A 288,358-nucleotide genomic window follows, 5' to 3' on the forward strand; every position below is an offset into this window, starting at 1 on the left:
CCTTTGTTTTTCAGGTTACAGTCTGGAACCGGAACTCACTCGAGGGCCCTCGTTCCCAGACTTGCTCCGTATTCTCTTCTGCCTGGAAGTCATCACTGCCAACTACATCAGTGAGTTACCATCGCTCTCTCAGAGCTTTCCCTGGAACCAGGTACTCGCTCCTCGAGGGCCTATACATTCCAGCTCCTGGGCTTCTATGAGACATTGTGGGAGTGTTACCATCAGGTTCGGTACATGAACCTGATGGTAACACTCCCACAGTATACTGCCACCTCTGCCAGAGGTGGCAGTATACTGCCTAAGAAAAGAACTAGTGTGTGTCTGTCTCCTAACTCTGAGCCTGACCGGTGGTTCCTCTCGGGATCTTCCCCCAGGTGCGTGGTCATCTGCCATTGGTCCAAGGATCCACCCACAACTCTCCTAAATACCAACAGTTGCAGTATAATAAAGACTACCTTTCTCTGTGTCCATCTCTGCTTGGAGCTAGCCTATCACTGCAAGTCCCCGCAGGGATCCGCCTCTGAGAGGTGCCATCTCTTGCAGCGACCAAGGGCCCACACCTCAAAACACATTTCTCCTCTCTCTCTCTCACACTGGCTCCCAATCACTCACATATACACATGCTTTTTCTCTCTCACTTATATAGGCTCTTAATTACACATTTATACACATGATATCTATCTTTTCACGCTTACACACACAGGCTTTCAATCACACACATACATACCGTCTTTTTCTCTCATACACAGACTCTCATTCACATGCTTAAAACATGCTCTCTCTCTTTCTCTCATTTACACACAGGATTTCAATCACATACTCACATGCTCCCTCACCTAAATCAGCTCTCAGTCACACACAGACACACATGGTCTCTCTCTTACTTATACACACAGGCTATTTGAATGATTGGATGAAGGATTTAGTGGTGAGGCAGCGTTCTGCAAAGGTCTATTTGAAGAGCCAGGTTTTCAATTTTTTTTTAAATTTCTGTGCAAGGTTCTAGTCTTAGGTCAGGAGGCATTGACTTCCAGTTATAGGGGCCAGCAAAAGAGAGAGCATGATCTCTGATGGAGATCAGATGTGTAAGTTTAGGTAAAGGTATGTATAAGGTTCCACTGTAGGCTGATCTAGTGGGTCTGTTTGGGGTATGAAAGTGGAGGGAGTTGTTAAGCCACTGAACATTTTGATTGTGCAGGGTATTGTGTAGTATAGTAAGACTCTTAAAGAGAATTCTGAAAGGGATTGGGAGCCAGTGTAGGTCTTTTAGTATAGGGGTGATATGATCATTTCTACGTTTGTTTGTGAGGACTCTGGCAGTGGCATTTTGTAACATTTGGAGGGGTTTGAGGGTTGTTGCAGGGAGGCCTAGAAGAAGGGAGTTGCACTAATCTATTTTGGAGATTATTGTTTGGAGGACGGTATGGAAATCATTCAGATGAAGGAGAGGTCTTAATTTTTTTTAAGACGTGCAATTTGTAGTAGCATTCTCTCATTAGGCCATATGTGATACATAAAGATCGACTACTGGGGAATTTTCTGTCAACAATAATGCCTCTCCCGGGTGTTGCCACCAGTGACCCTAGCTCAGTCTCAGATCTCTGACCTCCCAGAATTCTCCTTAGAGTATGCTGCATTTGCCGATGTATTCAGTAAAAAGCAGGTGGAGACACTACCACCCCACAGATCTTACAACTGCTCAGTTGACCTGCTCATGGGTAAAATGCCTTAGCGGGGCAGGGTTTACCCACTCTCAGCCCCCGAAATCACAGCCATGTCCACCTACATTCAGGAACACCTGGAGTGGGGCTTCATTTGTCCTTCCTTGTCTCCTCACGGGCAGGATTCTTCTTTGTGGGCAAGAAAGATGGTTCTCTCCAGTTGTGAATAGATTATAGAGGCCTCAACACCATAACCTGGAAGAACAGGTACCTACTAACCTTCGTCTCAGAAGTATTTAACTGCCTGCGCTAGGCCAAATTTTCACAAAACTGGACCACAGAGGAGCCCATAATCTTATGTGAATATGGGATGGAGTTGAATGGATGATGGCATTTTATATACCTGACAGCCATTATGAGTATCTGGTCATGCCATTTGGGCTTTGCAATGCCTCTGCTGACTTCCAAAATATGGTCAATGAGATCTTCAGGGACCTTCTGTATTCCATCTTAGTCTATCTGGATGACATTCTCATCTTTTCTTGCACCATGCACAACAATGCAAGCATGTGAAACAAGTATTACAGAAGCTATGGGAGAACCGCTTACATGCCAAACTCGAAAAGTGCACCTTTGAGCAGGATGAACTGTCCTTCCTGGGTTATATCATTTCTCAGCATGGTCTGCACATGAACCCAGAGAAAATAAAAGCTATTCAAGAATGGCCTCAACCTGTAAGGCTCAAAGCTCTGCAACGCTCTGGCTTCGATTACTATCGACGAGTTCTGCAAAGCTCTGGCTTCGATTACTATCGACGAGTTCATGCATGAATACTCCTCCTTGGGGGCCCTGCTTACTAAGAAGGTGCCGACACAAGACATTGGTCAGATGAAGCATTTCAAGCCTTCTGTCTCCTTAAGCTGGCATTTCTCTGAGACCTGTCTCCAACATCTGGATCCCTTTAAACCCCTTCAATGCATCACCTTGCACTTATCCACATTAAATTTCATCTGCCATTTGGTTGCCCAATTTTCCAGTCTCAGAAGGTCTTCCTGCAATTTATCACAATCTGCTTGTGATTTAACTACTCTGAATAATTTTGTATCATCTGCAAATCTGATCCCTGAGGCACTTCACTGCCCACTCCTTTCCACTGAGAAAATTGTCCATTTAATCCTACTCTCTGTTTCCTGTCTTTTAGCCAGTTTGCAATCCATGAAAGGACATCACCACCTATCCCATGACTTTTTACTTTTCCTAGAAGCCTCTCATGAGGAACTTTGTCAAACGTCTTCTTAAAATCCAAATACACTACATCTACCGGTTCACCTTTATCTACATGTTTATTAACTCCTTCAAAAAAGTGAAGCAGATTTGTGAGTAAAGCCATGCAGACTTTGTTCCATTAAATCATGCCTTTCTATATGTTCTGTGATTTTGATATTTAGAACACTTTCCACTATTTTTCCTGGCACTGAAGTCAGGCTAACCGGTCTGTAGTTTCCCGGATCGCCCCTGGAGCCCTTTTTAAATATTGGGGTTACATTAGCCACCCTCCAGTCCTCAGGTACAATGGATGATTTTAATGATAGGTTACAAATTTTTACTAATAGGTCTGAAATTTCATTTTTTAGTTCCTTCAGAACCCTGGGGTGTATACCATCTGGTCCAGGTGATTTACTACTCTTCAGTTTGTCAATCAGGCCTACCACATCTTCTAGGTTCACCGTGATTTGGTTCAGTCCATCTAAATCATTAACCATGAAAACCTTCTCAGGAACGGGTATTTCCCCAACATCCTCTTCAGTAAATACAGAAGCAAAGAAATTGTTTAATCTTTCCGCAATGGCCTTACCTTCTCTAAGTGCCCCTTTAACGGTCCAATTGACTCCTTCACAGACTTTCTGCTTTGGATATATTTTAAAAAGTTTTTACTGTGAGTTTTTGCCTCTACAGCCAACTTCTTTTCAAATTCTCTCTTAGCCTGTCTTATCAATGTCTTACATTTAACTTGCCAACGCTTATGCATTATCCTATTTTCTTCTGTTGGATCCTTCTTCCAATTTTTGAATGAAGATCTTTTGGCTAAAATAGCTTCTTTAACCATGCCAGTAATCGTTTTGCCTTCCTTCCACCTTTCTTAATGTGTGGACTGAGCTTCTAGGATGGTATTTTTTAACAATGACCACGCCGCTTGCATACTTTTTACCTTTTAGCATCTCCTTTCTGTTTTTTTCTAACAATTTTTCTCATTTTATCAAAGTTTCCCTTTTGAAAGTTTAGCAAGAGAGCTGTGGATTTGCTTACTGTCCCCCTTTCAGTCATTAATTCAAATTTGATCATATTATGATTACTATTGCCAAGCGGCCCTACCACCGTTACCTCTCTCACCAAATCCCGTGCTCCACTGAGAATTAGATCTAAAATTGCTCCCTGATTAGATCTAAAATTGCTCTGTGACAGAACCTTCATCTCTTTATGTCCAGGGCCAGGCAGCTTCTAAGCCCTCCTAGTTACAGGGCACAGTCCATCTGATTTGTGGTCAAAAAAGGAGTCAAATTAAGATTAGCCTGAATTTTCACCAATACTAATGCAACGTCACAAAATGAACTGAAATCAGCATTGGCAATCTTCCCAGCCTCTATTTTTTCTTTTTTGCTTGCTACTTCTTTTTCTGATTGTAGATATGAATCTTTTGATATTTATATTTCCAGTTTTGGTTTCCTATCTCACTGGCATAGCTTTTAGTTTCAGCTCCCTGCTGTTTGCCTGCAAAGACAATGATGAGACTGGGATATTTCAGTTCATAACAATACAGAAGACTGTGTGGCCCAGCATACCAGCATAGTAAGCAGAAAATGCACTGAAAGCCCTGATTCCATTAACTCTTACTGTGTAATTTTGAGAAAGTAATTAACCTCTCTGTTCTCAACAGAGACTGAGAAGTTGTAAATTTCCTTGTGCATACTAGCACAATATAAATAAATGTTATTCTTGCTATTTATAGTTTTTTAAAGTGGCAATTTCATCCCATTCCAGCACCAATGACACAATATGACATTGTGAAGACAGAGTGCAGTGATGAGACCTTGCTCACGGCATGTACATGCTCTGTCTGAGAGATGTTACTCAACAGCACTCTCTTGTGGGCAAATGTGGGAATGATCAAAAGAAAAATATGCCTTACAGATGCCACTTGTTGCAATTAAATGTGTTTGAATTTCTAACAGTTGACCAAAGGAAAGGTGTAAGCACAAGTCTGTAAATTAGTTATCACTATAGATATCAATTAAAAATTTCTAAGGCGGCAAAATGCCTGCCCGAGCTGTGACATGTCACTGAGTTCCCTTATCTGGTCCTTTTTTTTTTTTTTTTGCTGGTATTTTCTTTCTTCCCTTGCTTGGTTCAAAGGAAGAGGAAGAGCACAATAGTTCCCCAGGAATCTTCTTGAACTGGGATTATCTTTCTTTGTCATTCCAACTAGCAGACAGTTTATACCACCATCTGGTGTATCTACCCCACTGACTGCGGCTTGAAGGGGTGAATACAGACCACTCGTTTACCCCAATGATACTCATCCTGCAAGGATGCTTAAATTACTTTGGATCTCAGAACAACTGGGCTCCCCAACATTCCCTGTGGGCCGCGTATTGCAACAAAAACTAGCACCTCCCCCGCTAACCTCAGTGTGTTGATACAAAAGCAGGGATATCAATAGGAAATCTGGGTTGAGTCTTTCTGCTGTGGTGTTGGGCCTGTTGGTCCAGGACTGACAAGATGGCTGCAAGAGGGGTATATACAATGGCTGTGCAGTAACTCAGCCAGGTATGGTTTTGGTATTTCCCACGGGTGGTCACCTGTGTAAATGGAACCTACTCTGAAAACAGGGATCGGTTTTGGGACAGGTTCTGTTCAATATCTCTGTGAGAGACATTGTGGGATAGAAGGTAAAATCTGTCTATTTGTGGATGATACTAAGATCTGCAACAGAGTGGACACGCCTGGAGGAGGTAGAGAGAATGAAAAGACATTTAAGAAAGCTTGAAGAGTGCTCAAAGATTTGTCAGCTGGGAATCTACGCCAAGAAGTGCAGTCATGCATCTGGGGTGCAGTTATCCAAAACAGCTGTATGTGATCGGGGATGAGAGACTGATGTGCATGGATGGGGAGAAAGATATTGAGGTGATAGTGTTTGGCGATCTGAAGATGGCAAAGCATTGTGAGAAGCCGATAGCTAAAACCAGAAGAAAACTGGGCTGCTTAGAGAGAGGAATAATCAGTAAGATAAGAGAGGTAGTTTTGCCCTTGCACAGGTCTTTGGTGAGGTGTTCAGTACTGGAGCCCGTATCTCAAAAAGGATAGAGATAGGATGGAGGTGGTCTAGAGAAGGATGACCAAAATGGGGTGGGGTCTGTACTAGAAGACTTATGAGAAGAGTTTGAAGTATCTGAATATGTACACCCTGGAAGAGAGGAGATGTAGGGGGGGATATGATACAAACCTTCAGAAATCTGAAACCTTTTCTGCTGGAAAGAAAACAGTAGAACTAGGGGGTCACAAAAGGAAAATCCAGGGGGAAAGACTCAGAACCAACATAAGGAAGTATTTTTACATGGAGAAGGTGGTGGATGCCTGGAATGCCCTTCCAGGCATCCACCACCTGTGGATCCCTAAAGGCTTGAGGATGATAATGAATGGGGGTAACCTGCATGGAGTGGCAGTTAGAACTCAACCAGAATGCATGGGCGATTACTACCCTTAACCAATTAGCCTTGAGGATTTTGACACAACTGCAACATTGCTCTCTGCTTTAATGGCAGAATGGGGAAAAAAGGGTTTTGAATTCTGAAGACAGCCAAAGCTGGACCCTGACTTTTACGGGCTGAAGTACTGATATGCTGACATTGGGGCTAAAGCTTTCTAAGGCCAAGTCCAAAAGCAAAGAACATTCAAGCAGCATCATCTGAATTATCAGGAAGGCTGCTCACTATGTAAAAATGTTGCAGTAATTTTTTTATGGGTTTGACAGTTGCTTGGTTTTGCTTGTAAATATACTATTCTTAACATATGGCATAGGGGTAACCTAAACGGAGAGGCAGTTACTGCCGTTGGTGGACACTTGGGGTAACCTGCATGGAGCAGCAGTTGCTGCCATGGGAAGCTTGCTGGGCAGACTGGATGGACCATTTGGTCTTTTTCTGACGACAATACTATGTTACGTTACTATGCTTAGCTTCAGGAAGCATTCTCCTTCCACGGCTCAATGTTTCCAACCAAGTTTATTTTTGCACATAGCATGCAAGAAAGAACCCTGTTTTGCTGCAGTTCTTTTAATTTTTTTCATTGTTGCTTCGTTTTTTTCTTCAGTGCCATTGACTGTTAACAGCTGCATGTCAGCCAATTTTGCCTCAACAGTTTTTCTCATTATTTATGGCAGAGACGCAGGCCAGCAGTTTCAAAAGGTGCCCCATGACAGACTATCACAAGGATTGAATTAGGTCTTTGAGGCAAGACCATGATGTTCCTAGTTGTAACATCCGTTTCAAGATGCTGGCCATGGCATGGCCAGCATCTTCTGAAGATTAAAATTCTTCGACATCTTTAATTCAGCTGCAAATTTCGACACCCCTTCAGCATCAAAGGTATTGACTTGAATGGAGATTGTTTTGTGGATGACCATTAGCAGTAAATTTAAAGGATTGAGATAATATCTAACATACTCTGGGGTAAGAGGATAATTTCAGTGAAAAAATAGCCAAAAACAGTGAAAGATCACTTCAAAAGAATAGAGAGTTTCACGCATCTGGTCACATGAGGAAAGAAAAATGACCAAGACGACTCGCACAGCTGACTGTCCTGCTTTCAATGGAGAATAAAGTATTCTAGTTTCTTTGTGGCTTTTGCATCATTATATTATATTAGCTCAATATATGAAGACTAATACTTGCATAGCAGTTTTCTTTACTATATGTCGCATTCCCTTACACTTGTTACACTAGTATGTGGATTATTTCTAGTGCTTTCTGCTCAGGTCTAATAGTGACAAGGTCACCTGTTGCAGAGAGCTGATCACTCTTTTTGTCTTTTGCTGTTTCTTTAGTTGTCTTTGTCTTTTCTAGGTTTTCTTCAGTTGTTTCATCCAGTCTTCATTGTGCACATTTTAATATTTTCAGGAACTAGCGAAGCTTCAGTTCCAGAGGTCAGATTGGGTTCTCTCAAGACTTTTGTTTCAATTGTTGTAAACCACTCTGAGCATACTTGCATGAAGGGAGTGAGATATAAATTGCAGTGCTTGCTGCGGCATTTCTGTTTTCCTAAATGTAATAAAAAGAGATTTTAAGTGCCAGGGATATCAAGGATAAATAAAAAGCATGGGCTGGGGGGGGGGGGGGGGTGTCACTGAGCATTCTACTATGGTACAAATTTGAATGAAGAGTTCAGAAGTTATTGGGGGTAGGTTGGGGGAAACCAGGGCAGGTGCTTAGGCACCCTAAGCAAATCTTCAATCTTGCACAACCCCACCTACCCCCATCACAAACACTTGCCAACTGGACCCAGTGTCAGCATAATGCTCCCTTAATTGGCAGCACTGGCTCTGGCAGAGAATCTTTCCTCAATTTCTTCCTTCACTCTGCCCAGCATCTCTTCTCTCTTCTTCTCCCCCCTCACAATATATTCCTCCTTCAGCCAAACTAAAAGGAGCAATTACAAAAGCAACAAATCTATATGTTAGAAAAGTAAACAAAGGTAAGAAAAATAAGAAACCAATCTGGTTCTCAAAGAAGGTGGCTGACATAATAAAAGCAAAAAAATGCAGCATTCAAGAAGTATAAAGGATCCCAAAAAGAGGAACACAGGGAAGAATATCTGGTGAAACTGAGGGAAATGAAGAAAGTAATCAAGAACGTAAAAAATCAGGCAGAAGAAAGGACTGCCAAAGAGGTAAAGCGAGATGACAAAACATTCTTCAGATACATCAGAGAAAGGAGAAAGGTCCAAAGAGGTATAGTGAAATGGAAAGGTGATCGGGATCAATGTGAGGAGAGAGACGAAGAAATGGCAGAAATATTAAACAAATATTTCAGTTCGATGTTCACTAAAGAAGACCCAGGACTGTCACTAGTTAACAATAGGGATGTTCGGGGGAGGAGGAATAGCCTAGTGGTTAGAGCAGTGGACTATGAGCCAGGAGACCAGGGTTCAAGTCCTGCTGTTGCCAGTATATGCCAGTATATAAAACGAGAAAACAAAAAACTGTCAAAGAGATGGAATCTTAAACTGACCAATTTCTAAATACCATCACCATAACACGGCAAGATATGCTGTAGCCTGAATTATTGCGAACAAAGAGACCTCATACAAATGTGGCTGGGTTACCATTTGCAGTGCCCAAAACGCCACTCAGGTTGTGCGGTGATAACTTTTCAGAGTGCACCGTCATCAAAGTTCAAATCATCGGTCTCTTTGTTGAAGGATGAAAGTAAGGACAACTTGTGTCGGTTTACTAGCAAAAAGTCAGGCAGTGAGAAATTATTATCATAACATTTTACTTATCGTAGCGTTGGTAGCGTTGTAGCGGAGTGTGCAGTAAGGATATAAATGTTGGCACTGGCCCGACACGGCTCGTGTTTCTTGCACCAGCTTCCTCAGGGGCCTCACAATGCCACTACTGAAAATAGAAATGCACAGTTAACAATTCCTTACTAAACTGCAAAAAGTAGAGTCCGCAACGCTTAATACCTACGATTCCAAACACTGCCGCTCTGCTCTGCTACTAGGCTGCAGCTATTATTCGGGCAGCCGGATCCGCCATTTTACTCAATGATTATATACCTACCGCGATAGGAGGAACTCATTAATTATGACGTCAGAGGGAATTCAATCGAAACGGACGGAGTTACTAGATAAGCGATGTCCATTCAACAGAGTCGTTCAGACCATTAGGTGATGTAGATGCCAAGGTGAAAATCCACCACTGTCGTCCGCAGCCCCCTCTATTGCCAACCTTGTTATGGATAGATTAGAAAGACTCCATATCTACAATTCAAGATGGTTTGATGCTGTCTCCTTGTGGGTCCGTTACATTGACGATCTCCTCATTTTTTGGAAACAAGATGTTGCCTCTTTACAATTGTTTTTTCTTTGGGTCAACACAATAGACAAGGATTTACAATTCACTACACAGTACAGTGCTACAAACTTAGCGTTTTTAGATATTGCCATCTCTATTGATAATCAGCATCTCCATACGTCCATTCACCGCAAACAAACAGAAAGGAACAACCTGCTCAGATATCACAGCTTCCATCCCAGAGCGTTTAAACAAGGTTTACCTGTGAGCCAATTTTTTAGGCTCAGACGCCTATGTTCATCGGATGGCGATTTTAAACTACAAGCTGGCAAATTGGCAGAAAGATTCTTTTCCAGAGGATATCCGTATGGTGCTGTCTACAAAGCCTTTAAGAGAGCATGGCACTCCCCACGGACAGCTCTATTGGAATACAAAGTACAAGACCCGGTGACTTCGGATATATGTGTCCTTACACATACGGAAAAATCCTACTTAATCGTCAAAAGCATTCAACAACATTGGCACATTCTTCAGCTGCATCATGTATTTACTGACCTGCCAATTTTTGCGTATCAGCGGAGTAAAAACTTAAAAGAATGTGTAGTACATGCGGCTGTCACCCCATGTGATACTGACCGCTCGCAAGGATTGCACACTGCTTGTGGCAACTGCGATATGTGCTCCATTACTATGGAGGGACCGTCATGGCAACATCCCAAAACGGGTTACATCTTTTACAAACGATCAGTTACAACTTGCAACTCCACGTTTGTGATATATCTTATACAGTGCCCCTGTAAATTAGTATATGTGGGTAGAACCAGCAGAAAAATCAAAACTCGGCTCTTTGAACACCGGAGTCGTTTGAACACACTCAGTATGGAAGCACCTATAGTAACGCACTGTACCACTTTGAACCACACGTTCGACCAACTCCGCTGGACAATCCTTGAACATATTGTACCCAATACCCGGGGTGGCGATATCAATCAAATTCTTAATTTGCGTGAACAGTGGTGGATTTTCACCTTGGCATCTACATCACCTAATGGTCTGAACGACTCTGTTGAATGGACATCGCTTATCTAGTAACTCCGTCCGTTTCGATTGAATTCCCTCTGACGTCATAATTAATGAGTTCCTCCTATCGCGGTAGGTATATAATCATTGAGTAAAATGGCGGATCCGGCTGCCCGAATAATAGCTGCAGCCTAGTAGCAGAGCAGAGCGGCAGTGTTTGGAATCGTAGGTATTAAGCGTTGCGGACTCTACTTTTTGCAGTTTAGTAAGGAATTGTTAACTGTGCATTTCTATTTTCAGTAGTGGCATTGTGAGGCCCCTGAGGAAGCTGGTGCAAGAAACACGAGCCGTGTCGGGCCAGTGCCAACATTTATATCCTTACTGCACACTCCGCTACAACGCTACCAACGCTACGATAAGTAAAATGTTATGATAATAATTTCTCACTGCCTAACTTTTTGCTAGTAAACCGACACAAGTTGTCCTTACTTTCATCCTTCAACAAAGAGACCGATGATTTGAACTTTGATGACGGTGCACTCTGAAAAGTTATCACCGCACAACCTGAGTGGCGTTTTGGGCACTGCAAATGGTAACCCAGCCACATTTGTATGAGGTCTCTTTGTTCGCAATAATTCAGGCTACAGCATATCTTGCCGTGTTATGGTGATGGTATTTAGAAATTGGTCAGTATATAAAACGAAGCAGGAAACAGATAAAAAGCTAACTGTTAGCGGTGCGCAGCAGAGCCGGCGCACTGCCAAAGCCGCGCGCGCCTAAGGGGCGCGCGCATGGTCGGCTTTGCCCGGCTTCGCCCGTATTCGCCTGGATTTGGCCCGAAGAATGTCTCAATGAAGGTCTTGAGGTAAAAACTTTATTTTCTCTCCACTTAACTCCTCCGATAATCTATGTGGGAAAATTAGGCAATATACCATAAAAAATCTAGTGGTTTCAATTGTTAGTTGTTTTTGGGAAGAACATGCCTCCAAAAAGAAAGGGCAAGGTGAGAATATTTCCTTCTCTCCCTTTGCCCTCTCCAATTCAATTGGACATAACTAGATTTATGGTTTCATCTGGAATAAATGGGATAGGCATCGAGGAATCTGGTGTGCCTGCCAGTCAGGGAGGACTGGCAGCGCCTACAGAGGAGGCCTCCCTCAGTCCAAATCTTGGACTGCCACTGGCCCAACGGAACGGGAATGGGACTATGGGAGAAGCCTCTGCAGAATCAATTGCAGAGGCTGAAGGTGTTGTGGGAGCGATAGGTGGTCTGGAATTGTCCACACCACCAATAATCGAACGGGAACAACTGACTAACAGGACACCCCCTATCCCAATGACCCGCCCAGAGGTGGTTACTATGGATATGCTCTGGGATATGATGGCTGGAACTTTAAATAATATTCAGAGGTTGGAAAATAAAGTTGACGCAATGAATGTCGGAAATCAAAGAGATCTCCTCTTAGTTCAAAAACAAATAAAAGAATCAACTGAAAAAATAAAATTGTTGGAAAAGAATGAAAAGAAAAATATGGACTTCCAAACAGCAGTTATAAAAGATAGAGAATCCATAAGTAAGAGATTGGAAAGTCTTGAAAACAACTCCAAACGCCTCAATCTAAGATTTCTTAATTTCCCCAGAGTGATTGGGGAAACACCAATAATTTCCTTAAAAAATTTCTTAATAGAGGCATTGGGGTTTGTTTTGGAAGACTCCCCTGTAATCATAAATTGCTTTTTCCTACCTAAAGCTAGAAATGTAAATCCTTTAACAGAAGATCAAATGTTTCAGGGTGATCTCACCAATTTTTTAGAAGATTCCCAGGCTCAGGTAATTGAAAGAGGAACACTGATGGCAACATTCTCATCAATTAATGATGTCAATACTGTTATGAAAAAATATTTTATAAAGTTCCCGGTCAATTACCTGGGGAAGGATATGAAAATTTTTCCAGACCTAGCTGCGTCAACCCAACAGAAACGGAAGGCTTTTCTAGCCTTCCGGCAAGATGTTATTGCTTTGGGATATAAGTTTATTTTAAGATTCCCGTGTAAATGTCTTATTACAAAGCAAGACGAATCCTTCATTTTTTTATTACCCGACCATTTAAAAAGTTTTGTGGATCAGTGTAAATTACCAACATCATCCCCATTGACATAACATAAGTAAAAGAAAATGTTATCCAGTACATATATATTGCCCTTTTTTTGAGTATAATATATTATTTGAAGCTCCCTATGAATCTTTTTTTTTTCCCCACATCTCTCTCTAGTTTGAGTACTCAAAAGATGGCATAAGGTCAAGTAACTGAAATATATGTTAAATATGTTCTTTTCTTTTTTCTCTTTCAGTTTTATGCTTAGTTGTACCTTAGCCAAATTTTGGTATATATTTGTGTTCTTTAATATAATGATCTGATTTGTATTGAATGTAATATTCTTAAAATGATAAATAAATAATTAAAAAAAAAAAAAAAACCAAAAACAATAGGGATGTTCATTCGTTTGCGACGAAATAGGAAATAGAGACGATATTTCCTATTTCATTGCGTTTCAAGGGGGCGACAAAACGATAAGAAAACCACACGAAATTTCGTGGGGGGGAGAAAGGGCACATTAAAAAAAAACCAAAACCCCAAACCCACCCCAACTCTTCAAATTTAATTAATTGCAACCCCCCACCCTCGTGACCCCCCCCCCAAGACTTACTGAAAGTCCCTGGTGGTCCAGCGGGGTCCCGGAAGTGATCTCAACAGGTGTGTCGGGAGACACTAGTGTGTCGCGAAGTCCTGGGAGGTGTGTTGCAGAGCTAGCAGAAGACTGATCTTTCCTCATTAGTCTGGGCAAGAGTTGGCTGACTTCTATTTTATTGGTAGGAAGCTGCTCTTGCTTCTTTCTCCTCTTCCTGGCCAGTGGGAGGTTGTTCTTTCCTCCTTCACCCAGATCAGAGCACGATATCACCAACTCTTGTTCATATGGGCCCGGCAGGACACCAACTTTCCCTTTCTCTGCCTGGCCTGGCAGCGAGGCTGCTGATGCTCTCTTCACCCCATGGGGTCTGGATGTGAAAGGAGCATAAGGGAAAAAGGATCATGCCTTGAAGATCCGCTGCTGTTTCCTCCTCATCTTCCTTTCCTCAATGCTTCTTGCCCTCATCTGCTGCTGATAAAGAGGGAGGGAGACTCTGGATTGAACAAGTCTTTTCTGCTGGCTGGGAGCCAGAAGGAGGGGGAAATGTACTGGGCAGGAAGGCGTGGGAAGATAGGAGTTCAAGAGTCATACGCATCCATATTCCTCAGCGAAATTTACGATCAGCAGGTAAAGGTCTTCTCACAATTCCCTCAGTCTCCACTGCCAGACTTTCATCTGTTAGGGAAAGGGCGGTATCATTGGCGGGTCCAGGTCTTTGGAACTCCCTCCCTGTGGAGTTAAGGCTTCAGGCTAACCAAAAAGAGTTTAAGAAAGCTTTGAAAACATGGTTATTCGTTCAAGCCTTCCAAGCTTTGGCCTGGGGGGCTAATCTCATATAAACACACAATTACTGGGATTATACCTGGGGGCCTGGACCCAGGGGCTTTTCCCCTACACAAAGAGCCACACACAATTACTGGGATTATACCTGGGGGCTTAAACCCAGGGGTTTACCCCCTACACAAAGAGCCACACACAATTACTGGGATTATACCTGAGGGCTTGGACCCAGGAGCTTATCCCCTACACAAAGAGCCACACACAATTACTGGGATTATACCTGAGGGCTTGGACCCAGGGGCTTTTCCCCTACACAAAGAGCCACACACAATTATTGGGATTATACCTGAGGGCTTGGACCCAGGAGCTTATCCCCTACACAAAGAGCCACACACAATTACTGGGATTATATCTGGGGGCTTAAACCCAGGGGTTTATCCCCTACACAAAGAGCCACACACAATTACTGGGATTATACCTGAGGGCTTAAACCCAGGGGTTTTATCCCCTACACAAACAGCCACACACAAACTTTGATTCAGTACGTCATGGTTCCAGGTAAAGTAGGTTTATTTGAACGACAGAAGGATACAACAAATAAAATCAGATCAGACAGAAGAGGTATTGGTAGATCAGTGGTTCTCAACCTTTTTTCAGCTGGACACACCTGACAGATGGTTTTCACATGCGTGACACACTGAGCATGTGACCGTCACGGGGCAAAATGTAAATATACATTCTGCATCCTCAGGAACCCCTTCGACCCCCAACAATGGGTGCAGAGCAGAACTAGGGCATTACCTGTACAACTCGCCATACAAAAAAGATATTCTGGTTCTTATGACATCTCAGTAAAAGCAAAACAAACTATTTTTACTGACAGGCACAATACTCCTTCCTTATGAAAAGACAGTAATTTACCTCTAATGCATGTCCTATTGAGAAAACGTAACAAACAAGATTGATACAAATGCCTACATGCTAGTAAAATACCTCAAACCCACACACCCAGAACTGACCTTCACCAAGTACAGAAAGACCACAAATTATAAATATGGAAACAAACTGGAATTGAAAACCAAAAGTCACTCTGCATGCAGTGCGAACCTGTAGAAATGGAAAGAGAAATATAGCACCTAACATAATAATGCACACAAACTAACCCGCACAAAGTTAAAACCTGTATTATGGAACACACTCAAATAGTAATAACCCTATCTATGAAAAGACAACACTACAAATATTTAACCAGGCCCTAAACACTAATACACCTCCTATTAGGAAAATAGAGCAAGCCAAGCTCCTATAGATCCCCACTCAGAAATAATTGTAAAACTATACTAATAAATGTTACAAAACAGCTGATGAACAAAATAACATCCAACCATTAAAAATTCATAAAAACTATTAAAAATTGTCCAAATATCAATAAAATATTTCAAAACAGCAGACATCACATAATACCCAATAATTAAAATGGCAGTCAATCAAGAAAAATAAACTTAAAAAGCCACCAGCAACTCTCCTACTCCTTTCCCTTGCAGGCCAATAGCACTCACCAGAAGCAGCAGTGGCTGCTGAAGCTCTGTCCTCACAGTCCTCTTCCTTAGGGTCCACAGCCAGTCACTCACACACAGTCTCTGTCTCACACACACCAGTCACCTCCATGACCAGTCTCTGTCTCTCACACACACACTAGTCACCTCTCTGACCATTCTGTCTCTCTCACAGACACCAGTCACCTCGTTGACCAGTCTGTCTCACAGACACCAGTCACCAACTTGACCAGTCTGTTTCTCACACACACACACACACACGTCATCTTCCTGACCAGTGTCTCTCTCTCACAGAAACACATCACCTCTGACCAGTCTCTCTCTCAATCATACACATGCTCTCACTTACATACAAACTCTCAATCACACACAAAGCTGCCACTCGCACGCCCATTCTACCACACACAAAACTGCCATTCAAGCACCTATTCTACCAGACACACAAAGCTGCCACTCACGCACCCATTCTTCCACACACACACACACAAAGCTGCCACTCACGCACCCAGGCATCCACTCTACCACACACACACACAAAGTTGCCACTTACGCACCCATTGTACCACACACACACACACAAGCATTCACTCATGCATCCATTCTACCACAGGCACACAAAGCTGCCACTCATACACACACAAGCTCACATGGAGCCTCCTCTCATTGTTTGGCCAAATAAGCCTGGCTTCCGGTTATTAGCCACCACTGGCCTGGCCTCCAGCGGTATGCAATGTCTCTCCAGCCGCCTCCGGCCTGGCCTCCACCAGTGTGCACAGCGTCTCTCCACTCTTTGACCCCGCCGGCCTGGCCTCCGGTGGTGGCACACAGGGTATCTCCGCTCTTCGGCCCCTGGGAAGAAGGGAAGCACAAGTCGGGCAGTGGGACACGAGGAGTCGCAACACACCTGCGGGTGCTTGGCGACACACTGGGGTGTCACAACATAACCGTTGAGAATCGCTGCCTTATAGCACAAGGGGCTGTGGATGCGCCTACACAACTCGCATCCAACTGTGGGTTAAAAGTGCGCTCAGCTGAGCGCACTGTATTGCATTGACCCCCTTATGTCCTTTTGTTGGGATGCACTCAGCTGTGAACAACTCTACCGAAACAGACTTCTGTTGGAGCAGCCTGTGCTCGGCTGTGTACATTTCAATCCATACACTCTCGTAGGCGCTGCTAACTAAAAGAACTCCGCATAGAACTTTGCATCAAGCAACTATTCTCTTAATTACCAAAAGCGGGGTCTTATTTCTTACAGGACTCTTATGAGGACTTTTTATGATTCATTATGTCTAGTATAGATGCTGAAGTAATTTTTGCTTTTCATCACGTGGCAAAAGCTAATACTTTTTATCCTGTGATTCTCTATCTTTTTTGTATTTATGGAATGTGTATATATATATATATATATATATATATATATACGACAGTTTTGTTATATGGAAATGGACTTGATTTGATATGTACATCGAGAATGTTGGTATATAAAAACTCTAAATAAATAAATAAATATATATAAGGTGTGTTGCGGCTCCTGATGTCCCACTGCCCAACTTGTGCTTCCCTTCTTCCCAGGGGCCGAAGAGCGGAGATACCCTGTGTGTATATATATATATATATATATATATATATATATATATATATATACACACACGTGACATATTTATACACTGAACTGTGGAGATAAACATTTCAATAAGATTTTTAAAAAATTACGGGTATTGAGCAATACTGGCGCTCTGGTCAGCACCACGGGGAATTCCAGATCAATGTATGCACATTAATATCAATACAGAAGGCCAATTTGGGAACGTGGGTGTTGACGGGCAAGTGGGTAAAATTCCCATACAGCGCTGTTCTGTGAATACGAGCTTTAGATCCAGACTGAGTAGTAGGCAGGGCCTGAGGTTCTGTGCACGTTTCTCTCTTCTCGGTGTTACGAGGTCTGCAGATAAAACTCCAGGCGGTCGGATTAGAACATAGACTCCGCACGATTTCTTTGCCTCCAAAATGAACCTGCCGGGCCCTTCTTAGCCCCCAAAACGGGAACGTAAACCCGTCTCCACCTGCAGCTCAACTCGGTGCGCAGGCGCACTGGAAAGACGTGTGCAAACGGCGTGGGGGTGGGGGAATCTTCCCAACGCTCCGCTTCACCACAGCAACCCTGATCAGCCAGTGACGTAGCAGCGATAGAACAGCGCCCGCGACTCGTCGCCCTGCCTCTCTTTAGCCATCTCTATGGTCTGAGCATCATGGAGTCCGCCAAAGAGAGGCAGAGCGGCGGGGTGCGAGGTCATTTTTACGTCACAGAGCGAGTGAGGTTGCTGTGGTGAGCGGCTGCAGAACTGAGCCTAAGGTGTCGCTGCTTCCTGGAACAAAGGGACGGGGAAAACTGAATGTCTTCCGAAGTATAGGCCCGGGTCGGGGGCGCTAATTGGGACACAGGGCCCCCGGGGCTTTCACTGCCTTCCGGGGGTGATCGGCTGACGGGGCAGCATGAAACGACATTCGGGAAAGAGAGGTAGGATCGCTGCCGGAGCGGACGATGTACAGGGCTATGAGTAGCATTGTACAGTGCAGCCAGCCAGCTTCCGGAGGTGTTACTGCAGTGCAGCCAACTCCGGGGAGAGGGAGGAGTGTGTACTGCAGTGCAGCTAGCCCTGGGAATGTGTACTGCAGTGCAGCTAGCCCTGGGAATGTGTACAGCAGTGCAGCTAGCCCTGGGAATGTGTAGAAGACCATGAGTCCCACTATGCAGCACAGCCAACCCTCAGAGATGGTACAGCTGTGCACTGCAGTGCAGCCGGCTCCGAGGAGAGATGTGTACAGGGCAGTCATTTGTGTTAGGCAGGGAACCGCCTTCATAGCTTTTATCAACAGAGAGCATTGGCTTCAAATTGCAGACTTTCTGAGCTGTCTTTTTTTTCATGGGACTAACATGAGACTTATCACATTTGCTTTTGAGACCAAGTATATCCTTTCTTCAGGTGGAGAACATTTTTCCATAGTTATTATTTTGGTCTGATAAAAGGTATCAGAGACTTAGAAAGAATCCCACTTTCCCTTTTCGTCCTACAGACAAGTCCAAACAGGTGGGATGCGCCCCCTGACCAGCAGATGGAGGCAGAGACAAAATTCAAGATCTGACTTCACTCTCTATAAAAGATCTGGTGCTGCCTCAGCTTCTCTGTATTTCATCAGCAGCAGGCCAGTCCTGTAAAGTGCGCTCAGCTGAATGCACTGTTTTACCTGCAGTTGGATGTGCGTTTTCGATGCACATCCACTACCCCTTATACAGTAAGGGGTTTAGTGCATCCAAACCCCCCCCCCCTGACACTAATAGTGCTCATCACATGCAAATGCATGTTGATGAGGCTATCAGTAATTCGCCCAGGATACTGAAAAAAAATCTGTGGCTGATCCACAACCCGAAAAAGTGTACAGAAAACAGAAAATACTGCTTTTCTGTATGCTCTCTGACTTAATATCCTAGCAATATTAAGTCGTAGGAACCAAAAATGTTTAAAAAAAAAAAGTGCCAATCAGGTTAGGAAAATGAATGCTCAATTTTACAGCGTCTACTTTCCTAACTCATGGCTATCAGCGGGTTTGGAAAACTAATGCTCGTAAAATTGAGCGTCGGTTTTCTGAACAGACTGACAGCCACCACTCCTGGGCCAAAGATGCGCTAGGGGCACGTAATCGTTCCTACCTCCTCCTTTTAGTGCAACCCCCCCCCCCCCTCCTCATTTAAATACAGGATTGTGCGCCCAGGAGAGGTGGCTGAGTGCGCGTTGGGAAAGCAGGCGTTCAACACTGAGTGCCCATTTTCCCAAGGACCTTAGAGAATTGGCCTACAGATGTGTGGACTGGTGTTGTAACAGATTCTTAGTAACTTATTCCTGTGGTGTCTTTAGCAGTCAAAAGAGCTCTAAATACAGGCAATGGGTCCTGTATGTCCTGCTGGAAACAGAAGCCCAGGAAATGGGTGTGGTGGAAGTAGGCTTCCAGATAACAGGGGAAGGGCTTGAATGACCTGGTAAACACAGACTCCCAGGACAGCAGGCATAGGGCCTGATTTGTGTTTGGTATGAGCAGGAGTCAAAGAAGAAGATGAGACCACAGGTAAAGCTGATGAAATCAGCGTGTCTGCTTGAACAGGAGAGAATGTTGGTATGTTTTACTTGGGCTATTGTACCTATTTAGCTTTGGGAGCCAGCTTCAGGTAAAGATAGCTGTGCTCTGTAACTGAAGTAAGAAGTTCTCAGCTGAGAAAAATTACTGTGAAGGGAGTTTTACCACAGGCAGACGAGCAATTAGGAGTTGCAGAAGTGCTAATGAGCAGGTTGTGCAGCTGATTGCATTTGGCTAATTACCTCCCTGGAACTCTAGAAACCTTGGCTGGGCTCAGATGCAGAGCTGCAGTTTATAATCCGGGACCTTGTTGTGAGATCCAAGTTCCAGTGCCTTTTCTCATTCCAACTCCTGGCCAGGTTCTAGTTTTTAGAAGGTTCAGTACCTTGTTCAAAAAGCCCCCCAAAAACCCTTAAAGCCTATAGAAGGCTCTAATGGAGTAGGAGGAAGATAGAACCTCTGGAAAGGCACTGGTACCCAGTCTTGAAGCAGGCTCAAAGGCCTTGTTCACCTGCTGATTGTGCAAAAAAAAAAAAAAAATTGTGTGGCGGTTTTCATATAGAGAAATGTACATTTTCCTAGCGTGTAGCCAGATGGACTCAGGACCAATGATGGGTTTATGCTCCCCTACCAGCAGATGGGTTTATGCTCCCCTACTAGCAGATGGAGACAGAATCAGGTTTCAAAGCTGACCACCCTAGATAGACCCCTGCAGTGACCTCAGCCCTTCAATATTTCTCTGTCTCCAGCAGGTGCAGACATGCTTTCCCTATGGGGATTGCTGTACCTTTTGGAAGAAGAAATTATACTTTTAAATTGGAGAAAAGATTGAATCTTGCTCTCCTGCGGTGATACCTAAAGGTCCCTCCCCCAGTTGAGAATTCCTGAGGTGATTTCAGAGATCCCTCAGAGGTGTACCTTGGTCCGGTGGCCGGTTCCCGGCGTGGACTTTGCTGCTCAAGCAGCTGAAAGGCAGCGGGTGCAGGAAGCTGAGCGAGGTGGTGACTGTCAAAGTTCCCTCTTCCCCCGCAGCTGTAGACTGTCTCTGCATTCAGCTGGTAAGCGCTGAGTCCAGGTAAGTTTAAAAAAAAATAAAAAATAATAATTTACCAATCCAGAGACAGGGATTTCCGGTAGGTTTCCTCCGGTCTTCATGCTCGGTGCGCTGTACCAACGTTATTCCCTCTCCTGTGGGGATAAGGGGATTGGGCCTCCGAGCGGGTTGAGCAGACCCTGGTGGGCTAGGCCCCGCTTTAGGCACACCGCATGGTTGGCCTCATCGGTGCCATCTTGCGTGCGTTTCTGTGAGTGCAGTACGGCCTTATGTAGTACGTCAGTACGCGCAGTGTGTCAGCTCTATGCACATGGTGCGCGCGTAACGTCAGCATGTACTTTCGCACACAACTCTGAAAGCACATGCTCATAACAGCGATTACCTACGCACACAGCGTCATAAACACATACAGGAAAAGCTGAGCGCCTCACCCCACCCTGTCTAGGCGCTCTAAATTTTGTGCATATAATTTTTTAAGCACGAGCTGATTGGACCGCTCAATTACCACCACCAATGGCGCCGACAACCAAGAAACCTTAGTGCCTTGCTCTCTGTGCTGCTTGCCGTATTAGGGCTTCACAACCTGACCTGAATTCCAACCTGTGTCAGCACTGTGATAAAGCCCAAGGAGAGTTGGCTTTCTCGGACTTTGCTAAGCCTGGTTCTTGCCATTCAGATGATGGGTTTAGCCATAGCTTTAACTGGAAATATCCCGGATCTGAGTACACCCAGAACTGGGTCATCCATGGAAGAGGGAAATTCAACGGCACCTACCCCAGTACCTGCTGGGCTAGGCATGGACCAGACTACCTTCTCTTGGATGGAATTTTTCAAGGGCCTTCAAGCCTTTGTACAGGCACAGTCTGCTATCTCACTTGCCCCTGTCCGGACAGAACCTCGGCCGGTAAGCCTTTCCTCTCCCGGTCCTATTGGCAGACCTTGAGGCATGCCTCGACTCACCAAGGGTATTCCTGGCAGTGACCCGGACATCACGGAGGAGAATACAGATTCTTTGGAAGATGGGGAAATTCCCCCTGGTTTAGAACCGTATAGGACCATGTTTTTCCTTAGAGACGAATTGCCGACCCTGGTTTCCCAGACCCTGAAGATGCTGGGAGTTCCTGGGGCGGACTTTATGACGGAACCAAAGAAGAACCCCATTCTGATTTCCCTATAGATACCCTCTTGCTACTTTCCAGTACTGGAAGCCATCCAGGAGTTGATTGACCTGGAATAGGATGCCCCAGAAGCAAGTTTTAAAGGGGGACAAGCGTTAGAAGCTTTATACCCACTGGATCCAGCAGTGATAGAGCATTTGCGTTTCCCTAAAGTGAATGTGCTGGTCTGTGCCGTCTCTAAGTGAACTATCCCAGTGGAAGGAGGAGCGGCCTTGAAGGATTCGCACGATAGATGGATGGAGTTCATCCTTAAACAGGCCTTTGACGCAGCAGCAATGACCTTACAGACTGCTTCTTGTTGTGCCCTGGTAGCTCATTCTTGCCTACTCCTCTCTCAGGAGGTGAATGACTTGGGGGTGAATTCTAGAGTGGTTATGGAACCCGCCGTGTCCTTTTTAGCGGACACGGGTTCAGATCTAGTCCATACTTCGGCCAGAGGAGTGGCCTCAGTATTGGCAGCCAGATGAAAGGTATGGCTGCGGAACTGGTCAACAGACGCAACCTCCAAGGCAAATGTTACAAAGATGCCCTTTAAAGGATCACTCCTTTTCGGAAGCGAATTGGAAAAGCTGGCCAGTAAATGGGGCAAATCTCCAGTTCCCTGGCTTACCAGAAGATGAGAAAGCATTTATGTCGCCCCCTCGCCTATGAGGGGTCGATCCAGGGGCACTCAATGCTTTTGCCCTTAGAGAAACTTGACATTTCAGAGGTCCCGGCCCTTTGGGAGGTCTCAGTCCTTTTGTAGTCAACAGCCCAAGAGAGGGGCAGACTCGGGTTTAGGTTTGCCCCGAACCCCCCAATGAAAATTTGCTGATTCACCTTCAGAACAAGAAGATAGGGAGTCGACTGTCCCTCTTCTACCAGCAATGGGTCGAGATCACTTCAGGCAAATGGGTACTGGAGATCATATGAGAAAAATATGTGCTGTAATTTCACAGCATTCCTCAGAATGTATTCATGATGTCTCCTTGCCACTCCCAGCACAAGAAGCAGGCAGTGGAGACTACTCTTTTGAAGCTCCTCAGGATGAGGGCTATAATCCCAGTATCTGTGCCCTAGGAAAATACGGGGTGTTATTCCATCCATTTCATCGTACCCAAGAAGGAAGGTTCCTTTTGCCTCATCCTGGACCTCAAGAGCATCAGCCGACATCTATGAGTGGATCATTTCCGCATGGAAACCCTGTGCTCTGTGATAATGGCCGTATAATTGGGAGAGTCCTTAACCTCCCTGGACCTATCCGAGGCCTACCTACATATTCCAATCCGTCAAGAACACCAACGTTTCCTATGCTTTGCGGTACTAGGTCACCATTATCAGTTCTGGGCTCTGTCCTTTGGCGTAGCCACCACCCCCAAAACACTTTCCAAGATTATGGTGGTCGTAGCAGCAACATTGAGAAAAAAGGGACTCCTGGTGCACTAGCACTTGGACAACTGGTTTATCTGGGCCAGGTCCGTGGAAGACAGTCTCTGGGTGCTCAACAGGGTGATCTCCTTGCTTCAGAAACTTGGTTCAGTCATAAACCTGAACAAAGTTATTCCAAGCTCTCCCAGTTCTTGGAATAACTGGGAGGCCGGTTCGACACCAAGCAGGGCAAGGTCTTCCTTCCGACCATGCGGATAAGGAAATTGATGTCCCAAGTGCGTCAGTTGATGAGCACAAAACATCTGACTGTTTGGAGCTATCTCCAAATTCTTGGTTTGATGGCAATCCTGGAGGTAGTGCCGTGGGCGAGGGCACACATATGACCACTTCAACACTCACTATTGTCATGTTGGAACCCGCAGTCTCAAGACTATTCGCCTCCACTTACCGATGGGAGTATGTTCTCGGCTTCAGTGGTGGCTACAGGAAGCTCATCTGAGAAGGGGTGTACTCCTGTCCTCTCCAAACTGGCTGGTCCTCACAATAGTCGTGAGCCTATGGGGCTGGGGAGCTCACTGTCAGGAACTGACAGCCCAGGGATGTTGGACCGAGGAAGAGGCCCTCTGGAACATCATCCACCTGGAAGCCCGGGCAGTCAGATTGGCGTATCTACAATTCAGTCACAGACTCCAGGGTCAAGCAGTCCGGGTAATGTCAGACAACATAACAGTGGTAGCATACATCAACCACCAGGGTGGAACCAAGAGCCAGCAAGTGTCACAGGAACGGAATGGATGGAAATAAATCTACAGATGATCTCAGCTTCCCACATCGCAGAAAAAGACAATATCAGAGCAGGCTTTCTAAGCAGGAAGAGTCTAGCTCCAGGAGAGTGGGTGTTGTCAGCCAAAGTCTTTCAGCTGATAGTAGATCGCTGGGGTTTCCCGTCCATCAACCTGCTGGCCGTATCTCACAATGCAAATGTTCCACGCTTCTTCAGTCACACGAGATCAGTGGTCCCTGGGGATTGATGCTCTCGTTCAGACATGGCCGGAAGAAGAGTTGCTATACACCTTTCCTCTGTGGCCTCTGCTGGGCAGGGTCTTTTGCAGAATCAAGTTCCACAGGGAATTAGACCTACTAGTAAATCTAGATTGGCCCAAGAGTCCGTGATATGGAAACATGTGGTGATCCTCCTGTGCCTCCCACCACACAGGGACCTGCTACAGCAGGGACTGGTCCTTCACAAGGATCCAACTCTATTCTGTCTTATGGTCTGGCCCTTGAGAGGGCTCGCCTGATGAAGCGAGGACATTCGGCAGCAGTAATTGTCACCTACTCTGCGCGTGAAAGTTCTCTACATCCCTAGTGTATGTGTGAGTCTGGAGAGAGTTTGAGGCCTGGTGTGAGGAACGCGATGTTTCCCCTTGGATGGTCAAAATCCCATTAATTCTTTAATGTTTGCAGGACGACTTGAATAAAGGTTTTACCCTTAACTCCTTGAAGGTCCAGGTAGCGACTCTCTCCTGTATCAGGGGTGAGGTGAACGGAACCCGTCTGTCAGCTAATCCGGACATGGCCCGTTTTCTGAAAGGGGTGAAGCACCTCTGGCCACTCTTACAGTGGCCAGTTCCCTTGTGGAATCTTAATCTAGTATTGGAGTTTTGGCAAGGCCTTCCTTTTGGCCACTGCGCAGTCTTTCCTTGTGATTGTTAACCCTGAAAATGGTGTTCCTGGTGGCTATATACTCGGCAAGTCGCATCTCTGAACTACAGGCATCGTTGTGTCAAGAACCATTCTTCCGGATGACTCCAGGAGTATTACAGCTTCTTACCATTCCATCCTTCTTGCCCAAGATAGTCTCAGAGTTTCATTTGAATCAGTCCATTTCATTGCCATCTCTAGATAAGCATAAGGATGTGGAAGAATACTGTCTCCTCCACCATTTGATTGTTAGTAGGCTTTTGGTGCAGTATCTGGAAGTTTCAGAACCGGTCTGAAAGATGGACTGCCTGTTTGTCCTTCACGGTGGAAGGAAGCAGGATGAACCAGCTTCGCAGGCTACCATAGCTTGCTGGATTAAGGTGGTGGTCACAGGAGTCTATGTGGAGGCAGGAAAGCCATTACCCCTTCAGGTTAAAGCTCATTACACTAGGGCTCAGGCACTCTCATGGGTGTAAACTAGACTGCTGTCTCCCATTGACATCTGCTGAGCGGTGACATGGTATCGTCCTTGCACTCCTTTTCCAGGTTCTATCGCCTGGACATTCAGGCCCGTGAGGATGCAGCCCTTGAAGGGCGGTGTTAACTGGACCGCAGGTAGCCTCCTCCCCGATCGGGAGTAGTTTTTGTACATCCCATTGGTCCTGAGTCCACTTGGCTACATGCTGGGAAATGGAGAAATTACTTACCTGATAATTTTATTTTCCTTAGTGTAGACAGATGGACTCAGCATCCTGTCCACAGCTGCCCAAGAACGGTGCCAAGGATTCCCCCGTGGAGTGAATATAGATTCCAAGAGATTATGGGTAAGTGGTCATCCAGTCCCTAGATAAGGGCATCTATAATCTTACTGGGGTTCAGTGTTTATGTTTGGTTGAGTACAGTTATGGCTATCCGTTTTTAATCAAGGTTTTTTTCAATAGTATATCCACAATGGCTTTTGAAGAGAATATTGAAGGGCTGAGGTCACTGCAGGGGGTGAATCTAGGGTGATGTCAGCTTCGAAACCTGACTGTCTCCATCTGCTGGCAGGGGAGCATAAACCCATTGGTCCTGAGTACATCAGTCTACACTAAGGAAAACAAAATTATCATCTAAGTCATTTCTCCAATTTATATGTAGTCTTATATTAGTGAAGAGTATGTATATTAAGGCAAGTAAGCCATATATTTACCTCTTTTCTTTCCCTCTGCAGGAAGGAGGCTACTTAGAGAAATTAGTAAAACCAAATTAAGCTGAAGATGACGGCAGACCATTATAAAAGTGGTCCCCCCCATAAAAGTGTAATCAGCTTGAATGTACCTTACTTAAATCAAAGTGATAAAGCATTGGTAACTCTTCTGGCCTGTTAGCCCACATGCAACCAAATAGTGGTCCTGTTCCCAAAGGAAGGAAAACTTCCTCAGGGTGGGACATTGGAGCAGATAAGTGGGAGCTGCCTTCAGCTATGAAGCCTAAAGCTAGTGGGCCAAAGAATGAAGCTTGAACAGCTTACCTTTCTTTTCCCAGGCTGCACTGTATAATTACTTTTCCTGTAGATAAGCAGGCTGAGTTAGCCATGCTGTCTGGGATGTCCTCCATGCCACTAGGTGGCGGAGCTCTCAAAGCTAAACAAGTCTTTGTTAGCGAGGTGCGCTCGCTTGTATGTTCCTGCGCCAACTCAGATCTCCTCAGTCAGTTTTTTTTCCACGCTACTAAGTGCATGTGGAGCTCTCTCTCTCCTTTTACCTCACAACTTTCTTAAAAAAAAAAAAGAAGAAGAAGAAGAACATAGGGGAAACAAAAAAAACCAATTGGCAGCTCCTGCATCACCTCAGTCGACAGTCGCCTTCACAGACTGGCAAGCTTGGTTTTAAAAAAAAAGGAAAAAGATTAGGGGGGATGCAGCAATCTGTAGGTCCCGGCTCACCTGATTGACCGCTTGCCACAGTGAGACTGACCAGCATGGGGGAGTGATTGGTACTGGGAACAGATACCCTGTCTTCGGGGACCCCCATAGGGCCAAGTGATGCCCCATTGGGTGCTAGCCTCCTTGGTGGCCTCCCAGTTCGACTGGGTTGGCGCTGAGTTGAACTCCCGCGGCTGCGATGGGCAACCAGGAAGTGCTCCGCGGCGTCGAAGAGACGTCTGCGACCACGCACCTATTACTCACCAGAGCACAGATGCAGTGCGTCGATGCTCCGCTTAAAAGGGCTTGTTTATGTATTGGCCGGCGCCGAGCCATCAACGCAAGCGCATCCATGCATGCACCGAACCGTCAATGCAGCGTGTCTGCCGGCGATCTACCTAACAGAGCACCCGCCGGATTGTTGTCGTGTCTGTCAGAGCGTCGAAGCACCCAGGCGTTCCATGACATTGGAACATATCCCTTCACCGGCGCATCAACGTGTCCACGACCTTCAAAGCCCCGATACGTCAGCAGACACATCGATGCCTCTATAGGTGCACCGACACATCTGCGGGTGCAGGAAATTAATACTTCCTAAAAAAAAAAAGAAAAGAAACTCACTCTGAGTTCACATTCAGCCTCTATTTAAAAAAAAAAAAAAAAGTTTGGACCCAACTGCTGATACATCCAAACACCGATGCATCCACTGGTGCACTTTAACGCACCAGAACACCAACATGTCCGCGCTTACACACCCGCAAATAGACTGAACCTCGACGCAGACACGTGTAGACTGGCGCACCTACCCATAACGTAAATGCGATCCCAGCGCAAGCCCAGCAAGGCTCCGAGATTACTACCAAAAAAAAAGAAAAACATTTTGCAGTCATTTGTCAGGGCTAAAACCCCACAAATCCTTGCACCCCTGGGGGTCAACTGCGAGGAGGAATAAAAAAAAACATGGACTTCCCGGAACATTCCATTCCTACAAGTCCAAACAACGCTGGATGCTCCAATTAAAAAATGGGCACTACCTCCAGTCGGCATGGCATTTAAAAAAAAATAAAAATGAATAAATCATGTTTTTCCAAAGAAATTACATTTCTGACGTATTTCTAGACCGCCAGCTTGAACGGGCAGATCAAACACTCTTCCCGCAACACTAAAAACCTGTTTCATTAAGTTCCTGGGGAATATGGACCACAGCCTTAAGGACTTCGAGTCCATATCCTGAATAACATATGTTGGGACCCCTACTCATTTATTGGGAACAACTGCGAAATCTTGTTTCCTTCGCTATCCTGCACACCGTCTAGACCTAGATATCCCCCTGTTCTGGACTGCAAACTCCGATAAAACGAAGCCCATATTCCGTCTGTGGGAACCTTTCCCTCCATGACTTGGGCATCAATAGTATTTTAATAAAAGGACAGGGTACTGGACTTCCTCTACACAAACCAAAAAAAAAGGGGGGGGGTCCATATATCCCGAACCTTTCGACAGAGAGGCTCCAATCTGAATGGCTGCATGCTACAACGCAGCAACACACGTATGTAACATTGTCTTCTTCCGGTTGTCTCTACTTGTAACCTTTCCCCCAGACAACTTGGCCCCGCAGGCCTTCCAAAAAATAAATAAATAAATTTGTTCATCAATGAGGCCTTGGACACTTCGCCTTAGCAGCTCATTGCTGGGCTTGCTTTCGGGTGACCGCCGCTTGTGATGGCGTTCAAAGGTTAGTGGACCATCCTTGTCCCCTGGCAACCTTCGTGTAGATAATCTGCGGGAAACAGTAGTTCAGCTACAACAATGGGAAGGGGTTAAGAATTCATATCTCTAACCACCCTCTAAAATGCTTCTTCAAAGTTCTACTCCGGTCAGTTTCCTACTGGCGTTGTCCACACGGACTGCCTCAGTCTTATCTGTCCCCTGCATTACCAACCATAGAGAGGAGGGGTCGACAATCCCTCCCGCCCCCCCCAGCCAACCTAGTCAAGCACTCAGAGATATTGCAGTTCTTGGACCCACCGCCTTCATCGCAAACTCCCCTCAGCTTCCCGCCCCTTTTACTCATGCACTTGACCCGCCAGCGGATCACAACCTATCCTTCCGCAAAGATGCATTTGGGTGCTATCCTCTTTGCACCTTCACCGGGGCTTAATTTCAATCCCTTGAATTCAAAAGAACTAATAGCCAACATAAACCTTCGTTCTCTCCACAGGTAGCTAGGGAGGAATGAATTTCTAACCCAGAGGATTAGTCACCAGGGGCCGGACGCAAACCAAACTTACCCTCGTCTGCACTGCATTCAGTTATTTATATCTATATCCAGATACAGATATATAGAATATATATATGGATATAACAGGACCAAATCTACGAGTAACCTCAAACCAATCTACCCTCCGAAATACTCTCCCTCTTCCCTGTTCGATCTGAGCCTACTCATCGCCTGCGAGCAGTCCCATCTACACCATTCAAGCCTCACTGTTTCATCGAGGCTCTTTGAGACCATTCAGAACAGGGCCTTCTAAAGCCCAAGTCTCGCCCTGACAACATGTGTTAATCGAACCCAGGCAGCCACCTCTACCCTGGGCCCAACGAATCCTTCACAACCCTGGATCCCGGAGCATCGTCATTGTATGCCGCGTCCTGCGCAATTGCAGATGCGTAAGCTACACTGGGGCCTGGGACCTAATGGAGTTCATTCTTTCACCCTTCTCCTGTCACTCTCCCTTCCAGCATACACAGAGGTTTCAAGCACGGATTGCCCAGATCGGCGCATCCGGCAACCAAACTTCTACGAACCCGTCTTTCCATTCGAGGGCTCCACCAAGGGGCCGTGTGCCCCCGTTTTTCTCACCAACCTAGGGTTTTATGGTCCATCGTCCATGTCAGGACGTACGAAGCACTTTACTCGCTCGGCATTCACACCCTCCACTTATTGAGCCTTATGGTTCCCATACATTACTCTACACTGGGGGGACGGTCAGCTCCCTGCTCCACAATTGGGCGGGATCCATCCTTCTCATCCTACTAACCTACTCAAACTCAACTTCGCAATATTAACAATACATAAATAAAAAATGAATAAATATGAGTTAAAGTACAGTACCCCCGATGGCGAATTTTTTCGTCAAATGCTGAACATCAAGGACTTTTTATGTTTGAGGTCTTCCCAATTCTGCCTCTTCGAAACCAAGCAGAACAGTATACTTCACTACCCAACATTTTGCTCATATTTCTCATACACTGAGAAGAAGGTCTACTACCTCCTGTAGCCCCTCCTTCTCCACGGAGTCTACCACTACAACGTGGTCCTACTTTACCACTCTACCTTCGACCCGGCACCCGTGGTATGCCTTTCCTATTCAGTTGTCAGAGATCCTACTAATCCCTCTGGAAACAACTCACACCATCTCACCAAGGCGAGGATTCCCTATCCACCCTCTCTACTCCTCTGTTTAATTTCTCAACGCATGTTGTTGCACAGCTCAAATCCCAACTCATGGTTTTCCTGGCTTGAAATTCTTATTCTCTCATACCAGCACACCCTTTACTCAATTAATTTCCCAATTAATGGGATGCGCTGCACCTCCGTATGCTCAGCTGGTAGTGCGAGCCTGCTCACCTTCCCACTGGAGCGTCTCCCGGTTTTGTCCAGCATCTATTTGCATGACGACCCCGAACAAAACCGGGTATACCTCAGTTCGTACCCGTTTTCTTCTCAATTTGGGGCCAATCTCTTGCCCCCCACTTGCCTCCATGCTCATGTTCAAAGTCTTGAGTCTACGGTCCAGTCCCGAAAGCCTTTACCTCTGTGATATATACATACAGAGCGGCAGCAAATTCATGCTGCCACCCACCAAACCATTATACATTTATCATTTCAGGTTCCTTCCCTGAAAATCATCTGTTCTCAGTCGCCTTAGCCAGGCAAATCAACAAGCTACGGTACCTAATGCGCCTGCCTCCCTTCCTGAGGCCATAGCATGCCAAGGTTACGCAGAGTAAGCATCCCGCTTGCTCTCGTGTTTCAAGACCTCCTACATTGAGGCTAGCATCCCTCAGTGGAGCCCATACTGACTGTTTCTTACAGGTAAAGGATCTGTAGAGAAAGGGTGGTCTGGACATAAGGACCCAGGAGGATTCATGGCTGGTGAGGCTAGAAGGGAAGGTAAGCAAAGGGGGGTTTCCCTTTGGTGGGTGCCCCATCTGGTCATTGCAAGTTCGAAGGACCTCGGAGTACGTGCACTCCCTTCCAGGGGGATTAGTGCAATCTGGGTTTTGTGATACAGTTTTTTTTTTTTTTCCTCCCCTTGGGATCAGACCGGTAGTATGGACTGGTCCTAGTAGAGGGGAGCTTAGCAGAAGCCCCTCCTTGTTCAGGCCAGCAGAATCTCTGAGGCTCCATAGCAAAATCACCTGGCTTTGAACACCCAGGATCGCAACCTTGATCCCCGCTGCCCTGGACAGCAAGTAGATCTGGCAAAGCATGTAAACAGAATTTGGCAAAATCAAAGTGCAGTTAAAAGAAAAAATCTTTACTGTTCAAAGCATGGGTCTGCCTAGAAATAAATAAAGTTTAGGCTATGCAATTCAAAGGCATTCCTGCACATTTTCTCCAAGCTCTATAACCAGATATTGGTCAAAAATCTGTTTTGAGGACAGCAAGGATACTGGGAGGAAGGCCGATCGGACAAGGCCCGCAAAAGAGCAAAGTCAACATGGGTTCAATTGAGCATTTCAACTACATTTCTTTCAGAAAACTTTAGTGATGTGCAGAGTGACTGAGTGTGTGAATTCGTAAAAGCAATGCAAGGAAAAATGCTTCCTGTAGAATGTGGGCTTATTGCAAGGAACAGAAAAAGGAAACCTACCTCATCTAATTTGTACATTAAGATACATTTCTTTTGAGGAGTCAAGATCACAAGTTTTCCTCTGATGGAAGTCTCAGTTTGGTAAGGAGCTTACTGTGGCAGAGGTTTACCATCACTTCCTTTCAAGCACCTTAGAGGAACATCTCATGGACATGTCCTGGGTGATCTTGAGCAATCCTTAAAAAAAAAAAAAAAAGACAACAGTGCCCAATATGCCCTCCTATTGTTTTGACAATAATGGGACATGTCATTCAAGATTTTTTTTTATGAATGCGAAAGGTCAAGGTTACAAGCGGAAGCTCAGATCATGAGATAGGCTTAAGGCTCCTCAAAGACAGCTGCAATTCACTAATGAATGCAGGAACTCAAGCTCACTCTACCTTCGACCCGGGTGCCGGGTCGAAGGTAGAGTGTATTATTGAAAGCCTGTCCCATCACATCGATGCTTTGTGCGTGATCGATGTGATGGGACAGGCTTTCAATAATACACGGCTGCAAATACAAACCCCTGAAGAAGTCCACGAAACATGGATGTGTCGGGTTCATGCCGGTGCTTCAGTAAAAGTTGTCACCTCTGCACACTAAGCGTACAATGATAAGTGATCTGTTTACATCCCTCTCAGTCTTCACTATAATTTTTAAAAAAATTGATAAAATTTGCAATGCACCTTGAAAGATTATGCGATTGTTGATACCTGTGATTATATACAAAGAAAGTCTTTATAGCGTAAAACCAATTCCACACATTATGGTTAACGCTTAAAACGTGACTTCTTGTTGCAGGAGAGCACCCTCTAATAACGTACAGAGAGGCTCTAGATTGTATGAGGTATCACAATCCAAAAAAACAGCTGTCATCTATGATGTTCCGTTTGTATTGAATATAGATATATGTAGACATATGTATAAAATGTAGTAAAAAGAGGGCCTTTCTTCCAATAGAGAAATGTGGCCCAGGGAAAGGGAAGCAGAGGGTATCCTCAATCCCTGACCTTTGTGGTTTGGCTAAGAAAATTATTTTTGTGGTTTAATGTCCTTTTTTCCTTCTTCTCTCTTTGCAATTCTAGGGGAACCTTACACTCAGAAGAACCAACAGCAAGTGCAACATTGGCCATGTGGAATGCAGTAGTCCTGATTACAAACTTGGAATTGGTATTTGGGTTCTAGGCCTAGTATCTAATAAGGAAACTCTGGTTATTGTAATAGGTTCTTGTTATAATTATGGAAATCAAAACTAACAATGGCTCCTGGTTGGTTTTCTAGCTTCAGCATAACATACTGAGGAGCTGAGGCAGTACCAAGCCTTTTATAGGGAGTGAAGTCAGCTCTTGAATTTTGTCTCTACCTCCATCTGCTGGTCAGGGGGCACATCCCACCTGTTTGGACTAGTCTGCTAGGACTAAAGGAAAGGAAATTAACGGGCAAGTATAAATTTCACCTTCTTCGGAACCGATAGGACTGCAAGAACTGAGCCTTTCAATTCCAGAGATTCACTATGGGGAGACTGCTGGTAAGGCTGATAACTCATTTAGGGCCCCCTAGAGACAAAGTGGGTGAAATAACTGATGAAGGTGCTAAACATTGCATCTTTATAAAGGGTCCTTCTCAGACACACAAAAGGCTCTTGGTCAATAGTTCTGTTGTAGACAGAAAACCCAAGAGCGGGGAGTAGCTGGCTTGTTACGGCGGTTACTACCCCAAACCAAATGTGCCTGATACTTCACTTTCCATGCATATCCAGCATGGTTCTCTGCTTCATCGGCATGGGAGAAAGACTGATACATCACGCATTTCCAGCATAGCTCTCTGCTTCAACGGCAGGGGGAAAAAAAAAACCAAAAAACTGATGCTTCACGCATATCCTGCATAGCTTCAACGACAGGGGTGAAGAAAAAAAGGATTCGCAATCACAAAGCGAGGAGTAGCTGGCTTGTTACGGCAGTTACTACCCCAAACCAAATGTGCCTGATACTTCACTTTCAATGCATATCCAGCATGGCTCTCTGCTTCAACGGCAGGGGAGAAGAAAAAAAAACCAACAAGGGCTGTACAACATAGTCTAGGTAAAACAAATAAGCATGGGTGTAGCTTGCTTATCGCGGCGGTTACTGCCCCTACTACCCCTAACTAATCAAGCTAGATATTTCACTTGGATGCAGCTCCATCACTGCTCTCTACATTAATGGTGGGGGTGGAAGGGGAATAGAACAAGGAGCTAAGAGAAACAGATAAGAATGAGAGAAAAAATGTGTGAGGCTTGCTGGGCAGACTGGATGGGCCATTCGGTCTTCTTCTGCCGTCATTTCTATGTTTCTATAATATCTTAACTGTTCCAAAGTTGTTTTCTAAATTCAGACATGAACATTTGAAGTCACATTTTAACAATCTTTTTGTTTCCCCTATTAAAGAGAATGAGAGTGACGATGAAACCTACGAAGTATTAGATTTAACAGAATACGCAAGACGTCATCAATGGTGGAGTCGGGTGTTCGGCCGAAATTCTGGTCCCGTTGCTGAAAAATACTCTGTAGCTACTCAGATAATGATAGGTGGACTGAGTGGCTGGTAAGAAATTTAATGTTGTAGCTGTTATGAAGAAGAACCTAACTGGTATCTAACAAGAAAGCAATAGTTAATACATTGGTTCCTTCTTTTTAAGAGTCTGCTTATATCGGTAGTGAGATGAATGGAATGACTGAAGGGGTGGGGATAGATGGGTTGGGTGAGTTAAGTTATGATATGATGTCTGATTTAACTTCTCTTTTTGAACTCGAGCAACATTTGAATCAGATTAAACCCTCTTTCTTTAGGTTAGATCTGTGCCCATCTTACTTAATCCAGATGCTACCTGATGAGGTTTTGTTGGTTTTGCTAAATTTAGTTGTTTCCTCTTTGAGTACAAGGGAGTTGCCAGCTGCATTGAAGAAAGCAGTAGTTTCTCCAATTTTGAAAAACAATAACTTGGACCCAGCGGCTTGAAGCAATTAAAGCCTGGTGTCGTTATTTGCCTCTTGTTGCTAAGCTGATTTGTATATCACTTTGGATGATCGTATCTGAGAAGTGGTTTATAAATATTTATTTATTTGTTTTTATTTATTTATTTACTTTTATTTATTTATTTACTTTTATATACCGGTGTTCGATTTTACATATCACATCGGTTTACATTTAAACAAAATTTGCAGGAACTTATGCGTTACCTTTGTCATATATGAATATATAAGAAATTAAATGAAATTTTGTTGATTGGGGGCAATGTTTCATTACATGAACTATTAGAAACCTAAAGGATGACCTGGGACATAGCTTTTACCCATGGTATTTGTGGGATGAGTTCCAGGATAATCTGGGATGTAGTTTTTAAACCACATATGTATGAGTGCCAAGACCAAAATAGGTCTCAGGATTGTACGAGGTTATATCGGGGGGAGGGGGAGGTGTATGACGTCCCAAGGGACAGAATGTTGGGGTGTGTCTGTTAATTTTATATGGAGCTGGTTTTGCTGGATGTTGTTATGCAGATTTTATAATGTAATATTCTATAATGATTGTATACTGATATTGGTTCTTTAAATATTCTTGTATCTTGTTTGATGTCTTACTAATGTTTTACACTGTGCACTTTGTTAATTACTTTGGGCAAATTGTTTTTAAAATAAGCGATACATTTTTAAACTAAAATACTTCTAGAGATGAAAATTGAAGGATATTTAATTTAGTGGAGTCTGATTCACCGCTTTTCCCTCCCTCCGCTCCTCACCAGAATTTCATAGAAATTGAGTGACACTATTCGGAATATGCACCTGTGTTGTGTGTTTTTCTTTTTTTAATCTATTTAATTGGGATTTAGTAGAAAGGAGTTTGTGAATCAATTCTGGAGGAAGAAATGAATGCACTGCTGACTGTCTTCAGCTGTTTAAGTATTGTAGGTCATCTAGCATAGCCTAATATGGAACTCAGCATGGTATACCTATAGTTTGGATTATTTTTCCCTGTCTGTTTCACTTTGCATTGTCCACATTAAACTTAATCTATTTAAACACCCAGTCCCCTAGTCTTGCAAGGTCTTCTTGCAATTTCTCACAATTACCTTGTGAGATAATTTGGTCATCTCCCTTTTCCAGATCATTGATAATTAAAAAGCTTGATATTCTCAAGTGTGCGATAGTAAAACACATTTTGAAAAAACCTCAATTGAACTTTTCGGATCCAGCTAAACTTAGACCCATCTCGAATTTACCTTGTCTGTCTAAAATTTTAGAAAAAGTAGTAAATAACCAACTTTCTGATCACTTACAAACACATAATATTCTCTTTCCATCTCAATATGGATTCTGAAAGTACTATAGTACAGAAACTCTTTTGGTGTCACTACAAGACACCGTGCTGAGAGGCAATGATAATAGTCAAACTTATTTTTTTATTATGTTAGTCTATTCAAAAGCTGAGGAAATATCTAAGAGAAATAGGCTTAAAAGATATCACCTTACAATGGTTCAAATCCTACTTAGACGATAGATCATATAAAGTTAAATTAAACAATATAGAATCTGAACAAATCAATTTGCTTCATGGTGTACCTCAGGGATCCTCACTTTCTGCCATGCTTTTTAATATTTATATGCTTCCTTTATGTAAACTTTTATCTGGTCTTAACCTTACATATTTTCTCTATGCTGACGATGTTCAGATTTTAATACCAATTGAATCTTCAATAGACTCTACTCTTAAACTGTGGGACATTTATTTATCTGCTATTTACAAAGTTCTGACACAGATGAGTCTTTCCCTCAACGTTAAAAAAAACTGAGATGCTATACATATGCCCCAAGTTAAGTCCACAGAAGGAAGCTAAAATTTTGGAATCTGCAAAAAATGACCCCAGTTCTTTTGATGTTAGAGACCTAGGGATCATCCTGGACTGTGAAGTGAAGCTCAAAAAATGGATAAACAGTAAAATCAAAGATGGATATTTTAAATTAAATGTCTTAAAGAGATTAAAAGCTCTATTACACCTGAACGATTTTAGAACTGTTTTACAAGCTCTTGTCTTTTCCAAGTTGGACTATTGTAATGCTCTCCTTTTGGGCCTACCTTCTTATTCTACAAGACCTCTTCAAATACTCCAAAATTCTGTCACTAGACTCTTAACTAACACAAAAAAAGCTGAACGTATTACTCCCATCTTGAAAGATCTTCACTGGTTACCTGTTGGTTAAAGAATTCAACACAAGGCTCTTTCTTTAATTCATAAATCACTTTATAGTGACAAAGTTGAATGGTTCACAGCATCATTACATTTCCATATTCCCTCAAGAACAACACGATCAACTAATACTGGGCTGTTTCCAATTCCATCAGTAAAAGCTGCGCATCTGAATACAGTCCGTGAAAGAGCACTATCGATAGCCGGGCCTCGATTGTGGAACTCCCTACCACAAGACCTTAGGATGGAATCTAACAAAAGTTTTTAAGAAAGGAGTAAAAACATGGCTGTTTTATCAAGCCTTCCAATAACTTATTCTGATTTCTTTTTAGACTTTGTCTTAATTTAAATTTAAGTTTTAATATTATATTTTATGTATTAATTTTAGCTAATTTTATAATACTTTGATATTATGTATTTATAATTTCCTTATAAATTTTGAATTGCAAATGTTTTAATTGACACTTGTCCATTACTGTAAACCGATATGATATGTACACATGAATGTCGGTATACAAAAAAACAATAAATAAATAAAATAAAAAGCAGCAGACCCAGTACAGATCTCTGGAGTACTTCACTATTTACCTTTCTAAACTAAGAAAAATTTTCTACTTTCTGTTTTCTATCCACAATAGGACATTGCCTCTTATCTCATGACTTTTTAATTTCCTGATGAGCTCTCATGAGGGACTTTGTCAAATGCTTTCTGAAAATCCAGATACACTATATTAACCAGCTCACCTTTATCTACATGTTTGTTAACCCCTTCAAAACAAAAAAATCTAACAGATTTGTAAGGAAAGGCTTCCCTTTGCTAAATTCTTGTTGGATCCATTTCATTAGTCTTTGTGGCCAGTAATTTTGTTTTTAAAAATAACTTCTACTGTTGTGCCTGGCACGGATCATGGGGCTTGCTGGTCTGTAGTTTCCTGATCACTCCAGAGCTCTTTTTAAAAATGGGTGTGATGTTGGCCAATCTTTAAGAAATTTGATAATATCACCCCCATGCTGATGGGCCTCCATTGGTTGCCTATCCATGCCCGAATTCAGTACAAATGTCTGACTCTCATTCACAAAACCATTTATGGCAATGACACAGAATGGCTAAATGCATCCCTTCATATTCATACTCCTTCACATAAATTAAGATCTCTGGGCAAGGCATTACTTTCAGTCCCATCACCCAAATCAGCACATCTAAACGCAGTTAGGGAAAGGGCGCTTTCTGCAGCTGGACCTAAACTCTGGAGCTCTCTTCCACTTAACGTTCGATCAGAAGCTTGTATACAACCATTTAAGAAACAGCTAAAAACATGAGCTGGCTTTCAACAAGTCAGAATAACATTTTTTTAGTGACTCCTCCCTGGGTATTCAGATTTGACAAAAAAGTTTTTTAGTATCTATCTTTTTAGTTTCTTAATGATGTTGCCATTAGTTATGGTATTTAATTAATAAAATGTATTTTATTATTTTGTAATTTATAGCATAGAATATTGTTATGATATTTTAGCAATTCCAAAGGGTTTTATTTGGTGCCTTAATTTCAATGTTTCATGAGTTTTTAACCCACTTTAACTTTATTTTAAAAGTTTCTTATGTTTGTTTGGGACACAGTATTAATGGCTTGTCCCCAAGTTTTTATGTAAACAGACGTGAAGTGCACACAATATGTTCGGTATATAAAAATGCCTAAATAAATAAATAAATACTGTGGCTGATTTGAATGAGAGTTTAGAGATTAGTAATCAGTATTCCCTTTCAGCTGTGCGCATGCACAGTTTTCCAGTTAGTGCATAACTGCCAGAGCTAACTCGCAGCCTTGCGAGGAAAAGTAGTAGCGACACCTCCCCTCCTCCATTGAGGAAGTGAAGGCATTCTCCCTCCAGCCTGGGAGAACTTTCTGGGAACTCATCTGTACTTCCAGCTAACGAGAAGTCAGGTCTATATGTGCTTCACCTGTTTGAGTCATCCTGTAGGAGCCGTGGAGGTCACGAGGTGTGTCTGGTGTGGGAGAGGGGGTAGGAATCTTCCTGAAAGCCTCTGACTGCTGCAGTGAGGCTGCAGTGCTCACCTGGCTTTGGGGTAAGCACCCGCCTTCACGTCCATCTCCACTCCCCAAGCAGTCCTGGAGCCTTAGCTGGACTAGTGGGACTCCCATGGAGCTCATCTTGCGGCGGCCGAGGACAAGGCCTTCGAGCATGTGTGTGAAAGCGAGAGCCTTCACTTGTATGAGAGAACAAGAGCCTGCATATGAAAGAGAGAGAGGGGAGAGCCTGCATGTGTGTGTGAGAGTATATGAAGGAATATGCAAGAGAATGAACATGTATGAGAAAGGATAAACTATATGTAGCTCATCTCCCCAGTCCACAACAATCTCTAGGTGACTGGAAATTAAAAGATCCCAAGTGTGGAGAATTATTTTTCCCACTATTGCACTGCCCAATATATTTGGGTTTGTTGTGGCTTCCAGCATGTGTATATGAGAGAGAACCTGCGTATGTGCAACAGAGATAGGGAGAGCCTGTGTGTGTGTGTGAGAGCCTATGTGTGTTTGAGAACGTGTTTGTGTGTGAGGGGGAGAAGAGACTGTGAGTGCATGTGAAGGAATGAATCAAAGAATGAACAAGTGTAAGTATGTGAGAGGATAAAGTATGTGTGGTCCCCTACCCCCAAGCCTAACAATCTCTGGGAGACTGGAAATCAAGAGTCCAGTATGGAGAGCTGGAGATTTTTTAAACCATATTTAAAATTTTTGCGTCGTGTTTCATGTGTCTGCTGTTTTGAAATATTTTATTGCAGTTTGGGTAATATAACAAATATTTTTGAATTTTTATAATTATTGGATGTTTGTTGGCTGTTTGAATATTTTTTTTTATCAGTATAGTTTTAACAATTTGAATGTTTTATATTGCTTGATTTTATTGCTTGATGTTTTGTGAAGAATGATGGTTTCTGCTTTTCCATTGTTGCACTTCACATTATAGTCAGGCTTGTGGTTTCCAGTTCAGTTTTTGTTGGCACATTTCTATTTATAATTATGGTCTTTATCTTCTGTATTTGGTGAGGATCTGCCTGTATTTTAAAGGTAAAAAACCAACACCATCCCCAAACAATTATAGGTGTGAGTGGAAATCAGAATAATACTACCATATATCACTTCAACCACAAAAATTCATATCTAATTATAAAAGACCGTCATAATAGGCTTCATCAGAAAAGCGTATTTAAACACCTTAGTAGCCTTCAGCCTTACATATAATCATAGGTCTTTTTCACTTATAATTGTCCATTTTTTTTAGTATTTTGCTTGCAAATAAAATCCGTTCATGACCATTTCAACAGTTATAATAACTTATCTCAATAGGAACTGTCCCACTGATGTTTTCCACAGCTTCTTCAAGAACAGTAACCTTTCAAAATAATCCATTTCTTCAGCGATATAAAACCACCCTATCTAACCGTTGACACGGGTCCGTGTTTTGAACTTCGCGTTCTTCTTCAGGGCTAATCTGCACCCATTCGGTCTATGGAAAACAACCACACTTGTTTTTTTAGTGGAAAAATAAAAATCAATTATATAAATGCCGAAGTTCCTAATGAGAGGTTCCATTCTTGTGTAACTTTAAATCCTGCTGTGACAATAATGGTACTTATCACTGGCTTTTACAGCATTATGGTCATCTCTTACTCATTTATGTTGTAACAGAAGTTTGCTCTTTATTAATTTCACTTGCATGCAGAAAGTGTTTTTGAATGTCCCTGCAAAAAAAAAAATAAAAAATTCATACACATTTTATTGAAACTGCTGTTAGGTGATTAATTCAAAGGGTGGACTTAGCCAATGTTCCCTCTAAGGATGGGGTTGCTGTAAGCAAAAAAATGTTTTTAAAGTAGGCGAATTTGGATGGCTAAGTCACTTTTTTAGTTTTATAAATACAGTAGAGCCCTTATATACTAAAATAGTTTAAATAAACATGCCATTTAATAAACATATTTTAAATACGATGTATAATGCATGAAATTTAAGTTCATTGCATGTAAAATTGATAGGCATTTTGCATCAAAGAAAGCAATGTCCATATAGTAATATATCAAATTTTGCTCACAATTTTTGCTCACAGCAACCCAGTCCTTAGAGGGAATATTGCTAGCAATAGTTCTGAAACTTAATTTTGGAGTTTTTTCAAAACACTGGAATGTATACAGTCTGGTCTTGGTGATTTGTCACTCTTTAGTTTGTCGGTTTTTCTGTATTACATTTTCCTGCTTCATATTACATACATGTTGGCTATATTTGTAGGCAGAGTTGTTTTATGCCCTTATACATTTCTGACAATCCCATCCGACTCTGGCCAGTCATATCTGTGATCTCAGGTATCTTGAAGAGCTTCTGATGTTGCCTTTAGCCAGCCAGCAGGTGTGCCATAAGCCCTTAGGCTATGAGCATTGCCTCTCCAGTGCATTGAGACCCATCAGATCCAGGGATAGAAGTAAGACATCAAACTCTAGCAAGAACTGCCAGAGGCTGGCTCTTTTTCAGCTAATTTAACATTAAGAAGTAGGTCAGTCAGAGTAGACCGGGGTGCAGCGCACTGCTCCTCAAATTATCCTTGCTGGTCAGGTATGGCCTGACTTCAAGCACTTCCTGCTGAAAGACTCTGTGGTGACTACAGCTTTTTTCAAGTTAGGAAGAGGGTCTCTCATGAAGAAATTCTGTACAGCCCTGGATCCTTCTACTAGAGAAACGTGGGGACTAGAATTGGTATCTGGTAGAGTTTTTCTATCTTTTATGTTTTTTACAGCGCTGCCCTGAGGTGAGGAAATCCCATGCTGGGTGAGTGTTGTCAAAAAAAGTCATGAGTTGGTGGAATAAGAATCGAGTGGAATCTGATTTTTTTCCCAAGTGCATGGAAAGATAAGATGAAGGCTAGAGCACAGAATTCCAAGGAGAGCGCCATTAAGTTCTACCTCAGACGCTGGCATCTGTAGAGTACTAGTATTTGAATAGGTCAGGGGGAAAACGGGAATCTTTGCAGATTTTGCTGCCTATATCAGTCTAGCAATAAAGATGTTGTAAGGGCCTGAGCTTTGGAGACTGCAGAGGTTTCTTCAGATATGTCAAAGGACCTGTGTAGCCCTGGGGTCATGTACTACAACTTGTCAAAGGTAGTACAGTCTAAAAGGATTCCATGGACTTATTCTGATGTAGGATAACAGTGTGGTTGTCATTTTGGGCCACTTGAATGCAGAAAAATAAAAATTTTATTGGCCTAACTTAATACATTTCTTGATTAGCTTTCAAGAGCTAATATTCAGTTCTTCAAGTCTGAACAGAATGAGCAAAAGATGACATTATCAGGAAAAATAAGTAAAGCAAGGGAAGACAAAAGTGACACCTCCATGGGAGAGCACTTTTCTGAGCTAGGCCATTGCATCAATGACCATGGGCCCGATATTCAAACGTATCCAGCTATGTAACTTAGCCGGATGGAGATGAAGCAAAAGCTGAGGTCACGGCTACATAGTCCCGTCCCGACAGCCTGCCAGTATTTTCTGACTCTAGCAAACGGTGGACATGCATTTCCCGTGAGGGATTGCCTGTGAGTAAAAAATTTAAAAAGAAGAAGAAAGAAGTTGGAAAGGAGATGTCTATATAGGACCGCTTGCCTCCTGAGGTGATACCGTGCGGTCCCTCCCTAGGTAGAGTGGCTCAGTCCGGTAGCCTTGTCTGATGTGGACCTAAATCTAGTTAGCGGCTGCAGTCCGAGAGAGGCTCAGCAGTGAAGGCTTTAGCCTTCTCCCCCTGCAGCTGGGACCCATTCCTGCTCTCTTAGTCAGGGAGGGCTTGAGCTCAGGTAAAATTTGTTTTAACTGAAAAAAAAAAAAGTCGGTGACAGGAAGACAGCAGGTGAAGGGTCTGTTCTTTGGTGTTCGGCTGTCCCGCTTACAGCTCTGGGGAATTCTGTGAAGTGAGGAGAGAGTGCATGCATGGTGGGTTGAGCAGCTGTTTGGCTAGGCCCCGCTTCTAGGCTTTTTCCATTTTTGCATGTGGTAGGCCGCGGGGTACTTTCAAGTGCTTTTTTGCTGCAGACAGTCTGTCCGTGTCCAGGTGTGCGCCCATTTTCATTTGTGTGCACATTTGGGCATTCTTCCTTCTAGATGCACATCTTGTGCGCTCAGTTAAGGCATTTTTCCTGGGTGTCCAGTGGGACGAGTGGCCTAGGCGCGTGGACTTGGATGCACATTTTTTGTGCATCCATATTAGGCGCGCTTGTACGCAGGAAAAATCTAGGCGCGAGCATTCATTGGGCTGCATGCTATAAGCAGTTACACAAATAGTGTGGTGAAATATTCAAGAAGGTCAGTAAGTAGGTAGGTAGGTATGTATGTATGGATCCCAAGTTGGATACGCAGTCAGTGAGTAGCATCTAGTAATTCCCATCGACCAACGGGGAGTGCCCCCAGGGTATAAACTAGCAGACGAGCTAATATATCTCGGAGCCCAAACCACCTAAAAAATCATGATCAGGAATTCAAGGTGGTGGTATTTCCTCAATGGGAACCTGTGTGCCCTTCCCCATGAACAGCACGCCCCGTGGCCGTCTCTCCAAGAGAAGACCTCAGCCCGGTGTGGGTGAATAGTTAGGACCAAGGAGATTCAACAGAGCTCCAATAGTCACTAAATCTTATAGTCACTAAATCCGCGAGGACTGGTAGGCAGTATCCTCTGTCAAGGGTTGGGAAGTGGGCTTCAAATAGTTATAAAAGGATTCCCAAATGCTTTGAATTGCAATGAGTTTCTTCAGGGAGGTGTTCCTGGCAGTGACATATTCGAGAGCACTCATATTGATAATTCTTGTAAACCACAAGTCCACGCTCGGTGCTTTGTCTGCAAGCCAGTGTAGCAAAATCATTTTTCTCCCCAGCAATCCTGCTCTATGGAGATAAAGTATAATGTGAGGTGGGGGATCCCAGGTTAAAGGTGTCGGGGAGCCAAATAACTATACATTTGGATCAACTGGTAGGGGATGACCTAGAATTTTTGAACACATGCGAGCTATCCCCCCCCCCAAAAGTTGAGTATTAACGGACATTCCCAAAAGCAATGGACAAATATACCTTCTTGTGTCTGATATTTCGGGCATTGTGCTGTGGTGGCCATTTGGAAATAGTGCGCCTTAGAGGGGGAAATGAATAACCTCCAAAGGAATTTGTAAAAGGTTTCATGTAAAAGCACATTTCCTGTGATATCTCGGATCAAACCAAAAAGCTTTTTAAAGTCCTCATAGGTTAATTTGAACAAAGGCCAGCCCACTCACTTATTGTAAAGCTGTTGGATGTGATCATGTGTGCCCATCCTTGAAAGTGCCAAATTGTATCAAGTAATGTTCAGTTTCTGCTTGGGATATTCGGGAAACTGCTCTCTGAGCTTGGGAAAGGACGGAAATGTGGAGAAGTATTGCTTTTGACCTGATATATAGTGTTGATTATTTTGTGTTTTTGCAAAACAGTTATATGTACGCAACCAGTTACTCAATTAAGCGGTTATACTGTATCATGTCATAAAAGGCTCGCCTTGGACATCTTGTTATATGTAAACCGATGTGATATGTCAAATCGAATGTCTGTATAGAAAAATAAATAAATAAATCCCGGGAGAGGGAGGTGCAGCTCTGAACGATGCTCAGGATAGGAGGATTGAGGTTACCCTGAAGCAACCCTCTGAGGCAGTGGCAATGAACTTGCAAATTGCTTCTTCTTGCACCTTGATAGCTTGGGCTACCTTGTGGATTTGACAAGAGTCTGGTGGCATTGGGTCCGATTTAGGGCCTATGGTAGAACGGGGGGGGGGGGGGGCAGCCTTCTTGGCTGATGCAGGCTGTGACTTGGTATGCACAGCTGCCAGAGGAGCTGCTTCAGTTATTGCGGCCAGGCGACAGCTGTGGCTGCAACTGGTCCGCAGATACTATTTCAAAGTCCAATCTGACTAAGCTGCCTTTCAAAGGCTCACTTTTGTTTGGCAGTGAATTGGAAAAAATGGCAAGTAAATGGGGAGAGACCCAGGTCCTGCATTTGGAGGATATGAAGCCAGTTTCTCGGACTTCTTGCGCTAGTGACCACTCTCGAGACTACCGGCATTTTCGGCCTTATAGAGAAGGTTCTTCCCAGAGATCCCGTCCCTTCTGCAAATCTCAGTCCTTTTGCCCCCAAGGTTCTTGAAAGGATAGAGGGGAAACCCCCTGGTCTTCCCAATGAAGGGATGCAGGAGATAGGTGGTCGTCAGGTGGGCCCAGATTACTTTGGATCAGTGGGTCCTCAAAGTGGTTTGGAACAGCTGTGCTCTAGAATTTCTTTGCGTTCCTCTAGATTTTTTCATGGTCTCCCCATGCAATTCCCCTTAGAAAAGAGTAGAAGTGGAAGCTACATTACGACTGATTCTGAAAGCAGTCATCCCCATTCCCGAATCGCAACAAAATATGGGCTGATATTCCATTTATTTTATCATGCTCAAGAAGGAAGGGTCGTTTCGGCCCAAAGTGGATCTCAAGGGCTTCAACCGACATTTACGAGTTACAAATTTCAGGATGGAAACGGTGCGCCCTGTCATAATGGTGGCTCAAGCATACGGAGGCGTATCTGCATTTTCTCATCTAGCATGAACATTATTGTTTCCTCCAATTTGCCATCCTGAATCGTCGTTACCAGTTTCAGGCCTTGCCTTTCGGACTAGCCTCAGCGCCCAGGTCCTTTTCCAAGGTCATGGTAGTGGTAGCAGTGGCCGTTTGCAAGGAGGACATTCTAGTTCACCCCTATCTGGAGACTGGTTTATTCGAGCCAAGACATTGAAAGAGAGTCTTCGCATTTCCTGCAGGGTGGTTTCCTTGCTACAGGAACTAGGCTGGGTAGCGAATCTGGCCAACAGCAATTTGCAGCCATCTCAGACCCTGGAGTATCTTGGGGTTCGATTTGATACAATACAGAACAGAGTATTTCTGCTGGAGTGTCAGATCCACTTGTTGATGCTGCAAGTCCAATCCCTGCGGAACTCTGTTTATCTGACCATGTGGTCATATCTGCAGGTCCCGGTGTTGATGGTTGCCACATTAGAAGTAGTTCCCTGGACGAGGGCGCACATGCACCCTCTTGGTGCGCTCTGCTCTCTTGATGGTGTCCGCAGTCGCAGAACTATGCGGTGAGGCTGCTCCTTCCGTTAGAGGTGAAATCCCATTTGGACAGATGGTTATGCACAGACCATCTCAGGATGGGAATTTCCCTGATGATGCTGGATTGGTTGGTAATCATGACAGATGTGAGCCTCCGGGGCTGGGGTGCTCACTGTCAGGAGTTTGTGGAGCGGCACATCAGCCCTTCACCCCCCCCAGCCACGCACATGTTAGGATCGGCGCGCGCAAGGGGGTGCACAATTGTGCAACTTGCGTGCGCCAAGCCGCGCAGCCTTCCTCCATTCCCCTACCTAACCCGCCCCCCAGCCCTACCTAAACCCCCCCCCTTACCTTTGTTCCAAAAGTTACGCCCGCCGGCTAGCTGCCGGCACGCCATGCCCCGGCACAGGCCGCTGTGTCGGAGCACTCTGCCCCGCCCCTGGACCGCCCCTTTTTCAAAGCCCCGGGACATATGCGCGTCCCGGGGCTTGTGCATGCCGTCGAGCCTATGCAAGATAGGCTCAGCGCGCGCAGGGGCAGCTTTTCGGGGGTTACGCACATTAGCCTTTGAAAATCTGCCCCTTTGTGACAGTAGAACCCTGATTTGTTCTTAAGTCTTTCAATAAATATTTTTCCCCGCCACATTCTCACTAAGTTTTTGCTAATAATTTATCCCTTTACTACCAAAACGAAAAAAATTGTGTTGTGTGTTGTAACAAACGCTGTGTCCTTTATGTATATATGTATTTAATGTCCTTAATATATTCATATACTCCTCTTTATTTTGCTTGGTGTTCTGAGCCTCTAATTTGGTTTTTGCTAGTTTAAGCTTCTTTTCAAGCTGGAGAATAGAATTATTCAATTTAGCATTCTTACCTAAAACTACTTTGCTTGTTTCCCAATAAAGTACAGGGGTCTCAGAATGTGAGCCATTAGTGTTTTCAGATTCAGCTCATTTCTTTCGGAGGAAGGCTATAAACTCAATGTCCCCTCTTAAATAGCTTGGGAATTTCCATAATCTTTCCCCTCTTCTTTCCTCTGAAGGCTTGATGTCTATCCAAATTAAGGAATGATCTGAAACAACGAGTAAACCAGTTTCAGCCTTTATAACCTTAGGAAAGAAACTCTGTGAGACCAAAATTTGGTCTGTTCGTGTGAGACCAAAATGTAGCCTGTCCATGAGAGAGAAGTATGGGCTCTTGGTATGTGTATATTCCTTAAGTTCTGGATTCAGAACTCTCCAAACTTCGCATAATTGCACTTCCTTACACAAATAGGATATTCCTTTCCCCATTGCATCCTTCACAGTTTTAGTAGTTGGGGATTTATCTAATGAGGAATCATGCACATAATTATAATCCCCGGTCATAAACAAAGCACCCTTAGTATGAACTAGAACATAAGAACATAAGAACATTTGAAAATGCCATACTGGGTCAGACCAAGGGTCCATCAAGCCCAGCATCCTGTTTCCAACAGTGGCCAATCCAGGCCATAAGAACCTGGCAAGTACCCAAAAACTAAGTCTATTCCATGTAACCATTGCTAATGGCAGTGGCTATTCTCTAAGTGAACTTAATAGCAGGTAATGGACTTCTCCTCCAAGAACTTATCCAATCCTTTTTTAAACACAGCTATACTTACTGCACGAACCACATTCTCTGGCAACAAATTCCAGAGTTTAATTGTGCGTTGAGTAAAAAAGAACTTTCGCCGATTAGTTTTAAATGTGCCCCATGCTAACTTCATGGAGTGTCCCCTAGTCTTTCTACTATCCGAAAGAGTAAATAACCGATTCACATCTACCCGTTCTAGACCTCTCATGATTTTAAACACCTCTATCATATCCCCCCTCAGTCGTCTCTTCTCCAAGCTGAAAAGTCCTAACCTCTTTAGTCTTTCCTCATAGGGGAGTTATTCCATTCCCCTTATCATTTTGGTAGCCCTTCTCTGTACCTTCTCCATCGCAATTATATCTTTTTTGAGATGCGGCGACCAGAATTGTACACAGTATTCAAGGTGCGGTCTCACCATGGAGCGATACAGAGGCATTATGACATTTTCCGTTTTATTCATCATTCCTTTTCTAATAATTCCCAACATTCTGTTTGCTTTTTTGACTGCCGCAGCACACTGAACCGACGATTTCAATGTGTTATCCACTATGACACCTAAATCTCTTTCTTGGGTTGTAGCACCTAATATGGAACCCAACATCGTGTAATTATAGCATGGGTTATTTTTCCCTATATGCATCACCTTGCACTTATCCACATTAAATTTCATCTGCCATTTGGATGCCCAATTTTCCAGTCTCACAAGGTCTTCCTGCAATTTATCACAATCTGCTTGTGATTTAACTACTCTGAACAATTTTGTGTCATCTGCAAATTTGATTATCTCACTCGTCGTATTTCTTTCCAGATCATTTATAAATATATTGAACAGTAAGGGTCCCAATACAGATCCCTGAGGCACTCCACTGTCCACTCCCTTCCACTGAGAAAATTGCCCATTTAATCCTACTCTCTGTTTCTTGTCTTTTAGCCAGTTTGCAATCCACGAAAGGACATCGCCACCTATCCCATGACTTTTTACTTTTCCTAGAAGCCTCTCATGAGGAACTTTGTCAAACGCCTTCTGAAAATCCAAGTATACTATATCTACCGGTTCACCTTTATCCACATGTTTATTAACTCCTTCAAAAAAGTGAAGCAGATTTGTGAGGCAAGACTTGCCCTGGGTAAAGCCATGCTGACTTTGTTCCATTAAACCATGTCTTTCTATATGTTCTGTGATTTTGATGTTTAGAACACTTTCCACTATTTTTCCTGGCACTGAAGTCAGGCTAACCGGTCTGTAGTTTCCCGGATCGCCCCTGGAGCCCTTTTTAAATATTGGGGTTACATTTGCTATCCTCCAGTCTTCAGGTACAATGGATGATTTTAATGATAAGTTACAAATTTTTACTAATAGGTCTGAAATTTCATTTTTTAGTTCCTTCAGAACTCTGGGGTGTATACCATCCGGTCCAGGTGATTTACTACTCTTCAGTTTGTCAATCAGGCCTAGCACATCTTCTAGGTTCACCGTGATTTGATTCAGTCCATCTGAATCATTACCCATGAAAACCTTCTCCAGTATGGGTACCTCTCCAACATCCTCTTCAGTAAACACCGAAGCAAAGAAATCATTTAATCTTTCCGCGATGGCCTTATCTTCTCTAAGTGCCCCTTTAACCCCTCGATCATCTAACGGTCCAACTGACTCCCTCACAGGCTTTCTGCTTCGGATATATTTAAAAATGTTTTTACTGTGAGTTTTTGCCTCTACAGCCAACTTCTTTTCAAATTCTCTCTTAGCCTGTCTTATCAATGTCTTACATTTAACTTGCCAATGTTTATGCTTTATCCTATTTTCTTCTGTTGGATCCTTCTTCCAATTTTTGAATGAAGATCTTTTGGCTAAAATAGCTTCTTTCACCTCCCCTTTTAACCATGCCGGTAATCGTTTTGCCTTCTTTCCACCTTTCTTAATGTGTGGAATACATCTGGACTGTGCTTCTAGAATGGTATTTTTTAACAATGACCACGCCTCTTGGACATTTTTTACTTTTGTAGCTGCTCCTTTCAGTTTTTTTCTAACAATTTTTCTCATTTTATCAAAGTTTCCCTTTTGAAAGTTTAGCACGAGAGCCTTGGATTTGCACACTGTTCCTTTTCCAGTCATTAAATCAAATTTGATCATATTATGATCACTATTGCCAAGCGGCCCCACCACCGTTACCTCTCTCACCAAGTCCTGTGCTCCACTGAGAATTAGATCTAAAATTGCTCCCTCTCTCGTCGGTTCCTGAACCAATTGCTCCATAAAGCTATCATTTATTCCATCCAGGAACGTTATCTCTCTAGCGTGACCCGATGATACATTTACCCAGTCTTTATTGGGGTAATTGAAGTCTCCCATTATTACTGCACTACCAATTTGGTTAGCTTCCCTAATTTCTCTTAGCATTTCACTGTCCATCTCACCATCTTGACCAGGTGGACGGTAGTATACCCCTATCACTGTAGTCTTCCCTGATACACAAGGGATTTCTACCCAAAAAGATTCAATTTTGTATTTAGTCTCATGCAGGATGTTTATCCTGTTGGACTCTATGCCATCCCGGACATAAAGCGCCACACCTCCTCCCGACTGCTCCTCTCTGTCATTGCGATATAATTTGTACCCCGGTATAGCACTGTCCCATTGGTTATCCTCTTTCCACCATGTCTCTGAGATGCCAATTAAGTCTATGTCATCATTTACTGCTATACATTCTAATTCTCCCATCTTACTTCTTAGACTTCTGGCATTAGCATACAAACATTTCAAAGTTTGTTTTTTGTTTGTATTTTTATTCTGCTTTTTAATTGATAGGGATAAGTTAGAATTTTTTAGCTCAGGTGAGTTTTTAGTTACAGGCACTTGGACTACTTTTCTAATTATTGGAACCTCACTGTCGGGATGCCCTAATTCTAATGCATCATTAGTATCCTTTAAAGATACATCTCTCCGAACCATGCGCTGCTGAGCGACTGTCGGCTTTCCCCTTTGTTCTAGTTTAAAAGCTGCTCTATCTCCTTTTTAAAGGTTAGCGCCAGCAGTCTGGTTCCACCCTGGTTAAGGTGGAGCCCATCCCTTCGAAGAGACTCCCCCTTCCCCAAAAGGTTCCCCAGTTCCTAACAAAACTGTTGACTTAAGTTGACTTAAATTAGTAAAACAAATAATGGTCATAGTCATTAGGTGCTTATAAGTTACAGATGGTAATGTCACAACCCTGTAGTCTCCCTATCAGAATAATCCATCTGCCCTCCGCATCTTTTATTTCTTGTTCCATTTGGAACTGGATATTTTTGTGGATGAGGATGGCTGTGCCAGCTTTTTTCCTTTTAGTTGCCGAGAAATAACAGGACTTAACCCATTCTCTGGTAAGCTTCTTACTTTACAAATCAGAAAGATGTGTTTCTTGTAAGCAAGCAATTGAGACGTTATGCCTATTTAAAGTTTGTAAAGCATTCTTCCTTTTAATAGACGTGCCTAAGCCATTTACATTCCATGAAATAATTCTTAACGAATTATTCATTTGGAACGTGTATTTACTTAGAATCAAAAGACACTAGAGATGTTAAGATGCGAGGTACCCAGCCTTGCCTCACATCATCACTTCGTTCTGATTGGATACGAACCTGATCCTTCCCAAGAAACAGGATAGCTCTATCTCGTTTTATAACATTAAAATTGAGAGTTATTTTGCAAACCTCTTTCCCCTCCATGAATTGTACCCCCCTCTGCTCCCTCCCCCTCCCGACTGCCCCCTCCCTATCCCCCCGGCTTCTCCTTTCTCCCTTCTGCTTGAAATACACTTGCTTCTACTTAGCGAGCACGAGGTATACTTAAATGTGTACGGGTGTCGGCCTCCCTTCTCTCATACGTCTACTGCCTATAATATTTTGTGCCACCTGGTATGTTCTGACTAATCCGCTGATTTCAAAATATAGCTACCAATATCGCAATGCGAACCGTAAATTACTGAAAATATTCCATTCTTAAAAAAAAGAAAGAACCATTGCATAACAAAATAAACAGGAGATTGCAGGTTTTTTTTTTTCTTTTTCTCAGTCTGAAACGTTGTTTTGTCTTCTGTATAGCTTTAGTGAATCTGCCTTACTTCTGACCCGGCGTCTTTTCTCTGCTCCACTTGTGAAAGAACAGTCTTTTTAATTAACTTTAATGTACTTAAAATTATGTTCCATCGCATTCAAAACAGCAAGTCCTCAAATGCTCTGAACTTCTGAAAGGCTGCCTTCGGCACGACCTTCTTTCCTAAAGTTCACAGTGAAAATTAAACACTTCTCCTCCTTTGCTTCACTCTTTGTGGTTGCAGGCGCTAAACAGTGACCCACCTCAGTACAGCCAGCATTTACTGGAACCTAATGTGGGGCAGTATTTAGTTCCTTCCTGGCTGTGCATCACACTTATGAAATCTTGGGATTACCTTTTATGTTTAAATTGCCATCCTCCTAGTTCTCCCCCGCTTGTTCCATTAAATCGAAATGTAGCCAAGACTGTAAACCGCCAGACGGGGAGAGCTGCGTGACTTGTTCCTGGTGGAGTCACTTATCTCTCCAGGCGGGACTTCCAGGACACAAAAGCAACAATAACTTTATACCTTACTGTACAGAGAACAGAAACACGCAGCGATTTTCTGTCTTTAGAACTGGAAACAGAAAAATTAATTTTGCCATCTCTAATGAGACTCAGTCTAACTTGAAATAAATTCTCTTGCTTCTTCCACCTTTTCAAATATCCAAGAGGTGTCCCGCACGCCAGATATGTAAACGGGCCGGGTAGATCAACGCAAATTTGATCTGTTTCTTTGCCAGTTCAGAACAGAGCGGATTAAATTCTTTACGTCGTAAGGAGACTTTTGTGGAGTAATCCTGGAAAAAGCGTACTTGCCCTTCTTGGTATGAGATAGATCATGTTTTAAGAAAAGCCTGCATCAATTACTGTTTATGCTTAAAATGTAACACTTTGGTTATTGTAATTCTGGGTCTATGGTCACCATCACGTTTGTTGCCTAACCGATGTGCACGTTCAATCTTTAATTCTCCCACCAGCTCTGGCAAATTGAATACTTCGGGCAACCATTTTTCTAGGAGCATTGACAAATTGTGCGCCTCTACCGTTTCCACCAAGCCTACCAGCCTTATTACTTCTTCTAGACTTGTTCTCCAGGTCTTCTATTTTTTCTTCCTGCAGTTCCACTTTCTTTTCCAGAATATTTAATTTATTTGCCTGTGCCCCAGAGTCCTCTTCTAAGAGGGACACCCTTCCCTCTACAGTCTCTAGCTGCGGTCCAAATTCCGATATCGAGGATTTTAACTCATTGATTTTCTTTGAGACAGAATCTAATTTGCTGTTCAAAGTAGTTACTACCGCTGCTGCTATTTCTGCGATAGTCGTTATCCAACACAGTCTTACTTACATTCTCCTGATCGGCAGTCATCTTGTCTGCTATTACTCTCTGCTTCTTTCTCTCCTTTTTTTCTCCTTTCAAGGGCATAATCGGTGAGGTTCTCTGCATATATTTCTCTACAGACATAAGCTGCACTCTCTCTAGTAAGGTGGTCGATTCAGGTCGTGGATGGTTAACTTTAGTTGTGATTTTAGGAGGATGACACCTGGAGCACTCGAGCATATGTCTGCCCAGGCTCACAACATTACGTGATCCCTCTTATTACTCTGTTATCTTTCGGCTTCTTCAACACCTCCAACTGGTCTGTCTCCAGAGAGAACCCTCTCAAAGCACACGTATGCTGTTATAGGAATGCCTTTTATGATTCACTTATATTTCCTGGTGATGTCATCGTTTGTTATTTCTATTATGACCTCAGAAAAATTGCAAACTGACAGAGAGGCTATGAATTGGAAACCCACTTAAGCACACCCAGAAGTGATTTTAATGATGGAACTCTAACCTTCAGCTCCCACGTCGAGAGCCTAGGCTTTATGCTAGACTCACAATTCTCCATCAAAGCTCAGGGCCAAGCAGTGACCAAAATGGCTTTCTTCTACTTTTGACAATTGTCACCTCTGCCCCCTTCCCAGAAGACTCTTCTTTCGAAATGCTTCATGGTTCTGTATACTTCTCTGTCTGGACTTTCTAACACCTGAAACCAACAGCTGAAGTTCACACAGAACACGGCAGCCCATGTGATTAGGAATGCATGCAGAAGTGATTGAATAACACCAGTCATGATATCCCTATACTAGATTCTTATTGTTCTGCATCAAAATCAAAATCCTGGTCCTAACCTCAAATCCCTTAAACATCTGATGCCATCATATCTAAAGAGATCTCTTACCTGCTACATACCAGCCCACTCGCTATCCTTGGCCCAACTAGGCATTCGCTCCCCTAAAACAATCTGCTACACAAGCTCCAGAAAGAGGACCATTGCAGGATCTGTCCCATCCTTCAAGAGTCCGATTAAAACCTGGCTCTTTGAAGAAGCTTTTGGTCCTATTTAGTAACGAGCTCTAGTAAAACTGTACATACCCCCCATATCCTATACCATTAAAAATAAGGTGAAGCCTTTGTATTACATTAACTTTACATATTTCTTAACTAGCTTACTAGCTTTAGAGAGCTGATACTCTCTTCCTCAGGTCACATCATTGTTTAAGGCATGCTTTTTCATCAGGAGAGTCAAGGTTATGTTGCAGGAATAATTTTAAAATATTAAAGAATACAATATGCTGGTATGACAGTATAGCAGTGCACGTATTTCAGGAGCAATACGGTAATTTGACAAAACAAATAAGGAAATATTTCAGTACTATATGCAAAGATAGCAGGTAAGATAAATATGACAATATTGCAACTTTATCAGAAATATGCAAAACACAGCAATTTAACACAGTGGTAAATATCAGATTTGGGGCTTCAAGGGTTCTTTTGTGATATAGGATAATCACATCATCTATAGTACTCCTCTTAGAGCAGAAAGGTCCTAGTGTTGCTCAGACTGCTACTGTGGAAGGGGCTGGTACTAATTGTTGGGTAGATCTGTTACACTGCTGCCAGTTTTGCGAGGGTCTCTTTCAGCTGGGGTCACAATGCATTCAGACGACTGTGGCAGTGGAATCATGTATGGGCATAGAACAATGTTTTAATGCTTCATTGAGTTTATTTGCTTTTTTTTTTTTTCCCCCTGTTGAAGGTGTGCAGGGTTCTTGTTCCAAAAAGTTGGTAAACTTGCAGCAACGGCAGTAGGAGGTGGCTTTCTTCTGCTTCAGGTAGGTGGCATTTATGTGTGCGACACGGTCACCCAGAGCTAAAGGAGCCTGCTTTCTGGCATGCATTTCCTTTGGTGTGCATAAGATACGCTGCTCATAAGCATATTTCTTCAGACAGCAGGATATTACCCTGCTGTTTGTTTCACTCAGTTTTCTTTTTTTTTTTTTTAATTGTACATAGATTCTTGACTTTACATTTGGTTGTAATTTAATGACACAGATCTTGCTTTTGCAGTGTAAACAAACTGTGGGCCGATGCCCTTTTAAAGCAGCAGTAACAGTTGCCTCTTTCTTGGTTCCATTGTGTCCTTTCAGTTGTATTCCTGGGTCTTTCTTTTTGTCTCATTACTATTTATTCTGACCTTGCACCTCTTTTCTTATGCCTACATTCCTTGTCAGTGTGATCCCCCCGTATGTGGGTCAGAGAACGATCCAGAATGCATTCGTGCTTTACGTGAATCGGTGAGAGTCCTGCGTGGGGATTTCCGGCCTGAGCAGTGGGCTCCGGTTGCTACCTAGAGCCTCCTGTTCGAGTTTCTCAATACTGAGCCCCTCGGAATTGGAGATTATCAGATGTTGATGTGCTGTGCACGTCTCAGGCAGAGATGGACAGCGCCCAAACCCAGCAGGAGCCTTTCACTGGCCTGCAGCAGCTGTTCTAAAGTTATATTGTTCCATTTATTTTTAATGTTCATTGAGCAGCATCTGGATAAACACTACTTGAAAATACTGAGGGCTGAAAACAAGCAGACTTTGTTTTGAATCTCAATTGATTCCTTAAGAGATCTGTTTCCACAGCTGTTTAGTCCTTTCAGTTGTAGTAAGGAGATATTTAATCATATTTTTAAAATGTTAGCGTTATTTTAAAATCTGTATGTTGTGTATTTAAAAACTAAAAGTTGATCTAAAAGACTAGTATGGAAAAACCCCATTAGCCAGCACTCAACCAGAATCTAGCAGCGCAGGAGCATATACAGGTTCTTTTACAGCTGATTGCACTCCATACCAGTAGATCACTAGGACTTTTGCCAAAAAGGTTTAAAGGAAAGAGAGAGAGAGCATGGGGGAGTGGGAAGAAGAGTATGCTTGGTAACTGGCATATTTGGTTAATGGACATGGACTTCCCCATGACTGCTGAATAATGGGGCTTTTGTTGCATTCCACAACCTCTTCTGCTTATGTGGAATGCTAGTTGCATTTGATTTCATGCTGGACGTACTTGGCTGTCCAACTTTAGATGTTAAATTTTGAAGTAATTACCTTTTTTTTTTTTTTTCCATTTTATTTCTATTTGTTTTAGTCTTTTCATAACCGTTCTGTGTACCTTTTTGCAGATCGCCAGTCATGGTGGATATGTGCAAGTTGATTGGAAGAGAGTTGAAAAAGATGTCAACAATGCAAAAAGAAAGATCAAAAAGCAAGCAAACAAAGCAGCCCCTGAAATCAACAACCTGATTGAAGAGGTAAGACGTGATGTGGAACGTTTTCTACAAGTTGTGCTTCACTTCTTGGTAGAGAAGCACGCCTGGCTCACTAGCACAGCTGAAGTGCTTCCTTGATAACATACAGCACTACTACGTGGTGCTGTGCACCTCAAGAAGAAGAAAAGATCTTTATAGTAAAGGTTATGAGGTATGTTTCATAATAAATGTGTGCCTACTGGTTTGGTTGGTTTTCTGCCAGTCCATCCATAGTTAGCTGTGCTTCAGTGGATTTGCATCAATATTTATAAATATTGTAAACTATTAGGGCAGTAGAAAACCAAAATGAGGCCCTTCATGTTTGATGAAAAATGTATATAAAATGATTTATTTGTTTATATTCTGTGTATATAGAGCAGTACATAGACCGGTCCTTGTGACTCACTTGTGCAAATCATCCCCCACCCCAGATATTGTACTGTCTGAGCTTACACCCTGCTAATGTCACAGTGCTAGAGCTTCCTGCCCACAGCAAAGACTATAAAATGTGATTTACTTTGGGAAGCGCACATGTTTTCAGCCTGTTTTTTTCTTATGTTCCAGATTAATTTTGAGTGCACAGCCCCCATCTGACCTTGGAACCCACCACCTTGCTAAATCTATCAGAAACCCATTGCTTGAGGCTTTTCAGAGTTTGAGCATTGTTAGGAAGGGAGCAATGTGGTGCAGTTTTTACATTGCATATGCATACTTCCCATTACTGTCACTTTGGGAAATGCAAATCCAGCATAAGTGGGTCAGCTGACCCTGCTGATTGCTCCTGATGCCATTATAACACAATAACCCAGCAGCTGTCAGAGAAAGGGCACAAAGAATGAAGAGGTGCATTGAGGGTTGAAGCTTGTATACCAGACTGCTTTGGTTTTAATTAGATAGGAGGAAAAGCCGAGTTTAGAAAACCAAGAAACACTAGGATGGAGAGAGAGCTGCTGCTGCTCCATAGGTTAGGGGCAGAGAAGGGAAAAAACTCTTTGGCAGTGGTTAGGTTAAGGGAATACATGAGTGAGAAAGCATTTAAGAGCACCAAATTGTGGGGAAAACCTTGGACATCTTGTGCTTTATGGGTCCATAGCAAGTAATTTGATGCTGTGTACCAAGAAGACGAAGGTCTTATGGTTGGGGATAGTAAAAATCGAGAAGGGTATTAAATTACAGGGGATGGAATTGGAACCAAAAGAGAAGGTTAAGACATTGGGTATTGTGTTAGACTCACATTTGAAGTTAGATAGCCACATCTCTCAAATAATTCGAAATATCTGTTTGAAGGTAAAATTGGTGCAACCACTTTGATTGGATCTGGATTTGAGTTTGTTGAAATCGGTGGCTTATGCCCTGGTACTATCTCACATCAGTTATTGTAATGCATTGTTTATGGGTCTCCCATGAAAATGGATACAAAGGCTTCAGGTAATTCAGAATGCTATGGCCCGTGCAGTCACTGGTAATGCAAGAACAACTTCAGCTGCCCCGTTACTATTAGGCCTACATAGACTCCCGGTGAGGGAACACTGTATGTTTAAGGTACTGTTGATGACATTTCAGATTTTGCATGGTCCATGTCCACCACGTTTGAGAGGTAAATTAAAATGGTACGAAACAGGGAGGAATCTGAGGTTGGTGAACAGACATGTTTATTACAACTTCCAGAAGTAAAAAGGTTTCGACAGCAACGGATAGCAAAAAGATCATTCTCATTTATGGTCCCGGGCATGTGGAATAGACTACCATGAGATCTTAGGGAAGCGAAAGAAATTTTGAGTTTTTGAAATAAATTAAAAACATGGCTTGTGTCATTGGCTTGATGAGTGATTAGCATTAGGGGAGAGACACTGTCAGCTAATTTTAGTCTGCCGGGTGAATTGTTTTGATATGCGGTTTTAATGTATTCAATTGTTTGTGATACATTTTCATTTTTGTTATAAATCGCTTTAAGAGATGTAATCAGGAAGGCAATTAAGAAGAATTTTTTAAATAAAAGAAACATGTAAGCCTCACCTGCATTGGAGTTAGTCAGGCTGATGCACTCCTCTTTTAAAGAATGATATGGCAGAATCTTTCTTGCAAATTGATATTTATTTACTACCCCTTTATATGGTTGTAGAATTGTATTGCAATTTTAAAAATAATAAATCTGGATCATTAAACCTAAGTCCAAGCCATAAATGTTATACCTGGATGTTGTGATTTTGTTTGCCTGTACGAAAGCAATGCTGGAGGTTGTGCAGATCCTGGAGACTGTTCTGAAACAGGATAGACCAGCAAAGCAAGCGAGAAGAGCTGACAGCTCACAAGCTAGGGAAAAGTGCTCAGGCATTGAATAGCATACATCTGAGAGAGTTAAAGCAGCAAAGCATGGTATGCGTACCTCTTGGTGATGGGCTGACTTTGTTTCCATAGTGAATCTTGCCTCTAGTAAGCAGGTTTCCATATGATTTGTTTTGTGCCCCAGTGAGATGCATGATGACGCAGGTGGACCCGTCCTGCTGCTGAAGCAATAAAGCTCAGCAGCAAAAGAACTTGAAACAGGATAGATCCAACTGACCATTGTGTGTGTGTGTGTGTGTGTGTGTGTGTGTGTGTGTGTTCCAGCACAGGGATCTTCCTCTTTCATCTGCGCTAAGCCATTCCCATGTATAGATAGAATGACCACTTACCAGAGAGGACCTGTTTTGTTTGCCATAATAACATAGCAAATGACAGCAGAGAGAGAGACAAAAAAAAAAAAAGGCCCATCCAGTCTGCCAAGTTGAGATTTATGTGCTTTGGGTAAAGGCTCATAAAATTCCAAATGCAATACAAGCCAACACGAGCTCTCCCTCCCCCTCTCCACCCTTTTCTGACCTCTGGCCTCCATATCTGTGTTAAGCATGCCCAAAATTTGTTACAGTGGTCTCCGCGTCTTAACTTTTGATTCTTACAAGACCAATACTCGGACCCGCCTCCCCTCCCCCCCCCCCCCCCCACACACACTCCTGGCCATGCCTTCTTAACGAGTTTTTGTAGTTATCCTCATAGCCACCAAGGTTAGTGAGGCTATTGTTTAAAAAAAAAATAAAATCTGGCCTTCTCAAGCTGATGAAACCTTTGGGTTTTGAGTGTTGTCCCTCCATGCAGGTTAACGCAGCCTTTTTTTTTTATTATTTTGGAAGTTCAGTGCTTTTCCAGGAGTCTGTTCCCTACATCTGCCACCTTTTTTTCTGAAGAAATATTTTCAGATGTTTCTCCTTTTTTTTAGAAGCAAAAACATCCAGAAAACAAGGGTACACTCTAAAGCTGTTCCTGGTCCTGCTGCTGCTGCTGTAGTGGATCGGAATCTCTCAGGCAACTCGGGACAGCCAATTCAAGTCCGAGTAGCAGCATTAGATCTGACCCAGTCCAGCAGCAGCTTGCATTGCAAATAAGATGCCATTGTAAACCACTGCTCTAATGCAATGAGAACATTGTTCTGGGTTGTCTCTACCTCTTCTTAACTCTTCCTTTTAATTTTATTTCAGTCAACAGAATTCATCAAGCAGAACATTGTGGTTTCCAGCGGCTTCGTAGGAGGCTTTCTGCTAGGCCTTGCTTCTTAAGGCCCCTGCGGATGACGTCTGCCTGATGGACCTTAAACCAACCTCACAACAAACAAAAAAACCGATGGTGGGGGTGAGGTCCTGGAATACAAAAGAAAGGAAAAGTATGCAGGCCAGTAAGCCCCCAGAGCCAAAAGAAAGACTGACTGGACAATTCAAATGCTTTTACTTAGCCATATGCCTCCAGAAGCTTGGCAGAAAACTAGGAGGAACTAAATAAAGGTGTGCAGTGTGTGCGTAGTACTATTTAGGAATAGACCTCTGGTGAGTGCTTAGTGCTGATATGTATATTTTGCCCTTTTAGTCCAGAAAATGTAGGTTTTAGTTGTATTTGATTTCTTTAGGAGACTAGATTTGGTTTGCCAAGCTATGTGGTAATTGTCCTGTAAGGAGGGCGAGCTGTGGGCGCCTTTCTTAATTAGTTTCTCTGTAAGACTGCTGCATTTCTATTTATGGGACTACATTATCCTTCACCCGCTGACTGCTGTATGTTGTCACGTCGGCCCCCAAGCCTGACCTCTTCAAGGAATTCAAATTTAATAGGCTATACAATTACAGAAGAAGACACTTCTAATGATATACTAGGTGTTTACAATTATATTAAAAGGAGAAACTGAAATTTTGATCCTCGGCTGTGATTTTTGACTCATGGGGTTTCTACAAGCACCCCCTCCCCCCCCCTTCCCTGAAATGTGATCTTCTGGCGAATTTAGGTTCATGAGTGCCTTGTTTGCTAACTCCAAAACTGAAAAATGTTACTTAAAAACATTGGCACCTGCTAGCCCAGCAGCAAAGCCAAGCACCATGCGGCGCACTCAGGCTTTGATTCTTGATATGAACTCGAGGGCCCAGCAGGGGAGGGGAGCCTTGCATCACAAACATGTTCTAAAACCTCCTCCCACCCTCATGCAAAGTACAGAAGGTTACAGTTGTTTTTCCCTATGGAGAAACACAATACCTCCGTGACTGTCAGAATCGTTGATGGCATGAAGTTACCACCGGGCTGCTCACGGTCAAATGTGTGCAGGCACAAGTACGTGGGGGTGATAGAAGTGTGCAGACCGAGAAGAGATTGGTTTTCCACGAGGATATGTGATCTGTTGTAATAAGTATTAAGTATTGATGCTGTTTGGATGAAGAATTGATGCAGTACTACACTAACACTATTACACCATGTAACAAACAGGATTCCTAGATGTGAAGATAAAGCCCGAGATTGGGTAGGAGTGAGCAGACTAGGTAGGCTTTACTGTCCTTATCTGCTCTTTTTTTTAAACATTATTATTAAAGTTATAGTATAATGAGCATGGTTAAAATTGCAGGAGGGCTGGTATCAGTTCTCCCTTGGGCTGACCAAGAGCTGGAAAAAAGACCCAGGCATTGGTGACCAAGCTTGGATGTATAGCGGCTTGCAAAAGTATTTGACCCCCTAAAAAGTAGCAGATTTGTGTGGCGTACAAATGACACTTTCGCAGATTGTTCCAGACAGTATGTTTGTTGCAAACCAGTATGCTCTTAAAGTAAACTTTCAAAGTCACGATTCATTATTTCTCTGCCTTTTTTGTAAAATTAAAACCTGAAGAATGCTGCTTGCATAAGTATTCAGTCCCTGTGCCGTGGAAGCTACAAGTTTACACAGATAAAAGATATTGTCCTAACAATTGGCTAACAATTAGCCTCTAGCCAGGGGTGGCTCAAGGGAAGCTGCTGCCTGAGGCGAGGGATGAGATGGCACCACTGCCCCTACCAAGGCACGGTACAGGTCAAATCAAGAGGGGCAACGAGGGTTAGGGTCTCTTTATAGTCTGGTCCTTTTAGTGATTTGAAGCCTGGTTTGTTCCATTTTCCTAACTGAAGTATTGGATTTTTAAGGCCTGGTGTAACATTTTCAGTGTTGCCTTTTCTTACTGTATGAGTGCTGGAAGTTGGTGCTGTTATATAATATATGATCAGAGAGAGTACTCTTAATTTTCCCTTGTGTCATTCTTAACAATAAAGGTAATATCGGGCCTTTTTTTTTTTTTTTTTTAATTTTTGCCGTAGATTGTAATGAGCAGTGTCATGCATGTGAGAACTATCTGTCGTGTGTCCTGACTGAAAAAAGGTTGAGAAACCCCTGCTTTAGAGCATATTGGTTTGCATGAAACATATTGTCTGGAACATTCTCTGTGTCATTTGTAATTCACATAAATCTGCTGACTATTTGGGGGGGGGGGGGAGTGTCGAATACTTTTGCAAGCCACTGTATTGGGTTCCAAAGGGAAGTATGATCTGCGGTCCTCATCCCAGGACTGGGGTGATAGGGCCAAACATAAGGGGACCGATGCAACAAAATGAGCAGAAAACTGGCGCTCAGTGTTGAGCGCCTGTTTTCCTAACGCACACCCAGCTACCTCTCCTGGACTCCTGATCCAATATTAAAATGAGGGGTCACGCTAAAAAGGAGGCTTTAGGGACAAATGTGCATCCCTAGTGCCTCCTCTGAATCGGGCGCACAGGACAGGTGGTTGTCCAGCAGGCTGGAAAAACGGACCCTCAATCTACGAGTGTCCATTTTCTCTTGCTACTGGCATATACATGGCCTGGCATTGTGTATCTTGTGTTTGTATTGGATGTCCAAAATTTTTTTTCAAATAATTTTTTTTTTTTTAATTCTGCTTTATTTGGTTCCTCCTACATAGTATCGTAGTGATTACTATCAGGAGGAATTGCAGAAAGCAGGATTTTTCTTTTTTTTTCAATGCGCCTTTGAGTGTGGCCGTCTGGAAAACGTATTGGATCGCGAGAGTTAGCTAATATCCTCATCTACACGGATTTCCATATGATCAGCGCTTATTAGCTATGCGGAGATTTGGCGCACTAATCCCCGTATTGGATCAGGGGGTTATGGACGCGCGTCCAATTGCGCGTTAGGCCGCGTGCGGCGGCTGGTGCACGGGATTGAATCAGCCCCAAGCTGTTAAAATGGGGGAAGAACTCTAGGGTAGTTGTGGATGAAGGCTCATGGCGCTGTAGCCCAGAGGCTGTTTCTTAATGAACTGGAAACCCAAAGGAGCAGGAGAAAACTGCTGGGCCAAGTAAGGTATAAATCTGCCCTTTAAGAATGTGTGGATACTAAATCAGTGCTTATAATTGTAATGATGTGACAGTGGAACAAAGACTAGAGTTACTGTTACAGGGAATTGTCTGATGTGTTATTACCAGAATATTCTTCTAAAGTATTTTTTGTACTGAATGCAATTTACATATTTTCCCTCACACCTACAATTAAAGGCACAATTAACTACATTGCAGATATTGAAATATATTGAGTTGAAGAAAAATATCAGATAAGCTTTGGTACCCTAATAGAAGCCTAACTTTCAAAGCGTCACGATGATGAACGGCATAGAGGAATCTTCTGTCACTTTAAGATGACTAGTGCTGATAGTGGTGGCACTACACCCATCAGTGTTTTATTTGTAAAAACAAGCTTTTGTTTTTTTGATTTGAAATGTATGGATGAGGTCCATAATGACCTTGCCATGTACTCTAGTTAGGCATCAGTGTTTTCTTCTAACCACTGTTCCCCTCATTCATCACTATTCCTTCCCTGCATGATGATGGGCAAGTCAGCTGGTTTTCTTATGTGCATCTCAGGACATCACTGTACTTTTTTAAAGATCTACTCTGTTTCTGCTTTATGATAAGTGGGAGTGCAGTCAACATGCTTGTTACAAAGCCAGTTCTACAAATTTCCTACAAAAAAAACCCAATTTAATATTTTTGGGAGAATAAATTGAAATCTTACTACCAAAATCTATAAATATCACTAATGTTCCCTGTAAGCTGTACACCTGTATACACAAGAAAACAGAACAGTGTTTCAAAGACCACTGCCCACATTTGTAACATAGTAACGGTAATGTCAGCAGGAAAAGACCGAATGGTCCATCCTTTCAGCCCAGCAAGCTTTTTATGGTAGTATCTTCCATGCCATCAGGTTATCCCCATGTTTCTGCTAAGGGTAGCAGCTGCCACTCCATGCCGTTATCCCCAAGCCTTATAACACACAAAAAAGTTACTGCTAGCAACATTTTTATTGGGTGATGATCCTTTTTGAAAATTCAAACAGTGCTGCTTGACGTGCTTTGTTTATGGACCTGGCCATAGAATCAGTCCTGTGCTTTGTCCCATATGTATGTGTCTTAGTACTCATGTTGGTTGTCATCTGAATCCAATTCCTCTCCCCCTGCCCTTCCCCCCCCCCATCAAAGTGGAGAACGATGTTACAGTTGCTTTGAAAGCATCAAGACTTATTGCTTAAGGGTAATAATCCCATGGCTTAAAGGTAGTAACTACTGCTTCATGCAGGTTACTCCCATGCTTATCAGTTCTCCGGACCATAAAAGTGGGGGCCCTCAATCAGGCCGGTACAGTACAGAGTGCGCAGCTGAGCGCACTGTTTAACCTGTGCTTGGACATGTGTTTTGGGCACGCATCCACAGCCCCTTATACCTTAAGGGGTTTAGCATGTCCAAAATGTGTGTCTAACCACCCCCCCCCCTGAAACAAATAGCGCTCATTACATGCAAATGGATGTTGATGAGGCTATTAGCTATTCGCCTCAGATATTAAAAAAAATGTGCACCCGATTTGCACATTTTAACACTCAAAAATTAACACCAGCCCGGAGCAGGTGTTAATTTTTTAGCATCCTAAAAAAGTGTACAGAAAAGCAGAAAATATGGCTTTTCTGTACATCCTCTGACTTAATATCGTGATGATATTAAGTCGGAGGAACCAAAAGGTAAAAAAAAGTGCGCCAGCGGTCATTTAAGGAAAAGAAACGCTCAATTAATGATTGTCCAGTTTCCTAACGCGTGGCTGTGCACAGGTTAGGAAAACGGACACTCATACAATTGAGTGTGTTTCCCTAAGCCGCTGACAGCCCCCTCTCCTCAGTGTCCACTGCCAAGGAGGCGATAGGGGTGTGCAAGTGTCCCTAGTGCCTCCTTTTTAGTGTGACCCTTCATTTAAATATTGTGTCATGCACCAGGAGGGGTGGCTGGGCACATGTTAGGGAAACGCGTGCTCAACACTGCGCACCAGTTTTCCACACGTCTTTATTGTTTCGGCCTGAATGGTTGTTGTCTAAATCCAGTTGCCTTTTTCCCATCGCCGTTGAAGCAGAGAGCAATGTTGCAGTTGCAACTAAAGAACCAAGGCTGTTTGGTTAAGGGTAGTAACCGCTGCACCAGCAAGCCCCCCCCCCCCCTTTCCTTAATTTCCATCCTGCAGCCTTTAGGGATCCACAGTGTTTATTCCATGCTCTTTTGATTTGTTTCACTGTTTTTGTCTTCACCTCCTCCAGAAGGGCATTTCAGGCATCCCCCCCCTGTGAAGAAGTACTTCTTGATGTTGGTTCCGAGTCGTCCTCCTTGGAGTTTCATTTTGTGATCGGTAGTAATCTTTACTGCATGGCACATAAGACATTTTTACACACACCCCACCATCAGAACATGGCATTTCTCTTGAGCCACCTGTTTTGAAATTTCTTCAGAAGCAAGTTGGATGGCCAAATGATGTGAAACCACCATTTATTACATTACAGCACTATTATTTCAAGTATTTTACTGGAAAATAACCAAGCAGCCTGGTTAGTAAAGGACAATATAAAAAGACTAAGTGGGCTATAGCACTACTAAGCACTGTGGCACTATGTTAGTGTATTCACTAGTATTCATCCCCATTTGAGCTAGTGCCAGAAAATAGATTCTTTCTTAAGAAGGAAACCTAATTACTGTTACTCGGGCTTGCAGGAAATTCTCCAGTGGCTATTAGAGAGTGCATTAGGTCAGCACTAGCTCCTACTTTTGAGCAGGGGTAGTGTTACCCCGGGGCTGATCTAAGGCATGGGGCTAAGTAGTTCTACCTTAGCTTCCCCAAAATGGGTGGCATCTTGTGATGCTGGGACTCTCGAGGGCCAGATTAAGGCCAACTGATCTCACACAACAATCGTACCCCCTCAGCCCTTCAATTGCTTAACTGACAAGACATTGAGACTCAATCAGGCTAATGCAATTTTGTGCGCTCAGGCTAGGGCACAGGTTAACACACGGTTGGGTGTGTGTCCATAATCCCTGATGCCATAAGGAGAACAGCTTGTCCAAAACAGTGCATAGCTAATAGCACTTATTTCATGTAAATGCCATGTTCATGAGGCTATTACATAGTATCCCTGATGAGAAAAAAAAAATGACTGTGTGTCTGATGCTCATATCACCAGCCCCCGGCACTGGCGTTAAGTCTTGAGACACCCCAAGCCCTGGACGGAAAAGCAGGAAATACTGCTTTTCTGTGGTTCCTTGTTTTAATATTGTCGTGATACTAAGTAGGAGGAATCACCAGCAGCAGCTACCTGGAGAAAAAAAAGCCTTGTTGGCAGTCAGATTAGGGAAACGGATGCACAATTTTACGACTGCCCAGTTTTTAAGCCTTTCTGCGGCTGGCTCGGCCACAGCCATGCGTCTGTCAGGACTCCAGCACTGTTCGCCGTCACATTCTGCCCTTGTGTCCTCAGTTTCACTGCCCTCCGCCACTTCAGTCCATGCGCAACCCAAAGGCTCCAAAAAGATACAAAACGTCAACGGAGCCCCGAGCTGCCAAAGAAGCCACCGACCGGCTCGACGTGTCCTTCCCGGAGGCACCGCGTCTCTTCTGTTGCGTCATACGCTGGAACGTCTCCCCCCGTGTGACGTCAGACGCCCGTTTCTCGGCGACAGGGAGCTAAACAATGCCGTCTCCATAGCAATAGTGCCGAGGTCCAGAAGGAGGCGGGGAAGAGCTCGGCAGTACCGGCGGCGGGAGCGGGGAAGAACCGGAACGTAACCGTGGGGTGGGAGCGGCGGCAGCATGGCATTACCCCTCCTGCCCGGCAACTCCTTCAATGTGAACGTGAGTGTCAGTGAGCAGAGGAGTTCCGGGCAAGTTAGTTATATTATTAGGCGCTCTCTGACAGGCTTTTCCTGGCGGTACCAGGCATGTTTGTACGGAGGGTGGGGGGCAGGGAGGAGGCACAATGAATTTCGGGGGGGCGGCCGGGGAGGTCAATCGCTAATTGTGTTTCTGTGTAGCTAGACTGAGGGGGCAGCTGGGCAAGGGGTCGTCCCCCCCCCCCCCCCCCCCCGAGCCGCCACTATGCCAAAGGCAAAATCCTTCCTCCATTTGGGGGTGGAACAGTTGGAGATTATCACCCCCTAAACTGCTTCTCGGCTCTAAAGAGAGCGCCTCCTGCTCAGGCTTCCTTTCTGTGACTGGGGTTCAAGGTGACTTGAAAGTGCAGAGAGCTGCCGGTGTCCCCGCTGCAGGCTTTCTCTGACAGCGTGGGACATCAGTTGCATTTTATTTCTCAAAAGTCAGACAAATTCCTTTAATCCCAGTTTGGAGATATTCTGCTGAGATTTCTGCAGAGGGATTGAAATGCTGGCATTCAGCTTCCTTGGCCTGGACTCCCTTGCAATGCTCAGGTCTAATGTAATGCTTGTCAGATAACATAAGGGTCCACATCCATGCCAATAGTAATTGTACAATACAATCTAATATAAAATAACAAACTACTGAAAGTAACCGTTCTTTGAATGATTATGCATCTATATTTCATTACATGCCCAATCTTGACCTAAGAACATAAGACTTGCCATACTGGGTCAGACCACAGGTCCATCAAACCCAGTATTCTGTTTCCAACAGTGGCCAATCCAGGTCACAACAAGTACCTGGCAGGATCCCAAGGAGTAGATAGATTCCAAGCTGCTTTTCCTAGGGATAAGCAGTGAATTTCTGCAACTCTTCCTTAATAATATTTAATGGATTTTTCCTCCAGGAACTTGTACAAACCTTTTTTAAATGCAGCTCACTAGTAGCTTTCACCACATCATCTGGCAAAGAAGTCCAGAACTTAATTGTGGGTTGAGTAAAAAAAATATTTTCTCTTAATTAATTTTAAGAATATCACTTAGTAACTGTATGTCCCCTAGTCTTTGTACTCTTTGAAAGAGTAAACAACCAATTAACGTTTATTCATTCCACTCATTATTTTATAGACATCTGTCAAATCTCCTCTCAGCCATCTCTTCTCCAAGCTGAAGAGTCCTAAGCTCTTTAGTCTTTCCTCATAGGGAAATCATTCTATCCCGTTTATCATTTTGGTTGCCCTTCCTTGTACCTTTTCCAATTCTGCTATGTCTTTTTTGAGATATGGTGACCAGAACTGCACATAATATTCAAGAAGAGTTTGCACCATGGAGTGATACAGACGCATTATGATATTCTCTGTTTTATTCTCCATTCCTTTCCTAATAATTCCTAGAATTCTATTTGCTTTCTTGGCTACTTCTGCACACTGAGCAGAAGATTTCAATGTATTATCAATGATGATGCCTAGATTATTTTCCTGAATGATGACTCCTAATGTGGAACTTTGCATTGTGTAGCTATAATTTGAGTTACTCTTCCCTATTAAATTTCATTTTCCATTTGCATACCCAATCTCCAGATTTTGCAAGGTCCTCTTGTAATTTCTTACAATCCTCTTGTTATTTAACAACTCTGAATAATTTGATCACCTCACTCGTTCCATTTCCAGGCCGTTTATAAATTTATTAAAAAGCAGTGGTTCCAGAACACATCCCTGGGGCACTCCACTATTCACTTTTGTCTACTGGGAAAATTTACCATTTAGCCCTACTCTCTTTTTTTATTTTTTAACCATTTCACAATCCACAATAGGAACTTCCCCCTATTCCATGACATTTTAATTTCATAAGAAGTCTCCAATGAGGTACTTTGACAAATGCTTTCTGGAAATCCAGATATACTATAGCAACTGGCTCACCTTTATCCACATGTTATGCCCTCAAAAAAATGTAGCAGATTGGTGAGGCAAGATTTTCCATGTTGGCTTTGTCCGATTAAATTATGCCTATCTATATGTTCAGCAATTTTGTACTTTATGATAGTTTCTACCATTTTGCCTGGCACAGATCTCAGACTTACTGATCTTGTAATTTCCTGGATCATCTTTTGAGCCCTTTTTAAAAATTGGCATTACCTTGGCAACCCTCCAGTCTTCAGGTACCATAGATGATTTTAATGATAGTTTACAAATTAAGTAGCAGGTCCACAATTTCATTTTTCAGTTCTTTCAGCACTCTGGGATGTATACCATCTGGTCCAGGTAATTTGCTACTCATTAGTTTGTCAATTTACCCTAGTACATCTTCCAGGTTCACTGAGATTTGTTTCAGTTGTGCATAATCATCACCTTTGAATATAATTTCTGACATGGATATCTCTCTTACATCTTCCTCAGTGAAGACTGAAGCAAAGAATTTATTTAGTCTCTCTGCTATGGCTTTGTCATCTCTATGTGTCCCTTTTACCCCTTGACCATCTAATAGTTCAACTGACTCCCTCACAGGCTTTTTACTTTGAAGGCACCTGAACAAATTTTTAATATGAGTTTTTGCTTCCACAGCAAGCTTATTTTCAAATTTTCTCTTTGCCTTCCTTATCATTGCTTTGTATCTAACTTGCCAGTGCTTATGCTGTTTCCTTCATTTTGATCCATTTTCTGAAAGATGTTCTTCTAGTTATTATAGTCTCTCACCTCACCTTTTAATCATGTCAGTAGTCGTTTAGCTTTCCTTTCACCTTTTCTAATGCATGGAATACATCTGATCTGGCCTTCCAAGAAGGTATTTTTAAACCACATCCATGCCTGATGTAAATGCTTGACCTTTGCAGCTACTCCTTTCAGTTTTCTTCCTATTTTCCTCATTTTATCATAGTCCCTTTTTTTAAAGTTAAATGCTGTTGCAATAGATTTCTTTAGTGTCCTCCCTCCAGTTATTAAGTCGAATTTGATCATGTTGTCATCACTATTGCCAAGTGGCTCCAACACTGTTACCTCTTGTATCAAATCCCGTGTTCCTCTAAGGACTAGGTGTAAAATAGTTTCTTCTTTTGTTGGTTCTTGTCATTTATTTTATTTAGGAACTTTACCTCACCAGCATGTCCTGATGTGACATTTACCCAGTCAATATTGCTGCTGATTTTGTTAGCTTCCCTAATTTCTTTTAGCATTTTATTGTCTGTTCATTCTGGCCAGGTGGATAGTAATACACTCCCACTGCTATTATATTCCCCTTTTCACCTGTAATTTCTATCCATAGATTCAACTTTGCATTTTTGATTCCTGCAGAAAATTTAATCTGTTTGACTCAATGCCCTCTTTAATATATAGTGCCACCCCTCCACACATTTGATCTATCCTATCATTTCGATATAATTTGTACCCTGGTATCACAGTTTCCCATTGGTTATCCTCCTTCCACCAGGTCTCAGAGATGTCAATTATATCTACCTCTTTATCCAGTGCTATACACTCTAACTCTCTCATCTTATTTTTTAGACTTCTAGCAGTTGAATACAGGACATTTCAAAGTGTGTTTTTTGTTTGTATTAACAATCTTCTTATCAGTTGACAGGGGTAATTTGAATTCCCTGTACCTACCTGGATCAGTCCAGACTCCTGGGTTCATTCCCCCCTGCCAGCAGATGGAGACAGAGCAAAGCTTCACTGACACTGCATCGTAAACCCCAGTGCCCCCTGTAGTTCCTCAGTATTTCTCTGTCTCCAGCAGATGGCAGAGGGTGTGAATCCTGCAGTTCTGCAGCTTGCTAATTTTTAACAGCTATTTTTCCCTTTTGATCCTTCCTCCTGGGGGTTTCTTTTGCTTTTTTGAGAATCCTTGTGGGTTCTGCCCTGTTGAGGCGGCCAAGCCGAGGGTTGGTGCCCTTGTGTGTGCTCGGTTTGTGCACCCTTGGGGCATAAATCTGGTTATCCAGATCCCTCCCCTTCATGAGGCCATGGAGGCGGCTGCTGGCTTTATTTCATTCTTTTTTGGATCCCTTTTGAGACTTTGCCTGTTTCTTTAAGGGCTATTTGTCTCTTTGGGATAAAGTAAAAAAAAAAAAATACAAAGTGTTTGCATCGGAGCACAGCTCAGCTGTGCTGGCGGCTTTCTCACCTTAGGTAGGAGTTATTTAGACATCCTAATGGGTTTGGGGGGGAGGGGGGCTCCTTCAGCTTTTTGGAGGTGAGTGTGTTTTCTTTTCTCCCTCGGGTGGTTTCCCCTCTTTCAATGGCTCGCGGCAGGGCATGCCATTCGTGCACCTCAGTTTTCTCGAGCTTAAATAGATCGGAACTGTGCGCGGGATGAGTTGATGGTGGGGAGGGCTCCTCAGTCGGCCCCCCACCAGCTAATCAGTGCCACGTTTCGGGCGTTTTCGGGCTGGCAGCAAGCAAGTTTCTGGTGTGGCTGCTTTCCTTCACCCAGTCGATGAGGGAAGGGCATCCATTTTGGATTTCTCCGCGGCAGTTCCCACGTCGCTGGAAGGCGTGGGGATGGTCTCCCGTGTTTGTCTCCAGCCTGTTCTGAGGTGGGAACAGACAGGGAGGGCTGGAGGGGGAGGAAAGCCCGGTGCTGCCAGTTTTTCAGCTAGGCCCCTGCAGGGGTTGGTGCAGGGAGGCTGTTTTCTACAGATTTTTTTTCTTTTGGTCCATGATGCTTATTTAGCCAGGCAGAAGGTGGCTTGGGGAGCTACTCATCCACAGCCGAGTCCAGTTCAGCCCACCGAGGGGGCTATGGGGGATTCCAGTTGAGCCTCTATTCCCAGAAGGAGAGTTCCCTCAGTGCAGAGCTTGATTGATCCTCCGCTGGGGGATTCGTCTGTGGAGCTGAGCCTGAGGAGCCCAGCGTGGCCTCGGGTGGCACTGGGACTGAGTCTGGCCAAGGAGCACAGTAGGTCCGGTTCAGCCGGCGACCAGGGATCGGATCGGAACTGTGCGCGGGATGAGTTGATGGTGGGGAGGGCTCCTCAGTCGGCCCCCCACCAGCTAATCAGTGCCACATTTCGGGCGTTTTCGGGCTGGCAGCAAGCAAGTTTCTGGTGCCGCTGCTTTCCTTCACCCAGTTGATGAGGGAATGGCATCCATTTTGGATTTCTCCGCGGCAGTTCCCACGTCGCTGGAAGGAGTGGGGATGGTCTCCCGTGTTTGTCTCCAGCCTGTTCTGAGGTGGGAACAGACAGGGAGGGCTGGAGGGTGACTCGGTATCTTCGATTCATGAGGCGGAGGACCCTGAAGTGGTGCGCCTTTTTAAAAGGGAAGAGCTAGATGTTTTGCTTCCTTTGGTTTTTCAGGTCCTTGGGGTGAAAATGCCACAGGAGGACCAGGATTTGGAGGGAGAGGACCCGGTCCTGGATGGCATGTGGAGTCCACTGATTTCTTTTCCATACCACAAGTCAGTTAGGAAGTTGTTGGAAGCGGAATGGGGGACTCCTGATTCTGGCTTAAAGGTTGTCAGGTCCATGGGGAAGCTTTATCCCTTACCGGAGCAGGATTTGGAGATTTTTTTCTCTTCCTAAGGTAGACGCGGCGGTTTCAGCGGTTACTAAACGAACCACAATTCTTGTGATTGGTTCGGCCACGTTGAAAGATGTGCAGGATCGTAAGATGGAGTTACACCTTAAAAGGATTTTTGAGGTGGCATCCCTGGGCTTGCGTGCAGCTGTTTTGTACCAGCTTTTTGCAACGTGCTTGTCTTCGCTGGGTACAGCAGCTCCAGGGAAACTTACTAAATAACTCCTACCTAAGGTGAGAAAGCCGCCAGCACAGCTGAGCTGTGCTCCAGTGCAAACACTTTGTATTTTTTTTTTAACTTTATCCCAAAGAGACAAATTACCCTTAAAGAAACAGTCAACTGTGAATGCAGACACGGCTGAGAGAGTGGAAGCAGCGGTGGCTTACGTGGCAGATGCTCTTTACGATTTGGTGCAAACTTCGTCGAGGGATATGGCATCAGCTGTAGCTGCCAGAAGGTTGCTATGGCTCCGCAATTGGGCAGTGGATGTTTCCTCCAAGCGCAGTTGGCTTCGTTGCCTTTTATAGGTAAATTCTTATTTGGAGAGGATCTCTAGCAGTTGATGCAGTCACTTGGGGACAATAAGGCCCTCAGTTAGACCGAGGATAAGCCTAAGGCTAAGAGATTTTTTCAGTCAAGGTCTCGTTTTCGTTCCGACAGAAGGACGCGGCCTTTGCCTGGGTGTCAGGGCCTCAGAGGCAATTTTTTTCTCGAGGGCAGACCTGGGGGTAGTCCTTTCGTGGTGCCCAAAGTTCTTTCCGGGGCGCTCCCGGCAGCTCCTTGGCGAGAGTCAAGTCTTCAAAATGAAGCGAGGCTGGTCCACTCTGTCGTCCCTACTATAGGGGTCAATTGTAGCAGTTTTCGATGAGTGGACCAGCATCACTCAGGTCCAGTGGGTCCTCAGCGTGGTAAGAAATTACTATGCTTTAGAATTTGTTCGTCCCGTGCAAGAACCCTTTCTAATTTCCCCATGTGGCTACCCAGACAAGAAGTCTGAGGTTCAAGTGACTCTAGAGTGCCTATATCGGCTAGGAGCTATAGTGCCGGTTCCCCAGGCAGAGCTCCGCCAAGGGAGATATTCCATTTATTTTCTTGTCCCCAAGAAGGAGGGCTCTTTCTTGCAGATACTCAATTTAAAGAAGGTCAATGTGGCGCTCAAGGTGCCGCGCTTCAGGATGGAGACCCTGAGATCGGTCATAGCAGCGGTTCGCAAAGGAGAGTACCTGGCTTCTCTAGATCTCATGGAGGCTTATCTGCGTATTCCCATCCATCAGGACTCTCTGCGTTTTCTCCGCTTCATGATTCTGGGTCAGAATTTTCAATTTCAGGCCCTTCCATTTGGTCTTGCCACAGCTCCGTGAACTTTCATCAAGGTAATGGTGGTGGTAGCTGCAGCATTCCTTCGAAAAGAGGGTATTCTAGTGCACCCATATCTGGAGGTCTGGCTGGTCAGGGCAAAGACAGAGGTTTTGTGCTGCGAATCTGTTCATCAAGTGCTCGACGTTCTCCAGTCTCTTGGTTGGGTGGTGAATCTCGCCAAGGGCCAGTTGTCTCTGACGCAGACCTTGGAGTTTTTGAGGGCCAGGTTTGACACTCTGGTAGGCAGGGTGTACCTCTCTCAAGACCGGGTCCTGAAACTTCAGATGCAGATTTGATGGTTTTTGCAGTTGCGCATACCCAAGGTCTGAGACTATTTGCAGGTTCTTGGCTTGATGGCATTCACACTGGACTTGGTTCCGTGGGCGTTTTTCCCATATGAGACCCTGCAGATGGCGTTGTTGGCTCGCTGGAAGTCAGTGTTGGAGGAGTATTATCTGTGGCTACCTTTCGAGGGCTTCGCGAGAGAGAGTCTCTCGTGGTGGCTTCAGACCCCCAACCTTGTTCGAGGAGTGGACCTCGACGTTCCAGATTGGATGGTGTTATGACCATCGGTCTTAGACGGCTGCGACCGTGTCTACTCGTGTCGTACTGTCCTACTTCCCTGTCCAGGCCTGCTTGCGGCAGGAGCCAGCCTCTACTGCTGTGTATCTCATGGTCCTTTATGGTGGCCTGGACATCACCGCCATCTTCGCCGACTCTGGGCCTTCCTAGGTGCGCGCTCGTATGCCACAGCGCCCTCTTTTGAAGTTGCTATGGCGGGAACTTCAGGGGCATCCCTGATTTATTTATTATTATTTATTTAGAACTTTTTATATACCGACAACCGTTTGCACATCGTATCGGTTTACAAGTAACTCAACTTTCCGGCAATGCCTTTACAGGGAACAATAACTATGTATACAAGATGATGACATCATTTGATCTGGGTTCTTAAGCACTGCTTTCGCTCCCTGCTAGCTGACCTGGCAACGAGTTCCATCGCTACTTTTTTAGCTCCTGTCTTCTCGGACCTGTTGTGGCTTTCTCTGACCCTTCTTGGACTCTTGACCCTGGTTCAGATACCCGCTCCTCGGGGGCCTGTGTGCGCTCTCTCCGGAGACTTGGTTTCCTGGCTTCCCCCGCTTCTGGGGCTAGCCCTGCGCCTTCTAGGAACTCTACCCGCTGGCTCTCTGCTCCTCGGGGTTGTGCTGAGATGCCCTCGCCACTTGGGAGACCTGTCGCTGTGCTTCCCCGCTCCTCAGGGCAGTGCCTGCGTTCTACTCCAGAGACTGTCCGTACTTCCCTGCTCCTCGGGGCAGTGCCTACGTTCTACTCCAGAGACTGTCTGGGCTTCCCCGCTTCTCGGGGCAGAGCCTACGTTCAACGCCGGTGATAGCCGGTACTTCCCCGCTTCTCGGGGATATCTACATCATCACTTGGAGACTCGACTTGGGCTTCCTACGTCATCGCAACAGTACCTCCCTTGCTATGCAGCTCCATCTCCCGGGGTTGCCTCAACAGTATACCTCCGGTGCTCCTTGCCTCGTGCTTCCCGCTCCTTGGGCCTGCCTAGCGCCACCCTCTTGGAGATCTCTGCCCCACTTCCTGTGGGGTCCCTCATTGCTGTGTCTCTCACCCTGCTCCTTGGACCTTCCCACAGATTCTCTCCTAGAGCTCCTGCTGTACCAGATCTTGCCTCCCGGCGGTGGACCTGTGGAACTCCTAACAATTCCCACCGCGGGCCAAGGGCCCACGAAACCCACAAATCATAACATGGATGGTGGTCACTACCAATGCCAGTCTCTCTGAATGGGGAGCAGTTTGACAGTCTCATTCGATTCAGGGGTCCTGGTCCAAAAGAAAGTCTGCATGGTCTATCAATCGGCTAGAGATCAGAGCGGTTTGCTTGGCCTTGCAGGAACTTCTGCCTCTGCTACGGAATCAAGCAGTATGAGTGTTGTCGGACAACGTGACAATAGTGGCCTATATCAATCGACAGGGTGGAATCAAGAGCCAGGTGGTAGCTCGGGAAGCGCAGAAGTTAGTCCTCTGGGCGGAACAAAATCTAGAGCGAATAGCGGCATCCCACATTGCCAGAGTTGGAAAACGTTTAAGTGGACTTCTTGAGCCAGACTCGCTTAGATCCGGGCGAGTGGGAGTTATCGGAGACTGTGATGCAGCTGATTTGAGATCCCTGGGGATCCCTTCATGTAGACCTAATGGCAACGCATCAGAATGCCAAGGCGCTTCAGTTCTTCAGTCGCTGAAGGCAGCACGGGGCCGAAGGGGTCGACGATCTAGTTGTGCCGTGGCCTCAAGGGGTTCTACTTTATTTTTCACCCCGGCTGCTGGTGGGCAAGGTTCTGTGTCGCATAGAGAAGCACTGTGGCGAGGTGATTCTGGTGGCCCCGGAGTGGCCTCGGCATCCGTGGTTTGCGGATCTAGTCAACCTGGCGGTGGACGGGCCGCTTCACTTCAGCCAATGATGATTCTCCTTTGATAGGGTCCAATATTTTCAGACCAGGCTGCTCATGTTTGTCCAGCAGCATGGCTTTTGAGAGATGTTTGAGAAGGAAAGGTTATCTGGAATTGGTTGTCACTAATTTGTTACAATCTAGAAGGAAGTCTACTAACCTGTCTTACATTAGAGTATGGAAGGTTTTTGAGTCCTGCTGTTCCAAGAGGGTGTATGTCCACTCAGGGCTTTAATCCCTGACATTTTACCTTTCTTGCAAGATGGCTTCGCTAAGGGCTTGTCTCTCAGTTCGCTTAAAGTACAGGTGGCAGCGCTGGGCCGTGGCAAGATTGATGGTTCCCTTATTTCGGCTCATCCGGACGTCATTAGGTTTCTTAGGGGGACAATAAATCTACGGTCTCCGGTTCAGAGGTCCTGCTCATCTTGGAATCTTAATCTCGTCCTTAGAGGTTTGTGTGAAGCTCCCTTTGAACCGCTCCGGAAGTCTATGTTGAAGGATTTGACGCTTAAGGTGGTTTTTCTGATGACCATCTGTTCGGCTAGGAGGATTTCTGAGTTGCAGGCTCTGTCTTGCTGTGATCCTTTCCTTCAGAGTTTGGATGCGAGAGCGTCTTTACGGACAGTACCTTCTTTTTTACCAAAGGTAGTCTCAACATTTCATGTCAATCAGTCAGTGGAGTGTCTGGCCTTTTCTGCCTTAGCGGCATCAGATCCTCATGCAAGGGCGCTCAGACATTTAGATGTACAGAGAGCTTAGTTGCCTTACCTCAAGGTTACGAATGAGTTTAGGAGGTCCGATCACCTCTTTGTGCTGTGGAGTGGTGCGAACAAAGGTTCCAAGGCTTCTAAAGCCTCTATTGCACATTGGTTGAAGGAGGCAATTGCTTCTACGTATATCACAAAAGGTTTGCATGCTCATTCAACATGTTCGCAAGCGACCTCATGGGCGGAAGCACAACTTGTTTCTCCACAGGAAATTTGCAAGGCTGCAACTTGGAAGTCGCTGCATACCTTTGCAAGGCACTATCGTCTAGCTGTGGGGGATACGGGATCCCCTTCTTTTGGCGAGAGCGTTCTGCAAGCGGGACTCTCCAGGTCCCACCCTAGATAAGGGCTTTGGTACATCCCAGGAGTCTGGACTGATCCGGATACGTACAAGGAAAGGAAAATTGGTTCTTACCTGCTCATTTTCTTTCCTGTAGTACCAAGGATCAGTCCAGAACCTGCCCAATTAAGGAAGGGGAATATTTAGGGGAGAGTCATCCACTCAACTATAGGATTGTTCTCTGATGCATTCAGTATTTTAGATTTCTTTTACTTGTTCAAAGTTTTTTGCTATTTTCTGCTTTGATATAGATATATACTGAGGAACTGCAGGGGGCACTGGGGTTTATGATGCAGTGTCAGCAAAGCTTTTCTCTGTTTCCATCTGCTGGTAGGGGGAATGAACCCAGTTGTCTGGACTGATCCATGGTACTACAGGATTGAAAATTAGCAGGTAAGAACCAATTTTCCTATCTTTCTGCTCTGTCTGCTCTTTACTTAAAAGCACCTGGTCTACTTTAGCATTTATTGCAACCTAATTTCCCTGTTCTTTTGGTATCCTTTAAAATACATCATTCTGAACCATGAGGTTCTGAGAAACTGTTGGCTTTCCCCCATCATCTAAGTGAATACTGTTTCCTTTTATTGCATTCACAGTGTTGATGTAGATATTTACCCTATGCTGTACTTTAACGTTTTAAAAAGTACAACCAGAAAATAGTAATACTTACCCTGTATGTATTAAAATCTTTACTGCTAAGTTGTGATTTTTAAAATTTTCTTTAAGCTGTTCCTTTGCACATTCTCTGAACTTGCTGAAAGAGCCATGTTTGAAACAATAAATCGGGGGCTCTGATTGGTTCCTAAAGGGTATGTGATGTCATTAGTGACATTTGAATTTACATAGACCAATCAGGTCTGGTGAGTCTGAAGTAATTCATGACTTCCTTGCAAGTATATCAGCTTTCAGAGACTGAAATGAATTGTGGGAGAGCAGTTCAGTTAATTTGTATAATTATATAATTTATATAATAAATTAACAATAAGTTTATTCCATTCATACAGAGTATTACTTATTTTCCTGAAATATTATACAGTACAGAGAGGGAAGCAATTTCTTTTAGTTCAATATGTAAATAACTACATCCTGGATATTTATGCTTCAGAAATTTTAAAATTAGGAGTTTAAAAACTCAAAATAATGAAAAAATACATGCTTTCATTTTTAAACTAGTAGGTTAAATAGAACAGTATAATACCAAGCATCATCCTTTCCTCCTTCAGGTCCCCCCTTTCTCCCTGATATGGGGCAGAAAAGGGAGGGTGCTCCAGAGAGGAGTGGCCTGAGGGAGGAGAGGAGAATGCATTAACTTAAGGCACCCTTCTCTCCCATTGGCTTCCTCCCTTTCCCATGAGGTACTCTTTCTTTCCCCCTTAAAGCACCCTCCTCTCCCATTGGCCTCCTCCCTCTCCCATCAGGTTCCTCCTCTTCCTAAGACAACCTCCTTTACATCAGGCAGCAAGGCCTGCTGCAGCCACCAGCTGTAGGAATGTAATCTTGCACTGCCTAGTAGCTGCCTTTCCCCAGGGCCCAAATCATCATATTTGGGACAGCCAACAGTGATTGCTATAAGCCTTTGGCATTTCTACCTAGGGTTCTACCTGCAGGTCACATGCAATAGTAGCCTGCAGGTAGCCCAGCACTGGTCCAGCATGTCATTGTCTCGACTCCTGCATTTCTGCCTGTTCCTACCACCTTCCTGTGCAAAGCTGTCCACTAGCAGCCTACATTCTGAGGCAGAAGCATGAAGCAGACACAGTAATTGGCTCAGCCTGACGTCACATCTGAGGAAGCTCAGAGAATCACAATTGTGAGAGCTGGAGCATGCAGGTCCCTCTTGGAAGTGGTATCGGCATGCACTAGGCACAGTCTGGGGCCAGTGCCATGAATCCAGAGGTTAAAACAGGCAAAAGGGTGTCATTTCAGCCGGGAATTATGTGATTATGTGGATGCTCATTAATCATAGAATTATGTGCACACATAATCACATAATTCCCTGGGGTGTATAGAACTTATTGTGATGGGTGGTCAAGTGTTAAAACACATATGAATATGGAAGAAGTAATGTGGATAATATAAAAGCATTTGCTGCTTTCTTCCTTTTTTTAAAGTTCTACACTCTGTCTTTTTTTCCCATAGCAGCTCCCACAGTACTGCCTTATGATGGCCTGTTACTGCAGGTAAAGAAAGTTTCATTAAAGGTAAAGAAATCATTAAAAGGAATACAATTGAGGTCTGATGATCACCTTTTTTATTTTGGAATTTGTTTTTCAGCTCGGGAAGGAAAAGTTCCACAAATCTCAGCATTTTGGTTTTACCAATAGAATTCCTAAGTGGGTGGGTGAAGCCAAGCCTAGCATTGGAGGCGAACCCTTGGGTGGACAGAAGCTGCCACCTAAACACAGCGTATTCCCCCGGGGCGTAGGAAGCGACTCCCCATCATGGGTGGCATTCGATAAACAGGTAAGCTGTGTGCATCTCAGTCACTGACTGGCTTTATCAGAATAAAAGAGTATCAGGTGCACATGTAGAAAGAACCAAACCCCTCATATACAACTCTTCAAAGAAGCCAAAGCATGTGACAGATCAGTAGCACCTGGTACTCTAATCTTGTGAATTCTCTCAAGTTAAGCAAGGTTGGGTTTAACTGGTGCCTGGATGGGAGATTTCCAAGGAGCACTGTAGGTGTGGAGTAAGTGGCTCAGTATGGAACATTTTCCCTTCTGACAGGCCAATGCAGAAAGGTGTGTTCACCTGAATGCACAGATTTTCCAGCCCTTGAATGCTCATTTTGTGAGAATAAACCTTACTGCAAGGAGATTTATGCTCACAAAATGAGCATTCAAAAGTAGGCGGTAAGTTCAGTGCCCTTGCATGGAAATCCCATGCTAATAAGTATTCCCTCCCAATGCAGTGGCTGACTACACATTTTTTTTAATGCTGAGAGGTGGTGAGAGGTGGAGTAAAGTTTCCAGCATTGCTATCTGACAACAGACAGGCAAAAAAAGAAAAAAAGATTTTCCTGAGGTCAGCAGGATAGTCAGGTAAGTCTGTATTCATCCATCTTTCTCTTGGCCAGAGAGAAAGCCTTTTTTTTTTTTTTTTTTGCCTGTCCTGCAGCATATACAGTGCTGCGCCATGCGGCTATCATCAGCCTGACTGTTCCAGTGGTGGCTTTCCCCCCCGCACTCCTGAGTTTAAATGTGCATTTAGTCCATGCTAAATGTGTGTTCCCTGTACGTACCCGGATCAATCCAGACTATGGGTTATGCCTCCCTTCTAGCAAATGGAGACAGAGAAAAACTTGAAGAGCACCTGTTAACCTGGAGTGCCACCTGCATCTCTTCAGTATTTCTCTGTCTCCAGCAGATGTAGGTGGCAAACCCTGTGGTCTTGCCCTTTTATTTGGGGTAAGGCAATCTCTTGGAAAAAAAAAAAGGATCAAGCAGGACAAAACATATCCTCCCAGGGGATAGGCAGGTCCTAGTAGGACTATCCCCCCTGGTACAAGTTTAAGGTGCTGGGGTTGGTGACCCTGCGGGGCTCCTAAAAGGTAAGGCGCCTGGGGGGGGGGGGGAGATACCGGTGGTCAGGGCCCTCCCCCCTAGTATCCCCGGCCCGTTTAAAAAAAGAAGTAAAGAAGCAGCCTGTCAGCCTTCTCTAAGTTTTGTGCTGTACAGCTGCTGTAGCTATTTTTAATTTTCACGTAGATAAGCAGCTGAATTAGCCACGCTGTCTGGGTTTGTCTTCCGTGCCATTAGGTGGCGGAGCTCTCTAAGTATAGCAAAGTCTTTCAGCCGGGTGCTCCCTCTGATTCACCTCAGGCTCCTCAGTCAGTTTTTTTCCGTGCGGCAGTTGGCACACAGAGCTCTGCTCTCCTGTGAGAGAAATTTTTCTGAAGTAAAAAAAAAAAAGGAAAAACACCCAGTGAAAATCATCTTCAAATAAACAGCAGATTGAAGAATGCCACGTCCTGGTTTCAAATTTTGCTCTTGTGGTAAAATTATGTCGGCCACTGATTGCCACAAGTCCTGTTATTTGTGTCTGGGACCTTCCCACGACCAAATTAATTGTGCGGACTGTGGACGCATGTCCCCACGTGCCCAGCGTCAACGGGCAGCAAAAATACAGGACCTTCAATCCAAGACTTCAGGTTCCTATGCACCTTCTGAGGCTTCAGTAAGGTCATCACCAGGACCAAAAAGAAGGAAAAGGTCTCCCTCATCGAGGAAAGCTTCCTCAGTTGAGCCCACCAGTCAGAACACCCACCGTTGCTTACCTGTGAAAAACTGGGGCACAGTGCTGGGGATGCGTTGGTGGGATCACCGACGGACTGGATGCATCGACGGCCAGCAGTCAGACGCGTCGAGACGGCGAAAAAACTCCGAAGCATCGATGCACCACAGGACGTACGGTGCACCGACGCAGCAAAAGATGTTCAACTCATCGAAGCACCAAAACACATCTGGCGCATCACCGCATCAGTGCACGGATGCCTCTGCGTTCAAGCTGCATCACTTCCACGCAACAAATATACCACCAACGCATCGACGCATGATTGTTCCTGTCTCAACATCTCATATAATGGGTATGTCGTCGATGCATACCGGCGCACAGCCGACGCAAATTCCACACAAACAGCATAAGAAACTAGAGATGTGAATCGGAACCGGAATCTGATCGGTTCCGATCCAAATCTTAAAATTTTTATCGCCCAGCCCGATTTGAGTTCTGATTATCGGCTGCGATAATAATCAAAAAACCCTCCCACACCCTCCCGAACCCCCAAAAAAGGTTTTAAAATTACCTGGTGGTCCAGCGGGAGCGCGGGGAGCGATCTCCCCCTCTCAGGCCATCGGCTGCGTTAATAAAAATGGCGCCGATGGCCCTTTGCCCTTACCATGTGACAGGGCAAAGGTAGCGCCGGCGCCATCCACGTCGGCCCCTGTGACATAGTGAGGGCAAAGGTAGCGCCGGCGCCATTTTGAATACTGGCAATACGGCCCGCGTGCAGGAGGTCGCTCCCGGACCCCTGCTGGACTTTTGGCAAGTCTTGTGGGGGTCAGGAGGCCCCCCCAAGCTGGCCAAAAGTCCCTGGGGGTCCAGCGGGGGTCCCTGAGCGATCTCACGCACTCAGGCTGTATTGCCAATATTCAAAATGGCGCCGGCGCTACCTTTGCCCTGTCACATGGTAAGGGCAAAGGGCCATCGGCGCCATTTTTATTAACGCAGCCAATGGCCTGAGAGTGGGAGATCGCTCCCCGTGCTCCCGCTGGACCACCAGGTAATTTTACAAGGTTTTTGGGGGGGGGAAGGCTAAGGGGGTCATTTTAAAGGGTCGGGTGGGTTTTTTTTTTATTGGGCCATCGGCGCCATTTATATTAGTGGCAGGCAAAATGGCGCCGATGGCCCGAGAGCGGGAGATCGCGCCGGGACCCCCCCACTGGACCACCAGGTAATTTAAAACATTTTGGGGGGTTCAGGAGGGTGGGGGATTTGTTTTAAAGGGTCGGGGTGGGTTTAGGGGTTGTTTTGGTGTGCCGGTTTTCCAGCCCTCCCCCTCCCCCTCCCCCAATTTTTCACGATAAATCGGGGGAATTTCTATTGTATCGCGACTCTAACGATTTTTTGACGATTTAAAAAATATCTGACGATTTTTTTAAATCGTCAAAAAACAATTCACATCCCTATAAGAAACACCATTCGGGCCATAAGAGGCGAAGAGAAGTATCTCCTCTTCCAAATTTAGAATCTGATCCAGAGTTTTTTGCCTCCTCATATTTCGTCCACATCTCCTACCTCGCCTGGAACAGTATCATCTGAGTCTATAATTTGCATTGGGGCATCAAGTCTAGGCCAATCTCAACCCACTTCAGGGAACAGTTCAGAAGAGGTAATTGCTTTTCCTCTGCCGCCAAGTATGGAACCAACACTAGTACCGTCCACTTCAGGTCTCGCTACTCAGGCCATGACCCAAATTACCAACATTCTCAGTTTCTACAGTAGGTAGAAAAATCAAATATTCAAACCCAACCTACCAACTTACCAACAGTTTCAGTGGTTCCTGGAATGTAGAAACCAGGAAATGTAGAAACCAGGAAATTGCCTGACCCACATCAGGAAATGATGGGCATACTGAAGATTTTTTATGCCCCCACAGAGCCAATAGCCCTTCCACAGCATTCTGTTCTAACACAGCTGATAGAGAAATCCTGGGACACTCCACTGTCCATGCTTCCAACATCCAGGAAAATTGAAATAAAATATAAGATGAAAGATTCTCCCTTTCATGCTTCTTCTCAGCTTCCGCATAACTCTGTCGTTGTTGAGTCAACGATGCAGAAGGCACGAAAATCCCGTATTCATTCGAATACACCATCTCACAAAGACAGTAAACTGTTGGATGAATTTGCAAAGAAATCCTTTAATTCAGCAATGTTAAACACGCAAATTCAGAATCACCAATTTTATATTACTCAGTACCTGTTTGACAATTTACAAGCACTTAAAACAAATCTCCAACAGAGTTTTCCAGATATGGCTTTGCTTTCTCAATATCACAGCATGGAGGAAGGCTTAAGGCACTTGTTAAGAACAGTCTATGAGGGTTTTGACATCTCATCCAGAGGTTCAGCAAATGCTTTGGCTGCACGTCGTCTCGCATGGCTTCGATCCAGCGCCATACGAGACGATGTCCATGACAAATGAGCGAATTTGCCATGTTGTCCAGACAAGCTTTTCGGAGATAAATTCACAGAAACGGTATCGAAGCTTAAGGAACAGAAGACGGCTGTCCTCTCCTTAACTTCACCACATCAACCATCTACTTCAAGACGGCAATATACTCCTACAGGGTCATACCGAAGACCACCCTTTAAGTCCTGTAAACCGTTTTCATACTACAAACCTCAACCTTACTAACCTTCAAGGCAACAGCCATACCAACCTGCAGCCCCTCGCCAAAGAGCAGGGGCCTCTCCCCCGCCTAGACAACAGGTTGACCCTCAACCCGCCAAAACTCAAACTGGTTTTTAAGAATGATCCCACCACCATCCCATTACCCCACGGTAGGAGGCAGATTATCAAACTTTCTTCCCGCCTGGACTCATATCACATCGGACCAGTGGGTGTTATCAATCATAGCCCACGGTTACAATCTTCATTTCTCATCCCTCCCAACCCTTCCACATTGGGTTCCGCAAAAACAATTAACATCTCACAAAGAACCTCTACTGAAAGAAATTCAGAATCTTCTACAGAACAACTGCATTCAGAGGTTATCTTTCCAACAATTCTGTCTGGGATTCTACTCCCAATATTTCCTAATTCCCAAGAAATCAGGAGGACTGCGTCCGATATTGGATCTCCTTTACCTGAACAAACATCTCTACAGGGAGAAATTCAAAATGACTTCTCTCAAATCCATCCTTCCCTTTCTTCAACCAAAGGATTGGATGTGCTCCCTGGACTTAAAGGATGCCTATGTACACATTCCAATGCATCCCAGTTCCTGGTGCTACCTATGTTTCCAGGCGGACAATCAACATTACCAATACAAGGTTCTCCCATTTGGCCTCTCCTCTGCCCCCAGAGTATTCACCAAGTGTTTAGCAGTGGCGGTGGTGCACCTTCGTCGTCAAGGGGTGCAAATATTTTCTTATCTGGACGATTGGCTACTAGTAGCCTCCAATCAGACCCTGTTACGGGCCAATCTCCTACGAACTATTTCTTGCCTAGACAATCTAGGCCTTCTCATAAACTACGAAAAATCACATATGCAGCCCACTCAAACTTTACAATTCATAGGGGCCTTCATCAATACGATACAGGACAAGGCTTTCCTTCCCCATCCGAGAGCATTGGCTCTCTCTACTCTGGCTACAGATCTCCTTCAGACTTTGATAACATCAGCTCGCCATATTCTAACTCTTCTCGGCCACATGGCAGCTTCCATAAATGTAGTCCCTCATACACAACTCCACATGCGTCGCCTTCAATGGGGACTGAAAAACCAGTGGAATCAATTCCTCCATCCATTATCCACTCTCATTACCATGACAAACAGTATGAAAACAGATCTTCAGTCAACACTGCAGACAGGGGCGTCATTGAGACCATTACGACATCATCTAATACTCACCACAGATGCCTCCCTCAAGGGTTGGGGAGCTCATCTAGACCAATTGACAACTCAGGGTTTATGGTTGACATTCGAGAGGACTCAACACATCAACCTACTAGAGCTCAAAGCGGTCAGAAACGCCCTTCGAGCTTTCAAAGAATCTCTTCGAGGGAAGATAGTCATGATTCATACGGACAACCAAGTCACGATGTTTTACATAAACAAAGAAGGAGGATCCGGGTCTTGGAACCTCTGCAAAGAGACAGTACAGTTACTGGAATGGGCTCATCAAAGATCAATATCTCTTCAAGCAACTTATCTGCCTGGAATTCAGAACTCCAGGGCAGACAAACTCAGCAGAATATTTCATCTTCACGAATGGCAGTTGGACAGGGAAGTAGCTCACCGCTTATTCACCATTTGGGGTCACCCCTCCAGCGACCTTTTTGCAACAGAAAACAACGCACAGCTGGAAAACCTCTGTTCAATATACCCCAGCTCAAAAAGAATCGCGTCGGATGCTTTCTCGTGAGTTGGTCTCACAACCTACTGTATGCATTTCCACCAATACTGCTCATCTCCCGCACCATACAGAGATGCATTGAAGACGAAGCCGATCTGATCTTAATAGCACCAGCTTGGCCAAGACAACCATGGTACAGTTACCTAGTTCATCTATCGATATACAACCCCATACCCCTGGGAAATAGCCCTCAGCTTCTAACCCAGGATAACGGATCTCTCCTACATCCTCTTCATTTCTCCCTATATCTCACAGCCTGGAGGTTGAACAGATCACATACCAACGCCTAGATATTTCTCCTGCTGTTCAGGAGATCTTAGTATCCTCGAGAAAGCCTTCCACTCAACTCGGCTACAAAAGAAAGTGGTCTCGCTATGCTTCTTGGTGTTTCAACAACAGAAACAGATCCGTTCACTTGCCCATCTGAACAGCTTCTTTCATACCTCCATTTACTTTATAATGAAGGTCTGGCAACTTCCTCACTCCGAGTTCTTCTAAGCGCTATTGCAGCTTACCATACTTACTTTAATGGAAAACCCATTTCGTGTCATGCTTTAGTCTCCAGATTCATGAAAGGAGTGTTACGCTTACACCCTCCATTGCAAAAACCACTAGTACCATGGGACATTAACGTAGTCATTGAACAACTAATGCTTCTCCCTTTTGAACCATTGGACACTTGTCACCTTCGATACCTTTCATGGAAAGTATTTTTCCTAGTTGCGTTAACTTCAGCAAGAAGAGTAAATGAACTGCAAGTGCTAGTCCACTACCCGCCTTATCTTCAATTTCACCATGACAAGGTGACTCTTCGAACTCACCCAAAATTCCTACCAAAGGTTATTTCCAGTTTTCACATTAACCAGACCATAACCTTACCAACTTTTCATCTGAAACCTCATGCAAATGAAAATGACAGAAAACTCAATACTTTGGACTGTAAACATGCACTGGCTTTTTACAAGCAGCACACTACTTCACCTAACCGACCTTAGCAACTCTTTCTATCTTTCAACCCGAACGCACAAGGACATCCGGTAACAAAAAGAACGCTTTCCACGTGGATTTCGAACTGTATTCAATTTTGTTTATTTATTTTTTTATTTAAAAGATTTTATATACCGTCATTCATAATTATCAACAAAGATCACAATCTCTTCAAATCCAAAAGTGCACCACGTTCGTGCACTGGCAGCCTCAATGGCCCATCTCCATGAAGTTCCCATCATGGATATTTGCAAAGCTGCAACATGGTCATCGCTGCACCCTTTCACATCTCATTACTATTTGGACAAACAAACTGTAGATGATGCAGTAATGAGTAGAACTATCCTACAGAAGAGCACATGTTCATCGCATTTACAGCCTTCATAGGAACTGTCCGCCTAAAAACTTTGTTTTGAGCTAATTACCAATCAAACTACATGACAGCTCAATACTTCAGCCTGGGACTCCCAGACAGCATGGCTAATTCAGCTGCTTATCTACGTGAAAAGAGCAAGTTTGCTTACCGTAAATGGTGTTTTCCGTAGATAGATGAATTAGCCATGCTGACCCACTTGCTTCCCCGAACAGTTCCAGCAACACCTGCACTTGCTTTAATACTGACTGAGGAGCCTGAGGTGAATCAGAGAGGATATAAGAGGGAGCACCTGGCTGAAAGACTTTGCTATACTTATAGAGCTACGCCACCTAGTGGCACAGAAGACGTACCCAGACAGCATGGTTAATTCATCTGCTATCTATGGAAAACACTGTTTACGGTAAGCAAACTTGCTCTTCCGGGCTCTAGCATTTTTTCTCCTCAGCCGGCTGGTTTTTTCTGATGATGCATTTTTTGCTGCGGCTCCTCTCTTACTTCGGTGCCTCTCCGAGATCCCCCGATGCTGCGTCCTACTCGTGTGGCCTGTGGAGAGTTGGCTTTGTGCCTCTCTCTTGCAGGCCTTTGCTCCCACTGCCTCTCCGGAGGAGAAGACAGCTCAGTTTGGGTACCGGAGTTTCCCTCTAAGGCCTGCGCGGCACATAAAAGATCTGATCCTCAAGAGCTTCCAGTCACTCTGTTCCCACTCAGTACAGGAACGGCAGCCATTTTGAATACTTTAGCAGCATGGGCCAGCTCTGTGGGGGGAGGGGATCTCTGTGGAGGGAGGGGATCTCCCACCCTATTTATCAATCTGGAAGATTCTTTGGAACCGGACCAGGATTTTTCTGATGGCTAACCTGAGCCCTGGTGGGGGAAGGGGCGGAGCAAATACTTTTTCTCTAGACTTTGTGCTTTTAATGCACAAAGCCTTTTCCCAGCGATAGCAGGCTGAATTAGCCATGCTGTCTGGGAGTGTCGCGACTGGATCAGTAGGCGGAGTTTCTCCTAGAGTACAGAGTTTTGAACTCTGTGCGGCTGCGCAGTGAGGTTCCCGCATGATTGCCCGATTTACCTCAGTCTCTTTTTTTCCGCGAGCAAGACTGCACCGCGGGATGATTTCTCCTTCCTTGTCTCTTCAGAATTTTTTCGATTTTTGTCGCTTCAGCGATGGCTCCGAAGCCATCAGGATTTAAATATTGCCATTGTGGCAAAATTATGTCCATCACTGATGGACATAAATATTGCTACATTTGCTTGGGCCTGGAGCATGACACAGCTTCAAGCAGAGACTGTGGTCGGATGTCGCCCCGGGCCCGAAGACAGCTCGTCGAGAAAATCATGCGCCTATGGTCGCCCCATTCTTCGCTGGGCCCGGCGAAGAAAATAAAGAAGAAGCCGCCTAGACGATCGACTTCACTTGAAGGTGATTCGGCCTGGTCGGTACCACCACCAGGGCTGCGAAGGGAGGTCGAGGCCTTGACTCCTTCGGCGGGAAAATCGAATGCGCCGTTCGGGGCACAAGGCTCTGTACCCGCTCGTTCTCGCTCCTCGACGCCGAAGCACTCGGAGCATGGAGACACAAAACGAAGCAGCCACATGGCGCATCTCATGGCGCATCAGCGCACGGTGCATCGGCGCCATAGACAACGCATGACGCATCGGCGCAGGGTGCCTTATCACACGACACATCAGACGGCGCTTCTGGGAGAGCTGCTTCACTATCTTGGTCATCTCAACATGCTATTCAGAAAAGGAAACCCGTTAGCCATCACCATCATGGTAATGCAAAGCGTACAAAACATAAGGACCCACCTACAGCTTCACCATTGACCTCTCCTCAAGATCCACCTCAACGTGAACACCATTCCAAACAGAAGGCTAAGAGGAAACATCTCCAAATGCCAGAATCTCCACAAACCAATTCTGACATAGAAATAGTCCACCTGTCTACTAATCATTCGTCAGAGGGGGAGAGTTCTCAATCGGATTGGTCTTCTTCTCAGAGATCTCAATCAAGCCACCATCCTGAACCATGCCGCCCTTCTCAGGATTTCTCTCTGGGAGCACTGCCCCCACCTGCAGAACCACTTCCTACGCCTTCACATCATACATTAGCATCAAAGGCGATGTCACAAATTTCTCTTGCTTTGACTTCATTCTTCCATGATCTGGAAGAGATACACCCCCGGATTCCGGGTCCATCATCTCCAACCTCTCCTCCACGTCTCCTGACGGTCCCGTCACCAAAGCAGAGAGAAAAATTACTTCCAGTTCCGGATAAACCAGATTCACCACATTCACCATGGTCTTCATCATCCCCTTCGTCATCTACAGGTTTTCCGTCAGATCCCCCTGAGGGCCTTCCCGAACTGTATTCTCCTCCGGAGGATTTTATCCTAAGCTAAATTCATAGAAAAAGTAGGATCTCTCCTAAACATTGAAACAGGAAAGGTTCCCGACCCTTGGGCTGAGGTTCTAGGATTCCTGAAGATATTTGAAATGCCGCCAGAGCCAACTGCTTTACCACCACATGCTGTGTTAGATGCGATTCTACATAAAATGTGGGAAAAACCCTTTACTACCTCAGCACCCTCAAGGAAGATGGGCTTAAAATACAGGATGCAAAATTCCATGATCTATGAGTCTACCCAATTACCCCACAACTCGGTAGTGGTATAATCTGCACTATTACATGCCAAAAGATCAAAACTCCATGCGAACTCGCCACCAGGGAAAGATCATAAATCCCTGGATGATTTTGGCCATAAGGTATATCATTCCTCCATGCTGGCTACAAAGATACAACACCATCAATTTTACATAATACAGTATCTCTTTGAATGTTTACAAAGATTACGTCCAGCATGTGTGGCTTCTGTTAATTCCTTACTGCAACCATTCACAGACATTTATTTATTTATTTATTTATTTGTTTGTTTATTTATTTATTTAAACAGTCTTATATACCGATATTCGTAGGGACATCATATCGGTTTACAGTAAAACAGCAGCATGGAAAATTACAATAAACATGGAGAGGGGAGGGGGTATTTAAACCAAGAAAGCAGAGAAAGAAGCGGAAACAATCACAACGGTCAACTAGGATTATAGACATGAAGGAAGGTCTCCGACACTTACTCTGTTCAGTTTATGAGTCATTTGAATTATCGGCTTGTTCCTCAGCGACAGCAATAGCAGCACGTCGCATAGCATGGTTAAAAGCTAGTTTCATAAGGGATGATGTCCATGACAAGTTAGTTGATATTCCTTGTCTGATGGACAATCTTTTTGGTAACAAATTTGGTGAGACAGTTACCCTTCTGAAAGAGCAGAATATGACAGTTCAATCCCTGACTTCATCAGACCCACATTCTTCTTCTAAAAGATTTTATCCTTCATATAGGAGAAGACCTTATTCAAGGGCATCTTTCAGACCGTATAACACTTATAGGTCTCAGTATTATCAAAATCAGCGTTACCAACCACAACCACAGCCTTCATGTGGACGACCTTGCCAATCACGTCCACCAAAACCAACTCCAGCAGCACCACCAAAGCAAACGCAGTCTTTTTGAGTTACCCAGCGCCACCTCCAGCTGTTTTATGCCAGCTGGGAGGCGATCACTTCAGGCCGCTGGGTGCTAAACATTATAAAAGAAGGTTACAGATTAAATTTGTTCCCCTCTCAAGATTACATCAAAATATTAAACAGACTTACAGGAACAGTTAGTCAGTCTACAGTCGCAGAACTCAATCCGAGTACTTCCAACCTCATTAAAAAATCAGGGGTTTTACTCCCCATATTTTCTCATTCCAAAATAATTGGGAGGTCTTCAATCCATCTTAGATTTGAGAAACCTCAACAAACACATTCAAAAAGAAAAATTCAAGATGACATCTCTCAAAAGCATTCTACCCCTTCTGCAACCCAACAACTGGCTATGCACCATAGACCTGAAAGATGCTTATTCCCATATACCCATGCACCCTTCCTCCTGGCAGTACCTTTGTTTCCAAGTTCAGAACATTCATTACCAGTTTAAAGTCCTACCCTTTGGCCTTTCATCAGCCCCGAGGGTGTTCACAAAATGCTTAGCGGTGGTGATGGCTCATCTCCGACAACCTTCGATACAGATATTTCCATATTGCGACGACTGGCTGTTGGTAGCTTCGGAACCAACTACATTAAAGACTCATGCATTCCAAACAATCAGTTGTCTTCAGAAGCTGGGATTCATCATCAATTTCGAAAAATCGAAAACTTCAACCTACTCAAGTTCTACAATTCATTGGGGTGCTCATCAACACTGTACATCAGAGGGCGTACCTACCACAGGACAGGATACAAACACTGTCTTCTCTGGCTCAACATCTATTCAATCAATCACATGCTTCGGCATGACAAATTCTTCAACTGTTGGATCATATGGCAGCAGCCATCCATGTAGTCCCATATACAAGACTCCACATGCATCGTCTACAATGGGGACTCAAGAACCAATGGTCACAGTTCTGGCAACCACTATCAACCAGAGTACGCCTCACCAGACAAATGCGAATGGGCATTCAATGGTGGATGATCATCAACCACCTGAACTCAGGAGTACAGTTTCAGCATCCCCTGCATCAAGTCACTCTCACCACAGATGCCTCCAGGAAGGGCTGGGGAGCCCATCTAAACAACTTAAAGGCTCAGGGACGCTGGTCTCTTCGGGAGTCCAATTTTCAAATCAATCTCTTCGAGCCATTTGGAAAGTACTTCAAACCTTCTCGACCAAACTTCAAGGACAACATCTCATGGTGTACACAGACAATCAAGTAGCAATGTTTTATATAAACAAAGAAGGAGGGTCATGTTCCTGGATCCTCTGTCGAGAAAAGCTTTGCATACTGACATGGGCAGTATCCAACCAAGTCTCGATACAAGCCACTTACCTTCCCGGTCTCGACAATGTAACAGTGGATCGCCTCAGCAGAATTTTCCATCCACATGAATGGACCTTGAACTAGGATGAAATATCCAACATATTCCATCAGTGGGGGTTTCCAACCATAGATCTATTTGCCACAGAGAGCAATCGACAAACTCAGGCATTTTGCTCTGTGTACAACAGCAAACTTCGTTACGCTCCAGATGCTTTCCTCATTCCATGGACGGAGGGCCTACTTTACGCTTACCCGCCCATTCCACTAATATCAAAAACAATACAAAAATGCATCAGAAATGCAGCGGTCATGATACTCATAGCCCCATCCTGGCTAAGGCAACCATGGTACCCGTATCTCAAACGACTATCCATTCGCCCACCAATCCTACTGGAAAACCATCCCAACTTCTAACTCAGGAAGGGAGATCCCTTCTTCATCCAATGCATCAATCCCTCTATCTGACAGCATGGAGATTGAAAGGCATGTACTAAATTACCTGGGACTCTCATCTCAACTTGAGGACATTCTCATTGAATCCAGAAAACCATCCACCAGGCGTAACTATGTCGGGAAATGGCGTCGGTACTCAGAATGGTGCAGACCAAAGAACCTAGACCCTTTCTCTACAACGATAACATATCTTCTAGAATACCTCCATACTCTTTTCACAGCAGGTCTCGCATACGCCTCTGTTAGAGTACACATTAATGCAATTGCAGGTTTTCACCGTACTCAGAACAGACTATATATTTCCAACCACCCTTTAATCTCCAGATTCTTGCGTGGCATTCTACATCTGAGACCACCGGTCACAAAGCCGCCGGTACCATGGAATCTCAATATCGTACTGGAACAACTAATGTTACCTCCCTTTGAACCTCTAGATGCCTGTCATATCAAATACCTTACTTGGAAAACAGTTTTCTTAGTGGCGGTAACATCAGCATGGAGAGTAAGTGAATTACAAGCCTTGGTTCACTACTCCCCATATTTAGAATTCTTTCATAACAAGGTCACCCTTTGTCCTCATCCTACCTTCCTCCCGAAGGTGGTATCTGCGTTTCATATCAACCAGTCCATTACTCTTCCCATTTTCAAGCCAAAACCTCATCAGAACGACAGAGATAAGCTTCTCCACACCTTGGACTGTAAAGAGCATTGGCTTATTACAAACAGAAAACTCATTCGGAATCCAGACCATCTCAGCTGTTCCTCTCCTTTAACCCACACCTGTCTCCAAAAGGACTCTGACTAGTTGGTTGTCCCAATGCATTACCTTTTGCTACAATAAGCGTAATCTGCCATTACAAACGACACCAAAAGCACACCAAATAAGAGCAACTGCAACATCAGTCACCCATTACAGAAACATTTCGCTGATAGACATTTGCAAAGTGGCCACTTGGTCTTCTTTACACACTTTCACTGTGCACTATTGCTTACAACAGCAGAGCTCTTCTGATGCAGCCATGGGCTCGGCAATCCTGTCAACCATGACACAAAAATAAGACTGTCTACTGTTCAAAATTTAAGTGGTGTCCTAACCTACAAACACGAAGGAAGGCGATCTATAATAGCCGTCAGGATGAAAGAAAAGAAATAGATGCCTGTAGTCTTAAAACAATCCTTTATTGCAGTGGAGACACAAGGGTAGCCCGACTCTGGCCGAGTTTCGCCGTTTCAAAACGGCTGCCTCAGGGGCTTACAATAATCTTCTTGAATTCATTAGTTATATATCGACTAAGAATATAATGTGATCATATAAAGAGCTGTATGATCTCTTATGTTGCGTCTTGAAGCATTCGCTAGTGGAGTTCTCCTAAGAAGATTATTGTAAGCCCCTGAGGCAGCCGTTTTGAAACGGCGAAACTCGGCCAGAGTCGGGCTACCCTTGTGTCTCCACTGCAATAAAGGATTGTTTTAAGACTACAGGCATCTATTTCTTTTCTTTCATCCTAACCTACAAACAAACATCTAGACACCACCCGGGATCTTGGGACTCCCAGACAGCATGGCTAATTCAGTTTGCTATCGCTGGGAAAAAGCAAGTTTGCTTACCGTAAATGGTGTTTCCATAGATAGCAGGATGAATTAGCCGTGCGATCCCTCCTTCCTCCCTAGACAGTCTACACACACACATTAAATACATTTTATTTTTTCTATATTCTTCTCACTTTGTTACAAGAGACTGAGGTAAATTGGGCAATCGTGCGGGAAACTCACCGCGCAGCTGCACAGAGTTCAAAACTCTGTACTCTAGGAGAAACTCCGCCTACTGATCCGGTCGTGACGGTCCCAGACAGCATGGCTAATTCATCCTGCTATCTATGGAAACACCGTTTACGGTAAGCAAACTTGCTTTTCTGCCCAACGAGACTCAACAAAGAGAAAGTTCGCTTCTGGGTCGCCCTGAGCGGCCTCCCCAAAAGCTTTCTAAGCACCAGGACTCCCAAACCTCCCTTTGCGTTGCGAAGCTGCGGGGCTCTTCCCTTAAGGACGGTGCTACCCTTCCTGACGTGGCTGGTGCTGGGACTCCAGACCCACTCCCGGTTCCTGCTTCTCTTTCGGGGGCAGAACCAGAGGATGACCTGGGGAAAGCGACTCATCTTGAAGACAACGACCTGAAGGTAGCTCGTCTATTCCACAGGGAGGAATTGGACCCTCTTATCCCTTGGGTCCTATTGGCACTTTGGGTGGAGCTCCCACGGGAAGTACTCCCCCAGGATTCTATCGTCCCAGTTCTGACAGGGTTGTGGGGTCCAGCGAAGACCTTTCCTTTTCATCCTATGGTCCAGGAGTTGATGACTCGTGAGTGGAATGTGCCTAAGGCTGGGCTGCGAGTGGGTCAGGCTATGGATAAACTTTATCCTTTGCCCGAAGAGACCCTGGAGATGTTGAAGTTTCCTAAAGTGGATGCTTCAGTGTCGACAGTGACTAAAAGGATTACTATTCCCTTGGCTGGAGCTGCGGCCCTTAAAGACCTCCAAGATAGAAAACTGGAAGTTCTCCTCAAACGGATATTCGAAGTTTCACCACTGGGTACCCGAGCGGCTGTATGCAGTAGCTTCATGCTCCGAGCTAGCCTCTGCTGGGTGCAACATTTGTTAACTTCCAGAGACCTTCCTCCTGAGGATTCGGCGGAAGTGGAGCGCTTGGAAGTGGCGGTTGCATACGGAGATGACGCCCTGAACGATCTTCTGAGAACTTCTTCCCGGACTATGGCGTCCGCAGTATCCTCAAGGCGGCTCCTATAGCTCTGCAACTGGGTGGCAGATGTCTCGTCCAAGGCTCAGTTAAGTGCTCTGCCATTCAACGGGAAGCTTCTCTTTGGTGAAGACTTGGAGCAGATGATTAGGTCCCTGGCGTAGAACAAACTGCACAAACTCCCAGAGGATAGGCCTAAGCCTTCCAGAAGCTTCTCCCCGGCTCGCTCTCGCTTTCGGGGGCAATGGAGATTTCAGCAAAGCAGGGTGTAGTCTGCGGGCCAGAAGCAGCCCGCAGGCAGGCCGCAGGCATGGACTTCTTCCTTTAGAGGTCATCGGCCCTCCCATGATGGAGTTGCTTCTGTGTTGCTTGGATCTAAGTACTCTCAATGAAATGCAGCTGGACCATCCCTCGGTTCTTCATGTAGGGGGGCGGTTGTCCCAATTTTACAAGGAATGGGCCAGAATAACCTTCGATCGGTAGGTTTTAAACATCATAAAGCACAGCTTCGCTTTGGAATTTGCTCGGCCTCTACGACGCCTCTTCATGGTCTTTCCTTGCGGTTCTCGCACCAAGGCGCAGATCGCTCGCCAGACTCTCGACCGGCTGATTTCCCTCAGGGCTTTAGTACTCGTCCTACAAGCCGAGTGGAAAAAAGGGCGATATTCCATCTATTTCATGGTTCCCAAGAAAGAGGGGACCTTCCGGCCGATCCTCGACCTTAGGAGGGTGAACAGAGCGCTCAAAGTCCCGCATTTCCAGATGGAGACTCTGCGCTCAGTCCTCGTGGCAGTCTGCAGTGGCGAATTTCTGGCTTCCCTAGATCTAACAGAAGCATACTTGCACATAGCCATCCGCAAAGATCATCAGAAGTATCTTCACTTTGCTTCGGGATGCACTTCCAGTTCTGTGCCCTGCCTTTTGGTCTGGCTATGGCACCTTGCACTTTTACCAAAGTAATGGTAGTCAAAGTGGTGGCCCTCCAGAGGGAAGGAGTTCTAGTTCACCTGTACCTGGATGACTGGTTCATTTGAGAAAAGTCCAGAGATCTCTGTGAGGAGGTGGTCTTCAAAGTCTTAAGTCTTCTCAAATTTCTCGAATGGGTTGTCAATCAGGGCAAGAGCAACCTTCTGCCTTCTCAGATAAGAGCTCGGTTCGACACCCGTGTGGGGAAGGTGTTCCTCCTGCCGGAGCGGATCGCCAAATTGTCGCAGTCACTCCATCATCTTTTGTCGCTTCCTCTACCCAAGGCCCGGGACTATTTGCAGGTCCATGGCAGCCATCTTGGAGTTGGTTCCCTGGGCCTTTGTGCATATGAGACCATTGCAACAAGTGTTACTGTCCCATTGGGATCCGATGTCGGAGGAGTTTCGGGCCCCCTTACCTCTCACTGATTCCACCAGCTCCAGTCTTGGCTGGTGGCTTGTCCTGGAACACCTGAGCCACAGGGTGGACCTCGAACTTTCACATTGGATAGTGTTGACCATGGATGCCAGCCTCTCAAGTTGGGGAGCAGTCTGTCAGTCCTAGTCAGTTCAGGGCCAATGGTTGAAGGAAGAAGCGAGCTGGTCCATCAATTGCCTAGAAACCAAGGCTATTTGGTTGGTGCTGCGGCACTTCTGCCTCTCCTAAGCAACCAGGCAGTCAGAGTCCTGTCAGACAATGCGACTACAGTGGCTTACATCAACCGTCAGTGCGGCACCAAGAGTCAGATAGTGGTGGCCGAAGAGGAGCTACTCATGACCTGGACGGAGCGACATCTTGCCCTTCTGGCAGCATCTCACATCACCGGAACCGACAACATACAAGTGGATTTCCTAACTCGGCAAAGGATAGATCCCGGAGATTGGGAGCTTTCCGACCAAGCGATGTCTCATCTCGCGCAAGTGGGGCCCTCCTCACCTAGACCTGATGGCTACGCCTCAAAATGCCAAAGCTCCTTGCTTCTTCAGTCGCAGAAGAGAGCACGGCGTGTAGCGAGTCGATGCACTGGTGCTCCCCTGGCCGGCTTCTGTGCTCCTGTATGTCTTCCCTCCTTGGCCTCTAGTCAGCAAGATTCTCAGACAGATAGAGGTACACCCAGGGAAGGTGATTCTAATGGCATTGGAATGGCCTTGGTGTCCGTGGTTCGTGGACTTGGTCAATCTCATGCTGGACGGCCCCCTGAGGCTCAGTCAAATGCCAAATCTGCTTCGTCAAGGGCCTATATTGTTTGACCAGGCAGATTGCATTTGTCTAGCGGCCTGGCTTTTGAAAGGTGGCAATTGAGAAAGAAAGGATATTCGGAGGACATGATTACTACTCTGCTGCAATCTAGGAAGACCTCTACCTCCCTCTCCTATGTCAGGGTTTGGTGAGCCTTTGAGTCATGGTGTCGTGAACAGGGCGTCCTATCCCGTCTTTCTTTGGTGGCGCATATTCTTTCTTACAGAAAGGCTTAGCCAAATGTTCGTCTTTCAATTCCCTCCGGGTTCAAGTGGCTGCCTTGGGTTCTCTCGTAGGTAAGGTTCATGGTAAATCACTTTCCTCACAGCCAGATGTGATACGTTTTCTCAGAGGGGCAAATCATCTAAATTCTCCAGTCCGGTCTGTGTGTCCTTCGCGAAGTCTTAATTTGGTGCTTAGAGTTTTGTGTGAACCGCCCTTTGAACCTATTAAGAGGGCCATGTTAAAAGACCTCACTTTGAAAACAGTGTTTTTGGTAGCAATCTGCTAGGCTTGGAGGATATCTGAGATCCAAGCCCTGTCTTGCAGAGAGCCCTTCTTGCAGATTTCTGACTTGGGAGTTTCTCTCAGAATGGTCCTTTCCTTTTTACCAAAGGTGGTCTCGTCCTTCCATTTAAATCAATCCGTAGAGCTCGTGGCTTTTTCGGGTACCTCTCCTGATGCTCCTCATCCAAGGAGTTAGGGCGTCTGGATGTTAGAAGGACCCTTTTGCGCTATTTGGAAGTCACTAACCCTTTCCAGGTTTCCGATCATTTGTTCGTCTTGTGGAGTGGTGCTAAGAAAGGACATAAAACATCTAAAGCGACCCTAGCTAGATGGTTGCAGGAAGCTATTTCATCCGCTTACATTTGTCGTGGTCGACTCATTCCCAAAGGATTGAAGGCCCACTCGATTCGCTCTCAGGCGGCTTCGTGGGCTGAATGCCAGTTGGTATCGCTGCAAGAAATTTGTAGAGCGGCACCCTGGAAGACGATACATACATTTGCTTGACACTACCGCTTGGATGTCCAGGCTTTGAATGCTGGCAACTTTGGAAGTTGTGTCATTCAAGCGGGACTCTCAAGGTCCAACCTTACATAGGGACGCTTTGATACATCCCACAGTCTGGACTGATCCGGGTATATACAGGGAAAGGAAAATTGGTTCTTATCTGATAATTTTCGTTCCTGTAGTAACACGGATCAGTCCAGACACCCACCCTTTGTTGGGGGGGTTTTCTTCCTTGAGAGTCCACTATGATAGTAATTGTTTATGCAGAAAGCTATGGAAGATGCCTACAGGTTTCTTCTTATTCACTGTTTGGCAAGATTTTTTCTGCGTTTTTGTTCAAAGTTCTCTGTTTTGTCCATGTTTGATCCATTCTTGTTCTAATTCTGCTTGGATATTCATTATATTGAAGAGATGCAGGTGGCACTCCAGGTTAAGAGGGGGTGCTCTTCAAGTTTTCTCTGTCTCCATCTGCTGGAAGGGAGGCATAACACACAGTCTGAACTGATCCGTGGTACTACAGGAACTAAAATTTTCTGGTAAGAACCAATTTTCCTTTTTTTACTCATCAAACACACATTTTAACTTTCGGATGCTAATATTTGTTTTTAAAACTTTACATGGCCTTGCCCCCAGTTGGTTTAACTCGATTTTAAAACTTTACCTTCCAACTCGGACATTAGATTTGCTAACCAAAGCTTGTTAGATGTTCCCTCATTCAAATTTATATGTCTTGGTGAATCAAGAGAGAGATTTTTTATGTAGCAAGTCTTGAATTATAGAACTTGCATTCTGCAAATTTGATGAATGAACCCTCTCTCAGTGTTTCGAAAGTATTTAAAAACTCACCCATTTACTTTAGCTTTTGTGATTTTATATAATTTTTAACTGTTTTAGTATTTTGACAGGTTTGTTTAACTTTTGTTTTATCTCAGTCATGTAATCTCTGCCTCAGAGTTGTGTGATGCATTGGCATTGTCAAGTTATTGTTTTATTCATGAATTTTTATGTTTCATCTGCTAATATGTAGATTTATGTTATTTTGTTTTTTAATTTTAAGATTATGAATGTTTTGTTACCTGCTCAGATATTTTTTTGATGGTGTGGACTATAAACGATATTGATAAAATAAATAAATAAATAAGCATATCATTTGATTACTGCATCAGGAGTTAAACTATTTTAATCCATGCATTAAGAAACTGTGTGCTGGATTTAAGTGCATGTTTGTTTGTTTTTTTTTTTTTGCAAAATCATTTTTTATTGTGAAGACATACAATATCCCAGTTACAGAAAAAAGATAGCAGTGAACAACAATATCAATACGGTAACCAGTTTAACAAAAAGGTTATGGAAGCCTTCTTTTCTTTATTTGTTTATGCAGCATCCCCCACCCCTGGATAGTACTGAGAATCCCAATCCAATCAGACCAACAAATTCCCAAACGCTCCAAGCGCATCACTCGATACCCATTCAACCACCATTCGCACCACCCCCAATCAAAACCACTCCCCTCTGAGTCAACATAGTTTGAGAGAATGTGATGGGCTTCTAAAAACAAAAAATCTGCCTCTTATTACAATACCATAGACTCTAGATGATCTCTAGCTTTCCCTTCACTTCTTTTAAACTAAGCCTCTTCTATTACTGTTTTTTGCCACTTGTTATCCTATACCTGGCCCCATGGGAATATACTGCTGTTCCTTAATGGTGGTGGGGATGGGACAGAATCCAGCGCTGCTCCTCAAGGATCTTGACAAAGGGTTCATCTCAGGGGAATATCAAGATTTGACATTGGGTTTCCTTCTTTCATCTTCCATGGTCTTTATACTATTTATTAATGTTAACTTTTAATGCTACAATTTTATTTTTTTTTATCATTAACCTTTTATTGAAGTTAGAATACAATGCTGCATCAACACAGAATCTCAATTAAGACACTAGTATATAAGCTCGTGTACATGAAAAAGCAAAATAAAGGTTTGGTTAAGAATCATCTTACCTTTCAGCGACTTACATTTGCAACAGTTCTCCATTTCACTAAGCAGCAGCACTGCTCAGTGAAAGCCAGCTAGAAATGTCCAGTACTTTATAGCAAGCAGGTACATGACATATCAACAAAGCATCACAACAGAAGGATTATTATATCATCAATACCATGACATCACAAGAATTTTCAAGCTAGATACTGCCCTCTAAATCAGTTAAAAGCAGTAGGGCCTAATATTCAGCGCTGGCCGGTTAAGTAACTTCGCCGGATATAACTAATCCGGCTAAGTTACGATGTACATTCATCAGCACAGCAAAGCCGCTGAATATATGCATATATATACGCATTTAGCAGGTATGTCCACTCGGCTAAGCTTAGAACTGTTCTATGGGGCATCTAAACTTAGATGTAAACTTATGCGGCTAACTCCAATTATCAGTAGTTAGCTATATAAATTATATGGCTAACTTAACTCGTTTCTCCCCCGATCAGCCCAACACTCGTCTACCTTTTGTACGTGTAACTTTTAGCCATACAAGGGATTTACACGGCTAAGTGACAGCCGTAGATCCTAGGCGCATATTCAGTGGCCGCTACTTGGCTGCATAAGTCACACATATCTGGCTAAATAGCACTGAACACGCCTTAAATATTGGGCCCAGTAATGTCCAAGTCTGTTGACTTGAAAAGTAAAATAAAAGATCTGCACTGCAACAACATTTGTTAAAAGAAAAGCAAAGTAGATTGGTGGTGATGATACTTTGATTCACAATTAGAAAAGGGATAAACACAAATTGTTCCATTATTAAAAAAAATAAATCATAGACTCGCTGACAGGGAAGCTTCTCTCTGATCCAGGATTCAATATGCAAGACTGAAAAAGAAGAATATTTTGTTTGATTTTTCAAAAAACCCAAGTCCATACAGTTCTAGTTGGTTTTAAATATATCAAAACATACTAAGTGAACAAAAGAGTAAGGGGAGCACTAAACAGTACTACCTGGTACCTCATATAATATGGAAATGTAAAGGAATTATTTTTTTTCTGCTCCTCTGTTTAAAATTTCCATAGGTGCTTTCTTTTGATGCATATTTTACAGAGGAAATCATTTCAAGCAGTCAAGAAGCCTATAGAGTAAGACTTTGTAAAATCTACTTCTACCTTGAGGATGATACAATTCAAGTGGTGGAACCGGAAGTCAAAAACAGTGGAATTCCACAAGGTACATACTATTCTTAAACAAGCAGTATGGGCTGGAGGAATGACTCGGGCAGTAGTGCTATACATTGCAGTGCAGCAGATGTGTTTGAGTCTTCTGGCCCCTGGGATTGACATGGTTCAGGTACATGAGCCTGGGAAGAGAAAGAGAGAGTGACTATTGCTATTGTGACAGGCCTTTGTCAGTCACAAAGGGTTCTGAGTGTTTCATTTTAAAGGAGATATCTCTCTGCCTCTAGGCACTAGCGAAGGTTCTCTGTGCTGTACTGTTATGCCATTTGGGATGGGGGTGGGTGGGATAAATGAGGAGGAAAATCCCAAGCACTATATAAAATTAAGTCCATGGGTAGAAAAATCAATAATAAACATTTTGCTGATTTTTATTTTGTTCCTGAAGTTAAATGGATGCCAGTTACATAGGTAGTGGAAGGCATGGAGCCAGAAATTGTCTGTTCCCTGTATGTACCCAGATCAGCCCAGACTCCTGGGTTTTGCCTCCCCCTCCAGCAGAAGGAGACAGAGAAAGTTTTACTGCCACTGCTACTTAAGCCGAGGTGCCACCTACAGTCCCTCAGTGTTTCTCTGTCTCCAGCAGCTGGTGGAGGTGCAAAGCCTGCAGTCTGGGAAAAAGAAAAAAAGTTATGAAGATTTAGACTTCGGGTTCGGCCTCCCAGAGGGTTGTTAGGTCCCAGGGCGGCCATCCTTTCTGGTTTAAGAGGAGGATGAGCAGGAGGTCGGGGAACCTTTTTTAAGCTCGCTTCTTGTGCACCGGGCAGAGCTGATACCCGGAGGATCCGGGCCACTTGCCCTGAGGGACCAGCAGAGCCTCCAGCCTTTCTCAGGGAAGTACTTTGTGCCATAGTTTGCTGTGTAAATTTTGTTTTTTAAAAAAAAATAAATTTCAGAAAAGCAGCCAGGAGTGGATGTGAGGCAGCACAACTCCCGTCTCGGACTTGCTGTCTCTCCTGTCGGCTCCTGTGCCTTCCTTTTCCAGGTGCTTCTTGTCCCTGCCTACCCGGTGCGGTCTCCTCTTCTTCCCCATCTGACCCTGTTTTTAATGCCGAGTGGGGCAGCCTGTTCTTGCGGGGACGTGCGCGTCTGTCCTGGGGTGGATTGTGGGAAAATAGTGGCCTAATGGATTTTTCTCCATACTGGCCCATGGGTACCCAATTACACATACAATATAATTTACATATATATGCACACACCTCTTAAAACATAAAAAAAAGCTTCCCAGCACGCACATGTTATAAAATCCGTGTGCCATGCCCACATTTCTCATTTCTAAAATATTTCAGTAAGTACTTTCATTCAACAAGAAACCTATTAGTAGAGATGTGAATCGTGTGCCAGATCATCTTAACGATCAGATTCGGCTGGGTGGGGGGGGGGGGGGGGGAAATCTGATCGTTAAGATATGTGAATTGGAATCGTTTCCGATTCCAATTCACATCACTAATTTTTTTTTTAGGGAGGCCCGCGCCGCTAAAAAAAACCCCCACCCGACCCTTTAAATCGACCCCCCCCCCTCCCGACCCCTCCAGAACCTTTTAAAATTACCTGGTGGTCCAGGGGGGCCTTGGGGAGAGATCCAGGGGGGACTCGGGGAGAGGAGAGATCCAGGGGGGCCTCGGGGAGAGATTTCCCGTTCCCAGGCATCAGCTGTTCTAAAAAAAATGGCACTGATGCCCCATTGCCCTTACCATGTGACAGGGTATCCGTGCCATTGGCCATTTTTTCAACAGGCGAGAACCGTCTCGAGAAGAATGAGCAGGGATGGAGCACATTGGATTCGCTGTACTGGCTCAAAACCACTCTCACGCCGACGTCTGATGCGTCGACCTCGACGATGAATGGGCGATGCAGATCTGGATGGCAAAGGCACAGCTTTCTTTGAAAAGCCTCTTTAAGTGTCAGGAAGGTTGATATGGCTTCAGGAGACCAGTTGGTAGCATAGCATATCATAGCAGTGAGAGGAACTGTCAATGATGAGTAGTTTTTGATAAAGGAATGATAGTAGTTCATGAAGCCCAAGAAGCGGCACAATGCCTTCAGGCCTATAGGTTGAGGCCAATCTCGGATGCTTTCTAATTTCTTGGAGTCCATCTGAAACCCATTTTTAGAAACGATGTAGCCCAAGAAGGGTACAGACTCTTTGTGGAACTCACACTTCTCTAGTTTTGAGTATAGGTGGTACTCTCGCAGGTGTCTTAACACCTTCTTGACGTCCTCTTGATGTGTTTGTAGATCTTGGGAGAAGATCAGAATATCATCAAGGTACACCACTACACATTGATATAGTAAGTCCCGTAAGATGTCATTCATCATATTTTGAAAAACTGCAGGTGCGTTACTTAATCCGAAGGGCATGACGAGATATTCGAAATGTCCATCGCAGGTGTTAAAGGCTGTTTTCCATTCGTCACCTTCACGAATGCGCACCAAATTGTAAGCTCCTTTGAGATCCAGTTTAGAAAATATCTTGGCTCCCTGGATTCTGTCAAATAATTCGGAAATTAAGGGCAGGGGATACCAGTCCTTGATAGCAATTTCATTCAGACCTCTATAGTCGATGCAAGGACGTAAAATTCCATCTTTTTTTCCCCACAAAAAAGAATCCTGCTCCAGCCGGGGATTTGGAGGGTCTGATAAATCCCTTTTGAAGATTTTCTTGTATATAGGCAGACATAGCCTTAGTCTCTGTTGCAGAAAGAGGGTAAACTCTTCCTTTTGGAGGCTCTGAATTGGGTTTCAGGTTTATAGCACAGTCAAAAACTCTGTGAGGTGGAAGTACATCAGCTGCTTGTTTAGAGAAAACATCCTGGAAGGCGGCGTATTGTGGAGATAGGCCTGGTAACGATGGCGTAGTGGGCATGCATACAATTGGTGAAACTTCTGCGAGGCACCGGTCATGACAACCAGGACCCCATCGAAATAATTCCAGCGTTGTCCAGTTTAACTGTGGCATATGATCTTGTAGCCAGGGCAGCCCGAGTACCACAGGATGCATGGCCTTTTCCAATACGAGGAAGGAGATGGTTTCAGAGTGCAAAGCTGCGGTATGCAGGCCGATGGCCTGGGAATCAGTGAAACTTCTCCAGGAAGTGGCTCTCCATGGATTGAAGATAATAGCAATGGCGTAGCTGTTTGTTTGGTAGGAATCCGTAGATGTTCCACTAAGCATTTTAAGATGAAATTTCCTCCAGTCCTGGAGTCTATGAGGACGAGGGTCTGAAACTCAAGGCTTCCATGAATAAGTGAGACTGGTAAGGATAATGGAGGAGATGGAGCGGTGAGGCCTAGGAGGAGTCCTCCGGATCCTAAGCCTGTAAGTTTCCTGGACAGATGGGACAAGTTTGGACAGTGTGGCCCGATTGGCCACAGTACATGCATAACCCCATGCGTTTGCGGAATCGTCTTTCTTTAGAAGTTAAATGACTTTGTCCTAGTTGCATAGGCTCATCTTCTTCTATGGAGGCAGATGGTAGACTTGAGGCAATTGGCACAGGCTTAGGACGGTTAGCTCCCGGGACCGGCTTCCAAGGACTCTAAGCCTCTTGAGTCCGGTCACGAATGCGGTGGTCAATTCTCCCAGCCAGTTTCATCAGAGACTCAGGCAAATCGCGAGCCACCAGTTCATCCTTTAAGCGAGAATTGAGACCCTCCATAAAAATGGCACGTAAACATCCTGTGTCCCAGTGTAGTTCGGATGCTAAAGTCTTGAATTCAGTCGCATAGTCTGTCAGCGGCTTATTACCTTGCTGGAGGTTATGCAGAACGGATCCAGCGATGGTGTGGTGAGCTGTGTCATCGAAGACAGACTTGAAAAGCTTCAGAAATACTGATAGGTCATTCAAGATAGGATCTTCACGTTCCCATAATGGTGACACCCAAGCCAAGATTTGAAGAGCGAAGCAAAAGAGTCAGTACTGTAGCTGGTCTGTCCAGTAGTAATCCGCAATGCGGAGTGGTCCAGTGAATACCTTCTCTAGGCTTGGCTTGTGCTGGCAATCCCGGTAGTGGTCCGCAGTGTGGGGTAGGCCGGAAGCCGCTGGTATAGTTGCACAAGACAAGAGGGATCCGGTAGTGGCCCGCAAGTGGGGTAACCCGAAAATCCATGCCATGAAGGTAGTGTACTCACACTGGTACTGTAGAAGTAGATGGAGAACAGCACCGAGGATGACTTGAACAGGAGCAGCCAGAGGCGTCTGAGAACGATGCAGGAACTCACTGAAACAGAGAGAGACAGAGAATGGCTCTCCGAGGAGCGGATAGCCCTGAGTGCGGCAGGGCCCCCAAGGAGCGGGTAACTAGGTCACCCAGAAGTCAGTGAGGCGAAGTCCCAGAGGGGCGGAACCATCAGGACGAGATTCCTTGCTAACTCATAGCTCAGATGGTCAGCTGGGTTTAAGTATCGTGAGTGTCTGACATCATGCGGTGGGGACGCCCCTGAGGTTCCCGCCATGATGTAGTTAAGGGGGCAGGGGCAGGCGCGCGCGCGCGTGCCTTAGGTAACCCCGGATGCAAGATGGCTGCCGGGAGCACCCATGTCGTCCCAGGCACGCCATGAGGGTCGGCATGTGGAAGCGGAGGCCGCCATTCTGCCCAGACTCGGAGCTGCATAGAGAAGGGAGGTGAGCAGCAAAGGTTGCAGCCGCCTGCGACCGATGGGCGCAACATTTAGATGTAAAACGCACTTTGATGCGGTATCTTGAGGTCACCAATAGTTTCTGCAAGTCCGATCATCTTTTTGTTCTGTGGAGTTGGTACCAAGAAGGGGCATAAGGCAACAAAAGCTATCATTGCGAGAAGGTTGAAAGAGGCTATTAGTTCAGCATATATCTGTCAGGGTTGCCCAGTTCCAGAGGGACTTTGGGCACATTGTACTCGATCTCAGTTGGCCTCCTGGGCCAAGTGTCAATTGGTTTCTCCGCAAGAGATCTGTAGAGCAGCTATTTGGAAGTCGTTGCACAATTTTGTGAGGCATTATCGCTTCAATGTCCAGGATCCAGAGACCAGGGGATTTGGTGAAAGTGTAATTCAAGCTGGACTCTCTCAGCCCCACCCTATTTAGGGAAGCTTTGGTACATCCCAGGAGTCTGGACTGATCCGGGTACGTACAGGGAAAGGAAAATTGGTTCTTACCTGCTAATTTTCGTTCCTGTAGTACCACAGATCAGTCCAGAATCCCACCCTCTGGAGGATATATGTGTTTTGGAGAGTCTGCTCAATTTGTCTTTCTTTTTTCTTTGCTTACTCTGAAGAATGGTGGAGGTTTTGTTAGTCCTGCACAGGGTTTTGTGTGGGCTCAATTCGTGTTTTGTTGTTCTCCTCTTCCCACTGCTTGTTTGGGGGAGTATAGATGGTTTTGTTTGCAAAATTTCTGGCTTGGGTACAGATCAATACTGAGGGACTGCAGGTGGCAACTTGGCTTAAGTGGCAGTGTCAGTACAACTTTCTCTGTTTCCAACAGTTTGAGAGGCAAAACCCAGGAGTCTGGACTGATCTGTGGTACTAAATGAATGAAAATTAGCAGGTAAGAACCAATTTTCCTTTCATATCCCAGGTGAGTAAGGTATTTACTATTTATGTACCCAAGTGTATTTTGTGTCTCTGTTACAGACTTATGTTGTTAAAATACTCAGGTTTGGTAGTATTGGTATTCTGTTTGGCAAATGCATTGACTTTGCCCATATTTTTCTGTAGAGATTAGTTTGTTCTTTTTTTTTTTTTTTTTTCAAAATTTCTGCAACTATCTGGAGGATCCTGTGAAAGAGATATTTCTGAGAGCCCATCTCTCTGCTGATAGAGCCCATCTATTTAGTTCAACTCTCAACAGGTTTAATTAAGCGTTCCATCCTTTGCAAATAAGAGTTGCATAACTGGCTTCCACTTTATAAAAAAAAGTCTATATTTTAGGAACCATAATCCGACGTCATCGGATCCCTCTCCCGCCTCCTAACGATGAAGAGTTCTACACCATGGAGCACTTCAACATCAACAAAGAAATCGTCTTCTATGCCAAGCCTTACATGATCATAGACTGCGATCAGTTCACCAGGAACTTTTTACGTAAACTTGGAGTAAGGATAAACCTTGCGGGTTCCATTCCAGTAGACCCTTACACCACATCGCGGAATAAGGTGAGTGACAGTGCCTCTCCTCTGTCTCCAGAGTGTAGAACTGCAGTGCATCCATGAAAAGCAGATCGTCTTCAGTTCAATACGTAAAGGGCTTACACTCTCAGTGAAAGGAAAGGAACTTACACAAGAGATATGAGGATGCTGGTAGTGGCAGAAATAGTTTGGTGGTGAGATTCTTGGAAAGAGAGGGGAGGGGCAGGCATGACTTAATAGCACAAGAAGCTGCTTATCAGAATGAGTTGCAAAGGGTGGCAAAGAAATTCCTGGCAGGTCTTAAAATCTGCCAGTCCTCCTCCTTTGGTGGCCACTGACACTTCCCTAGAATACAGGACATCCCCCATGGAAAAGCCATATTAAACATTACCATGTTTTAACAGGCCAATCTTCCTCCACCTCCTCTCCTTCCGGGCAATCAGATCAGTAACTCTGGCTGCTCCTCCTCCTCCCATATGTTCTGATCAAAAGGAGGTGCATACCATGGGAAATAGCAGCCGAGGGGAAAGGAAGCATATGCTCACCATGACCCTGCCTGTACCAGGCCCAATGTTATGGTGGACAGGCATTAGGAATATTGCCCCTCCAGTTTAAGAATATAAGATGTCCTTGCTGGCTCAGACCAAAGGTCCATTTAGCCCAGCATCCTGTCTCTGACAGTGGCCACTAGGAAGTATTCTACAGATCTCAAAGAGAGGCTCCATTCCTTCTTGCTCACTCCCAGGGACAAGTGGTAGCTTTCTCTGCATCCACCTGGCTAATAATTGTTTATGGACATTTCCTTCAGAAACTTATTCAAACATCTATTCAACTTTGCTATGCCAGATGCCTTGACCAATGACCATATCCTTGGCCTCAAATTCCACAGCTTTATTATATGCTGAGTGAAAAAATCCAATTTGTTTTTAAATCTGCTACATGTTATTCGTGTAGTGTCCCCTAGTCTTAGTGCTATTGGAAAGGGTAATTAACCACTCCCTATTTACCTGTTCCACCCCACTCATGATTTTATAAATCTTAATCATATCCTCTCTGTCATCTCTTCTCCAAGCTGAAGAACCCTAACCCACTTAACCTTTCTGAATAAAGGAGCTGTTCTATCTCCCTTTTCAGTTTGTTAACCTTCTCTCTGCCTTTATAGTTTCTTTATCTTTCATGAGACAGGGTGACCAGAACTGCTCATAGTACTTAAGGTGTGGTCGCACTATCAATCGAATCAGAGGTATTATGATATTTTCCATTTTATTCTTCATTCCCTTCTAAATGACCATAACTGCATACAGTCTCTTTGTTGTGTACCCCCAGCTTGGCAGAACTGCACCCCTGATAATTTGTTTTGGTCATCCTCTGGGGCCTGTGAATTTTCAAATGCTAAAATGAGGGCCAATTTGCTTAAAAGTTTGGGAAGCTTTGCTGTAGCAGCTCACCTCCCTCTTTTTCTGTGGTACCTACTGTATGGTGGGGCCATTTCCTGTGTGACCGGAAGCATGTGCCAGCAGGGCAAAGATTCAGAGGCAGGCTGCCATTCGAGTCCTTGCAGGAGGCCATATGTTCAGAAGGCAGCTTAATTGTTGGTAGGGTATAGTTGCCCAAGCTGCTGCCTCCGGGAGAATCAGACTGGGTTGGATCCATGAGGTAAGTGAAAAAAAAGGAGAGTGAGAGAGGGAAAGAGGATCAGGTATCAAGCTGGAGAGAGGGAGGACTGGTCTAGGGTTGAGTTTGGAGGAGAGAAGGGGAGAAGAACTGGGGATCAAGCTGAGAGAAAGAACGGATCTGGAGACTGAAGTGGAGGTGAGAAGGAGACGGGGAAAAAGGATTTTTACTGAACTGAACCCTCTCCTGTAAAGTGCATACCTATCCCCCCCTCCACACCACCACTTAATGTATCTGCTGCAACAGGCTCTGATACATATTACTGTGCCCAAAAAGTTGAGAGGAATCTGAAAGAGAGAAGAGGGTGATGGAGAAAAACCTGGATGGGAGTCTGAGGAGGGAAGAGGGAGACAGGAGCTGGGGGAAATGGGGGTGGAGATAGATGAAGAAGAACCTAAGGGAAAGGAGAAAAAGACAGAAAGAGAAATCTAAAGGCAGGAGGAAATGCAGAGAACCCTGGTGTGGGAAGGGAGTAGATAAAGAGAACCTTATGGGTGCATAAGAAGATGATGGAGTTTGACACTGCATGGGAGAGGGTAGGAGATGGAGATGGAGGGAAGGGAAGGGAACTTAAGAGAGAACATAAGAACATACCATACTGGATCAGACCAAGGGTCCATCAAGCCCAGCATCCTGTTTCCAACAGTGGCCAATCCAGGCCATAAGAACCTGGCAAGTACCCAAAAACTAAGTCTATTCCATGTTACCGTTGCTAGTAATAGCAGTGGTTATTTTCTAAGTCAACTTAATTAATAGCAGGTAATGGACTTTTCCCTGTACGTACCAGGATCAGTCCAGACGGTGGGTTATGTCCCTCGTCCAGCAGATGGAGTCAGAACAGAAAACTTCTGTGGGAGGTCCTATATTACCTCACCTCCCTTGCCTCTATCGTCAGTATCTTTCTGACTCCAGCAGATGTGAGCAGGGGAATCAGTGTTCCCCACCACCATAGCTTAGATTTCTAGGCTTTTCCTGTTCGTCTTGAGGGATCAAGTAATAAAAAAAAAAAAAAAAAGAGGATTAGGTTAAAGGGGGTTTATCTCCTAGGTGATTAGTTAGGAGGTCTATTTTTGCCTGGAGGGCCTGATTGTTCTCCCTCCACCGGGGCTTGCTGACAGGCCTGTTTCTTCCTCCTCTCCCCCCCCCCCCCCCCCCTTTCTGCTCTATTCAGCTTGCGGGTAAGTGTGCTGATTTTTTCTTTCAGGCTTACCTTATATTGTGTGTTTCAACGCCGTTGGACTGCTCTTGACTGTCGGGGTACACGCTGGTGGTTCCAGTCTCTCCCCCCCCCAACGAGGCGATCGTACCCGACCCGCGGCCCCGCAACGCTCCATTCCCCAGGGCCGCCGGCCGCCGGGAGGGTAGATTCCACAGCGGTTCACCAGGTCGATAGGGGGTCTGGTCTGAGAGCTTGGACTGTAGCACGCAGGGATCTTTGCCGCGCTCGCCCGCCCCTCCCCCCCTCGTGCTTCGATGCCGCGCTCGGCGGCTTGTGTCTCCTGTGGTCGACAGGGAGGTTGGCTTTCCCGGGAGGGGCATTGCGCTGGCTGCCTCCCCGACGGGGAAGCCAGCCTCCAGGGGGGGACACCGCGAACGGCCCGGACCGCAACTCTAGGAAGCGGCAGGCTCCGTTCCCACTGAGCGCGGGAACGGCGGCCATTTTGATGACTGACTCCGAGGCAGGGTTCTCTGAAGAGGATTCCCTGATTGCAGCTGCGCCGCCTACACGGGCACCCTTTGTCGAACCGGAGACAGGACATCGGGAGGGGGAGACCCCGGGGTGCCCCCCCGTGGGGATTTCTTCTTTTTCTCCCGAGTTTATTATTTTAATGCATAAAGCATTCCTACAGTGCAGAGATGCGCTGCTGGATTTCCCGGGTCCCACTCCTCCCAAACTGGCCCGCTCGACCATGCCTCTGGGGGGGTCCCCCTCTCAGGGCACTGCACAACTGTCCGGGGCCCTCCCGGGGCCCTCCCGTGCCACCTCAAGCGCCGCACGTGAGTCTGGGGGGGACCCTCCTGTGGACCTGACTGGGGACGATCCCACCTTGGCGGCCCAGGTGGAAGGAGACGATCCGAGAGTTCTCCGCATCTTTCAGTCCAATTCAGATGAATTGGACGACCTTATTCCCCACATCCTGTGGGAGATGGACATTGACACCCCCCCCCCCCCCAACCGGTCAGACCCGACCCTAAGGTTCGAAAGGGAGACCCCCTGCTGGCGGGTCTTCGGCCTTTGGCCAAGGCTTTTCCCACTCATCCCACATTTATTCAACTTATTTCCAGGGAGTGGGATGCTCCTGAGGCAACCCTCAGGGTTAGTAGGGTGATGGAGAAGCTCTACCCCCTACCACAGGACTTCCTGGAGATTCTCAAGATGCCCGCCGTGGATTCGGCAGTATCGGCAGTTACTAAGCATACTACCATCCCCGTCACGGGGGGCACGGCACTGAAGGACATTCAGGACAGAAAGCTGGAAGTTTACCTCAAGAGAGTTTTTGAGGTCTCGGCGTTGGGGATGCGGGCAGCTATTTGCAGCTCCCTAGCGCAGAGAGCGGGCCTCCGTTGGGTCCAACAACTTCTTACCTCCCGGAATTTGCCGGAGCGGATGCCTTGTATGACCTACTCAGGGTCCTAGCTCGCTCCATGGTAGCGGTGGTCTCGGCTCGGCGCCTCCTGTGGCTTCGGAACTGGTTGGCGGATGCCTCTTCCAAGACCCGTCTAAGGGTAAGTTTCTTTTTGGGGAGGATCTGGATCAAATTATCAAGTCACTCAACGAGAACGCAGTTCATAGACTCCCGGAGGACCGTCCGTGAGCCCCGAGACCTTTCACTATTTCTAGGTATTGGTCCCGGAATCAGCGCAGGACGCGGTCCACGCGACAACAGCCTCCTCGGACTCCATCCTCTCAATCGAATTCCTGGAACCGGTCCTTTCGTGGGCGCCATCCCGGTAGGGAGGGACAAGGACGGGGCCCCTCCATTTCCGCCTCCTCCATCAAAACTGGCCAATGATGCCAGGCGGACCCACGATCTGATTCCCATGCTGGGGGGCCGGATTGCTCTCTTCTACGAAGAGTGGGTCCAAATCACGTCGGACCAGTGGGTCTTGGATATTCTAAAACACGGATACGCGTTGGATTTTGTCCGCGCACCCAGAGACAGGTTTCTTTTCTCTCCATGCAGGCCCCTCCACAAGCAAGAGGCCGTTCGTCAGACCCTCGCCCGTCTCCAAGCTCTGGGAGCGATAGTGCCGGTCCCCGCCTCCGAGTTGGGTCGGGGTCATTAAGAACATAAGAAAATGCCATACTGGGTCAGACCAAGGGTCCATCAAGCCCAGCATCCTGTTTCCAACAGTGGCCAATCCAGGCCATATGAACCTGGCAAGTACCCAAAAACTAAGTCCATTCCATGTAACCATTGCTAATGGCAGTGGCTATTCTCTAAGTGAACTTAATAGCAGGTAATGGACTTCTCCTCCAAGAACTTATCCAATCCTTTTTTAAACACAGCTATACTAACTGCACTAACCACATTCGCTGGCAACAAACATTACTCCATCTATTTCGTGGTACCGAAGAAGGAAGGCACTTTTCGTCCTATCCTGGATCTCAAGACGGTCAACAAGTCCCTCCGGGTCCCTCGTTTTCGCATGGAAACCCTCCGCTCGGTCTTGGCAGCAGTGCATCGGGGGGAATTCCTGGCCTCGTTGGATCTCACGGAGGCCTACCTTCATATCCCTATCCATCGGGCGCACCAGTGCTACCTCCGTTTCAAGATTATGGGTCATCATTTTCAGTTCCGCGCCCTGCCCTTTGGTTTGGCCACTGCGCCCCGGGTCTTCACGAAGGTCATGATAGTGGTGGCAGCGGCATTGCGCCGGGAAGGCATCCTGGTACACCCCTACCTGGACGACTGGCTCATACGGGCGAATTCCCGGATCCAGGGCCTCCGAGCGGTCAACAGAGTGCTTTGGCTGCTCCGGATGCTGGGGTGGATTGTCAACTATGCCAAAAGCAACCTGGTCCCCTCCCAGTCGTTGGATTTTCTGGGAGCACATTTCGACACGAAGGAGGGCATGTTGTTCCTACGTCCGGAACGGGCACAGGCGCTCCGCGAGCAGATCCTGCATTTCTCGTCGCTTCTGGAACCCATTGCATGGGATTACCTGCAGGTCCTGGGAACCATAGCCTCCACCATCGATCTGGTCCCATGGGCATTCGCTCATCTGCGTCCTCTCCAGAAGGCTCTGATGTCCAGGTGGAAGCCGGTGTCATGGGATTTTCAGGCGGTCCTTCCAATACCGAGACCAACCTTAGACAGCCTCCAGTGGTGGCTGGACCCTCAGCATCTGGCTCAGGGAGTTTCCCTGGAGGTTCCGGATTGGGTAGTAGTCACCACAGATGCCAGTCTTTCGGGCTGGGGGGCGGTCTGTCAGGAGAGCTCTCTTCAGGGCCGGTGGACAGCGGATCAGGCACGGTGGCCCATCAACCGGTTGGAGACCAGAGTGGTCCGCTTAGCTTTGAAGGGTTTCCTTCCACGGGTGCGCCACCGGGCGGTTCGGATCCTGTCGGACAATGCGATCACGGTGTCCTACATCAATCGTCAGGGGGGCACGAGAAGCCTTCAAGTCTCCTTGGAAGCAGACAAGCTGATGCAATGGGCGGAACTCCACTTACTGTGCTTGGCGGCCTCCCACATCGCAGGCGTGGACAACGTGCAGGCGGACTTCCTAAGTCGACAGCACTTAGATCCTGGGGAGTGGGAACTCTCAGAGGAAGCGATGCGTTTGATAATCGCTCACTGGGGGCGCCCACACATGGATCTCATGGACACCGCGGGAAATGCAAAGGCCCCGCGATTCTTCAGCCGCAGTAGGGAGCATGGCGCGGAGGGAGTCGATGCCCTGGTCCTGCCGTGGCCCCGGCGCGTCCTGTTGTATGTATTTCCCCCATGGCCCCTCGTGGGAAAGGTAATCCGGAGGATTCTGGTGGCACCAGAGTGGCCCCGTCGGCCGTGGTTTGCGGACCTTCTTCACCTAGCCATGGAGGGCCCGGTACGTCTCGGTCATCTGCCGCGTCTCCTCCGTCAAGGGCCCATATTTTTAGAGGAGGCAGATTGCTTCTGTCTTGTGGCTTGGCTTTTGAGAGGCGCAAGCTGAGACGCCGAGGCTATCTGGAAGCTGTCATTTCGACTCTACTGCGAACACGCAAGCAGTCCACTTCCGTAACTTATGTCCGGGTGTGGAAGGTTTTCGAGACTTGGTGTGTGTTGCACGCCATCCAGCAGACTCACTCTTCGGTACCACAGATCCTCTCGTTCCTGCAGGAGGGGCTGGACTTGGGCCTCGCTTATAACTCGGTCCAGGTGCAGGTGGCGGCTCTAGGTGCCTTTCTGCACTTCGGAAAGTGGTCGCTCCTCTCCTCCCATCCGGATGTCGTGCGTTTCCGCAAAGGAGTCAAGCATCTGAAACCTCCGATACGTCCGCCTTGTCCGTCTTGGAATCTGAACTTGGTACTGCGGGTGCTTAGTGGGCCATCTTTTGAGCCTCTTCGGGACACCATCCTCAAGGACATCACTTTCAAGACGATCTTTCTGGTGGCGATCAGTTCGGCGCGACTTATTTCGGAGCTTCAGGCATTATCCTGCCGGTAGCCGTACCTCCGTTTCACTGACGAGGGGGTCTCCTTGCGCACGGTCCCATCTTTTCTGCCCAAGGTGGTTTCGGCTTTTCACCTCAATCAGTCGGTTGAACTACCTTCCTTTTCTGCGAGCGACCCTAGGGACCTGCGCAAGCTAGATGTTAAATGATGTCTAATGCGCTATCTGGAGGTCACGAACGAGTTCCGCCTCTGACCATTTGTTCGTGCTTTGGTCGGGTCCCAGGAAGGGTCGCATGGCTTCCAAGCCTTCCATCGCCCGCTGGTTGAAGGGTGCGATCGCCGCCGCTTATCTTGGGGCAGGAAGGCATCCTCCGCTGGGGGTTAAGGCTCACTCCCTTCGCGCTCAAGCTGCGTCTTGGGCGGAGAGTAGCGCGGTGTCCGCACAGGAGATCTGCAGAGCGGCGACTTGGAAATCGCTTCATACCTTTGCGAGACACTATCGCCTGGACATCCGAGCGCCGATGGTCGGTTCTTTCAGGGATCGGGTCATTCGAGCAGGGCTCTCTACGGCCTGCCCATAGGAGGGAAGCTTGGGTACATCCCACCGTCTGGACTGATCCTGGTACGTACAGGGAAATGAAAATTATTCCTTACCTGCTAATTTTCGTTCCTGTAGTACCATGGATCAGTCCAGACGCCCTCCCTTTGTTTGGGGGTATTATCTTTGGTGGGTCGCCTCTGCTCGACTGTCCTCTCCTGTTCCTCTCTGCTCTCCCTGGTTTACCAGGACCTGTATCCCACAGCTCTGTTTTTTGCAAGTTCTCTGTTGAGGTTTATAGTTCTTGTTTAATGACCGTCATTTCAGGGCGTAGTTACTTGATCTCTCTGTCTCTTCTCGTCTTGGCTTGACTAGGCTAGATACTGAAGATAGAGGCAAGGGAGGTGAGGTAATATAGGACCTCCCACAGAAGTTTTCTGTTCTGACTCCATCTGCTGGACGGGGGACATAACCCACCGTCTGGACTGATCCATGGTACTACAGGAACGAAAATTAGCAGGTAAGGAATAATTTTCATTTCCTCCAAGAACTTATCCATTCCTTTTTTAAACACAGCTATACTAACTGCACTAACCACATCCTCTGGAGATAAATTTATGGGGGATTGGAGATGAAAACATACCTGAGGGAGAGGAGGTGGAGACAGAGGAACCTGGGAGGAGGTGAAAAACATATGGGGAGGGGGGGGGGGGGTGGGTTTGGAGAGGAGCCTGGAAGGAGCAGAAGAAAGGGGAGGAAAAGCAGAGGGGAAGATGAGAGGGGAATGGGTAGAGGGATGATGATTCAACACAACATTTGTGTTTCCCTTTTTTAAAATACTCCATCTGTCCATGTGTGTTGTGTATGAAAGTCAGTAAAATACAGCCAGATTGAAAAATAAGACAACTGTATATCTTATTCTTGTCCACTAGGACATAGGACAGTTTTTGGAAAGGAAAAAACAGGACCGCCCTGTATAAAGCAGAAAACCTGGCCACCCTATCTCCTCCTCCTTTAGTTGCTGCTGCCCCTCCACGTACCTCTCTGCCAAGCAACAGAGTGGCCCTGGGCCCTCCTGCTATCAGCACATGGTGCCAGAACTTCCTGCCTTAGCGCAGCCTGCTTCCTCCTGTGTGGGTTTCTCTTGTAACAGAACTGGCATTTATGTGACATCTGAATCAATAGAATTGCCGTATTTTTGGGATGGAAAGATTTGGGTGTTAGAGCATCATGTTATATCTATAACTCGGTAAATCAATCTACATCACTTATTTGCCTTTTGCATTAGTCTTTGACTCCTCAATTCTGTAACATCCTTGTGTAATCTGGTTTTTTTTTTTCAGATGTATGAATTCATGAAACCCTTACGTCCTTACGATCCGATGGATACGCTGAGGCAGTTTCTGGCACATGACAGACATGTTTTGCGATTTTATGGCATGTGGGATGACCGAGAGTCTCTCTTTGGGGACTTGAGAGAGCTGATTGTGCACTACTTTCTGGCTGATGATACCGTTGAGGTCCTAGAAGTCAGAAAGTCCAATTCAGGTCGGGATAACGCTCCAGTACTTATTCACAGAATGAAACTACCCAAGGTAAACTATGACCAACTCAGTATTACAGTTCACACAGCTTTCCATACAGAACAGATTTGGCTGTCTAATATCTTCCTAATATTGCCTCAGATGGTATTAGCCACAATGGTGGTTTCCATTTTCTTTTTAAAACAGGGTGTGGAAAGGTAGGAGGAAGAAGAGAGAGAGAAAGAGCAATTATTTCAAATTCGGGGTGGAGGAATGAGAGATTGTTTCAGGAGGCAGGAGAGAACATTTTCTTTTCCTAGATGGAGAAAGGGGAGAGGGAGACAGAATGTGTATTACTGTCCTAGAAGGAGAAGAAGACTGTTTCTTGTGCAGATTGTGGGAAGAAAAGAAGGCATTTCCTGTTTTAAGAGAATTTGAAGGACATTGCTCTGTATTGGGGTAGTATTTTGGAAAAGGTGGGTTTTTTCATGATCTTGGCTATGTGGAGCGCTAAGGTTCCAACAAACCACACAGATGAACACTTGAAGGTGGTTTGAATTTTTCAAATGTAATTTGACTTCTCTCTGTCTCTGAAAATAGATACTTTTGCTTACAGCAGTCTAGACAATGAAGCTCTGACTCATCGGCAGCCAAGTTCTTTCGATAACAACCCACCAAATCTTGCCAGAGATATGCCGGTCTTAAAAAGAATTAAAAGCACAATGCTTTATTAAATGTTTTCTAATCATGATCATGCCCTTGATTATGCTGTTATCAGATAACATCCCTTGTCACACTTGTCACACTGTTTTATGTCTTTTGCATTGTTATGACTGTGCGCCCACTCTCATCCAATTAGAGACCTTTTCATTGTTTTGACTGTACTATCAAGCTCACCCAGTGAGAGAGACCATTTTTAGGGCAATGATTATATTGATTCTTTCACCAGTTAAACTTTGAGAGCCAATTTAAAATCATTATTTGCAAAGGACAGTGCTGCAACCAATCAAGGCCCCCCACTATGACATACCACCTGCTGTCTAGCACCCAAAAACTCAGAGATCTCTGAAATCCCAGTGATACGAGAGAGAGGACATCCTTGTGTACCCCAGATCTCAGAAAAGGCAAAGGATGAGAACACCTTTCAATACTGACAACTACCAGCTGTCCACACAAAAGACAAATCCTTACACATGATATTTGGACACATGGGGCTAGTTAATGCCAGATCAGTAAACAAAATATATTTGAAGATCCAGAACTTTATAAATGAACTAAATTTAAACAACTTGGGGTTTAATTGAAGCATGGCTAGATAAGGCAGGAAGAGTCTCATTAAGCAAACTAAGTCAAGAAGGCTTCTCTGTTTTTCACAAACCCAGATCAAGAAGATGCAGAGAAGGAGTAGCAGTCCTGTCCCAAAACACTATAAAAATGCACCAAATCCCTGTTTCACAAGTATCGGACTCAGAATATCTGCTAGGCCAGCTAGGAGTTGAGAACGCAATAGGGCTTCTAGTGGTCTGTCTCCCTCTTCGAAATAACATGTCATTTGTTCAAGAGCTACCAGAACTGATTACAAATTTGACTAAGATTTACCAAACTAGTGGTCATGAGTGACTTTAATTAACACAGAGATAACCTAACGTTACACATAGTTGACTTCCTCACCACCAGGATGACACTAGATCTCACCAAGGTTATAACATCTCCTACACATAAGAAAGGCACATACTACACCTGGGAGTAGAAAAACCAGAGCATCAGGTTTATGGCATTAAGATAACACCACTTTCTTGGTCCAAGTACTCAATAATTACGTTCTCACTATGCAATGACTAAACAGGCAGATACAACCAGATCCTTGAAAGTGATCCAGAACAAGAAATCCCAGACTCAGGATATCTTGCTAAATACCCTAGATTCTCCCCCCCCCCCCCATGGATGATAAGCCATCATCTGTAAAAGAGCAAGTAAAGGTATGAAATGAAAACCTAGTAAAAGTCTTAGGCAAAATTCCCTTTCAAGTTCTGTGCCCGCCCCACAGAAGCTCATCTTGGTATTTCCAAGAACTTTGAGCTGTAAAACATCAAGGACATAGACTAGATAGAAAATGGTGCAAGATACTCCTCGAACAGGGCAGACTAAAATGCAGATACACATGATAACCTACCACAAAACCATAACAAAGGCCAAAAAGGAATATTTCCCTAGTGTATTGAGCAAGCCCCAAACCCAACCAAGAAACTATCTAAAATAGTAAATGGTCTACTACAATTACCATCTCAACAAAATCATACTGTTACTTTTAAATTACCGGGAAATGAAATTACCTCCTACACTGAGAACTGAATCAAGGACTTGTGTCAACATCATCAAGACAATACCCATTTAGAGACAAAGATAAGCTCAGCACTGCCAAACACATTAAAGGTATGGCAATCATTTACCCCAGTTACTGAAGGTGGCCTCCTACGTCCAACAACCTGCATCCTTGATCCGTGCCCATCCAGTTAGTAATGCCAACTAGTGAGGACCCCATAGCTTGGGCAGCCAAAATTGTAAACTCGTCTCTCTTTGAGTCTCCCGTAAGACATCAAGAAACACTCTGACTTTGCATTGAAGAAAAGACTGAGTCCTATGTCTGAAACAGTCTCATTAACCATTCCTTGTCTGGTTCACGTGCTAAAGTCACTATAAGTGTAGCTGGAATAGCTAACTCTGAATCAGACGTTTCCAGCACAGCAGAAATGTTCACACTTGTTCTCCAACAGGTACCAACGGCACTATTCCTTCACCTTGTACTTCCCTTCTTCTAAACTTTGCCAAGTAGAAAATCTTAGATACTGATGGAATCGCATTTTCTGGAACCTGAAGGATTTCCATTAGGTACCTCCTAAACATCTTCCTAGGGGGGGTTAGGGGTGCCTGAGGAAAATTAATAAATCTTAAATTCCTGTTCTTAACAGTATTTTCCAGATTTTCAATTTTCAAGGCCAAATTGCTCCTTTCTTTAGTCATTACTGACTGTGCTTGCTGTATTCCATTTACTTGGTCTCTTAAAGAGGAAACTTGTCGATCCATTGCTTCTGTTGCGTTGGAAAACACCAAAATCTTTTCCTCCAACTCATTACATTTGGCGATAACTGGTGATAGTTGTTGTAAAATTGAACTTCTCATTTCTATAATGGCTTCCCAAATTGTCTCCAGGGAAAAAACCGTAGGTCTTTGCACAGTAGACAACAAAGTAGGCATTCTCAAAGGGAAAGACTCCGCAACGTTGCCACCAATCCCTTCCAGCAATACATCTCCTCCCAATCCGGACTGTCCTCGATGAAACCCTGGACTCACTGCTGCTGCCGTCGCCCTGGCATTCCCCCGCAGGGCTCAGCTCACCGGCACTCTGGTCTGGCGGCATCTCCCTCGACTCTAGGGTCCCTCTCGTAGCAGTGGGATTATCTGGTGGAGTTCCTTCTATGGGGCTAAAAGGTGACAGAGAGCCAGGGAGAGAGGGGAGCTCAGATTCCCTTCCCCCTCTCTCCAGCGGCTGAAGCCCCAATACCGAGCTGCTGCGCAGGACGTGGGCATCCTTCGGGCTGGAGAAAGGAGTTGCCGGAGGAACCGCAGGGTAAGGCTCAGTCCTAGGTTTCTGCTTTCTTCCCATCACAGGTAAAGAATATAGCAAGAAAACAAAATCTTGTATATGCCCGAGAGAGCTGATGACGTGCAAAACCTATCGATCGGCCATCTTGGATCCACCCTGCCTAGCCTCCAGCATCTGAATTTCTGCAAACAGCTTCCTGCAACCCATTTTAGTCAAGCCCCAGCCAATCCCTGATGCCCAGAGGTGTGGCCTGAAGGGATTCCTGAACTAGTTTTATTTCCAGCTGTTTCTAATTGGTATCCAGGTTAGGACAACTGGACTGTCATCAGTTCCCTGTACGTACCCGGATCAGTCCAGACTCCTGGGTTTTGCCCCCCCTCTAGCAGATGGAGACAGAAGTTTACAAACAAAACTCCGCCTTATCTAGGCTGGGGCCACCTACAGTCTGGCAGTATTCTTCTGTCTCCTAGCAGGTGGTGAGGGTGCAAAACCTACAGTCTGAATTGAGGCCTAGTTAGTTGTAAAAAAAAAAAAAAAGGATAGTTTTAGATAGTTCAGCTAATTAGGAGACTGAGGCCGCAGTAGCTTGCCTGCAGGTCCAGTCACTCACCTCCCAGGGGGTTGTGAGGTCCTGCGGGAACCATCCCCCCTGGTGTTAGAGGCCGCTGAAGTGTGGGCTTGGTGCCCTTGCCAGCATCTATCTTCTTCCTGGGGGTGACACCGGGGAGCCCGGCTCACTCCCCCCAGGTGGTCCCGGAGCTGGCAGCGAACGGTAACGGTATTTAAAAAAAAAAGAAAAAAAAAGGTGTTATTTCTTATTGTTTTTTGCTTGCACCGCAGTTTCTTTTTTCCTTAGCGCTCCGGCCGTGTTGGGGGTGCTGGGAATCGCCGAGGGGTCGTGTTGTTCTTGCCTTCTCTCCCTCTCTCTCTCCGTTTTTTCTTTCCACAGCCTCTGTTCCAGCTGCGTCTCGGGAGGTGAGGGGGCATCTTCACTCCCGGAGGGAGCGTGAGGTCAAGCTGCGTTCCGCAGCTCCGGGGAGCAAGTCTGGAGCTGGATTAGGCCCGTCTCCGCGGAGCATGGGAACGGGCACCATTTTGGGATCTGGTGTGCCGGCGGCGGGAATGCCCGCCATTTTATTTACATCGGGGCCCACGATTCTTGCACGCCCGTTGGACCGGGGAGGGGAGGACTCCCCGCCATGCTTATCTCCTCAGCGCAGAGTCCCTGAGGGAGACAAATCTGCGCGGCCACTCTGTACAAGTGATTCGGAGGTCCCTGAGGGGGATCCGGGGACGGCCCATCGGATTCTTTTTCCTCGGAGTTTGTGTTAGTGATGCACAAAGCTTTTAAGGCGCGTTGCCTAGCCAGAAAGAGGTCAAGGGGGTCTCAGGAGTCCCGGCGTCGGAGTCTGGGAAGCGGGCCAGGCCCATTCAGGTGTCTGATCCTCCTGGGAGGGCCCGGCCTTTCAGACTAGGTGTGCCTCGGGGGGATCCTGATACCACCTCGGACTCAGATGACCCAGATGAGGAACAAATGGACCACGATCCGCCGTCCCAGCCCCCGAGGGGTATTGAGGGGACGGGGATCAGTTAACAGGTGGCTGGAGCGGTTCCCATGGGGCAGATGGGGATAACCCCAAAGTAGTACGGTTGTTCTGCCGTGATGAGTTGGGGCCCTTGATCCCGGCGATTCTGGGGGAGTTAGGCATAGAGTTGCCGCAAACGGAGTCCAGATTAGGGGTCACGGATCCGGTAGTTTTGGGACCAAGAGGTCCACCATCTGCTTTTCCCTTGCATTTTTCAGCGTCGGATTTACTTTTCAAGGAATGGGATACCCCAGATTTGGGGCTTAAGGTGGCTAAAGCCATGGATAAGCTCTACCCTCTGCCTGAGGACGTGCTGGAACTGTTGAAGGTCCCTAGGATAGATTCGGTGGTGGCGGCAGTCACAAAGAAGACCACCATCCCGGTGACCGGAGGAACGGCTCTCAAAGATTTGCAAGATCGCAAGCTGGAGATATAGCTTAAGAAGATATTCGAAGTCTCCGCGCTCGGAATTCATGCGGCTATCTGCGGCAATTTCTCATTGCACGCGGGACTTCGGTGGGTTCAACAGTTGTTGGCCAATGAATCTCTTTCGCAGGAAGAGGCACTACAGGCGGGCCGCTTAGAGGCGGTGATTGCCTATAGTGCCGATGCCTTTTATGACTTACTTCGCACATCAGCACGATCCATGGTTTCGGCGGTGTCAGTGCGGTATTTGTTGTGGCTGCGCCATTGGGCGGCGGATGTGTCGTCTAAGCTCGGTTGGGCTCTCTGCCGTTTAAGGGCAAGTTGTTGTTTGGTAAGGAACTGGAGGATTTGATTGAGTCACTAGGCGAGAACAAGGTACATCGTTTGCTGGAGGACAGACCTTGGTCTAGAGGGGCTCCGTCGTCACGGTTCCGTTTTCGCGGTGGTTGGAGGCCTCGCAATTCGCGGGGGTCGGCCTCCTCCTTTCGGCACAGTGCCAACCGGAAGCAGTCGTACTCCCAGTCCTTTCGTGGGCGCCGTTTTGGAAGGTCAGGGGCCGGTACGAGGCACAGAGTGGTAAGCCTTCCCAATGATGGGCAGCCGGTCCACTCCTCGGTACCAGTGATTGGTGGCAGATTAGCACGGTTTTACGAGGAGTGGACCAGGATCACCTCGGATCAGTGGGTCCTAGAGGTGATAGGTCGAGGTTACGTGTTAGATTTTGCACAGCGGCCCCGCCAGTGTTTCCTGGTGTCGCCGTGCGGGTTTTCCGAGAAACGTCAGGCGGTACGGGAGACGCTACATCGTCTGCAGGATTTCGGCGCGATAGTGCCGGTTCCGCTGCATGAGCTCCGCCGAGGCTGGTACTCCATTTATTTCGTGGTTCCAAAGAAGGAAGGAACTTTTCGTCCGATTCTCGACCTCAAAAGCGTCAACAAGTGTCTGAGAATACCTCGTTTTTGTATGGAGACTCTGCGGTCGGTCATCGCCTCGGTGAGACAAGGGGAGTTTCTCATGTCTCTGGATCTCACAGAAGTGTATCTTTATATCAGAATCCACGCAGAGCACCAACGATACCTCAGGTTCACCGTGATGGGTCAACATTTCCAGTTTCAGGCGTTGCCGTTCGGTCTAGCCACCGCCCCTCGGACGTTCACCAAGATTATGGTGGTGGTAGCAGTGCACATTCGCAGGGAAGGGTTCCTAGTACACCCGAACCTGGACGATTGGCTGATTCGTGCGAAGTCGGAACGTCTTTGTCAGGAAGCAGTTCACCAGGTGATCGACTTATTGCAAAAGCTCGGCTGGGTGATCAATACGGCCAAAAGTTACCTGGTGCCTTCTCAGTCTCTGGAGAGCTTTGTTCGACACTCGGAAGGGAATGGTGTCCCTCACACAGGACCGCATGCTCAAGTTACAGAGCCAAGCTCGGCGGTTGTTAACCAAGCCTATGCCAATAGTCTGGGACTATCTCCAAATGGTGGGGTCAATGACTTCAACGCTGGAATTGGTTCCCTGGACTTTCGCTCATATGCGACCCTTACAGTCAGCATTGCTTTCCCGCTGGAATCCGGTGTCGGAACAATTTCATCTACCTTTACCTCTAACACAGTCGGCTCGGTCCAGCATGGATTGGTGGCTATATCCAGTCAACTTGAGCCGTGGAGTCCCGTTGGCGGTTCCCTCCTGGACAGTGATCAACACGGATGCCAGCCTGTATGGGTGGGGAGCAGTTTGTCTCCGAAAGTCAGTACAGGGCATCTGGTCTCCACAGGAAGCGGCTTGGTCCATCAATCGGTTGGAGACCAGGGCAGTACGTCTGGCCCTTCAGGCCTTTCTTCCGCTGGTCCGAGGCAAGTCGGTCAGAATACTGTCGGACAATGCGACCACGGTGGCCTACATCAATCGTCAGGGAGAAACCAGAAGCCAACCAGTTGCATGTGAAGCCCGGCAGCTGATGGCGTGGGCAGAATGGCACCTGAGCAGTATTGCGGCATCGCATATTGCCGGGGTAGAGAACGTCCAGGCAGACTTTTAGCGCAATCGCCTGGATCCCGGAGAGTAGGAACTCGCGGACGTCGCATTTCAACTCATCTGTGTACGGTGGGGGACGCCGGCTCTGGACCTGATGGCGACAATCAAGAATGCCAAAGCTCTGAGCTTTTTTGCTCGGCGCCGGGAAACGGGAGCGGAAGGCGTGGATGCACTGGTGTTGCCCTGGCCAACGGATGTGCTCCTTTATGTATTCCCACCGTGGCCTCTCATCGGTCGGACACTATGGCGCATAGAGTTGCATCCGACGTCCATGATACTCATCGCACCCGAATGGCCGCGTTGTCCTTGGTTTGCGGATCTCCAAAACCTGGCGCTAGAGGACCCCATTCGGTTTCCGTATGTACCAGATCTTCTTCATCAAGGACCCGATTGTTTCGACCAGGTCGAATGCTTCTGTCTAGCGGCATGGCTTTTGAGAGGAGAAGGCTGAAGTCCCGGGGCTATTCGGATGCGGTAGTAACCACCCTTTTAAGGTCCCGCAAGGCTTCTACGTCCTTATCTTATGTGCGCGTCTGGAAGGTATTTGAGACGTGGTGTCTTGATCAGGATGTGATGCCCACTCGCGCTTCCGTGCCCGAGGTCTTACGCTTTCTCCAGGATAGTTTGGCAAAGGGAATATCGTGTAGGTCCCTATGGGTGCAGGTGGCGGCTCTGGCGTCGTTGCGTGGTCAGGTTCAAGGTGGGTCATTGTTGTCGCATCCAGATGTGATTCGATTTCTTCGGGGTGCTAAGCATTTACGTCCACCATTACATAGTCCTTGTCCTTCCTGGAATTTGAATCTGGTATTGAAGGCTTTGTGCGGCGCTCCCTTTGAGCCTATTCGCAAGTCTACCTTAAAAGATTTGACACTGAAGGTGGTATTCTTGGTGGCAATTGTCTCGGCAAGGTGGGTTTCCAAGCTCCAAGCTCTGTCTTGTCGGGAGCCCTTTTTGCGAATTTCGGAAAAGGGGGTGTCACTTCGAACAGTTCCTTCCTTTTTACCTAAGGTGGTATCTGCGTTTCATCTTAATCAGACAGTTGAATTGCCTTCATTTTCTGATTTGGATAGAGCGGATCCTTTCTATAAGAATTTGCGCAGGTTGGATGTTCATCGGACACTGTTGCACTACCTGGAGGTTACTAACCCCTTCAGGGTATCAGACCATCTGTTTGTGCTTTGGAGCGGACCTCGTCAGGGTAATGCTGCTTCCAAGACTACTATTGCTCACTGGTTGAAAGAGGCAATCAGTTCTGCGTATCTGTTGCAGGGTAGGTCTTTACCAGTGGGTCTCAAGACACATTCTACGTGTTTCCAGGCTACGTCCTGGGCAGAATGCCACCATATATCCCCAGAGGAGATTTGTAGGGCAGCGACATGGAAATCCTTACACACATTCGCCCGACATTATTGCCTGGATGTTCAGGCTCCAGGCACGGGAATTTTGGTACAGGGGTGATCAGAGCGGGACTCTCCGGATCCCATCCCATTTGAGGTAGCTCTGGTACATCCCAGGAGTCTGGACTGATCCAGGTACGTACAGGGAAAAGAAAATTAGGTCTTACCTTTGATAATTTTCGTTCCTGTAGTACCATGGATCAGTCCAGAGTCCCGCCCATTTATTCTGCTATGACAAGGGAGAGTCCGTAATGATTGTTTTTTTCTTTCATTCTCAGCTTCTTCCTGTCTATCCTGTTATCGATGGCTCGGGTTCTGTTCCCATTTGGGGGGTTGTTGAGCCGGTTCTTGTTGTTAGGTTACTGTATATAGTTAATTTGGTGTTTGATTGGGGCTTCATTCTGCTTTGACATTAAGTAATACTGCCAGACTGTAGGTGGCACCAGCCTAGATAAGGCGGAGATTTTTTTGTAAACTTCTGTCTCCATCTGCTAGAGGGGGGGGGCAAAACCCAGGAGTCTAGACTGATCTGTGGTACTACAGGAATGAAAATTATCAAAGGTAAGACCTAATTTTCTTTTCCAGCCCATGTTAGGGTCTTGCCCTGACAGGCTCACAGAAAAAAACCAGGTTCAACCCATTTCAATCTGAATTCATAAAAAGATATGGAATAGAAACAGTCCTTGTTGTCCTGTTGGATAATCTCCTTAAATATTGTGACAGAAGCCAGGCAGCAGTTTTAGTGTTATTGGATTTCTCAGAAGACTTTGACACTGTAGATCACATTACTCATTTGATCACAGCTGGCCTAGGTGGCAAAATCCTATTTCCCTTCTGTCGGATAGGCGACAATCAATACATTGTGCTGACACCATATCTGCACTTTGGATCTTGAACTCTGGGGTGCCCCTAAGGCTCCATATTGTCATCAGTACTCTTTAACATATATCTCAAGCCCCTGGCATAGTTGATTCAAACCTTTGATATAAAAGCCTACAACTATGTGGATGATGTCCAACTCGATCTACCAATGGATCCAGACCCAGCCACAGTTATAAATAAGTGAAGCACGTGCCTTACAGCCATTCAAGAATGGTCAAAAAATGATAAACTTCACCTAAATCCCAAAAGAATGGAGATACCTATACATGCAAGAGACACAAACAAATGCCTGACCTGAACATCTCATCCACAACCTATGAGCTGCCACTAAAAATACAGGTAAAAAACCTTGGAGTCTAATACATTTGGAACTCACCATTTTGGGCCACAATAAAAAGCTGCCACTTTCAACTTCAGAACTTTCAAAGATTCTACCTTCTTACGAAAAATGGATTACTGCAACGCAGTTTACAAGGGTTTAACAAACAAGGCCCTACACAAACTCCAGATAATACTGAACTCCACTGCATAACTGATAGAAGGATGCAAACCATAAGACCACATCACACCCATTCTACTCAAACAGTACTGGTTGCCAACACCGTACAGGATGAAATTCAAAACTCTGATATTCAAGCCTCTAAGAGGAGATGGACCTATTTACTTGAGCGAAAGGCTATCTGCATACATGCCTTTTAGGCCATAACTACTCCATCCATAAAACAAGTAAAAAGAACAGACATCCGCAATAGATCCTTCAGGGGGGCAGCAAATACTCTATGGAGCTCCTTACCAGAAGAGCTCCGACAAATACCTGACTGGTCTCACTATCAGGCCTTTAAATGGTAAACCCAAAAAGATTTACACCTTAAACATACTGCAATCCAGAATTTTCACTATGGTGCTATTTATTTTAAGTTAGTCACCAGTATTATGTTGCGGTTAGAGCTTAGTCATGATTGTAGATTTAATTAGAGTTAGGTCTTGAGGCACACTTTATTGTATGGCGTTGTATTGTGATTTTGCTGTTTTTCAAATCTGTTGACATGTTTGAAATGTGAAGCTACAAATGACCCGTGTGTGAGATAATTTTTTTTAATATTCTGTAACCTGCTTTGAGTGAATTCCATAATCATCAAGGTGGGAAATAAATCTGAGTAATAAATAAATAAACATGACACATAACACAGGGCATAACACACTGAGCTGGTTTTTCACTCAATGCGTGTTTGTTGCTACTCTGCTGGTAAATGCACCTATATCTTGGGCCTCCTTCATGCCAGATTCCTGAAATGAATTTCCTGTTCTTTGCAGCATGCCCCGGTGGATCTGCCTCGGCCCGGTCAGGTTTCATCTCACACTATTCTGAATGTGTTTGGACCGATGGGTCATGGGGGCCGCCACCTCCTAGACCGCCTTGAGGTGAGATAGTGGCCATGAGCTGAATAGTGCATAACTTCTCTTTCTTTCTTTTTGTTATACATTAAGATTTTGAATTGCTTAGACTTTTCTCCTATTCTGTGTCTGTGGCAAAAGCAATTTAGTAAATCAGGCCTCAAAAGAGCAATTTTTTCTTTTTTTTAACAAATCTGGAATCCATTCTTATTATCCTTGCCAAGAAAGGTCAGACATACCTTTCAAGTACCCAGTCCAGATGTTAATACAGAGAACTAAGTTCACTGCAATGGACTCTATACCTCCAAAGGAGGACACTAATCTTTAAATATTCTAATCTGAAGAATGATGTGGGGTTTTGAGGTAGAGTGGGATGCTGTGGAGGGAAGGATGGAGGGAAGTTCTTTTTCTTTGGGTTTCTAGCCCTTTCCCCATGGAATGCTATTTAATGATGCATTTTATTCTGCAGTGGATTTATGCCCTAGGCTGCCTATAGGCAAGTGGATAGATGATTTTTAACCCCTCACCCAACAAGATGGTGTGCCGCCACAGCTGATGTAAATCAAGTGATTCACAATATGGTGGCTTTCTATGGGTAGATTCACCCTTGATTTTATTGCTTTCAAGTGAAGCCAACTTTAATATTAGTCATGTCCTGACATATAGTTTGAAGTCATGCTAATGCATTATTATAAAATCAATAAAAAATTTAATTAAAAGGGCAATTTTTAAAAGAGCTAGCCATTTAACTATGGTGTTAGGAAAGTAGTGCTGTATTTTGAAAATTGTTCTAAATATAAGCTTTCCTGGGGACATAAATTGGTTTAGGGAGAAAACTATGCACTTTATTAAATATTCCAATATACGCACAATGTTTCTTCTGCTTAACCCCATCTGCAGATAGATCAAGGTGTAATGGCTGGGGAGTGATTAAGGTCAGTAGGTGGCTCTTTCTTAATTCCCACAGACAAACAGAAAATATCTTCACACTGAACTTAGCTGATTTTTACATTTATTGTCCCAGTAAATTGACTATATATAATAATCTAGGACTAATAGAAATTGAAATGCACATAATAAGACATAATGTAAACAAGGAAAATATACAAATGTAATAGAAGATAAGATACAAGAAAGCATATGCATAGAATAAGTAAATCAAAACCAGGGAATATATATATATATATATATATATATATATATATATATATATATATATATACACAATGTAAAACTAAATCTGCTCACTTCCCTGAGGTCATCCCATGAATCTCAGCAGTAGAACAGTCAGAACTCTTAGGGCTTCAGTGCTGGAACACTATCATGTCATGAACGTCTGGTGTTACTGCCAGTATTAAAGTGTTGGTCTTGTGAGGTAGTTTACCTAGAATACCTCATTCTTTGTCTGATTTTTCTCGCCAGTACCCAGCCATAAATCAGGCTGTGTACTCTTTCCTTTTCCATGCATTCCAGCCCTAGGGCAGAGGGGCCTTGTCAAGTGTTGGCTCAAAAAGGTCAGTGGAATGTGACCTATAGGTAGCTTAGTAATGCAGATTTCCGAGGGCCTCAGGGACTCATCACTAACCCACAAAATTCAGTGGTTTAGTTTTCCAGAGAAGACAGAGAGCTTAGCAGAAAAGAGAAGCCATTGGCCTGCGCCATTTTGCAAAATGGCGCCGGCCGTACGGCAACACGATTCGAGTGCAGGAGGTCGTTCCCGGACCCCCTCTGGACTTTTGGCAAGTCTTGTGGGGGTCAGGAGGCTCCTCCAAGCTGGCCAAAAGTCCCTGGGGGTCCAGCGGGGGTCCGGGAGCGATCTCCTACGCTCGTGACGTCAGGGGACAGGAACCAAAATGGCGCCGGCGCTACCTTTGCCCTGTCATATGACAGCACAAAACCATACAAAGTGACATATATTTTCTTTATTACATAGAAAAAATATTACAACAATCTTTAAATATTTAACATATTACCCACAAAAATATGTATCTAAAAATTCTCCCTCCATTCATACATCATACATACCCTTTCATACTTCTACTATCTTCATAAAAACTATCCCAATCCTCTCAGATTGAGTTACATGCCAAAATTTCCTTTCTTACAATATATTATGAATATGAAATACAATTTGTTAAATAAGCAGAGAAAATCCCATTTATCATGAATTATCACTCATTTAGAAAACAACAAATTTCTCATTTCTTCTGTTATTCTTTCTTATTTTCTTGTTCTCTCAACATGTTTCACCAACAGGCTTCCTCAGGAGATATATAAACGAATCTCCTACTGCTCATCTGTTCATGCTTATCACATATTTCTGAAAGGAGCTCATCTATAAAGTTTAATAGAATCAAATTAACATAATTTTCAATAAATTTTCATCAAAAATTTTTTTTTTAATTTACATTCTTCAAAAAACACTCAATAGATAGCTTTTACCTGTACGTCCTCAAAAAGATTTCTCTTAGACGTACATATCAGTATACCATTCCATTCATGCTGCTCTACGTCTTTTCAACAGGTATTTGCCCAGACGCTTGGATTTAAACACCGCTTCCACCTTTCCTTTATGAGTTACCTGAGCGAATTAAAACAGTCATTCTAATCATTTAAAGATTCCTACCAACAAGGAACAAACTTTTACCTTTCCAACCCCCTTTAGCATGAGTGACAAAGTGAAGGAAAAACTCACCATATCTTATAGATCTTAGCACACTGTCACCTTCGTAGCATTCAAAAGGACACCAACATGAAGTGAAACAAAGGAAGTGAGGAAGCCACTTCCCCTCTTCTTTTTTATACCTCCTTGCTCCAATCAAAACAGAAATCCAAATCTATCTCCGCCTCTCTATTTTACCCTCCCACCTGATTTCAACTCAGCCCTACTACACAATCAAGCTTACTTCAAAGGCAGAACTGAAAGACAACGCTTTCATTTAAAGTGAAAGAAACCCTTTCCTTTACTTATTTCTTTCACCACCCCAGATCAATAATAATTAACCTAAAGACAAACTACCCAATCTATTTTGTCATTTAAACCCTTGGGCCACAGCGTTCCCAAGAAAAAATCAGCCTTTGCTCCAAACGTAGCAATGTCTTATTAATATTACCTCCACGTCTATTGTGTATTTCTTGTATCACAAAAAAACGAAGCTCTTCCACTGTATGATGATATTCTTGCCAGTGTTTTACCAGTGGGGCAGTTTCAACCTCATTCCGAATCCTACTGCAGTGTTCTAATATCCGGATCCTAACTTTTCTTGTTGTTTTCCCCACGTAAAAGACGTGGGGAAAACAACACGTAAAAGACGTGCAATATTCAAAGCCCTTTCCATGAGAAAAAAAAACCATTTTACCCAGGGAAATAAGGCCTTTAAAAATTGCTCATGTCTGCAAGTAAAAAGTACATGTGTTATTCAATGATGCGTGTATTTTTACCGCAGTCTGCAGAGGCAGTCCTGGAGGTGGGGAATTGAACACCGCACATGCTTTTTGCCATAAAATTACCCTTAGAGAAAGCAGGTGTAAATCTCTGAGGGTTATTTTTCATTGGGCAATAATCAAAGCAAAAGTTCCTTGTACCCCTGTACCTTTGCTTTGAATATGGTGTAAATCCCGCAGGTGGAAAGTGACCTCAGAGTTTGTAATAGTGCAGCTCACTTGATCCCCACACAGTGCTTTTACTTACAGCCCTCAACTGCCACATATCAACTTGGCATTCCAGAAATGATGGATTTAGTTAAGAAAGTAGGGCAGAAGAGACTCAGTGTTACAGAACAAAAATTAGGATATATGTTAATCAGCAGTCAGTGCCGGGGAAGAGGGCCGTGATCTGCTGGGTGCAGCGGGTGGGGGGTCGTCTCTCAGAGGCCCATTCTTAAATTATCATATGACAGCAAAGAGTGTCTCACCCGAGTGGAGCAGCGAGCCCTTGATAAGAAGCTGGGAGGACAGGGCAACAGGGTGAAAGAGTTGAGTTTTGGGGGAGCACGGGAGAAGTGTGGGTACAAATAAGTGAAAACTGAATCTGAAACTAGAGGAGGAGAAGAGAAAGGAACAAGATTGCTGGAAAGTGTGATAGTTTTCTTAAGATGCCCACTAAGCAATTTGTTATATTGATGGATATTCAGCTTGTGGATGATATTATTTAGGGGGGAAAATGGGGGTTTTTGAATTATGATCTGCTAATTTGTAATCATACTATATAGTTATTCCATTCCTGTGCAGCTTAGAAATGAATTTGATATTGTGCATTCAGGAAACAGTTAAAGGGATTATTTTTTAAAGAGGCTTATGGATAAGCTATGTTTTATATTTGGTACCGTATAAGAAATTGCCATGCTGGGTCAGACCAAGGGTCCATCAAGCCCAGCATCATGTTTCCAACAGAGGCTAAACCAGGCCACAAGAACCTGGCAATTACCCAAACACTAAGAAGATCCCATGCTACTGATGCAATTAATAGCAATGGCTATTCCCTATGGGCCAGATTTTCAAAGGGTTACGCGTGTAACCGCTCCTGCGCGTGCCGAGCCTATTTTGCATATTCCCGGCAACGAGCGCAAGCCCCGGGATGCACATATGTCCCGGAGCTTTGTGAAAGGGGCGGGGCCGAGGCCTCCAGCACAGCGGCAGGCACAACTTATTAAACAAAGGTTAGGGGGGGTTAGATAAGGCTGGGGGGCGGAAGGAAAGTTTCTTCCGAGGCTGCTCCGATTTCGGAACAGCCTCGGAGGGAATGGGGAAAGCCATCGGGGTTCCCCTAGGGCTCAGTGCGTGCAAGGTGCACAAGTGTGCACCCCGTTGCGCACGCTGACCCTGGATTTTATAACATGCTCGTGGATGCGCGCACAAATCTACGCCCGCGCTAAGGCACTAAAATCTGGCCCTAAGTAAACTTGATTAATAGCAGTTAATAGACTTCTCCAAGAACTTATCCAAACCTTTTTTGAACCCAGCTACACTAACTGCACTAACCACATCCTCTGACAACAAATTCCAGAGCTTTATTGTGCGTTGAGTGAAAGAATTTTCTCCGATTAGTCTTAAATGTGCTACTTACTAACTTCATGGAATGCCCCCTAGTCCTTCTATTATTCGAAAGTGTAAATATCCAATTCACATCTACTCGATCAAGACCTCTCATGATCTTAAAGACCTCTATCATATCCCCCCTCAGCCGTCTCTTCTCCAAGCTGAACAGCCCTAACCTCTTCAGCTTTCCTCATAGGGGAACTGTTCCATCCCCTTTATCATTTTGGTTTCCCTTCTCTGTACCTTCTCCATCGCAACTATATCTTTTTTGAGATGCAGCGACCAGAATTGTACACAGTATTCAAGGTGCGGTCTCACCATGGAGCGATACAGAGGCATTATGACATTTTCTGTTTTATTAACCATTCCCTTCCTAATAATTCCTAGCATTCTGTTTGCTTTTTTGACTGCTGCAGCACACTGAGCCGATGATTTTAAAGTATTATCCACTATGATGCCTAGATCTTTTCCTGGGTGGTAGTTCCTAATATGGAACCTAACATCGTGTAACTACAGCAAGGGTTATTTTTCCCTATATGCACCTTGCACTTGTCCACTTGTTTTTAATATGTTTATATTTGTACAAGTTTTATGAATGTTATTTGTAATCCGCACTGAACTAATAGCTATTGAACTATTGAAAAGCTGTGGATTATAAGGTGTATAAATACATAAATATATATATATAAAGATGGATTTGTGCAAATATATGAATAATTGGAAAATGTTAATAAAAATGCTCTATAGGAAAAGACAAAGAAGAGAAGTAGCCTTATGAGTTAAAGCTTTAGGTATCTAAATGCATATACCCTGGAGAAAAGGAGAGACTGGGGTGATATGAGAGAGACATTCAAAGACTTGAAAAGTATTAATAATGCACAAGAAGCAGGTCTTTTTCTTTCTCTTTTAACCCAGCAGTTTCCTCTTGTGCCTTGGGCCTCTTGCTCAGTTGGAACCAGGGCTGATATCATGGCACAACGAGTCTTCATTTGCAAATACCCAGAAATATTTTCCTAATTTCCCCACTTGTACCTGTCATAAATAGTCTGGTCACTGCAGAAACAGTCTTTTTCATCTCATCCTGCTACACCAGTCCAGCCTTGACAATTGGGTTGTTTCCCCCTACCAGCAGATGGAGGCAGACATCACTGATTTCTCCTGTGACATCACAGCCACTACTTAGGAGGTGGTGCTAGCAGTGAGAATCTGCGTTTACCACGCATTTGGGCTTGTTTTTTTCAGGAATCGCTTTTTTCTTTTGCAACTCGCGAGTGGGTTTTTTTTGGGGGCTTTTATTTTCCTACTCACTTTTTTTTTTGGCTTGATGGGTGGGACTCTTGCCCTGCTGTTCCTGTCCCCTCTGATTGGCTTTTGTTCAACAGGCAGAACAAATAGTAGTACATCAGAGAGCTGAGCTGCAGCCCTCCCTATGCTGTGACTGGAAACTATGAGGAAAGAGTGTGGGACCTCAACAAGCACAGTTTCTTGTGGCCCTGCCCCTGCTTCCTCTTTAGTGCTGTGACCAGAAGCATGGGATTAGGGAATGGGGCCATTGTTCAGACTTCCTGGCAACAGCTACCAGCTGCTCTAACTTTTGCACCTCAGGCAGTCTAGCGGCAAATATCCTCTACCTTTGGAAAGCTGAAGGCCAAGAGCTATTTAAGCTGCAGAGGAGGGAAAAAAGGAGGGATAAGAGAGAAAAACAGAGGAGCACACAGGGAACAGAGGAGATGGAAGAAGAAAGGAGAGCGAGGAGGCATGTTCAGGAACTGAGGGGGCAAACGAGAAGGATGCACACCTCCCCCACATGTCCAGTCCTGGTCTGTGGAAAAGTTGGTGGTTGTGGATGAGTGGAAAAAGGGTTAGGAGATGGTCCAAAGCCAACATGAGAATTTCCATAGTGGGGTGGGGGGATGTGGCGGGAAGGAGACTACTCAGGCCGCTGTGGCCTGCAACTTGTTTTAATGATTTGGGTGGAGTGGTGGGTGATCTAGGCATTGTGCCTAACATGTTTTCTGTATATAAATACTTTCTAATAAAAGTGGTTTAAATTTCACGTTTTGGGCTTGTTTTTTTGGGTTGTTTTTTTAGCAAAGCATGCTTGTTTTTTCATAATTACCTGGCTACACTGGTGAGACTCCAATATTTTCTGCCTCCAGCAGATGGTAGGACTGGGATGGTGCAGCAGAGGTGACGATGGATCTGTGATCAGACCCCAGGGCCCAGCTACTGGTTGTAATGCCAGCAGTACGAACTAAAGAACCAGCTTCCAGCCCCTTTTGGAGTGTTAGGTTGCGCTTGACCTGGGAGCTGCAGGAAAGAGAAAAAGAGAATATTGCAAGTAGTGCTCCTGCTCCACAGAAAAGTGCCTCTCTGTTGCTGAGAGACATTTCCCTGCTCCTGAGGGGCTGAACATAAGATATGCCATACTGGGTCAGACCAGGGTCCATCAAACCCAGTATCTTGTTTCCAACAGTGGCCAATCCATGTCACATGTAGCTGGCAAGTATCCAAACATTAGATAAATCACAAGCTACTATTGCTTATTAATTACCGTAATAGCAGTTTATGGATTTTTCCTCTAGGAACTTATCCAAACCTTTTAAAAACCTAGTTACACTAATTGCTGTAACCACATCCTCTGGCAATGAATTCCACAGCTTAACTATGCACTGAGTGGAAAAAGAATTTTCTTCGATTTGTTTTAAATGAGATACTTGCTAACTTCATGGAGTTCCCCCTAGTTCTTCTATTATCTGACAGAGTAAATAACCGATGTACATTAACTTGTTCAAGTCTTTTCATGTTTCTCGCTTTGTCTCCCTGCTGCGCTCCTTGGTGCTGGAGTGGACCCCCACTTCCCTCTCTTCTGCTTGCTTCTGTCCATTTGTTTAAAAAAAAAAAAAAAGAAGCATCAGACAGCACAGGGCAGCAGTCTGCCTGTGTGTGTGTGCAGATCATCGGTGGGAGTAGCAGGAGATGTAGCGAGGCTGTACGGGGTGAGCACATACAATTTTCCCAGGGGTTCTACAGCTGCGGGGGCTCTTTTTGAGCACACCACTGCTGCAGGGCATGATGGAGAAGTCAGCCTGTGCCCTCTAGTGTTGCAAGGACTGCAGGGCTCTCAAGGGCACAGTGGAGAAAGGGCCTAATTTTTGGCCTGTGTTCACACGGAGGAGACACCTGGAGATTGCTCGAGGGAGAGTTTAGATCCTTCTTCACTGCCCGCTATTTTTTTGGCACGTTGACTCTGGAATGCCCTGAAATGCAGTCTACCATGCAGGCTCCAGAGTCAGCATCCATCTTGAATTTGCCCACGCAATTGGGCCTGGATGTCAGCAAGAAGGGGGGGGGGGGATTTGCAGAGGGAGTTCAGTTCACCTCCCATGCTGGTTCCCATGGGGATCCTGGGGGGACTTCTTATGGAAAGTGCTTCCGGACTGGCCCCGGGGCCCAAGGGAGAATTTAGTCTGGAGTTTTTACATGTTCTTCACTAGGCCTTCTGTGCCTTTTCCAGGACGAGAGCATGACCAGGTGCTGGGGTTCCCTTGCTGGGTCCCTCTCCCCAGATTCCAACCAAGAGGCCATGACCGGCTCTTAAGGACCCGGAGAATGCTGAGGGACCCAGGGATGCCAACAGTTTGGCATCCATAGAAGAAGGGGCGTTTACTCCTGAGCCAGAGTATGATTCTGTGATCTATCTTTTTGACTGGGATGAGCTAAACTACCTTATTGAGAAGTAGTTTCCTGTCTCCAATTGAAGGAGTCCCAGCTCTAGGACACTCCCATGTGGGACTCAATCATTAAGGGGAAGCAGAAAACTATGGTTGCTTTCTTGCTCCTCCCGGAGATCCAAGAAATGATGTTGGCTTAGTAGGAATCCCCAGAATCTGGCTTGAGAAGGGTTGATCTCCTAAAATTACTGTATTTGCTCCCTCCAGCTTTGATGCAGAAGTTATTCCAGGTTCTGATCGTGGATGCTCTGGTCACAGCTGTGAGGGGGGTGTATCACTCAAGGATCTGCAGGATAGGAAGATGGAGCCTCTTCTGCGCAGTTTGTTCATTTGGTCTGCCACAGTGGTTCAGATATCCATCTGTTCAGCTCTGGTGGTCCTGGGCTCTTCTGCACTGGATCCATCAGCTGCCAGAGAGCAAGGAAGTAGCTAGGATGGAGTCCGCTGCAGCCTTTATTGCGGATGCACTGTATGATCTGTTGTGGTGTTCATCCAGGTCGGTGGCTCTGTTGGTTGCGGTGCGCCGGCTTCTATGGCTGTGTAATTGGGCAGCTGACTCTTGATCTAAAACTCATCTGGGAAAGTTACCCTTTAAGGGCAGGCTGCTATTTGGCAAAGACCTGCTCCAGTTGGTGAAAACCCTTGGAGATCCTAAGCCCCAGTGCTTGCCGGAGGACAAGGGCCATTCTTTTTATAGGGCCAGCAGAGGTCGGGGGCAGTTTCAGACCTCAAGACAGTACTCTCTGGATAAGCAATTTTTTGGCGCCTTTTCTATTACCTTTTCCGATTCGAGAGGTCAGGGTCAGTCCTTTCATGGTGCCAGAAGACAAAGGGTTGATGCTGGTTCTTTAGCAGGGGCTGGAAGGACCTCCTCCTGAGGTCCCGAATGTTCACTACCTCCTGACTGCTGTCGGCGGACATCTATGTGAGTTCTTCAGGGAGTGGATCCACATAATATCCGACAAGTGGGTGTTGGAGATTGTGCACTCGGATTACATTCTGGACTTGAATTGCCCCATATGAGATGTCTTCATGGTATCTCCCTGACCCACTCTGGCCAAGCAACAGGTAGTCTGTGAGATTTTGCTGAAGATACAGCTCTTGTGGGCAGTGGTACCGGTGCCTTCTTTGAAACGGGGCCACGATCGTTATTCTATCTACTTCATGGTGCCCAAGAAAGATGGTTCCTTTCATCCCATTCTGGATCTCAAGGACATGAGCTACACAGTATTGCATGGAAATATTGTGGTCCGTGCTCGCTGCAGTTCACCAGGGGGAGTACCTCTGTTCATTGGATCTGTCGGAAGCCTACCTGCATGTTCTCATTCAGTATATGGATGAAAGGTATCTGTGTTTTTTTGTGTTGCAGGAGCACTTCCAGTTTTGACTGTTACCATTTGATCTGGCAACCACACAACATGTCTTTACCAAGGTGATGGTGGTAGGAGCAGTGGCTTTCCAGTGCAAGGAAATCACAGTCCACCTGTATCTCGACGATTGGTTAATATGGGCACCGTTCCACGAGGAGGCAGAACACATGACTTGTTGAGTAGTTCAGCTGTTAAAGGGTTTGGGCTGGGTGGTCAATTTTGCCAAAAATACACTACAGCCTAAGCAGTCCCTGGAGTATCTGGGGGTGCGATTTGACACATGGGACAAGTGTTTCTCACAAATGAGAAGGTGTGCAAGATTCTCAGTCAGGTTCAGGTGTTTCTGGACTTAATGGTACCATCTGTGAGGGATTATTTATTCTATTTTATTTATTTTTAATTTTTATATACCGGAATTCCTGTATACAATACAAATCAATCCGGTTTACAATAAACAATAAGTTACCCTGGTTGGAGCGGTCCGACCTGGGCTTATTACAAGGAACATTAAACAGTAACAATAAACCATTTAACATTTTTTTCGTATTTTGAAACAATATGTGGGTTCAACTTTTTACAAGGAACTTTGAATAGCGACACCGAACCACCAAACGCCATCGTATTCTAAAGATAGTTAGCGGATTATCCTCAAGTGCTTGGTCTGATGGCAGTGATCCTGGATATAGTGCCGTGGGCCAGAGCCCACATGCACCCACTCCAGGTGTCACTTCTGACGTGTTGATTACGGAGTTCGACTAGCTTTGCAACAACCAGTGAGTCGGTCACTTTGCTAGTGGATGAATCTGTTGAGAGGAGTCAGCCTGGTCACACAAGCCTCTTGGGCTGGAGGACTCGTTGTCAGGATCAGGTGGCCTAGGGGACTTGGTCTCTGGAGAAGGCCTCGTGGTTAATCAACCGGTTGAAAACCAGGGCCATATGCTTGACGCTAAAAATCCCGCCAGCTAAAAACTTATTTGGCTATGTCACGGACATTCCAAGGGTGTTCCGAGGCAAAGCACCATTATCCAGCTAAGTTACCTCGATAACTCTGATTTTCAGTGTTATCCAGTCAAGGTAGCCAGATGACTTTTGGACAGCCAAAGATTAATCTTAAAGTTAACTGGATAAACTTATCCAACTAATTATAAGATAGCCAAATATGTTCACCAGTATGCCTGTACCACTGAATATCCTGGCTAAGGTAACCAGGTAAGTTTATCCGGCTAACTTTTCTTTTTCTTTTTTTATTGTTTATTTATGTATTTTCCAATAAATTTTTCAAGAGAACATTTTTGAACAGATAAAGTACTCTCTAATCTAAATAAACTTAAAGGATCTGTTGTTTTCTTGCAGGAAATCCACATGACTGCCAGAGCACATCTCAAATTAAAAAAAGAAGGGTTTCGATCAAGTTTTTGTGGTGCCAGGTTCCTCTCATAGTCGAGGTGTTGCCATTTTAATTCATAAGTCAGTTGCTTTTCAATGGCAGCAGTCCATAGTGGACCCTAGAGGGCGCAATATTATTGTGGTGGGGCTTCTTTTTGGTGAGGTTACCATCCTGGTTTTGGTTCCTGGGCCGAATCAGTATGATCATAGGTTTTTTGTGTTGCGGGAGCACTTCCAGTTTTGAATGTTACCATTTGATCTGGCGACCACACAACACGTCTTTACCAAGGTGATGGTAGTAGCAGCAGTGGTCCTCCAACCTGGTTGCTCATGTGGTTTCCATAGGCAGAGCGCCTATCGTGCATGAGGGAGATCGTAATTGTGTGGCTGATCCTGCTCTGGATTGTCAATCGCACTCCATGGGCAGACCACTCAGTAGCACTAAAGGACTGCCATTTTTATGTGACTCCCTACATGTTCTTGATGCTTGGAGAGTCCTCAATCCCTGCACCAGGGACATTACACACCCTGCATGATCTGCTGATTCTAAGTCCAGACTTGATTATCTGCTGGTTTCTGATTCCCTTTTTTCTGAGCTGCAGAGCTTAGCTATGTATTGAACCTATGGTAGTGTCTGATCACTGCCCAGTGACTTGTGTTTTATGGGGGCGGGCTCTGATCATGATTTTTCTAATTGGCAAATGCCTTCTTGGTGATGCAAGATAAGGCCTTTAAGGATTTTTTGTTGTCTAAATGGCAAGCCTATGCATTGAATAATAAGCAACATTAATCAGACCCCATCTTCTAGGAAAAAGCAAAAGTAGTGCTTAGGGGTGATATCATTGGTACTCCATCCGTCGTAAACGGGAATTCGATAGGGAAATTTTAGGAATTATTAGGAAGGGAATGGTTAATAAAACAGAAAATGTCATAATGCCTCTATCGCTCCATGGTGAGACCGCACCTTGAATACTGTGTACAGTTCTTGTTGCCACATCTCAAAAAAGATATAGTTGCGATGGAGAAGGTACAGAGAAGGGCAACCAAAATGATAAAGGGGATGGAACAGCTCCCCTATGAGGTTAGGGCTGTTCAGCTTGGAGAAGAGACAGCTGAGGAGGGATATGATAGAGGTCTTTAAGATCATGAGAGGTCTTGAACGAGTAGATGTGAATCAGTTATTTACACTTTTGAATAATAGAAGGACTAGGGGGCATTCCATGAAGTTAGCAAGTAGCACATTTAAGACTAATCGGAGAAAATTCTTTTTCACTCAATGCACAATAAAGCTCTGGGATTTGTTGCCAGAGGATGTGGTTAGTGCAGTTAGTGTAGCTGGGTTCAAAAAAGGTTTGGATAAGTTCTTGGAGGAGAAGTCCAGTAACGTCTATTAATCAAGTTTACTTAGGGAATAGCCACTGCTATTAATTGCATCAGTAGCACGGGATCTTCTTAGTGTTTGGGTAATTGCCAGGTTCTTGTGGCCTGGTTTGGCCTCTGTTGGAAACAGGATGCTGGGCTTGATGGACCCTTGGTCTAACCCAGCATGGCAATTTCTTATGTTCTTATCTTACCTATCAGTTGAATCGGTGTAAGAGAGATCTTAATACACATTCGACCCCAGAGCTCCAATGCAACTTCCTTTTTTTTGTGGAAAACTTTAAATGAAAACCTATTCAAGAGAGTGACATATTCTCTGTTTTCGTTGAAGCATAAATTATTTCTTTTTGGCAATACATCTGGCAAGAGGTTAGACAATTTAATAAGGGGGGAACGAAAATCCGTATTTGTTTCCAATCTCCGGGGTAGTGATGAGAAGCTGGTTATTTCCACCGATGACATTGATAAGACAGGCTAAGAGAGAATTTGAAAAGAAGTTGGCTGTAGAGGCAAAAACTCTCAGTAAAACCTTTTTTAAATATATCCGAAGCAGAAAGCCTGTGAGGGAGTCAGTTGGACCGTTAGATGATCGAGGGGTTAAAGGGGCACTTAGAGAAGATAAGGCCATCGCGGAAAGATTAAATGATTGCAACGGTGTTTACTGAAGAGATTTCTTTTCTTCGGTGTTGGGGAGGTACCCGTAATGGAGAAGGTTTTCATGGGTAATGATTCAGATGGACTGAATCAAATCACGGTGAACCTAGAAGATGTGGTAGGCCTGATTGACAAACTGAAGAGTAGTAAATCACCTGGACCGGATGGTATACACCCCAGAGTTCTGAAGGAACTAAAAAATGAAATTTCAGACCTATTAGTAAAAATTTGTAACTTATCATTAAAATCATCCATTGTACCTGAAGACTGGAGGATAGCAAATGTAACCCCAATATTTAAAAAGGGCTCCAGGGGCGATCCGGGAAACTACAGACTGGTTAGCCTGGCTTCAGTACCAGGAAAAATAGTGGAAAGTGTTCTAAACATCAAAATCACAGAACATATAGAAAGACATGGTTTAATGGAACAAAGTCAGCATGGCTTTACCCAGGGCAAGTCTTGCCTCACAAATCTGCTTCACTTTTTTGAAGGAGTTAATAAACATGTGGATAAAGGTGAACCGGTAGATATAGTATACTTGGATTTTCAGAAGGCGTTTGACAAAGTTCCTCATGAGAGGCTTCTAGGAAAAGTAAAAAGTCATGGGATAGGTGGCGATGTCCTTTCGTGGATTGCAAACTGGCTAAAAGACAGGAAACAGAGAGTAGGATTAAATGGGCAATTTTCTCAGTGGAAGGGAGTGGACAGTGGAGTGCCTCAGGGATCTGTATTGGGCCCTTACTTTTCAATCTACCTTATAAATGGCCTGTGACCGACGGCCCGCAAATGCGCAGTAGAGACCAGCTCTACCGCGCATGTGCGGGCGAGCACGTCGCTCTGAGGCAGCTTCAGAAAGAAAAAAAAATGGCGGCGTCGGCGGTACCGGCAGCGGGCGGCGACGGCGGTACCGGCAGCGGGCGGCGACGGCGGTAGCGGCGACGGCGGTAGCGGGCGGTAGCGAGGGAGGGAGAAGAGAGAGAGAGGGAGGGACGGACTGAGTGGGAGGGAGGGACGGAGAGAGAGAGTGGGAGGGAGTGACTGAGTGAGAGGGAGGGACTGAGTGAGAGGGAGGGAGTGGGACTGAGTGAGAGGGAGAGGGGGGACTGAGGGAGGGAGGGGGACTGGGAGAGAGAGGGAGGGAGTGGGACTGAGGGAGAGTGAGTGGGACTGGAGTGAGTGAGAGGGAGGGGGGAGGGAGTGAGTGAGAGTGAGGGGGAGGGACTGAGGGAGGGAGTGGGACTGAGGGAGAGAGAGGGAGGGAGGGAGTGGGACTGAGGGAGTGGGGACTGAGTGAGAGTGAGTGGGACTGAGTGAGTGAGAGGGAGGGAGAGAGGGGGGAGGGAGTGAGTGAGTGAGACTGAGTGGGAGGGAGGGACTGAGTGATAGGAGAGGGAGGGTGGGGAGGAGTGGGTGAGGGAGGGGGTGGTGAAGAGTGAGGGGAGAGAGAAAGAGGGGGGAGGTGAGAGACAGAGGGATGTAGCCCGTTTTAACGGGCTTAACGGCTTGTATATTTATAAATGATCTGGAAAGAAATACGACGAGTGAGATAATCAAATTTGCAGATGACACAAAATTATTCAGAGTAGTTAAATCACAAGCAGATTGTGATAAATTGCAGGAAGACCTTGTGAGACTGGAAAATTGGGCATCCAAATGGCAGATGAAATTTAATGTGGATAAGTGCAAGGTGATGCACATAGGGAAAAATAACCCATGCTATAATTACACAATGTTGGGTTCCATATTAGGTGTTACAACCCAAGAAAGAGATCTAGGTGTCATAGTGGATAACACATTGAAATCGTCGGTACAGTGTGCTGCGGCAGTCAAAAAAGCAAACAGAATGTTGGGAATTATTAGAAAGGGAATGGTGAATAAAACGGAAAATGTCATAATGCCTCTGTATCGCTCCATGGTGAGTCCGCACCTTGAATATTGTGTACAATTCTGGTCGCCGCATCTCAAAAAAGATATAATTGTGATGGAGAAGGTACAGAGAAGGGCTACCAAAATGATAAGGGGAATGGAACAACTCCCCTATGAGGAAAGACTAAAGAGGTTAGGACTTTTCAGTATGGAGAAGAGATGACTGAGGGGGGATATGATAGAGGTGTTTAAAATCATGAGAGGTCTAGAACGGGTAGATGTGAATCGGTTATTTACTCTTTCGGATAGTAGAAAGACTAGGGGGCACTCCATGAAGTTAGCATGGGGCACATTTAAAACTAATCGGAGAAAGTTCTTTTTTACTCAATGCACAATTAAACTCTGGAATTTGTTGCCAGAGGATGTGGTTAGTGCAGTTAGTATAGCTGTGTTTAAAAAAGGATTGGATAAGTTCTTGGAGGAGAAGTCCATTACCTGCTATTAAGTTCACTTAGAAAATAGCCACTGCCATTAGCAATGGTTACATGGAATAGACTTAGTTTTTGGGTACTTGCCAGGTTCTTATGGCCTGGATTGGCCACTGTTGGAAACAGGATGCTGGGCTTGATGGACCCTTGGGTCTGACCCAGTATGGCATTTTCTTATGTTCTTATGTATTGGTGCTTTTTTCAGACTTATTATCGTCAATATACTACAGAGGCGGAACATCTCTCTGCTAGAGCTTGGTTTATGGAGAGGATCTCTTTACCAGCTCTAGCTCCTGAGCAGGTGGATAGGCTGAATGAACCATTTATGGTAGAGGAAATCACTGCGGTGGCTAAAGACTGTAAGAATTTCAAGGCACCAATCCCCGATGGGCTTCCATCTTTTTTTTATAAAGTACTGAACTCAGCTGTACTACAGAGTATGAAATGTTTGTTTGATGCTACGGTGGCCAAGGGGGAGATGCCGACACACTTCAAATGGCCAATATAATTGTGCTTCCTAAGCCTAGAAGAGATTTTACTGAACCATCTGCTTATCAACCGATTTCTTTGTTAAATATTGATATTAAAATGTATGCTAAGCTTTTAGCTAAACGCTTGGCAGTTATTCTTCTTTCCTTGGTTTCCCCGGGGCAAGCAGGGTTCGTGAAGGGGTGGCATTCCAGTGTTAATATCCGATGCATCTCCCTTTTGCTTGACCTTTGCAAACACTGCCATTTTGTTGATCCTGTCCTAGTGGGGTTTAATGCCGAGAAGGCTTTTGACTGGGTTTCATGATCATTTTTAAAATTTGTTTTGGATAAATTTGGGTTTTCGGGTTTTTTCTCCCAGGCTATTTAAGTCTTATATGCTAACCCAGGGGCTCATATTTGAGTTAATATAGACACTCTACTTCTTTTCCTCTGTCTAGGGGTACTTGCCAAGGTTATCTTATCAATTGAGTACTTGGTACATGCCCTTCAGGACCTCCTACAGGATTATACGGTGTTTAATAATTTTTCTTTTATGAGTACATTCTTATTTGCAGATGACATCCTTCTTTTTATCCCACAGGCATGGCGCCTTCTTCCTCAAATTTTGGAAATTTTTCAGGAATTTGGTTCTTTTTCGGGCCTCATATTAAACTTGGATAAGTCCGAGGTCTTAGATATTCTAGGGCATTTACAAGACTCCTGGCCAGATATCCCTTTGCATTGGGTAGAGGATTTGATTAAATATCTGGGTGTCCGTATTCATAGGGATACTGCTAAGTGGTATCAAGTTAACATTCCACCATTACTAGGGGATATTCATAAATACACTTTGGGGTGGATGACTCTTATTTTATCACTTATGGGCTGGATAGCATTGTTTAAGATGTCTCTTCTTCCTAAACTACTCTATATGTTACAAATAATGCTTTTAATTCTCACCTCCTTAGATCTTAAAGGGTTTTATCGTGTCTGTTCCAGGTTTGGCTGGGGGGAGCATAAAGTGAGGGTATCCCTTGTCAAATTGGTGGTGCCCGCTCTAGAAGGAGGCTGAGGTTTTCCTGATTTACAGTACTGTAATCTAGCCTGTGCATTGAAGACCTTAGAGACTGACTTCTGTTATTGTTTTGCTGATGTACATGTGGAGCAATGTGTGGCTTCTTCTTATGATTTATGGTTCCTGCTTCACATTTGTTCCAAGGATCTTCCTGTTCATTTATCCCATAATATCATGGTGAAATATATGCAGTTTGGTTGGAAAGCCATAAGACAGAGGATGTCGCTCTCTTGGAAGATCTCTCCATGGTAATCCATGGTTTTTGCCCGGGAAAGACTGTATTTTTTTGTACAGTTGACTTATGCGGTTCATAATATACATTTCACAGTTTTATTCAATGCCAGCAAATTTATTCCTTCCTAAGATGCCAAGAGTTATTTGGTTTTGAGCCCAGACACGTTTTTTACTATTTCCAAATTGCGAGTTTCATTATCAACAATTTTGGGCCCAGTCATGCCTCTTGTTCCTCAGGCCCATTCCACGGGGGCGGAATCAGACCTTGGCAGGCCTGTATACATTTCTGCATTCCATTATCTCTTACAAAATGTTTGGGATATTTATTTATTTATTTATTTATTTATTTATTTAAAGGATTTATATACCGGAGGTTCCTGTATAATATACATATCACCCCGGTTTACAAGGAACGGTAACTATCGCTTCATTTAGCGGTTTACATTGAACATGTTAAAAAAAATGGTTTACATTGAACAGGTTAGAAACTAAGTAACAAAACTTAAATATGAGACAGAAACTATCGCTTCATATAGCGGTTTACATTGCAAGGTTAAACAAAGTGACAAATTAGAGTATCTTACTAAGCCTCTCATAAACATGCGAGTTAATAAATAAATAGCCTGATAATGTTTGTCAACATGAATATATGTATATATGATTATATAGAGGATCCTAAAAAGTGGTTATATGATTATCCCAGGACAAGCAGGATGCTAGTCCTCACATATGGGTGACGTCATCCACGGAGCCCTTAAGCGGGAAAAACTTCTGGCAAGTTTCTAGAAGTTTTAAACTGGCTGCCTGAGGCTACTGAGCATGCCCGGCATGCCATGATATTTCCTGCCACAGGGGTCTCACTCCAGTCTTCTTTTTTCCGCGCTGCTAGCTGCATCGCGGTTTCCAGGAGCCCTGTGAGTTACCTCACAACAATCTAAAAAAAAAAAATTTTCATACTTCTTCCCTTTACGGGTCTTACTCGGTTTGTCACCGGCTGGTGACAAACATCCTACTTTCTTCACGAAGAAGGAATCCGAAATCATCGACGGATGTCGACGGAGAAAACTTCCGGATTCAAAAAATGTCCGGCCTGCAACCGGACTATGTCCATCACCGACCCGCACGTCGAGTGCGTCCGCTGTTTGGGAGGAGACCACGACATCGCCTCTTGTGCCCAGTGTCAAGAAATGACGGCGAAAGGTAGAAAACTTCGCCATGAAAAAATGGCTCAGATTTTTCAAATCAGAGCACCGACATCGCCATCGACCTCGACTAGATCTTCCCCGGTAGGCGTATCGAAGAAGATACTTCTAAAGAAAAGAGTCCAACAAGGTTCGGGAGATGCTTCCTCGCCAACACCGTCTGTGGCATCGTCCAAATCCGTTTCTGAGATTCGTACCAAACATAAACACCGGAGACATCAATCGATTCCTCCTTTGCCACCGCCGGAAGAACCGGTGTCTAAACAGCGGAAGTTGTCATCGACCTCGGTAATCCCTTCAGAGGAATCGACACCGTCGACGTCCGTGACGGACTTAACAGCTTTGATTAAGAAGCTTGTCGCCGATGCCATGAAAGAAGCCATCCCGGCGACATCTCCGACACCGGCCCTGGTAGGACCGATGCCGACCTACGGGTCGATGCCGACTCCTCAGTCGATGCCGGCCATCGGGCCGATGCCGATGACTCCATCGATGCCGACTACCGAGTCGATGCCTTCCTCGATATCGATGCCGGTGCCATCGTCCATATCGATGCCAGTACCGATGCCAACGTCATCGTCCATACCGATGCCAATCTCGGTGCCGATGACTGCTGCAGCTTCTGCGCTAACAGCTCTATCAATGCCGATGGACGTGCCCAGCTGCTCTTCAACGATGCCTGCTGCTCGATCGATGTCAGCAGCCTCATCGTCGATGCAAATCGCACAGCCTTCGATGGAATCGACTAATTTACAATCTTCGATGTCCACAATTGCTACCAGACCAATCTCCTCATTGATTCCCATTTCCATGTTCTCCTTTCTCACTACATCACTTTCTACGGCTGCACAACCAGCTCCACATTATACCTTAGCTCCTTCCGGAGCTTCAGGCCGGGGAAAAAAGGCATCAGGAAAATCTAAGCATCCACAGCAGGCTCCAGAGATTCCCTCTGAGAAAAGACTACATGCTATCCTTACCAAAAGATATCATGATCTTTTATCTTCCTTGCCTTCACACCCTGCGGAGGAAAGTGATACCAGTGATGGTGTACCGGACATCCAGGATCCTTTACCAGGACCCTCTGGGGTTTCTCCATCTAAAAGGCCAAGCCATCCTTCATATCCTCAACCAGCGGATACATGGTCTGATACACAATCGGAGTATTCTTCAGAGGAGTTTTTATCAGAAGGTACTCCGCCACAGACCAAGAAGCAATCCCCTCCTGAGGATTTGTCTTTTGCTTCTTTCGTTCAAGAAATGTCGGAATCCATCCCTTTTCAACTTCAGGCAGAGAAGGATGACAGACAGCAAACACTGGAGATTCTACAATTTGTAGATCCCCCAAAACATAACCTAGCTATTCCAGTACATGAGGTACTACTCCAACTTCAACAACGGATTTGGGAGCACCCATGTACAACACCGGGAGTTAATCGTAGAATTGACTCTACGTATTTAGTCCAAGCAGCCCCAGGCTTTGAGAAGCCACAACTACCACACAGTTCATTAGTTGTGGAATCTGCGCAAAAGAAATCAAGAAGGTCCAGAACTCACGCTTCTATCCCTCCTGGGAAAGATAACAGATTCCTAGACCTTATGGGGCGTAAGATTTACCAGGGAGCGATGCTAAATTCAAAAATTGCTGCGTACCAGCTGTATATGACGCAGCATCAAAGAAACCTGTGGAAGCAGATTGAGGAATTTCTACCCTCTCTACCTCAACAGCAGCAGGAGGCAGCACAACAGATTGTGCAGAAAGGTCTGGATGCGGGCAAGCATGAGGTGCGAGCGGCGTATGATGCGTTTGAGACTTCTTCCAGAACGGCAGCTTCAGGCATCAGTGCTCGAAGATGGGCCTGGTTGAAGGCGTCGGACCTACGTCCAGAAGTCCAGGATAAACTAGTGGACTTGCCTTGCCTGGGCGACAACTTGTTCGGAACAAAAGTACAAGATGCCGTAACGCAGCTTAGAGAGCACTCTGAAACATTAAAGCAGCTCTCTACGTTGTCCCATGATACTCCTACTCACCCTGCCCGCAGGCCGCCACGGCGAGACACCAGACGGCCTTTCTTTAGGCCGAGAAGGTATTACCCCCAGACCTCAAGACCACGCTCTACAAGGCCTCCACAGCGCCCTCAGCAGAGACAGCAGAGAGCTGCAAGGCCACAGCCTCCGCCCCAAACTGCTTCCACCTCTGGCTTTTGAAAGCAGTCCCGGAGAACAGAGCCAACCAAACCCCTTTCCAGATTTACCAGTAGGGGGAAGGATTTCCCACTTTTACAACGATTGGGGAAATATCACCACAGATCAATGGGTCTTATCCATAGTTCATCAGGGTTACCACCTAGACTTCACAGCTCCCCCGCAGGAGTTTCCACCACAAAACTCCTATCTCGAACACATCCCTCAATTACAAATGGAATTATCTACTCTTCTGAAAGCAAGAGCTGTGGAACACGTACCACACTCACAGAAGGGAAGAGGATTCTATTCCCGGTATTTCCTCATTCCAAAGAAAACCGGAGGACTTCGTCCCATTCTAGATCTCAGAAATCTCAACAAATTTCTAAGGAAAGAAAAATTCAGAATGGTATCCTTAGGCACCATTCTTCCTCTCATACAAAAGGGGGATTGGCTTTGTTCTCTGGATCTCCAAGACGCTTATACTCACATACCTATTTTCCCACCTCATCGCAAGTACCTAAGATTCAAGGTGGGACACCAGCATTTTCAATACAGAGTCCTACCATTCGGCCTAGCCTCAGCTCCCAGAGTATTCACAAAATGCCTAGCAGTAATAGCAGGACATTTGCACAAACAAGGTGTTCATGTCTTCCCTTATCTAGACGATTGGCTAATAAAAAGTCAATCGCAACAAGGGGCGCTTACTTCTCTACATTACACAATACAGGTACTGCACAAACTGGGATTTCTCATCAATTATCAAAAATCCCACCTGCAACCATCTCATCTACTCCAATACATAGGAGCAGAATTAGACACAAACCTTGCACAAGCTTTTCTTCCAGAAGACCGTGCACAAACACTGTCCCAGTTGGCGTACTCCATGTCCACACAACCGCAAGTGACAGCTCATCAGTTTCTAATCTTACTAGGCCACATGGCATCAACGGTTCATGTCACTCCGATGGCACGACTTGCCATGCGACTTACCCAATGGACTCTTCAGTCGCAATGGATCCAAGCCATTCAACCACTTCATTCTCCCATCCAAGTAACCCACCAACTTCGCTCATCGCTACACTGGTGGACAATCAAGGACAATTTACGCAAGGGCCTGCCTTTCCAAAAGCCGATCCCTCAGATAACATTAACTACAGATGCATCCACCTTGGGATGGGGAGCTCATGTAAACTCTCTTCAAACTCAAGGAACTTGGACAAAACTTGAAGCCACATATCAAATCAATTTTCTGGAACTTCGAGCTATACGTTATGCGCTGCATGCATTCGAGGACTGTCTTTCACACAAGACTGTGTTAATCCAAACAGACAATACGGTTGCCATGTGGTACATCAACAAACAGGGAGGTACGGGCTCGTATCTCCTTTGTCAAGAAGCTGCGCAAATTTGGGACTGGGCCTTGAATCACTCAATATTGCTACAGGCCACTTATCTAGCAGGAATTCAAAATGTGCTAGCAGACCGACTCAGTCGTCAGTTCCAACCACACGAGTGGTCTCTGAATCCCTCGATAGCGACCAAAATATTCCAACGTTGGGGACAGCCAACAACAGACCTCTTTGCGTCGCGCCTGAACCACAAGGTGACCAACTTCTGTTCTCTGCACAAACAGAAGCACCAACCAGCCAAGGACGCCTTTGCTCGCCCTTGGAACTCAGGCCTACTATATGCATATCCTCCAATACCGCTTATCACCAAGACACTGGTGAAGCTACAACAGGACAAGGGGTCCATGATACTCATAGCCCCATATTGGCCTCGACAGGTATGGTTTCCCACACTGCTAGACCTTTCAGTCAGGGATCCAATACGTCTGGGAGTAGCTCCCAATCTCATTACTCAGGATCAGGGTCGGTTGCGCCATCCCAACCTTCAGTCCCTATCCCTGACAGCATGGATGTTGAAAGCTTAATCCTACAACCACTCAATCTTTCAACAAATGTTTCTCAAGTGCTTATAGCTTCCCGCAAACCTTCCACAAGGAAAAATTACTCTTTCAAATGGAAACGGTTCACGTTCTGGTGCAAGCAAAATCATACGGATCCTTTCACTTGCCCCACATCTACTCTTCTAGATTATTTGTACCATCTTTCAAACTCTGGTCTTCAGACATCGTCAATCAGAGTACATTTGAGTGCAATCTCCGCTTATCATAACAAGATAGGAGATGCACCTATATCCACACAACCTCTCGTCAGTAGATTCATGAGAGGTCTAACACATCTTAATCCACCAATTCGGCCTCCAGCTACACAATGGGACCTGAATCTGGTTTTAACAGGATTAATGCGTTCTCCTTTCGAACCCATTGATTCCTGTGATCTTAAATTTCTCACATGGAAGACTATTTTCCTCATAGCCATCACATCAGCTAGAAGGGTTAGTGAGTTACAAGCACTTGTCACCTATGAACCTTATACAAAGTTCCTCCATGACAGAGTGGTTCTCCGAACACATCCAAAATTCCTTCCTAAGGTAGTTACGGAATTCCATTTAAATCAAACAATAGTCTTACCCACATTCTTTCCAAGGCCTCACTCTCACCAGGGGGAAAGAGCTTTGCACACTTTGGACTGCAAACGTGCGTTGTCCTATTACTTGAATCGCACTACGTCCCTCAGAACATCCAATCACCTTTTTGTCTCTTATGACCCAAATAAGCCAGGTAAAGCAGTGGGTAAACATACTTTATCCAATTGGTTAGCAGATTGCATACAATTTTGCTATGGAAAAGCAGGCCTTCCTCTCCAAGGGCGAGTAAAGGCACACTCAGTAAGAGCAATGTCAACCTCAGTAGCACACTTTCGTTCAGTGCCAATCATTGACATTTGTAAAGCAGCAACATGGAGTTCTCTTCACACTTTTGCAGCTCATTATTGTTTGGACAAGGAAGGACGACAAGATTCAGCCTATGGACAATCTGTCTTAAAGAACTTGTTTCCAGCTTAATCCCAACTCCTTCTACATCCACTCTGCTGTGATCTTCGGCTGACTCATTTTCTTCAACAAAGCATCACTGCTACCTCCATGGACAATGACTCAGCCTCTAGCTTGCTAATCACCCATATGTGAGGACTAGCATCCTGCTTGTCCTGGGATAAAGCAAAATTGCTTACCTTGTAATAGGTGTTATCCCAGGACAGCAGGATGTAGTCCTCACGGAACCCACCCGCCACCCCGCGGAGTTGGGCCTCAGACTTTCTTCTTATAATTTTGCTTACGCTTATTGCTACATACAAGACTGGAGTGAGACCCCTGTGGCAGGAAATATCATGGCATGCCGGGCATGCTCAGTAGCCTCAGGCAGCCAGTTTAAAACTTCTAGAAACTTGCCAGAAGTTTTTCCCGCTTAAGGGCTCCGTGGATGACGTCACCCATATGTGAGGACTACATCCTGCTGTCCTGGGATAACACCTATTACAAGGTAAGCAATTTTGCTTAAGTACAATTCAAAATTTATAATTTTTCTCTTCGGTAAGTTATATGCTAGGGGCTGGGGAAAGTGCGAAAAGAAATGGTAAAGCCTCTCTTCCTGCTCTTAACTCTGAGGGAATGCTTGTTTGAATAACCAAGTCTTAAGTTTCTTTTTAAATGTAGCGTGGCATGGTTCCAGGCGAAGGTCTGGAGGAAGCGAGTTCCAGAGTGAAGGGCCCGCTGTGGATAGTGCACGTTTCCTCAGAGAGGATTTCGCCGGTTGGGTGATTAGTCTGTTCTGATACGCACTTCTAGTCGGTTTCGTGGATGTGTGTAGCTGAATTTGAAACGTTAAGTTGAGAGGAGCGATGTTGTATAAGGCCTTATGTATCATCATCAAGGACTTGAATTGGATCCTGTATTTAATCGGAAGCCAGTGGAGATGATGAAGGATTGGGGTGATATGATCTCTTTTTTTGGCATTTGAGAGAATTCTTGCCGAGGCATTTAGAACCATCTGAAGTGGTTTGGTGGTGCATGCTGGTAAGCCTATGAGGAGAGCGTTACAGTAGTCCAGTTTTGGGAGTATGATAGCTTGTAGTACCATGCGGAAGTCTCTGTATAGGAGGAGTGGTTTTAGTTTCTTTAAGGTTTGAAGTTTAAAAAAACATTCTTTTGTTGTGTTATTAACGAATTTGTTGAGGCTGAATCCGCTGTCTATGATGACTCCCAGGTCTTTTACTTGTTGTGAGGTGGAGTGCACGGAGGTATCCTGACGTTGGCTAGCGTTAGGTGGTGTGGGTGAGGCATAGTTTTCCGGTGCTATAATGAGGATTTCGGTTTTGTTTGTGTTTAAAACCAGGTTGAGGCTGGTGAGTAGGTTGTTGATAGCTGACAGACATTTATTCCAGTGTGACATGGCTTTGTGTAGTGAGTCTTCTATAGGGATGAGGATTTGTATGTCATCCGCGTATAGGAAATGTCTGAGCTTGAGGTTGGTGAGTAGTTGACAGAGCGGGAGAAGATAAATATTGAAGAGGGTCGGAGAGAGTGATGATCCTTGTGGAACCCCCCTCTTGGATTCGATGGTGTGAGACTCTTTGTTATTTATCTTGACCTTGTATGATCTGTTCTCCAAAAACGATTTGAACCAGTTGAAGGCTGCTCCTGTAATGCCAATGTCCGTTAGGCGTTGCAGGAGGCACCGGTGGTTTACGGTATCAAAAGCTGATGAGAGATCCAGGAGAGCGAGGAGGCAAGGTTGGCCTTTTTCTAGATTAAAGATAATAGTGTCTGATAATGAGGTTAATAGCGATTCGGTGTTCATGGTCTTACGAAATCCGAATTGGTTTGAGGTGAGGATGTTATTTTCATCTAGAAATTCTGTAAGTTGTCTGTTAACAACTTTCTTCATGATTTTGGCAATCATATTAGCAGATATATTAATTATATTATTAATATTAATATTAATTATATTATTAATTATATTAATATATAATATTAGCAGAGTTGTGGAATTTGGATTTGGGGTTGGAGCTTGAGGATGATGATTTTTTTAAATATGGAATTGCTGATTTCTATAAAGCTATTCCACCAGTTGTGTTGCAGGAACAATATTTACGGGTGATTCACAGGTTAATTATCTCTCCTAATAGGGCATATCAGATGAAACTTATTTCTTCTCCGCAGTGTCTTAAATGTTCTGGGGGAATGAAACTGAAGGGTGAATAGTCAATCAAACAATAGTGGAATTCAAAATTCACCAGTACTTCATAGACCCTTCATTGTGAAACAAACATATATGACTATCATATAAAAGACGGTAATGTCTACTTATTAGTAGAAAAAGTGGTCTTTTCCAGACCTCGCCTTAAGTTATAATCATTGGTCATACGAATGTGTTTTTATGAAGAATTTTTCCAATCAGCAATGCTGTCATTTCTAGGAGTGACACAGCTCAGCACAGCACAACCACCAAATTAAAAGCTAACTTTCATACTGGCACTTATAAGGATCTAGCTTGTTTTATTCAGCTGACATCTTCGCAAGTGAAATACTCTGTGAAAGGATAAATAAGATAGTCACTCTACTGCTCTAAGGAACTGAAACACTGAAACAGTGCTGGCAGTATTGGGCAGCTCTCCTTTAAGAACAAGAGGAGTTTTAGGTTAAGTTATCATACTTTCTATTCTTAAATTGTATACAGAAAAATTCTTCAAAAAAACACATTCGTATGACCAATGCTTATAACTTAAGACAAGGTCTGGAAAAGACCACTTTTTCTACTAATAAGTAGACAAAACCGTCTTTTATATAATAGTCATATATGTTTGTTTCACAATGAAGGGTCTATGAAGTACTGGTGAATTTTGAATTTCACTATTAAATGCTCTGGGGCCCATGCATCTTTAAGTCTTGGGCTCTGGGAGTGTCCCCCAAGTTATATTTTTTGGGAATTTGTATTGCAGTATTTGTCTACATTGTTGGAGTATATGGTCCCTGTGAGTGCTTCTGTTTGTGTTCTGGGAATCTTTATAAATTAAGGGGCGGATTTTAAAAGCCCTGCTCGCATAAATCCGCCCGGATTTATGCGAGCAGGGCCTTGCGCGCCGACGCGCCTATTTTCCATAGGCCTGCCGGCGCGCGCAGAGCCCCGGGACTCACGTAAGTCCCGGGGTTTTTTGTTGTGGGCGTGTCGGGGGCGGGGCCGATCGACGCAGCGTTTTGGGGGCGTGGTTTCGGCCTGGGGCGGTCCGGGGGCGTGGCCGCACCCTCCGGAACTGCCCCCGGGTTGCGTCTCGGCGCGCGTGGATTTACGTCTCCCTCCGGGAGGCGTAAATCCATGGACAAAGGTAGGGGGGGGTTTTAGATAGGGCCGGGGGGGTGGGTTAGGTAGAGGAAGGGAGGGGAAGGTGAGGGGAGGGCGAAAGAGAGTTCCCTCCGAGGCCGCTCCGATTTCGGAGCGGCCTCGGAGGGAACGGAGGCAGGCTGCGTGGCTCGGCGCACGCCGGCTGCCCAAAATCGGCAGCCTTGCGCGCGCCGATCCTGGATTTTAGAAGATACGCGCGTATCTACTAAAATCCAGCGTACTTTTGTTTGCGCCTGGAGCGCGAACAAAAGTACGCAAACGCGCCGTTTTTAAAAATCTACCCCTAAGTGAGTTGTAATCGCCTGCAAACTCCTGATCAAGGGTCATGCATTGCTCGAAAATGTATTTTGCATAAGTGGATTCAGAGTGATGTAGCGACGTTTGACTTCTGGTTTGCAGAAATGTTGAATCTTTTAAACTTGGTATATCAGTCCTTGACTATGACGATGAGAGGCAGGAAATTTGCCTTTCCTATGATATGAGAACCATTTATTAAGCAACTTCGAGTTGCGTTGCAAAGGTGGTACACACATGCTCTGCCAGTGGATACCTCTACGCCATCTGCTAGTTGACATTTTTATTTAAGGATGTTACCTGTGTATTACTTTCTGCAGCTCCTGTTGTGACGGGTGGTAGGTGGGGAGACTCAGGGTTTGGGTTGTGTGATGCTTTCACCGGTCCGTACATCGCCAATTGCGTCAGTTCCAGGGTCCAATCCCTGAACGAGCTTTCCTGACCACTCAAAAACTTCCTGGAAGTCACACCAGTCATCCATCTTAGCAGGAGCACCAACGTTCCAGTCTTGCAGAGCAGCATGTAGCATGGTCCTTCTCCTTCAGACCCCAGCAGGAGACTGACTCTGCTGGGTTAGGGAGTCTCTTTTATACTCTGTAACTCCTCCGCCTCTGCCAGCTGATTGGCTCCGGGGAAGACCCACCCTTAACCTCCCACACCTGTGTGTTTGTCTCTGTGGTTACAGGGGAAGCCACCAGTGTATATCCTTGACTCTGTGTCACCTGGGTTTTCTTCCCCCTCCTTCTAGAACTTTGGTTCCAGGGAGTTTTTGTTCTTGGCTTTATTCTACCTCCTCAGACTGGCATAGTGACCCCGTCACAGGTGGGAAGGTTAGCGGTGTTGCCTGCTATCATGTTTTGTCATTGTAAATTTTGTTCTTTTGTCTGTTAAAATCCAATAATGACATTTATTTTAAAAAAAATACAAAATCACTAACAATTCAAAGCCATGCTGTTGCCATTCATGCAGGAACTTTTGATCTTCTTACTAGTAGAATATATTTCTTTTGTATACTAACATATGTTGATTGTTACATGTTTACACAGATAACTGCATTGCTCTCTCTCCTTGAATCCCTTCTTCAGCTAAATATGCTGTATTCATGCTTTACATGTACCAGTGTGATGCCTTTATGGGGCTCTGATGAAGCTCCACCTTTCAGCTGTCTGTGCCATCTTCATGCTTTGCGCATATTAGTGCAACACCTGCCTGGGACTCTGATGTGGGACAGCACAGCAGTGCCCCTAATTTCCAGTTGGTAGCAGTGTTTCAATAGGAGGAGCTTCCAAAATCTTTAAACACAAATGTCTCTTGAGGAATGAATTAAAACCAGAATGACAAAGGGAGAGGTTTATTGGGGGTGGAGGGTTATTAGTTTAACAACTGAATTATCTTAAAGATCAATTTCTCACTACTGCTATTACGTATTTAAAGTGAGTGTGTAGATAGATTGGGAGTCAGTGCAAAGACAGATAGAGGGGGCAGTGGGATTGTGGCTGGGACCTCAGGGTTCAGATGAGTAGCAATGATTTATTCCACTCAGTCTCTAAAGGGAAGCATTGAGCCTGTCCTGGCTTTTTGGCACCCTGCCTGATGCATTTTGTACCTATAACTGCTTAAGATCATGATACAGAGTCTGAGCCTAAAGGTGAGGGTGGTCATTTCTTGTCATTTGGGTTGGGGAGTTAAAAGCCCTGTCATCTGACCCTATTGGGAAATGATTATGCTACAATGGTTGCAAAAGCAGGAGTATTAAAACTCTTGCTTAAACCAAAGTCTAGTACCCAGAATGCTGATTGTAAGTGAAACAAGCAGAACTAAAAACACCACAATGCATTGGACTGGATTCTCTAGTGGTGTCCAAAAGGCAGGAAGTGTGGCAGAGGACAATCACGGATGTAATCTGAAGCTTAGAAAAGTGAGCCTGCAGTAGGAAGTAATTTAGAAATTTAATTTGTTTTCAATGGGAACAAGAAAGGAAAATTGGTTCTTACCTGCTAATTTTTGTTCCTATAGTACCACAGATCAATCCAGACTCCTGGGTTTTGCCTTTCTTCCAGCAGATGGAGACAGAGAAAGTTTTGCAGCCACCACCACATAACCTGGTGTGCCACCTGCAGTCCCTCAGAATTACTAAGTACCCAAGCTAGAACAGCAAAAACTTTTAATAAACTAATGAAGTAATATTCCCTGAGCGAGCAGAGGAAAGAGGAAAACTTATAATGAATAACTCTCAAATTTTGGAACTTTAATTGTAAGGACTAACAAGAAACCTGTGCTATTCTTCAGAATCACTACAATAACAGATCAAGTAGACTCTCCAAATCTCCTCTCCCCCATTGGGTGAGACTGGTCTGATCTGTGGTACTACAGGAATGAAAATTAATAGATAAAACCAATTTTCCTTTCCCTGTATTTATCCAGATCAGTCCAGACTCCTGGGATGTACCAAAGCTTCCCTAACCGGGGTGGGATTGCAAGAGTCCCACTCGAAGTATGCTTTCATCGAAACCCCTGGACGTCCAACTGATAGCGTCTGGCAAAGGTATGCAGAGACTTCCAAGTAGCTACCCTGCATATCTCTTGCGGCAAAACTAGCTGATATTCTGCCCAGGAGGCTGCCTGGGACTGGGTAGAATGAGCCCTTAACCCTTCCGGGATAGGACGAGTACTACAGATGTATGTGGAACCAATGGCCTCCTTCACTCAACAGACAATAGTGGCTTTTGAAGCCTTCTGACCCTTTTTCGCACCACTCCATAGCACAAAAAGGTGATCCAACAATCTGAAACTGTTAGTGACCTCTAGATACCATAACAACGCACTTCTGACATCCAAATGCCTTAATTTTTTTGCATGAAGCGCACCAACCTCCAGCTTTGGGAAAATTGGAAGCTCCACTGACTGACTCAAGTGGAACGCCAAAACCACCTTCGGCAGAAAAGACAGAACAATCCGCAAAGAGACCCCGGAATCTGAAATCCGCAGAAAAGGCTCCCTACATGACAAGGCTTGAAATTCTGATATCCTTCTGGCCAAACAAATCGCCACCAAGAAAACTACCTTCAAAGTCAGATCTCTTTTATTGTGGCCCTTTTAAGAGGCTGAAACGGCGTCGCAGACATGCCCTTGAGGACCAAGTTAAGGCTTCAAGAAGGGTACACCTTACGAACAGGGGGCGCAAGTGCTTCCCCCTTGGAGAAAACATACCACATTTGGATGCGCAGCTAGAGTTGTTCCATGAACCTTGCCTTTAAAACAGCCCAGGGCTGACACCTACACTCTCAGGGAGCTGAAGGACAAACGTTTCATAAGGCCTCTCTGCAAAAAAACCCAAAATCTGCACCACCGATGCTCGCCAAGAATCAACCCCTTGTTCCGTACCTCAAGACTCAAAGATTCTCCAAACCCTGACATATGTCAAGGATGTGGAAGTCTTTCAAGTCTGCAACAGTGTAGAAATTACATCCTCAGGATATCCTTTCTTCCTTAATTGCCCCCTCTCAAAAGCCAAGCCGCTAGACAAAGCGAGCCGCTTGATCTGAAAATATGGGGCTCTGATGTAGCTGCTTTGACAGATGTCCCAGTCTCAACGGGTCGTCCTCTGCTAGATTGATCAAAATCTGCAAACAAGGTCTCCGTGGCCACTCTAGAGCCACAAGAATTACATTTCCTGGATGGATATCTATTCTTCTTACAATCTTGCCCACCAGAGGCCATGGTGGAAACATGTAGATCAGGATGTTGCGTGGCCAAGGAAGAACCAGGGTGTTGACCCCTTCCGCTCCACACTCTCTTCTACAACTGAAGACATGTAGTGCCTTGGCATTCCGATGAATTGCCATTAGATCCATATGCAGTATGCCCAATCTGCAAGTAATTAGGGGCATTGCTTCCTCCGATAGTTCCCATTCTCTGGGATAGAATTGTTGCTTGCACATTATCGGACCCCACTATGTGAGAAGCCACTATCAAGGCCAGATGCTGTGTTGCCCAGTGCATCAGCATCTCTGCTTCCTGAGCCATCGCTCGACTCTTGGTACCACCCTGGCGGTTGATGTAGGCCATCGTCATCACATTGTCACATTTTACCTCTTGCGCATAAGAGGTAAAAACTCCTGCAGAGCTAACTGAACTATTCATGTCTCTAAGCAATTGATGGACCAAGACACTTTCTCTGCGACCATTGGCCTTGCACAGACTGGGAATGACACACGGCTCCCCCATTGGAGAGACTGGTGTCGGAGTCACCACCATCCACTGTGGAACCTCCAGGTCCACCCTGCAGCACAAATGGTTTCAACCAAGCCACCACAAAAGACTGGACCTGGCTGACTCTGTAAGTGGCAGGGGAAGATGATACTGTTCTGATATCAGATCCCACTGTGATAGCAATGCCTTCTGTAGAGGTCTCATATGAGCAAATGCCCACAGAACCAGTTCCACGGTAGATGCCATGGAGCCGAGGACATGCAAGTAATCCCAGACCCTGGGCACTCAGGTCTCCAATAGATGTACTACTTGAGACTGCAACTTGACAATATGCTCCTCCGTGTGAAACACTTTCCCCACTTGGGTATCGAAGTGTGCACCCAAAAACTCCAGAACCTGTGAGGGGGAGTGATGGCTCTTGGACAAATTCACTATCCAACCCAAGGGTTTCAAGCGGTGCAACATCATTTCCACTGCCTGCCTCCAAAGGTCCTGTGACTTTGCTTGAATGAGCCAATTATTCAGATATGGATGAACCAGCACACCCTCCTTTCTGAGGGCTGCTGCCACCACCACCATCACCTTGGTAATGGTCCTTGGAGCAGTCACCAAATCGAGTGGAAGGGCGCAAAATTGAAAATGCCTCCCGAGGATCATGAACCGGAGAAATGTTTGATGATCCGGATGGATCCCTATGTGCAGGTACGCTTCTGTTAGATATAAGGAAGCCAGGAACTCTCCGCTTCGCACCGCTGCGATGACCAACTGCAGAGTTTCAATCTGAAACTGGGGAATTTTGAGAGCTACAATCACTTTCTTCAAGTCCAGAATTGGATGGAGCGTTTCTTCCTTTTTCAGGACCACAAAATAAATGGAACAACAGCCTGTCCCTTTCTCTTCCTGGGGGATGGGAACAATGGCTCCCAGCATTCGCAGACGTTGGATGGTTTGTTGCATGACCAGCTTCTTTTCCACCGAGGCACAAGGAGATACCATGAACAGGCTTAGTTGATGAGCAAACTCTAAAGCATAGCCTTGTCCTATCACGCTTTGAACCCACTGGTCCAACGTGATCTTGGCCCACACCTCGTAAAATTGAGTCAAGCAACCTCTGACGACTGGGACTGAGGAGTGGGCTGGCCTCGCCTCATTGCGCGGGCTTGGCTCTGCCACTACCTTGGTTGAAGCCCTCTCTGCTCATCCTATGGCCTTGAAATAACTGGTTCTAGGACTGTGACCTCTCCAAGGTCTGCCTCTGGACGGCACCCGGAGCTCTGCCTTGTCAGAAACGCCTTTGCCCCCGAAATCAAGAACGCATCGGAAAAAACCCTTTGGGTCCTATAGGCTTGTCCTCCAGCAGTTTGTGAACTTTATTACCCCCAGAAGCTTTATCAGCTGCTTCAAGTCTTCTCCAAAAAGAAGGCTTACCCTTGAAAGGATGAGCCTTCGACGAAACGACCACCGACCAGTTTCGCAACCAAAGAAGCCTCCTGACCGAGACCGCTGACATCATCGTCCTGGAAGAAGTGTGGATGAGGTCATACAATGCATTGGCATCATAAGCAACCACCACCTCCAAGTGCTCTACCTGCTTAGAATCTGAGGGCGACATAGCTTTGTTATCTTATAACTGCTGCACCCGTCGCAGCCCAGCCCGAAGCATAAAACTGCTGCACACAGCAGCATGGATGCCAAGAGCAGACTCTTCAAAAATCTTCTTAAGGTGCACCTTGAGCTGCCTATCCTATAAATCCTTCAAAGCTGCAGTGCTAGCAACTGGAATGTTGGTCCTTTTTGTAACTGCTGAGACGGAGGCATCCACCTTCGGAACCCTTAAGAGCTCCAGATTGTCATCGGGCAAAGGATACATCTTATCTATAGCTCTGCTAACCTTAAGGCCAGTCTCCGGAGTATCCCATTCTCTGACCACCAACTGTTTAACTGACTTATGAAAAGGGAAGGTCTTGTTTGGACCATGTAAGCCAGCCATGACCAGATTCACTGCCTCCTGGTCAGACTCCTCCTGAGGAACAGTTATCCCTAACTCCGCCAGGACATGCGGGATCAGGGGTCCCAGTTCCTCCTTTTGAAACAGATGCACCATTTTGGCATCATTCCCTTCCATCATTGGGATCATGCCTGGGTCCTCATCCAGATCCTGCACATCCCAGGAAGGATCAGTGTCAGGAGGACCATCCCCAGATGGCAACCCCGATCGGACTCCTCGGAGGAACCTTTATCGGTAGCCCCTTGTGCAGTTGGACCAAGGACTCTCCAAATCCTTGTGACCCCAGAGGCCCCTGAAAACTTGGACCTCTTCATGGGTGGAGCTTCTGACGTCCTCTGCTGGGGAGATCACTGCCCTGTAGCCTCCCGGGCCAAAAAAGCTTCGTGCATCAAAAGAATAAACTCCGGGGAGAAAGGAGAGGAACCATAAGAATCTTCCTTCAGAAGATCTTGATCCTCCCCTTACTGCCCCCCCCCCCCCGGGCCTCCTCGGGGCTGAAAATCGCTGGGAAAAGCGTTGGTGGGAGATTCTCTCCCCCTGCCTCTGCTTCCGAAGCAGCCGCAAACGTTTTCAATATGGCCGCCATTCCCGTGCTCAGCAGGAATGGATCATTGGCCTCCTCCATCACAGCTGCAGACCTACCAGGCCTGCTCTGCCTTGAAGAGGCTGTTGCAGTCCCGCCCGATGTACCCTTCCCACCAGAGAGGCATCGGAAACAGCGGTCAGTCCTGAAGAGATGCGAGCTACTCTCTCCACATGCGGTGCATTGGCACCCGTGTGGCATGGCCCAGCCTGACCCCGACTGCGCGGCATATGTCCGGAGAGGAAAAGGCAGTGGAAGAACCGCAAAATGGGAGCCCCTTGCTCTGCTTACCTTACTCTGCCCCCACCGACAGAAAGACAAGAAGAAAAAATAAACACACTCTCTCCTGTCCTTTTTTTTTTTTAACTCCAAAACTTTTTTTTTTAAACTTTATAAAACAGACAAAAATAAATTGTTAACTTCCCTGCTGAAGGGTAGCAGAGGCTTCTCCTAATCCTCCTGGAGGTGACGGAACTGGACCACCAGCTTTCACCACTGGTGTGATTCAGCGAGCAATCAAGGGTCCCCAACCCCTGCTTGTCCACCTCTACAACCAGGAGGGATGGGCCCACCAGGACCTGCCATCCTCCTGGGAGGAAAATCTCCTTCTCTTTTTCTTCCTTTCCTATCTATCTATATTTTTTTTATTTTCTAGGTACAGAACTGCAGATTTTGCACTTCCTCCATCTGCTGGAGACAGAGAAATACTGAGGGACTGCAGGTAGCACACCAGGTTATGTGGTGGTGTCTGCGAAACTTTCTCTGTCTCCATCTGCTGGAAGGGAGGCTAAACCCAGGAGTCTGAAATGATTTGCGTATGTACAGGGAAACCCCCTTCCCCTCTTTAGTGTTGCCAACTAAACCAGCTCTACCAACCAGCTCTACCAACAGGCTGATCCAGTCCTGGTTCTGCCCCATTGCATGGAGTTATAGTTCTGATTGTCCCATTGATTTCTCTTAGACAGTCAGCACTCTTAGTCACCATGACCCTTGGGGGTCATGCCTTAGTCAAGCAGGAGCAACCCCAAAGCTTCCCTGCCAGGGTTATGACTTCCTAATCCTTCTCCTTCCCTAGGCCTATGAGGACACAACAAGTCCTCATGTACCCCCTTCCCTTTTTTATGTTATTTGAATTACTTACCCTTCCTTTCCTAAAAATCCCTCTCCCCATCAACTTCATTGCTCAGGGAGATGAACGAGATCTCCCCTTCCCTGTCTATCCTCTTTCCTGTTGCCTCTTCTTCTGAAGAGGCACAACTAAAAGATCCTATCTGGCTACAATGAAAACTTTGGTGACCATTAAAGGCATTTTAGTGCAGCCCTGTGGGATGCAGAGGCTGCAATAGATTTTCCTTTTTTACATGTATGAGCATTTGGTGGCTTCCTGTACAGACCTCAGGAGCAGTGACTTTACATCAGTCTCTCTGACTGCATCCACCTGGTCAATTGATCTGGGGTGAGTTGGCAACCCTACCCACATCCCCAATCCCCCTTTCATGTGAAATTTAGTGTGAAAAGTAGCCACGTTATGTCTTCTGCGGCATGTTTTGTGCTGCTACTACAACAATAAAAACTTCTCAGGGCATAAGCGTGACATGTTTCCTTTTGGCAATGCTTCTTTCTCTAGACTGGAGCTTTGCACCAAGAGTTCTACAAGGACTGCGACTTCAGAATTGGAGCTGTGATCAATGCCTGGGGGAGGAAGATACTGTTGTGCGACTGTGATGAATTTACAAAGGATTATTATAAGAATAAGTATGGAATTGGTAGGTAGAGTCTTTACTATCAGTTTCAGAGTTATAGGAGGACTGTGGCGCATGTGATTTTTCTTGCACTGCCATACAAAGAAATGATGCCATGGCAGGGCTCACGGCACTATTTTTATATACCAACCCTGCGGGTCAGGAGTGATTGGGGATTGCTGCTGCCGCCCATTCGAATGGCTAGACCCCATGGATGGGGTAAAATGGGGCCGAAGGTATTGGGGGGGGGGGGGGGGTTGGATAGGGGAAGGTCTGGGGAGGCTTCAATAGTTACATTTTCTGGGCACTAACACTGGTGTTTTTCGGGTGGGAGGAGGGCTGGAGCCAGTGACTGCAGTTTTATAAAATAAAACAAAATTCCTTTTTTTTTTTTTTTTGCTTTATTTTCTTAAAAAGCAGGAAATGGCAAGGAAAGGGAGGAGCTGAAACCTTAGTGATGGGTTTCCTAGCCTGTAGAAAAATATGAAAACCTGAAACGAGTATCTGAGTATCATTCAGAGGCACCAGAGGGCACTGTTGGATTATAATATTCCAATTGTAATATAGATATTAACAACATGTACATAATCATTGCTGTGAGAACTCCCACATTCAAACCTTCCCAATACTGAAGGCAATAATCAAAGGCATTTTTGCAGGTAAAATAGTGATTTGCCTGTGAAAACTGGGTCTTTGTTTATTGCCCACTCTCAATGCAGGCACAATTACCTGGGTTATTCTACAATGCAGGGAATTTTGCACAACTTGTTAAGTAAGAGGTGTCAAGGGGGCAGGAAATGGAACAGCGCGTGTAGTTTTGTGTAATTAAAACTACATGGGCCCGATATTCAAAGTGCATTCAGCGCTATTTAGCTGGATAAGTGGGACTTATGCGGCTAAGTAGAGGCCGCCGGTGTCCTTTCAGTTGCTGCTGCTTGGCCATATATTTAGTTATTTAGTTATTTATTTATTATTTAACTCTTTTCTATACCGACATTCATGATAAGTATCATATCACATCGGTTTACATGGAACAATGGGTGATAACTGTAAAACAAACCATTTAACAAGAAGCAAAAGTTACATTAAAACAAGGAGAAAAGAACTTGGGGGGTTATACGTTTTTAGCCACATATAAGTTCCTTATGTGGCTAAAAGTTACATGCACAAAAGGTAGGTGTGTACTGAGCGGATTGGGGACAGAGCAAGTTAGCTCTATAACTTATATGGCTAACTGCTGCTATTCGGAGTTAGCCACATAAATTTACGTGCCCCATGGAGCAGGTCTAAACTTAGCCAGGTAGACTTATCCGGCTAAGTGCATATATATACGCATATATTCAGCGGCTTTGCTGTGTTGCTGAATACACATTGTAACTTTGCTGGATTAGTCATATCCGGCTAAGTTACTTAAAAAACCAGCGCTGAGTATCAGGCCCCATATGTTTCCAATGGAAAAATTACCCATGGAGAAAGCAGGAGTAGTTCTCTGTGGGTAAGTTTTCAGGGGGCAATAATGAAAGCAAAGGTATACGTATACTTTTGCTTTCATTCTTGTGAAAAAACCTCATGGGCACATTCAGTGCTATTTAGCAAGATAACTGGGAAATATGTGGCTAAGCAGCGGCTGCTGAATATGCGCCTCTGTTCATCAGCCATCGCTTAATTGTTTAAGTCCCATATATGGCTAAGTTATACAGCTAATTATCGATATTCAGAGTTATAAGTAGATGGAAAAGTTTAGTCGTGCTATAGAGCAGGTCTAAACTTAGCTGGGTTGACTAATCAACTAGTCAACATGGCCGGATTAGTCAACATGGCTTTTCTTACAAGCTTTTACCTAATGTTCTTGCAACCTCACAACAGCAATGGACATTTCCCCCCTGTCCCTCCTCTCAGCCTTCATTTCTTTAGCAAGGCCTTAATAATCTTCCTCATACACAAAAAAATAAACAACAACAAAATGAACTGGCTAAACACCGCAATACACCCATACCCCACACAAAGAAGCCTCAGGTCTACCAACACTGGCCTTCTCTCCGTCCCCAATCTCAAAACTGCACACCTCAACGCAACCCGCAAACGAGCCATATCAATAGCAGGCCCTACCCTATGGAACTCCCTCCCCCCCCATCTCAGAAATGAACCCTCATCGCAAGTCTTTAAAAAACATCTCAAAACATGGCTGTTTATAAAAGCCTTCCCCCCTGACCCTTAACCTGCCCGATCGCATCACTCCCTCCCCCGCATGCATCTCACCCTCCTTTCCGCCCTTCCATGACCTACCCACACACCCCTTTCCCCCCCCTGACCTCTCCCCCCCCCACCCATCCCATGCCTCCCTTAAATCAATTCTGATACCTAAATTATACTGTCACCAAGTCATAATGTATATATGCTTTATGCTATAATTTTATTTTTTCCATGTATATTTGTTATAATTGTTACCATGTTACAATTGTTATCATGTTATAATGTAAAATAGGGCGGACCTCGCCCTTTTCTCTCAGTTACCTGTAAACCGATGTGATATCTCGATCGAATGTCGGTATATAAAAGAAAATAAATAAATAAATAACCGCTATAGCAGCAATCATCTGCTCACCTTTGTAACATATATTATTTTTCTCTGTACTATGACCTTTCTTTTACCACCTTTCTTAAATGCATTTGCTTTGCTGCTTAATCTCTGACTTAACTAGCGTGTACTTTCTTATGCTTTCAACTTTTCTGTAGTTGTAATTAGCCTCGTTTTTGCTTTGTTATTACTCTTTCTAGTTCAATTCAATTATAAAGCACTGTTGCTACTCGTTATTTTAATTGTAAACCAATGTGATGTTACTAAACGAATGTTGGCATATAAAAGCTGCAAATAAAATAAAATAAATAAATAAAGTGCGTATATATACATATATATTCAGCGGCTTCGCTGTCCTGAATATATATCATAAATTAGTTACTTACATGACCAGCTTTGAATATCTACCCCTAAAGTTAAAATTATATAAGGGTTTGCAGGATTGCAGGCATTTCTTTTATTTAACCCTTATTTTTTTGAAGGCCATGAAATTCCATGTTCATCCCGACACACATTTAAGCATTGCTGCTGACATTACACCGTCCATAGAACAGCAGTGTTGTGGTAGTGGACTCTTAGGTCGAGGCAAGGTTGGAACCACCTGCAGGGAAGAGCCCTGCGGGTTCTCACCGTCGGCAGGCGGACCTGGCTGGAGCAAAGACCCAATGAGACCTTCGCCAATACCAGTCGCTATCCTCACAGGTTGAGCCCTTGGTGCCAAGGCCAGCCAGACTTAGGAGCAGGTCTCTGGACAGCGAAGAATCCGATGAAAGCTGGAGATCAGCAAGAAGAGTGGTCTGTAAGGGCTAAGGTTGGATAGGTGGTAGGTGGAGTCAAAGACATACCCTGAGGTTGAGGCAGGTGGCAAGCAGCAATGTTGAAGGCAAGCAGGCGGAAGATTAGCGAAGTCCAGAGGAAGTCCGAGGTCAGTTAGGAGTCAATCCAAGAAAAGGGTGAAGTCAGGAACAATCCTATGTCCAAGCCGAAGAGACGATGTGAGGATGAAAGGCGAAGAGTCAGGAGTCAAGGAGTCAACTAGTCGGGGAGAATGACCTGTTGCTGAGGCGTCTGATGATAGCCAGGTCTGGGTTTTAAAAAACGCACCCTGCTGATGTCATGGATGGGCGCCGCAGAGGTTTTCCTTCCATGGGCCCTTTAAATCTGGTCATGGTGCACACCTAGGACTGCCCCTTGCATGGAGGGGCATCTCCAGCATGGCTGGGCCCGCGCTGTGGCCTGCTGTGTCTTTGCCGTGCCGTTGAGGAAAACTTCAACTGGGAGAGGTGAGAGCGGCTGGCCGTGAGACAAGCCCACGGCCGGCCAAATTAACAAGCAGGAGAGAGCATTATAGGAGGTCAGGACCTCCTTTGTATGGAGTGCAGAGAGGCAGATGGCAGAGGTGGGAGCACTAGGGCCAGCTGTTCCATCAGATGAACTAAGCAATTGCCTAGAGTGCCAGAATTTTAAGGATGGTAAAATCCTGGACCTCTTTCCAAGTTTTAAAAGTGAACAGACTTAGTACACTTCTGAAAATTGCCTCCTCCAGCTTCTTTAACCTCACATACTAACTCTGTTCTGCAGTGCCTAGAAATTCTGGGTTCGCTATGTTGATGCTGCAGTTTCCTCAGAGCAGAGAGGTGGCAGATGCTGTTGCAAGTGCTTCTACCACCCTCCCGACAGTGAAGCCACAACCCATCCATCTCTTTTGGATTTATTGCTACTTTTGGGCCTGTAGACCCTGGCTACTCCTGTCTTCTTCAGCTTGCTGCTTTCCACAACAGCAGCTCCCCTGAAGCTACGGCACATGGAGGATCATGGGCGGGAGCCATCAGCAGTGCTCTTCCTTGCTGTAGCCTGGACTTAAAGAAAGAACAGCAGACCACTCAGAACTGTAGCCAGAGAGAATGCCACACCATCCATCTTCCCATCAACCTCAAACCTGCTCTAGCTACCAATGCAGGTATGTACAAAGAAAATAGCCCCAGGCTACACAGTGCCGACATTAGGTCATTGTTGGATCCCACCCCTCTAGCGACCAAATTAAGAACAGATCCCTGGGACCTCATCTTGCCAGCGGCCAAAAAGTATAGGTTACCCCCAGGACTGATGGAGGAGTCCGTTTTGCCAGCATCTGAAAACCCTTTAGGGACTGCTGCTACAGCCCATCCTACCAATGACCAGAAGGCCCTTGGGCCTGATGATGGACCACCTCCTATCCGTGGCCGAAAACGGGAGGAGATCTGGAGCTGTCATGATTAGGAGGGGAGAGAGAGAGAGAGAAATTTAATGCTAGATAGGTATGGGGAGTGGAGAGAGAGAAGATGCTTGGCAAGTGTGAAGGTTGAAGAGAAGGATTTTGGGTGACTGGTGATAGTCATAGATGCTAAAGTCTCAGCTTTATCATCTATGCTGTTTAATGTTTACTTAGCTCCTCTTTGCAAAATCTCTGCTGGCATTTGCGATGGATATAAACTTTACGCAGATGGTACACAGTTTTTTGTGCTTGTCCTACTGTCTAGGTCAGCTACAGTCAAAGTGGTGAAAATCTGCCTGATGACAATTAGAAAATGGCATTTTTTTTTCAATACCTAGCCTTAAACTTTGCGAAGACCCAGTTTGTGTTAATCCAGAGACCACATTCTAAAATCCATCATACATCTTTAATTATCGACGATACCACATTTTCCTTATGCTTCAGTATAAAAAAAATCTCAGGGTTTTGATAGACCCTCATCGTTCCTTCCATCCACATGTTAAATCTATTATTAAATCTGGTTTTACACATTTCAAATTTAGTGCAGATTAAGACATCTCATGGACAAAGCTGATTTTTGTACTGTAGTTTAAGCTTCCATTCTGCCTATGGTGGACTACTGTAATTCAATCTGTTTGGGCCTTCCAGCAGTGACCATCAAGCCTTTGCAGTTGTTACTAAACTCAGCTGCAGGCCTAATTTCAGGAAGTAAGCATGAGGAACATAGTTCGTCAGTTCTCATTGACCTCCATTGGCTTCCTCTATGTCAACGTGTTCAGTACAAGACTGGCTTAACAGCTTTCAAGCTAATAAATTCTATGGAGTCTCCCTGGTGCTATGCCCTACTATGCGTTTACTGCCTTGCAAGTCAATTGAGATCATCTCAGAGGGGACTCCTAGATGTACCATCTATGCAACATGCCCGCCTTGTTAATACAAGAAACTGCGCCTTTTCCATCGCCGCCCTTATGTTTTGGAACTCTTTACCTGAGGCGTTGCAGCTGGCAGACTGTATAAAAACCTTCACAACTATGCTGAAAACATTTCTTTTAAACAGGCTTACTCGTGATTCCGTTCAGCTTAGTTTATGCTCCTGCAAGGTAATATCTGTAAAATGTATTTGTTTTGATACATAGTTTTCAGATGTTCTGTTTTATAGTGTTTTTGAACCTTTATGTATTTTCTTAATTGTACATTGTTTAGTACTTAGTATGAAAGCAATTAATACATTTTAAATAAAGATAAAGATAAAAGAGGTGGAGAGAGAGTTTGGTGGGTGAAGGGATGGGGTATGTGGAAGACTGAGTTTTTGCTGAGAGGATAGGAAATGGAGACAGAGAGAGAGAGAAGGTGCTGAGTGAGTGAGGGAGAGAAGAGAGAGAGTTAGCTGGGGTGGTGGGATGGAAATGAGAGTTCTTGAGTGGGTAGTGGGTGTAGAGAGAGGGTGCTAGGTACTTAGAAAAGTGGGCAAAGATTGGTGTGATGCTGGTGTGCTGGGCAGGGAGTGGAGGAGAGAGAGGAAGATCCTGGGGGTTGGGGGTGGGGGAAGAAGAGATGCTGAGTGGGGAGAGAGACATAGAGGATGCTGGGCACTATGGGCAGATGGCAAAGGGATGAGGTTGCTGGACAGAGGTGAGGGAAGAAAGAGCCATTACTGCCAAAGAAGGGAGCGCTGTGCTGGAGCTGCTGCAGCTGATAGGAGTGAGTGCTATGCTGCCACTGCTGCTTGGACAAGTGACCGCTATGCTGGAGCCACTGCCACTGGTACAAGGGAACAACTGTGCTGGAGCTGCTGCTACTGGTAGGAGAGAGTGCTGTGCTGGAGCTGCTGCCAGTAGGTAGTGGGGGTCAGGGACCGCAAGATTGAAGGTTAATTAATACATAGAACTTTTACTGTTATTTTTTAGAATTCCTTTGCCCTTTTATTGTAACTTCTGCTCTGTTCAGGTTCCTCCACTCCTGTTTAGATAGAAACATTGCAAGCGTGCAGCACAGTGAGTAGACTGAGATCCCTTAATATCCAATATCTAGTTAGAAAAATAACATGTGTTCAGTACAGTGAGTATACTGAGGCCCTTTCCTTTCTGCATTGGCTAGCAAAAGTCTGCATCCCTTGAACATTTTTCACATTTTGTTGTGTGAGTGCATCAGACTTGCAGTATGTGCATTTAAATGAAGTGTTTTTTCCACTTACCAAAACACCACACTCCAGAATTTTCAGGGTCAAAAATGCTTTCCCTGTAAGTACCCGGATCAGTCCAGACTGTGGGTTGAGCCTCCTTTCCAGCAGGTGGAGACAGACTAAAACTGAAAGGATATCCTATATGAGGACAGAGCCTATCCTGTAACCCTTCAGTATTTGTCTGTCTTCAGCAGGTGCAGCACGTCTCCCTTCAGTCTCCTGATCTAGGCTAGTCAGCCTTCTTTCTCTTCCTTCCTTCTGGGATCAAGCAAGTACTTATTCCTTAGGGATTTTGTAGTTGTTTTCTTCCTGTTAAAATAAAGTTAAAAAGTTTAGTCAGGAAGTTGTGAATTTTTTCTTCAGGAGATGGTTCTGTCTCCTGGCTCTTGCCGGACTCAGGGGGGCTTTGCCCCTTGTGCAGTGCATAGCCTATCCGTTACCGCTTCCAGGTGTGGGGACCGAGTCTGTCCAGGGCTCGTCTCCCCCCCCCCCCCCCCCCTCTGGCTGCTGAAGGGTCTTAATGTTACGCTGCTGTGCTCAGTTTATTTACCAAAAAAAAAAAAAAGTGCTCCCAGTGCTTTTAATACTTAACTACAGCAGCAGACCAATATTCTGTGTCTTTCTCCCCCACCTGGGTTGAACCGGCAGCCAGACAGGCAGGAGTCAGCAGGTTTCCCCCCTGCTTCACTCCGGGCCTCCAGGCTGTCAATCAAACTTTTTCTCTGCAGCCTTTTTTTCTTCAGAGCGGCTCTCTCTTTGCTGCGGGCAGGCAGCCTGCCTGCCTCTTCTCTGCCAGCCCCTTCATGTTTTTTTTTGCGAGGGGACCTCTTCTCTGCCTCCCTGCCGGGTGGGGTAGGTCCCTCCTCGGCAGGGCTGGCAAATTTAGCCCAGGGATCAACTCCTCAGAGCTTGGCCAGGCTGGGAAAACCCGGGAAAGGTGGCCATTTTGGATTTTTTGTTGGCTCCGTTTTCGGAGCTCCCTGGGGCTGGGGGGCCAATTTTTTTGCAGCTACCCCCCAATTTCAGCCCCCTGGCCCCCCAGGATGGGTTTTCTGTCACCCTCTTGCCTCTCCGGGACTTCCAGGGCTCGTTTTGTATCTGATTTTGCCCTCCTCCTGCGAAGATTTTATTTAGCTAGCCTGCAGGAGGAGGAGGAAGCCCCCCCCCCCCCCCCCCCCCCCCCAGCAAAAAAAAATAATTTTTCATCGCTCCGCGCCATTGACGGTTAGACCGGCTGCGGAGTCCCCGGGGTCTCTTGGGGCGCGGGTGGTCCCGGGAGTGCCCCTCCCCCGACCTCCCAGTGGATCCAGTACCCCTGGATCCTGCCGCTAATCCGGATGCGGAGGATACTCTTCCACCCCTTAAGGCCTCTTTGCCCAAGGATATGGACCCGGTCCTGGCGGGAATCAGGGATCCGGAAATCGCCTTCCCCTCTCATCCCACGCACAAGTTGTAGCGCCTGCGGGAATGGAACGCTCCTGAGACGGGACTCTAAGCGGGCCGTGCACTAGATAAGCTCCCCCTCCCGGAGGTATGCTTAGATTTAAAAAAAAAAAAAAACCAAAAAAACCAAAAGACAATATTCCCTCCGGGGACTACTTATGCGATCACAATACAGGAGGGTTTCCCGGCTTTTAAAGCCACACAGGTCCGCATGCTCAAGGATCATGTGATGCGCATTTTTGATGTCCTGGCGCTGGGGGTGCATGCGCCAATTTGCAGCAGTCTCATGCTGCGGGCAGGTCTCAGGTGGATTCAAAGTTGCTCTGCACCCGGGACCCCCCGTGGGCAGAGGCTGCGCTTACGACCTTCTCCACGTCCAGGCAAAAGCGATGGCTACGGCAAGGTCTGCCAAACGGCTCTTCTGGCTGCGCCATTGGTCGGCCGATCCGTCCTCCAAAGCCCGGTTGGGCACGTTGCTGTTCAAAGGTAAGCTGCTCCTTGGCAAGGGCCTTGAGAAACTATGGATTCCTTGGGGGAAAGTAAGGTCCATAGGCTTCCGAAGGACCGTCCAGAACCATCCCGTTACTTTACACCCTCTTGTCCACGTTATTTGGACCACAGATGGTATACCCCACACGGGCAGGGTGACTCCTCAGGGGGTTTTTCCGTCTTGCTTGCAGTCTTGGTCGCAGCCTTCCCGTGGGCGCCATCCCTTTCGTGAGGGCCAGCCCACGCGCTCCATCCTTATGCCTGCCACACAATGAAGTTCACTTGACTCTTTCCTCTGTCCCCTTCCTAGGCGGTCGACTCTCCCTGTTTTTCGTGGCATGGGTCAAATTCATGTCGGACCAGTGGGTCCTCGACGTCCTCAGAGACGGGTACGCCTTCGCTTTGCTCGAGATTCTCGAGATCCTTTTTCTATTTCCCCGTGCGGTCGGTCCCAGCGGCAAGCGGTGGAGCAAACCCCTGCCTGGCCCCTGCGTCTGGGCGTGGTGGTCCCGGTTCCAGACAGCAAACTTGCCGCAGGCCAGTATTCTATTTACTTCGTCGTTCCCTAACAGGATGGGTCTTTGTCCGATCTTAGACCTCACAAGAGTCAACCGGGTACTTACGATCCCGCTTTCCACATGAAAACTCTGCGAGTGGTCCTCGTGCCATTTAGCCCTGGAGAGTTCCTCGCCTCACTTGCTTTGACAGAGGCTTGTTTCCATATTCCAATTCATCACGGCTACCGTAGTCTCTTCGCGTTCACATCCTCCACCGGGACTTCCAGTTCAGGGCGCTTCCCTTTGGTCTCGCGACTTCACCTCGCGCCTTCACCAAAGTCATGGTGGTGGTGACAGCAGCTCTCCGCCGGAAAGGGATCCTTGTTCACCCCTGTCGGGACGTCTGGCTCGTCAAGGCTAAGGCGGAGGCTGTTGCCGGCAGGCGGTGGATCGCGTGTTACCTCTCCTCGCATCTCTCGGGTGCATACGGAATTTCTCCAAGAGCTACCTTCAGTCCTCCCAGGAGTTAGGATTCCTGGGAGCCCACCTCGACAACCGGGTGGGCAAGGTCTTCTTGCCTCGTGCGCGGGCTCTCGAGTTGATCGGCCGGTTTCAGAGTCGGCTCTTGCTGCCTTCTCCGGCGGCCTGTGTCTGCCTGCAGGTCTCAGGCCCCTTGGCTTCTGCCATCGACCTTGTCCCTTGGGCTTTTGCTCATATGCTACCGTTCCAGAAAGCTTTGCTGTCCCGTTGACAGACAGTGTCGGAACAGTTTCACACAGTCCTCCTGTTTTTTGGGCCTTACCGACGCCGACTTGTAGTGGCTTTCCCTTCCTCATTTGCTACAGGGAAAGCCTCTCCGAGTCCCTCAGTGGACGATAGTAACCACGGACGCCAGTCTCTCGGGCTGGGGTGCGGTCTGCTTCTCCCAGTACGCCCAGGGGATCTGACCGGCAGCTCAGTCTCGCTGGCACATCATTCGGTTGGAGGCTCGGGCGATGTTCCTAGCTCTTCTGGAGTTTCTCCCCCTCATCCGTGGCAAGGCGATACGGGTCTTGTCTGACAGCTCCTCCACTGTGGCTTGTCAATCGCCAAGGAGGCGCCCGCAGTCCACTGATGGCCCTGGAAACCAGCCGTCTCTTTGCCTGAGCAGAGCGACATCTACAGTGCCCGGCGGCCTCCCACATTGTGGGCAAGGGGAATGTTCAGGCCGATTTTCTCAGTCGTCAGTTGCTCGATTCCGGGGAATGGGAACTCTCTGACGCAGCCATGAATCTCATCGTCGACAGGTGGTCCCCCACCACCTGGGCCTCATGGCGACCCTTTGCAATGCCAAGGCAAATTGGTTCTTCCGCCGCTGGAGGGAACACGGCTCGGAGGGCGTAGATGCTTTGGCTCTCCTTGGCCGGCGAACGTCCTTCTGTACGTGTTCCCTCCCCCGTGGCCCCTGGTCGGGAAAGTTCTCAGAAGAATGGAACTCCACCGGGGTCCTGTGGTTCTGGTAGCACCAGAGTGGCTGCGCAGGCTGTGATTCGTGGGTTTTCTCAACCTACCGCCGGACGGACCTCTACGGCTATGCCATTTTCCTCGGCTCCTTCGTCAAGGACCTGTATTTTTCGACCAGGCCGATCGCTCCTGTCTAGCAGCCTGATTTTTGAAAGATGACGCCTAAGGCACAAGGGCTATTAGGAGGAGGTCATCTTCACCTTGTTGCGGGCCTGGAAACAGTCGACTTCCCTGGCGTACGCGCGTATCTGGAACGTGTTTGATGCTGTTTGTGCGGAGTCGGGTATCTCAATGCTCTCCGCCCCGATCTCGTTAGTCCTCTCTTCCCCAAGAAGATCTTCTCCCCTCTCGGCTCTCTCTTGGGTTGGGTAGAATGTCATCACTGAACGGGCCACCCAGATGTGATTGGTGCTTGAAGGGCGTCAAGCATCTACGTCCACCTTCTCGGCCGCTTGCCCGTCGGGGAGTTTGTCTGATCCTTCGGGCCCTCTGTGCGGCTCTGTTCGAACCTCTCCGTCGCTCTACCTTGAAAGCTCTTACGCTTAAGACTGTCTTTCTGGTCTCTATCTCTTCTGCTCTTCGGATCTCGGTGATCCACGCACTGTCCTGTCGTGAACCTTTTGTTTTGCAATTTTCCGATTCCGGGGTATCCCTTGTGACGGGCCCTTCCTTCTTAGTGAAGGTTCTTCTAACCTCCATGTCAACCTATTGGCAGAACTCCCTGAGTTTTCCCCTGCGTCTGGGGACGATTTCCATAAACTTGATACTATACGAGTTCTACTTCGCTATCTCCAGGTTACCCATGGCTTTCGGGTCTTGGTTCATCTTTTGTCCTCTGGAGTGGGCCCATTTGGGGTACGCCGGCTTCTAAGACCACTATCACGCGGTGGTTGAAGGAAGCGATCTCCTCAACCTCTCTTTGTCGAGGACGGGCGGTTCCCGAGGGCCTTATGACTCATTCACTGCGTTCTCAAACTACTTCCTGGGCGGACAGTCAATCGGTCTCTCCGCAGGAGATTTGCAGTGCCGCCACTTGGACGTCCTTGCATACTTTTGCTCGACACTACCATCCGGATGTGCAAGCTCCGCTTCTTGGTTCTTTTGGGCTACAAGTGCTTCGAGCAGGACTGTCTCGGTCCCACCCGGTTTAGGGAAGCTTTGGTACATCCCACAGTCTGGACTGATCCGGGTACGTACAGGGAAAGGAAAATTAGTTCTTACCTGTTAATTTTCTTTCCTGTAGTACCACGGATCAGTCCAGACGCCCTTCCCTGTTTGTCTTTTTTTCTGTCCTCTCAAAGCTTGTTTCTCTTGCAGATTTGTAGATTTCCACACATCTTTTTTGTGCATGAATACTGAGCAAATACACCGGAAGCCTTTGTTACCCAGCACCAAGTATATGCAAGAGCGGTTAGTCATAACATATCTATTACATTGTTCTACATCTGCTCCATTGAGCTTTATGGTTACTTGCTTGATCCTACTCTGGTTTTGTTATTTTCTGCTTTGACATTTGTTATACTGAAGGGTTACAGGATAGGCTCTGTCCTCAGATAGGATATCCTTTCAGTTTTACTCTGTCTCCACCTGCTGGAAAGGAGGCTCAACCCACAGTCTGGACTGATCCGTGGTACTACAGGAATGAAAATTAACAGGTAAGAACTAATTTTCCTTTACTGGGGAACAAAGAATGTACATATCCAAAAACAAAAGTGAAATCCAACAATTGGATAAATCTCCACTCCCCTCAATTTCTACTTGGTGGAAGCACCTTTGGCAGTGATTACAGCTGGGAGTTTGTTGGCCTAGATTGCCACCAACTCTTCATACCCAGATTTATCAATAAAAGACCACTCTTCTCTACAAAATTGTTCAAGCTCTGTCAGGTTCATTGGGAAGTGTTGATGGACAGGAATCTTCAAGTCATGCTACAGATTTTTGATTGGACTAAGGTCGGAGCTCTTACTGGGCTACTCCAGGACATTTGGCTTTCTGTTTCTTTGCCACTCCAGAATAACAGTGGCTGTGCACTTCGGATCATTGTCATGCTGAAAGGTGAACTTCTATCCTAGTTTCAGCTGCCTTGCAGGGCAGCAGGTTTTCCTCAATGACATTTCTATATTTTTCTCGTATTTTTCTCTTTTCGCTTGCCCCTTCTTTTCTGACAAGTGCTCCTTGGCTCCACCAGTGAGAAATATCCTCTTAACATGATAGCATTGGCTGTGCGCTTCGGGTCATTGTCATGCTGAAAGGTGAACTTCCATCCCAGTTTCAGCTGTCTTGCAGGGCTGCAGGTTTTCTTCAATGACTTTTCTGTATTTTTCTCTTGTATTTTTCTGTATTTTTCTCTTTTTACTTGCTCCTTCTTTTCTGACAAGTGCCCCTTGGCTCCACCAGTGAGAAATATCCTCTTAACATGATGCTTCCACCATTATGCTTCATAGTAGGGATGGTGTTCTCTGGGTGATGTGCTGTGTTCGGTTTATGCCAAACATAACGTTTTGCATTCAGGCCAAAATGTTATATTTTATTTTTAGTTTTCCACATGGTTACAGTATCCCTTGAAATGAGATTGAAGTGGGCTTCCTTGACTAGTGGCTTCCTTCTTGCCACCTTACCATTCATGCCTGATTTGTGGAGTGCTTGGGTTATTGTTGTTACATACATACTTTCTCTGAACAGTCTTGGTCATGGAAGCCTGTAGCTCTTTCAAAACTGCCATTGGTTTCTTAGTTGCCTCCCTGATCAGTTTCCTCCTTGTTCGGTCGTTGAGTAAATGGGAAGGCTTGATCGAGGCAATATCTTGGTGGTGCCATGCACCTTCTGCTTCTTATTGTCTTGACTTATTAATTGTCTTGATATTCAAGAACTTTACAATTGTTTTATACCCTCCCCAGATTTGTGCCTTTCCACAACTTTGTCCCAGAGTTCTTTTGTCTGCTCTTTGGTGCTCAAGATTAGGTCTTTGCTTAGAAATATAGCAGAGAGACCCAACAGGAATGGCTGAATTTATCCTGCATCAGGTGAATCAGTACAATTTAACACAGATGGAACAATTCACTTAGGGCCAGATCTTAAAAGATACGCATGGGCGTAGATTTGTTCGTGCAACCCGGCGTGAACAAATCTACGCCCGATTTTATAACATGCGCCCGCTGCCGCGCGCATGTTATAAAATCTGGGCTCGGCGCGCGCAAGAGGGTACACACATGTGCGTAAGATACGCATGTAACCCTTTGAAAATCTACCACTTAGAGTGTGCTTTTGAAGGTGATTGGTTACACCAGACCTTTAAGTATTTAAGATTATTACAGAAGTACAATAGGAATGGACACTTACCAACCAAGCTATTCCATGTTTTTATTTCTGCTTTATTTCTAAGGAATTCTGGAATATAATTTTCACTTGGCCATTGTGATTATGATGTGTGGATATATGGAACAAACACAGTTTTAATGCATTTTACTTCCAGGCTACAAGGCAACCATTTTGGAAGGGGGTGTAGACTTTCTATAGTCAGTGTATCTAGGTAGAAACATTTGACACATGCAGACAATGAGTATATTATAAGCAGTGCTCTGCTTTAGTCAAGATCCCAGGTTCTCTGAGATTGATATGACAGAATTTAACACTATGAGCTGGATTAATAATTCGTCAGTCTCAAGGGAAAATCCCGAGGTTAGGGAGGTTTAGGGCTATGAAAACAGAAAGTCATGTTCCAAAGACTGATTACAGTTCTGACTATTTTTACTGTAACATGTCTTGATGTTTTCCTGCAGTATGTAGCAATACAGCTTCAATACAGCTGTGGCGATTAAATAAGAAAACAGAATGTTAGGAATTATTAAGAAGGGAATGGCAAATAAAATGATGGATATCATAATGCCTCTGTATCGCTCCATGGTGAGACCGCATCTTTAATACTGTGTGTAATTCTGGTCACCGCATCTCAAAAAAGATATAGGTGCACTGGAGAAAGTGCAGAGAAGGGTGGCCAAAATGATAAGGGGCATGAAACGGCTGCCCTATGAGGTAAGGCTAAAGAAGTTATAGAGCTGTTCAGTTTGGAGAAAAGACAACTGAGGGGGGATATGATAGAGGTCTAGAAAATCATGAAAGGACTTGATCAAGTTCAATACAATATCACAATAAAAAACAAAGAATTTGTTTTATAATTTACTGTTTTATGACCATGTTTTAATTTTTCTGTAAATTGTTAAGAATGAATTACAGATTAACCGTATATAAAAGCACTAAATAAATAATTAAATAAAACATGTTAATGTAAATCGGAGGATGCACTCCATGAAGTTATTAAGTAGCTCATTTAAAACAAATTGAAGGAAATTCTTTTTCACTCAGTGCATAGTTAAGTTCTGGAATTCATTACCAGCGGTTATGGTTACAGCAGTTAGTGTAGCTGGGTTTAAAAAAGGTTTGGATAAGTTCCTAGTGGAAAACTCCATAAACTGCTATTAATTATTAAGCAATAGTAGCTTGAGATTTATTTAAAGTTTGGGCACATGCCAGGTACATGTGACTTGGATTGGCCACTGCTGGAAACAGGATACTGGGCTTGATGGACCCTTGTCTGACCCAGTATGGCAATTCTTATGTTCTTATATAAATCCATTGGATAAAGATGATTCCTAATTCTGTTACTTTGTTGGTACATATTTCCTACGTGTGGAAAATTTATCCATAATTAATACATAGAACCTTTACTGTTAATTTTTAGAATCTGTTTGGGCAATAGGCATTCCCTGTACATACCCAAATCAGGCCAGACTCCTGGGTTTTGTACCTCTGCTAGCCAGCAGATGGGGCAGATAAAGCTTTATTGAAACTGCTATATAACGTAGAGTTCCACCTGTAGTCCCTTGGTATTTTTCTGTCTTCAGCAGATGGCAGATAGTGCAAAACCTTCAATCTGAGTAAAAAAAAAAAAAAGTAAGAGAAAGCAAATGGCTCTGGATGGCTGTGCTGTCCTTGGTTCACGGATCTCATCAACATGACCATAGATGGGCCCCTGAGGTTCAGCCATCTAGAGAATCTTCTCCATCAGGGACCCATATTTTTGGAACAGGTGGCTCACTTCTATCTTGCAGCCTGGCTTTGAGAGAACGCCAATTAAGACGGTGGGGTTACCCAGAATAGGTATTACTACCTTACTACAGGCTAGATGGACTTCCTTGTCTATATCTTACGTGTGGATCTGGAAGATCTTTCAGTCCTGGTGTATAGGTCAAGATGTGCAGGCATTGCAAGCTACAGTGGCGCATATTTTGACATTCCTGCAGGAGGGTTTGGTAAAAGGTTTGAACTTTAATTCTCTGAGGGTACAGGTAGCAGCCCTTGGTTGTCTTCATGGTAAAGTACAAGGTTATTCCCGTCCATGCATCCTGATGTTGTACGCTTTCTTCGTCGGGCAAAGAACTTACGACCACCCAGGAGGAAGCAATGTCCATCTTGAAATTTGAATTTGATGCTTACTGCTTATGTGTGCCTCCTTTTGAGCCTCTGAGGAGAGTGACTTTGAAGGACTTAACATTTAAGGTGGTTTTTCTGGTGGCAATTTGTTCAGCAAGGAGTATTTCAGAACTACAGGTGTTATCCTGATGGGGCCTGTTTTTGCAGATTTCGGAGGCAGGGGTGTCGTTAAGCACAGTGGCTTCCTTTCTGCCTAAGGTAGTATTGGCTTTCCATGTTAATCAGACGGTGAAACTTCTGGCCTTTTTTAATCTGGATCTGAGACTTTTGGACGTCCACCGGGCATTGTTACAACATAAGAACATTGCATACTGGATCAGACCAAGGGTCTATCAAGCCAGCATCCTGTTTCCAACAGTGGCCAATCCAGGCCATAAGAACCTGGCAAGTACCCAAACACTAAGTCTATTCCATGCTACTGATGCTTGTAATAGCAGTGGCTATTTTCTAAGTCAACTTAATTAATAGCAAGTAATGGACTTCTCCAAGAACTTATCCAATCCTTTTTTAAACCCAGCTACACTAACTACACTAACCACATCCCTTGGCAACAAATTCCAGAGTTTAATTGTGCATTGAGTGAAAAAGAACTTTCTCCAATTAGTTTTAAATGTGCCACATGCTAACTTCATGGAGTGCCACCTAGTCCTTCTATTATCCAAAAGAGTAAATAACCAATTCACATTTTAGACCTCTCCTGATTTTAAACAGGTCTATCCTAACCCTCCTCAGCCATCTCTTCTCCAAGCTGAACAGTTCTAACCTCTTTAGTCTTTCCTCAAGGGGAGCTCTTCCATCCCATTTATCATTTTGGTCACCCTTCTCTATCACAACTTTTAATTTGGATTTATATTCCGCTTTTCACACTTTTTTTCAGCACTTCAAAGTGGATTACACTCAGGTACTGTAGGTATTTCCCTATCCCCAGAGGGCTTTCAATTTAAGTTAGTACCTGAGGCAATGGAGGGTAAAGTGATTTGCCCAAGGTTACAAGGAGTGGCAGCAGTATTTGAACGCTGATCTCCTGGTACGTAGACCACTCCTCTAACCACTAGGCTACTCCTCCACTCCTTTGAGATGTGTCGACCAGAATTGTTTACAGTATTCAAGGTGCAGTCTCACCATGGAGCGATACAGAGGCATTATGACATTTTCCGTTGTATTCACCATTCCCTTTCTAATAATTCTCAACATTCTGTTTGCTTTTTTGACTGCCGCAGCACACTGAACCGATGATTTCAATGTGTTATCCACTATGACTCCTAGATCTCTTTCTTGGGTGGTAGCTCCTAATATGGAACCTAACATTGGCCTGGATTCACTATTCACTATTCTCGCGGTACCGGGGCGGCAGGGGGGCGAAGTGGGGGCGGGCCTGCGAAAGCCGGCAGCCATCGCACCACTGCGGTGCGCTGGCTGCTGGCTTTCGCACCGAATAACTACACCATAAAAGGTGTAGTTATTTGGCGCGAAACTGGCGGCGATAAGGGTCCTTACCTTTCGCCGCCAGCGATGTCTCCGACATACAAAAAATGCAATAACATAAACAATGTACATCATGATTAAAATAACTATTCAAATTTAAAATGCCTCAGAAAATAAAAATGTTTTAACAGATTTCCTAATCTCCTAGTCTCAGTCTGAACCCAGAACAGCATCCTAAAGTAATAAGTCCAGTTCACCCATTTCTTTTTAACTGTCCAACAGATGCAAAAATTGTCTCCAGCTCTTCTCCCAGGATATTCATCTTATTTATAAATGATTGTTTATACTGATGCCGTCAGATGGCTCTTCAAAGTCAACACCAATGTCTTTAGACTGCTCCAGGTTTATGTGCCTACAGGAAATTTCATTTTTTCTACTATAATGTGACCTGCACACTACCAAATGTCAGCCTTCATACATTGTATTGTGCAATTGTTTTATGGCCAACTGCAATGTCTCTGAATCCTCAAAATCAATGAAGGCATGGCATTTTATTTCAGTCCCCGCTCTCAGAATATGCTTTGGCTTGTACTTGGAGAACAGGTTTTCAAGGTGCTTCTGCTTGATATTGCTGGGGGAGGTTCCTGGCATAAAGCTACCGATGGGGCCTTCTTCTTTCTCTGCCATCATCACCTCTTCCTGTCACTGGGAACTCCATCATCCTCAGTGGGTTACTGTCTCTTCCTCTCTCCTTCACCTCCAAGCTCAAATGAGGATCAGTACTTCTTAATTGTAGTAACCGGTGAGACTATACATTCAAAATCTCAACATTTCAGTGAGGTTCAGGTTGTTATTATTATTATTTATTAGATTTAATATACAGCCTGTAAAGGATTTATCCAGACAGTTTACAAAAAAAATACATAAAATCAATTTCAGGATGCAAACAAAGGCAAACAATAAAACAACAAAACAATAATTCATAATTAAGGTTCAATGAAGGTATTAAAAAGCCTGAATTAAAAAAGAGGGTTAACAGTCAAAAGCCTGACTGAAGAGCCAAGTTTTCACAGCCTACCAGAATTTCATATAATTTAACTCTGTACGGATGTCTAAGGAGAGGGCATTCCAGAGGGCTGGGGCATTATAACTAAATGATGACTCTCTTGTACCTCAAGCCTGATAGCTGAAGGAGGAGGGAGGAATAGAAGAATTTTCTTTGAGGAATGGACAGTATGAGATGGGAGTACCAGGGTATCAGGCGTTTTGAGACATAAAGGGCGGAGTCAGAATGAAAAAACATGAAACGTCGGACATAAGACTTTAAACCTGTTATGCTTGCTGGCTGCCCTCATAAGCCGGCTTACTTACTCAGTGCCACCAGCTCCACTAATATCTCTCTCTTTGCGGCCAGACGGTGCTGCCATCAACTTCTGGGGCCTCCATCTAGGTGCGAACAGATAGCATGTGCCAACCTAATAAGGCCCCACAACAGGAACAGTGCTTGCTGGCACCCTCAGATGATGTCACACGGCTGAGAATTTAAACCCTGGCCATATAATATAGCAGTGCTTTAGCAACAGGAAGACAACCTTCCAGGTTGGGAGAGTTGTTAACGTTCTTCATCTCCTTAGTCCAGCCTGCCTTTGTGTCTTCAGCAGCGTCCAGCCCCATCTTCATCTTTTCAGCTTCGAACAACCTTGTCTTCATGTCTTCAGCTTTGTCCAGCTTTGTCTTTGTTTTCTTAGTCTTGCCCCACCTTGTCTTCATCTTCTCAGCTTGTCTTCGCCTCCTCCAGCCTTGTCTTCTTCTCTCCAGCCTCTTCAGCTACCACATTCCTACCCTCAGATGGATTAATGATAATTGACCTTAGCCTGGACTCTCAATATCCCTCCCTCTGCCTGCCACTGACCATAGCCTGGACTCTCATTATCCTTGCTTTCTGCCTGCCTTCAACCTCAGCCTGACCCCAGATCTACTCTTCTGCCTGCTTCCCAGAGACTGCCACCTAAGTTCTGCCTGTCCCCGGAACCCAAAGGCTTAACTAGAAGGGAAAGGGGTTAATACAAGTCATGTTCCAGTTCAGTCTCTGCACTGACTGCTCCACCAGCTGTGGTGAGGATCCACAGGGCCTTCCCTATAGGTTGTTTCAACCTCACCCCAACACAGTGATTCACAATCCTAACAATTTTCTATGGCCCTGGACCAAGTGGCCTTGTCCTTACTCCAAGCAATACCAGGCTTGGCTCAATGACTGCAGAAACAACAGCAGGTATTTAACCAGGTCACCGCTGCCCTGGAAAGATTGGTTATCAGGATGAATGCCTTGAAGCCAGCCGCAGTGCCGGTGCTTGTGACTCCCCCTACACTGGTGCTTGCCTGCACCTGCCATAGCAGTCTTGAGTTCCTGGCACCCCCGCGTTACATGGAAGACCCTAAGCAGTGCCTTGGCTTTGTTAACCTATGCCATATGCACTTCCAATTGCAGGCCGGCCTGTTCCCAGATGATCATGCTAAAATCACGTACATCCTCCCCTCTTCGATGGTATTCACTGGCCTGGGCCTCTCCCCTTTGGGAGCGAGATGATCCCATGCTCCAGAACCTCTCTGGCTTTCTTTATACAAATTCTGCTTCATATTCAACAAATCGGAAAGAGACACTGCTCTGGCAGCGGAGATGTTACAAATTCGCCAAGGCTCCCGAACTCTCACAGAGTACGCTATAGATTTCTGAATCCTCACCTCAGAGTTAAACTGGGGTGAGGATAGGATAGCCTCATGGCCATCTTCCTTCAAGGTCTTGCAGGCCAAATCAAGGATGAGCTCGCAGCACAGGACGTCCCCACGTCATTGGATAACCTTATCACCTTAGCAGGGCATCTTGACAGAAGATTCCAGGAGAGGTCCTGAGAAAATAAGGCTCAGTGGCTTATCATCCTAGCACCTGACTTTCAGCATCCACCTTCTCCACCTACAATCCAGGATCCTGAGGTCAAGCCAGCAGAGCAACCCATGCAGTGGGCCACAGCCATCTGCCCCTTAAGGAAAAGTTACGCAGAAGACAGTTGGGTCTGTGCTTGATTGTGCATGTCACAGGCACCTTATTACCAACTACACCTGAGAAACAGGGGAAAGCAACCCTAGGCCGGACATCACCCTCTCCTCAAATCATCATTTCTGTGACCATTTCCTTGGGTCAAATCCACATATTCTCAGAAGCATTTCTGGATTATACCACAGAGGGGAACTTCATCGACCAAGCCTTGTTTTTACATCATGATATACCCATAGTTCCCTGAGACAATCTCTTACAATCTCCTCAGTTTATAGAGACCCCCGTCCTGGGGCAACTCATGGAAAGTACTATTCCCATGACGCTCAATGCAGGTCTTCTGCATTCCGAGGCTATCACTTTCTATGTTATCCCTCAAGAATTTAATCCTATAATTCTGGGACTTCCCTGGTTTCAAAAACACCAGCCCACCAGCAATAGTCTTCGCTGGAATTGGCCGAGTGGGGTCCGTCCTGTTCTTCTACTTGCCTGGCCTCTGTCACTCCTCTAGCCTGTCTGATACTTGTAGTTGCCCAGATGGGACTTCCTCTTCCATATGCCGAGTTTCTGAATGTATTTCCAAGCAGAAGGCAGAGACATTACTCCCCCACCGTTCCTATGATTGTGGAATCGAGCTCCTCCCTGGTAAAGAACCTTCGCGAGGAAGGGTATATCCCCTCTCGAAGCCAGAGACCAAGGCCATGAGCTAGTATATTCAGGAAAATCTTGCAAAAGATTTCATCCACCTTCTTCTTCCCTTGCCAGAGTGGGCTTCTTCTTTGTGGCAAAAAAGGATGGATCACTATGACCCTGTATAGACTACATGGGCAAAACGCCATTCCAGTGCCCTCTACCATTTATATCCAAACTGATTGCCTCCAAGGAGCCCAGATTTTCACAAACCCGATTTCAGAGGGATTTAAAATCTCATGCATATTAAACAAGGAGATGAGTGGAAAACCACTTTTAATATCAGGGATGGGCACTATGAATACTTAGTAATGCCCTTTGGCCTCTGCAGAGTCCCAGCAGTCTTCCAAAAAATGGTGAATGACATCTTTCATGACCTTTTGTGATCTATTTGGAAGACATGCTTATATTCTCCAAATCGCTGACCTCATACAGGCTACATGTAAAACAGGTACTCCTGTGTCTGCATGAACATCATCTGTATGCCAAGTTAAAAAATGCCTCTTTGAGCAAGAACAACTACCCTTCATATGGTATATCATTTCTAGTACCAGCAAAACAGAAGGTTATCTTGGACAGGCCCCAACCTGTCAGTCTCCAAACCCTGAAATGATTTCTGGACTTTGCAAACTACTATTGGCAGTTCATCCCAAATTACTCCTCCCTGGCAGTGCCTCTGACCACCCTAACATACAAGGATGTGGAGAGCAGAAATTGGATCCCCAGAGGCCGTCAAGGTTTTTCAGACCTTGAAGCAATCCTTCTTACAAGGGCCATGTCTGTGACATCCATATCCCACTATTCCCTTTGTGCTCGAAATAGATGCCTCTTCCCTTGGGGTTGGGGCTGTCCTCAGTCAACACCGTACAGAAGGGACACTTCTCTCATGCTCATTTTTCTCCAAGAAATTCTCCCCTGAAGAGAGGAATTATACAATTGGAGACAGAGAACTCCTTCAAGTCAAGTTGGCTCTTGAGGAGTGGCTGGGAACTTTTGATTTCTTGTCACCCTGAGATCATCATGGGGTAACAGGGGAGGAGGGGGCCTCGTAGCAGCATGTGCACAAACTTTCTATCTCACACGCTAGCACACTCACATATTCACTCACACTCACACACATATAAGTTCATTCTCACACACACACTTCTCTTCCTCTTCCACACACATACACTCACACACATGCACATTTATTCTTCTCCCTTTTCCACATACACATACACACATGCACACTAATTCATTTATTTCCCTCTTCCATGCACATTCATGTACTCTCACACTCAAATGCACACTCACTCTTCTCCCTTTTCCACACACTTATTCACTTCCCTTCCTGTTCCACACTAATACATGCACTTTATCACACAGATGCACACTAACTCTTCTTCCTTTTCGACACACACGCACACTCATTCACTTCTCTCCCTCTTCCACATACATACATGCACTGTCATACACATGCATACTCACTCTTCCCCATTTTCCACACACATTCATTCACTTCTCTCCCTCTTCCACATGCGCTCTTATACACACACACACACACACACACACACTCACATATACACGCTTATTCACTTCTCTCTCTCTTCCATACATACATGCACTCTCATACATATACATGCATACTCATTCTTTCTTCTCACCTTGATCCCCATTTAGCCACAGAAGCTGCCTCTTTCCTCAGGCTCACAAGACAAATGTGCCACTTCCCCCCTCTTCTGCAGCATCAGGCTTGTGCTGTCCTTATTTCCTGTGCGCGGCCCAATGCTGTTGCTCTTCTTGCGTCTTCAGTTTCTTTTTCCTCGCAAGGTGGAGAGGTAGGACACTATGCTCCTGCTCGTCGCACTCTTGCTGCGAGGCCTTGCACATCTCATCATCCTCCTGCAGCACGAGTGCTGACACTCCTGCTCCTTTGGATATGTGCTGCTCCAGCCATTTTTCCTTCCAGACTTATGCAGCAGGGCACCCAGAGTTTTTGGATGTTGGCCTGGAGACCCGGCAATTTGTTCAGAATTCTAGAATCTCCAGGCCAAATCCAGAGATTGCCCAGTTATGCCTCCTAAAAGAGACTCAACATAAGACTACCATCTACATGGACCATAAGAAACTTGTGTATCTTCAGTAAATTCAACAACTCAACTCTAGGCAGGCTTGCTGGTCCCTTTTCTCAATTTGAATTCGAACTCCACTATCAACTGACTGCAAAAAATCTATGGGAAGATGCATTATTCCACTCCTTATTAACTGAAGATATAACAGATGCCCCTAGACATAACATTGATTCTGCAAAGATCATCCTTGTTTCCACTACTATGGTTCCTCCCGGGAAGACAGTTGTCCCCGAGAGAATCTGGGAAAAAGTGTTGAAGTGGGCGCATGACTCCCGCATGGCAGGACATCCTAGTGTATCCCGAATGCTTGACCTCTTCCAACGCCACTCTTAGTGGCCCCAGTTCGAGAAAGATGTTAAGGACTACATGGACTCCTGTACTATCTGTGCACAGAATAAAGCTGTTCATGCCTGACCCTGGGGACTGTTACAGCCATTGCCAACCCCCAGAGAACCCTGGATCCACATATCTACAGACTTCATTGTGGATCTCCCTCTCTCATATGGTTCCATTGTGAAATAGGTAACAGTGGATAGATTTTCTAAAAAGGCTCATTTTGTGCCCCTCGCTTGGCTACCCTTGGCTCCTAAACTGGCCCGCCTCTTCATCCAATATGTCTTCTGATTACACAGCCTACCATCCCACAGCCTATCTGACAGAGGCATTCAATTTACTGCCCGCGACTGGAAAGCTCTCTGCCGTGAGCTTGACATCTCTCATGATTTCATCACAGCCTATCATTCCCAGGACAGCGAGCAGACCGAAAGGGTCAATCATGTCCTCAAGACCTTCCTCCAGCTGTATGTCAACAGCAGGCAAGACGGCGGGCCATCCTGCTACTTAGGGCAGAATTTTCGCACAACAACGACGTCAGCAGTGCCACCGGTTCCTCTCTGTTTCAGGTTGTATATGGGAAACATCCACAAATGCCGCTTCCTCTGCCTCTCACAGTGGATTGCCCCGCATCCTATCTTAGTGCTGACTAACGCCACAACCTTTGGCCTCACACCATACAACTACTGGAAATCTCACAAGCGGCTACTCTGGCCAAGAAGTACGCAGACACCTGATGTTGACCAGTGCCACAATTCAAGGTGGGGGATCTTGTATGACTAAGCACTCAGCACTTAGCCTTTGAGTCCCCTTGCTCTGCCTGGCACCCCAATTCATTGGACTATACCCCATTCAGCGTCAAGTGGGGCCCATGACATACCAGCTAAAACTTCCCATTACACTAAGAATCCATAATGTATTTCACATTTCATTGCTAAAACCTACTAATCCTTTCTTGGCTCTCCAGAAAGCCTCCCACACCTATGGATGTGTCCGCTGAAGAAGACACACAGTTTGAATTACAGGAGATCTTAGATTCCCAGAGGCAACACAATAAGCTAGAGTACCTCATTGACTGGAAGCATTTTGGACCACTGGGAATCTGCCACCAACCTCAAGGCACCACTTCTGGTAAAGGAGTTCCACAGACAATTCCCCTCAAAACCTAAGCCTCGGATCCAAGAGGGGGTACTGTTAGGTTTGCTGGCTCATGGACTACCCCACGAGCTGGTTCTCTTACTGAGCACTACCAGCCCCGCAGATGCCTCTCTCTTCGTGGCTGGATATCACTGCCATCAATCGCCGGGTCCTTCCTCTAGGCACATGCACAGGATGCACACTGACCTAAGAACCCCCCACAGCGGGAACAGTGCTTGCTGGCATCCTGAGATAATATCACATGGCCTGGTATTTTGTTAGGATCATGGACCCTTGAGCCGGTTGTGACTGCAGGTGTTGCGCTGTGGAGATCCACAGTGAGCATCGCAGCCAGGAGGCGGCGCTGAAGACAGACTCCAAAGAAGGCTTCATCACTGGAAGTCCGAGGTCCCCCCAGGAGGAGCCCATAGGGACCCGGATCTCTTGGACTTAGGTGGGACCAAGGATCCAGGAAGCGGCCGAAGAGATGGAAGATGAGGACGGCAAGGCTCAGGAGGCTAGAAGAGTCTTCACCCTCGGAAGCCCACAGCTCCCCCTGTGAGAGCCCGAGCCGCTGGGACTTAGGAGAATCTTCCAGGCCAATAAGAACTGGATACCTGTGGACAAAGGGGAAGCTGAAGTCGGAGTCGAAGAACGAAGCCTGGGTCAGAAACCAGAAGTCCGAAGCCAAAACCAGGGGTGGAAGCTGGATTCAGAGTCAAAGAACGAAGCAAGGTCAGGAGCCAGAAGTCAGACGTCGCAAGTAGTCAGGAACCAGGAAGCAGGAAACACAACTAGATCCTCCAAAGAGTGAACCTCGTTGCAAGGCCCCGTCCTAGTCAAGCTGCGGGGTTTAAATACCCTGCAGTGTCTGACATCATCCGGGGCATCCTCTTCGTATTTCCCACGCTGGCCCCTTTAAGGCTTCAGCCCCCGGGCGTGCACGTGCCTAGGGGGCGAGGCCAAGCGCATCTCCCTCGCACAGGGAGAGCTGAGGCAGGATGCTGGTCGGGCCTACCGGGCAGAAGAGGAGTCCGTGCAGGCCGGGCCGGCCCCGAGGTAGGAGGGACCGAGGCACGGCCAGGTCCCGTAACATATTTAAACCCCAGCCGTGCAACACAATGGTGCCTCAGCAACAGGTCAACTACCTTCCAGGTAGGGAGAGTTGCTATGTTCTTCGTCTCCTCAGTTCAGCCTACCTTCGTGTCTTCAGCCTTGTCCAGCCTGTTTTCATCTCTTCAATCTCGTTCAGCCTTGTCTTTATGTCTTCAGCCTCATCCAGCCTTGTCTTCATCTCCTTAGCCTTGCACAGCCTTGCTTTCGTCTTCTCAGCTTGCCTTCATCTCTCCAGCCTCTCCAGCTTCCACATTCCTACCCTTGGACAGATTAGTGTTAATTGACCTTAGCCTGGAATCTCAATATCCCTGCCTGCTGCCTGCCACTGACCATAGCCTGTACTCTCATTATCCTTGCCTGCTGTCTTCCTTCAACCTCAGCCTGACCCTGGATCTACTCTTCTGCCTGCTTCCTAGAGACTGTCACCTAATACCTGCCGGTCTCTGGAACCCAAAGGCTCAATGCAAGGGGAAAGGGGTTGGTGCAGGCGAAGCTCCAGTTCAGTTTCTGCATCATCTGCTCTGCCAGTTGGTGATGAGGACCTATAGGACCTTCCCTGTAGGGTGTATCAAATTCACCCCAATGCAAGGGTCCACAATCCTAACAATACTTGATCCAACAGATTGCGGGTAGCCAATGAAGTGCCTATAGTATTGGCCACATGACTAAATTTCTTGAAATCAAAAATGACCTTAGTGGCAGTATTTTGGAGCAACTGTAGTTGCCTAAGTTGAGAATTCTGGAGACAAATGCGGAGGGAATTGCAATAGTTGATTCTGGAGATCACAAATGCATACATGAGTAAGGCTCAAGCAGCAGACACAAGCGATGTATATAATAGAAAAAGAAAACAGATTTTTGGATGTTATTAGAAATATATGGAATCATCATTAGTTTAGCTTGAGTTGAAAACTGAGTGCAGTAACGACACTCTTAAGGGGTGCCAAACAGTACAGGAAATAAAGTCTGGTCAGTGTTTTGCTGATTGATTCAGAGAGCATCAGATTTGGGAAGATTGACCTTCAACCTATGGTTGAAGAGCCATTTGTCCACTTGGTCTAAACACTTATCGAAATCAGTGAGAAAGAAGTTCTTGTATTCACAAAACAGTAATCTAGATGTCATCTGCATAAAAAGGTCTAAATCCACAAAGCCTTGAATTAGAGTAGCTAACAGGAAAAGAAAAATGTTAAGAGTAGTGGAGCCAGAACAGATTCCTGAGAGACACCAGAGGGTAATAATATAAGGTCAGAGAGATGCTGGTTCTGATAAACTTGAAATGAACATTCATGGAGATAGGAACAAAACCAGGACAGAACTACATCAACAATACTGATCTCTTCTGTACGTAGAAGGAGAAGTTCTCAGTCGATGTTGTCGAAGGCAACGCTCATGTTCAACAGAACAAAGATGGTGTCCCTGCCACCATCAGCTTGAACTCTAATGTTGTTAGTCAATGTAAGTATGGCAGACTTGATATTATGCCTCTTTCAAAAACCTGACTAGGATAGATGTAGAATGTTGGTTTTAAAAACAAAATCACTGAGTTGATCAAAGGTGACCTTTTCAATAATGTTAGAGATTGGAAATTGGTCTATAATTAGCTAAAACATTGGGGTCTAAGGATGGTTTATTTAGTAAGGGATAAAGTCTAACCACTTTAAGCTGTTGTAGAAGGAGGCCTGAAACTAGAAAAGCATTTACAATGGAAGAAATATGCTTGGCTAAAGCTAAGGATGGATTTTTCATAAACCGTGAGGGCATGGGCTCCAGCTGAAAAATAATGAGATGGATAGATCTGAGAAATAGATTGATACTGGCAGCTGAAGACAAGTTGAAAATTGAGAGATTGTGGATGGTTGAGAATCACAGTTATCAGATATGAAGTCCATGCAAATAGTACTACTGAACTTACTTAGAAAATAGGTGGCAAAACCATCAGCAGAAGAACTGGCAAGAGTAAGAGGAGCAAGCTGATAGGAAAGATTGGCAACGGTATTAAATAATTGCCGTGGACAATTATCTGCTGATTTGATTTTTTTGGAGATGTATTTTTTCTTTGAGGAGGGTATTTCAGACTGATAGTGCCTATTGGCTGCTATCCATTTGTTTTCTACTCTTAATTGCTTTGTATTTATGCCAAAGTTGCTCAAAATGGCAAACTTATTGTTTTAAAGTTCTCAGTTCAGGATGGTAAGGATGTTCACATTAATTGATTATTCGATAATTTTCCTGATTATGAGTCATGAAACTGACATGATGTGGGCAATTTTGTTTCTACTAACTTAAGAAGCAACTGATGAATGTTGCACAATCTGTGCTACAATCTACCACAATCTGCAGATCTAAAATTGTAACCTCCCATAAGATGACCACAACCAAAAGAAACAATATCTTAATCAGACTTTTTGTGTATAAATGTATGTTTTGTGTATTTTTATTGGTTTTTTTTTACAGAGGACTTTACGCCAATTCTATACAAGGCTTCTCCTTCTGAAAAGACAGAAAGGAAATTTCCGCCCTACACTGGATTTGGCTCTGAAGAAGATTCCCTTTGCTCCTGCTTAGGCATGGTGCCCAAACCACCTCAGAAAGACTTCAAGAAGTTTATAGAGAAAGACAGGTATTCAAACCACCTGCATAGTAGTATTTTAGCAAGTAGTTTTAAAGCAAACCAACGCCCGCAAGTTCACTTTGAAAATCCTTGGGTGATTGGCCGAGTGCACGCACACCTTCATTCATGGAAAGTTACACCTCATCTCTGGAAGTGCATTAACTCATTATGTACACACTTTTTAAAATAAAAAAAAGAATGTGCATAAACGTTGACTCTGCCCCCCCGAATGCCTCTCTGGTGCATGTGATGGTACATGCACACCATTGCACATGCTAAGTCCAGCTTAGTTTTAGAATAGCGATTTATGTGCATAAAACCGCCATGTACAACTGAAGGCAACAACAAACAGGTCGATACAGTAAGGCCGCGGTAGAAACAGTGCGGCAGTGTCAGGCGCACCCTTCCTCCCCGCACGCACAGTTCTCTTCACTAACTCCCCGAAACTCTCTTCTAATTGCATGCAAATGCATGCCGCGGCTTTAAAGCGTTAGGGAAAGGTTATGCCCGCGTAACCCATTTTACTGTATAGGCGCTTAATACAGCGCCTATACAGTAACCTGGGTGCGCTGGTACCTGTCATTTCAAATGTCATTTCAAATGACATTTGGAATGACAGGCACCAGGAAGTGTAAAAAACACGAAAAGTCTTTGTTGCTTCGTCGCTGTGTCTCTTCTCCTCCCGGAGCAGGGCGCGAAAGCAGCCTTGCTCCGGGAGGAGGTGAGGCACAGCGGCGAAGACAGACGGGGAGAGGAGAAAAAGCAGAGCCGAGCAGAGCCGAGCAAAGCGAAAGCGTGCAGCAAGCCGGCGAAATAGACCTGCGAGCAGAGGCAATAGCAGCGGTTCGGTAAGCCTGGCACCCTCCTTGATGTAGTACGTCCCGGATGCCCCCCCTCCCCAGCGCGCCCGCCACTACCCCTTTCATCAGCTGCATCCACTGCGACCCGGCAGTCCCGTGAGGCCTACAAAAAAAAAAAAAATCCCCGGCTCCCGCGCCCCCGCACTGGCCCGCCGACTCTACCCCCCTCCTCCCGATCGGGGGGTAGAGTCGGCGGGCCAGTGCCGGGGCGCGGGAGCCGGGGATTTTTTTTTTTTGTAGGCCTCACGGGACTGCCGGATCGCAGTGGTAGCATGGCGCTGTGAGGGGGGCGAAAGGGTATATACCCATGAACGGATTTGAGTGGGAGCGCTCTGTGAAGCGGGACATGCCCGTGAGGGGCATAATGGGTGGATGCAGCTGATGAAAGGGGTAGTGGCGGGCGCGCTGGGGAGGGGGGGGGGGCATCCGGGACGTACTACATCAAGGAGGGTGCCAGGCTTATTGTTTTATTGTTTTTGAGTATCTTAAGCGGTGTCGATGGATTTGTTACTAGACTCACAGTCCTAACTCCTAGGGGGAGGCGGTAAACTAGCACGTTAAGGCCGCGGCAAAACAGCGGGTTCCTAAGGAGATAATATCAGCGCCCGTTACAGTATCTGAGGGGAATAGCTAATTCCTTCATTATACTGCTTTTTCGTTCATTTACATGCTGGGTGCGGAAAGGGTTATGTGTCTATTTTACAAAGCGCTAAGGACGCGTGAAACTGGAGACTGTATCGCTGGATGGCCTTACTCGTCTGTATTGTGCGCTCCCAGCACGTTACAGACGGGCAATCTTCGACCGGACGATACTGTATCGAGCTGTTTGTAGGGTATCTTTGTAAAGTGAAAATTCTTTCAAAGTGAATATGTGAAAACTACCTAAGCTCACCAAAGTTTTGGTCAGATGTTATGATCTTTCTCCTGATGAAGGTCATAATATTTGATGGGAAGATTGATGAGTTTATGTAATAACTATGACTCTTCTACCATGAATTAGCCAAATATTTTATAACACAATCAACAATTTGGCAAGCTAACCAAATGAAGACTTCTATAAAATGAAGCTTGCATGGTCCCAAGCTATTTTCTCTATTAGCATTCTGAACTGACTATTCTCTCATAGTAGATTCTAAACAACTTTTAGTACTTAAACCAATAACTAGTCCTATACTCCCAAAATGATGCAAAAGGCAGAAATGTATACAACCTTTTATTAAAGTACTGGGGCAAGCAAAGTCTCTACATATTTCACTAATGCAGCAGATTATTCTTGAAACGTGTTGGGATTTCATTTGTTTGATTTAGCACTTTAATAAATGTGGTTTTACTCAGGGCTTTTTGTCATGCAGTATTTGCAAATACTAAATACCAGCACTTTTTTCCTCTATCTGCTTGATTTGCCCTATAGTCCCTCAAAAACATATACATCCTGTATATGAGTGCCTGCACATTTTTTTTCCCAGAAAGATAGCACCGGTTTAATCAAATCTTGCATTCTCTTGTGCTATTATTTTTTCTCATATGAAATCCATTGAAGGTGGTATTGTTCTATTTAATATGCTGGCTGCTGACAGATATATTTCCTGACTAGTCTTCTGCATGTATAATTCCTCCAAATTGTCCCAATGTACCCTGTCATTGAGGTCAGCCATGCTGTCCTACTGTACCATTATAGATTTCATCCATATTGAGTGAACTCTGCCACTGAGTTTAGCCATATGTCCCAGTGTACCCTATCTTTGAATTCAACCATATGACTCTGTCCTAGAATTCATCTGTTATGTTTTAACTTGGTTTGTGGGTCCTTGGGTCGTGGAGAGAGCTGACTCCACCCACAGGGAGGAGTACTGTGGGGACTCTCCATGACAGGCGGGGTCTCAGTAGTGATAGACACAGGAGTGAGAGAATATTTATTATACAGCAAAGAGAAACCCAAGGATCAGGTTGTAAACTCAGTCCTGGAATTAGAAGTCCTGGGATGGATTCTCCGGTAGTGGTCCGCAGAGTGGGGTAACCCGGGGAATCCTTGCTTCTTGATAACCTTGTGCGTAGTAGCTCTGGTAGTGGTCCGCTGTGCGGGGTACGCCGGAGGCAGATGTGAGTAACTGATACAAGACAGCATAAATCCGGTAGTGGTCCTCAGGGCAGAGTAACTCTGAAAGTACTTGCTTCAGATATAGCTTTTGCGTTGTAACTCTGGTAGTGGTCCGCAGTGTGGGGTATGCCAGAGGTAGGTGTTGGCAATTGGCACAAGACAGCGTGGATCCAGTAGTGGTCCGCAGAGCCAGGTAACCCGAGGATCCCACACAGCAGGATAGATGAGATAACGAAGAGTGGGTCTTGTACTCACAATGCAGTAGAGAATTCGTAGTAGCAGCAGCGGAGATCCGATGCAGGAGAACTCACTTAGCTGAAGAAGGTGAAACAGGCAGGAGAGGCTCTCCGACAGGTGGGGACCCACCCCCAAGGAGTGGGTACCTGAGTCACTCAGCCAGGAACACCGGTACAGCGATGCGAAGCGTCTCAGAGAAAGGAATAGCAAGATGGAATCCTTGCTAACTCGTAGGTAGGAAAGTCCGGTTAGCTTAAATACACGTAGGCAGTGACGTCATGCGGAGGGGACACCCCCGAGGTTCCCGCCATGACGTGCACAAGAAGGAGGCAGGCGCGCGTATGCCCTAGGTCATTCTGGGTTCAAGATGGCGACTGGGATTGCCCTCACCATCCCGGGAACACCAAGGAGGTCAGAGTGCAGAGGCAGAGGCGGCCATCTTGGCCAGAATTGAGGCTACTGGGCAAAATGAGGTGAGCAGCAAAGGTCGCAGCCATCTGCGACTGAAGGGCACAACATCATCATGCTCCAGTGTGGTCTCTCATAAATTTTACTCATACTGCTTTGTTGTTGTCTAGAGCAGGATACCATCCAATTGCTCCCCCTCCCATTCTCTGAGACCCAAGTGCATCACCTCCAGGACACACCTAATCCTGACAGCTCTACTGTCTCTAAATGATCTTTTTACCATATTATTATTTGGAGTGAGCAGGTAATGACAATGGCTATTACCTTACAGTAAGGTCTCTCTGCAGTGTTGATGTCTTTTCTCTTGAAAAAAGAGATGCTGCTCGAATAAATTATACAAGTCCAGACAGGATTTATAGAATAATTTTTCTAAGAATATTTATTCTCAAACATCGCTGTTTACAAGATAAGATGGAGTACGGTCCTCCAAAACAGAATCAAGTTTCGCAAAACACTGCATTGGAGAGGATTTTCATCCTAATCAGCATAGAAATTTTCATACAGAATAGGTGCATCTCTCTATGCTGATTAGGATGCAAGCCCTCCCTGATCCAGCATTTTGCGAAACACAGTTCCGTGTTGGGGGACCGAATTCCATCCTATCTTGTAAACAGCGGTGCTTTAAGAATAAATATTCTTGGAGAAATTATTCTAGAAATCCTGTCTGGGGAAGCAAGATGGCCGCTTCCCCAGACTTTCCTCTAAAAAATGCCGCATACAAAACGCAAGGCTAAGATTCGTGAAAATCTTACCTCAACGCCTAATGTATCAATGAAACAGCCAAGGATTGAGGTGGCCTTCGGGAGATCATTACACCCCGGACCGGAAGCAGGAGCCGCGGGCGAGACCAGTGGAGAGCAGCTGCTGGACGCCAGGGCTGATGAGACATCCCTTAGTCCCGGTGCGCCAACTCCGCCATTGGGACCCCCAGAAGGAGAGGGGGAGATACAGCTGAGAACACTGTTGGAACAAGCGACTCTGAAGACTCCAATAGCCCTGAGAAGTAGCAGTGGAAGGCCGAATGCTTCAGAGAGCCTGTTTTTTCAGGGCTCCAAGGGCCGGTTTGAGGAGGAACAGCGTTCGGAAGGAGAGAGACGCCCTTCTGAGGTAGGAGCGAAAAAGTCTGCTGCCTTCGATTATGGAAATGCCGGTAAAAATTATGGAAATGCTGGTAAAAATTACCTTAGAGGAAATTTGGAAGGCTATAATAACCTTGAATGGAGCTGTAACTGACTTGACTTCAACAATGAAAGATAATTTGAGTAAAGTTCAGTCCTAGGAAAAAGTGATTACTGAGATAGATACAAAGGTAAAGGCAATTGATTCAGAGGTGAAAAATGTTAAAGAGGTTCAGTGTAATTTGATAAAATCGGACACTATTATGGCAAGGAAGATGGATTACTTTGAGAATGAATTGAGATGAGCAAATTTGAGGTTCCTTAATTTCCCGAGGATGAGATGGATGTCTGCTAAAGATCTCCTCAAAAGTTATCTAATTAATATATTAGGATTTACAGAAACATACCTGCGGATTCTAAAATATTATATCTACCATCAAAGCAGGATATAAAAGATCAGGATGTGAAGTCAGCTGATAATTTATCGGATATAATAGAAAACTCTTTTGAGACAAACATTGAAATGAGAGCGACATTGTTGGTTTCATTCATGCAGGTGGATGATAGAGATTTGATACTTCAATTGTATTTCCGTAAGCAACAACAACAATTCTATGGAAAACAAATCAGAATATTTCCTGATATTACTAAATTGATGCAAGGAAAGAGAAAAGTTTTCCTACAGATGAAAAATGAAGTAATTACAAGAGGAGCCAAGTTCTATCTGAGATTCCCCTGTAGATGTATAGTTGTGTTTCAAAATGATAGATACATCTTTACGGAGTCGGAGCAGCTAAGGCAGTATTTAGACTCACACTCCTAAGAAACCTCAAGAAGGTGTTGGCTATTTATGTAAGGTGTAAGGCCACTATGCAGTTCCTATTCTTAGAGAAAATATTTCCACATAAACTGGTTTAATGTGATTGCTCCCCACCCATACTTATACAGACAAAATTGTTATTCTTTAGTTATTGGGCCCTTTGGCCGTTTATATTGGAATTTATATCCTTTCTGTGCTTTACTGTAAACATTGATTCAATGTTATCTGTTTGAAATCGAATAAAAAGAAAATTAAAAAAAAAAAAAGAAACCCTGTCTGGGCTTACATAACTTATTCAAAAAGCACCTCCTTTTTTCACTATTACCTCGCCGATGTATCTTCACTCACCCTGTATTTGCCTTATGTCTTTTCTCTTCTTAAATTAGGTCTGGTCTTGAAAGTCATGAGCTGAGGTATTTAGCAAGACTTATTTCTGACAACCCTATTGACAAGGATCGGAAGTTCATCATTTCTTACTTCCTCAGTGATGATACTATTCAAGTGTATGAGCCTCCGCAGCGAAATTCAGGTACATCCTAGACTAGCAAGAGATAGATGTGCTACTCAGTATAACAGTACCCTTTCACCAGGACCAGATGAGGAAAGGTATAACTCACCTTTCTCCCTGTGTATTAGTTCCAGGGTAAAACTATTCCTACTAGGTCATTGTTTCATAACACATTTTCCACATGGAAGACTACTAGAGCCTGACAGCTTTCATAAGTATATAGTCCCACAGAGGGTTTTAGTGACTCATAGGCCATTGCATGTGATTTGCATTTCTCCAGCTACATGACTTGTATGGCCCCTCTTGCAGGGTTTGCAATTTTTCAAACTCTAGAGCTTCAGAATGGATGCGCTGTGTGGGGCATCAATCTTGAAGGATATCCATGAAAGTGAACCAATTCCTTTCATCGGTGAGTGTTACTGTGCAGCAGCACAGAGGATTCCATAGAAAAGATCTGAAATGGTCTCCTGTTAGATCTAGTTGAGGCAACTCTCATGGGGATATTTTAAAAATAAAGTGGACATAAACTTAGCTAATGATATCAATGCTTATGGTGAAGCATAAGAGCAAAAATTAACAGTGTGTATCTAGAACACTCAGAAGACAGCTGAAATGATGGATAAATATATTTATTCAGTTATAGAACTATGTAAGAACAAATGGTGATATAAAAAAATTAAAGAAACTCCTGATTACTGCTAATTATTTACAACCATATTCTTCTAGGGGTAATTGGTGGGAAGTTTTTGGAAAGAATTCGTATAATGAAACCTGGGCAGGAACTCTTCAAGAGTGAGATGTCTGTGTACTTCACGGCTCAGGATTTGTTTGTTGGTGCTACCGTTAATTTCTTTGGTCACATCTTCCATTTGATGGATGCTGATGAATACGCTTTCATCTACATGGAGAACAATGCAATGGAGGTGAGTGTGTGTGACCTTAAATAGGCATGTGGTGCTTATAGGAGGCAGTCAAAGGCTGCAGAATATGGTTAAGCACTCCATTCCAAAAGCCCCTCAAAACAGCTTGACCTAGAGCAAACGTGAAGCAGTATCCTAATTTACTTAGTTACCACAAAGCATAAGAATATAAGATGTGCCATATCTACAATATAAATGGGCTCTGACCGACAGCCCGCAAATGCGCAGTAGAGAGCAGCTCTACCGCGCATGCGCGGACGAGAGAGTACGTCGGTCAGAGCGGAGTAACATGGCGCTGGGAGGAAATGGAGCCATGTGAGGGCTGCCTTGGAAGGAGCGGGGAGGAGCAGCGGCGGCGGTATCGGAGCGTCGGGCAGACCAGCAACGAACCCGGTATTGAGGTGCGTGTGAGAGACCCCCGGAGACCTCCCATCTCCATGTCTGCACCGTCCAGCGGGCCGCTCTTAACGGGACCTTGGGGTGGCGGGCGAGTGGCCGACGTCTTGCAGCAAGAATGAGGGACCTGAGCTGCTTCGCCGCTGGTGCGACAACATCGGGAGAGGGAAGGGGTTCTGGATGAGGTGAGAGGAAGGAAAAGGAAGATGAGAGCGGATGGAAGGAAGAGGATGTGAGTGAGTAAGTGGGAAGGGTAAAGATGTGGAGAAGAGAAAAAGAGGGAGTGGAAGAGCGCTGAGGGAGAGGGAAGGGGTTGTGGATGAGCTGAGAGGGGAAGGAAAGGGAAGATGAGAGGGGATGGCAGGAAAAGGGAAGAGGATAGGCTCTGACCGACGGCCCGCAAATGCGCAGTAGAGAGCAGCTCTACTGCGCATGCGCGGAACAGAGCTCTGACCGACGTGCCATGCATCTCTCTCCATGGAGACGAGAACTGGTGCGAGTTCATCTCTCCATGGAGACGAGAACCGTGTGAGTTCAGCGCGCGGACAAGGAGTATCAGGGGGGAGGGGGGAGGGAGTTGGATCGGGAGGAACGTCGAGAGCTCTGACAGACGTGCCGTGCTGCAAGAGAAGGAGTGAGTCACACAGCGCAGTGACTGGGAGGGGATGAGAGTGAGGAATGGGATTGGGAGAGGGTAGGGAGTGACTGAGGAGGGAAGGGGAGGGAGTGGGAGTGAGAATGGGGGGAGAGGTGAGAGTGAGGGAAGGGGTTTCAGTGAGAGGGGAGGGAGGCAGTGGGTGAATAAGACTGAGGGAAGGGAGTTTGAGTGGGGGCAGGGGAGGGAAGGGAGGTGAGTGGAGGAAGGGGGGTGAGTGAGCGAGGGGGAGGAAGATGAGTGACCGAGATGAATGAGAGAGGGGAAGAGAGAGTGAGAGAGAAGTCTAGAAGTGTGCCGTTTCCGAAAACCGAACCGAAAAACGTTTTAATGTAGCCCGTTGTTACGGGCGTAACGGCTTGTTAGGCCAGACCAAAAGTCCATCAAGCCCAGCATCCTGTTTTTGATAGTAGTCAGTCCAGATCACTAGGAAGTACCCGGCAGATCTCAAAGAGTAGATCGATTCCTTATTGCTCATGCCCAGGGATAAGTAAGTTGTGGCTTTCCCCAAGCCCCACCCTGGCTAATAATTCTTTATGGACTTTTCCTTTAGGAACTCTTCTAAACCCCTTTTAAACCCAGATATGTAGCTTGATATAGTCTGTAACTTTTCTAGTTCTGTTGTATCTTTTTTGTGATGATGTGACCAGAACTGCACACAATACTCAAGATGCAGTCACACAATGGATCAATACAGGGATATTATGATTGTCTCAGTTTTATTCTCTATTCCTTTCCAAATAATTTCTAACATTCCATTTGCTTTTTTTGACCAGTGCTGCTCACTGAGCTGAAAAATTTCAAACTATCATCCACAATGACTCCATGATCCTTTTCCTGGGTGATGATGCCTCATGCAGACCCCAGCATTGTGTAGCTGTAGTTAGGATTATTTTTCCATATGTGCTTCATTTAGCACTTATCCACATTAAATTTTATCTGCCACTTAGTTGCATGGTTCCCCAGATTGGCAATATCCTTCTTCAGCAGCTCACAGTCCACTTGTGTTTTAACAACTTTGAATAATTTTGTGTTATCTGTAAAACTGACCAGCTTACTTGTAGCTCTTTTTTTACAGATCATTTAAGTAAAAATTAAACTGCACTTTTCCTGTACGTACCCGGATCAGTCCAGACTCCTGGGTTTTGCCCCCCCTCTAGCAGATGGAGACATAACTGGGAAGGAATCAGGTGGCTTTTGGCAAAGTTGATCACCCAGCCGAGTGATCGCAATAGCTGAAGAACCCAATGAACCGCCTAGCGGCAAAGCAACTCCAACTTTCCCGAATCAGCCGATCATCCAGATATGGGTGAACAAAGAACCCTTCCTTTCGGAGTTGCGCCGCCACTACAATCATCACTTTGGTAAAGGTCCTGGGTGCCATGGCAAGGCTGAATGGCAGAGCACGAAACTGGAAGTGGTCTCCCAGGATGGCGAACCTCAGGAATTTCTGATGGTTGGACCAGATGCCGATGTGCAGGTATGCTTCTTTGAGATCTAGAGATGCCAAGAATTCACCCTTGCTTACCGATGCAATGACGGATTTCAGAGTTTCCATGCGAAACCGTGGAATCTGAAGGCATCTATTTACTCTTTTTAAGTCGAGAATGGGCTGGAAGGTGCCCTCCTTCTTTGGCACCATGAAGTAAATGGAGTAACTTCCCATCCGCTGTTCCGCTAGAGGAACCTTTACAATGGCCCCGAGTTTGAGGAGACGCTGCAACGTGTCTCATACCGCCTGGCGTTCCTCAACGTACGAGCATTGGGATACAAGAAAGCAATCTCGAAAGTGCCAAGCAAAATCTAACCCATAACCATGCTTTATCATATTGAGGACCTACTGGTCGGAAGTCAGAGTGGCCCATTCCTCGTAAAACCGAGACATTCTGCCTCCCACCACTGGAGCAGAGGAATGGACCGGCCTCACATCATTGGGAGGACTTGACGCCACTGGAGGACTGCGGGGTTCCTGGTCTTCCGAAGCACTGGCCTCGAAAGGACCGAGATCAGGACTGCTGTCTTCCCAATGGCTGACGAAAGGAAGATCCTGAAGACCAGGAGGAATGGGATCTTCGATTTCCTCTTAGGCGCGAGTGAGATGGAAAGGAGCCCCTCACCCTTGGCCTATCCTCTGGTAGGCAGTGCACCTTGTTCTCACCCAAGGATTGAATCATGACCTCCAGATCCTTTCCAAAAAGCAGCTTTCCCTTAAAAGGTAAAGAGCCCAACTGAGCTTTGGAGGAAACGTCTGCTGACCAGTTTCTCAACCAGAGAAGTCTGTGGGCAGATACCGCTGAAACCATTGATCTGGCTGAAGTACGCAGAAGGTCATAAAGGGCATCTGTACTATAAGCGACCGCTGCTTGCAGACGCCCCGCTTGCACCGCTTCTTCTTCCATCAGGGCAATGCTATTCTGCAATTGCTGAACCCAGTGAAGACTTGCCCTCAAGGAGAAATTACTACAAATGGCAGCTCGGACACCAAGCGCTGACCCCTCAAATATCTTTTTGAGCTACACCTCCAGCTTCCGATCCTGGAAAACTTTGAGTGCCGTTGCGCCTGTCACAGGGATAGTGGTCTGTTTTGTGACCGCAGACACTGCTGCATCCACCTTAGGAACGTGGAGAAGGTCTAACGCCTCTTCTAGCAAAGGATATAGCTTGTCCATCGCCTTACTGACCTTCAACCCCAGATCAGGAGTATCCCATTCTTGGAACAGCAAGTCCGTAACAGAAAGATGAAAGGGAAAGGACTCGGTTGGACCACGCAGACCCACCACGACAAGATCCTTGGAACCCATTTGGGAATCCTCTTGAGGGGTCTCAATATGCAGTTCGAGGATCGCAGGAATTAGCGGGCCCAACTCATCCCTGCGAAACAGGTGGACCACCTTTGGGTCATCTCCTTCAACAATCTGTGGACCCCCGTAAGCTGGAGGTAAGTCCTGGTCATCCTCGAGATCCCTTCCCTGATGAGGTGCCCCGCTAGGCTCCTGATCATCATGCTCCGAGACCTCAGAGGATGAATCATCCCACAGATAGGGGGATAAGGGCCGAAGCGGTCTCTTAGCCTTTAGATCCCCCACTCCTGCTGAAGCCTGGACCTTTTGACCGCTTGACTCCCTGAGCCACTGGTCCCCTGGGCTGAGCGCACCTTAGGGCCCTCTCCTGAATGCCTCCGAGCTGCTCTCCTGGCCTTAAAGACCTTATGCAGCAACAAAATTAATTTGGATGAAAACGAAGAGGAGGAGGAGGAGTCTGATGCCCCCTTGGGGCTCTCCTCAATCGGCCCTGGGAAATGGGAATTCCTTTGCCGGGCAGCCCCCCTCAGGGGCTGTAGGCTGCGGGGGAAGAGGAGGAGGGGAAATCTCTCCCCCCTCTTTGGTTTGCGCTGCAGCACAAAATGTGGCCAAAATGGTGAGCGTGGGAACAGCCTGCAGGCTGAGGTGGCAAGTGCCCGGACGTCGCTGAGCTCCGTCACAGCCGAGAAACACCTCCCCCAACCGCCACCGATGTGCCTTCCCCTCCGGGGAGGCAGGCAGAACAGAGACCACTGCACAAAAGGCATGCACGCGCATCCCCACATGCATGACAGGCTGCCCCTCGAGGCATTGCGAACCGGCTGAGGAAAATAAACAACTTTTTTTTTTGTGGCGGCAACGGCGGAGAACAGGCGCCAAAATAGCGCAGGAACGCTCTTACTGTTTTCAACTCCGGGAGGAAAATGGGTCCTGATTGTTCTGAGGTGAGTAAGCTGGGCTCCCCAGTATCACCCCCAACTCGGGACTGTGCTGATAAGGGTTCTCAACCCCTATGCAGCCGAGCCTCAATACTAGGGGGATGGTCCCCTCAGGACCTGTGGACCCTCTGGGAAGCTAAATGTAACTGCTCCTGCTGGCTTCCGATGGAAAGCTCTCTTCTTCTTTTTGGTTTTTTTTTTTTTTAAATAACACCAACTCTAAACAAACCATAAGCCCAATTCCTGACCACACTTTGATTTTCTATTTTTCATTTTTTTGAAACTAGCTACAGACTGTAGGATTTTGCACCTCCACTATCTACAGGAGACAGAGAAATACTGACGGACTTTAGGTGGCACCTCAGTGTATAGGGTAGAGTTGGTCAAAACTTCTCTGTCTCCATATGCTGGTGGAGAGGCAAAACCCAGGAATTTGGCCTGATCTGGGTATGTACAGGGAAATCATAATGCATCGTAACTGACTATCTAAGGTTCAGTTTACAATATATATTCTGTTAATTAATCAATCAATCTAAATTGTTCACTTGCAGCCAGCACACCTGTCCGGCTGCCATCGACCTGCCAGACTGACCCAGTTATACCTGCCCATGATTGTTTTCAATGCCTTATGTACGCAGCCTGCCATACTAACCCAGCTGCTTTTCTGTTTGCTTTTAACTGTTCTTTTTTTTTATTTTTTATTTTTTATTGCATTTCAAATTAACACAATATATCTTGTAACAGCAATAAAGGGACAAGAAATCCAATCTTCTCATTCATGATAACGTGACAAAGAAGTAAAGTATCTCCCTAAATACATAGGAAATAAGGGAGGGGGAGATAACCCTAAGAAATACAAAAGGAGCAAAATAATCCATGAAAATAAAATTTTAAAAAACCCAGAGGTTTCCATCACATTTACCCAATTGCCATTCTACACTGTTTATGATTATCACTTAAGATGAGAATAAAAAAAAAACAAAACGCAGTTGTGATGGCTCAAAGAAAACATACTTAGAATTTTGAAATTGTATTATACATTTGCAAGGATAGCATAGTATAAACTTAGAACACTCAGCTTTTTGTCTCCTTCGACAAAAATAGGTTGGGAGTCGCAGAATCTAAGTAGACCCTGTCCTATTGGCTAGCAGACTGTATTTCCTTCTGCTACACCCAAGCAGCTTGAAGGTCATATTAAGGCTCACTCAGTCCAAGCTATGTCAGTTTCGGTGGCTCATTTGTGTCCAGTGCCCATTCATGAGAGCTGTAGGGCGGCAACCTGGAGTTCCCTCCATACCTTCGCCTCTCATTATTGTCTGGACAAGGATGGACGACGTGACAGTCATTTTGGCCAGTCAGTCCTCCATTAATCTTTTTCAGCCATGAAAACCCAACTCTTCCTACCTGGGCCTTTTCTTGGTGTGCAGGCCTGCTCCCCTTGTTCTAGCAGCTCTAATTGTTGTGCACATTTGCACTGTTATACGCAGCTTGTGTTGGGAGCAGCCTGTAACTACATACTCATCTATTTGAAAGGACTACAATCTTGCTTCTCCTTGGAGAAAGCAGAGTTGCTTACCTGTAACAGGTGTTTTCCAAGGACAGCAGGATGTTAGTTCTCACGAAACCCACACGCCACCCCACAGAGTTAGGTTTCTTTCAGTTTATTATTTTATTTTTCGCGAATTCTGTTATAAGACTGAAGAGGGGACCTGCATGGACGCGTGGATAGTGGCATGCTGGGCATGCTCGTGTGTTAGTCAAAGTTTCTAGAAACTTTGACAAAAGTTTTCTGTTAAGGGCTCCATCTGATGATGTTACCCATGTGTGAGGACTAACATCCTGCTGTCCTTGGAGAACACCTGTTACAGGTAAGCAAATCTGCTTTCTCAGATACACTGTATAGTCTGGCTTGCCCTTGTCTGGATGTACTTACATCTTCAAATAATTCTAATAGATTGGTAAGGCAAGACTTCCCTTTGCTGAATCCATGTTCTTTAAGGTGCTCTGGTGGTCTAAACTATTCACCCCTCCCCACCCTCTTCTCAAGTTGCTACCTTGGCTCCCCCCTTTGCGTCTGCATACAGTGCAGAGTTCTCTTACTTGCCTACAAATGCATGTTGCGGTAATGGACCCTTGGACCGAGGTGAGGTTGACGCTTCCCGCAGGGAGGAGCCCTGCAAGTCCTCACCGTTGGCAGGCGGAGCTGGCTGGAGCAGAGGCCCAATAGGAACTTCACCAGTACCAGCCCTCGTTCCCCTTAGGTTGAGCCCTCGGGTGCCTGAGTCGGCTGAACTTAGGCACGGGCCTCTATGAAGAGAAGAATTCATCGCAGAAGAGGTAGTGGCAGCAGGCAGAAAGTGAAGTCAGTCCAAGCAGAGGTCAGGGCAGGTAGCAGACAGCAGAGATGAGATCAGGCCGAGGTCAAGATCAGGTGGAGTATGGCGAGACGAGGAGCAAGCAGAAGTCACAAGGCAGCCAGAAGGCAATGAGAAGTCAATCCAAGGGGAAGGAGGAAAGGCGGAACAGCAGGAAGACACAGAGGAAGGACAAGGAACCACAAGACAGGAACACAGGAACTCTGAAGCCACAGGAAGGAACAGGAAACACGAAGACAAGGCACTGGAACAGAAGCAGGATCAGGAACCAGGAAAAACGAGTCAATCGGCCACTCAGGAGAGTTTGACCTATTGCCGAGGCATCTGAGGCTGGTCTGAGCTGGCCTTAAATAGTAGAGAGCCTGTGATGTCATCAGCGGGCACTGCGGTGGTTTTCCTGCCGAGGGCCCTTTAAATAGGGCTGAGTCATGTGCGTGCCTAGAGGCGCTCCACGTCTGTATGGGAGGAAGTGACTTGGAAGGTGCTATCTTTCATCAGCTGCTTCTGGTTTTTTTCCTGTCTTTCAACAATCTGCAGCCTGTAGCTACCTGAGCTAGCCTCCTATAGTAAAACAACAGGGATGTTTTTGAAAGGATTCATTCTCTGAAAACACTGATTGGTTGCTTCTAGTTTTGTAACTTGTCCGAGATATTCCTATTTTCTTCCAGTGAGCCAAAAATAGCAATTTTCTGTCCCTTCTGCGCATGACTCATTTTGCCCCCAAATAGACAGATATGGATCCCTTTTACAGAATTATTTCCACAATTGGAAAGCATAAAAAGCTGGTTTCCGTCTGGCACACTCCCTCCTATAAAAGGAGTCTGATATCAGAAGGTCTTTCACTGACCAATCAGTCACATTATCAGCAGGCAGTAGCTGAAAGCCCCACACAAAAATGCAGGAATTCACAAATAAACATATACACATACACACACACACACGGAAATTGAGGCTGGAGGGAGCCTGAGGATCAGATAGGGAGTTGAGGCTAAGGGGGCTATTATCTTATTCTACTGCAATAAGGGGATGAGCTGCCAAGATGGGAGATTAAGACTGGAGGGGTGGGGGTGGGTCAAAATTAAGGATGGGGGGAATGTTTGATATTGAGAGGTTGAGGAGATTGCTTGTTGGGGACACTGAGAGGGATGATGGAGTGTTGGGGGGGGGGGGGGGCATTAAGGGAAATATAGAACAAGATGGCAGATCAAGACCATATGGCTCATCCAATCTGTCCAATCACATCTCCTGTTCAGCTTTATAGTTCCTTTCTCTCCCTCAGAGATCCTCTGTGCTTGTCTTATGCTTTCTGGAATTCAAATAAAGGGTAGATAAAGTGGGAGAGGGGAGAACGTGCTGAGGATTGAGCAGGAGGGAAAGAGAGAATAAAAAAAGTGGGGATTGAGCACACACATACACCCACACTGTAAAGAACACCTTTGGAAAATCTGTTTATGCCATGGAGCACACTTTTCCAGTTTTGAAAAGAAATGAACTTTCAAATCGTGTCATTTATGGCAGGTATTCTTCTAGTGATCGTTAAACTCAAAGCTTCATATCTAATTTCAAGAGAATCTGAATAATATTTGCATATAGTGCTGGCTATATCACGTGTTTGCTGCATTTCTGGGAATCCTCTGGAAACCTTTTCAGTTTGTAAATAAAGTATCTGGGTCTTTTTCAGTTTTTACAGTTAAATTCACTTATATGGCTACTCTTCTCACTTCCCCGGCACAGATTCACCAACAGTTACAAACATGCAAATCATACAATTGCATGCACGCAGTCTAAAGCTGTTCATCCAACAATTCTCACATCACCACAGGCCTCACTTTTTCTTTAAATTTTATTTAGATTCTACTCTTTGTGACACTTTCTGCTTCTGGAATTTCTCCACTTGCTTCCTTTTCCTGTATGTATAAAACATTAAGGGGCGGATTTTCAGAGCCCTGCTCGCCTAAATCCGCCTAAATCCGGGCGGATTTAGGTGAGCAGGGCCCTGCGCGCCGGTGCGCCTATGTTCAATAGGCCTACCGGCGCGCGCAGACCCCGGGACTCGCGTAAGTCCCGGGGTTTTCCGAGGGGGGCATGTCGGGGGCTTGTCGAGGGGGCGGGCCCGATCCGCGTGGCGTTTTCGGGGCGGGCCGTAGCGTTTCGGGGGCGGGCCCGGGGGCGTGGTTACGGCCCGGGGCGGTCTGGGGGCGTGGCCTCCGGACCCGCCCCCAGGTCGCGTCCCGGCGAGCTAGCGGCCTGCTGGCGTGCGGGGATTTACGTCTCCCTCCGGGAGGCGTAAATCCCCCGATAAAGGTAAGGGGGGGGGTTTAGACAGGGCCGGGCGGGTGGGTTAGGTAGGGGAAGGTGAGGGGAGGGCAAAAGAAAGTTCCCTCCGAGGCCGCTCCGATTTCGGAGCGGCCTCGGAGGGAATGGAGGTAGGCTGCGCGGCTCGGCGCGCGCTGGCTATATGGAATCGATAGCCTTGCGCGCGCCGATCCCGGATTTTAGCGGATACGCGCGGCTACGCGCGTATCTATGAAAATCCAGCGTACTTATGTTTGCGCCTGATGTGCCAACAAAAGTACGCCAAATCGCGCTATTTGAAAATCTACCCCTAAGCCTCTATAGCGGCTGGCCCTCATTAAGTTGGTCAGTGCACATGTTCTCACACCCTTTATAACACAAAAGCAAGACCATTTCCATGACTTCATGTATTCTCATATCTTTGTCTCCATATTTCTTTTAGAGCCATAGTTCATTATCAGAACTCTCTGATTCATATTTAAAGTTAAATGAACTCTTGGACATATCTCAAGATTTCCACATGTTATCTGGCTAAATTCCAACTTTTTGAATATTGAGATTAAAATTTTGCCAGATAAAAAATTTTGCCAGATAATTTTGCCAGATATCTAAGCCAGGCCTAGGCATTCCTAGGCCTGGCTAAGATATCCAGCTATCTCTCAAAAATTTACACCAGTTCTGGTGCTGATGTTAAGTCTTGAGGAGCCCAAAAAGTGTACAGTGAAGCAGAAAATACTGCTTTTCTGTACTTCCTCCAACTTATCATGGCGATATTAAGTCGGAGGAAATAAAAAGCTAGAAATGTCCCAAAAAAAAAAAAGTGTGCCGGCGGACAGGTTAGGAAAAAAGGATGCTCTAAAATTGAGCGTCCATTTTCCTAAGTGGCTGACAGTCACCTCTCCCAGGCGCCCACTGCTGAGGAGCTGCAAGGGGCGTGCAGTTTGCCCTAGCGCCTCTTTTTTACTGAGGCAGCCCATTTGCATGTAGCATTGGGCGCCCTGGAGAGATGGATTGGTGCATGTTAAGGGAGTGGGCATTCAATCTTGAACGCTCTGATATTGCATTGGCCCGCCTGTCTCTCCCGCATATTCTCTGTCTTCTGCACATATGAATCATCAGGTCTCCATTTTGTTTTCTAAAAGAGAATTTACTATTTGCCCTGGGACAAAGACTGGACATACTTTTTACTCCCAGGGCTCTCCACCAATTTTCAAAACACAAGTATACAGGGTCACTTGCACCTGCTTTTTCTCTGGGTAGATTTTTGCTGGAAAAAATAAATGCAAAGATCCTCCCCCCTTCCCTTCCCAACCTGCCACTGGGAACATCTTCTCTCAGTGCAGATAAAAATCTGAGCAGTTCATTCCTCTGACAAAGCAAGACATAAAAAGAAAACAAGTGCACAAAAAGAAGCTAAACAACTTCCTAAGCAAATGATAAAAATAGTAATAGTTAAAGAAAAGGGAGTAGAGAAGTGGGAAAGCTGCACAATGCGTTACGTATACTTACTGGAAATCTTGTTTTCCATCAGTTCCCTGTAGCCAACATTAACATCATCCTAAACAAGCTGAAAACCAAAGGAGAGCCCAGATCCAGAGAAATCAAACAGATGTTTGCAGCCAGTGACATAGAAAAAACCAATAAGATTGGATATGAGCAATTCAGGTAAGTCCCAGCAAACCTGCAGCGCTGTCATGGAACAAGGATGCCTACAGAAAGAATTCCTGATAACTTTTCTATTATCTCTGAATGTATTTGTGATCTCTGTAGATGTTTAATTTAATTTGAGATTTGTATTTCGCCCTTCGTGATTAGGTAGGTACTCAAAATGGATTACATTAGGGGGCATCTATGAATTTTAAAAAGCATTAACACACTTAAAATTGGGTTTTACATATGTAAATGCACTTTACTTGTCTAAATGAGCTTTTGAAAATTGCTACAATATCTATCATTGAACTGTCCATAGGATATTTAATTGTGAGTGTACGATATGCATGAAAATAGCTTTTTAAAATTGCTACGATAGTATTTTACATTTACACGTGTAACTCCTTTTAAAATTACCTCCATTGTCTAATATTTTTAATGCATGCAGTAAACATTTTTTAACTCTTCCCCCAGTCAGGCCAGTCCATTATACATGGGTTGTGCACCCCTACCAGCATATGAAGACAGAGATCAGCAGACTTGCTGATGTCACCAGCCTGCCAGTATTCTCTGTCTCCAACGGATGGTGAACGTGGTCCCTCATTTGAGCAGGGACATGAACTGATCCTTAGCTCCGGGGGGGAGGGGGGAATTCCAGAGAAGATGATTGGGATCCTCTCCCTCTGGTGCAACCCCCGCCCCTCCCCCAGTTTTTGCCCCTCTCCCTCCCTTGTTTAAGAATACTGGACGCTGATGAGGAATTTTTAAAGTCACATGTGTCTGGGGAAATAAAGTTAAAAAAAAAAAGAGGAGGAGCTACGATCGAGGCAGAAGGTGTTGCAAGAGCCTGGCAGGCCCTGGGACAGCTTCTCAGAGCCATAGCCAGGCCATTTGGCACCTATGACCAAGTGAGAATGTGCGCCTTCACTCTGAACATAACATACAGCACCACGAGCTGGAAGATTCTGTTACATGGAGGAGGCTTTAATTTTCATGTTTATTTTACCCCAGTAGTTTTCTCCTGCTCCTTTGGGCTTCCAGCTCAATTTGAACCAGTAAGGAGATCCTGGCAACATAAGCCTTCATTCAAAAACTGAACTGGAAACCCCCAGAAGCCAGACTCTGCATGGCAAGCAACACCAAAGAAATAGAAACACATTTCCTATGTTATGCAAAATAAAAGATATAATGAGCTGCACATTCCTAAAGTTGACATATTCATTTCACTAAACTGAATATAAAATGCTTTTATCTACCCTTGCAGTCTTGACATTTTATTTTTCAAATCACTTTGGTCCTCATCTCTTTATACTGCTTTCCTCTTCTGTTCATTTTCTGTTTTCTCTCTCTCCTCTTTTCTTCTTCAATCCCTCCCTGACACCTCTGTCTAATATCGATCTTTCCCTTTTCTTCATTCTCTTTATCTCTGCCTCTCTATCCACTCATCTAGATTTCATCCCCCTTCTGTCCCTCCAGTTCTCTGTGCCATTCCTACACCTCGCCAACTCTCTCCTCTATTGCCCCCTCTCAGTCCTTCATCTCCCCCTCATTGAGTTGCTCCTTTTACCATCTCCAGCTGTCTGGCCCCTTATCTTTCCCCTCAACAGCTGCATCTGTTCTTGTTCTCTTGAAACCCCCTCACCCTCAAATCCTCCTCCTCTCCCCCCACCTCTGTCATCTTCCACTGTCATCTGTGAACCAATCATATCTTCCATTCCAGTGTATCAGTGTTAAGCACCCTAGGAGAACCTTACAGTCTTGCACCCCCTTCCTCCCTGGTTGCACCCTCCCCACACACAATTAAAAATTGTGCATTTATAATAACAGATTTTACATGAGAGGACTCTGTGAAATAAAAATATCATTTACAGCATGTATATTATATTTACATGTGCTGCTGCAGTGCCAACCAGAAATCCGTGCAAAAAAATAATTTAAAAAAACCACTTGCAACCCATATGGAATTAGGCCTATGGTAATATGCATTGGGAGTGGGTTTGGCCCTTGGAAAGCCATAGTAAACTGAATTTCAATTGCAATATTGTAAACCTCTCATACCAAAACAGCCCTAACTGCCAGCACTCAAACAGTAACAATCCTACCTATGAAAAAGCAACACTACAAATATTACACCTGATTCTAAAACACCAATGGATCTAGTAGTAAAACAAAACAAGCCAGGCTGCTATGGATCCCTACACAGAAAATACACGCTAGCAGAATACCTCACCTCTGTCACATGTACAGAACATAGACAGACCCTCACTATGTACAGAATAAAAAGACCATAATGTATAAATAAAAACATGCAAACAAAAACTAAACTGGAAACAGCAAAAAGCCAGAATCAGCAACAAGGGAAAAACAGAAAGATCACCAGTCCTCAAAAGACATCAAGCGATAAAATCAAGAATTATAAAACTGTAACGATGCTACTCGTGGGCCCCAGCTGCAAGCAGCCTCTCATCTTGGCAGGCCCTGCAGCCTGACGCCGCTGCTTCATCCGACTCGACACTGCCGAGGCCTCGCCGGTCCTTCCCCGTGGCAGGGAACCGCTCTTGTCTCCTGCTTCCGTGCGGCTTAGAGGCCGTCGCCACTGCCGTCCTTCTTGCAGCAGGAGTAGTGCCACCTCTCTCTGTCCTCCGTGGCCTGGGTACCGCCGACGATGCTGATTCCGCTGCCGACTCAGTCCTGGCCCAGATTCTCCTTAGGTGCGCAGCCACGCCGCTCTTCGGGGAAAAGCCCCGCGGCCCAAACTAATGACATCATTCCCTCGTTGCCTGTTTAGCCTTATAAAAGGGCTCTTCACCAGTCCCTCGTTGCCTTTGCAAGGAGTCTGCTTGCTCCTGGATTCCTGGTTTCCATCTCATCATTCCAGGAGGCTTCTGAGGTCCATCATCCCTCCTTCAAGGTCTGCTGTTCTTCGTGGGAGCTCCCTTGTCTTTGTCCGTTGTTCCTGGTCTCTCGTCGGATCCTGTATCCTTGTCTGTCCTGTGTCTTGACGTTCCAGTTCTCTGGTTACTGTCTCCAGATGTTCCTGTCTTCAGATGTCCCAGTCTTCTCTGGTTCCTCTCTTCAGTTGTCCCTGTCTTTGGATGTTCCAGTTCTTCGGTTCCTGTTTCCAGTTGTTCCAGTACTTCAATTCCTGTGTCCAGTTGTCCCTGATCCTCTAGTTCCTGGCTCCGGGTATCCCAGCCTTGTCTCGCCCGCCAGATTCTACCTCCAGATGACCATCCTGTGAGTAAATCCGTATCTGATCCGGTGTCCTGTTCCCGGTCATTGGAGCCCTGTTTCGATTGGATCCTTCTTCAAGCGCTGCCCATATTCCTCTTTCCTTCTGAGCTTCAGTCCTACGCTTGTCCTGCTCTCTGCGTGGTCTGAGACCAGCCTCTTCAGGTTATGTATGACACGCAGTGGGACAGGGTGGGCCGCGACCAGCCCACAGGAGGGCTGTGTAGGGCGCCCTGAGGTGTAGTGCTTGCCTGAGTCTCCAAGTGCCTTGTCTCGTCTGAGTTTCCAAGTGCCTAGTCTCCTGCCGTTCCCAGGTGGCAGGTCCAAAAGGGCTATCAAGTGGCAGGAGGGCTACCCCAGAGACCAGCATTGCATTGCTGGGTCTCTTCTGGTGCATTGGGTTTGGCAGAGGTCAGAATGCTTCGAGTCTTCAGCCTGTCCCCCTGTACTTGGATACGCCTCGCCTGCCTCGGCGCTTCTCCGGAATCCTCCGCTGGAGTCAAGCCGTGGTCCAAGGGCACCCACTCTCTCCTGGATAGGGACTGCTAACTAGCGCTCCCAACAAAAACATCAATCATAATAGTAAAATCATACTAATAAAAAGGAATATTTCAAAACAGCTGACTAATAGAACAGCATGTCAGAGCAGTAACACATTTTTGAGATTCCTGGATGTTCATCAGGTACTCATCAAGTATCTGGAGGTCACTAACTCTTTTCATAAAACTGACCATTATCCGTCTAAATTGCTTTTGAATACGTACCCCTTATATACAGCCCGATCCAGTAAAGTCCGTGGGAGAGCGGACTAACGCCCGCTCTCCCGGCGCGCGCACTGGCCCCTCGCCGGTGCGCGCGATCCAGTATTTAAATTAGGCGACGCGGTGCAAACGAGGAAAAGGAGGCGCTAGGGACACTAGCGCGTCCCTAGCGCCTCCTTTTGGCCTGGAGCGGCGGCTGTCAGTGGGTTTGACAGCCGCCGCTCAATTTTGCCGGCGTCGGTTCTCGAGCCCGCTGACAGCCACGGGCTCGGAAACCGGACGCCGGCAAAATTGAGCGTCCGGTTTTCGGCCCGACAGCCGCGGGCCGAATTCAAAATTTTTTTTTTTTTTTTTTAACTTTTTTTAACTTTTGGGGACCTCCAACTTAATATCGCTATGATATTAAGTCGGAGGGTGCACAGAAAAGCAGTTTTTACTGCTTTTCTGTGCACTTCCCTGGCGCCGGAAGAAATTAGCGCCGACCTTTGGGCGGCGCTAATTTCTTAGAGTAAAATGTGCGGCTTGGCTGCACATTTTACTTACTGGATCGCTCGGGAATACCTAATAGGGCCATCAACATGCATTTGCATGTTGAGGGCGCTATTAGGTGCCGCGGGTGGGCCGCGTGTTTTCCTCCCCTTACTGAATAAGGGGTAAGGGAAAACACGCGTCCAGAGCAGGGTGACAGTGCGCTCCGACGGAGCACACTCTACTGGATCGACCTGATATATTGCAAGAGGGCAGGTTTGTCAAACTGAGGTTGTCTCTTTACTTTTATTCTGTCTTTTCTTCCACTTTTTTGAGGCAGGTTGTTCCAAGTAAGAGGATTTTCTCTCCAAAAGTTTGAAGCTTGTTATTAATCTGACTAATAAAGTTTGTTTCAGTGCTTTGTCCAGGGAATATTTATTTCTCTCAGTGCAATATCACCTCTATCTATAATGTCACGGAGGAAAACTGTGTGCTCTGCCTCTATCTGCTGGTAAGGGGACACAACCTACCTATATGCGTTATAATTTCTTCCTGCCTTATCTTCCTTCCAGCTTGTTGCAAGCTTCCAAGTTCTCCTCCCCTGTTGATTGTAACTTTGACTTATTCCCACCTATGGTTATCTTCGTTCACTTGAATTGTTACTCCAGTTATACCCCTTGTTAAATGTAAACCGATCCGATATGGTTATTTACTATGAAGGTCGGTATATAAAACTGTTAAATAAAATAAATAAATAAATATGCACTCACTGGATTGGTGTAGCAAGACTCATGGAAAGAAAACTAACAGATAAAATTTCTCCTTATGTAAATATGAGTACAGAATTTATACAGTTATCTTTATTCATATACTGTGCTAATATACTCTGCAAAGAGTAACATTATGGATTGGTTTGATCTCCAGTGGCTTTGCTATGGTATCAAAATTATACCAGTGTTGTAGAAAACCTCTGATAAAGGATATCATTATAATATCTACCTTCTAATTTTCTCTATTTTATTTCTTCTAACAGAAATCTGTTGCTGACTGTGTCAGAGGGGACCCTTTCTGAACATGAGATTATGACAGTCGCAAGATTTTACAGCGTGCAGGAAGATTCGGAAGTGGATGTTAACTTCCTGCTTGCATTAGCCCAGGACCAACTCAAGAGAAACACCTTTGAAGACTTCTCCAAACTGAAGGATTCGTTTATGTACAGTGACCGAGAAAAGTAATGCTCCCACGCTTTCTCTCTAGCCTGATATTTTGCAGAGAGTACACTGTAGCTTTCTCAGGACTGTGAATGGCTTCAGATTTTCCTGGCCACTCAGGTTCTGGAATTGCTGGTGACAGCAGCAGAATGTACGAGCAAAAATGCTGGGTGTTCCAGCAAAATGGAACACGTGGAGAATCTAAGGAGAAAATAGCTGATAGTGGGCTAAAAAAAAAGTACCAAAAATGCTCCCATAGGACGTAACAAGAGCTATACAGCTTCAGCCACACTCCAGCCCAAACTTATGCTGGCCCACTGTAAAAGTAAACCGATTTGGATCAGAGGGTTACTGGAGTCCAGTCAGAGGTGTGCATTTGCATGTCTTAGAGCTGGGGGAGTGGAGGGTGAAATCGCCATATATCTTTTTCAGGCCTGTTGAATATTTTCTTTCTTAGCTGAATATAAGCTTAGACAACAATTTCTGTTTGGGTTTTTCCTCACTCATCATCTATGAAAGACCTAAGTATTTTTTGGCTGAATTGTACGCTAAGGATTTCTTTCTTTCCTTTTTACCACTTTTACAAAGCATGGGGGAGAAATATAGATCACTGTTGGTAAGGATTTAGTCTTCTGTAGAAAAATCTTGAGTGCTTACTTAGTTTCCAGCCTTTTAAAAATTGCACCTGTTTGTTCACTTGCAATCTGCAGTGTAAAACATGATGGCATTCTGTCCTTTATATGTAGGAATGGGTTACTCTCTGTGCAGGAAAGTCGGACAATCTTCAAAGCCTTCAAGGTGCCCATCGCAGATGATCTCTTACGAAACATATTAATGAAGTAAGCCATGGTTTTATAGATTGTGATCTGCAGTTAATTGCTTCAGAATGTCAGTCTTCCTCTTTTGTATCCTCTTCTGTTCTTATCCCTAGGTGTCCTTTATGTCCAAATATATTTAATTTATTATAATTTGTAACTTCTTGGAATAAAATAAATATGTATAACCTTTATAAGGACATACATTCTCATCCCCAGCCCCTTCCTGGTTTGAAAAACCACCTTCTCTAAGTCCTATTATCACATGATGGGCTAAGCAGCTGGAGATTTCAAAATCTTTAAATACTAATATCTCCTTAGGAAAAAAAATAAAAAAAGAGATATAAAAGGAGTATCATCAGCTAAATAATTCCTGTCTACTGCCCCGCCCAATATTTTGCTGCTAAGATTGTTGTAAGCTATAAAGAGCCCTGTAAAGAGGGCTCCCAATCCCAGGGCTTGGAATTGCAGAGGCTACTCAAAAGGCCATTGATTTTGACGTGTTTCACTAATGTTTAAAATTAGAGATGTTTCTGAGTAGAGCACTTCCTCTGGATACCAAAAATTAATTGAAAACTCCGAGATTCCAGCCAGGTTCAGTTCTTCTGTAATTTAGTTAATGAAACGCTAATGACACAAAATGAAAAAGACTTTAGGGGAGATAGAATGGGTGGGGGGCAGACAAGAGAGAGAGAAAGGCAAAGAGAGAGCTAGAAAGAGAGAGAGACAGTCTGACAGATAGATAAAGACAATGGAGGAGGGATGATAAAGATAGAGATACAGCTCACTGGTCAGAAGGATACAGCGGCAGGCAGAAAACAGGAACATTTATTGTTAACTGTATATATCTTTAAGAATGCAGAAACTGAGTAAAATGATCGCTCTGGCTTCTGAGCCTGCCAAGATTTGTAAGATACTGATATGCTAGAAAGACTGAGTTATTTGTGGCGTTCTCCCATAATCAGCTAGAAAAGTTTTTAAATAAATAAAAAATAAATCAGCTTCCTGCAATTACTCAGCTGCACAATGCCTTGGATTGGCATCATACGCTCTAGAACATGAATATAAACGAAAGCAAATGTACTATTGGAGGTCTGCCGAAGGCTGAACCACCACCTTAACACTGTCTGCATATCCTGCTTTTAGACACGGAAATGACCAGGGACAAATAGATTACATGAAACTTCTGACTGGTCTGAACTGGAGAGAGCATCCGATTCGTATAACCCAGGCAACAGAGATTCCTGTTAAGGTAAAAATGTCAAAATAGAAATAAGCAGAAAATCCCAGAGCCATTTGTATGGACGTCTATGGGGCTTATTCAGTTAGGACCCTATCCATAGCTAAATATTCAGCTACGAATGGGGCTGCCTAGAGTGTTTTATATGGCCAAAATCCTGATACATGGCCCTCTGGCATCTTCATTCACTGAGAGAATCCACAGCAGATACATATTTGGGCTCAAATGCATCGCTGAAGAGTGTACTGTGTACAGTGTCCTCCCTGTGCACTCTGCAGCTCTCACCTCTGCCCTGTCCATCTGTTATTAGCTGACTGCCACAGTGCCCTTCACATTGTATCAAGGTGCCACATGTAATCATAAAGTACATTGACGTACAAGCCAGATTCTATATCTTTCTGTTTAAAACTTAATATTTTGCTGAGAAGGAGGCCTTAAGTTCCCTTTTCATTCCCAGCCTGCGATTCAGAGCTGTCTGCTGAAATGTGACAGCTGCCTGAGAGTGGCCTGGGCTTTTCTAAAGCCCGTTCCCAGCTTCATTAGGAATGCGGACTTTGTGTTTTGCATGTTCTTTATAATTTGCTTCTTTTGAGTTTTCTGAGTTTTTTTGCTATGAGCATGACCAGGACTCCTGGTTGCTTGTGATTCCCTGCACTGCCATGCCACTAGCCCTGCTGTATATGTCTGTCTTCATGTCTCCATGAGTTTTATTTCTCAACTATGACTTCTGTTCAATAGACAGATGTTTTGCCCTGGCGTTCACCATTTATGAGGTAGTTGCTTCAGGTCTTTGCTTCATTCAGTATATTCCTGTGTTAAATCTGCTCTGTGAAACTCCTTTTTCCCTCTCCCTATCTTTTATTTTTGGTGTTGATGGCAAGGAAGTCCTGAACATGATCAAGGTTTGATTGGGAGGAGGCAGTGCAAGATGAAAACAGGGGAAGGCATGGTGGAGTTTCATTCTAGGGACTGCTCTCTTTTGGAAGTAAAGCATTATAAAAGCTTGAGAGAATATGGAAAAAATTGGCTTTTTTTTAAAGCTATAATATCCCTTCATAGCCAGACATTTATACACAAGTTTTCTACCATTTACTGAAATGAGGGCCTCATGCATTAAATGAAATCCTAGTGAAGTTATAGATTTTGCACATTCTGTAATGACATTAATGCAGCACAATATATAGTGCATGGGAGGCCAACTCCAGTCTGCGAGAGCCACAAACAGGTCAGGTTTTCAGGATATCCACAAGGAATGTGCATGAGATAGGGGCAATGCATGCAATTTTACTATATGTAAATCTGTTTGTGGCTTTTGCGAACTGGAGTTGGCCACCCCTGGTAAAGTCTTCCATCTTACAACTATTGGTTGAGCTCCCTGGTAAAGCGGTAACACTAACTTTGTTTATCAGGTGGGGGCAAAACAATGGCAAAAATAGTAAAGAGAAAAGGTAGCACAGCACTTTGAAACAAGTGGATTGCAGGTCGCCAAACAACACATATTCACAAAGGGAAGATCCTGTCACATAAAAATTCTCTAATGAGCTGACAAAAATGGTGGATCGGGGGGGGGGGGGCAGTGGAGGTTGCCCATTTAGACTTCAGTAAGGTGTTATGACACTCTTCTGTACAGAAGACTGGTGGATGAGCTGGACAGAATGGGGGTTGGACAGAAAATTGTAAATTAGGTGAGGCAACTGGTTGCACGGCAGGACACGGTGCGGGGTGGTCTGTGGAGTCTCCACTCTGGGGAAAGTGAATTGACCAATGGGATTTTCAGTATCTTTAATAGTGACATTCAGAGGGTCTTGAGTTAAATATGCATGTTTGTTGGTGATTCAAAATCTGTAACAGAGCAGACAGGCCAGAAGGGGTAAAAAAAATTAAAGAGACTTGAAAAAACTGGAAGAATGATCACAGGTTTGGAAAACAAGCTTCGGGGCTAAAAAACAAATATAGTGTGAAATCATGCAAATCCATGTAGTTACATATCCATTAGAAGATCAAGACCGGGAAGCCGTTAAACAAGGACAAGACAAGATCTAGGAGTGATCATTTCAGATATCCTGAACGTAGCCAGTCACTGAAATAAGGCCACAGGGAAAGCTAATAGTTTTCTTGGTGTCATCTCCTTAGCAGCGGGGGGCCAGACTGGATGAGCCGCTTGGTCTTTTGCTGCTGTCATCCACTGTGTTACTATGTTCCTATGATCTGCTGCTGCCAGAGGTACTCTGCTCCCAGGGAAGAGAAAGAGGACCTGAGAATGAAGTTGAGGGGAATGATGAAATTCTCTAAGGAAAAGCAGAGCACCTGCTCCTTGTGCAACACCTGGAGAGAAGAGAACGGCTTCAGAAATGATGCAGTGCAATGGCACGCCACCACCAGAGGGGTCATTCTGTAACCACCTGCACTGCTGCCAAGTCAGTCACCCGAAGACCTTACCCCAGTTTTCAAAGGGAAAGTATACGTGTGCTTTTCCTTTTCAAACTTATCGCAGCAAAACTGCCGGCATGCACTTACACCTGCCAGCGGGGGCGCAGAGTTTTTGATGGGGGAAAAAATCTATGCAAAAGTGTGCATGTAAGGGCAAATCCCCTCCTGCCCCTGCCCTCAGCAATGCCAACGTCTACTGTGCATAGGGGCCTTGCATGTGCACTTTTTACCCCTCATGTAGGGCAGAGAATTTTCTAAAGCCCGTTACGCAGGTAAAGCACTGTTTTACCCATGGATGTGGCTTTGAAAGGTACCCTCCCTATGGACTGCTCTAAGAACTAATCTACAATTCCATAATATTATTTTTTTTTATTAGCATTCAAATACCCAAAGGAGATTTTTCCAGTTTAGGCTATGGCAGTTTGTTTGCTCATCTAGCCACGTGGTAGAAAGCCAGAGTGAAAGTTTCAATATGGGCAGACTGGAAGGGCCGATTGGTCTTCGTCTCTGTCATTTACAATATGTGTCAGAGTTTCTCCTGTTTCTATCAGCTGATGCATCTTTCCCAAACATTACTCCGTAGAATGCCTGCTGAGACAGGACCATCAGAAAAGAAAACTTCTAGGAGACCAAGATAGTTGACAGGGTCAGTCTGACAGATAAAAAGTAACTAAAGAAAAAAAAAGTTACACCAAATGCGGTTAGTGCAAGATTGACTTTTTGGGGGGATAGCATTTGGGTGCCAGCACTAAGAGTCTGAGACTCCTTAAAAGCATCAGAATGAAGGTCGGGGGGGGTGGGGGGGGGCAGGGGAACGGGGATAAGCTGCTCCAATACTAGAGTCTCGGAGGCCCAGCATAAACCGTGCAACAGCGCTTCTCAAACCTATCCTAGGGGACCCAGCCGGTCAGGTTTTCAGGATATCAACAATGAATATGCATGAGATAGAGCTGCAGGGATCCTCCAGAACAGGTTGGGGAACCAATGCTGTGGAGGACGTTTCCTGTATGAAAGTGACAGTTTGATGAAGAACATGGACTACTGAAGCTACTGAATAGTTTTTGTGTGCACTGAAGGGCCTGGAATGAGATTACAGTTGCTTTGTTCCCCTACAATTTTGGCACTGCCTGAGCATTGGGCAGCTCTGCCAGTATTTATTCTTCTCTTCATTTGCTGCTTTGAGTGCCACTTCATATAACTTGGATGTCACTTGCATGATTGTACAGCGTCCCATGCTATCGACAGTGCTGGCGTTTTGTGTTATTGACCCCCATTTCTTCACCAGCAATGGAATCGAGATTTGCTTTTTGTTTTTCAAATCTTGGAAATTGTGTAGGAACCAACTAAAAGAAATGAGTACTGGAGCCAATGTTCCTTCTGTGAGCAATTTGGGCTGCGACAGGCTTGGATCCACCACAGCCCTACTGGGCCTCCTCTCTCTTCGGGCCATGGCACTTTGTGCAAAAATCATTGATGGTACTACCCTCTCCCCTCCCCTCCTCCTGATCCTTGGGGCAAAGAGTAAGGAAGTCAGATTGGGAGGATGAGAGAGAAGGGCAAACCCCCTCTCCCCAGATTGTCATGAAAGAGCAACAGTGAGCAAGCTTTCTCTCTCCCCCTGACCTCACCACTCTCCCCATTCCCCCCTCACCCCCCCCCCCCCCCCCCACACACACACGCACACTCCAGTGTTGGCCTTAGAAAGACAGAAATGCACATTCTCTAGATATAGAAATGCTGCAGTTACAGAATAAAGACATTTTTTTCATTTTCTATCAATCATGCATCCCTGGATCATATATCACCAGCAGATCTGAGCCTCCAACAAAAATTTCAAATTTTGTCTACTTAAGCAAGAAGTAGAGCACACCCCTAGATTATGCGTACCTTGGCCTGACATTAAGTTTATCTGACAACTGGGCTATAATACATTATAAGGAAAGCTCCTATGGGTTCTACATGCAATAAAGAAAGCCTTGGCCAGTTTTAACCACCTAGCAAATTATTTTTTTAAATCATTTGACAATATTGCATCAACAGTTTAGAAAATGGATACAAGATCTTATTCAGATGATATTTAACACCTCATAGATTACATAAAATAGGTATTGGGGGTTGTGGATTGAGGGAGGTGGGACCACACAAACTTTATCTTCTCTCTCACAAACGTACATGTTCATTTTCTCTCAAACTCCCTCTTTCTCCCATCCACAGGCTCTCTCTCTCTCTCTCCTTCACACAAACACATATACACACAAGCTCTCAACGCTCACAAATACACTTGTACAAATTCACTCTATCACACACTCATGCCCATACTCTCAAACACACTCCCTTTCTCTCACATACATAGGCTCTTTGTCCCTCACACTCATATTATGTGTGAGGGCTTGCCTGTGGGAGCCTATATGTGATACATAGGTTCTCTCTCACATGCACATATGCACACAAGCTCATACGCACACACACATACACACACTCTCTCTCTCTCTCTCTCTCAGGGGCTCCCTCTCTCTTCAGGTACATTTCCACCAGCTTTGATTCTGTCTTCAGGCTGTGGCAGGTTGGGCTCCGCTGTGGCCGCACTGGACACATCTTCAGGACACTGAGGATAAGCTCCATCATGATCCCATATGCCTTGATTCTGTCTGCAGGCCATGCGAGATGGGCTCTGCCGCAACCCTGCCAGCTTTCAGGCCACAGTGGGATGGGCTCCACTGTGGCCCTGTTGGTCTTTCTTTTGTTTTCGGGCTGCAGCCCCACTAGGCCTTCCAGTGCACTAAGGGGAAAAAGTTCTGCATTGAAGCCCAAAACGTTGTGCATGCACTCAGCTTAGATAGAAAATTATTTGGAACTTAAAACTTTGCATTCCCATAGTCAAAATTGGAGAGGGAGCCTTTAAAATATGCCGTTTTTTTAAAGAAAAGAATCTGTAAAAAAAAACGGCAAACAATTCTTTTCCACAAAATCAAGAAAAGTAGCTTCAGAATGAAACTTTTGTTTTGTTTATATTTCTTTTACTTATTGCAGTGTTAGAAATTTAGCATCAGCCGGCAGCTCATTTTAAATTCTTAACAGGACAGGAAAACCTGCCCTTAAAAGTGCAGAATTAGTCTGTAACTAGGGCTACACACTTAGCAACGTAACTCAAATAGAAACATGCCTGGGGCACTGCAAAGCAAGTCTGAGATGGAGGCAAATAAGCGATGAATAGAAAAGGCACTCTGTAGCAATACTAATTAGTGCATTAAAAGCATCCAGACTTTTTCCTTGCCTTTCATTTTGCTACTCATACTATCTCCTGGGTACTCCAACCTTATGTTGATTTCATTTCTTCTTTTTTTTTGGGGGGGGGGAGGGAGGTGAGTACTGACAGCTTTCTTCTGTTCCTTTTGGTTTCCAGCCTTTAGTGCTGCGCTAGTACCATGATCCTTCTTTTGCAGTTTACAGGACAGTGAATGTTGCCTCCACAGTATCCCCAAGTGCAGGAGGCAAGCTTGGGAATCGAACCTGGCTGTCAATGGTTATTACCACTGACCCTTCAGCCTGACCCTTCTCACTGGGCATCAGGATGCCTTATGCTGGTGCCAGTTCTGTGAACGGCATGGCTCCCATGATGAAGCTTGGCCCAGGCTGTTAGAGGGAAGACAGGAACAGCATCCAGCTCACCAAGGTTTTCATCTTGCCGCCCTGCTCTGAGAACTGCCCCCGGTGTTTGCTGTACAAGCGTCACTCTCATTGTATTTCTGCGGCTCAGTTGTGATGTAACGTTTGGATAAATCAGTATAAATGCACTGGGCATTCCTCTTAACCTTTGTCCGTTTTGGGGTTTTTTGCATCCACCACAGGCAGAGTTCTATGCTCGCTTTTTTTTTTTTTTTTTAGAAAACCAAGGTAGTTATTTGGAAAGGTAGAGGAGGCAACATCACAAATCACAGGCATGGACATTCCTAATCAAGAAGCCAGCACAGGCAGTGCACCGATCTCAGTTTCTGTGCTAATAAATCTCAGTCATTCCACGGTACATGGAGCGCCTTTATTCCTCTCTCATCATCTGCAGTAAATTACACCTCATTGACTTCTCCCCCCCCAAAAAAATCAAATAAGCCAAACCTTTCCCTTTTCTGTGTCCAGGGTTTATGCACAAACACAGTAAAGCAGTACGTCGCTATTCTTTAAACTGAAATGGTGAGAGGTTAACTCTTATACACCAAGCAGAAGTTGCAATGTAGGATTTGCAGAGTACAGAAACCTGAGTCAGGAAAACTCCTCCTATGTAAGTTTGAAGCTCCACTCTAGTACTGACTCTCTGTGTGACATTTTATCTCCCCATGCCTTTGGTTACTCAGCTATGATTGGGTAACAATAAGAATATTAATAAAGTACTGAGGTGGTTCCTCCTGCCTTTGGAAGACGACATGCATTCCTAGTGCCAGGAATAAGCTTCCAGGACATCCTCTCCAGGGGATGGCTGTTGTCAGGTGCTGTAATTATAGTGTGTCCCATTTGGATGCGTTGTTTTTTTTTTTATAATGCATTAGAGTGGCTCATGGTCTGTTGTTATAAATCATGACCGAGGCGTTAGATGCCTATGTTTCCTGTCATGTGAGTCTCATGACCTTATACATAAAGGAATGGCAACATAAAAGATACCCTTTCCTGGGAAAAGCTTGGGATTAGGGATGTTGCAGGATTGCAAACCAGTGAGGAAGGGAAGTTCTGCTGACCAGGTCTCTCCTAGGGTTGGAAATATGAAAACCAGTTTTAAAGGACAGGTACAAAGAGAGAAGAAAGTTAAAAAGGGGGAACAGCTCTCGACCAGTTCTAGGGCTTTACGCAGGCTTGGAAATATAGGAGCTGTGCCACGCCTATGGATCTATTCCAGGGATGGGCAACTCCAGTCCACAAGGGTCCCTCAATTGGCAGGTTTTCAGGATAACTCAAGTGAATGTGGATGAAATAGATTTGCATACAATCGAGGCGGTGTGCATGCAGATCTATTACCATGCATGTTCAGTAAGGATAGTCTGAATACCCAATCAATTATGGGTCCTCATGCACCGGAACTGCCCACCTGTGATCTATATAATACAAGAGAAGATTGAGGGGAATTCAGAGAAGTCTACATTGCCCCCCCCCCCCCCCCCCCCCCCCACCACCACCACCAGGAGACTCCTTCCTGTGCCAGTGGGAATTAGAGGCAATTTAATATGCCAGCTCACCACACCATTCATTTCTAAGTTCTGCACATGGCTGCTGTCTGCTCAGTCCTGTAAAAAGCAGTAAGAAGCGCATATTTGTACTGAGACAACGCAGCAGTGAGGATGCTGGGCTTGATGGACCCTTGGTCTGACCCAGTATGGCATTTTCTTATGTTCTTATGTTCGTACAGCAGCATTTCTGATCATTGTCCCTTTGGAAGAGTTTTTCTGAGTTTATTTCTCTGTTTCAGTGTGAAGAGGACTGGAGTGGACAACCTGTGACCCACGCAGTGAAAGACGTCTGCTATTTGATGCTCCTGGAGGACTTGTTTGGTCTTGAAAAATGAACATTGAAACTTGCACCAGTTTTTTTTTTTTTGCCTTTATAAAGTAGTGTTATGGCTCCAGCAAGCTGGCATTTACTGGAACTGAAGTACAATGATTAAACCTATAGACTGTCGGAAAGCTATCTCTATATTCTTAACTTAGAAAATATAGTTCACTAGGGTTTAAAAATGCCCTGTAAAATGCTCTGATTGCTTGCATATAAAGTCATTCTTGTGCAATTCTTTAATCTCATATTACCGATGATAAGTAAGTTTATTGCACCTCAGAGCTAATAAAGTCTGGTTTGAAACTGAGGAATCCCAGCTGCAGCCATGAGAACCTCTATTTTTGTAATTACAGTCCCACTGACACCATGCCAAGCTAGACTGGGAATACAGTAAATGCTGTATAATTTCCTCCTTGATGCATTCAGCTTTTCCCATATATGTAAGAAGATTCAAAGAGTGTGTGTGCTTGTAACTATTAAGTGTTTGCAAGTTGCTGCTAGAATGACTTTCCTTGGGTAAGAGCCAGCACTTAAAATGTCTTTATAGGATAATTCTGGCAAATATGATTTATGGCGACCTCAGTCTGAGTGTCAGGAGCTAGATTTCTATTTATTAAAATTTGTAACCCACATACATCAAAAATTTTTCAGAGCAGTTAACAATAAAAACATGCACAATATAACATGCTTATACAGATAAACAAACAATGGCTCTTGAGAGCCTTCTGTCTGGCTCTTAAAACATCGCAAGAGCATACAGAGGGAATGCATCATTTTCTCCTAGGACAAGCAGGATGGTAGTCCTCACATGTGGGTGACATCATCCAGTGGAGTTGGGCACAGAAAACATTTGTCAAAGTTTCTAGAAATTTTGGCCAGCAGACTAAGCATGCCCAGCCTGCTACTATCCACACATCCACACGAGGTCCCCCTTCAGTCTCTTCTTTTCCATGGTGCAGTTGCCTCGCGGTTCATGGAGCTCCTTTCTTCCTTGTTTTTTCGCCTCGATACTCTCGAGTTACCTTCCAATCCTCATCGAGTCCCCCATCGCAGTTGGTGCCTCTCCGGAATGGTAGGTCTTTTTTCGGCCTTTTTCCCTATCGTGCGGTCGATTCCCGACTCTCCACCTCCTGATGCCCATCGGTCATCGACTGCCTGCTGGGTCTTTTTTCATGACATCGACCGGTTTTTGTCGGTGCCCCCAGTGCCCGCGGACCATGTCCATCACGGACCCACACGAAATTTGCATCCTCTTCCTGGGGGCTGCACATGATGTCCGTGGGTGCCGTCTGTGTGATTAGATGACACCCAAGAGGCATTGAGCGCACCTTGAAAAAAATGGAGAAGCTTTTCGGGACCCTGAAATCCTCACTCCTGCATTGGTTTCTTCAATGCCCAAGGATCATGGGGAGCCGTCTCCTTCTCTCCCCCTTGCGACTCCTCAATCAGCACCCCCAAGGATCAGGGAGAGGGAGATTGATCCTTGGTGGTCTCTCCCCTCCCCCATACCTCGGGGTCATCGACTTTCTCGGCACCAGGGAAAGACCGGGCCAAGCATCGGAAACAATCCTGGAAGCACTGGCACCGTTCCCAATCTCAGCACGTTTCTGGCTCTGGAGCGGCAACAGTAGCCGCTGAGCTGCCATCGAAACAGCACTGGCCACCGGAGGCTCCATCCTCCAGTGCCCCCGGTAGCCCGAGGCGTTCCCCACCTATATTAGTGCAGGGCACCGTGCCACTTCGGGGACCTGGGGATGAGCCTGCGATGCCTTGTTCCCTCTATCAGTCCTGACCACTCAAGACTTTCAGGAGGAGCTGGACTGCAGGGTGCAATCGGTAGTGCTCAAAGCACTGCAAGGCGTCGAATTCCTGGTGCTACCGGCCCCATTCCGGTACCTGAGCCTCTGCCATTGTTGGCACTCCTACTAGAGTTCTGGACATCCTTCTGGGTGCCCTTCCGATGCAGCCAGTGCCCGAGGGGCCGTCGATGCCCCGTCGGCCACCAATGTCCTCCACCGCAGTGATCCCAATCCTTGGGTCCTCCGAGGATGATGAGGCCACCGGGGCCGGGCATCCTCGCCCACAGTTCTCCAAGCCACTGCCAGGTCCCTCGAGCTTGCCGTGGCCGGTGACCCCTCGATGCCAGGGGATCCATCAGTGCTGCCAGTGCCCCAGTGTTCTCCGATGCCCTGGGAGCCCAGGTTTGATATCCCTCACAGCCCTAACCCTGTGCCTCTTGCCCCTAAGGTACCTCAAGGCAGCCACCTGGACCCTTAAAGAGTTGAAAGCCAAACCTTTTACCAAACCTTGTTGCAAAAAAGAAAAAATGTGGGCCACCCGAGGCTCAGAATGGATCCACGCTTTGCTCCTTGCACCAAACCTCAAACACATCCCACACCTGCACGTATGCCAAGGAGATTAATTTTTTCCTTGTTTGCAACAAAGTGGTAACAACATTCTCCGGATACCCCTTTTCTCTCAGGCGCTTCATCTCAAAAGCCAAGCCGCAAGAGAGAAGCAACTGGCCTGATCCAAAAATATAGGACCTTGGTGCAGCAGGTTGGGAAGATGAGCCAGATGTAGAAGCCGTCCATAAGAACATAAGAAATTGCCATGCTGGGTCAGACCAAGGGTCCATCAAGCCCAGCATCCTGTTTCCAACAGAGGCCAAACCAGGCCACAAGAACCTGGCAAGTACCCAAACACCAAGAAGATCCCATGTTATTGATGCAATTAATAGCAGTGGCTATTCCCTAAGTAAAATTGATTAATAGCAGATAATGGACTTCTCCCGCAAGAACTTATGCAAACCTTCAGGCCGATACAGTAAAGTGCGGCCGCGGTTACCCTGCTTCTAACCCGCTTTCTACTCACAATTTGGCCGCATTAGTCCAACCCGCGATTCACTATCCCTTTTAACCCATCCTTACCGCTTCTTTAAATCAACGGGAAACCCTTTCCGCCCGCGGCATGTATATGGTATGTAAGTGATCGGATTAGCTATTCCCTCCCATACAGTAACATGCGCCCCAATTATCGCCTTTTTAACCTGCAGTTTTGCCGCGTGTTTAACCTGCTAATTTACCGCCTACCCCTACCCCTGCGTTAGTGTGGAGCATCAGGCAAGCCCCGGCAGAGAGAGACAGCAATAGGCAGGCTCCGGTCAAATTCGACTCGACATGTTATTTAAAGCAAATGTGAATAAAGTGCAACAAAAGTAAACTTACTGCATGTGAATGACAAACAGTCCTCTCCCTCCCCTCCTCCCGAAGCGCGCACCGCGGCTCCCCTGCTTCCTGGGGGCAGCTGGTGGCGAAAGGCGCTTCCAGCAGCCCCCGCCGGCGAAGGTGGATGAACGCACGCCTGTACGTGGGGGGGGGGATGGCAAATAAAGGAAAAATATACACATAGCAACTATCCTAAAAGTGCACTTTGAGAAAACGTAGCTTCTCCTATTTCTTTTTTTTTACTTGGAAGTTTTCTCTTACAACTGCCTGGGGATTTTTTGACCAACATTGCATCTACAGTCCTCAGTTGGTGACAATGCACCAAAGCTGTTTCTAGAATCTTGAAATCATGGGCCTTAAATATGACCATGAGATATTACCATTGCATGATGACTATGTCTTCCTCCCTCCCCCCCAGGGGCTGAAAATGGTTGCCTCTGCAGCATCTCTAGCTCCAGCCAATTTGGGGAGCAGAAGTCCTGCGTTGGAAATTGAACCCAAGACCTTCTGTATGGCAGCATGCAGAACTGCCAGTGAAGCACCAGGCTGGCCCAACCACTTTCCCCTATGCCTAAAGTTTTGTATGCAGAAACCTCTATTAAAGGGCCAATGCCACTTTACTCAGTGGCACTCATATTGCTTTTTGTTTAAAAACTGCCCTGGCTTTCTCTAGTCCCTATGTTAGCCTATATAACATTCACATCATGAGTCTCTTCTGTTTTACAGTCACAGCTTTATGCCCTCTGTGTCTCACACTTGTACTCTACACACTTTCTATATGAATGCAATTTCTAACCAGATGGCCACTCTTTCCCCTAAACCCACTATTTGGATAGATTGTTCTATACTGTGTAAATACCAGGCCATGGTATCCTAGGAGGGATGGTATGGAGAATGAAACACCCACGCTGTATAAAATTAGATGAATCTTTTGTGAAGGGAATGGTCTCCCTGATGTGAATACTGCAGATAAGGAAATGAAGGTAAGGCAAAAATGTCTTACCGATCTTTTAGAATTTTTGGAAGGTGTAAATAAACATGTGGATAAAAACGAGCCAGTTGATATTGTGTATTTGGATTTTTAGAAGGTAGTTGATAAAGTCCTCCATGAGAGTGACTCCTCAGGAAATTACAAAGTCATGGCATAAGGGCTGTGTCCTATTGTGGATCGATAATTGGGTAAAAGGCTGGAAACAGGGTAGAACTAAATAGTCAGTTTTCCAAATGAAGAAAGTCATTAGTGGAGTGCCACAGGGATTAGTATTAGGACCTGTGCTGTTTAACATATTCATAAATGATCTGGAAAATGGAATGAGCAAAATTATCAAATTTGCAGATGACAAAATATTACTCATATTAGTTAAAATGGCAGCAGATTGCGAGGAACTGCAGAAGGATCTTGTGAGACTAGGAGATTGGGTAACTGAATGGTAGATGAAATTTAATGCGGAAACGTGCAAAGTGATGCATAGAGGGAAAAATAATCCTAACTACAAGTGCATAATGCTGGGCTCTGTATGAGGAGTCACCACCCAGGAAAGGGTCTTGGAGTCCTTGTGGACAATACATTGAATTCCTCAGCTCAGTGCACAGCGGTGGTCAAAAAAGGAAATAGAATGTTAGGATTGATCTGAAAAGGAATGGAGAATAAAACGGAAATCATATTGCCTCTGTAATGAGCCATGGTGTGACAGCACCTTGAGTACTATGTGCAGTTCTGGTTGCCCCATATCAAGAAAGACGTAGCCTAACTGAAAAAGATGCAGAGGAGGGCAATAGAAATGATAAAGGGAATGGAACATCTCTCCTATGATAAGAGGCCACACAGGCTAGGATTCTTCAGCTTGGAAAAGAGACAGCTGAGAGGGGCCAGGATAGAAATTTGAAAAACCATGAGTGGAATGGAATAGGTAAATAAAGGACAGGATGCTGGGCTCCATGGACCTTGGGCTGACCAGCCATGACAAGTCTTATGTTCTTAAAATATGATTGGTGAGGGCACAGTATTTTACTTTTAATTTTTGAGCCTTTACAAAATAATGTTGGCCATTCTCTATAAGTTCAGCATAAATATGAAATTACTTTTTCCATCATCAAATATTTGTATTTTTGTTGTTTTTCTCTTACAGCCTTGTAAATGTATTTGAGCAGCCTTGTAAATGTATTTGAGCACTTTTTCAGGCTGATCCAGTATTGCCGCATGGAAAATGGGCACTCATGATTGAGTGTCCACTCTCCTACTCTGCACCGATTGACCTCTCCAAGGCACCCAATTTAATATTTAAATCAGCTACCATGGTAAAAAGGAGGCACTAGGGAAACTTGTGTACCCCTAGTGCCTCCTCGGCAGCGGATGTCCAGAGAGGTGGCTGTCAGCGGGTTAGGAACATGGATGCTCAATTTTATCCGTTTTCCTAACCGGCTGCATAGCAACAGGAATGCTTGTTAATTGAGCATTCCTTTTCCTAACCTGACCTCCGGCACACTTTAAAAATTTTTTTTATGTTTTTTAAACGTTCTCCTTTTTGTTCCTCCGACTTAATATCACCATGTTCTTCCTCTGACTTAATATCACCATGATATTAAGTCAGAGGAAGAACAAAAAAGCACTATTTTCTGCTTTCCTGTACACTTTTTGGGCTACTCAAAAATTAACACCTGCTCCGGGCAGGCATTCATTTCTGAGGGTAAAAATGTGTGCATCGGGCGCACATTTTTTTTTTTTTTTGGATCGGGGACAATAGCTAATATCCTCATCAACATACATTTATTTATTTATTTAATGCCTTTTTATACCGACATTCATTATACAGATCATATCATGTCGGTTTACAAGGACCAGGGTTATAACATTAACATAGCGAATAAAGGCAAAAGTTACAATAAAACAGGGGTAATGGAACACATTTGAATGTGATGGCTGCTATTAGCCTTGCAGGGGTTGGATGCGCGTTTGGGATGCTCTAATCCCTTTATAGCATAAGGGGTTGTAGACGCACATCCACCCACGGGTTAACCAATACACTCGGCTGAGTGCACTATATTGCATCAGCCTGTTTGTGTGTGTGGGGTAGAAGGTGGAGGTTTCAACTTTTTTTTTTTCAATTTCAGTATTGTACAGCAGGTAAAACAAGATGCATCAATGAAAATAACATCATAATATTATAACAAATTGCTATCAAAATTTCCACCCAAAGTCAATGTTGCATTTGGTTAATCTGCACAATAAGACCATAGTAATGAGTGGAGCGGAGGAGTAGCCTAGTGGTTTGAGTTCAAATCTTGCTGTTTCATGGTCAAGCCACTTCACTCTCCATTACATCCTATACAAACTTTCAGGCCTATGCAGTAATCTATACATTAAGACCTTGTGCACTGGAATTCAGCAGTTTTAATACTCAGTTTAAAAAATTTTTAAACTACAGATGCAGTTAGTTAATGCTATGCAAATACATCGGGAGTTAAAAAAAAAAAGCGACTTGAGCGTAAACTGTGCATTTGGCTGCTGCCATTTATCTAGATAAGTCCATACTTATCTGGCTAAGTGGCAACAGTAAGCCTAATTAGTCCAGACTTTTTTTTTTTTTAGTTTTTAGAAGGTTTTAAATATCAACGCAGTAGTGCTGTAAACTTAATTCCATCTGTGAGCAGGAGTTAAGTTTCAAGCACTAAGGGGCCGATGCAATAAATTTGTGTAGAAAGCGGGCGCTGAACAGTCAGTGCCCGCTTTCTTAACATGCCCCCGTCGCCACCATGCAATATTTAAATTAGGGGGTCGCATTAGCAAGGAGGCGCTAGGGGCGCTTGTCCGCCCCTAGCGCCTCCTTGCTAACGAGAACCCGATCGGCGTCGGTGGTCTGCCGGTTAGGAAAACAGATGCTGAGTTTGTCGGCATCGGTTTGCCTGAATGCCGCACAGCCAAGGGGTTCAGGAAACAGACGCTTGTCATCTGTTTCCTGCTCCCGACTGCCAGTGGGGTTTTTTTTTCTATTTTTTAACTTTATTTTGTTTTTCCTTCTACTTAATATCGCAACAATATTAAGTAGGAGGCAGTACAGAAAAACTGTTTTTTCTGATTTTCTGTACTGGTTTAAGGAGCGCTCAGCAATTAACGCCTGCTCCAACCTCTGGTGTCTACTTCAGCCACTAATACTGACTCACCAGCTGGAGACTCCAACAAGGCCCTCTAACCAGAAAGGGGAGGATAAGCAATCAAGCTCCACCCCATACATCATAGTGAAACTGAAAACAACACGAGCTTTGTCTTTCTTAGTCATCTCTTTTTCCAGGAAGTGCAGAAAAGTTTCAGAAAAATAACGTAAGATTCACTGTGGTGGGAGAGAGCAGACTGAACACATCAGGCTAGGTTGCCGCCATCTTGGAGCATCATATTTGAACACATTGAAATAAGATGCCATGGTGACTCACTTGTGGGAAACCATTATTTTGAATTATGCCCTTACTTTTTGGGGGATATCATGACATGACATACTCAGTGTGTTTTCGTCACCCAATTAAAGATGCAGATAACATCAGGACAAGAAAGGAATAACAGGGATCATGATGAAATGAATCAGATAATATATGAACCTAAGCAGGATGCCAGTCTTTATGAAATTCACAGGGCCCTTATTTGCCAAATTTGGTGAACAACATATTACCAGCAGGTTTTTTTAAGCCATGAATTTGAGTGAATTGAACATATTGTCACTAGCAGAGTTTATGGCTCAAACAGCTCCCACAGGTGGATAAATGCCAAAGATTTCAACTATAAAGCAATGAATTCAGTATTTGCCAGCACTTCTGTTGCTGGTCTGATAGATACCGAGGGAAAAGTTGGCACTTAAAATCTTTTTGGCCATATACTTAGGACTTGTTCCTTTTAACATTTATAAAACCAAGTTTGGCACTTCCTTTACTCTCATTGTCCTGGGTGGTCCGGCAGTCAGAACATGTTCCCACTGCTTTTTTTAAAATCTTCTCTTCCAAATATTCTAGAACAGATCTTCAATAAAAGTAAACCATGTTATTCAGATGCTTCCTGCAGCTGTCATTTCTCCTTTTTTCTCTATGGAACTGGAAGTGTTTACTAGTCTGATAAAGAAACCAGGAACCCCCACAATTTCTGGTTAGTCCAACAGAACAAAAGGATTCAACACCTTTTTTAACTTTGTTTCTGTCAATTGTTTTGTTCTGTAATGTTTCTGAATATTTTTCAAAAGATTTTGTGGCTTGCTGAGTCTTAGTATCTAGAAGGAGTTATGATTTTGACCTCTGAAATGTAATATATGTGACCTTCCAGCCATAAATTAGAAAGACTTTGGCCTATTGAACTTCTCAGTAATCACAGCTATTTGTCACTAGAACAGGGAAACAAAGGGAAAAAGCAAAGAGACAAAAAATAAAACACCCCAGATATCAAAGGAACCATAAGAAAGGACATGGCTAGCAGAAATGCAAACCAGATTGTTAGTGCGATCAGAGAAGAAAGTAAGGCCTCTAACACTGATATTATAATCCCCTTTGGGGACTAATAACCAGGCTCAAAACAGCATTTCTGCAGTACAGAGAGATTTTCAGAACCTGCAGGAGGGGTTGAGGCATATGGTGAAGACCATCAAGTTTACCAGAAGTGTTACCTGTTCATAGAGAGGGAGAGGAAAGGCTACACTTTAGAGATGACTTCAATACATAGCTCAAAACCATGGGTAAAGAAGTTGGTTTTAGATATATAGAAGGCTGAGGCCGCATATGGAACAGTAAATGGCTATATGGTAAAGATGGCCTGCATCTTTACCATATAGCCATATAGTATCCTAAGAGAGAAATTCAGATGTTATGTTATGAGATATGTTGACAGGCATTTAAACTAGAAGATGGGGGTGGCATGTGGAAGCCAATGGAATTGGGATCTCAACCCAGACAAGCACATATAGACGATGGGGAAAATTGTTACGAGCGCGCGCGGGCGCGGTCGTCTCGGGCGGGTGGTGAGCCCTTGGGCCACGGCAGGACCCCAGGAGGAGCCCAAGGCCACACCGTGGGAGGTGAGCTGAGCAGGCATGGTGAGCCAGGCAGGCAGGAACAGAAGCAGGAAGTCCGGCCCTCAGCCGGACCTGCACGCCCATGGTAGCCAACACGGGGCAGTTGACTAATGAACGGTCCTCCGACTGTTCCCGGCCCTTTCGGACCTGCCGCAGGGAACGGCAATGGGCAGCAGGCCGGGCAGAGGCGAGGGTAGACAGAGTCCTTAAACAGAAGACATCAGACGGGGCAGAAGCAGGCTGAAGCAAGACGGAGACATCAGGACAAGGGCTGAAGCGAGACACAGGAAAGGTCCAGGCGAGCAGGAACTCCGATGCTGGGATACTCACATCCGAAGCCCCCTCGGCTGGCAGAAGCTCAAGAGCCCGTGGGACGAATCCCTCCTGTTGGCCACTCCAGGGCCCAACAGGACAGAAGGCTCAGGAACCAGGTCAAGGCAGAGACAGGTAGACATCCGGACAAGGGCTGAAGCAGACACTGTAGACAAGGCTGGACGGGAACATTGCACTGTCCATCAGGGCGCCCTACTCAGCCCACCCGTGGGACTGAGTCGCGGACCACCCTGTCCCAGACGCGCCCTACACAGCCTAGGAAGGCTGGTCGCGGACCACGCTGAGAAGGAGGGCGCGGGGAAGACCCAGGCGAACAGGAACTCCGATGCTGGGATACTCACATCCGAAGCCCTTTCGGCTGGCAGGAACAGGAGCAGACAACAGGCACACGTCAAGGCAGACATCAGGAAACATGGAGGACCTGGACTGGCAAGGTTACAGACGACTGTAATGCTCAATCTGCAGGCCGAAGACAAGCAGGAGTCAGAGTCACGGACCGGAGTCAAGGCAGGCTGAAGACAAGCAGGAGTCGGAGTCACGGACCGGAGTCAAGGCAGGCTGAAGACAAGCAGGAGTCGGAGTCACGGACCAGAGTCAAGGCAGGCTGACGACAAGCAGGAGTCGGAGTCACGGACCGGAGTCAAGGCAGGCTGACGACAAGCAGGAGTCGGAGTCACGGAGGACCTGGATCGGGAGAGGCCACAGGCAACTGTGTAACCCAATCCGAAGGCCGAAGACAAGCAGGAGTCGGAGTCACGGACCAGAGTCAAGGCAGGCTGACGACAAGCAGGAGTCAGAGTCACGGACCGGAGTCAAGGCAGGCTGACGACAAGCAGGAGTCGGAGTCACGGACCGGAGTCAAGGCAGGCTGACGACAAGCAGGAGTCGGAGTCACAGAGGACCTGGATCGGGAGAGGCCACAGGCAACTGTGTAACCCAATCCGAAGGCCGAAGACAAGCAGGAGTCGGAGTCACGGACCGGAGTCAAGGCAGGCTGAAGACAAGCAGGAGTCGGAGTCACGGACCGGAGTCAAGGCAGGCTGACGACAAGCAGGAGTCGGAGTCACGGACCGGAGTCAAGGCAGGCTGACGACAAGCAGGAGTCGGAGTCACGGACCGGAGTCAAGGCAGGCTGAAGACAAGCAGGAGTCGGAGTCACGGACCGGAGTCAAGGCAGGCTGACGACAAGCAGGAGTCGGAGTCACGGACCGGAGTCAAGGCAGGCTGACGACAAGCAGGAGTCGGAGTCACGGAGGACCTGGATCGGGAGAGGCCACAGGCAACTGTGTAACCCAATCCGAAGGCGAGGTGCAAGTGAACAGACAGTCCTTAAGTACTGGAGGTAGAAGGCAACTCCCTGGGAGGAGCTTGCCAGGACCGCCCAGCGCTGGTCCTATAACTAGGGTAGAGAGCTGCGGGCCAGCCCCTAGGGAAACGGGCGTGGCTGGAAGCAGGAAGTCCAAACGCTGAGGCTTGCAAGCCACAGACATGCCTCAGGAGCAGCTAGGCCTCTCGGCCCTGGAGCAAGTCCTGGATGATGCGCAGGTGAGGCCCTGGCTTCAAGGCGGCCTCTGGGGAAGGTAAGAGACCTCCTGCAGCGCAGCAGCAGGGGGGATCGCAACAAAAATAACAAAAGAAGTCAGCTCAGTAGTCCATTCTTCAGCAAATGGGAAGAAGAGGTGACTAGGAGGATCAGCAAGTAAAGGAGAAACAGCTGGAAAGCTTTGAGCATAAATGCTTATAACCTAGATAGTAAAATTCCAGTTCTGCAGGCCCTAATGGTAGAGGAAAACTTAGGCCTGGATTTTCTAAAATCGCAGGGCTTTCTGAATCGCACGGTAACGGGGGGAAGGCGAAGCGGGGGGGCGGGCCTGTGAAAGCCGGCAGCGATCTCCCCACCGCAGTGTTATCGCTGCCGGCTTTCACACCCAATAGCGCCACCTTTTCACCGCCAGTGAAGTTTCTGCAGCATCTGCCCCGATGCTGCCCCGACTCCTCCTCTTCCAGTGCCAATGCCGCCTCGACTCTGCCCCTATCTAGCTATCGCACGCGAAATGGGACTTTTCGCATGCGATAGGGATAGAAAATGACCCCCTTAATTTGCTATTATTGTTGCGGTCCTGGCCGCGAGCACTGCAGCCAGGCCCTTACCTCTTGATTCCCGGACCTGCTCCCACCTCCAGAGTTCTGGCTTGTGGCCTGGTTGGCGGCGTCCCCGCTGGGGCAGCGCCGACATGAAGCTGCCAGTGGACGCCCTGCTCCTAGCACGCGTGCGCGCCACTTGGACGCCTTTGTGGCCCGTTTCCCGCCAGTGCCGACTCCGCCCAATACCTGACGTCAGATGCCGCGGCCTTCATAAGCCGGCTGCGGCCATCCAGCCTTTGCCTTGCAACGGGTTAGCATTCTGGTTTTCTGTTGCGTTGCGCCCCGGAGTGACCCGTTTGGCTACATCACTCCGTTCCTGCTACAGTACCTGCTTGGTTCCTGCCTGGTTCCAGTACCTGAGTCCTGCTATTTTTCCTGCCTGGTTCTAGTACCCGAGTCTTGCTACAGTTCCTGCCTGGTTTCTGTACCTGAGTTTTGCTACAGTTCCTGCCTCGTTCCAGAACCCGTACCCAGTTACAGTATCACTACTGTTCTAGTCTGGTTCCAGTTACCTGTCCTGATCCACAACCCGCCTAAGTCCCAGCGGCCGGGCCCCTACGGGCTCCTCCCGGGGGAGCTTCGGCTTCCAAGGGTGAAGTCACCTAAGTCCCAGCGGTTGGGCTCCTACGGGTTCCTCCCGGGGGAGCACCAGCTTCCAGGGTGAAGAGCATCTATGTCCTGCCTGAACATCTGTCTCCCGGCCTGCTGTTCATCAGAGACATTGTCCATCCCTTCCTAGTCTCCAGTAGAGATGTGAATCGTGTCCTCGATCGTCTTAACGATCGATTTCGGCTGGGAGGGGGAGGGAATCGTATTGTTGCCATTTGGGTGTTTAAAATATCGTGAAAATCGTTAAAATCGTGAGCCGGCACACTAAAACCCCCTAAAACCCACCCCCGACCCATTAAATTAAATCCCCCACCCCAAATGCCTTAATACTTCATCAACTTTGGGAGGGAAGTACTTACTTGCCCTAAACCAATGGCAGGAAAACCGGCACACTAAAACACCCTAAAACCCACCCCGACCCTTTAAATTAAATCCCCCACCCTCCCGAACCCCCCCCAAATGCCTTAAATTACCTGGGGGTCCAGCGGCGATCCGGAACGGGCTCCTGCAATTGAATTGTGTTGTCTTCAGCCGGCGCCATTTTGCAAAATGGCGGCTGCAAAATGGTGCCGGCTGAAGACAACACAATTCAATTGCAGGAGCCCGTTCCGGACCGCCGCTGGACCCCCAGGTAATTTAAGGCATTTGGGGGGGGTTCGGGAGGGTGGGGGATTTAATTTAAAGGGTCGGGGGTGGGTTTTAGGGGTTTTAGTGTGCCGGTTTTCCTGCCATTGGTTTAGGGCAAGTAAGTAAGTTCCTGCCCTCCCCCTTCCCCCGATTTACGATTTTTTAACGATAAATCGGGGGAATTGGTATTGTATCGTGGCCCTAACGATTTTTGACAATTTAAAATATATCGGACGATATTTTAAATCGTCAAAAAACGATTCACATCCCTAGTCTCCAGCAGGTCGGCCCAAGGGTCCACTAAACTGAGATCCCACAACAGATTGCAAGGCCATGGACTCAGCGGATGCGCCTGTTCCCTTGGATCTGCCAGGGTTGGCCCAGCAGCTGCAGTATCAGCAACAATACCTCGAGGTCCTCACTGGTTCTGTAGGGGAGTTGTCGGCCCGACTGGATGCCCGGGCCTCTTCTGCCCCAGAACCAGCACCCGAGGGCCAAGATTGGTCGGTGACTCAGCTGCCAGCACCCTCCCACTACTCTGGTGATTTAAGGACCTGCCGCGGCTTCCTGAACCAATGTTTTATACGGTTCTCCTTGTTGCCTCGGCAGTTTCCCTCGGATGCGGTGAAAGTGGCATACATCCTGTCCTTGCTTGATGGGAAAGCCTTGATATGGGTTTCTCCTAGGGATGTGAATCATTTTTCAACGATTAAAATTATCGTCCGATAATTTTAAAATCGTCATAAATCGTTAAAGAACGCGATACAATAGGAATTCTAATGATTTATCGTTAAAAAATCGTTAATCGGGTTAGTACGCACTAACGGGAGTTAGTGCGCACTAACCGGGAGTTAGTGCGCACTAACAGAAAATGATACAAATTGACACTTTTCAGGTCAGTTAGGAATGAATATGTATTCCTATTGGCTGGCTGCCCTCTTATTTATTGATGTTACCAAGGTTCCCACTGAGGTGATGGTTGGGGGGATGGGAAATTGAAACAGTTGGTAGACAAAAAAAGTAATGTAATCAGTCAATGTGACTAGAACTTGTGCCCTATCCCTGATACCGGGAGTGTTGTGATCTTCCAGCATGCAGTGCCATATCCCTGATACCGGGAGTGTTGTGATCTTCCTGCACGCAGTGCCCTATCCCTGATACCGGGGGTGTTGTGATCTTCCTGCATGCAGTGCCCTATCCCTGATACCGGGGGTGTTGTGATCTTCCTGCACTCAGTGCCATATCCCTGATACTGGGAGTGTTGTGATCTTCCTGCACACAGTGCCCTAACCCTGATACCGGGAGTGTTGTGATCTTCCTGCATGCAGTGCCCTATCCCTGACGTCTGGCTGCCGCGGCGTCTGCCTGCTGTCCTCTCTGGCGTCCCTGGTCTGGCTTGGGCGCTGCATTCCGCCATGTTGTTCAGCTACCATAGGGCGCGTGCGCCGCGCAGCCCTGCTTCTTATTCCTTCTTTGGTGCGAACCTCAGGGGCGTCCCCCTGTGATGATGTCACGCATCCCGGATACAAAAGCCTACTCTGTTTGCTAGCTATTCGAGTTAGCAAGGTGAAGGAACTCCTTACGGTGAAGGGACTCCTTACGGATGGGATTCGCTCTCCATACCTAGTTACTCTGTCTCTCTTTAATTGGACTTAGTCTATCGGGGTACCCGCTCCTCGGGGGCCTCTCTCTTTTCCTTTCAGAAAACTGTTTAGAAAGAATAGAACCGGTACTCGCTTCTCGAGGGCCCAAGTTCCCGGACTTGCTGCCTGAGCTCACTTCTGCTTGGAAGAACCCGCTGCCTACACCATCAGTGAGTTACCATCTATATTCTCTCAGAGCTGTTCCCTGGAACCAGGTACTCGCTCCTCGAGGGCCTGCCTCTATTCCAGCTTCTGTGTTACCTTCCGGGAGAAACCGCTGTGTGAGTAATCAACCAACGAGGCTCTATACCAGAACCCTGTGTATGTTCCACTGTACTCACTATCTCAGTTTCTCTCCACTAAAACACAGCTATTGAGGGATCACTGTTCCAGAGCCCTGAGGGACTACAAGCCCAGCTGGGCTTCATCTCTACTCACTACTACCACCTCTGGTGGCTTCTCAACTCTGTTTAATAAAAGATAATTCTGTGTTGTGTGTCCTAAAGCTGAGCCTGACCTGTGGCCCCTCACGGGACTTCCCCCCGTGGGCGTGGTCATCTGCCAAGGGTCCACCCAAAACCTTACAAACAATAACAGTCTTTAATGTCTGGTAGGTGCCCACCTGAGCACCAGTGATCATCAGATGGTATGGTTTGATATAAAGGCCAAGGTGAAGAGAAGTTACACAAAGTTCAAAGTCCTGGATTTAAAAAATGCTGACTTTGCTAAAATGGGTACATACTTTGAGGTGTTGCTGACAGGCTGTGAGGAGTTAGGTGAAGTGAAAGAACAGTGGGCTAAACTAAAAGCAGCTAGAATAAAGGTTTTGTAATAAAACTAAATAAAAGTAAGAATAAAAGGAAAACAATATGGTTCTCCAAAGAGGTAGCTGAAAAAAATAAAGGTTAAAAGATCAGCATTCAAGAAATACAAAAGATCTAAAAAAGAGGAATACAGGAATGACTATCTGGTAAAGCTAAAAGAGGTAAGGAAAGAAATGAGGATGGCAAAAGTACAAGAGGAAGAAAAGATAGTGAGGTGACAAAACATTTTTTCAGGTATGTCAGAGAAAGGAGGAAGGCCAGAGGTGGAATTATACAACTGAAAAGAGGTGAGGAGCAATGAATGGAGAGAGAAGTGAAAAAGCAGAAATGCTAAATAGATACTTATTTATTTATTTGTTTATTGGTTTTTGTATACCAGCATTCATGTAAAAACATATCACATCAGTTTACTTCCATTCAATGTGTACTGAAGAGGACCTGGGACTGCTGATGGTTGCCAAGGGTACATATGAGAGTAGGGAAACCTAAAACTTAACTAGGAACTGATCAAAATGGAGATGAAGGCAGCAGTCCAGCAGCAAGAGGGGGGCTTCCCAGTCTTTTGCATAGAGTGTCACATGTATGATTTTTTACCCACCGGTGAGAAGTTGTACATGTGCATGCGATGCAAAGAGCTCCTGGCTCTCAGAGAACGAGTCCGATCTCTGGAGGCTAGAGTGGCAGACCTGGAGGAGCTGAGGCAGACAGAGAGGTGTATAGATGAGACCTTCAGGGACATAGTAGTCAAGTCCCAACTTCAGACTGACAGCCCTGGTGCTGCCTTGGAGGGAGAATGTCTCATAATGGGAGAGCACCAGCCAGGTGCAGCAGGAAAGGATCCTGTAGCAAGGACCTGCTCTCCAGGTGATGCATTGTCCTTTGACACTGAGGATATCTCCCCAAGGCCTACTGCCCAGGAGGGAAGGGTTAGGTCGGCTGTCATAGTTGGTGATTCGATTATTAGGAATGTAGATAGCTGGGTGGCTGGTGGGCGTGAGGATCGCCTGGTAACATGCCTACCTGGTGCGAAGGTGGCGGACCTCACGCGTCACCTAGATAGGATTTTAGACAGTGCTGGGGAGGAGCCGGCTGTCGTACATGTGGGCACCAACGACATAGGAAAATGTGGGAGGGAGGTTCTGGAAGCCAAATTTAGGTTCTTAGGTAGAAATCTTAAATCCAGAACCTCCAGGGTAGCATTCTCTGAAATGCTCCCTGTTCCACGTGCAGGTCACCAGAGGCAGGCAGAGCTCCGGAGTCTCAATGTGTGGATGAGACGATGGTGCAAGGAAGAGGGATTCAGTTTTGTTAGGAACTGGGGAACCTTTTGTGGAAGGGGGAGTCTCTTCCGAAGGGATGGGCTCCACCTTAACCAGGGTGGAACCAGACTGCTGGCGCTAACCTTTAAAAAGGAGATAGAGCAGCTTTTAAACTAGAACAAAGGGGACAGCCGACTGTCGCTCAGCAGCGCATGGTTCGGAGAGAGGTATCTTCAAAGGATACTAATGATGCATTAGAATTAGGGCATCCCGACAGTGAGGTTCCAATAATTAGAAAAATAGCCCAAGTACCTGTAACTAAAAACTCACCTGAGCTAAAAAATTCTAACTTATCCCTATCAATTAAAAAGCAGAATGAAAATACAAACAAAAAACAAACTTTGAAATGTTTGTATTAGGGATGTGCAGGCAAAAAGTTTTCATTGCGTACGTGATCCGTATTCATAGGGGGTCAATTCCGTTTCATGCGGAAGTATGGAGAATTCAATAAGTTGTCGATCTGTAAATACGTTACTACTAAATTAACTACAACCCCCCACCCTCCTGACCCCCCCAAGACTCACCAAAACTCCCTGGTGGTCCAGCGGTGGGGTCCGGGAACTCACTCAGACCCTCGGTGCTAGTTTCATCATGGCGCCGATAGCCTTTGTCACAGGGGCTACCGGTGCCATTGGTCAGCCCCTGTCACATGGCCATCGGCGCCATCTTGTGCTCCTACCATGTGACAGGGGCTGACCAATGGCACCGGTAGCCCCTGTGACATAGTATGGGCAAAGGCTATCGGCGCCATTTTGAGTCCTGGCGTCGGACGGCAGGTTGCTCCGGGACCCCCGTTGGACCCACAGGGACTTTTGGCCAGCTTGGGGAGGCCTCCTGACCCCCACAAGACTTGCCAAAAGTCCAGTGGGGGTCCGGGAGCGACCTCCTTTCACGCCGGCCGTCCGATCCCAATACTCAAAATGGCGCAGATCGACGCCATTTTGAGACTCAAAATCGCCGTCCCACCAATACTCAAAATGGCGCCGATCGCCACCATTTTGAGTATTGGTGGGACGGCCGGCGTGAAAGGAGGTCGCTCCCGGACCCCCGCTGGACTTTTGGCAAGTCTAGTGGGGGTCAGGAGGCCCCCCCAAGCTGGCCAAAAGTCCCTGTGGGTCCAACGGGGGTCCAGGAGCGACCTGCCGTCCGACGCCAGGACTCAAAATGGCGCCAATAGCCTTTGCCCATACTATGTCACAGGGGCTACCGGTGCCATTGGTCAGCCCCTGTCACATGGTAGGAGCACAAGATAGCGCCGATGGCCATGTGACAGGGGCTGACCAATGGCACCGGTAGCCCCTGTGACAAAGGCTATCGGTGTTATGATGAAACTAGCACCGAGGGTCTGAGTGAGTTCCCGGACCCCACCGCTGGACCACCAGGGAGTTTTGGTTAGTCTTGGAGGGGTCAGGAGGGTGGGGAGGTTTAAATTTTTATTTAGGCCGAATTAAACAGAAATCTGTTTAATACATGGGGAATCGCGATGCGTTTCGCCTCCCCACGTATTTAACAGATAGCAAAAAATAAGTTGCGGATTACAAATACGTGGAAAACGGATGCACACCTCTAGTTTGTATGCTAATGCCAGAAGTCTAAGAAGTAAGATGGGAGAATTAGAATGTACAACAGTGAATGATGACATAGACTTAATTGGCATCTCAGAGACATGGTGGAAAGAGGATAACCAATGGGACAGTGCTATACTGGGGTACAAATTATATCGCAATGACAGAGAGGAGGTGTGGCGCTTTATGTCCAGGATGGCATAGAGTCCAACAGGATAAACATCCTACATGAGACTAAATACAAAATTGAATCTTTATGGGTAGAAATCCCTTGTGTGTCGGGGAAGACTATAATGATAGGGGTATACTACCGTCTACCTGGTCAAGATGGTGAGATGGACCGTGAAATGCTAAGAGAAATTAGGGAAGCTAACCAAATTGGTAGTGCAGTAATAATGGGAGACTTCAAGTACCCCAATACTGACTGGGTAAATGTGTCATCGGGACACGCTAGAGAGATAACGTTCCTGGATGGAATAAATGATAGGTTTATGGAGCAATTGGTTCAGGAACCGACGAGAGAGGGAGTAATTTTAGATCTAATTCTCAGTGGAGCACAGGACTTGGTGAGAGAGGTAACGGTGGTGGGGCCGCTTGGCAATAGTGATCATAATATGATCAAATTTGATTTAATGACTGGAAGGGGGACAGTGTGCAAATCCAAGGCTCTCGTGCTAAACTTTCAAAAGGGAAACTTTGATAAAATGAGAAAAATTGTTAGAAAAAAAATGAAAGGAGTAGCTACAAAAGTAAAAAATGTCCAAGAGGCATGGTCATTGTTAAAAAAATACCATTCTAGAAGCACAGTCTAGATGTAGTCCACACATTAAGAAAGGTGGAAAGAAGGCAAAATGATTACCGGCATGGTTAAAAGGGGAGGTGAAAGAAGCTATTTTAGCCAAAAGATCTTCATTCAAAAACTGGAAGAAGGATCCAACAGAAGGTAATAGGATAAAGCATAAACGTTGGCAAGTTAAATGTAAGACATTGATAAGACAGGCTAAGAGAGAATTTGAAAAGAAGTTGGCTGTAGAGGCAAAAACTCACATTAAAAACTTTTTAAAATATATCCGAAGCAGAAAGCCTGTGAGGGAGTCAGTTGGACCGTTAGATGATCGAGGATTTAAAGGGGCACTTAGAGAAGATAAGGCCATCGTGGAAAGATTAAATGATTTCTTTGCTTCGGTGTTTACTGAAGAGGATGTTGGGGAGGTACCCGTAATGGAGAAGGTTTTCATGGGTAATGATTCAGATGGACTGAATCAAATCACGGTGAACCTAGAAGGTGTGGTAGGCCTGATTGACAAACTGAAGAGTAGAAAATCACCTGGACCGGATGGTATACACCCCAGAGTTCTGAAGGAACTAAAAAATGAAATTTCAGACCTATTAGTAAAAATTTGTAACCTATCATTAAAATCATCCATTGTACCTGAAGACTGGAGGATAGCAAATGTAACCCCAATATTTAAAAAGGGCTCCAGGGGCGATCCGGGAAACTACAGACCGGTTAGCCTGACTTCAGTGCCAGGAAAAATAGTGGAAAGTGTTCTAAACATCAAAATCACAGAACATATAGAAAGACATGGTTTAATGGAACAAAGTCAGCATGGCTTTACCCAGGGCAAGTCTTGCCTCACAAATCTGCTTCACTTTTATGAAGGAGTTAATAAACAAGTGGATAAAGGTGAACCGGTAGATGTAGTATATTTGGATTTTCAGAAAGCGTTTGACAAAGTTCCTCATGAGAGGCTTCTAGGAAAAGTAAAAAGTCATGGGATAGGTGGCGATGTCCTTTCATGGATTGCAAACTGGCTAAAAGACAGGAAACAGAGAGTAGGATTAAATGGACAATTTTCTCAGTAGAAGAGAGTGGACAGTGGAGTGCCTCAGGGATCTGTATTGGGACCCTTACTTTTCAATATATTTATAAATGTTCTGGAAAGAAATATGAGGAGTGAGATAATCAAATTTGCAGATGACACAAAATTGTTCAGAGTAGTTAAATCGGAAGGAGATTGTGATAAATTGCAGGAAGACCTTGTGAGACTGGAAAATTGGACATCCAAATGGCAGATGAAATTTAATGTGGATAAGTGCAAGGTGATGCATATAGGGAAAAATAATCCATGCTATAATTACACAATGTTGGGTTCCACATTAGGTGCTACAACCTAAGAAAGAGATCTAGGCGTCATAGTGGATAACACATTGAAATCGTTGGTTCAGTGTGCTGCGGCAGTCAAAAAAGCAAACAGAATGTTGGGAATTATTAGAAAGGGAATGGTGAATAAAACGGAAAATGTCATAATGCCTCTGTATCGCTCCATGGTGAGACCGCACCTTGAATACTGTGTACAGTTCTGGTCGCCGCATCTCAAAAAAGATATAATTGCGATGGAGACGGTACAGAGAAGGGCTACCAAAATGATAAGGGGAATAGAACAGCTCCCCTATGAGGAAAGACTAAAGAGGTTAGGACTTTTCAGCTTGGAGAAGAGACGCCTGAGGGGGGAAATGATCGAGATGTTTAAAATTATGAGAGGTCTAGAACGGGTAGATGTGAATCGGTTATTTACTCTTTCGGATAGTAGAAAGACTAGGGGTCACTCCATGAAGTTAGCTTGGGGCACATTTAAAATTAATTGGAGAAAGTTCTTTTTTACTCAACGCACAATTAAACTCTGGAATTTGTTGCCAGAGGATGTGGTTAGTGCAGTTAGTATAGCGGTGTTTAAAAAAGGATTGGATAAGTTCTTGGAGGAGAAGTCCATTACCTGCTATTAAGTTCACTTACGGGCGGATTTTCAAAGCCCTGCTCGCCGTTTGCATAGGCCTATTTTGCATAGGCCACCGGCGCACGCGTCCCGGGGTTTTAGAAGGGGGCGTGTCGGGGGCGGGGTCGAACGACGCGGCGTTTCGGAGGAAGGCCCGGGGGCGTGGTTTTGGCCCGGGGTGTTCCGGGGGCGTGGCCGCGCCCTCCGGAACCGCCCCCTGGTCGGGTCTCGGCGCGCCAGCAGCCCGCTGGTGCGCGTGGATTTACATCTCCCTCTGGGAGGCGTAAATCCATGGATAAAGGTAGGGGGGGGGGGTTTAGATAGGGCCGGGGGGGGTGGGTTAGGTAGGGGAAGGGAGGGGAAGGGAGGGAATGGAGGCAGGCTGTGCGGCTCTGCGGGCGCCGGCTGCCCAAAATCGGCAGCCTTGCACGCGCCGATCCAGGATTTTATAAGATACGCGCGGCTACACGCGTATCTTATAAAATCCAGCGTACTTTTGCTTGTGCCTGCTGCGCAAACAAAAGTACGCCATCGCGCTTTTTTTAAAAATCTACCCCTTAGAGAATAGCCACTGCCATTAGCAATGGTAACATGGAATAGACTTAGTTTTTGGGTACTTGCCAGGTTCTTATGGCCTGGATTGGCCACTGTTGGAAACATGATGCTGGGCTTGATGGACCCTTGGTCTGACCCAGTATGGCATTTTCTTATGTTCTTATGTTCTTAGGTTAGATGCCACGCCATTTATGGAAGAATGTGTTCATGGGAATCTAGCAAACTAAAAAAGGTCAAAGCCAAGGGGCTGGATGAGTGGAGAAGTAGCCTATTGGTTAAAACACTAGGCTGAGAACTAGGGAAGCCAGAGTTCAAATCTGCTGCTGCTCCTTGTGACCTGGGGCAACAGAGTAGTCAGGCAATGCAGAGGTCCGGGGCTTGAGAGAGGCAAGAGAGTAGTCAGGCAATGCAGAAGTCTGGGGCTGAAGAGAGGTATCGGAGTAGTCAGGCAATGCAGAGGTCAGGGGCTGGAGAGAGGTATCGGAGTAGTCAGGCAATGCAGAGGTCCAGGGCTGGAGAGAGGCATCGGAGTAGTCAGGCAATGCAGAGGTCCAGGGCTGGAGAGAGGCATCGGAGTAGTCAGGCAATGCAGAGGTCCAGGGCTGGAGAGAGGCATCGGAGTGGTCAGGCAATGCAGAGGTCAGGGGCTGGAGAGAGGTATCGGAGTAGTCAGGCAATGCAGAGGTCAGGGGCTGGAGAGAGGTATCGGAGTAGTCAGGCAATGCAGAGGTCCAGGGCTGGAGAGAGGCATCGGAGTAGTCAGGCAATGCAGAGGTCCAGGGCTGGAGAGAGGCATCGGAGTGGTCAGGCAATGCAGAGGTCAGGGGCTGGAGAGAGGTATCGGAGTAGTCAGGCAATGCAGAGGTCAGGGGCTGGAGAGAGGCATCGGAGTAGTCAGGCAATGCAGAGGTCCAGGGCTGGAGAGAGGCATCGGAGTGGTCAGGCAATGCAGAGGTCAGGGGCTGGAGAGAGGTATCGGAGTAGTCAGGCAATGCAGAGGTCAGGGGCTGGAGAGAGGTATCGGAGTAGTCAGGCAATGCAGAGGTCCAGGGCTGGAGAGAGACATCGGAGTAGTCAGGCAATGCAGAGGTCTGGGGCTGGAGAGAGGCAACGGAGTAGTCAGGCAATGCAGAGGTCCAGGGCTGGAGAGAGGCAAGGGAGTAGTCAGGCAATGCAGAGGTCCGGGACTGGAGAGAGGTATTGGAGTGGTCAGGCAATGCAGAGGTCCGGGACTGGAGAGAGGTATCGGAGTGGTCAGGCAATGCAGAGGTCCAGGGCTGGAGAGAGGTCAAACCAGGTTAGCAATCCAAAGGAGAGATGAAGGAACAGGAACACAGGAACAAGGAAACAGGAACAAAGGTAATCAGGATCGGGAACCAGGATCTGAAGAGGCAACGAGTACTCGACTAGTGAGGGGACCTATTGCAAAGGCAGTTGGAGAGAGTGGAGCCCGGGCTTATAAACCAGGGCTCTGCCGACGTCATCATCCGGGGCTGTGGCCAGGTTCCCGCTGCGGGCCCTATTTAAAAACTAGCTGTGCGCGCGCGCGCGCCTAGGGAAGGGCGCGGCACTGGTCGGGACGGCGTCTCTCTGCGGGCCATGTGGAGAGGCCCGACGCGGAGCATCAGGAGCTGCAGCAGAGCCGGAGGCCCCAGGGGCAGACAGAGGATGGAGCCGGCGGCCCACAGCCGCCAGAGACGAGGGACCAGATGCTGAATCACTTTAAAAGAGGTGAGGGGGGCCGAGCCGTGGGTCTGCTGCGGCCAGCGCGCCTAACATTTCCCTGAGGAAATCATTTCTCAGTGAAAGAAGGGTTCCCTTGTGAAAACACTATATAAGGGATGAGTGTGTTTTATAGAACATAATGATTAGCTAAAAGTCATTTTCAACTCATTAGTGAGACCTTTCTGCTGTGGGCAGTGTGTTATATGAATGTTCCATTTTTTTGCTCACTCTTTAAAGTTACTGTTGGTATATATAAAGTATATCTGAAGTACTGTGTTTTTTCCCAAAGATTCAGTACCACTTTTGGTTGTTATACTTATTTTGTGATTAGTGGTGCTTTATACACCTTCATTGTTGTATACCATGACATTTCATTCAGGGTCATTTTCAGAGTATAATTGATTTCATGGGAAAATGAAATGAGCATGCGTTGTATTTATTTATAGAACCAGTGCATGCAGCACAGTGCAAGATGATGCACATGGTTAATCTGTTCTGGACCCCAAGATGTATGAAGGAGAAATCACAAAATCGGATCGGCTCATTTATGCTTTTCCAGTGCATAAAGCTCTCCTGTCCAATCAGAGAAGATCTGAATGCAGAAATAAAAGTCAACAGGAAGGTTGGCTTTTGCTTTGACTTGATGAAGGAAGCAGAGCTCTCAAAATCTGGTAAGAAATGTGAGAAGTTTCCACCAGTTCAGAATTATCACCTCCAGCTCATTTGTTGACTTTTATCTCTACACATCCAAGTGGGAAGGTGGCAAACAGAATTCTCAGGTTTATCTTTCAGTGACATCAGAAAGAGAGCCAGAAGCAGCTGCTGATTCCATGCAGGAGTGGGTCGCTTGAACATCCCTTTTCCCCTGCCCCAAGCCATAGCTGGGTGGCCCCCATCACGGAAAGCGAGGGGCTCTTGTGCAGAGCAGTGCACTGCCTTGAGAAAACGGGAATCCCATCTCTCCCTTCTGAACCTCCGAAGACTTCAGCCGGAGACTGAAATGCAGATTTTACTGGACTTCAAAGTTCTTTTTTTTTTTTTTACAGCGGCCTCCTGGATGATGATATCAATAATCGAAGCTGTTACAGATTACTGTTAACACCCAACACAGGCCTTTGCTGGTACTCTTGTATAGCTCTTTGCTCTGAGGTGCAGGACTATCCTCCACAGTCTTCCAAATATTACCGCACCCATTCCTTGCTTCCTGAGTGGGCTTTGAACTACGGTTTCTTTCCTTTATGGTCATTTTATGCTTTTGAACATTAAGCTGCTTTATACTCTTTCTTTATTTTAATTGGTTGACCAGGAAAGGAACACTTGCAATTGTGTGATCAGGAAACAACAAAGGATGTTCCAAATGATATCTTTTTTTTTTTTTTCCAAATTATGCTGCATGCCTGAGAGTGGGAGGATATAAATAGGGAGAGGCCCCCATGGCGTTTCCAAAAATTCCGTAAAGTCAACCAGGGTAGGAGGCTGTACTGTAGAGATAGAGGATCCACGAGCAGTCCAGGAAGCCCAGGCGGCTGCCACACCTGAGGCCCTGCGGGAGAAAGAGAGAACGGAAAACGTTCCCTGCAGGGAGTTCATTGATGCACAGGCGGAGGGAATAGGTCTCTCCAGATCTGCAATGTGGCTAAGTCCAGGGCTGCTTTAACCACTTACTGGGCAAATCTTTGTGGATGGGACCCCTTTTATTTTTTCATATTTGAATTTTAGAATGTATTACTTTCCAAATTTAAGCTCAAGACAAGATACAGACAGGTATAATTCCCTGTCCCAAAGGGCTTACAGTCTAAGAGGGACTGATTTTCCAAGCTCTGTTAAGGCTGAAGGTGATGGGGGTAAAAGTCTGTATGGAGCTGATTGGCACCATTTTGAATTTGGCCACACTGGCCCTGGAGCCATAGCAGGCTCCACTGGACCAATAGGAATATTAAAATAATGGAGGAAGGTTTTTTGGGAGGAATGGGGGTTTTAAGCAGTAGGTTAATCTTTTTTTTTTTTACTAGAGGGGTGGAGTCTGGGAGGCTAAGCACAGACCTTTTAAACTTTTATTTTGTCTTTTTGCTACTTTGGCTACCTCAGGGAGGGATGGAGTGGGACAGGGTTCACAATAGACACCCAGGGGTTTTACCTCATGGTGGGATCATTTTCAGGCCATTACAGTAAAGTGTGGCCGCGGTTACCCTGCTTCTAACCCGCTTTCTACTCACAATTTGGCCGCGTTAGACCAACCCGCGATCCACTATCCCTTTTAACCCATCCTTACCGCTTCTTTAAATCAACGGGTAACCTTTTCCGCCCGCGGCATGTATATGATTATGTAAACGATCGGATTAGCTATTCCCTCCCATACAGTAACATGCGCTCCGATTATCGCCTTTTTAACCTGCAGTTTTGCCGCGCGTTTAACCTGCTAACTTACCGCCTACCCCTACCCCTGCGTTAGAGGCAGGGGTAGGGGTAGACGGCAAACTTTCCCCCAGCCCCCGCTCACCTGCCCTGGCCGCGTCCATGAGTGCCAGTCTCCGGGGCAGCCCCAGTCCTCTCTCCCCTCCTCCCGAAGCAACTTTAACCAAAAGAAAACCTAAAATCCCCTCCTCCCGAAGCAAGGCGCAGGGCGAAAAGCGACTCGACATGTAAAGTGAAACCAAAGTTAACTTACTTTTCTTGCAGCCCTCTCTGCCCTCCTCCGGAGACGCGCACCGCGGCTCCCCTGCCTCCCGGGGGCAGCTGGCGGCGAAAGCAGCCCCACCGGCGAAGATGGATGCCTGTAGTGCACGGGCCCCCAAGCCAGCGAAAGCGTATGAAATGACAGGTACCAGCGCACCCAGGATACTGTATAGGCGCTGTATAGTTTATCCAGCTAACTAATCTCCTCCCAATTATGCCCCCCGAATGTCCCTCATTTATCTGACTAAATTATAGCTGGGTAATTACTTATCCAGCTATAATTTAGCCAGATAAGTGCTTGAATATTCCAAATTTGCCATTTAGACAGATAACTTTTGAGTTATGTCTAAATGGCTTTTGAATATGGTCCTCAAAACTTCTAAATATTAAAATGTACTGTTTCAGAAATAATGTCAGTGTGTGAAGAGTGTGTTGTCTTGTGATTTCTGGGGTTAGGCTGCCCATAAAACAATCAAGAAATGCTTACATGCATAAGTAAATAGAAATCCATGCTACATTGAGTCAGCTGAATAGGGATGAATAGGGATGTTTCCTCTTAATGTTCACCACAGGAAAACAATTCAATTCTGTCACCTCAGTAACAGTGACACACACACACTCCCTCCATTTACAGACACTCTGTGAAGTAACACAAAAGTCACTCAGAGCCCATGTATAAGGATCTTCATTTTCAGCTTTTATTTTATTTTTCCTGGGAATTTCAATGAAGTTTCCACTGATTTTTCTTGTGTTATAAAATTGAAATTCCCAGGAAAAATTAAAAAAAAAAACAACTGAAAAGAAATGTCCCTATGTATAGTGCACCTGCCATACCAAAACAGCACTAACTTTAAATATGAAAATACATAAACCCTCACAAAGCTCAAACAGCAACAACTTGACATGAAAAGGCAATGCTGCCAATATTCCACCAGGCCTTAAAACAACACAAACCTTCACAAAATACAGAATAAGGGATAAAAAATTGGAAACAGAAATATTCCGACAAAATCTGAAATCTTCTATGCTTTGCTGTCCTCTCCAGCATCGCCCCCACCCCTCCTGCTCCCTGCAAACTGTAAGGGAAATGGTAGGAGGGCACAAAAGGAAGGGTCGGATTAGGGAGCAGGGCGGACATTTTTGCTCCACAGTGTCTGCTCCAGGTTTATTCCCTCCCTTCCTGCTGCTGAATAACAGGAAGGGAAAGAGGTTGGGGTGGGCTGGATTAGGGAGCAGAGTGGCTATTTATGCTTTAAAGTGTCTACTCCAGGTTTATTCCCTCCCTTCCTGTCTCTGAATAACAGGAAGGAGGGGGGCTGGATTAGGGAGCAGAGTGGCAATTCTTGCTCTGCAGTGTCTGCTCCTGGCCTCACCCCCTCCCATATACGATTTGTAAAACATGATAAATAAATACATACATACATACCTAAATAAAACTGAGAAAAAAGAGAAATAAAAAAGGGAGCTTTTTTGGGGCACAGTCTCGCACACTACCACATCCTCCCCACCCCCTAACAGTAAAAACACTTAAGATGCACTTCTACACATACACAGGACTTTTGTATGAGTATTTAAAAGGTGGAGTACCAACCCCAGAAAAAAATTGTAACTTAAATATGTGCAATTTCTTGAATCCCAGAATCCATTTCCTTAAAAGTCAGATATTAAAAACTCCTTCAAGATTCTTTTAGATCAATGAACATGCAATCCCCACCCAGTAGCCCCCTCCCATCAACAAATTTAGGTCATTATTGCCCCTTGACATTATTGATGTCATCATGCCCTCACCCCCACCCTGGAAGATTGGACAACTCCAATGAAGTCTGGGATAGAAGGAACCCCCCAAAAATGCTATAAACACACACTGCATTTACAAAAACTCTCTCAATAAGAGGTACAGGTTAGAATTAGGATGTTTCCCCTTACAATTCCCCATATGAAGAAAGGGAATAAAAGTAACACAGGTTCTTTCCACTACCAGGCACTTTGTAAAGTAAGACAAACCCCTACAAAAAGGTGACTCAGAATCTTATATTGTTAATCTGCCATACCATAACAATACTAATTCCCAGAACTCAAAAAGTAACAACCCTACCCTATGAAAATGCAACATTGCAAATATTACACCAGGCCCTAGAATACCAATACACCTCCTGATGGGAAACAGAACAAGCCAGACTGCTATAGAACCTGCACATTACCAGAATTCCTTATCTTGGTCAAGACTGAGGAAAATATCAGCCTGTGAATATTTCAAACTGGCTCATGGGGTATCAAATTATGCCCCTAGTCCCTGCCCTATCCTCCTTGCTAGTTTCCTCTCTACCACTCAATCCTCTAATCCCTGCTGTCCTCCTCCCCAGAGTTTTCTTTCACCCACTTCGTCCCTGCTCAATCCTCCCTGCTCTCCCCTTTCTATCCCATCTGGATCCTCTCTATCTCTCACTCAATTCCAAGTCCCTGTTTGCCCCTGTAAACCTCAAGCTGCCTTTACTCATTCAAAATATATTTCTAAATGATCTGGAAAGGGGAATAACGAGTGAGGTGATCATATGTGCAGATGACACAAAACTGTTCCAAGTAGTGAAATCACAATCGGATTGTGAGAAATTGCAGGAAGACCTTGCGAAACTGGGAGACTGATCATTCAAATGGCATATGAAATTTAATGTGGACAAGTACAAAGTGATACACTTAGGGGTAGATTTTATAAAAGTACGTGCACGCGTATTTTTGTTCGTGCACCAGGTGCAAACAAAAGTACGCCGGATTTCAATAGATATGTGCTTAGCCGTGCGTATCTGTTAAAATCTGGGGTCGGCGCGCGCAAGGCTGCCCAAAATCGGCAGCCGGCGTGCGCCAAGCCGCGCAGCCTGCCTTCGTTCCCTCCGAGGCCGCTCTGAAATAGGAGCGGCCTCGAAGGGAACTTTCCTTCCACCCCCCCACACCTTTCCCTCCCTTCCCCTACCTAACCCACCCCCCCCGCCCTATCTAAACACCCCCACCTTTGTTGCACAAGTTACGCCTGCCCGAGGCAGGCATAACTTGCGTGCACCAGACCGGCCGCCGGAGGCCGCAGCCATGCCCCCGTAACACTCCCGATGACGCGCCGGCCACGACACGCCCCCGACACTCCCCTGACATGCCCCCGATGACACACCGGTCGCGAAACCCCCCGACACGCCCCCCCCCCAGGAAAGCCCCAGGACTTACACATGTCCCGGGGCTTTGCACGCGCCTGCAGCCTATGCAAGATAGGCTCGGCGTGCGCAGGGGGAGTTTGGGGTAGGTTTTCGGAGGTTACGCGCGGAACCCTTTGAAAATCTATCCCTGAGGGAAGAGCAACCCAAATTATAACTATAGAATGCAAGGTTCCACATTAGGAGTCAACACTCAGGAAAAGGATCTGGGTGTCATTGTGGACAACACTTTGAATTCCTCAGCTCAGTGTGCTGCAGCAGTCAAAAAAGGAAACAGAATGTTGGGAATTATTAGAAAGGGAATGGTGAATAAAATGGAGAATGTCACAATGCCTCTGTATCGCTCCATGTGAGACCGCACCTTGAATACTGTGTACAATTCTGGTCGCCGCATCTCAGAAAAGATATAGTTGCGATGGAGAAGGTACAGAGAAGGGCAACCAAAATGATAAGGGGAATGGAACAGCTCCCCTATGAGGAAAGACCAAAGAGGTTAGGGCTGTTCAGCTTGGAGAAGAGACGGCTGAGGGGGGGGATATGATAAAGGTGTTTAAAATCATGAGAGGACTAGAATGGTTATCTACTCTTTCAAATAATACAAAAACTAGGGGGCACTCCATAAAGTTAGTAAACAGCATATTTAAAACAAATTGGAGAAACATATTTTTCACTCATTGCACCATTAAGCTCTGGAGTTGATTGTCAGAGGATGTGGTAAAGACAGCTAATATAGCTGGCTTTATAAAAGGTTTGGACATGTTCTTGGAGGAGAAGTCCATAAACTGTTATTAACCAGATAGACTTGGGAAAAACCACTACTTATCCCTTGATGTTAGCAGCATGGGTACTATCTATCCCTTGGGATCCTGCCAGGTACTTATTACCTGGCTTGGCCACTGTTGTAAACAAGATACTGGGCTTGATGGACCATTGGTCTGACTCAGGGACCAATGCAATATTAAATGCGGAAAGCGGGTGCTGACTTTTCAGCACCCGCTTTCTTAACGCGTGCATGGTACCTGCAAGGGGGGCGCCATGCAATAAACAAATTAGGGGGTCGCGCTAGCAAGAAGGCGCGACCTTAGCGCCTCTTTGCTAAGGCGACCATGCGGTTATCGGCGGTCTGCCGGTTATGAACACCAACGCCGATAAACTCGGTGTTGGTTTTCATAATTGCAGCCGGCCGGTTATGAAAACCGTCTTCAAAGTAGCCGGCAAAGGGTTTTTTTTTCTTTTTTTTTTTTTTACTTTTAAAAAAGTACAGAAAAGCAGTTTTTTCTGCTTTTCTATATTATTTTTGAATGCGCTCAGTTATTAACGCCTGCTCCAGGCAGGCGTTAATAGCTGAGGGATAAATGTGCGTCTGAGACACACATTTATTTTTTTGCATTTGGAGTGAATGAGTAATAGCCTCATTCACATGCATTTGCATGTGATGAGCGCTATTGCATTCACTCCGCGTCGGACGCATGTTGAATAGGCGCTAATCCCCCTATTGCATGAGGGGGTGGATTAGCGCCTATTTAACCTTGCCATACTGAGGGGCTGATGCAATACAGTGCTGAGCGCACTGTATTGCATCAGCCCCTCAGTATGGCAAGTCTTGTGTTTTTATGTAAACCCTGAATCCTGACTTTACCCTTCCTGAGCATTTTTCTATCCCCATCCTCAGATAATCCCTGAATCCATACTTACCCTTTACCCCCAATTTCACCTACCTGGAACTCCTCTTGCTCTTTCAACCCCTCACCTCATTCCCCACTCTTTCCCCCAGTCCCTGCTCTCCCACTCAATCCCACAGTCCCCCTTCTACCCTTCCCACCTGGGGCTTCTCTCCTGACCCCCTCACTGCCAGCAAGACAGTAGCAGAAAGAGCATGAAGCCTCTAACCTTTCATCCCTAACCCCTCCTATCTTTCCCCTTCAACAATGACCTCCCTCTTATCAACCCCTATTAATGATTCCCAGTTAGGTTACTGTGAGCCCATGGTGCAAGTTATGCATGCATTAATTAATGTATCCGTTGCTGCCCCTTTCAATTTTCAGCCAGTGGAAGTGAGGAGCCGGCAAGGGAGAAATCCAGGGCTTGACTAAGCCCCATGTTTAATTTTAGGACACAGCATGCCTCTCCAGATTTGAGGCCTGATGCTGCCTCGGTTTTCTAACTCTCTCCATCCAATGCACTTTGTCTTGCATAACACAATGAGATGGGTGTGAGATAATCAAGATTAGGTCATCATCAATCCCATGGAATCTGGTCATCAATACTGCAAACTCTTAAAGCTGGGGTCAGGATATCTGCATACAATGGAGGCAGTGAATACATATCTACCTCATGCATATTCATTGTGGATATCCGGAAAACCAAACCTGTTACTGGCATTTCAGGACTGAAATTGCCTACCCCTGTCCAAAAGCACCTAGTGCAGTGGTTTCCAAACCTGTCCTGGGGGATCCCAGCCAGTTGGGTTTTCAGGATATGGCAGCAGAAGAGGACCGGAAGGTTCATCTGCATATTCTGCACAGCAGCCCCCAGGAGAGAACTCCAGAGGTCACAGTGAGCGATCCAGGCTTCAAACTTCACAACTCCAACTACCAGTGGCCCCTGCACCTCTTGCAGAAGAAGATGACCGGAAGGCTCATCTGCATATTCTACCCAGCAGTCCCCGGGAGAGGATTCTAGAGTTCTCACAGGACAAGCAGGATGTTAGTCCTCACAAATGGGTGACATCGAGGATGGAGCCCTGTACGGAAAACTTTTCTGTCAAAGTTTCAACAAGCTTTGACTGACACTGGCACACTGGGTGCACTGAGCATGCCCAGCCTGCAATTATCCCTGTGAGCCACAGGTGTCTCCCTCAGTCTTCTTTTTTCCGCTCTGCAGTAAGCATAGCGGTTGGAGCTCTGTGAGGATTTTTTTAACTAATTACCTCATGGAAACACTTAACTTTTCACTTCAAAAAACACTTTTCCCTGCACAGGTCTCCCTCCGCGTACGTTTTTACGACGCTCGGTGAGTACTAATTCTTATTTTTCGGTCGGTTTCTGTCACTATCTTAAGGCTGTTAACTGACTGAAGCCTTCCCTTCCCCCATTTTTCAGTTAGCTTTAAACAGCTTGCGAGTATCTCTGTGACACTCTGCTTGCTTATGCTAGTGGGGTAGGGATTTTTTCCTTAACTTTAGGACCTCTGTAGCTTCAAGTCCTTCGTTCCCTGGTACCCTCACGCAGTCGATACCCTATCGCTACACCGGGACCCTTCTAAACCGCCCTGGGCTTTTATATGTCATCAGTGCCCCTCCCCCCACGGTGCCCTGATGCCTTTATCCATGTTTTTTGCTTTTCAGTGCTACCAGGCTTTTTCCTCCTACGCACTGTTTTTTTTCCTTGGGCTTCCTCGGTGCCGTCCCTACCCGGATGCATGCCATTGATGCACACGCTGTTAGTCACTGCCATGCATACTCGGGTCGCCGCCACCGCTGCCCGAGACACTTTTTAACGATCCCAGGGTCACTTCATCGATGCCACCCCCCCTTTTGGGGATGCCATCGATGCCCCATCCTCCCCACCGATGTTCAGCCCTTTTCCATCGGTGGGCATCGGTGCCACATCGATTCGTCGGTGGGCATCGATGCCGGATGGTCCCCATCGGTGGACATCGGTGCCGGATGGTCCCCATCGATGGACATCGGTGCCGGATGGCTTGTCCGTCGATGGCATTGGTGCCGGATGGCCGTCTGTCGATGGCATCGGTGCCAGGTCCTTTTGCATCGATGGACACCGATGCCCAGGTGTTTCATCCATGGGCATCTATGTTAGAATGCATCCATCGAGGGCAGTCGATGCCAGGCTGCTCCCATCGGTGAAATTCGATGCCCAGGTGGGTCCCATCGGTGGGTATCCATGCCGGCTCAATTCCGTGGATGGGCGTTGATGCCAATGCCAGCCTTATGGCTGGCATCGATGCCCATGCCGATTCCAGGACTGGCGTTGATGCCGGGATGGAATTCATCGACTGGGAGATCCATGCCATCGATTCCATACGTGTCCATATCGATGCCACCGACACACGTGTCTGGGGCACCGATGCCATGTACACTTGGAAATCTGAGTTTGTCCAAATCGATACCGTCAACGTCTGTGGCCCTATAGTTGATGCCCGTGGCCATGCCACAAACGGCATAAATGCCCGCCTCCATGCATCGATGCCTTCGACACCTCCGTTTTCCTTCGGTGTCCTTGACGCCCTATTGATTCGACTTCGACTCAGTCGATGCCGGTATCTTTTTCAATAACGGCAATGTTTTTCGATTATTCGATTCCACATCGTTTCAAAGATGCCTATGCCACTGCTGTCAGTGCCCGTCACTGTCATCATTCTCCTGGCCAGTCATCGACGATTTTTCATACCCATTTTGATGATATCCTCGAAGCCCCTTAGGTTGCCTTCAATATCGTCAATACCGACATAGCACCGCCACATAATACCCTCGCCTCCTCACATTGCTCCACGCTTTGGGTTCTTTTTTAAGCCCCGTATTAGCTTAAGACACTCCATTGTGTCAGGAGCAGAGCAGGCGTGCTGACAGTTCGTCATCGATCGCCTTCCAGGACGACGAGGGCTTCCATCTCGGCGCTGGGGAAAGACCGGGCCGAGCACCGTGGCACCCATCATCGCCGACATCGTGATCGTCCGCCGCTGACGCCATCCAGCACATCGGTGCCATCCTTCTCCAGGCTGGACAACGCTCGGGCAGAGCGACATCACCACTGCCATCAGCACTGTTCCTACAGTTTTGGCAGTCCTTGGTGATCCAGAACTTCCGGATCCAGGTCCGACAGCTTCTGCATTGGCGTCACGACACATCGAGCTGCTGTGACGAGGGAAGGGAACATGAGTTCCGTTAGGGCTCCTCTGTTCCTGGCGTGCCCCACCGTCAAGTGGTGTGGGACTATGGCCATCTGTTACACTTAGCAGTCTAAACGCCACTCACGCCTGGCCTGTCTCCTCTGTACCTGTGCCACCATACCGGGTTTCAGAGCGAGATGGACGTTTACGTCCCCGGCCTTACCCTCGAGGACTCCGGAGACCGTCGGAGTCAACAATCTTCACCGGCTCGTCTTGCGGCGATCCACGTCGGATGGTAAGTACCCGCTTCGGCGGCATTTCCATAGAGTTGTGTTCTCCCATTCGGACCGTGGTTCGAAAAGTTCTGGGTCATGTGCCTTTTAGAACTGTATTAGTGTCACATATCGCTATGTTAGCCACAATATCAGGAGAACCCCTCTATCTTCTTGGGATTGCAGCAGGGCTTCTTCTCTTGTCAGTAACAAGTCCCTGTGCCGACCAATGCTCTGACTCTTGGTTCCCTCCCAACGAAGGTCCAGCTGCATTGGCTGATCTGCTAAACATGAGATTCAGCAACCATTGCCCCATGTACAAGTCCACCTTGAGGCCTGGCCACAGGTCTCAGTGTCTCCTTGTACAGCATACAGAAATGCGGGTACCACTTACCGCTCACACACCTGCAGGAGCCTACATGATATCCTCCATTGGGACACCTCCTGGTCTCCCATCTGGTCAGATATCAGAGCGGCCACCCCACCTTGTACCAAAGTCCCGGTACACTCCCCCAGGCACTACGAAGTGCAGAGGGGAGAAGGGAGGGGGGTTGGGGAGTTTTAATTGCACTATTCTTTCTTTTAACAGAAAATAGTTACTCTCCGCACATCCTGGACCTAAGAAAATCCAACTTTCTTTAGACGTCACAGGTACAATGGTATCTTTGGTTACCATCACTCCATACTGCAGTAAGTACATTATTTTAATGTTTCTATGTGCTTTATGGTGAGTCAACATTACAACCCCAAGCTCTGCCGCCGGCACCAGCTTCGGTAAGTGAACTGTCTCTTGCATCACTGTTGGTGAATGCTGTTTTCTCTGCGGAGTGTAACATCATTCACTTTCCTTGCATAGACTACTGCTAACCACTTTCAGTACATGCAAGGAGCTCTCACTTTTTTCAGGACTCACTATACATTTACTAACTGGGATTACTGTCACTGCCATAAATCCCTTCTGTAACACTTCTGAACACCACAGTCTTAAGACCCTCTTGTCCAGCATGCGCACAGACATTCTGATACATTGTTATATGTCCCTGCGCATATTTTCCATAACCTCAGCCTTTCAACTTTTCATGGTTGGGCTATGGGGTTTCTTCCCACTATGCATTTTTCTCATAATTCAAAACTGCTATGGGTTATATTCAGTGACATTCTATACTCAATGGACCTAAGTGGTTTCATTGCTTTCGTCCCTGATTCTTATCCCAGTTCGAACTAGGACCTAGTCTCCTTCGACTCATGCTCGCAATTCCTTAGGGTTATAAAGTTTCTCCTGAAAGCTGTCAACCCATTATGCATCTATTGCACTCCAGCATAGTTTCTCATAAACTTCCTGGACGTTGCACCCATGAGTTATGCCCTTATGCCTTCCAATACTGCTTTTGCAACAATTCTTTGTGCATACAGACAGACAGCATAGGGACAATGTGCTTTCCAACTCATAAGCACGCATTACCTCTTAGCTGCTCTGCTAGACAGCTGCGCAGCTCTACCCTTGGCCCTTGTTCACTTCATGCGTCCTTGGGCCACATATCTAAGAGATTTAATGAACGCTCTATCAGACCTTCTCCACGTAGGTTCTATCCTCTCGAATGGTCTCAATTACATGTGTACAGGGCAAATCTTTTAACGCTGAGTTTAACTAAACTTTCCTCGGCGTCTGCATCATTCCATACGATGCACAGGTTCTGCTCCCTGCACATGTTTCCTATGCGTTCCCTTAGATGCCTTTTCTTCCATCAAAGGCCTCTTCAATATATCTCTTCTGCTGCCTCTCGTAGCCAGCATTCTTCTAATGTTGAACTGGGATGGGGTTCAGTATTCTTTTCCCCACTCCCTGACTGAGATCAGTATGCTTTCCCATACTTCTCAATCCATCATATCAGTAACCTTTTATTCTCTCACCAGTCAGTCCCAAATCATAGACTTACTGATGTTCTTAGGTTCTGGTAGCGTCACAAAACCTTCTAAACATAAATCTTGCCGTTTAATATGGCAGGCTTTACCTCCTGACGCTAAAAAAAAAAAAAAAGAGGTATTACCCCTTTTACTTTTCCACCATTTTTTCTTACTCCCTCGGATTCTGTTCTCCAGACATCCTCCACATAGATACACCTTTCTCTTAGGAGGTGTATCGTTTTGGGAGTTGGGTTCCCGTTTTCAGTAATCCTCTCTGAGTCGGCTTACCATGGATTATCCACTGATCAAGCCGCCTCTATTTCTCTAATCACGGAATGAACATATATATTCTCCTTATAAGTCTCATACATTCTACGTTTGAGCCTTTCCATTCCTCTCTTCCACAGTTTGGCAAGGGAACTTCTTTCCCTCTTAATGTCATTCCTGCCAGCAGGGTCCGTGAGTTATGCACTCTTTCCATACTCACCTGACTCCGTTCCTCTGCCACTGAGTAGTTCTACGCATTCAACTTTCTATCCTTTTCAGGTAGATGTTGTATCTCCTTTCCTCAGGAAATACTCTATTAATTTTTCCTAACCTCTCTCTCTCGCCCTAGGGAGAGACTGGGTTTTCCACATTCCTGGACAGTAATGCTGCGCTTACATTCTATCTACATTGCACTGCATTCCATGTGAATTCCACTTGACTCTTTCCTTCATGCAAGGGTCAAGCTGCTACTTCCAGTGGCCACACAGACCTAATCCTTCTGATTAAGTGGTCTATATTTCCTTTCCTACCAACAAGCAGACATTTCACTACAACACTGTGGGTATCCACATACTGTTGTGTCCGTCTTAGCCTTAACAGCTTCCCTTTGGTTACTGCTGCTTGTACTTTTTTTATCAGGTTGCAGCCTGGAGTCCTCTCCATACCTTCGCAGCCTATTATTGCTCACATTTGACTAGCCGGCATGCTCCATGTTTGGCCAGTCCGCCTACTCTTACTTTTTTCAATTCACTACCCAACATCCTTCCACGAACCCATTATGGTGTTGCGGATGCCCTCCGTTCCCATTTCCACCTCAGTCGTTACGCCTTTGCGCATCTGCGGTGTATCTGGTGCATTCCCGGGCATCCTCAGCTCGGTACTCACCCATTTGTGAGGACTACCATCCTGCTTGTCCTGTGAGAAAGCAAATGTTGCTTACCTGATGTAACAGGTGTTCTCGCAGGACAGCAGGATGTTAGTCCTCACGAAACCCGCCCGCCACCCCGCGGAGTTGGGTCTGTATACTTTTATTTTAGTTTCGCTTGCGCTTTTTAGCTATAAGAGGAGACTGAGGGAGACACCTGTGGCTCACAGGGATAATTGCAGGCTGGGCATGCTCAGTGCACCCAGTGTGCTAGTGTCAGTCAAAGCTTGTTGAAACTTTGACAGAAAAGTTTTCCGTACAGGGCTCCATCCTCGATGTCACCCATTTGTGAGGACTAACATCCTGCTGTCCTGTGAGAACACCTGTTACATCAGGTAAGCAACATTTGCTTTCACAGTGAGTGATCCAGTTTCAAACTCCACAGCCCCAGCTTCCAGAGACCCTGCATCCCTTGTAGCAGAAGAGGTATGCACACCTCAAACTACCTTACTATACTCTATCCATTTACCTTATTTAAAGTTTTTTTTATGCCGACATTCGTTTGCACATCACATCGGTTTACAGAACAGGTATAACAACAACATATGAGATTTTCATGGAACTAGTATAACAATAACGAGAACATAATTAAGGTATGTCGACAGGGGGAGGTAATATCTCAAGTCCATGAAGGCGGGTTGCAACAGGTACAAATGAGGTTGATAATTAGGAGAGCATAAGTTAAATGGTCAGGAGCATAGATAATCTACATGAACAGTTGCGTAGCAAGGTTATAACAGTAGCATTATTTTATATAATGTGGAAGAGGAATAAATGTGTGGGTGGGATTATGCAAAGGCCTGTTTGAAAGGCCTTGCTATACCTTATCTATTTTCGAGACCTTATTTGTTTTTATTTGGTTTTATATGTTTTTATTTTACATGGAATTGTGTTTGGTAGGAGTAATTTGTTGCAGGTTTTATACATAAGGAATCTAATTCAAAATAAGAGTCAATAAGTTGGATAACTAGGAAGATATAGGTAGATTAATTGTAGTATTTTAAGAGTCATTGCCAGACACATATAAAATAAATCCATAGACTAAAAGTACTTTAGGTTAGCTTTACATCCCTGCTCCCTTAGAAATATTAAATTGATAACAAATCAACAAAATTATGATGCAGGAAGTAGTCCAGCAGTGAGAGGGAGGCTTTCCTGTCTTTTGCACTGAGTGCCATATGTATGATTATCTCCCAGCTGATGAGAGGTCATTTGTGTGCACTCAGTGCAAAGAGCTCCAAGCCCTCAGAGAACGAATCTGATCTCGGGAGGCTCGAGTATCAGACATGGAGGAGCTAAGGGAGACAGAGAGGAATATAGAGGAGACTTTCAGGGACATAGTAGAGAAGTCCCATCTCCATTCTGGAAGCCTTTGTGCTACTTTGGAGGAGAAAGGTCACCTGGAAGGAGAGCATCAGCTTGATGAGGCAGGAAGCAATCCTATAGTTAGGATCTGCCCTCAAGATGATTTAGTATCCTCATGCACTGAGGATAGGCCTCCAGGGGCACATGCCCAGGAGGGAAGGGTTAGAATGGGCGTTATAGTTGGTGATTCAATTATTAGGAAGGTTTATAGCTGGGTGGCTGGTGAACATGAGGATCACAAGGTAACTTGCCTGCCTGGCGCAAAGGTGGCAGACCTCATTTATCACATAGATAGGATTTTAGAAAGTGCTAGGGAGGGGCCAACTGTTTTGGTACATGTGGGTACCAATGACACAGGAAAGTACAGGAGGGAGGTTCGGGAAGCCAAATTTAGAGTTTTAGGTAGAAAACTGAAATCCAGAACCTCCAGGGTAACATTCTCAGAAATGCTACCCGTTCCACATGTAGGACCTCAGAGACAGGCAGAACTCCAAAATCTCAATGCATGAATGAGACAATGGTGCAAGGAAGAGGGTTTTAGATTTTTTAGGAACTGGGCTTCATTTTGGAGAAGGGAGAGGGCCTTTTCTGAAAGGTTGGGCTCTACCTTAACCAGAGTGGAACCAGGCTGCTGGCACTAACCTTTAAAAAGGAGATAGCGTAGCTTTTAAACTAGATAATGGGGAAAGCCGATAGTCGTTCAGAAGTGTATGGTTCAGAATGATGTATCTTTGGAAAATACCAAGAGAACAGGGAAAATAAGGCATCCCAGTAGAGAGGTTGCAATAAATGCCAAAGGGGGCCAAGTGCCTTTAAGTAAAGTGCAGAAAGATTCCAAATTACCCCTGTCATCTGATGAGCAGGTTGTTAATACAAACAATAAACATATTTTGAAAAGTCTATATATAAATGCTAGGAGTCTAAAAAATAAGATGGGAGAGTTAGAGTTATAGCACTAGATGAAGCAGTAGATATAATTGGCATCTCAGAGACCTGATGGAAGGAAGAAAACCAATGGGACACTGTGATACCAAGGCACAAATTATATCAAAATGATAGAATAGATCAAATTGGTGGAGGGGGTGGCACCATATGTTAAAGATAGCATTGAGTCAAACAGGATAGAAGTTCTGCAGGAAACAAAATGCAATGTTGAATCTTTATGGATAGAAATTCCAGGTGAAAAGGGGAGTAAAATAGTAATGGAGGTGTATTACCGTCCACCTGGCCAGAATGAACCTACAGATAATGAAATGCTAAAAGAAATTAGGGAAGCTAACAAAAGCAGCAGCACAGTAGTAATGGGTGATTTCAATTGCCCCAGTATTGTCTGGGTGAATGTTACATCAGAAGTAAAGTTCCTAGATGAAATAAATGACTGCTTCTTGGAACAGCTGGTACAAGAACCAACAAGAGATGAAACTATTTTAGACCTAGTCCTTAGTGAAACACAGGATTTGGTGCGAGGTAACAGTGTTGGAGCCACTTGGCAATAGTAATCACAACATCATCAAATTTGACTTAATAATTGGAGGGAGTGCAAACAAGTAATCTACTATGATAGCATTTAATTTTCAAAAAGATGACTATGACAAAATAAGGAAAATGGTTAGGAAAAAAACTGAAAAGAGCAACTGTAAGGGTTAGAGGTTTAGCTCATGCATGTATGTTGTTTAAAAATACCATCTTGGAAGCCCAGAATAGATGTATTCCATGTATTAGAAAAGGTGGAAAGAAGGCTAAACAACTACCAGCATGGTTGAAAGGTGAGAAAAAAGAGGCTAAAATAGCTAAAAGAACATCTTTTGAGAACTGGAAAAGGGATCCAAATGAAGAAAACAGGAAACAGCATAAGCATGGGCAAGTCAGATGCAAAGCATTGATAAAGAAGGCAAAGAGAGAATTTGAAAAGAAGCTTGCTGTGGAAGCAAAAAAAGAAGGGCAACCAAAATGATAAAGGGAATGGAACAGCTCCCCTATGAGGAAAGACTAAAGAGGTTAGGACTTTTCAGCTTGGAGAAGAGATGGCTGAGGGGGGATATGATAGAGATGTTTAAAATCATGAGAGGTCTAGAATGGGTAGATGTAAATCAGTTTTTTACTCTTTCGGATAATAGAAAGACTAGGGGGCACTCCATGAAGTTAGCATGTGGCACATTTAAAACTAATCGGAGAAAGTTCTTTTTCACTCAACGCACAATTAAACTCTGGAATTTGTTGCCAGAAGATGTGGTTAGTGCAGTTAGTATAGCTGTGTTTAAAAAAGGATTGGATAAGTTCTTGGAGGAGAAGTCCATTATCTGCTATTAATTAAGTTGACTCTTAGATAATAACCACCGCTATTACTAGCAACAGTAACATGGAATAGACTTAGTTTTTGGGTATTTGCCAGGTTCTTATGGCCTGGATTGGCCACTGTTGGAAACAGGATGCTGGGCTTGATGGACCCTTGGTCTGATCCAGTATGGCATGTTCATATGTTCTTATGTTCTCATAATAAAAACTTTTTCAGGTACATTCAGGATAAAAAGCATGTGAGGGAGTCAGTTGGACCATTCGATGAGGAATGGGTAAAAGGAACACTTAGGGATGACAAAGCCATAGCAGAGAGACTAAAGTAATTCATTGCTTCAGTGTTCACTAAGGAGATGTAAGAGATATACCCATGCCAGAAATGATATTCAAATTTGATAATTCAGAGGAACTGGAACAAATCTCAGTGAACCTGGAAGATGTACTAAGGCAAATTGACAAACTAAAGAGTAGCAAATCACCTGAACCAGATGGTATACATCCCAGAGTGCTGAAAGAACTGAGAAATGAAATTGTGGACCTGCTATTGGAAATTTGTAAACTATCAATAACATCATCTATGGTACCTGAAGACTGGAAGGTTGCCAATGTAATGCCAATTTTTAAAAAGGAATCAAGGGGTGATCCAGAAAATTACAGACTAGTGAATCTGGCATCTGTGCCAGGCAAAATGGTAGAAGCTATGGTAAAGAACAAAATCGCTGAACATATAGATAAGCATAGTTTAATGGGACAAGGACAACATGGATTTAGTCAAGGGAAATCTTGCCTCACAAATTTGCTGCATTTTTTAGGGTGTAAATAAACATGTGGATTAAGGTGAAATAATTGATATAGTGTATCTGGATTTCCAGAAAGCATTTGACAAAGACCCTCATGAGAGACTTCTTAGGAAATTAGAAAGTCATGGGAAAGGTTGCAGTGTCCTATTATGGATTGCCAACTGGTTAAAAGATAGAAAACAGAGCAGGGCTAAATAGTACATTTTCCCAATGGAAAAAGGTGAATAGTGGAGTGACCCAGGGATCTGTTCTGGGACCACTGCTTTTTAATATATTTATAAATGGCCTGGAAATGGGAACAAGTGAAGTGATTACATTTGTAGATGACACTGAAAGTGAAGTGATTACATTTGTGAGAAACTGAAAGTGATTACATTTGTGAGAAACTGAAAGAGGACATTGCAAAACTGGGAGACTGGGCATGCAAATTAAATGTAATGTGGACAAGTGGAAAGTGATGCACTTAGGGAAGAGTAACCCAAATTATAGCTACAAAATGCAAGGTTCCACATTAGGAGTCATTAATCAGAAAAAGGATTTAGGTGTCATTGTTGAAAATATGTTGAAATCTTCTGCTCAGTGTGCAACAGCAGCCAAGAAAGCAAATAGACTGCTAGAGATTATTAGAAAAGTTATAGAGAATAAAACAGACAATATCATAATGCCTCTGTGTTGCTCCAAGGTGCGACCTCATCTTGAGTATTGTATTCAGTTCTGGTCAACACATGAAAGAAAGATATAGCAGAATTAGAAAAAGTACAGAGAAAGGCAATCAAGATGATAAAGTGGATGGAACAATTGCCCTATGAAGAAAGGCTAAAGAGGTTAGGACTCTTCAGTTTGGAGAAGAGATGGCTGAGGGGAAATATGATAGAGGTCTATAAAATTATGAGTGGAATGGAATGAGCAAATGTTAATCAGTTGTTTACTCTTTCAAAAAGTACAAAGACCAGGGAACACACAATGAAGTTACTGGGTAATACATTTAAAACTAATAAGAAAAAATATTTTTTACTCAACACATACTTAAACTCTGGAATTTGTTGCCAGAGGATGGGGTGAAAGCTAATAGCATAGCTGTGTTTAAAAAAGGTTTGAACAAGTTCCTGGAGAAAAAGTCCATTAACAATTAAGGTAGAGTTGTAGAAATCTACTGCTTATTCTTGGGGTAAGCAGCTTGGAATCTCTCTACTCCTTGGGATCTTGCCAGGTACTTATGGCCTGGATTGGCCATTGTTAGAAACAGGATACTGGGCTTGATGGACCCTTGGCCTGACCCAGTATGGCAAGTCTTATGTTCTTATATCCACAATAAATATACATGAGATAAATTTGCATACAGTGGAGACTCCATATATGCAAATTTATGTCATGCATATTCATTGAGATATCCTGAAAACCTAACTGGGGGTCCCCTAGGACAAGTTTGGGAACCACTGAGCCAGTGAATCTGTTACCAGTGAAGCCCCCTGGGGAAGGATGGAGCATGATTTTAGGAGGTGATGAAAATATACTAAATTTTAAATTAAGCAACAAAATAGTGAGAGTCTGAGAAAATCCCCCCTCAAACTCCATTTTCAGTCCCACACCAGGTATATAAAAGAGAAGAAAAACATTCTTGTGTAATTCCTCTCTCATGCACATTCTGATGTAAAGTATGTTATTGCTCACATATCCATGGTGCCGTGCTCTAGGGGCCTCCAGGAGCTGCTTGCGGGGAGGCTGTGCTTTCAGTTTAAAATGAGAAGAAAGCATTAAAATGTGCTTAGAAGGCTGTGAGCTTTACTGTTATCGAAGCTTTTGCTTGCTGTCTTATTTCTCCAGACTATACAGATCAAGAGACACCCTCTTTGTAAGGGACAAGGGCATCTTGGAAACACGGAGAAGCATGATAGGGCATTCAGCCAATCAGATTACTGGCTCGGCTGTGCTTTGGCAATCTTCTCATACTAATCCATGAGCACTGCAAGTAATGTCTCTTATGGTACGAGAGAGGTCGCGCGACGAGACAGCAAGAGTAAATGAAAGTGATTCTGTGGACCCCCACCAGCACGAGACGGTGTCTCTCTTATCCCACACACAACCTTGCTCACACCGCCTGTCACTTTGTTGTAAAATATCCCCCTTCGCACATGGTTTGTAGCTTTCATGACTCATAAATTGATAAAGGGAGAGTGAGAGAAATGTGCTCCCACTCCCTTGCAATGAGGTGTCCTTGTTTTCTACAAAGAAAATACATATAAAAAATGAAATGTTTTCCCCTACTACTTGTTAGTGGCCGTGCATTCTATTCCTCTTGTGTTCTGCTTGGCTGATAGGTAGCAGTTCTCATTAACCCTTTGCTTGTGCAGTCCACTGGAGACTATCCATGTATGTCCCCAAGCGCATTCTGCTCTTTACAATGCAACTTCCCAAAGGGTACTACCTCAAGGTAGCAGAGCATTCAGTCAAGGGAGCTACTCAAATCATTGATTTAGCTATCAATATCCTCTGATCATCCATTCTGTTACAATGACTGAATTGTACATTTGCAGGAAAGAGCAAATTAAGGGTAAAGCAGGAAAATTAGAAGTTTGTGTAACCCTCTGCTTCACAGGGTACATAAAATGATGGGAGAGTTCCCTTGTGTAGGGAGGGTTCCACTCCCAAATTTATCTAATGGGTTCATCCTTAGTGGGTCATGCAGATGGTGAAGTGGACCCGAATAGAGACAGCAGGAGCAGCTTCACCTACCTGGACTGGACAAGGAGACCTTCTGCAGTCCCCCCGCACCCCCCCCCCATGAAAGAGCTACCCTTAGTGCTGGCACAGTAGACACAATCACTATCACACCCATTTCAAACAACTCAAACTTTATTTCTGGTTCACAAAGCCAGTCATTATCTACAGAAGTAGGATGACGTAAGGAAATAAATACTGAGCACTCAGAATTCATGGAATACAACAGACATATCAATATCATTCCTTAATTACAATTCGCTGCATCTCTCAGGATGGGAGAACCACCAACCATGTCCATTGGAGACACCTACGACCTCCCCTCTGAACACATCACTTGCCATTTCCCACCTTCCAGGAGGGTATATTTTTGCTTCCCCATCCTCTCTCGACCCATTCTAATCATGGAACAGGGTCACCACTACCGTCACACTCCCTTGGTCTTCCATATCAAAATTCACATCCAACTGGGAGGGTCCCCAGGCCCACCAACCTACAGGCTGGCTACTCCAGGCTACTATATCCTGGAGATCCTTCCTCTGCCAATGCCATCCTAGAAAGAGCAAGAACAGAAGAACAAGCTACCACCAAATCCTTCCACTTTTATACCTCCCACTAAACCACTTTCCACCAATCATGCACTTTTTGTCCTTAAGGGGGACACCCATCAACAGTGAAGCCAAACCATATCACATACATTGTCTTGCTCACTTCCCAAAAAATGTCAACTAAGTACTAAAATCACAAACTGTCAAAGCATTTCCCAACAGATCAATCTCCCCTACTCAGAATATCTAATATGTCTAGCAACCAGAGGGTCAAATTTGGGGTCTTCCTACATTTAAAAATTGAAAACAATGAGAAAAAAGGGAACTGAGATGTACAGACCAAGACCCTAGAAAAAATGAAGGAAGGAACAAGCAGGGTCATAAGATAAAACAAACCAGAGGCAGGACACATCTGGAGACGCAATGGACCGGGGGTCAGGTCCTTTTTTTCTCAGGCCTGCTGAATGCTACAGAGGAAGCATTTATAGACCAATGGTGGGAGGGAATCTCGGTAATTGTTCAATGCTGACACTTAATGGCCAGACTCAGGGTGCACCTGTGCTGGATTCTGGAGAGAGGTGCAGTCTATGGCCCCTGGCCAAGGAATTGCACTGTAATCGCTGAGTTAACTGGGGAGAAGGGGGGATCAAGAAGAGAGGCAAAAATCTGGCTAGTTGTGAATGAATGAAGGTTCATGGTGTAGTGGCTCAATATAGGCCAGTTCCAATTGAACTGGAAGTCTCAAAGAGTAGGAGTAAACTGCTGGACTTTAAAACTAAATAACAGACTAGAGATGCCTGTAAAAGTTGGAAAGCAGAATATATTTTTGGTTAGAATAATGCATTGTCTTTATTCCCTGCAGCTTGGCTTGACCTGTGCTTGGCTCTCAAAGCCAAGTCAGACTCCTTGGCTCAACCTGCCTCTCAAATAATCTGGCTCCTGAGTGTTCAGGCACTTTCAGGTTATTTATTTATTTAAAAAAATTATATATTGCTTGGGCTAAGTTCAAAGCAGTTTACAACACCACAAGCACAAAAGCAACACAATAAAACATAAAACAAACACGCATAATACAGCAAACCAAAAATAAACAGTCAGATGCCCTAAGCACTCAGGCGAACGAAGGATAATTGAAAGAGAAATTATCTTCAACAATGTCTTGAAAGACCTAGTGCAAGATTTTAAAAGCAGATGTTCCAGGAAGCTGTTCTAAGCTGGCCCTGCTACAGAGAATGTCCTTTCATGTGTTTTACCCAACTGTGCTAGTTTTACAGAGGGAACAATTAACAATTGAGACTGCAGAGAGCAAAGTGTGCATTGCAGATTATATTTTTTCCTATAGAGCGCAATTCCATGGGTCATCCACATTATCCAATAATTTATGAATGATAGAGGCAACTTTAGCTTTAATTCTGGCATCAACCGGAAGCCAGTGTAATTCATACAAAATTGTAGTAACGTGGTTCCTCATGCCTGTACCAGTTAAAATATGAGCGGCCGAGTTTTGTGCAATCTCCAATACCTGCAATGCAGACTGAGGTATCCCTAGATAAAGGCAGTTACACTTATTCATCCCTGTGAACACCAGTACCTGCAAATTTTTCCGGATATCTGAGGATTTGAGCAAAGGTCTAAGGCTGCGAAGTATCTTAAGTTTAAGAAAGGTGGCCTTAGCAACTGCAGTTACTTGAGGACCCATATTAAATCTGGAGTCAAGTATGACTCCAAGATTCTGAACCTGTAATGAAAATGGAATTTCATAGCCCACAAAAAACAAATTTCAAGGGTTTATCAACAGCAGTTATCCAAAAAGGAATTTAAAAAGTTATGGGCCCTATAGGATTTAGACCATCTTTGCTTTCTGTATACTGTTTGCATAGTGTGTTTTCAATAATATAGTTTTTACAGGGCGTGTAGTCCTTGAGCAGCAGTTTGTTGCCAGATAACTAACTCCCCCATTTCTTTGCTGAAAGGGTCTCTGAGTGTGAAGGGCCTTCATGATGGAGGTCTATAAAATCAGCAGAGGGCTAGAACGGGTTAATGTAAATCAGTTGTTTACTCTTTCAGATAATACTAGGACTAGGGGGCACGTCATAAGGTTTGTTTTCATTCAACGCATAATTAAGTTCTAGAATTTGTTGCCAGGGGATATGGTTAAGGCAGTTATCTTATTTGGGTTTTAAAAAGGTTTGGACAAGTTCCTGGAGAAGTCCATAAACTGCTATTAATCAAGTTGACTTAGCAAATAGCCACTATTTATTACTGGAATTAGTAGCATGGGATCTTTTTAATGCTTGGGGGTCTTGCCAGGTACTTGTATCCTGGTTTGACCACTGTTGGAAACAGGATGCTGGGATTGATGGACCCTCGGGCCAACCCAGTATAGCAACTTCTTATGTTCTTATGACATATCATGATCAGATCATGTCTAGAAGAGTTGGCCCTTTAGATTGACCCTTGTGTTTTTATTAGGTCATAACTATTGCTTCAGTTGAAGTTCATATCTTCTTTCCTATGCTACTGTCATTAAACAATATCATACTCATTGTCTAGTGTTTATATTTAAATATTGTGTTGTACTGCAGCGCTAACGGGCTGGCATGTTATGGATAAGTTAGCCCTCATAAGCAGAAACTCTAGACAGAACAAGGAGATGTGATATGGGCGGAGCATTGTAGTGCAAAGAAAGGATTTGCTTCTCTCTCACAGCAGAAAAAGTTGAGTAAAAGGAGAAGCTAGAAGGAAAGAAGAGGGCACAGGAGCAGTAGCCTCATATCTCACAGCAACTGCTGTAACAGAGCACTAAGAGACTTAGGGGCAATTAGAGAACCATTAAAGGTAACAACTTTGGGGGTCAAAGCAGTAAAGAAACATGATGTGTTGAGGAGTAGACAAAATCGTATGTATTATTATTTCAGCATTTATCTAACACCCTAAATCAGGGCACATTACAACACATTCCATACAGGCCCAAGCGAACTTATAGTCTAAATGGGACTCTGAAGAAATAGGAGGTAAATGAACTTGCCCAAAGTCACAATGAGTGTCAGAAGAAGGAGTTGCACCCAGGTATCCTGGTTTCCAGTCCATTACTCTAATCACCAGGCCACCCAATTTCCTATCCCGTTATACAAAGGGCAAAGAGAAGCAAAAGCAGTGTAGCACATGGAGAATGTGAGAAGGTTCAGGCTGCCCCAGGAAAAGGAGGATAGGTTAGAGAGATTTGACAAGGTCCCCAGGCCTGCTACAAAAATCTGAGGCAGGAGAGGTAGAAATCACACTGGGGAAAATACTCTGTGTGAGGAGGTGAAAAAGTGCGGTAAATATATGCGCAGAGCTGTTCATATGGAGTCGATACTATTTCTTGAAGGACTGATAGAAAGAGATGATGAAGTGGGCTGCACAGTGCTTACCAGAGAAAGTTGTGAGATAGAATGAAAGACTAAACTTTGTTGGACACCTGAACTTTCGCATGGTTCTTCAGTCGCTTCTTTTTTCTGGTCTATACTACTGTTCTCCAGTCTACCTGACATATTACTTGCCCTTTTCAAATAATACAAAATTCTGCTGCTCGACTCTTAACTAAGTTAAAACCCCTATATGTAATCATATCATCCCAGTATTTCAATCCCTTCACTAGCTACCTACCAAATTCAATACGAACTGGCTATTACTATTAATTCTCTATTACATAACATTCCTTCCCCTCAGATCTCTGCAATTTTGAAATTCTACACTCTTGGTCGTTCACTTAGATTGTTTCATCAAGGACTTTTAGATGTCCCTTTTCCGAAACTGGCTTTCCTCGATGAAACACGTGAGCGAGCTTTCTCAACTGCTGGGCCCATATTGTGGAACTCATTGCCTCTGGAGATAAAGTCAATCACAGATGTAAAAGTTTTCAAGATAGCTCTCAAAACTTTCTTATTTCAGAAGGCATATACACAGTGCTGGTGCAAGGGACTGCAGCTGCCCTAGGCATCATGTGACCTCTCTCTCTCAATTTGAACCCCGCAAATCGTACACCACCAACCTCCAAAGCTCCATGCCTCACCCGCATCTCTGTCACCACACTGCGCCCGCCTCTCCACCCTTATTCGCTGCTTTCAAAAATGCCGTCCTCACGTCCGATTATGGCATTCTAGTGTCCTAGGCGGCCACCTAGTTTGCCTAATGCTCTCGTCGGCCCTGTATATACAGCAGTGACATAAGAACTTTTGTGACATCCTGCTAACTTAGTAAAGGTTTTTGAAGACATTTTGTTAATTTTGTTACTTTGTTTGTTCATCTGTGTTGCCAGTGTTATTAAGGATGTTTTATTGTACCCTACCCTGAACTCTGGAAGGGCAGGTAATAAATCGATAAATATATTATGTGTGGTAAGACCTTCAAGGATAACAGAGGCTTAAACAATTATAACTCAAGGGCAGTCAAGGGCAAAATTTACCTTAAGCCTGGCTAAGTCTGTCTTCAGATTGGGAAAGGTCTGTGCACAGGGTATGTGAAAATGTGATTTTAATTAGCACACTGCAAATACACAAACTTAGCAGATTTATCACAGTTTGCTGTAATGCCTCAGTACTTTCAGTTTTACCCCAGCATTTTTCCCCTCGAAAATACCGAGATAGATTCATTGATAAATCAGAAACACTTGCAGCACTGGAAACAAACTGTAAAGAATGTGTGCCATGGAGGAACCACCTCTGCAACCCGAAGTTTGATTTCTGTAAGTGATTTTTATCAACAGGGGTCTCCCTTAAGGCCCAATGCTGAGCCAGTACTTGTGGCATCACATTTTCATCAACCAAATAAACAGTAAGGATGCGTAAGAAAAAGTGCGGCAGTGCCGGGCGCACCCTCGTTTGCTGTGCGCACAGTTTGGATCACATACTGCTCGATACAGTATTCAAATGAGACGCAAATGCAAGCCGCGTCCAAAGCGCGTCCATGAAGCGGTAGGCGTGCGCAATCCATTTTACTGTATAGAGCGATATACAGCACCTATACAGTATCCTGGGTGCGCTGGTACCTGTCATTTCAAATGTCATTCCACCAGGAAAGTGGATGGCTCTCCTACAGACCCCGCTGCTTTGAGCGCCCGGCGCCAGCAAGCCCCAGCAGCCGGCGATCGGCGGTAGGGAGCGCAACAAAGCACCTATGCACGCAGCTCCGATTTTCCGCCTCCTTCGGACGGGCAAGAGAGATACGAAATTTCACGGGCAAACTTTCCCCCAGCCCCTGCTCACCTGGGGGAAAGCCCACCACGCAAGCCCCCAGCAGCAGAAGGGCATCTATGGGTGCCGGTCTCCTGTGCGGGTGCACTGACAGCTCCGGAGCAGCCCCAGTCCTCTCTCCCCTCCTCCCGAGGCGCGCACCACAGCTCCCCTGCCTCCCGGGGGCAGCCGGCGGCGAGAGCGGCTTCAGCAGCCCTGGGCGGATCGGGCGCTCCCCATGCGAGGCGGCTCCCAGCAGCCCCCGCCGGCGAAGGTGCATGAACGCACGCCTGTACGCCCAATTCGGGCGCTCAAGGCAGCGAAGGTGCATGAACGCACGCCGTGACCTGAGCGCCCGGCTGGACGTCGGAGGTCACGGCGTGCGTTCATGCACCTTCGCCGGCGGGGGCTGCTGGAAGCCGCCTCGCATGGGGAGCGCCCGATCCGCCCCGGGCTGCTGAAGCCGCTCTCTCCGCCAGCTTCCCCCGGGAGGCAGAGGAGCCACGATGTGCGCCTCGGGAGGAGGGGAGAGAGGACTGGGGCTGCTCCGGAGCTGTCAGCGCGCCCGCACGGGAGACCGGCACCCATGGACGCCCTTCTGCTGCTGCTGGGGGCTTGTGTGGCCGCGGCCAGGGCAGGTGAGTGGGGGCTGGGGGAAAGTTTGCCCGTGAAATTTCGTCTCTCTCTTGCCTGTCTGAAGGAGGTGGAAAATCGGAGCTGCGCGCACAGGTGCTTTGTTGCGCTCCCTGCCGCCGATCGCCGGCTGCTGGGGTTTGCCTGACGCTTGTCAAGCTGGCAATCCCCGATGCCCGAGCGTAATACAGAAATTATTTTCGCCCTGTGCCTTGCTTTATTTTTTGTAATAATTTTTCCCTCTTGTGCGAGAAGCATTTTTTTCTGTGGATTGGGTTGGTTTGGGACTGGGCGGCTAAGTTCACCACACTAACGCCAGGGTCAGGGTAGGCGGTAAATTTGCAGGTTAAAGATGCGGCAAAATAGCTGGTTAAAAAGGCGATAATCTGGGCGCACGTTACTGTATCGGAGGGAATAGCTAATCCAATCATTAACATATCATATACATGCCGCGGGCGGAAAGGGATATGCGTCGATTTCAAGAAGCGATAAGGACGCGTAAAACCGGATACTGAATCGCGGGTTAGTCATGCGCGTCCAAATTGTGCGTACAAAGCAGGTTAGAAACAGGGTAACCGCGGCCGCGCTTTACTGTATCGGCCTGAAAGTGAGCTATTCCTCAAGAAGCAGAAAGTGCACAAGAGTCCTCCAAGAAAGATGGAAACACACTGACTCAAATGGTAGGACCACAGTGTAGTTCAACACTCTTGTTCCTGGTGAAATCTGGAGTCTTCTTAGGTTGTGAAATAGAAACAGAGTATCTGACGACAGATAAGGACTGTAAGGCTCGTGTACTCTCATTCCTGGTGCATTACTGCAGATCCTACATAATCTCTGGTTTTACCCTCACTTTTCTGCAGCCAAGGATTCTTGGTGTTTATCCCAAACTTTCTTAAATTCTGTTAATCCACCATTTCCACTGGTCACTGCATCTCAAAAAGGATATAGCTGCACTGGAAAAAGTGCAGAGAAGGGAGACCAAAATGATAAGGGGCATGGAACGTCTGCCCTATGAGGAAAGGCTAAGGAAGTTAGGGCTATTCAGTTTGGAGATGAGACGACTGAGGGGGGATATGATAGAGGTCTACAAAATCATAAAAGGACTTGAATAACAAGGGCACTCCTTGAAGTTAGCAAGTAGCTCATTGAAAACAAATCAAAGAAAATTATTTTTCACTCAGTGCATAGTTAAGTTCTGGAATTCATTGCCAGAGGATGTGGTTACAGCATTTAGTGTAACTGGGTTTAAAAAAGAAGGTTTGGATATGTTCCTAAAGGAAAAATCCATAAACTGCTATTACAGTAATTAATAAGCAATAGTAGCTTGTGATTTATCTAATGTTTGGGTACTTGCCAGGTACTTGTGACTTGGATTGGCCATTGTTGGAAACAGGATGCTGGGCTTGATGGACCCTTGGTCTGACCCAGTATGGCATGTTCTTATGTTCTTATGAGGTTGTTCTATACATCCACCACCTTTTCCATGAATACTACTCTTAGTCCAGTCACTTTGAGTCTCATAGCATGACCTCATATTCTCAAACTTCCTTTCCACCTGTGCAGTATTTTTACTGTCAAGTTATTTGAATATTTCTGTCATATCAATCCTCTCTTTCCTCTCCCCCATTCTGGCACTAGTGTCATCAGTTCTTGATAGCCTGGAGCCAAGTGATCACTTGACCTTGGCCAAGTCATTTTATACCCCTGTGCCTCAGTTTACCCATGGTACCTGGGAAATAATACTAACATTGATATTGTTCCCTTTATTCTCTGTTGTATGGAAGCTGTCCTGCACATCACGCACCAAACATTAGTGGATAGACTTTCCATCTAAGAGGTGGCTGTATTTATCTTTCTAAAGAATTAATCAGTATGCCTAGTAGGAGTGGCATTCTTGTACACATAGCGACCCTCCAGCAGCAGGTGTCTGTTCCGCTATTGTTCCCCACCCGCCCTCCGTTTCATGGGTTAGACTTCTGTCTTCGTCACTATATCATCCACTCTGCAGCCAGCAGTGACTACACAGCAGTGCCTACACAGGATGGGGACTGCGGACCATGAAACTCCCTAAATCGAACTACGACAGGACATGGGTGAAATCCTCAAAGCACAAGCCTGGACTAGCCATTGTTTCGCCTGTGAAAGCATGTCACAGACAGATAGACAGACAAGATGTCCCTGTAAGGTGGTTGCCTACTTGTATAACAATGTGTAAGAAAAAGTCTAAAATATGCAGGGTTCCTGTGTTCTATAAATTCATATTATTGTTTCCTGGAAGCTGTTAGAATGCATCAGACATATATGACACTATTAATAAGAAACGCAATACTTTTACCCTGGGAAAATAGCAGAGTGAGACACACATTTGCCGTCACCACTGATTCTGAACACATTGACTCTCTCCTTAGCTAAAATGCATGTTGAAATCTATCACAAAATGAAAATCCTGGAAAATGGAAGCTATTTTAGTTTGATTGCTCTTGCTACTGCTGCCTCCACTGTTGGACTGCATCCAGCTGAGCAAAAGGCAATTCTCCTGCTAAACACAACAGAAAACACAACTGCCTCCAATTACACCAAAAACCATCTTAACTAGAAATCACAGAGCACCCAGTGGCCGATAGGATGATCAAAATGTTTTGTGGCTCACAGGGGAGGCAGCACTGAGTTTGCAAAACCACTAAACTGGAATTAAATAGCCCCCCCCCCCCCCCCCCAGGTCTTCAATAAGACACAATGAGGGAGAGGAATTTACAGAGCATCTGGTCCAGCAGCACGGACACCACATTTGTTTAGTAGACAGGGGAGCTTAAATCATAGCCCACTGGCTTACAAGCCTGGGAGAAGCAGAAAGGGCCTCCGCTTGCGCTGACTACAAAAACTCAATAAATTAACTCCTAGCTATGTGGTGGAGCAGCATCTGGTGCTCACCGGCCTGATTTACTTTGTCTGAACACACAGCGCGGCAGTGATAAATGATTCATGGTGCAGGGGCCCTCGCAGAGCGCAGGGCCATGATGGATAGCTGGCATTTGGCATCGCACAGAAGAGAGCGCTCCTCGGAGATCCCCCAGGGACGACAGCCTGGGAGGAAGCAGCTCTGTGGAATGCCTTCCTTTGAGAAGCTTACTCTGATTTTTAATGCCTAATTACAATAAGGCAAAATCTGACGCAAGCGAGCTCGGGCTTTTTCTGAATAGACGCCACTAAACTTTGATCAGATTTTGTTTAATCTGCCAGCAGGTCCGGCACTTGATGGTAACGAAGCAGAATATTAGCTAAACCAAAGATCTTTTTTTAAGTTTGCTAAGCTGGCAAGAGGCACCCATCAAAGGTGGTCCTGACACTGCAGGGCTTCAGGTACACTGATAAAGTGGCTCTCAAAACATGGGAGTATTTTAAGGGAGGCAGGGAAGAGTGCTAGTTCTCTACCATGCTTAGCGCCTGATACACTCTCAGGTCATTGCTGAGACCAGCATCTGATGAATGGAGAGGGTGTTATGGAGATCAGCAGGTAATATGTGTTCAGAGTATCAAGACCAGTGCATGATTTATTGTCAAGACACTGCTGTAAGCACCCATGGCTGCAAGTTTTCCCCTGTAGATGAAGCTTTTGCCAGACATTCATGTTACCCCATTCTGGAGGCGTTTTATTTTATTTCTAAAATCCTCAGTAATGATTGACAGCACCTATTCACTGTAGCCCAAACTCTAGTCCCTCCTCCTGAATCTCCATGACTGTAATTTGGGCTTCCTTGTTCCCATCTGTTGTTCCTCTTAGTGCCACTGCTTGCCTTATCCTTGCTCATCAGCGTAGCTGGGTTTGTGTTATCGGTTCTCATTCGGTTTAGGGTTTTTATTGCTGAGTTATTCTCACTAGCAGCTTCTTATTTACCCAACGTTCTACCCTGCCCCTTTCCTTTTTTCCCATCGGTTTCCTAATCTCTGTCCCTTTTGGCTCCCCTCACCCTCCTTTATTTGGCCCTCTTGTTTGGATGAAACCACACAGTTCAAGGTTTGAATCACGACCCTCCTTCATCAATCTGGATGGGTCAGTCGGTTGTTCCTCTTTAACCTCTGCATCCTCGAGTGTATGGGCCTTCACGGACTTGTCTTGACCAACAACTAAGCCTTTCTTCTGTTGAAAAGCACTATATAAGTACAACACAGTCCATATAAATAAAATAAAAAAATAAAACTTAATAAAGCCAAATAGAAAGAGAAAAAGTGTGGATATAACTTTCATTTTTTTTGTCTTATTTATTTATTTTATTTATTTATTTATTTATTTATTTAACATCTCTTTTATACCGATATCCGTTCGCACATCGCATCGGTTCACAATAAACAAAAACTTTTGGGCGGTGCCCTTACATGTAACAGAAAACTTAGTGAACTAGGAAAAATACAATTAACTTTTGGGAGGAGCATTGATTTCTAAAAAAAAAAAAAAAAAAAAATGTACTTTCAACTCTGATACTTGAATAATTTACCTAAAACTAAACTAAAAACTAAAATGGAATTAACTTTCAGTTTACTAAGGCCATAAAAAGGTCAGGTTTGGAGAATACTTACAGTAAGATAAATTTTCATGAGATATATTTGTGTGCACTTATAATTTAAATTCAGATAAAAGTGATTTACGTTATCACAAAAATATGAACTGTTTGCATCCTGGAGGAACAGAGGCAGCTATCCCAATGGCTCTCAAATAATTCCAGTTCGTGAAGCCACTTCTGCTTTTTCAAGGCCCATCTCTTAGAATTTGGGAATTTGCAATCCTGCCTTGTGTATGAATGGGGCTGCCTCCCAGTGGAAGTGGTTGAGATAAAAATGACAGAGCAGGATATACATTTTTTAAATAAAGCCTGGGGCACTTTGTACCATTAGTTTCTAAGTCTCTGTTGAATACGTAAAAATTCCACGATATGAATGGATAAGAAACTGAAAAATTAGAATAGATTCAAAGTATCTCTGATGGACTGATGTTTATCAAGAGGTTGAGGTCAACAGTGCTTTAGTCCCAGCTGGCTAATCAAAGTGAATTAAATCTTATTGTCCCATTGTGTTGTGTGTGTGGCATTGTGGACCCTTGGTCGCTTTGGAGATGACCCCGCCCATGGGGAGGAGCCCTGTGGGGAACCACAGAGATTGGCTAAACTCAGATAGCAGACACAGATAGAATGGAAGGCTTTATTGTACTGCTGTAGATAGATGGTATGAAGCAGGAAGATAAGGCACTGAGGTCCGCAAGGTGCCAATATGTTCAACAGTCTCTGATGATGATTCTCACCCAGATGTTACAGAGAGGCGGGGACCCGCGGGCGGGCAACACTGAGCCTGGTGGGTGGAGTTGGAGCACTGGATCGTAAAGGTACTCACAGGAGTGTAGGCATCTTCCTAGTAGATATGGTGGGACCGAAGGTCCATGGTACAGGATACTAGAATGGTAGGCCCTCAAGGAGTGAGTACCTAGTAGTCCAGAGGTCCTGTAGAAATAAAAGAGAGAGAGACCCCTGAGGAGCAGTTGTCTCAATTAGTAAGACCCCGAAGGGAGATGGAAGCGAGAGACCCCTGAGGAGCGGGTGTCTTGAACTTCTGAAGGAGTGAGGCCCTTGGAGAGCAGAGCGGCGTCTAAGTGTGCAGCTTAGAGTGGTCAGAGTAGCTTAACCGAAGTCCTTGTTAACTCAATGGTGGTAGCGCAGCGGAGGCTTTAAATACCCGGAGGTATTGACATCATGCGGTGGGGACGCCCCCGAGGTTCCCGCCATGACGTGTATTTGAGCGTAGGAGAGGTGCGCGCACGCGCCCTAGGAGGCCACGGGAGTGAGCATGGTGGACTGGAACACCCATGCTAGACTGGAAACGCCGAGGCCCTTGGCACTCGGCACCGGAGGCAGCCATCTTGCCCAAGCAGGAGGAAAAGGGAAGAAAAGAGGTAAGGCAGAGTGGTCACAGCCGTCTGCGACTGATGGACGCAACAGTATCCCCCTTCAAAGGGCCCCCTCCAAGACCTCTTCTCAGTGGTCTGGGTTTTCGTGGGTGTGCCAGGTGGAATTGATGAATCATTTCTTTATCAGTAATGTTGGCCAGTGGTTCCCAGAAGTTCTCTTCTGGACCATAGTTCTCCCATGAGATGAGATATTCCCATGTCTTGCCTTTTTTACGTATCAAGGATGTCAACATCGGCATATTCAATGTCATCTTCAGTATCCAGACTGGTAGGTTCTGGGGTTTTCCTGGAGAATTCGGAGTGCATCACTGGGTTTAATAGAGATACATGGAATGCATTATGTATCTTCATTGATGGAGGCAGTTTTAGACTGTACGTCAGATTCCCTAATCGCCGAAGGATGGCAAAGGGTCCCACATAGTGAGGTGCAAATCTTGCGGAAGGAAGCTTAAGTCGAAGGTATTTGGTACTTAACCAGACTTTGTCTCCGGGCTGAAACTGTGGTGCCTTTTGATGATGAGCATCATAAGTTCTTTTTGCCTTTATTCACGCGTTGAGGAGAAGCTCCTTCGTCTGCCTCCATAGTTGGGATAATTCTGCTGCAGTAGACTGGGCAGCAGGAGAGGCTACTGTCAATGGAATTGGCAGAGGAGGTAATGGTTGTCTTCTGTAGACAAGCTGCAAGGGGGAAGACCCGGTTGCTGTAGCAGGATGTGAATTAATGGCAAATTCTGCCCAAGGCAGTAGATCAGCTCAGTCGTTCTGTCTAGAATTGACATAGGATCGCAGAAATTGTTTCAGCGTTCTATTCATCATCTCAGTCTGACTGTTAGACTGAGGATGATAGGCAGAGGTTAAATCTAAGGCGATGTCACATTTTTTACATAATGCTCTCCAAAACTTTGCAGTAAATTGTACTCCTCTAACAGATAGGATATGCTTGGGCATCCCATGAAGGTGGAAGATATGTTTAATGAAGAGTTTTGCTAACTCTGTAGCAGAGGACAATCCTGGTAGTGCTACAAAATGTGCCATTTTGGAGAAGCGGTCAACCGTGACCCAAATGGTGTTATTTCCGTTAGATGATGGCAGGTGCACAACGAAATCGGATGCTATATGTGTCCACGGTTCATCCGGCGATGGTAGAGGCTGTAATAGGCCTCAAGGATGCCTGGGTGGTGGTTTTTGTTTGACACAAACAGCGCAGGAGCCCACATATGTTTGTATGTCCTTTTTCATGGTTAGCCACCAATAGTATCTTTGTAACATAGCTAGAGTACGACTCTGTCCCAGATGGCCTGCCAGACGGGAATCGTAAGCCCACTTCAACAGCTTTTTCCTTAAACTCCTGGCGACCACCGTCTTCCCGGTGGGTATTGTGTGAGTGGCTGCAAGGACCACTCTTTTGGTATTAAAGATATGACGGGGTTCATCCGGCACATCCTGAGGGGAGAAGGATCGTGAAAGGGCATCAGCCCGAGTGTTCTTTTCTCCTGGACGATACTTCAGAAGGAAATCAAATCTGTTGAAAAACAGAGAGCATCTTGCTTGATGGTGATTGAGTCATTGAGCATGTCGAAGGTACTCCAGATTCTTGTGATCGGTGTACACTACAATTTGGTGTTGTGCGCCTCCTAGCCAAGGACGCCATTCTTCAAAAGCCATCTTGATTGCGAGTAACTCCTTGTCTCCTATCCCATAATTTCTCTCAGTAGGCGAGAATCACCTTGAGAAGAAGGAGCAAGGATGGAGCACATTGGATTCGCTGTACTGGCTTAGAACCACCCCTACATCAACATCTGATGCATCGACCTCCATGATGAAAGGACAGTGTGGGTCAGGGTGGCAGAGACACGGCTTCTTCTGAAAAGCCTCTTTGTGCGTTAGAAAGGCTGAAATGATTTATGGAGACCAATTGGCAGGGTTGGCTCCCTTCTTGGTCATAGCAGTTAGAGGGACTGTCAATGACGAGTAGTTTTTAATAAAGGACCGGTAGTAATTGGTGAAGCCCAAGAAGCGATGCAGTGCCTTCAGTTCTAAGGGTTGAGGCAAGTCCTGGATATTCTCTAGTTTCTTAGGGTCCATTTGAAAACCGTTCTTAGAAACAATGTATCCCAGGAAGGGTACAGACTCCTCGTGGAATTCACATTTTTCAAGCTTTGCATATAAGTGGTACTCACGCAGGCGTCTTAGGACTTTCTTGACATCCTCCTGATGAGTTTGCAGATCTTGCGAAAAGATCAATATATCATCGAGATGGACTACCACACATTGATAAAGTAAGTCCCTTAAGATGTCATTCATCATATTTTGAATGACTGCAGGTGCATTACTCAAACCGAAGGGCATGACGAGGTATTCAAAGTGTCCATCACGGGTATTAAAAGCAGTTTTACATTCGTCTACATCTCGAATATGCACCAAGTTGTAAGCTCCCTTAAGGTCCAATTTGGAGAATATTTTGGCTCCTTGGAGCCTATCGAACAGTTCAGAAATTAAGGGCAGAGGGTACCTGTCCTTGATGGTAATCTCATTGAGACCCCTGTAGTTGATGCAGGGGCGTAAGGTGCCATCTTTCTTCCCTACGAAAAAGAAGCCTGTACCGGCAGGAGATTTGGAGGGTCAGATGAATCCCTTTTGTAGATTTTCTTGTATGTAGGTAGACATCGCTTTAGTTTCAGCTACTGACAGAGGATAAACTCTTCATTTGGGAGGTTCTGAATTAGGTTTCAGATTTATGGCGCAGTCAAACTCTCTGTGTGGTGGAAGAACCTCAGCTGCTTGTTTTGAGAAAACGTCCTGGAAGGAGGCGTATTGTGGAGGTAAGCCAGGTAGTGTTGGAGTGGTGGGCATGCAGATGAGTGGTGAAACTTCTGCAAGACACCGACCATGACAGTCTGGTCCCCACCGGGACAGTTCCAACATGGCCCAATTAAATTGTGGCATATGTCTTGAAGCCAGGGCAGTCCCAATACCACCGGATGCATGGCTTTCTCCAATACTAAAAACAAAATGGATTCTGATCGTACAGCTCCAGTGCGCAGGTCAATGGCCTGGGAGATCAAATAAACTTCTCCAGGAAGTGGTTCTCCATGGATAGAGGACAATAGCAAAGGCTTAGCTATTGGTGTGGTAGGAATCTGTAGATGTTCAACTACACGCTTCAGAATAAAATTACCTCCTGCACCGAAGTCAATGAGAGCGAGAGTCTGAAATTCAAGACCTCTGCTGAGCAGCGATACTGGTAAGGACAATGGAGGAGTAGGAGAGGTGAGGCCCAGGAGAAGTCCTCCTGCAGATCCTAGGCCTGTCAGTTTCCCGGACAGATGGGACAAGTCTGGACTGCGTGGCCCG

General features: G+C 45.6%; 2 protein-coding genes and 1 long non-coding RNA gene across 3 annotated transcripts; 2 read left to right on the plus strand and 1 right to left on the minus strand.

Moving 5' to 3' along the window:
- Positions 1-17,995: 17,995 nt before the first annotated feature.
- Positions 17,996-60,901, plus strand: FUNDC1 (FUN14 domain containing 1). The gene is made up of 5 exons (XM_029603119.1): positions 17,996-18,300; positions 34,412-34,568; positions 55,148-55,223; positions 56,558-56,686; positions 60,199-60,901. Exons 1-5 carry the CDS (start codon positions 18,276-18,278, stop codon positions 60,274-60,276), a joined length of 465 nt encoding a protein of 154 aa, XP_029458979.1. The 5' UTR covers positions 17,996-18,275; the 3' UTR covers positions 60,277-60,901.
- A 6,155-nt stretch (positions 60,902-67,056) lies between these two features.
- On the plus strand, positions 67,057-228,300 carry EFHC2 (EF-hand domain containing 2). The gene is made up of 15 exons (XM_029603120.1): positions 67,057-67,212; positions 79,958-80,146; positions 102,100-102,250; positions 108,166-108,389; positions 117,520-117,771; positions 128,943-129,050; positions 165,135-165,273; positions 194,007-194,172; positions 200,151-200,293; positions 200,999-201,195; positions 212,184-212,317; positions 217,796-217,993; positions 218,720-218,812; positions 219,935-220,040; positions 227,911-228,300. The coding sequence occupies exons 1-15, from the start codon at positions 67,171-67,173 to the stop codon at positions 228,004-228,006; spliced, it is 2,238 nt and encodes a 745-aa protein (XP_029458980.1). The 5' UTR covers positions 67,057-67,170; the 3' UTR covers positions 228,007-228,300.
- On the minus strand, positions 130,930-131,781 carry LOC115092333. The gene is made up of 3 exons (XR_003856995.1): positions 131,719-131,781; positions 131,466-131,604; positions 130,930-131,358 (listed from the first exon to the last, which is right to left on the minus strand). It is a non-coding gene; the product is annotated as an uncharacterized LOC115092333 (long non-coding RNA).
- Positions 228,301-288,358: the final 60,058 nt, after the last annotated feature.

Source organism: Rhinatrema bivittatum, chromosome 5, assembly GCF_901001135.1.
Source record: "Rhinatrema bivittatum chromosome 5, aRhiBiv1.1, whole genome shotgun sequence".
NCBI lineage: Eukaryota > Metazoa > Chordata > Amphibia > Gymnophiona > Rhinatrematidae > Rhinatrema > Rhinatrema bivittatum.

Bases quoted from the DNA above. Each gene is read 5' to 3' on its own strand.
- FUNDC1 (XM_029603119.1), top strand. From the start codon at position 18,276: ATGAAACGACATTCGGGAAAGAGAG. The intron at 18,301-34,411 runs GTAGGATCGCTG...CCCCTATTAAAG, and splicing joins ACGACATTCGGGAAAGAGAG to AGAATGAGAGTGACGATGAA. The intron at 55,224-56,557 runs GTAGGTGGCATT...ACCTTTTTGCAG, and splicing joins GTGGCTTTCTTCTGCTTCAG to ATCGCCAGTCATGGTGGATA.
- EFHC2 (XM_029603120.1), top strand. From the start codon at position 67,171: ATGGCATTACCCCTCCTGCCCGGCAACTCCTTCAATGTGAAC. The intron at 200,294-200,998 runs GTACATCCTAGA...ATATTCTTCTAG, and splicing joins GCCTCCGCAGCGAAATTCAG to GGGTAATTGGTGGGAAGTTT. The intron at 212,318-217,795 runs GTAAGTCCCAGC...TTCTTCTAACAG, and splicing joins ATTGGATATGAGCAATTCAG to AAATCTGTTGCTGACTGTGT.